Here is a 288,358-nt window from a genome sequence, read left to right as displayed (position 1 = left end):
TATTCATTGTATTCATTCCTTAAAACAGCTACTAATTCAAAACTTTCCACAGTGATTCTAAAAAGAAAGCAAAGGCAGGAAGTACCAAAGCACAAATACTTAGTTACTTAGTTACAAATATTTAGTATAGAGTATGTTTGGGGAGTGTGATTGTGTGTACAGTGTCCATATGTGTCTGTCTCCACGTTGGGTGAGTGCCGAATATTTGTCTGTGTCCATGAGGGTGGGAATGCACGTTTCTGCCTGTGTGTGTGCCTGTTCGTCTGTCTATATGTCAGGTTGGGTCTTAGACTCCACCTCTCTGTCTGGGTACATCTCAGGCCCTCCAAGGTATGGAGGCCTATCTCCCCTCACCACACTCCCTGCCGGGTGACCCCTTGTCTGGGGCTCTCCTCAGCTCTCTTCCCAGGAGGGTGGCACGGTTTTGCCCTCCGATGATCGTCCTTGGGCTCTCGCACTCTGGGGCCTGGATCTTCTCCATGCCTGCTTCATGCACTGGGGACGGGGCCTGTAGCTCCCACACCGTCTAGCAGCAGAAACGCAGTTACATGGAGAAACCTTTTTGAATACAAACGCACTCATCCACACAGGTGTGCACACAGGTGTACGCATGGGTGTTCACAGACACAAACTACACCTGTCTTGGCTGCTACCTCAAAGGACATTGTGTGCTGTTGATGCTGCGTGCTGCACAATAACATTCAATATTTAGTATCTACTGTTATTTACTCTTTGTTTTTCTTTGTTTACTCTTTATTTACTCACATACTCTTGAACGTTTTAGGGTTTTCTGTATAATTGAAGTGAAGTTTGAGGAGCATCTTGATTTTTGGTCTTTGGATATCAACAGTCCCAAGTATGTGACTTCTTGTTTAACAGAAATATTACAGATAGTATTTGCAGGGCAGTCTTTAATTGCTAGTAACTCACACTTTCTTAGATTTAGGCATAAACCAGAGGCCTCAGAGAAATCATTAATCACACTAAGGGCTGGAGGGATTTGGTTTGCATTCTTCAAGAAGAGTGTGGTGTCATCGGCTAACTGGCTGATGACGAGCTCCTTATCAGCTATGGTGATTCCCTGTACAACACTGTTTGAGATATTAGTTGCAAGAATTTGTGTACAAAGTAAAAAATAAATATGGTGAAATAGGACATCCTTGGCGAATACCACGTTTCAGATCAAATCTCGGGGTGGAGCCGTTAATCATTTTAATAGAACTATTGCCATTCGTGTATAAGGTTTTGACAGCTTTACAGGAAAATTCACCAAAGCCAAATTTTTCCAAAGAGTAGAAAATAAATTGATGTTCAATTGTATCAAAAGCCTTATAAAAATCCAGGAAGAGAATGAAGCTATTGTCAGGTACCAAATCAGAGTAATCAAGTAAATCCAGAACCAGTCTAATGTTATTAGAAATGTGTCTATTTCTCATAAAGCCTGATTGTGTCTCATCAATAATTGTGTCCAAGACCTCTTTAATTCTGTTAGCAAGTATTAAAGCCATAATCTTATAGTCATTATTGAGCAAGGAGATGGGTCTCCAATTATCAATAAAAAGTAAGTCTTTGTTTGGTTTTGGAATAAGTGTTATGAGACCTTGAGTAAGAGTAGGAGGGAGGGTGTTATTCTCTATACTTTCTGTGAAAACCTGCAGTAAAAACGGAGCCAGGAGATTAGAAAATGATTTATAAAACTCTGCAGTCAAACCATCTGTGCCAGGAGATTTATTGGCCTTAAGTGCAGAAATGGAAGTACAGACTTCCTCCACAGTCAGAGGGCTGTCACAATAACTCCTATCTTCCACAACAATAGTTTTAGGTTTTTAATATTATTGAAAAATCGCGTTGAGACAACATCATTATATTTTGAGTTATATAGTTTAGAATAAAATTCGGCACAGAAATATGAAATTTCTCTAGGATTGTCGGAGACAACGCCATTAATATTTAGTTGATGAATAGAGTTTGTTTTTGATCTGTATTTTTCAAGCCTGAAAAGTAAGCAGAATTTTGTTCACCCTCCTCCAGCCACCTCTTCCTGGATCTTACAAAAGCACCCTCAGCCTTGCGTCGATATAAACCGTCCAATTTATTTTGAAGTTCTAGTAAAGTTAATTTATCTTCCTCTGAGATTTCTTCTGGGGACTTCTGGTAATAAGAGGCAATTCTGCTTATCACTTCTTGTTCTTCAGCTTTCCTTAATTTAGTAATTTGACTCCCATATCTTCTCAAGAATTTGCATGCTTCAAATTTAAAAACTTCCCAATTGGTACAAAAGGACTTCTCTCTGTTAGCTTTATTCCAATAATAAACAATTAATTTATTAATCTGCATGTTAACCATCTTATCTTTTAGTAAAGAATTATTTAACTTCCAATAAGAGAATTTATGAGGTATATTATCTAGTGTAAACATTTGGACGCTAATGTGAATTGCTCTATGATCAGTGAGGGGGGTGGCAAGTATATTAACAGTAATATTATCTTTATCAATACAGTCAGAAACAAGCCAAAAGTCAATACGTGATTGCCTGGATCCTGTCTTATTGCTCCAAGTAAAGAGTCTATCGTCTGGAAATTTTTCTCTCAAATATCCGCAACATTAAATTTTCCCATAAAATTTTTTAAGTTTGCACTGTATGAAGACTGCTGCCCTGGAGGCCACCTATCAACCATATTATCTAAAGCAATGTTAAAGTCTCCACCAATTAAGAGGACTGAATTTGGGTATTTGGAGAGCCAGAAAGTAATTCTTTCTTCTAAGGAGTCAAGTAATTTATCATTTTCAGTTTTATTATTGTAACCATATATATTTACTGCAATGAAAGTACTGTTATTGTGTCTGATTATTGATCAGAGGTAGTGTCCTAAGGTGTCACAGTCAGAATGTAACACATCCCCAGAAAAAGAATTTTTAAGCGTGGCAACTCCAGCAGAACGCTCAGAGCCATGGGACAACCAGACTTCATTACCCCATTGAGATTTCCAAAAATTTGTATCAGCAGGTGTGGAATGACTCTCTTGGAAAAAGCAAAAATCTGTTTTAAATTGTTTGGCAAACAAAAACAAAGCTTTGCGTTTACATGTTTGTCTTAAACCCCTGGTATTAAGAGAAACAAATGAAAAAGACAAAGTTATTAGAAAAAAGAAAGAGAAAAAGTAAGTTCTAAACTTCTACAGCTAAGAATAGATCTATAGAATAAGGGGACCGGGTGCTGCACAATTTAGGTAATAGAACAGTAAAAACCCTGAGTGACTAAGCTTATAAAAATATAGTACTTAACTATCTGCTATGGTTCAAATCTAGCTTTTTATAGAAAAAAACACTCTTCAACACAAAATAAAACTTTAACCTGAGGGTGAAAATATCAAGTTCACCATGTAAACAATCTTACAGAAATGTCATTTTGGAGACTGAAAAAGCGTCTCTATCAAGGAGGAAAACTTCTGATCCACTGATGAATCCTCGGCCTCCCACGAAATAAGCCGACCTATCCTTACGGGCTTTGTCTATCATCGGCCACAGTTTGTCACGACGTTCTCTGTCCTCCTGGACAGATCTTCAGCGAACCTCAAATGATTGTCCTGCAGGTAGGAGGATGTTTTGGCTGCTTTCCATACAGCATCTCTGTAGATTCGGGAGGTGAACTGCACGATGATGCCTCTGGGTCTGGTGCTACCTTGTCGCTTGGCTCCGAGTCGGTGTCGATGACGTCAGGCAGCCTATGATTTTGCTCTGGCAGAACAGACTGGCATATCTCGATCACCTTTCCCCTTACGTCTTCTTTCTCAGCCTCCTTGACTCCATGTAGTCTGAGATTCCACCTCCTGGAATATCTTTCCAACTCAGATATTCTCTGTTGGCAGTTGTCCACTCGACCTTCCTCTTTAGTTACTTTTTTTTTTCCAGGTCGCAAACTTTCCCCTTCATATCTTTCATTTCCGCGCACACAAAATCAATCGTCTTTTCAGACCCTCAATCTGGAGCGTATTCTCTTTCACCATGTTCGAGTTTTCTCTCACCATGCTCTCAATGTTATCAGACCTGGAGTTAATTAATGCCGACAAACTGGAAATTATCTGGTTTACATCAACTGCGTCAGAGCTGCTGCGTTCGTACATCACCTTCTTCGGAGCTGGCGATTTAAGAGGTGTGACAGGGAGAGGTGGGAACTCATCCATTTCTTCTTCGGCTAACGTGAGTGCCACCGTAGTAGCTGCGTAGTTATGGAAGCTATCCATTAGCATGTTGCTGGGCGTAGCACTCTCCTCGTTAGCATTCTCAGGCGCTATCTTAGACTTGGAACTTTCTGCTGCTTCTTGCCCTATGATTGCTGTATTTCACTTGTTTAGTCAACTGTTAGTGTTAGCAGCATAAAGTTGAGGTTTTACCGTTGTTCACGAACTTTCTGTGCAGACCTCGGTAGAGAGCGTCTACTCACTCCGCCATCTTGGCACGCCCCCTCTACAGTTGTTAATTTTGACTGTGATGTTCTGTGACATCACTGAATTCTCTTTGATGACAGCTGTAGGGGCCGGAGCCAGGTTTCACGAGAAGTCACAAATACACCCCATGTACACAAACTGTAAGCGCTACATGAGTAGATAACTTGTTGTACTTGATAACTTTGCACGGACAATATAAATACAAATTAAATACATTCATTTAAAAATGGCTGCCACACTAGAATTACAGCAAAAACAACTTGAAAAATTTAAAAAAAAGGAAAAACGCCTCATGGCTGAAAACAAGGACCAACAGAAAAAAATATCTGAATTTGTTAAAGTGTGTAGGGAACAAGTGGCGGATATTGATAGACTTAAACGGGAAGCCTGCGCCCATCTTTCTGAAATAGACCGACTAAGAAAACGTATGGTTAAATGTGAGATAAAGCCTGCAGGATCAGAAAAGTTGACTGAATCGGGCAAATATGAGAAAGAAATCCTGGATCTTCAAAAGAAATGCAAAGACCTGGAAAGGAAACATGCCACTGAAAAAAAGAGACGGGAGGAGAAAGAAAAAGACGTGGAATTTCTGTCTCCCCTTCAAGTCAAAATCAACACACTGAGCAAAGAAAATGAGGTCCTGAAGCAAAAGTTAAGTCAGGTGACCGCTGAAAAAGACGTAAAAGTAAAAGAACTGAAGGAAAAAAAAGAACAGATAAAAAAAAGAGCTTAGAGTCCAGGACCAGCTCAAAGAAGAGAGGCTAAACTTTGAAAAAAGGACATCGGAATATCTTGAAGAGGCTAGCATGTTGTTTCAATGTAGAGACAGACTTAAAACAGTGGAGGAGCAAGCAGAGAAATTAAAGGCTGAACTTAAAAAATGGCAAAAAAAAGCAGAGGAGTTTGAAGAGAAAAAGAACAGGGTAACTATGGAGAAACACGCATTGATAATGAAAAATAATGAACTGTCAGATCTGCTTTTGGCAAAGGACTTTGATAGTAACAAGTTAGCAAAAGAGTTAAAAGAGAAAATAGTGGAAATAGAAAGTGAGACAACGAAAGCCTCAAAGCAGTGTTCTAGTGTGCAACACCTGGAGAAAGTCCTGCAGCTGAAAACAGAACAAATAGCCAAACTTGAACGCGAGAGGCAGAAATCCTTTAAGAAAATGACGTCCCAAGATAATGAGATTGTCCGTCTGAGAAATGCTCTCACAGAAACAGAACACAGACTTAAAATACAGATGACAAATGATGACTTTTTGCCTCAGCGTGAAACACTTAATAAGGAGTTGTCTGAGGCTAAGACCGTGATCAGCCAATTTAAGGACACCATAAAGTCGCTGACAAAAGACACAGAAGAAAAGGATAACGAACGAGAAAAGATTCAAGCAGAGCTATCCAAGTCTCAGACCAGGTATTTTGCTGTGAAAAATCAACTGGAGCTCGTCAAACAAAAGCAGGCAGAAGCGCAGACGGCACAGGCCAAACAACTTGCCTGTGTCGAGGAGGAGCGCAACGTAGTTAAGAAAAGGCTGGGCCAGATTTTGACAGACAAAGAAAAGGTGGACAAAGAGCTCACACACTATAAAAAGATGGTGTTTCAGCAGGAGCAAAAAATTAAACAGCTGGAAACTGAAAATCAATTGAGTTCAATTCAAAGACAAACGATTGAAGGACAAAAAGAGGAAATTGACGGTCTGACGAAGCAGATAAAGGACCTGCGTGAGGAGATTTCCTTAAAGCCTACCACTGAGTTCCGCAAACACGTTGCAGAAATGGAGGAAAAAGTCTCGCAGTGGCTAACAAACAAACTTAACGCTAAAAGAAAAATGCACATGTCCAGTCGCACATTAGTAGTTGACCAGCGCCGCCGGGACCGCTTGCTATGCAAATATAAACAACTGGTCACAGAAAAGACAAAGAAAATAAAGAACTGCGGTCGATGCTGAATCATGAGGCTGCACTTCAAAACAAAGATGCCATAGAGAAACTCCACAGATGTGAGTGGAAAATCGCGAACTCAAAAAGCAGTTAGAAACAACACAGCGAATCCTTTCTGTATATGAGGCTAAGAACACCAGCCTTGTTGAAGAAAATAAACACCTGACACTTGAGGTGAGCGCAAAGCACACCCCGCTACCTCCTATTTCCACCAAGGCCAAGTCAAACTGTATGGCGAAATCATATGAGCAGTCTGAGGTTGGGCGCTCAACCAGATTCATGTGCAGTATTCCCCAAAAGACAGAAAAACGTTTTTCACCTCCCTCCTCTCGTAGGCAAAACATTGCAGAATTTGAGCAGCAGGCCCCTCAAATTAACCAACAACTCTGCTAAGATTACGCAACAGATGCCCAAAATTAACCAACACACCCCATAATTAAGTAACAGACCCGTCAGCCCAGTCGCCACACCACTAAGGAACCTGCCGACCTGTTCCCACACCAGAAAGCACAATTAGAACCAATCATTCCCTTTCATACACTGAAAGAAATAATCAGTTTTAGGCTGGTCAACAAACATAAATTGACTTTTTCTTAAATAAACATCAACACTAAGGGATATGGTTAAAAACATTACTTAAAATACACTGGAGGCAGTTACATCTCTAACACAGGAGGGCCTGTATTTGCTATAACACCAAAAATATTAGACAACAGAAAACAATAACATCTGTTTGCTGTGAGGAAGTGACATGAACACATTCCATCTGTGTCACTACCTCACCCCCAACCAGCCATGCAGATGGCTGCCCTTCCTGAGCCTGGTTCTGCGGAGGTCTCTGCCTGTTAACAGGCAGTTTTTCCTCCCACTGTCGCCAAGTGCTTGCTCATAGGGGGTCCTCGGATTGTTGGGGTTTCTCTGTAATATTGTAGGGTCTTTACCTTACAATATAAAGTGCCTTGAAGCAGCGTCTTGTCAACAGGCATTTTGCAAATAAAATTTAATTGGACTGAACTGATTTCCTTTGGTTTATTAAGTCTGAGTGGTTGTATTTGAGCACTTTGATCGACTTATATTCATTGTATTCATTCCTTAAAACAGCTACTAATTCAAAACTTTCCACAGTGATTCTAAAAGAAAGCAAAGGCAGGAAGTACCAAAGCACAAATACTTAGTTACTTAGTTACAAATATTTAGTATAGAGTATGTTTGGGGAGTGTGATTGTGTGTACAGTGTCCATATGTGTCTGTCTCCACGTTGGGTGAGTGCCGAATATTTGTCTGTGTCCATGAGGGTGGGAATGCACGTTTCTGCCTGTGTGTGTGCCTGTTCGTCTGTCTATATGTCAGGTTGGGTCTTAGACTCCACCTCTCTGTCTGGGTACATCTCAGGCCCTCCAAGGTATGGAGGCCTATCTCCCCTCACCACACTCCCTGCCGGGTGACCCCTTGTCTGGGGCTCTCCTCAGCTCTTCCCAGGAGGGTGGCACGGTTTTGCCCCTCCGATGATCGTCCTTGGGCTCTCGCACTCTGGGGCCTGGATCTTCTCCATGCCTGCTTCATGCACTGGGGGACGGGGGCTGTAGCTCCCCACACCGTCTAGCAGCAGAAACGCAGTTACATGGAGAAACCTTTTGAATACAAACGCACTCATCCACACAGGTGTGCACACAGGTGTACGCATGGGTGTTCACAGACACAAACTACACCTGTCTTGGCTGCTACCTCAAAGGACATTGTGTGCTGTTGATGCTGCGTGCTGCACAATAACATTCAATATTTAGTATCTACTGTTATTTACTCTTAGCTAGATTATCGCGATGGTGTTGTGTTTATTATGTTGCTCCCTTTTTTGCTTGATTTCTCTTCTGATTTTTCTTCTCTCAACAGGTGTTCCAGAAGATTTTTTTGAAGTGCCCTTTCTCACTGTCTCTCTTCCCCTCTGTTTTTCTTTCCCTCCCTCCCTCTCTTTCTTTCTTTCTTTCTCCCTTTCCTATCCCTCAGTCATGTCTGTCCCGTCTCTAACAACTGAAAATAAAATAAAATAAAATAAATAAATAATAATAACAAAGGTCAATCAAATGGACCAATATGGCAAGGCCATGATGATCCATTGGGCATCACTCTTGGCCTTCAGACAGTAATTCTGATGGCTAAAGAACCAAACAGGACAGGCAATAAACACCCCAAAACAAAACAGTGCATTCAGATCATTATTTTACTTTAAAGCTATACTAAATGAAGCCAATCCTATGTCCTGAAAAAAAATAGCATGAGTATTTATTTTTTTCTGACAACTTTTAACTTTTACTCCCTACATTTTGACAGAAATATTTGTACTTTCTATATATATGTACTTATATATATATATATATATATATATATATATATATATATATATGTGTGTGTGTGTATGTATGCATGTATGTATGTATGTATAAAATTCATTGCTTGATAATTTAATGTACAATAAAGAGATATTTTATAATTAAATATTTCAAAATGAACTTTATCACTTTATTCATAAATACTTCAAATGGAATGGATTTTAAGAAAAAGCGATTAAACTCAATAACAACCTCACTTAAAAATTAATTAAAAAATTAATAAGTTAAAAAAAAAATTAACAACAGAAGAATCCGGTCGTTAAGTGATGACGTGACGAATCCTACTTCCGGGCCTAAAGTAGTCTGCGTTTAATATGGCTTTTGTGTTGTTAACATGTTTAATGTTTTGTATTTTCTTTTATTTAATCTCAAAAAGCTCCTAAAACAGTCAGTGATCACTGTTGACCTCCCTCGGCTTTTATTACCGCTAAACATTTATTTAAGCTCAGTTTTTAAAACCTTAGGATGTAACTACAGCCCAGCCCATGCAGCAGTATATTAATGACTAACCTCGTATTGTGGATGGATTATCTCAGTTGTTCTCCTGGCTGAAGTTTGGTCCGTTTACAGCATCCTGCCATGCGATTACATTTGTTCCTGACCACCGAGAACACTCACGTTAACTTTTATCGAGTGGGAAAAAAGTTAGCTTGTTTATATTATGCTAACACAGCTGTGTCGCTAGCGGTCACGTAGCACATCATTATATACCAGTTAGCCAAACTTCAGTAACCCTACAAACGTCACTGCTGTTTAGTTTTCTGTCTTCATTTATGTTGGAAGTGATAACAGAGCTGTACGTTTTAATTTGTTTCCAAAACCCCGCAGTCAGGACATGCTATGTTGTATTTAGATAGAAGCTAGCGAGCTAACTTCCTGCTAACTTCTAGCTCCGTTAAATGTCATAAATTCCGTTTTCATGGATGCCTGGATGTTAAACTCAATTGTTACACCTGGTAGAGAAGAACGCTGATTATTTTATTAAAGATGAAAGACTTTAGACCAGGGTGTCCAAACTTTTATCCCTGAGGGCCACATACATAAAAAATATAGGAGGGCTGGGCCACTTACTAGAAATTAGGTATATAACCTTAACTGTAGTGTATTAATGTTAGAAAAATCATTTAAAAAAGTGGTCAAATGTGTTATATTGTTGAATATAATTAAAGACAAAACTGCCTTCATCACAGCTTTCCATAAATGGATCTTTATTGATTTATTCAGAAAAAGCTTTGGTAGCTCATTCTCAGAACAGCAGCAGATTTCTTCTTGGACAGAAGATTTACAGTACAGAGGAAAAACAATAAAGGGGAAAATGGGACGGGTACATTTCAAGCTTATTATTTAAGTTCTTAGGCTTAGCAACACACCTATTAACGTTCGTTTGAAACGGTTATCAACATTAACAGACTGAACTGGACTTAATAACAGGAGTGCATATAATTTTAGTAAATTATTCTGGTGAGTATCAGCTGCGCTGGGTATGTAAATCGGGCCATCCAGCCGCGGTGCTCATCGTACGCCACTCGTGCCAGAAATCCGGACAAATGTCACTTGATCAAGGAGCAGATCTGCATCAGATGAGATCAGCTGACTTTGCGTGTGCGTGCGCTGTGCACAGCGGTGTGTACTCTGTGTGTTAACAAGAAAACGCATATAAGAAAGTGGTGCGCAAAAGCAGGGTAGTGACAGAATTGATGCGCATTATTGATATTTGAAGCATGTGTACCTGCACATGCATGCATATTAACACGCGGGTACTGTGGAATGTAGTTTTACTCACCTAAAGTGCTCGTGCTCTCGTCCACTCCCGCAAAAAAAAAAAAAAAAGCAGCTGTGCGGTGTCTGTGGCATCGGTGCTCTCATCGCATGCGATGGACTAAAAATCAAAAGCACAGCTTTATCAGACAGTTGCAGTTTAATGTTGGCTGACAGTCTTCAGTGCGTGGCACAACTGTATTTCTGGACATGCTGACGTTGTTGAAGTCCTGCACTTTTTCCGGGCACATTATTTCGGTGACTTTAACGAGGCAGCGTTTTATGAGGTCTCCATCTGAAAAAGGCTTGCCATGTCTTGCGATGAGTTGGGCGACCTCATAACTGGCTATTGGAGCCTTTTCCTGGACAATTTGAGCACGAAAAAATACTGTTGCTGACCCCGCAGGATAGCTACCCTTTGCTTTAATTTCTGCTCTCGATCAGCACCAGTGTAGGATGCATAGGCCTGATGTTTGGTTTCATAATGACGTCGTACATTATACTCTTTCATAACTGCCACAGTTTCAGTGCAGATCAAACAGACACACTTTCCTTTAATTCTTTGAAAAATATTCACTCTCCACCGTGTCTGAAATTTTCTGCACTCACTTTCTACCTTTTGCTTCTTTGGTTCTGCCATGTTTGGTAACTTGGGGTAAATTTCTTCTGTGATTGTCCTTTTGGTAGACCAACTGCCTTGATCAACAGTAGCTCCCCTGGTGTTAAAACTAAGAAGTGCAATACACCCAAGCAAAAGTTGAAGTGCGGGCCATTTTCTATTCTATTTATAAAATTAATTGAGGGCCAATTAAAAATGGACCGCGGGCCAAGTCGGACTTTGGACACCCCTGCTTTAGACAGTTTTTCAACTCTCAGTAATGCCATAGTGATCGTTTGATATATGGACCTGCAGCGGAGTTTAGGCCCAGACACGGCTAGTGACGTTAGACTTAACGACCGATACAGTTGTTAATTTTTTTTTTTTTTTTTTTACTGTTCCAATTTTCTTTTTTTTTGTTAAACTTTATTTAACAAACAATGAGTATACAACATACGAACAGATGAAGTATACAAAACAACAGAACATGAACACACAAAGCCAGGGGTAAAAAGTTACAAGAATACACGCAAAAATTCACAGATATATATTGTTTTGAGAGCCTTTTTGTTAGTAGAGTCTGATATTGATTGTATATACATTTCCACATCCTTAAAAAAATGACAGAAATAAGGTGTTTTGTTAGTAAACTTACATTTATGGATAAAAATTTAGCTAAAAGTATTAACAAATTTATCATAAAAAAACATTTATCATTCCTCTTGGGGAACTTAAAGAAACAGAATAAAACATTTTCCCATCGTAAAAAAAAATTCCCTTAAAATATGGACAATAACAAAACTGCTAAATTCCTTCCAGAATCTCTGTGTAAAAGAACAGTAACAAAAAAGGTGTCACAGTTTCTGGATGATCCCCACAGAAAGTACAGTTAGTATTTATATCTCTTTTAAATTTTACCATGTAGTGACTGGCTGGATAACATTTATGTAGAATTTTAAATGAGACTTCCTTCACCTTATTTACAATCAAATATTTATGGGGATCATCCAGACTGTCTTCCACTTGATATCTGGAACATATCGGTTCCAGTAAGATATTACATATGGGAGAGAGACGACATCTTCTTGGAATAAACTACGTTTTCTTTATTGCTGTTACCAAGTTCCTGTGAAAAGCAGATTGTTCCTATTGGTGACTCAGCTGGATCAGGGAGAGTGACTGAGGTAGATATTGAGCTGTCAGTGTTTTTATATAACATTAGAGTCCCTGAGGGTATGGCACCAAGCACCATTGAGAATTCCTGAACACTGATTGGAAAATTATATAGTGCAATGAAGTCGTTGTAAGTAAGTAGTTGTCCCTCTTTATTAACCAGCTGAGCCACCAATAGGATCCCATTTTGGACCCACGTTTCCAGGAAAAGTGATTTATTTTTAAATAAAATGTCTCTGTTGTTCCAGATAAGGTATTTGTGAGGTGAGAAGTTGTGTTTATAAATGAGGGTCCACGCTAAGAGGACTTGCTTATGGAAGGATGAAAGTTTTACAGGGAGTTTCTCAACATTGTAATTACAATTTAAAATAAAATTAAAGCCACCAAAACGAGAGAAAATATGATATGGTATAAAGTTCCAGATAGAGGTAGGGTTTTTAAGAAAATGTTTAGCCCAATTAATTTTGAAAGTGTTATTTAAAGTAGAAAAGTCTAAGACGTTAAGCCCACCTGACTCATTACTTATTCATGACAACAGTTTTTCTAATATAATGCGTACGGTTTTTCCATATAAAATTAAACAGCATACGGTCAATATCTTTACTAATTTTCTTATCCAGATGTAAGGAGAGAGCAGCATATGTTAATCGGGATATCTCGTCAGCTTTAGTAATTAACACTCTACCTTTCAACGACAAGTCCCTTTGCAGCCACTGGTTGAACTTTTTTAGGGTTTTCTGTATAATTGGAGTGAAGTTTGACGAGCATCTTGATTTTTGGTCTTTGGATATCTATCTGTTTTAGAACGCTCAGAGCCATGGGACAACCAGACTTCATTCCACCTCCTGGAATATCTTTCCAACTCAGATATTCTCTGTTGGCAGTTGTCCACTCGACCTTCCTCTTTAGTTACTTTTTTTTTTTTTCCAGGTCGCAAACTTTCCCTTCATATCTTTCATTTCCGCGCACACAAAATCAATCGTCTTTTTCAGACCCTCAATCTGGAGCGTATTCTCTTTCACCATGTTCGAGTTTTCTCTCACCATGCTCTCAATGTTATCAGACCTGGAGTTAATTAATGCCGACAAACTGGAAATTATCTGGTTTACATCAACTGCGTCAGAGCTGCTGCGTTCGTACATCACCTTCTTCGGAGCTGGCGATTTAAGAGGTGTGACAGGGAGAGGTGGGAACTCATCCATTTCTTCTTCGGCTAACGTGAGTGCCACCGTAGTAGCTGCGTAGTTATGGAAGCTATCCATTAGCATGTTGCTGGGCGTAGCACTCTCCTCGTTAGCATTCTCAGGCGCTATCTTAGACTTGGAACTTTCTGCTGCTTCTTGCCCTATGATTGCTGTATTTCACTTGTTTAGTCAACTGTTAGTGTTAGCAGCATAAAGTTGAGGTTTTACCGTTGTTCACGAACTTTCTGTGCAGACCTCGGTAGAGAGCGTCTACTCACTCCGCCATCTTGGCACGCCCCTCTACAGTTGTTAATTTTGACTGTGATGTTCTGTGACATCACTGAATTCTCTTGATGACAGCTGTAGGGGCCGGAGCCAGGTTTCACGAGAAGTCACAAATACACCCCATGTACACAAACTGTAAGCACTACATGAGTAGATAACTTGTTGTACTTGATAACTTTGCACGGACAATATAAATACAAATGAAATACATTCATTTACATTCATTTAGTGTGGCTGCCACACTAGAATTACAGCAAAAAAAACTTGAAAAATTTAAAAAAAAGGAAAAACGCCTCATGGCTGAAAACAAGGACCAACAGAAAAAAATATCTGAATTTGTTAAAGTGTGTAGGGAACAAGTGGCGGATATTGATAGACTTAAACGGGAAGCCTGCGCCCATCTTTCTGAAATAGACCGACTAAGAAAACGTATGGTTAAATGTGAGATAAAGCCTGCAGGATCAGAAAAGTTGACTGCATCGGGAAAATATGAGAAAGAAATCCTGGATCTTCAAAAGAAATGCAAAGACCTGGAAAGGAAACATGCCACTGAAAAAAAAGACGGGAGGAGAAAGAAAAAAAGACGACGTGGAATTTCTGTCTCCCTTCAAGTCAAAATCAACACACTGAGCAAAGAAAATGAGGTCCTGAAGCAAAAGTTAAGTCAGGTGACCGCTGAAAAAAAGACGTAAAAGTAAAAGAACTGAAGGAAAAAAAGAACAGATAAAAAAGAGCTTAGAGTCCAGGACCAGCTCAAAGAAGAGAGGCTAAACTTTGAAAAAAGGACATCGGAATATCTTGAAGAGGCTAGCATGTTGTTTCAATGTAGAGACAGACTTAAAACAGTGGAGGAGCAAGCAGAGAAATTAAAGGCTGAACTTAAAAATGGCAAAAAAAAAAGCAGAGGAGTTTGAAGAGAAAAAGAACAGGGTAACTATGGAGAAACACGCATTGATAATGAAAAATAATGAACTGTCAGATCTGCTTTTGGCAAAGGACTTTGATAGTAACAAGTTAGCAAAAGAGTTAAAAGAGAAAATAGTGGAAATAGAAAGTGAGACAACGAAAGCCTCAAAGCAGTGTTCTAGTGTGCAACACCTGGAGAAAGTCCTGCAGCTGAAAACAGAACAAATAGCCAAACTTGAACGCGAGAGGCAGAAATCCTTTAAGAAAATGACGTCCCAAGATAATGAGATTGTCCGTCTGAGAAATGCTCTCACAGAAACAGAACACAGACTTAAAATACAGATGACAAATGATGACTTTTTGCCTCAGCGTGAAACACTTAATAAGGAGTTGTCTGAGGCTAAGACCGTGATCAGCCAATTTAAGGACACCATAAAGTCGCTGACAAAAGACACAGAAGAAAAGGATAACGAACGAGAAAAGATTCAAGCAGAGCTATCCAAGTCTCAGACCAGGTATTTTGCTGTGAAAAATCAACTGGAGCTCGTCAAACAAAAGCAGGCAGAAGCGCAGACGGCACAGGCCAAACAACTTGCCTGTGTCGAGGAGGAGCGCAACGTAGTTAAGAAAAGGCTGGGCCAGATTTTGACAGACAAAGAAAAGGTGGACAAAGAGCTCACACACTATAAAAAAGATGGTGTTTCAGCAGGAGCAAAAATTAAACAGCTGGAAACTGAAAATCAATTGAGTTCAATTCAAAGACAAACGATTGAAGGACAAAAAGAGGAAATTGACGGTCTGACGAAGCAGATAAAGGACCTGCGTGAGGAGATTTCCTTAAAGCCTACCACTGAGTTCCGCAAACACGTTGCAGAAATGGAGGAAAAGTCTCGCAGTGGCTAACAAACAAACTTAACGCTAAAAGAAAAATGCACATGTCCAGTCGCACATTAGTAGTTGACCAGCGCCGCCGGGACCGCTTGCTATGCAAATATAAACAACTGGTCACAGAAAAGACAAAGAAAATAAAGAACTGCGGTCGATGCTGAATCAGGAGGCTGCACTTCAAAACAAAGATGCCATAGAGAAACTCCACAGATGTGAGTGGAAAAATCGCGAACTCAAAAAGCAGTTAGAAACAACACAGCGAATCCTTTCTGTATATGAGGCTAAGAACACCAGCCTTGTTGAAGAAAATAAACACCTGACACTTGAGGTGAGCGCAAAGCACACCCCGCTACCTCCTATTTCCACCAAGGCCAAGTCAAACTGTATGGCGAAATCATATGAGCAGTCTGAGGTTGGGCGCTCAACCAGATTCATGTGCAGTATTCCCCAAAAGACAGAAAAACGTTTTTTCACCTCCTCCTCTCGTAGGCAAAACATTGCAGAATTTGAGCAGCAGGCCCCTCAAATTAACCAACAACTCTGCTAAGATTACGCAACAGATGCCCAAAATTAACCAACACACCCCCATAATTAAGTAACAGACCCCGTCAGCCCAGTCGCCACACCACTAAGGAACCTGCCGACCTGTTCCCACACCAGAAAGCACAATTAGAACCAATCATTCCCTTTCATACACTGAAAGAAATAATCAGTTTTTAGGCTGGTCAACAAACATAAATTGACTTTTTCTTAAATAAACATCAACACTAAGGGATATGGTTAAAAACATTACTTAAAATACACTGGAGGCAGTTACATCTCTAACACAGGAGGGCCTGTATTTGCTATAACACCAAAAATATTAGACAACAGAAAACAATAACATCTGTTTGCTGTGAGGAAGTGACATGAACACATTCCATCTGTGTCACTACCTCACCCCCAACCAGCCGCGGCAGATGGCTGCCCCTTCCTGAGCCTGGTTCTGCCGGAGGTCTCTGCCTGTTAACAGGCAGTTTTTCCTCCCCACTGTCGCCAAGTGCTTGCTCATAGGGGGTCCTCGGATTGTTGGGGTTTCTCTGTAATATTGTAGGGTCTTTACCTTACAATATAAAGTGCCTTGAAGCAGCGTCTTGTCAACAGGCATTTTGCAAATAAAATTTAATTGGACTGAACTGATTTCCTTTGGTTTATTAAGTCTGAGTGGTTGTATTTGAGCACTTTGATCGACTTATATTCATTGTATTCATTCCTTAAAACAGCTACTAATTCAAAACTTTCCACAGTGATTCTAAAAGAAAGCAAAGGCAGGAAGTACCAAAGCACAAATACTTAGTTACTTAGTTACAAATATTTAGTATAGAGTATGTTTGGGGAGTGTGATTGTGTGTACAGTGTCCATATGTGTCTGTCTCCACGTTGGGTGAGTGCCGAATATTTGTCTGTGTCCATGAGGGTGGGAATGCACGTTTCTGCCTGTGTGTGTGCCTGTTCGTCTGTCTATATGTCAGGTTGGGTCTTAGACTCCACCTCTCTGTCTGGGTACATCTCAGGCCCTCCAAGGTATGGAGGCCTATCTCCCCTCACCACACTCCCTGCCGGGTGACCCCTTGTCTGGGGCTCTCCTCAGCTCTTCCCAGGAGGGTGGCACGGTTGCCCTCCGATGATCGCCCTTGGGCTCTCGCACTCTGGGGCCTGGATCTTCTCCATGCCTGCTTCATGCACTGGGGACGGGGCTGTAGCTCCCCACACCGTCTAGCAGCAGAAACGCAGTTACATGGAGAAACCTTTTGAATACAAACGCACTCATCCACACAGGTGTGCACACAGGTGTACGCATGGGTGTTCACAGACACAAACTACACCTGTCTTGGCTGCTACCTCAAAGGACATTGTGTGCTGTTGATGCTGCGTGCTGCACAATAACATTCAATATTTAGTATCTACTGTTATTTACTCTTAGCTAGATTATCGCGATGGTGTTGTGTTTATTATGTTGCTCCCTTTTTGCTTGATTTCTCTTCTGATTTTTCTTCTCTCAACAGGTGTTCCAGAAGATTTTTTTTTGAAGTGCCCTTTCTCACTGTCTCTCTTCCCTCTGTTTTTCTTTCCTCCTCCCTCTCTTTCTTTCTTTCTTTCTCCCTTTCCTATCCCTCAGTCATGTCTGTCCCGTCTCTAACAACTGAAAATAAAATAAAATAAAATAAATAAATAATAATAACAAAGGTCAATCAAATGGACCAATATGGCAAGGCCATGATGATCCATTGGGCATCACTCTTGGCCTTCAGACAGTAATTCTGATGGCTAAAGAACCAAACAGGACAGGCAATAAACACCCCAAAACAAAACAGTGCATTCAGATCATTATTTTACTTTAAAGCTATACTAAATGAAGCCAATCCTATGTCCTGAAAAAAAAATAGCATGAGTATTTATTTTTTTTCTGACAACTTTTAACTTTACTCCCTACATTTTGACAGAAATATTTGTACTTTCTATATATATGTACTTATATATATATATATATATATATATATATATATATATATATATATATATATATGTGTATGTATGTATGTATGTATGTATGTATAAAATTCATTGCTTGATAATTTAATGTACAATAAAGAGATATTTTATAATTAAATATTTCAAAATGAACTTTATCACTTTATTCATAAATACTTCAAATGGAATGGATTTTAAGAAAAAGCGATTAAACTCAATAACAACCTCACTTAAAAATTAATTAAAAATTAATAAGTTAAAAAAAAATTAACAACAGAAGAATCCGGTCGTTAAGTGATGACGTGACGAATCCTACTTCCGGCCTAAAGTAGTCTGCGCTTAATATGGCTTTTGTGTTGTTAACATGTTTAATGTTTTGTATTTTCTTTTATTTAATCTCAAAAGCTCCTAAAACAGTCAGTGATCACTGTTGACCTCCCTCGGCTTTTATTACCGCTAAACATTTATTTAAGCTCAGTTTTAAAACCTTAGGATGTAACTACAGCCCAGCCCATGCAGCAGTATATTAATGACTAACCTCAGTATTGTGGATGGATTATCTCAGTTGTTCTCCTGGCTGAAGTTTGGTCCGTTTACAGCATCCTGCCATGCGATTACATTTGTTCCTGACCACCGAGAACACTCACGTTAACTTTTATCGAGTGGGAAAAAGTTAGCTTGTTTATATTATGCTAACACAGCTGTGTCGCTAGCGGTCACGTAGCACATCATTATATACCAGTTAGCCAAACTTCAGTAACCCTACAAACGTCACTGCTGTTTAGTTTTCTGTCTTCATTTATGTTGGAAGTGATAACAGAGCTGTACGTTTTAATTTGTTTCCAAAACCCCGCAGTCAGGACATGCTATGTTGTATTTAGATAGAAGCTAGCGAGCTAACTTCCTGCTAACTTCTAGCTCCGTTAAATGTCATAAATTCCGTTTTCATGGATGCCTGGATGTTAAACTCAGTTGTTACACCTGGTAGAGAAGAACGCTGATTATTTTATTAAAGATGAAAGACTTTAGACCAGGGGTGTCCAAACTTTTATCCCTGAGGGCCACATACATAAAAATATAGGAGGGGCTGGGCCACTTACTAGAAATTAGGTATATAACCTTAACTGTAGTGTATTAATGTTAGAAAAATCATTTAAAAGTGGTCAAATGTGTTATATTGTTGAATATAATTAAAGACAAAACTGCCTTCATCACAGCTTTCCATAAATGGATCTTTATTGATTTATTCAGAAAAAGCTTTGGTAGCTCATTCTCAGAACAGCAGCAGATTTCTTCTTGGACAGAAGATTTACAGTACAGAGGAAAAACAATAAAGGGGAAAATGGGACGGGTACATTTCAAGCTTATTATTTAAGTTCTTAGGCTTAGCAACACACCTATTAACGTTCGTTTGAAACGGTTATCAACATTAACAGACTGAACTGGACTTAATAACAGGAGTGCATATAATTTTAGTAAATTATTCTGGTGAGTATCAGCTGCGCTGGGTATGTAAATCGGGCCATCCAGCCGCGGTGCTCATCGTACGCCACTCGTGCCAGAAATCCGGACAAATGTCACTTGATCAAGGAGCAGATCTGCATCAGATGAGATCAGCTGACTTTGCGTGTGCGTGCGCTGTGCACAGCGGTGTGTACTCTGTGTGTTAACAAGAAAAACGCATATAAGAAAGTGGTGCGCAAAAGCAGGGTAGTGACAGAATTGATGCGCATTATTGATATTTGAAGCATGTGTACCTGCACATGCATGCATATTAACACGCGGGTACTGTGGAATGTAGTTTTTACTCACCTAAAGTGCTCGTGCTCTCGTCCACTCCCCGCAAAAAAAAAAAAAAATTAGCAGCTGTGCGGTGTCTGTGGCATCGGTGCTCTCATCGCATGCGATGGACTAAAAATCAAAAGCACAGCTTTATCAGACAGTTGCAGTTTAATGTTGGCTGACAGTCTTCAGTGCGTGGCACAACTGTATTTCTGGACATGCTGACGTTGTTGAAGTCCTGCACTTTTTCCGGGCACATTATTTCGGTGACTTTAACGAGGCAGCGTTTTATGAGGTCTCCATCTGAAAAAGGCTTACCATGTCTTGCGATGAGTTGGGCGACCTCATAACTGGCTATTGGAGCCTTTTAGCTACCCTTTGCTTTAATTTCTGCTCTCGATCAGCACCAGTGTAGGATGCATAGGCCTGATGTTTGGTTTCATAATGACGTCGTACATTATACTCTTTCATAACTGCCACAGTTTCAGTGCAGATCAAACAGACACACTTCCCCTTTAATTCTTTGAAAAAATATTCACTCTCCCACCGTGTCTGAAATTTTCTGCACTCACTTTGTAGCAGCCCTTGGCATCAAGAATGACAGAAGAGTCTCTAACGGGTGCAGCCATTTATTTCCTCACCACACACGCCTCATTCTCTGGACATTGAGCACCGTGAAAACTATAAAACAAGAAAAAATTGATACCCGTACAGTCCTTTTGAAGTATAACAATGAGCAATAACAACAATGAGCTCAAGTTAATTCAGGTAAGTTCAAACAAGTAATTCTGAGATATACAGTCACAGATTAAATAAAACAAAAAGGGGTTACTTCAAACAGCATCAAGGGGTTACACAGTTCGGTTAAATAAAATATAACAACAGATCACCTCTCATCACATACCTCAGTCCGCTTGCCAAGGGTGCAAACTCCGGTGAACACTTAAACACTTCGGCCCGTTTCTCATGGGATGCTGCTAGCTTGCATGACACACATGTCTAAGATGGACTTTGTACAACTTATTCCTGCCGCACGACAGACCTCTCATACACGTTACGGGGCATGCCTCTGAGCACATCTGTCCTTAGTGCGACTGCGCATACAGTTCCGACAACCCCCGCAAGGATGACTTATGGTACAGATCAGCGGTTCATTACACACTTTCTACTAGTGATGGCCCGCTTGAAGCTGACGCTCCGGAGCGTGTGTCGAAAAAAACAACACACTGGTTCAGAAGCACTGTGTCGAGGCTTGCTTCGTTTGGCAAAAGTCACGTGACCAGTGACGTCCGAAGCTTTATTACGCACGCAACTGCTTCGGTATCTGATTCAAATGGAACGAAGTGAATCATTCACGGGATTTGTGGAGTGTCTTGATGGTGACAGATAGCGAACCACTGATCATTCTACTGAGAGATTTGGTTCTGTTGTGTGGGAGTATTTTGAGTTGATTCTGGTCAATCGGGTGGGTTTTCCAGCTTTGTGTTCTGGCTGTTTGCTTTTGTTTTGTGCGTCTTTATTTTATCTGAAAACGGGAAAAACTTAAAATGTAAAAAATCTGCTTTTCATAATATAAATATCAGTAAATAACTTCCATTTGACTCGTAACATTTAATGTTATAAAAAGATATATTTTATTTAAAAAAATAATCTTACAATGTTAGTCTACAAAATGTGCAGCAATTTAATTTATTTATTCTCTTTAGCCGATAGTTTGTGGAGCCATAACTGCATCTCTACCAGTTTTTCTGCACTCTAGCCTCTTCTGTGCCATGTGAAGGGATTTTCCTTAAGGCAGGAGAAATTATCTCCACGAAAAGGAACAGATTCGGCCATCGCACAGTGGAACTAATTTTCTTCTTAAATAAAAATGAAAAAGGGTTTCCTTAAATGCATCATGTTATTAATTTGCAAGTTCATAAGCATTTTCCCTTTCCATTTCACAATCAATTCTACCCCAGGTCAAAAATATGTATAGGAAAATTTCCTAATATAATATTATTTATAAATATACCCGTCTAGAGATTAAATGCATAAGTACATGGAGGCAGGACCTCACAGCAGAAGCATACTGCATAATGTGCATTATTATATGTATGTTATATGTAACGTGGTATTTTTCAATTATTGTATTTACCAACATCAAGAAGTCACAAGCAAAGAAAGACCAAACCATGGTGCATGTTCACACAAGGAAAGTTTACTGGTCAAAATTATTTATTAAACAAATAAACTACATTTTTTAACACCAAAAAATACACGTTCAAAGCAACACAACAGCAGCCCAATATGAGACAGAGTTCCACTCTGTATAGTGGGCTATCATTATGAAGCAGTTGGTTTTATTTTGTGGATTCAAGCTGCTCTTCATATTTTTGGCCACCAGATGTCACCAGAGAGGACTGTGTTGAAAAGCTTCGAGTAATGAACCGTTTTTCAATACAAGCTTCAGTGCTTCAGAAAGCTTCATTTGGCCATCACTACTTTCTACCTTTTGCTTCTGCCATGTTTGGTAACTTGGGGTAAATTTCTTCTGTGATTGTCCTTTTTGGTAGACCAACTGCCTTGATCAACAGTAGCTCCCCCTGGTGTTAAAACTAAGAAGTGCAATACACTCAAGCAAAAGTTGAAGTGCGGGCCATTTTCTATTCTATTTATAAAATTACTTGAGGGCCAATTAAAAATGGACCGCGGGCCAACTCGGACTTTGGACACCCCTGATCTAATCTGATTTGTAAACCTGTAATGCTTTCGCTACAACAGCCCCCAAACAGTATCGCGTTATGTCGCGAGATTTCGCGGTTGCCGCGAAGAGAGTTGCACTTCTGCGGTAGCATTCTTCGTCCATTCGTCTCTTATAGGCACACTAAAATGGCGTCTGCTTCGGGTGAGTAAAAAAAAATGCGACAATTACTGACTTTTAAAGTAAATTTTGTTATTTATTGAAACATTAATTTGCATGAATGTATCCTAATTGTGAGTATGTTTGCATAGTTCGTCTTTTTTAGCCACTTTTCTTTATTGAATAACATGAACCCAGTTCCCTCCGCGTCCGAGGCCTAGACAAGTTAGCACGTCGAGTCTTTGTGGTATTTACTCCGGATATGTTTTTTCATTTGCGCACACTGGGTTTTTCCGCATATTACCGATTTAAAATGAATCCTGTTTAACGGGTGCGTCGATGTCTGACTGGTTTCGTTAGCTGTGAGGTAGTGTTTAGGTTTAGTGAATGGCTCAGTTGGCTCAGTTGTCTCGGTTTTGAATGGCGACATAAGAACGGGCCTGTAACGTGCGGCTCGCGCGCTGAGATCTGAGACTCTATTGTTTTTTGTTTTATTTTTTTAAATTAACCTTTTTCCCCATTTACAGATTACAGCTCCTACAACCAGACCGGGGCTCAACAGGGGTAAGATTTTTCAGTTACCTTTATTAAAATGGCTTAGAGATTTTTAACCATCCAATATGACCTAATTCTTTCGAAGAAAGGAAACAAAGCGGAGATTAGGGTGGATGCAAATGTAAACCTGTATAATTTTTTTTAAAAATCGATATCCAAACATGGATTACTTTTGGTGTTTTTGTGACCTTCTTTAGATCGTAGTAAACATCTTTTAGATAAAGACCATTTTTAAACAGTGCACAGCATGATATGTTTTTTCAGGCAGTACCCGGATTTCTGGTGATCCTAAAATTTTGATGCATATGTTTACAGGTATGCTTCCTATGCTGCCCAGCCCTCACAGAATTATGGACAATCTGCTCAGGTACCATTATTGATTTAATTGTGCAGATTTGATCAAAGCATGCCTTGTGCTTAAAACATTTAATAATTGTGGGGAAAACCTGGGATGGTTATTTGTTTACTGCTGGCAGTCATAGGTTGTTTGTGCTTTAAGCAAATGGAGCTTTTAAATAATGCTTAGTTGAGGTTTATTTTGCCTAATGGCTACTGTATTTGCTCTTTCAGCAAAGCTATGGCCAGCAGAATTATGGCTCATATACCCAACCTGCTGCAGCAGCTGCTGATAGCAGTTACAGTCAGACAACACCTGCAGCTGGAGGCTACCCCCAGCAGCAGCAACAGTATGGATCTGGATCATATGGCCAACCAGCATCAGGTCAGTTTTTGTTTTTTTTAAATTATTCTGTTGTTAAACAGTCAAATTACAATGTGGCAAAGCTTGTATTGATTCCTGAAAAATTAACAGGAATGAATATCAAATTTCTTTTTTTCCCTTTGTGATATGTGATGTCTTTTGTACAGCTGGCTACCCTGCTGCCCAGTCTGCTACTCACAGCTATTCACAGTCAACCCAGGGTTACGGAGCCAGTGGTTATGACAGTACTCCTGCTGCTGCTGCTCCAGCTGCCTCCCAGTCTTATGGCTCTCAGCCAGGATACACGGCTCAGTCTGCCTACCCTGGTTATGGCCAACAGGCTGCTCCCACTGCCCCTCAGAGGTATGGACATCTCATCTGACAACAACAAAACATGGGAATTCCAGAAGAACATGCTTATCGGATTACTTACATTCTGTCTTTGCTTTGTCTCCATCAGTTACAATGCTAACAGCCAGCCAGCTACTTACAGCCAGAACAGCTACTCCCAGCCAGCAGCATATGGTCAACAACCTGGTTACCAAGGCCAGCAGGCAGGCTACAACCAGCAGCAGGGATACCAACAGCAGACCCAGCCACAGCAACAAGCTCCTCCTGCTTACCCTCCTCAGGCCGGTGGATCATACGGGCAGCCTCCAGCCAACCAGTACAACCAGCAAGGTGGACCACCCAGTTACAACCAGTCCAGCCATTACAGTAAGCTTTGCTTTCCTCCTGCCTAAACAGCTGTTCTCTCAGCTAAACACATGTGTTCAATTCCACTGTGATCATTCTGTGACGACTGCATGTTTTGATGTTGTTGTTCCTCTTGTAGACAGTTACAGGCAGGATGGGCAGGGTGGAGGTTCTGGTTATCCAGGCTCTGAGCCTACGCGGTACCCTGGAGTAGGGGAGAGCAGGGGCCCTGGAAGGGACTTTGACCGAGGTGGAATGATGCATCGTGGGCGTGGAGGCATGGGGCGCGGCATGGGGTAAGTGTCTTTCTTAAGCACTTAATCTCACATTTATTCAGTCTCTGCAGGTGCCGTTGCCATTTGAGGCAGAGCTGAGACAAACCCTGCTGTAACATCAGAATACAGTAAAACATAACGGCAGTCTTGTAAGGGGAATTTATTAGTATTTGATACTGATTCATCAGCAATCAGCTCTAATGAATTGCATGTATCTAGTATAATACATGCAGTGGCATATGTTGTATATGCCAGCAATAAGAATGAGTTTTGTCTCAACCCTGCCTCTCTCTTGGCCAAAGGTAAGAAGAAGGAAAAAAAGTGCAGATTTTGATCACAGACCTGTGCATAAAATTTAGGTTGGACAGCTTATATCCTAGACCATGATTTGATTACTGGGCAGTATCAACAGTATAGGATAGAAAAACGTAGTTTCAGATTTCAACGTTTGTCAGGGAACATGGTACAATCTGTAAGAATATCTACATAAATACATACAGAATTCTAACCCTACTTTCTTTAGTTTCCCACCAGTTCAGTTTCTCAGCATGCTGAATTATTCTCTATAGGGTAACTAACTGGAATAATACAGTTAGATGCTGGAGATGCTGGAGTCTAGTCCTGTAAGGTCATATATCACGACAGGTATTTTAAGAAATGTATAAATGGACGCTGGGCTCATGTAGCACATTAAGTTCCATTTCACATGCCCGTTTGTGTTTTACTAGAGTGCAGTATTTGGGTCAGTACATTTTCTTGATAAGTTTTATTTATTAATCATTTTTTGGCAATTCATTGGTGGTTTTTCAGAGTCTCATAGGTTTCTAAAGAGCTACCGGTGACAATATGTATTTGTCCCTATTTCAGTGGGTTGAGAAAATGCCAAAAAAGGCGGGAAATGGCACTTTAAGTTAATCTAGATGTGTAAATGGTTGTTTAAAAAAAACCCCTAAAAAGTAAATGACATCAATTACAAGAAGACACAGTAATTAACCATCTATTTCAAGAATTTTTGTCATTTGCCACGCTGACATTATTCCTAAAAGTAGTTTCTCATTTGGTGTCATCTCTTGGACCAAAATAAGTTTTGTTGTTTGTGTTTTTTTCTTTTAACCAAAAAAAAAAAAAAAAATCTTTCAAGGGTTACTTTTATGTTCAGTTTTTTTTTTCTCCTTTTTTTTAACTAACCATTCAAGCAAAAAAAAAAAAAAAGTAAGAAATGTAAGCCTACATTAACAGCAAAGCGCACAGAGGGAGTTTTAATAAATTTCAAAATCCTGGTTAATTTTCTGATACACGTGGTTATTTTCCAGCCATATATTGGCTGTTTTTTTTTTTTTTTTTTGGTGTCTTTGACAGCTGGAGGAAAGAAAAATGTAGGTATAGTGGTTTTTTTGACATTGACGGCATGGGAAAACAGGGCTTATTGAAGGTATACACAGACCCATCTGTTCTCAAAAATATATAAAGATTTCTCATGGGGTGGTTAGTGCAGATGCATTCAGTCCAAAGTGGATTTTTGTTTTGTCATTAGTCAAAACTCAAAACAGCTTTTGGGTGCGCTATACTTGTTTTAAGGGTCTTGTGAAAATGTATTTCTCATGATAAGGTAATTGGAACGCATCCTGGACACTTTTTTTCCCTCCCCCTCTCTCTCTGGTACTTCCATTTAATAGACAAGAAAATTGTCTTGCTACAGATTGATCATTGGAACAGGTTGTCAATTGTGCAGATGTGATTTCTACCAAATTAAAACGGTTACAGAGACATATTTCAGGTGTTTGAAGTTCATCAGAGGTTGTGCCGCCATGTTGTGCTGCACATTTGCTTTGGTTTAGAACGGCTGTTTAAAGGTTTAAAAAGACTATTCAAAATTCATACTTGCGTTATCAAGTTTTACATCAGCAGCCATTAATGTGAATATTGGTGACATGACAGGGGTTTTTTTTCGGGGGGGGGGGGTTCCTTCTGTTGGGAAAGACTCCTGCCCAAAGCTTGAATGAGCAGTTTTGTGGCAGAAATGCACGGGCATCATCGGGTGTTCATTTCAGGTGTCCATTTTAAGGTGTGTTTAGTATTTTTCATGGTTATCTTTCAGTGGCAAAAGTTTTTTGTTTTTGTGTTTTCTTTCTTTCTTTTTTTTTCCTTTCCTTTTTAAGAAAGAGGGTTCTGCATGACATCTCTGGTTTTTGGTGGCGCAAATGCACACACAGAGACACTGAAATATTTCAGCAAATCTCATACAAGGCCACACTTTGAAGTGTAATATAAACAAAATAGTTCTCAGTTAGAAAGCATAAATAAAATTACATCATTGTATTTCAGGTGCAGTGTAGCATGTTTCTATCATTAAATTTCAAGATTAGCTTAGGTTTAGCTTTGCACAGGTATATTTATATATTCTGGGGGGAGGTGGGGGGCACGTTATGTCATTCTGAAATGTTTTGAATTGTTTTTGTGGTTTGGAATACAACTGTTTGATCACTTTCTTTTGAGCACTTTTTAACATGCTTTGTCACATTTATACCGTACAGGTAACAGTGAGAGCCATTTAAAACCATCTTTTCTCTAAAAAGTATCTGTACTCAGTACAGAGCCGCCAGCTTAAGCAGCAGAAGGAGCTTTAACAAAGATTCAAGGTCTGCCATTTTTCAAGAACTGAGGATGGTGGTTTTTATGAGCATGATGGGTTCTTTAAGCGACCAAGTCTTTGTTTTTAATTTCCCTTGGTAAACTCTGTTTAAGAAGAAGAAAAAAAAGTTTTGGTGTTTTGTTTGGAAACATGTATACTTGTATTTGTTTTTATTACCTGGTGAATGTAATCGCCAGGCCTTCTTGTGAAATTTCAGATGCATTGTCTTATTTTACATCTGTGTAATATCTGCTTGTGCTGTAATTTTCCTTAGAAGTAATGTTAGTGCGGCCATAGTTTGTTTTTGGGTAAAACTGTATTCCATCAATGCATCTGAAATCTTTTCTGTGTACAAATGTTTGGGCTTTGTCACAATTTAAATACCAGTAAAAAATGTTAGTTATTATTATATTTTTTTTTTCATATGTATCCACTACTAAAAAATGTTTCTGAAGTTGTTTTTAGCTAACTAAGGAATGGCACATAATTCCTAAACTAATCCCCTCAGTTATATTATGTATTTCTGATTATGGGGAATTTAATTATGTGAAAGTTGCTGTCCGGCTAGTTAGAATGTTTTGATTACTCCCTCAATCAAGCCACTTTGCTCGAGCCATGGAAGTGGCTGTAAAAGGGAAATCGCCTTCATATCTCCATTTATTCCCCCATAGCAGCGCTGGAGACAGAGGTGGCTTCAGTAAGCCTGGTGGTAAGTTAACGAGTATTACACTGGTTAGTCCTTTCAAAGACTTAAACTTTTTTGAGCAAATATGCCTCGAGTATTGATGTGACATACTTTGTGGTCGTCAAAATTTATTTACACAAACACATCTGAAAATATTGGAAATTATTTTTTTTTTCCCAATGCCTGAGACCATTTTCTCTGGGGTACTGTATAATTCAGTCACTGCTTATGGTTTGACACTGAGTTTTCAAAAGGTTAATCACAAATTTCAACTCGAATGCGTTTTGTTACTGCTTTAAGAAATCTCAGCAGAATTCCTGGGTTTTTTTTGAGGATTTGCTACTGGTCTAAGAGGCTTTTCAAATGACACACAAATATTTGCCAAAGGGTCAAAGGTGTCCTATTTTCAATTCAATATATCACTTGTGGGAATTGCGTGTACCTTAAGGTGCTATTTTCAACTTTTCCCAATATGGCTGATGCGTCTATAAGGGAGTGTCTGGATTATGTTTTGTAGTACTCTTTAGGTGGAGTTTACTAAGCAAGTGTTCGCAACACTGACTTGTCTCAATCTGTTTCTTTCCCCCTGACTGATGGACCACAGGACCTATGGGCGACAACGAGCGTGAGATGGGTGAGTCACTAAACTCTTGTGAAGTTTCTTGATATTGGTGTTTCATAAACTCTGTACAGCTTTTTTTAAAATCATTATTGTTATTATTATTATTTTTAATAACTGTTTAAAAAAACAAAACAAAAACATGTTGTAAATGGGTTTCTCGTAGGACGCCCAGAAGAGCAGGATGACTCGGAGAACAGCACAATTTATATCACAGGATTGACTGAGAAGGCTAACCTGGAGGAAATGGCTGAATTCTTCAAACACGTCGGTCCGATTAGGGTAAGAACACTTTATTCTAAATGTAGTTGCAAACACACCTAATTAACAATAAAGTAAATGTTTTTTTTCCTTCCCCTCTTCTTTCTACACATCAAGATTAACCGCAGACTTGGCCAGCCTGCGATTAACATATACACAGACAAGGACTCTGGAAAGCCAAAGGGGGATGCCACTCTGTCCTATGAGGAGCCAGTTTGTGCCAAAGCAGCTGTGGAGCATTTTGATGGTACAGTTCATCAACATCAAGTCTTTATTATTATTAGTAGTAGTAGTAGTAGTAGTAGTAATATTATTAGTAAACAATTTCTTCTTTCTTTAAATATTAGGAAAAGAGTTCCAAGGCAGAAGACTTAAGGTGTCCATGGCACGCCGAAAACCCATGATGGGTGGAATGAGAGGTGGTATGCCTATGCGAGATGGCATGATGGGACGTGGAGGTAAATTTTGGTAGTGTTGGACTGTATTTCATGCTGTTATTGCTGTACTTGTGTAAATCTTAATTGACAGTAGTTTCAGTTTAGATAAACTCACAGAGGGGCCCTGTAGCGTGTTTTATGTGAACTGCATGCTAAAATAGCCCGAGTCCAGCTTCATGATTTAAAGGTGCTGTGATTTCCTTATAATATCAGGTATGATGGGCCGTGGCGGAGACCGTGGTGGTTTTGTCCCACGAGGTGGTCCACGCGGTATGGGCAGAGGTGGACCGACAGGAGGCAACATGCAGCAGAGAGCCGGCGACTGGGAGTGTCCTAATCCGTATGTATTTTTTTCATTGTGTACAGTCTTGGTTTTTTGATACACTCTGTTGGTTTGTCAGAACTTTTTAATTTATGTTATCCGTGCTTCCAGGGGTTGTGGCAATCAGAATTTTGCCTGGAGAATGGAGTGTAACCAATGCAAAGCTCCCAAACCAGAAGGGTTGGGTGGTGGCCCTCCATTTCCCCATGGAGGTGACCGTGGCAGAGGTGGAATGGGAATGCGTGGTGGCAGAGGTATGGACCGTGGCGGTCCAGCAGGAGCCGGAGGGCCCGGTGGACCCGGCGGCCCTGGAGGTTTCCGTGGAGGCTGGGGAGGTGACCGAGGTGGATTCAGAGGACGTGGTGGAATGGACAGGGGAGGGTTCCGTGGGGCCGGCCGTGGAGGACCACCGATGGACCGAATGGGTGGCAGAGGTGGAAGAGGAATGGGACCACCAGGGGGCAAGATGGATATGAGGTAGGATTTAGACTATGTGAAATGTGAACTTAAGTAGCAGTCTTAGTACTCTAAGTAGTTTTATGACTACCTTCTAATGCTGAATTTGGACATGGAACTGAAACTGAAGTGTTTGGTGTCCTTTCTTGGTTTTGTTTGTAGGGACCATCGTCAGGAGCGCAGAGACAGACCTTACTGAAGGAGAAGCTCTTGATCGTTCCTTTTGTGGAATTTGATTTTTAGAAGAATTTTTTTTAATTTATGATTCCGTATTTTGATGGTTATAGAACTGCTCTCACGCAACCTGTGCAGTTACATTCATATCGTTTCCATTTTTTTTTTCTCTTCATTAGTTTACCCATGTATATGCTAAATCTTGTATTGTGCATGTTTTGTTTTTCCTGTTATTTTTTTTCTTTTTCTTTTTTTTAAAAGATGCAGATTAGGTTTGACTTTGTATTGTAAAATCCAGTATTTTTCATTCATTAACAAACTGTCCTTTCCCATAACTATTGTATGTTGATAAATGTGGGAAATAAAATTTTACTTAATTAATGTTGAGTTTTTTGCTTTTACTCAACCATACAAATTTTAAGCACATAAGTAATTTAATATAATAATAAAGGGACCTCTGTACACATTCACACTACTTACATAAAATAACATCTCTGAACTGTACATTCTCAGAATTGTTAAACCAAAGATTTTGGCACTTCAGTGTTTCTTTGAGGCTCTTTCTACTTAAGATGTGTTTAGTATGTTTGAGGAAACACGGATGTTAATCAAACTCAAATTGACGGAGATTTTAAAATCATATGATGAATGAAGTAATTTATTCCAAAAAACTAGAAGCAGTGCCGTAAAAAGGTATTTCCTAAGGAGCATAGATGAATGTGTTTTTGGTATTGATAGATGACATTAATGCATCTTGGTTACATTCACAGAACTTGGGAAGATGGAGCCTAATTTCAAAACAGATAATTTAGCTTCCTGAGGCAAATTCTTCCTGTGAAATTATATTCATAAGTATTAAATTTAATCTTTCCCACTAAATTTTGGCCCATTGTGGCTGGTCAAGGTTTTTATGGAGTCCTTGTGCTATTGCATACTTTATTTCATCCACAATGTTTTCTGAAGGGTATTTGTGCATCAGTATACACCTACCAACCACTTTGGGTGTCATTTGTGCCAGTTCAAAACAGGATACACAGCCTACAATTTTCATAGGTTCACCTTAGGTTGGACAACGGAAGATTTGGAGTGAGTATTAATGAGTATTGATCCTGCCTTGCGTCAACGGTTCAGTCTGGCAGTGGTGTAATGGTGTTAGGGATACTTTCTTGGCACACTTTGGGCCCTTTACTATCATCCAAGCATCATTTGAACACCACAGCCTGCCTGAGTCTTGTTGCTGGTCATGTCCATCTCTCTATAAACAGTGTACTCATGTTCCTGTGCCTGAAATGGGATCCAGTCACCAGAACTCAGTCCAATAGAGCACCTTTAGGATGCAGTGGGACATCACGAATGTGTTTCAGTGGGGACAGTGTCGACTCACTCCACCCTGCCTTCCTTTCAGCCTGTTTGCAGGCATTGGAGGGCTGGTGTGGTTCACTTTCCATCAGTGATGCTGGAAACACCTGGACCCAGTGTGCCAGTGCTCTATAAAAGCCCTCAGAGCTTTCTGTGGCACTCATTCCTAGAGCATTGCATACTCAGATTTTCCACCCATGCACTCGTTAACACCACTGATTGTACTGACTGCACATTTGTGTGTATCTCATTTTTTGTTATGGGCAAGTTTTCATCACTAACTTTAGAGTGAATTGCCTTGAACAAAATGTGACCCAGTCAGGCAGTGAGCCCTCTGCAGGCCCAGAATAGCGTTCTGTTTTGTTAGTTTTCTATTAATGTAGACCATGTAGCACAGCTGCAGATCTGAAGAGCCTATGCAGTTACTTTTCTTGCCAGCAGGTGGCGCAGGTTAGATTCAAACTTTGCGTGAATCAGTGCAGCTCAGAATCAGATGAGAAGTTTTACATCAGTGACAGAACTGCAGTAAAATACAGGAAGTCATGTAAGAGTTTTAATTTTTAAAGGATGGATAATTCAAATGTACTCCTGGTCTTAATAACACAGTGGTAACTTTAAATAATTGCTGCCATTCACAGGAATAAAATTGTAAACTCTCAGAACAAAATTCACAAAGAGCCAATGGTTAAACTAGCGTTAACTGAAACTGAGAAAATTACTTTTGTTTTTATTTCTTTGCTCGTTTCTCTTTTGTCCTCAAACTTCAATGACACTCACTCTCATTACTCTGCTTGTTAAACTCAAAATCATAGCCCTGTGAGACCTTCAGCCTAAATTAAGCAGCATTGCTAATCACAGATGTTGATCGCTGGCACGTTAAAAAAAAAAGAAAAAGAAAAACATCTGTGAAACATATGGCTGCCGAGTGTGTTGCTGTTTTCATTTTCATACATTCGCTCATGTTACCACTGCATACTCCTGCCTGCTGGGGTTTTAGTGTCGTTAGGATTTGATCCTCAGATCACCTCTAATACTTCTAGCGTCTCTGAAGACAGAAATCATTGTGGATCTCACTGAAAGCAGCATGTTCATGAGTGCAGGACACACAACCTACTTCAGCTCCTGTTGTTCTGGTTCTCATTCCAACCTTTGACCTTGTGGCCGAGTCAGGGGGAAAAGACATTTTTTATCTACTTGATTATAAAGACCTGATATTCAGTCTCACAAGATTGTGCATCAGTAAGGATCTGGGCTCGGAGTCGTGTTAAAGATAAGATGCACTAATCAAGATGGTGTCTGTCTGTGTGTTTCTTTTAAACTCAGCCACTCTCAGTAGTGCCTTGGCAAAAGCAGCCACAGCTGACATCTTCAAGTCTTTCTCATTGGCTGCGGCTGGTTGCTCATGTAGATTAATTAAGTGCTGAACTCTCTCTCGTTCTCTCTCTGTACTGACAGAAAAGCTGATTCATCCAGGCCCAGAAAATGATCTCATCAACCCCACCTTCTCCCTCTTTTTCTCTCGCTCTCCGTCTCTTTCTCCATCTCTCTTCCGCTCCCTCCCTTCCTTTCATTCTCGCTCTCTGTCTGTCTTTCTTAAACGGACACATCCCTCTTTTTAAATGAAAACAAGCCCTCCTTCTTGGCAGCTGGTTGCCTAAATTTAAAAAGACACACTCGAGGAGTGAAGAAGAGAGCTCGGTGTGAGTTAGTACACCGAGAAAGAGATGGTGTAGAAGAAGTAAAGGCCTGGTCAGACTGTTTTTAACTTATATGTATTTTATAGGTAAATAATTTAGGGTGTATGTAGTACCCAACAGTTTTCATGGCATTCACGACACTTTGAGTTCTTTCAGTTTTGCCATCCAGTTTCTGTTCATGTTTATCATAGTATTGTATTCCTCTTAGTTTATCCTGCCTCCCCTGTTTTCCCCATGTGTTGTGAGTCTTTGCCCAATTTGTTACTCATTTCCTGTTTTACTTACTAGTTACTAGTTAGTTCTCTCCTGTGTTTGATATTAAGGTTATGTTTTTGGTAGTGTTTATGTGTGCTATCATCATTCTGTGTGTAAACACAATAGCTTGAAAAGGTGCGTGGAGCTATTTAAAACTCTGTATCTCGCTGCTATTGTTTGTGTTGACAACATTTAGGTTATGTGGGTTTCTTTGGACCTCTCACCTCTTTTTCAGGGTCCAAAAAGTTCAACATTTTATAAAATGTCTTTTATATTTAAAACTACGATTAAAAGTCTACTGCCTTTAATTGTACTGGCAACTTTTAGGGAATTTTACTAGTACATGGGGAAGATAAATATCATATTATAGTTGGCATCCAAATGTGTCACATTTGACCTCTGACCCCACTTGAACATTCCACATTTGCACACTGTGTGTGTTGTCCTGTTGTACTTTTTTCTTACGTTTCTGGTTTTTCCCATTTGTTATTAGTTTTGTTTAGTATTTCAGTTTTGGTTTTACTTATGAACTTTAATCGGCCAGAATAAAAGGCTCACTTTTGGTCTGCCTTTGGGTTCACTGCAGTCATGACAGACCTGCATATCAGATATCAGATCATAATAAGAACATTCAACAGCATCAGGAAATATTGAACACTTTGTCTGAGCCTGTAGGATTTGTAACTTTTTCAAACTGTGTGCTTTAAATTTTGCCTTTAAAAAGAAAAGAAAATCTGCTTCTATAGCAAAAGATGAAAATCGATCCTTTTGAACCAAAGTTTTATCCCAGTTCCAGCTCTTATGTTTAACTGGAAAGCCTTTAGTGTTTAACAACAACCAAAACAATATGTGATGTGCATTACTATTCTGGACTTAAATAGTTTGAGGTCACATGGGGATGATAAGAGGAGAACTCAAACACACTTTAGGCAGCTTTTTCCAGAGTTAATGCAACACTTAACCTAATTTAAAAGTGCCTCCTAAAAGTTCTCCACTGCCCTGCCCTGTAATCATCTACAGTAAAACCCCCACAGTGTTTCTTTTGTGCACAGAGTAAATCATGTGCTCTTTTATTGACTGCTTTGTATTTCACTCAGCTGCATGTTTGACCAGACTGATCACTCTTTTGTTATTCACCACTCTTCTCCTGTTTGACTACTTTGATTTGGGCTGTGCCTAAACAAACTGTAACCACACACTCATTACAAAACTACAAAGCTCACAAAGCTGGCACAGGTTGACTACTTCAGGGTCATCATGAGTTGTAAGCATAGATATCATGACTGTGCAGTCAGAAGGGTCCAGTATGAACGCTTTATTTGCCTTTTGGGTGATTTGATAAAGAGACAAAGATTTCATCATTGAGAGATGATGATGGTATTTCTGAATATTTCTATTTTTGTCAGCGGTAAAATTAGTTTAAAGATGCTGCACAGCCAAAGTAACACTGGAAAATCTATTGTAAAGTTATCTAAGTATGATCATTAATATAAACAGTATTAAAAAATAAAGCACCAATTCATAAAAGGTGCACATAGCCCTTCACGATTACTTATACTACTAATGGTTATGCTATGCCAAGCTTTTAATGTAAAGTCCTATTTTTTTTTTATTTTTTTTTTTACTGTTACAGCTATTTTTATTTTTTAATTTTTTATCATGGATAATTAATAGTTCCAATAATAATTGGTTTGTAAAAGAAAAACAAATCTTTTTTTCTGCCACTTCACTAATGAAACCTATATTTGCATTATTTTATCTTACTGGTTGGTTTAATTTGATTAAAAAACAAACAAACAAACATTTTATTATTATTCATATTGAAGTTATTCCATAAAGGCCGTGAAGCAGACGAGCAGAAGTCGAGAGTGGCGTGGAAATAAACCGACAGAGTAGCCTACTTAGACTACACCACTGATTTCCTTTACTGTTAAACACCACTGAGGGAAACAGGGGGTTAAGTTTTCCTCTCTTCCGTTTATCCCTCATAATGGGATGTGCCACCGAGTCGCTGTGCTGGTCTGAGCTACAGCAGGTCAACATATTCAGCGCAAGAGGCGGCGCATCATGGGCCGAGCCTGTTCGCAGTGAAATGAGTCGAGGACTGCGCGCTGCGGAGTGCTTTTCATTTCACTCTGCTCTGGCTGACCGCCTCGCACACTGATATGGCGACACGTGGATTTCTGTGGGCGAGAGGACCTACCGGCCACAGTGTGGATTAACTGGTGGTCTCGCGCGGGACTCGGCGATGCGTTCGTTAAAGGAAACAAATTCCGCAGATATCCGGAAAACGCATCCATGCGCCACGGCCGCTCCGCATCCCGATGTGCTCGTGACGATACAAAGCCTGGCTTCAAGGAGCTTTCATGGCACGTCGGCGTGGGTGCGTCCACGCGGTTGTTTTGCTCTTCTTTGCGCGTGAGGCTTCGGAGCGCAGCTGTGCAATGAGACAATCGGGAATTATCAAGTAGACTTTATTGATACATAATCCGACAATATGGCTGATCAGAGCAACATCCAGTCCGCCGCATCCAAGAGTATCCGGCCCTTTAAATCCAGCGAGGAGTACCTGTATGCCATGAAGGAGGATCTGGCTGAATGGCTTAACACCCTGTATGATCTGGATATCACTGCGGACACCTTTATGGAAGGGCTGGAGACGGGCTGTGTCCTCTGTCGGCACGCCAACAACGTGAACCGCGCTGCGCACGAGTTCCAGCTGGAGTATCCCGAAGCTGCACAGTCCATGAAGCTGCCATCTAAAGATGTCGTTTTCCAGTTTCGCAATGTTGTCCCCGGCTCGTTTGTGGCGCGGGACAACGTGTCCAACTTCATCACCTGGTGCAGGCAGGAGCTCTGGATCAAAGACGTCCTCATGTTCGAGACCAACGACTTGGTGGAGAAATGCAACGAGAAGAATTTCGTTCTCTGTCTCCTTGAGGTGGCGCGACGTGGGTCCAAGTTCGGCATGCTGGCCCCCATGCTGATCCAGCTGGAGGAGGAGATCGAAGAGGAGATCCGGGACCAGGAGAGCCTGCGGATCGATGAAGGGGAGCCAGCTAAGCAGAGCTCGCCCAGCAGGTGTTTCAGCCGGAAGGAGAGCAGTAAGAGTGTGGAGGATGAAGAGGAGCCAGATCCAGAGCCCTTCATCTGGCAGCAGAAGAGAGTTTTATGTGACATGCGAAATCTGGATGAACTGGTGAGTTTAACGAATGAAAAGATCCGTAAACCCAAAATGTGTCATAACTGCTTTATGAACTAGGAAGGTTAAGTGCAGCCTAATGATCCCGCTGCTCACTTTCCATGCTGTTCAGTCATAAGTGTGGAAGTGGATTTGCAGGAACGCTTTATTCCTATTATAAATGTATAATAGAGGTTTTCCATCACGTGGCCTCAGTCTACAGTAAATATCAACCGGTGTGTTTTGACTGGTGCTAAAGCCGCGTCTAACAGCTCACAGAAGACCCATTTTCTCCCACAGTAAAACACAAAAATGTGCCAAAAGTGAAACACTTGCACTGAAAGTACCATGTCAGTGATATAAAGAACACAGGAGCCTGATAGATCACCTGTGGGGTGGGTGCGTGCAAACATCTGAGCTTGTTTTAGGACGCACTGTTAAATTTCTTCAATTCTGGAGGGCCTGTGTGCTTTGCCCTCTCCTACAGGAAAGCGTTGAAAAGTCACAGGTCAAATCGGCTGCATTCTTCTGGAAATACCGGTCCTGGATCTCAAGAAATTCCCAGAGACTTAGTATCACTTCTTTCTTTCATTTAGCTTGACATCAACACAATATCACAAGCTTCCTGATTATGTGGCATTTCTGTATCTGCTCAATCAAGATGCCGGGAATGTCCCTTTGGGCAGTTTTGCTTCTGAAACACTCCCTCTTCTTTGCAGTCAAACCATTAACTCTTGTCATTCATTGTGCTGAACTGGTTGACCTTTGACAGAGCATGCTGCACATGAACATGTGATGGAGGCAAAGATCTTGCCAGCGCAAAGCTAATGAGCACAGCCCAGCACAACGCACGCTTGTTAGGTTGTGAGTAGGGGGTGGCTGTAATATTGTCATGCTGATGTCTGTCTTTGACACCAAAAATGTGAGGGACACCAGAGAGGGAGGAGGGGAGACAGTCAGCAGCCAAACTCATGCAGACCCATTTCTAGTGTGTGACCTCCAAAGAACAGGAGAGCACGTGGAGGAAGATGTGCGCTGTCCTTATCCCTCGCTCATATGACTGAGGGTTATACAAGCGAGCTACATTTTTGGGAGAGAATCATCACAGGAAAGCTACAGATGCTCATTCCCATTTTTCCTTTTTGCTGTGTTTTACACTGACAGCATGCCTCAGCTGTGATCGAGACACAGATTTGACTGTTTTTGGTTTAGGGAGTGGAATTATCTGTTATCATCTGTGTGATGAATAAACTCTCCATCCTCTTAAAAAAATGTGATCAGGGCACTTAGACCACAGGCTGCAACATTAAAATAGTACACTATCATCAAGCGTGTTGTATTTAGTAACACATCCTGTCTAATTATATCAGCTGTTGGTGGCAGACTGTGTGTAATATATATTTCCACTGAATACCTCTTTATTTCCTGCACTCCGACACAGGCTGTTTACCAGGAAATAAAAATAAAATCCACACTGTCATCTACATAGTTTGATCAATATCTGCTACCCATTTCTAGCTGCAAGGCTCAAGACCTCTTCTCCCTCTATAAGCACAGTCACAAGTTTATCCACCAGGATACTTTTGTATTTACAAGAGATGAATCTAAATTCACATTGACTTAATTTTGTTTCTACATTAAAAATAAATACATAATTTATTAACCTCTCCACAAACCGTTTTCCTATGCATACCCAGTAGCATTATTGATAACATATCATCAATTAATTATCAGCCTCTTATGTCATGAAAGATCCTGGTAATGCGAGGGTTCAGCTTCCATTTAGCTTCTATGTATTCTTATAGAAAATATTATTAATGTGAGGTAGTGGAAGGAGATAATACCCATGTACAATCACTGATTAAAGTCAGGATATCATCTTTTCATGTTTACCCATAATACTTTCAATTAAAAGCAGGAAATTGGAACTGAGCTTTATATCTATGAAGAAATGTTTATTGTAAGGCAGCTTCACATGAGACTGGGATACAGGATATTTATTTATTGTTCAATTATGAAAGAATAGATCACACTTGCATATAAAGTCTCTGAGCTAAGAAATAGAGAAATACCCTGCCACAGTACCACACAGTGTTGGTGTGGATGACTCTCTGTGTCTGTGATGGAGCATGTCTCTCGCCCGGTATCAGTTGGGATAGGCTCAAATTATACGGTCCTGGTGGGATAAGCAGTTAAGAAAAAGTATGCATGTATGGATCTTCTTCAGCACATTGTTTAGTGGTTACTCAATCAACTTAATCCTATTACTGAGACAAAGCAAGTGTGGTGATAATAGGATTACATGTCGTTATTCTAATTAGTTAAAGTATACAGACAGGCCATGATAATTCAAACTACAGCTCCCTCTTTGGCTGTTCAGCAATCACAGAAGTGTCACAGAAGTTATAATTTGTCACTGACTACTTGGCTTATGCAAGAATAAAGTGACTCAGTAAACAAATGACTCGCAGTGCAGACAGTTTATGTGTCACATCAACTACCTGCTCTATACAATAGGTGTAAGCTGTTGACGTTCCTGATTTCAACACACCCTCTCCACCAGAGTCTGCCACTAATCTGTCAATGTTAAGGTTCCGGCTCATGCTCCAGTGCTCCACTCTGATGTTGGGGAAGTGACTCACTAAGACTTCTGAGTGCAATAAATGTTCCTCTTCTCAGTCCCAAAGATGTTCAGACAGCAGCTGGCTCACACGGGTGAGCTGAATATACCCACAAATACTGTTTATCCTTTGCATTAGGGGATTTTCTGTCCTATCATCATCATACAGGGATTATGAAAATGACATTGATTGGCTGAAGCAAAAAACCCCCCCAAAATACACATTGTACCCTCACAGATACATTTAGTCTCTTTTCCAGGTCTCTGTGCTTTTTTCTTATTTATTTTATTTAATTTTTTTTTTTAACCAGGTAGTCTCTTGAGATTAACATTTCCTTTTCAGGAGAGACCTGGCCAAGTAGGCACACCATCACAGCATTACAAGTTAAACATCAAAAATTACATAAAAGAAGATAAAACAAGTCAGAGTCAAAACAATACAAATTCAAGGTCCAGCTTCTGAGTAGCAGTTGCACACTTCAGTTACAGAAGTCTTTATGAGAGCTCTGAATTCTTCCAGGGAGACGAAAGCATTCGGCTTTAACGTGCTCTGAAGTTTATTCCATGACCAAGATGCAAAATAGCCAAGTAGAGCACCACAAATCATAGCAGCTGTTTGAAGATGTTGAGGGTTTACACAGATATAAAAGGAAGCTGTACATAAAAATATAACAGTGAAGTTGTCTCTTTAAAACTAGCAAAGACCAAGAAACCAGATCATAAAGTACACAGCGACAACAAATTTGATATGACACGTAAAAAAGCTGCGAGTCTAGACATTGAAATGTAAGCAGCATGCAGATGCCACCATAATCAACGACATTTGTCACCTGTAGAAGTTTTTTTTGCTAACTGATAAATTAAAATTGTCCATATTTCAATAATAAAAACCCAATCTAACCTTTTACTTTTCACAAAGTGCCCAATATGCACTCTAAAGGAAAGTCTGTCATCCAACCAAATACCTAAATATTTGTAGGATGACAGTCTTTCAGTAAAATCTCCTCCTAGGTGTTTTTCACACGCAAGTATTTGCATGTCTCAATAGTAAAATATGCTTGTTGTTGCTATACAAACTGCAGTCTGTTTAATCCAAATCATTACAAATTATGGATGCTAACATGCTTTATTTACGCTACCTAAGCAGTTGCACATTGATTGAGCTTAGAAACAAAAGATTTTTACCCTTCACTACCCATCTTTGCTTCTTTTTGCTTACTCATATAAACTGGTTCATTTCTTTTCACACCCCGGGCTTTGACATTCTGTCTTCGTTCGGTTTTTACACTGAGCCCTCGCAACCCATCCCCCCACATCTGTCCCTACTGGAGATGATAAAGCAAAGAGTGGATCCGTATGTCTCGTTGGGGGCATGGAAGGAGGAAATGAATCGACTGCTACTGTTGGCAGTGAGGTAATCAAAGGCTGGCATCTTGATCTTTGGATGGAAACATCAGCAGGGCAAAGGGGGAGGGTGATAAAGACAGATAACGTGTGTATTATGACTACATGCATGGACACTGCTCCGTTAACCTTATGGTGTCATTCGTGCATTCACGGTATACAAAGGAGGGGTGGGGGGTGGTGACAGAAAATGTGCCTAGAGTGACTTCACTGTACACTCCGTTAAACCTGACTAGAATAGATGTGGCTCTGGGAGGGAGAGCTACAGTAGAGAGGGTGAAATGGAAAAGTAGGTCATGCTTTGCATCGGGTCACACTCAGATGCTTTGCTGAGAGAGCAAAACACCCTTCACTCTTTCTCCTTTCTTTGCTACGTGCACTTTGCTTTTAAAGGGGTGCGCTGTTATCAGTGGTTATTTTGCACAGTAATACTTGTCGCCATCTCGTTTCGTTTTCCAGACAGCCCGGTGCACATGGAACAGCTGAGTCCTCAGTTTTGCATAATGCCCACTTTATGTCTTTATTGTTGTACTTGATGCTATCAGCTGATCGTTTGCATGTTTATCACTTAACTGGGTGTCCGTCTGATCTGCCTCTTTCTGTCTGTATGAACAGTGATTCGCTGGTTATTTTCTCCACCAGCCTGCAGCCTCTACAAGCTGGTCTCAGGTGGGGATTAAACATAAATTCCTCTAACCTTGCCTGCCACAAGGAGAGCACTGAGTGTTGTTGATCCTCATCGAGACAAACCAGCAAATCAGCCCAACCTTGGCCGGATAATTCATTTTCATGCACTGAATGATGATATTGCTCTTTGACTGGAGCAGCTGAATAATGGTGTTATTGCTCTTAGATCACATGATGCCCATCAGACTCTTATATTGCTTCAGCCTAAGTGGGTGCTTGTCATGTGGCCAAAAAAAGGGCATTGATTTACAGAGCACGATTTCCTTAAAGCAGTAAATGCTAGCTATCCTGTAGCAGGTATGATTACACTTTCACCTCTGGGCAAACATACAGTACAGTATAAAACAGCAAAAAACATCTACTGAGATCTTAGAAGCTCACTAATTAAAACATTATATGTTAAGCACATATTTCCTTTCTGTTTCATACAGATTAACAAACAAAATCCATCATGTTTATGAGGTGGAAATGCTTTTAACCAGGGCACTAAGCTAAGCCAACTAGCTGCTGCCTATAGTTTTGCATGCTTACTTTCCCACTTTGTTTTAGAGTTGTTGTTTTAATGCTGCTTTTGACAGAATACAGTACTGTATGAAACTTTAACGTTTTGCTACCAGGAAGCCAAACTTCTAACACTGACTTATAAATAGTTAAAGCATAAAAACTTAAAAACTTAAGTGATGAACCAGTGTTGTGTCTACACATAACAGACAACTTAGCAAAGAACTAAGAACTCTGAAACTGTATCTTTAGACACTTTGATACCGGCATGTTAAAGTATGCCAATCTGATTTAAGTCCGGACTTTGACTACGATGCACTACCATTTATTTACCATTTATCTTTGTCTAATTGTAAAATGAAACACATAAATGTGACAAATATGCAAGGAAATAAGAAATCGTGGCACTGCGGGTCAGAGATAAAAAAACACTCCTAATTGCAGGCGAGCTTATCAGCAATCAGACCTCCTCAGTGGTGCCGCACTTCCAGTCCCATCCCCTAGTTCCTCCCCGGATGCAAGTGCCCACTCTGCGGTACCGCCCTGCGTCATTATCAGTTATTTTCCACAAGGAAGATAAGTGATATACAACTCAAGACTGAGAAATAAATAAACAAACACATCAGTAAACGAGTAAGTTAAAAAATAGTAAATACTAGACAATAAACAAAGAAATTAGTAGAAGAGAAAAACTGTTTTCGTGAGCCTGAGATGGAACGAAAATGACATGTAGATTTATGATATTTTCCAACATAATAGTGCTTCTAATAGTAACAGATGTAATGGAGAAGCAGTAGAAAATACAAATGTTTCTCAGTTGGTTTAAAGGTTTTGCTAGAATTCGTTGCATTTATTTACCCTCACGGCAAAACAGTATTAAAGCCTGTGTGTGTATATGCACTTTTCTTCAACAGCACAGCAAACTGCTGCCTTCAGAATGATTGTAAATGTGTTTATTCCTTTTCTCCTCCCCATGTAAGGGCATTAAGTGACCTATCTGACCCCAGGGCACTCATCCAACTGTTTTTCCATTTCTTCTCTCTGCTGGTTAGGCTAGGCTCTTACTCCAGCATACTAACTGTGTCTGAACACTTTTAGTTCATTCCCCTGGGCTACAGGTCCAACATAATTAGAAAACATAATTATCATTCATTTAGCCATTCATCACCTCCCTCCACCCCCGTGTTGTTTAATGAGATCGTTTGTGCGAAAGCTGTTCCCAGTTTATGAGAAAGCGTGGTTGTCCACGGAGAAGTCGTTTATACAGGCTGTCAGGGCAGCGGTTTAATAGGTGGATAGCGTTTGAAGTGTAGCGGTTTTCAGAGCTCTGGGAACGCTTGCTTATGGGTGGTGAAGCAATAACCCTTCAAGTTCCAAAAAATCTCCCTTACACAGCAGGAGCCTCTTGTGGCCTAGTTTTCTTGTTTCTTAACTGACGGCACGCTTGTTTCATCCCGGGGAAGCTTCCAGGCTTCAGGGCATGCAGATAAGCTAAGAGAAGAGTCTTGTTCTGTCATTTGGAAACATCACCTTGGAGGCACATGCTCTTTTATTAACGCTTTTGTATCACCGAGGGCTCAAAAGTCAAAATCTAGAAACGCCCTGTAGAAAGAAATTCCTGGGAAGTGAGTTGTAATGTTCACTTTTTATTGTTGGAATTTAGCAGCGAGTATCCGTCCCTTTATACTCATAAAAGGGGCCACTTACAGGAGTCCAGCACACCTATGTTTGGTGAAATGTGGCCGTACGTGGGTGTTGACTCATGAAGGGAGCATACCATTATTCAAATGGATCTGCAGGATCTGAGAGTACATCTGAATAAAACCCTGAGCCACAAAACCAGAAAAAAAAAAAATCAAACCTGGTGTTTGTGTGTTTGCATAACAACCACTGACTTCAAACCATACAGCAACAAATAGTAGAACAAAACTGGAAACCCTGGACATTCCTTTGTGATGATGACATTTTGTTCAGATGCAAAGTCAAGTCTCAGTGTTGCATGCTTGTCTTTATTCGAAATCAGTACAGAATATGCACAGAGAACAAAACCGAGACATCTTTAACTCCTCTGCTCCCATTTCCTCTGTTCACCCTTTTCTATGAGTTGGCCTTGCAGTGTTTGCAGGTCAGGAAGGAAAGGACTGAGGACACTGTTGACTCATACTGCGCAGATAGGACAAGATCTGTGCTGTGGGATTGTTAAAAAGAACACATGATCTTAATGTTAAATTCCTCAGAGAAACAAATATAGCTTCTCATTTCAAAGGAAGTATCACAAAACTTTCTTGAAAATATTCCTTTTTGTCTTCTTGCAAAACCATCTCTGCATTCCTATCTTAAGACAGATGCAGGAGATTTCCAGTACAGGGGCATGCTGTGAATTTTTCCCTCATCTTCATTTTTTTTCTCTCTCTTGCTTCTCAAACATCTGCAGCTCTCGCTGAAAGCGTCTCTCGTGAGACCGGCAGGCATCCATAATTCCTCCCCCAATTTTTCCCCAGTGTTCCAGCTCCACTTCCACATGTTTTCTGCGTGACCCCATCTCTCGCCTCACCCCCACCCCCCACCATAAGCAGTGCATGCCTGTGTGCGTGCGTGTTTTAGTTTCAGTTTATCTGTCATTGTTGACACAGCGAAGACATGGGAAGTGCAAGCATTTCACAGCAAAGAATCCACTGACTAAATACTTTAAATGCAAGGGCTGCTCTTTGAATGGGTTACTATTAAAAAACACTTCAAATCTACATCCTGCTCAGTGTTTCTAATGTGACACATTAAGAGGAAAACCTAATCTGAACAGGACCAAGGGAGAGAGACTTTACTATAGCTGCAGTGAAAAAAAAGAAGGGAAACTGTATGGTCAGAAAGGGAAGGGTAATGCTATGTGTGCGTCTGTTGCCATAGCAGTCTTTCCATTAACACACAGACTAGGGTTTTTCCAAACAGGCCTAGTCCACCTACTGACAGAATGAAAGAGTGGGTGACTGGGCGGACAAAAAGAGAAGCAGCAAGCAGCTGTAAAAATGTAAGCAAAACCAAAAAAAAGAGAAGATAAATATAGGTCTGGTCAGGCAGTGCACGGGCTAAAAATAGTGGCTGATCTACAACAAAGCAGACGAGAAAAGGAAAGAAGAAGTAAAGGAGCCTCAATACAAACAGGTGAGAGGGAGAACAGAGGCGCAGGTGAGATCCTGAGGCTTAGCTCTGAGGCCTCCCTCTTTAATTAGCACGGGATAGAAGAAGGGTGCTATTTCAAGAAAATAACAAGGTGGCACCTTCATCTTCTGAATACACCATACCGGTTATGCGGTAGGTAGAGCGTGCACACAAACACATATACACAAACAAGCAATATCCCTTGAGCCCTGCGGATAGCATAAAAGGTGCAGTAAACAGCTAAAGCGGAGAAGCTACAATCAGGTATTTAATCAGATTAATATCTACATGCACCCCTCCCCTCCCCTTATTTTTACACCTATGAAGCAGTTATTCATCCTTCATCCTGCTTCTGTGCTCTCCTCAGTCCACTTTGCAGCTTTACTTTCTCTGGCTGCTGCGCGACAAGTGTGCACACGCCTTTGTCTGACAGAGACGCCAAGAAAAACATCAAAGTTGTCCAATCCAGCAAGAGCGGCAGGCCTGCGCAACAAAGCGAGCGATCTCACTCCACCCTGCAGTTGTGTCTGACTCTGCTTGCCTAATAAGCACCCGTAACCACAGCAAGGGCACCGGCTCTGACTCTCTCGATTCAAACCCCATCTGGCAGCACCGGCCTGCTGACATCATCGCCACTAGTCTGGTTTCTGTGCTCTTTTCTTCCCTCTAGTTGATGATGTCACGGGCACAAACACGGTCATGTAAAAAGCCAAGAGAGCCAGAAAGGGAGAGTATTAATTAGCACGTCCGGTGTGTATTTTGTGTTTGTGTTTTTGTTGGCTTTTTTGTGACATTTAGCGGTGAACTTAATGACCAAATGTTCTGAAGAGACGAGGTGAGAAAAGGCTTTTATTGTGGTGAGACAGCGGGGCGCGGTGCTTGATCACCCAGTGGGGGGGTTGGAGAGAATATTTTGGCAGGAAGATGACACACACATACTCCAACACACTCGTATACTTAGGAAGACTGCTCATTTCTCATAACATAAAACAGAGGCTTTGTGTTTTTGACACGCAACACTCACATTCAGCAGCGCGTTGTTCGTTGTTGCAAGTTTGTGACTAATCATGATGTCATGTTGGGAAACAGGAAAGGATCATTATCAGCTTCCTCTTAGGTAGCCCACATCATGTGTGGCTCATCTGAATGTTAAAAATGCTTTGTTTTTGCTGCTGTAGCTCACCTGGCCTGGGTTTGATTGTGCCCCCGCAGTCGCTCCCTAATGTCCTGTTGAATAAAGGTTAAAGTGCCCAAAGAATAAATCATCTAAAATCTAAAAAAAAAAAAATCCTTTGTTTTTGTCCTTTACAGGTTCGGGAGATTTTGGGGCAGTGTTCCTGTCCAGCTCAGTTTCCTATGATCAAGGTGTCAGAGGGGAAGTACAAAGTGGGGGACTCCAGCGCACTGATCTTCATCAGAGTAAGCCATCGCCAAGATAAACCCTAGCATCATCAGATATTTGTCACTGTGATACACATCTTCATATGCACTTTACTCTGACAGATAAGGGGACAAACAATGTTGTGTAAGAATGTCCACATTACTAGTTTTGTCATGAGAATGTAAAAAATGTTGAGACGGCAGTTTTGACAGTCGAAAACATCACAAGTACAAGTAGTCAAACCTAACTTACTACTCCTTTTACCTTTATGTTAATTTAATGTTTGTTAGGCACAGTTTTTCATTTGAATGCAATTTTATTAAAAACACACTTAGGCAAACGAAAACTACTGTGATCAACCAAGTTTTACATAATTGTGCACAGATGTTGTCGAACAAAGAACATTTCTGCTCTTCCCAGGAGCTAATCTCAGAATTCTGGGGTCTGTACATAAGCAGCCTCTGTGGGCCCCCTTCCTGTCCCCATCCATCCCTTCCTATCTCTTTGTTTTGACTTTTTTAAACAAATAATTAAGCCGACGACTGTCCACAACAGTTTGGGTAGCCATTGATCCTTTAGTATATAACATTTAATAAAAAAAGCACTCGCCACCTGTCATTTCTCAGCATGCTGTATTCATCTTCTTGCTCATCTGATGCACAGATATAAGAATGGAGTTTATAGGACTCATATTAACTACTTAACCTGCTTACAGCACAGTGCTGTTTTCAACCTTAGAGATCAGACCAGATCACCACATCACACCAGAAAATCTGTAAATAGTATAATTACCTTAATAATCCTGAAAATTTCAATGAGCGTCCAAACGTTTTTTGTGCTCACATTCAGCAGCAAACTGTAACACTATAATTACAGTAGCTTAGCTAAGTAGGCCTAACAGAAGTATGTAAGAATCTATTACATTAAATTAGGTTTATGATATGTGCAGTGATATGACATATAATAGCTGGAGATGCCATATATTGCAGTCTAATGATCATTTGGACATATAGGCCTCTGGCTGATTTAGTAATGTTTGAAAACATTCAGGAAGGTGTACACCGGTATGTTGGTGTTTATTAAGAGCTAACAAGAGCTAAGTAAATGCCTCCATCGCCATACAAGTGACTACCTAAAATGAATCTGATTTAACATCTGTCTCCTAATATTTCTGGAACCATCACTTTGTTGTCACGTTGTCAGACGAAATCAGTTTCAAAAATCAGATGAATGATGTAAGTTTTATTACCAAATTACTAAAAAACAACCAAAAATAAAGCATGAGCAGTTATGCACCTGGATTAGGACGATTACTTTTAAGGTTTTCAGAGCCAGGTAGGTGGCATGTGTAGTTCGACAAAAACCTGCATTGAAATTTCAGCATTTTGTTATAGAAATGGTCTGATTCAGGTTTGTGGTGTAAAGAATGAAAAACTCTGTGAAGGGAATAATATGCAGCAGTTAAATGGGTTAAGGACTGGAGTTTCTCCTGGGATGTTTGGATTTCTCTGTGAAACCAAATGTCAGCGCCTACATGTCTGTGCCCCTTCTGGTGGGAGGAGCTTATAACATAGGGGTAAGCTGCAGGCAAGAATAGTATATATTTGTATTTATTTCAGCTGACAATACGACTATATACTATAGATGTGGGACAAATTAAAAGAAAAACCTGAACCCTGGACCTCTGACATTGGGGGATCTAATAGCTCTGCTTTGTTGGGGAGGGCAAGACAGCAACGTCATCAAAAGACATAACGAGGGCACAAAGTTTTGGAAGAATGGCGCTGCTCCTGTTTCTCCTGTTGAGTGCTATAGATTTGGAGAAATAATGCAAGTGGTGCATTGAAGCTGTTCATGTAGCATGTGGTGGTCCAACATCTTACTAAGTCACCTGTTGGCTTTTCCTTTATTTTGTCACATGTGCGTGTATATTTGGCACATAGCACAACGGGCATACAGCAATTACATGGAGCCATATGGTAGCACCATATGGGATCATTTGTTGGTTCATGAAGAGCAAGATAACATACCAGCAGAAATCCCTCAGCTGTTTGGCTGAATTAAACTGGAACAGTAATATGATTTCTCTCTCTCCTGAGTGAGTGTTTATGAACTGCCTTCATCTGGCCCACTCCCAGGATTGTACTTTTTCCATCCAGACACAAATAGAGGTTTAGGTCACTTCCTGAGTTTTCCTTATCTTGGCTGTAGCCTGTTTCTCTTGGACTGTTGGTCTCGTTTTCAATTCAAAAGCTGCCACTGAACCCACACCAGGCCTCAGAGGACAGTGCAGGAAGGTCGTCTGATACCAAAGATTGATTTGGTGTCACTTACCTAACATGTACCACAGCCTGATAATGGACTCTTTGAACGGCTTTCCGGGTTTGCTCTAGGCGTGTCTGACTGCTCTTATGCCAGTATTTATTTATTTTCACTTTTAGCGCCACCACTTGGCCCACACTGGGAGATGTAATGTAAAATATATGATTACATTTTTGGTAAAATTGTCTTTGTTGAAGAAATTAAGAATTTTTTATACATATTGAGTTATAGATAAAAAAAAACCAGCTTCCAAATATGTATCGTGTTCTGAATTTAGAGACTGTGGGATTTGTAGCTGCTTTCCCACATGCGGGTCAGGCCAGTCCTACACCAAAAGGAAAAATCAATGCAGATCCAGGTCTGCAAAACTGAGCCGTTGTGTTTAAAAATGGGTTGACTCTTCAGTGTTTTACAAGGCCCTTCTCAGCGTTGTAATTGTGCTCTGTGGGCATTCTCCTTGGCCTAGAAAAAAAGCCAACACCATCAACTTATATAATGACATGTGATACATGTTTGAAAAACAGATTGTGTGATGTGCGTTAGTCATTGTGACAGCCAGGAGTAACGCACCAATCGCACACTCAGAAACACCCACATACAGCTACACCTCACTCATCCGGTTTACACATTCAACATTCAACAACATCCATAAAACGGCTCCAGCTCTCAGTTTGACAGGACAGTTACGCAGAAGACAGACGGAGGGCAGTTTTATGGAAGACAAGACGGCACCAGTCCATTCCTGGAACAAGGGGGAATGGTTGTATCATGGGAGTGTTTCTGGGTTTATTTACATATCTGCAGCAATCAGAGCTCCCTGGCTGCTACAACAAGCAAGTTTCCATTTCCAGATATGTGGACACGGCATCAATAATCAATTTTCCAGCATTTTTGTTTGAAGATTTATATTTTTATATAGCATTTTTCAAAAACACCTAACCCGAGTTGTATTAAAGGCTAGTAATTTCCAACCTTTTTCATGCCCCGCAGCTCTGGTAGATATGAAGGATAAATGGGTTCTTTAGTCTTCATGTGAAGACACAAAAAACACTTTGTGATTACATTCAGCTAACCATAACCATCAGTTGTGGGTAGGACATTCTCCTTTCTACCATTTCTGCATAGCTGTTGGCCTAGTATTCAAACCATTCATCCACGTGTCACTGGGAAAAGGACCCAAGTCCAGGACATGGAAGCAAAAAGCATTTATTCACTGAGAAAGAATCCGAAAATCTGTGAGGTCCAAAAAGGTAATCCAAAACAGGTGCACCAGAAGGAATGCTATGGAGAAGCCATGGAGTACATACAAATGCAGTGTTACAGATTAATCAGCCACTGGTTTTAAGCTCTGCTTCTGAATCTTCAACATTAACAATTTGTTATTAGTTGCATGGGTCAGTATACACATATATGCAATTAATTAGTGGTTATAAAGGAGGAAACTGCCATTAGAGGCTATTACTAATTCAGTGTCAGATTATAAATGTGAGTTTAATGCCATTTTAACACAGGAATCTATAGACATTATTTGACTGGTGATAAGACACGGATGCAAAACAAGCAAACACAGATGACAGTAATGAGATCGAGGCAAAAACATGAAGTGAGAGCTCAACGAGACAAATTAGAAAACTAACATTCAGATTAAAAAAGGAAATAACCAAAAGATAGAAGTAACAATGAAATACGATGAGTAGCACTAAACATGATGGCAGACACATGCAGAACGCTCGAGAAGAAACAAGTAAAAACTAAAGAATGGCAGTTTTATTTATATTGCACATTTCATTACAAGCAAACTAAATATGCTTAACACAAAAGAACCCGAGTGTTGGCCCGTGTAAGTTAACAAGATTTTTAGTCTGTTTTTAACTGTATACACAGATGTAATTAATCTCAGGTCAGCAGTCAGCTTGTTCCGAAAACCATAACCACAGTAAACAGAAACACCGTCACTACACTTACGTTTAATTCTAGGAAAAGTTAAAAGATCTGCACCTGATCACCTGAGAGGTCTGACTGACTAATGAATGCCACAGGGAGCGTGACACGACTACTTTCAGTAACTGCTGACGTTTATTATGTCTGAGCACTGTTTATCCTTTATGTTATTTAAAAATAATTCAAATATTTATCTGTGCTTTTATCTAATAATATCATCGGTGCACTTTTTGGATTTCTGCCTTCTGCTTATCCGTTATTTAAGTAGCTTTTGTCTCAAATGTGGTCAGATCGCTAAAATTTGTAATTTTCAAATGTAATTTGAGGGGTTTTTTTTTCAGATTAGTTGAGCTAATCTGTAATAGTACCCGATGTCTACTGCATGAGTATTCCCTGGGGTGTCCCTGGGTTAAGTAAGTGATTTAGTCGAACTTTTTTATGACAAATTCTACTCTTTCAAAAAACTTATAGTGGGATATAAAATTTAATCACCATGTTGGAGTTATTAAATTCATGCTTCTGAAAACCTTTATTGATTTTAGCTTCTTTGAAATGATTAATAATTCATGAGATGAAAACTGAAATTTTATCCTCAAAATCGGGGATGTCTAACTTAAGGCCTGGGGGCCAGAATCAACCTGGTAAAGACTCCAAACTGGCTCATTGGATGGCTTTGTAACATGCAAAGCAGGACAAAGATTTTGTGCTTTTAACTGTATTCACTACACCAAAGTAATTAACTTACAGATTTCTGTAACTTTAAACATTTAGGTCTTACAATTTATGGATGAAAAGTCTTGCCAGTTTCATTTCTGTAGACTGACAGAAAGGGGAGAGCAAATTGGAGTGTAGTAAATGTAGCAAATTCAATGTAAAAGGAGTTTGACATCCATGCTTTTATTAGCCACTGAGAACAGTTAAAAAAGTCACTGTTGTCTCAAAATATTAGACCTCCCCCTCCTCAAAATAGATAAAAATACACACAGTAACCCTCCCCTTTATTGACTCTGCATCTTAATTCGAATGCAGTCCCTGAGATGGTGTGTGACGTGTTTATAAGCAGTGTAATCAGCATAAGCATGTGTTCGCCTGTTGCAGCAGCCATTTAAAGTAACATTTCAATTTGAGAATGGGCTTTGTGTGTTCATGAGTGTGCTTTAAGCCTTTTACTTGTCAGATTGGCTGTGTTCATGCTGCTCCGCCTTCCCCCTGACGCCTATCTGGGGATGACAGAGATTACACATATGCTCAAGCAGCTACAAGTGCACCCAACACACTTCCCTTGTTCTTCTGATGGGAGGAAACGGGCAGTCGCCTTGAAAGCCAACAAACCCCTATTCAGCTGGCGAGGCTGTAAGAAGGATCTCGGGCTGAAAATGGGGAATGAAGTCCTAAAAGCGAGTGAGCAAGCCAGCACGAGGTGGGGGGGCTCAATACAGCATCTTTGTCCTTGAGGGAGGTTGCTCCCTAGTGGGAGGCGATACATTCACAACAGATGAAATGAAGCATGTGCTCAATTTTTTAAGTCACCAGCATGATTTAAGAAGACGTTGGTTTATCACGCCCCCGCAATGATGACAAGAAGTCTCTGTTCACTGTTGCCATAGAAACAGGGATTGGGTCTCTGTACTGGTGATACCCCTCCGTTGGTTGGGAAATCTGGCAGCTGAGAGCTCTTTTAAAGTGGAACATGGTCCCTAAACATCTATTCAGCCTCAGTTGACTCCTCAGCAGTTCTGCGGCATTCCTTTTTAAAGGGGAAATGCGTAATAACCTTACTGAATACGGAAACGAGACAAAGAGAAGTGAAATGAATAGAACAATGTGACGTTGTAATTTGTGTTTATATTTTCAGATTGATCACTGAATTTCTGATTTTGCAGTAAATTTAGATACAAAGATACAATTTTACCAGTGTGTAAAATGTGTAATATCTGTAATCATGTTTCAGCATCTCACATGATAAAATGGGGATTATCCTAAATACACAGTACCTTTCTGTTGTTAGGAGACGACAGTGAAGTTGCTTTGTGCAGAGCCTGTAAATTAATACAGTACAAATAGCATTTTTAGACCCCTAATAATTTTCTTTGTATTCATTATACTGCAGTACAAATTGAAATTTATCGTATGAGGCTTTTAATATCTGGTACCATCATGAGAGCTAGTGCAATTTTCAAAGTAAAATCAGCAAGATGCTTTTATTGGAGACAGAAAGAGAGACAGAAGGTTTGTTTCTCATCTCAGAATAGGAGGTAATGTACAGTAAAGAAAATATTACTTCAAGTTATTGCTGCTAAAGGTCGCTCTACAAGCTGTTGAGTTAGTTTTACACAGGATTGCATGGAGTCCCATAAAAACTTTGTTCACATGACTGTATCAGTTTAACAAACAAGAATGTATTATGCTTAAGAAAATAAGACCCAGTTTTAAAAGTTGGTAAAAAAAAAAAAAAAAGTTTTAAAACCACGCTGGTCATTGTCCTATAGCACAGGCTGGAGGCTTTTGGGGATAAAAATTTCACTGTTCAAAAAAATCCATACAGAGAAAGGAACAAGAAAGAGAAAAAGGAAGAGAATATACAGCAGAGATATTACTGTACATTAAAACCAAGTCAAAATATTCTTCTGCAGAATTTCCAAGAACAGTCCATCCCTCGCTTTTTTCGACCTTCTACCTTTTTGATCTTTTTTTTATTGTAACTGTTAATACTGCAGTGATGAATATGATGATATATTAAGAACATTGCGCAACCCTGCTTTTCACTGCTGGCTCGCGATGGCCTCGCAGCATCACAGAAAGCATAAACCTGTTACTGACATAAGGCCAAAGCATTGGAGAATAAGCAGTTTATGCTTCCACGTCTGATAGAGATAAGCAGATCAGCTGTTTTTACGGATTTGATGTAGTAGCGGAGCAAGGCCAATGAAATGACTTGTAGTGGATTGGCGGGGATTGTGCTGGGGAGAAGGTGGCGTCAGATTTTGTCGCACATGTCTGTGCCCTCTCTCTGACCAGGGACACGGAGATGCGATGCTGTGCAACGTGTGATTTGGTGGAAATAAACTCTGTGCCAGCTTGCATAGATTTGCCATTATGACTTTGCCCCCTGTGGCCTCAAAGACAGGGTTACAGCCTTCAAAACATGTGGCTGGCAGACTGTGTTACACAACCCAAGGTAGGGGGATGCATCCACGGGGCTGTCACATCAAGCAAGCAGTGCTGCTTCGGTGAAGGCAGCTTCTGCCTGGAGTGAGACTCTTTGGTCTGATCCTATGGAAGTGTGCACCTCATAGAGGAGAGGAAGGGACATATCCACCAACCCCCCCTCTGTGTTATGGCTCTCCTGGCCCCCTCTTCTCATTGCCCCTCTCCCTGATAACTGAAGTCTCAGCAGAGGGGGACAGCAGGGGTGAGTTATTTCCATGCAAATTCACCCTGCTACCCCCTGAAAACACGGGGAAGACAGCTGAGAGGCATGAGCGAGAAGCGGCCAAAGCACACTTCGAGCTCTTTGTTATGCTACCGTACTCTGTTTAATTGTGTGTTGGCATAGTAATGAATACCCCTCATAATGGCAGCAGCTGGGGGTGATGCTGGAGAGAGGAGTTGTGGGGAAAGGAGAGATGGGGACACATGGAGGGGCACATCTAGAGGTTATGTAATACTAAGGGCCAGCCGGGCAGCCTTCAGCAAGCTGCCCTGTTTGTGGAATATGTTTACTTGTGTGTGTTGGTGCAGTTTACTCATAGTTTAGCCATTTTTTAATGTATGAATATGCATGTCCATTTTTTTTCTCTATTGAAGTCTCTTTTTTCTCTATTTTTCCTCTACAGGTCCTTCGTACCCATGTGATGGTGCGTGTCGGAGGGGGCTGGGACACATTAGAGCACTATTTGGACAAGCATGACCCGTGCCGTTGTGCTGCTTTCGGTGAGGTCATTTCCTATTCTCCACTAGCCCCTTACAAAACAGATTTATTATCATGGCTCGGCTTACATAAATCATGATACATCAGAGATCATGATTCACATCTGAATCTGTCACCCATCAACAGTCAGTCTGTGTCATACCGAACCCCGAGGCTCTGACTTTTTAATAACTCTTCTGCTACATGATCCAACAACACATCTGTACAGCAAGTTTGAACTTTTTTGCTACTTTGATTAGGACATGTTCATGCCTAAAACTCTGAGAGAGTATACATCCTGATCTAAAGTAAGAGGCCATGCTGAAGATAATAGAGTTATAAGCTGTTCTAAGTGTTTTACATGACAAATCATTGTCTGATTGGCTAGTTCGACTAGTGAGTCCATCTTTGTGGGCAGCAGCTGCTGTAATTTATCTGCTAATAAAGAGCTAGATGCCACAGTTATTAGCTGTAGTGTATTTCTTGACCACTTGATGTCTTTTATCCTTGTACAGGCTGTCTGCCAATGTTGGTTAGAAGTCTTTCCAAACCACTTGTTGACAATCTGTCTCCACAGCCCACCGCTACCATCAGGCTAAAGCTAGTGGCCAAGGTCAGGGAGCCCAGAGCAAGTCCTCGAGCGCCCACTCCTCCCGCTCCACCAGCCCGGGTCCACACTGGCGAAATGATGGCATCGCTCCCTATAAACCTTCTGACAGGCGGTCCCTGGAGCCCCACTCTGCTCAGTGTGCCTCGTCATCTTCCTCTGCACGAGCAGGCCGATCTCAGAACTCTTTAGAGCTCGACTCTGGCGCAGCACGTAGTCTTCTCCCAAAGCCGCCAAGAGATCGCTCAGAGCCCCGCCACTTTAATCCTCTCAGGTGAGTGTGTGTGTGTGTCTACCCAAGTGTGCAGGCAAGTGTGTGGGTAAGTGTAATACAATGATAAGAAATGAATCTGTTATGGGTAGCCTGGGAGAGATACTCATTTTTGTGACCTGTGATTTTGTGTCTGTTGACAGGCACACACACACACACACATGCATACACAAAGAGTGGCATACACACAACAAATACACCAGAAAGCCCCAGATTAGAGCAGAGCAGATTTCTCTAATCTCAGGTGACATTGCCCTGATAAATCCATAACACACAGCCACCCTACAGCACCTCCTTGTGGCTGCAAGGTAGAGATTATAATGTTTAATCAGCTCTCTTAAGGACTTGTCAATTCCCTTTCATTTCACTAATTAGATTTCTAATCATCTATCGTGGGTTAGAGTCTGAGGAAACTGTTGCTTTAGCCTTTTTTTACACATAAAGGCAAACAGATGGTCTGTAAAGTCAGTGTCAAATAACCACAAATCTGGCTTTCATGCTTCTGAAGTGCCCTATCAGAGAAAGGGTGGTAATACTGAGATCTTTATCCATGGCATTTATTATATGGATATAGAGACAATAGATAAAATAAAGTCTTCTAAGTCTTCTAAGTCTAAAGTCCATGAAAAATGTTCCACATACCTTTGAATATGTCAGAGTGTGTGGGTGCCTTTGTTTAACATAATTAGGAGCTGAATGGTGGTTTACTTTGGCTCTAAGCCAATATCCAGCTCATTTCTGTTATGAGCGATAGCTCAGACCAGACGTCAAGGCAGCAGCTCATTTCAATTAACTCTGTGTGCATGGGGCGTCCACTTTCAAAGATAAAGACTAATCTGACAACTATCCCTAGACAACTGGTCAGCTAAGTGGAGAAGTAGGTCAACAGGTGGGCTCCATGCAGATAAATTAGTAAGCCTGAATAAACACAAATATAGTTTCTGAAGGATAACCACAGAAGTCGAGCACGACGCCCCTATAGTCTCTCTAAATCAGTAATTAAAATTCATAACAAAGGAACGCAGCGGGCTGTTGTGCTGAAATGGTCTTATAGGCTTTTTAAGTTGTAAATAATATATAATGTGTCTGCTTTCTTCTCATGCTGCTTATATTTTTTAAGTAAAAAGTCAAGTTATGCTCAGTAAAACACGCAAATACACTTTATCAATATTATTTAAGAAACAGACTGAGTGCTGTATAGAAAACGATGAATGCCGGAAATCTTCCATCAAACAAATATCACAGCCTTTGCTAGGTCTTTAATAAACCAGCAGTATGCACTCTGTTGATCAATACTCATGGGATCTATTTAAGTTTCTCCTTCCCGTAATGTGAACTTTGAGCTGATTAAACAGTTAAACCCGATGGTCCTGCTGGTGCGTGACAGTGGAGTGTGTTCTGGTCAGGAAAGCACAGTGGTGTGTGTTGGGCTAGAAAAACTATGAGACCTCTAATCCTGCCCCCACTTGTTCTCATCTTTGCTGTAATCCCTCTGGCTGTCACTGCCCACTGTTCCAAGAAACACATGAGCCTGAGGTCGGACACGCTGTCTGTGTGCACCAGTGTCAGGTTGGAAATAGTCAGAAATCCCTGCATATTACACATTACAGGTCACATGCTGGTGCGAAGGAATATGGTGACACCGAAAATCTGTGGGTGTCTTGGGGGCTGTATACTACCACAGGTGTGTACTCTGTACCACCTGTGGATAAACCTGTGGATATGAACACAAACTCAATAAGAAAATATTACTTTTATAGATGTGTTAGGTATTATAAATATAAATTAATCTGTTTCTTCCTTATGGTCCAGGAATAAGGAGACGATTACACCACTAACAAGACGTCTGTCTGGCGACAGTGACTCCTCTACGGCCTCCTCTAAGGGAGGAGGAGGAGGAGGCGGAGGGCGCCAGTCTCTTGGGGGTGCTTCACGGCGCTCTGGTGAAGAAGTAGTGCTGCTTGTCAATCGTAAAGAGGGGAAACATATGATCGAGAGGCCTGTAGCCGGAAATAAGAGCCCATCCCTGCGTCCCTCACTCCCTCGTGCACGCAGCCAGTCACGGGAACGCTCTGCACTCACGCCGATACTCAAACCCAACCCACCTCAAGATTCCTCTGAAGGAGCGCGGATGCCTCGAACAGAAAGGGGCCGCTCTCTTGGAAACGAGGGCCCAAGGAGGCTTCTCGGTCCACGATCCCACAGCCAGAGTAAGTTAACCAGCCGTACTCGGTCCAGTGATGCCAGCCCAGGACCCGCTCTCTCCTACAGAGATCCTCAGCCTCCACCTTCAGAGAGACGAGAAGACCTTCGGGCCAAACAACTGCCCCCATCCTCTCCAAGAATGGCTGCTGGGTTTTCCAAAAGGCAATCGTCCTCATGCTCTAACTCACCTGTTAAAGGGGTCCAGAGTAACAATAGCAGTAGTCCCAGCAAGAAGACCATAACTACTCCCAGACCTCCTGCCCCTCGCTCACCCTCCGTAGGAAAAGGCAGATTGTTGCCACCTGTGACATCAGGGGGGCGGCGTTCACCACACTCATCTCCTCGCAACTCACATCATCATGCCGCCCGCTCCTCTCGGACCTCACAGGGCTCCCGCTCTGCTGGGAGAGGCCACTATAAGAACGCATCCGGTCTGGAATGCCAGGAACCTGAGGAGGAAGGGCTGGGCTTTGGCTTCCCGTTGCTGCCAGCGCTAGACCCCCAGAGGGAGCATGATCTTTATCGCAGCTTTGAGGCTGAGTATCTTGCCAATACACAGCAGGCTAGAGCAGTGTCTAATAAAGCTCCTGGTGGAATCAGCTTGCAGCGAGCTGGGACGCATCCGGCGGCAGTACTCACTGATCCTAATGTCACTGACTCTGCCTATTCCTCTTCCAACTCATCCACCTCCTCCTTGAATGTGGGGGCCAAGATGGGAAATCTTCCTGACCTCAGGGAATCCAAGAGAACTAATCCTCGTCACTTCCCACTGGAGGACCCCTTAAATTTACTTTCTGGACACAATTTTAGGGGACCACACAACTTTGGTCAAAGAGAGCCTGAACACTGGGGGGAGTGTGGAGGGGGTCACAAGAAGCTCCCAGCTATCTCCAGCTCCATGGAAGAGAGAGAAATCCCTTCTTCCTTGCCTGGACTTCAAGACACAGAGTCAGATAGTTTGATGAATGACATTTCCCCGCAACCTGCTTTTCAATGTGGGAATATGAATGGAGAACATGGATGTTCTCCTCCTGAAGGGGGGATGATAGATCAACAGGATCCTCTTGGTTGGACCACACAGCCTGAAGGAGATGTTCCACTGGAAAATCACCAGCCCGACTTACCTTATGACATGGAAAATGGTGACGGGAGTGTTGACCTCCCAGGCCCTGAGGATTGTCCATCATCTCTGCCCCTTCCCCTCTCTGAGGACTGCTCCTTCCAGGATTCCTCAAGTGAAAACTCTTCCATGTGCTTCAGCTTGAGCGAATCCCGCTCCGAGTCCCCTCCACCAAATTTGCCCTTGACTAACGGGGACGCTGATGGAGAAATGCTGGAGACTAAGAAAGGGCCAAAGAGAGCAAACAGGCTTGACCCAATCCCTAAGCACAAACTGGGGGGCCGGTTCAGGCCTCGCACTGACAACAGGCCCGAAAACGGCCCCTCGCGCATACCCACCCCCGTCAGCTACAGAGACCTGCAGGCGAACAACACTCTTTCCCCCTGCCACACCCCACCGCTGTCTCCTCAGAGCTCCCATCCTACCAGTCGCCAAGCCACATGCAAGGGCCTGCACCAGGCCTTCGCTGATATGATCCATCCTCATCCTCGTTCCTCAGCCATGGGCAACAAAGACTGCGCCTACCCTACACAGTCAGGCAGCGTGGACACTGAAGCTTGGATGTAGCACAAAACGAAACTGTGGGTAGTACACGGGAGGGGGTTGTTGTCATGAACTTTAACTACTGTGTTTAAAAAAGAGAAAACAAAAAAACCCAACAAGATAAAAATGGGCTACAGACAGTTTTTACTGCATGTCAAACGCTCCTTTTTTTCTCCATTTAGGTTCTCCCCTGAATAACTGCAGGGCTTCACATTGCTTTTTTTGCACTCAAGCCAAATTATTTATTACCAAAGGAATGGTCTTTATGTTACTGTAATTTTTAATTTTAATGTGTGCATGGGGATGCTTTTGCCAATCTTTTATTTTTTTTATAAGTCACTAGTGAAATTCTCACAGTTGATACACAGAAATAGAAAGAGAGAGCATATGTGCTGCCATGTGCCTCACTAAGGGGGCATGGTAAAGTGCCAGGGGTTTAAAGCTGCAAGTCTAGAAACGATGTAAACACTAGTCCTTGAGTCATGCAGACTGGCTCCCTCTTGTGGTTTGCCATAGCACTTCTGCTTGCCTTATAGTGAAAATACTGGCATGATGACTGTGATGTTTTCAGTCTGTCCACATTAGTGGTATTCATATATGACTCACTATACTCACATTACAGTAATCAGTAACATAGACTAAGGTACACCCATCTCTGGCTCTATGAACATTATGCACACTACCAGTTTCTGTACAATTGTTTCATGTTATTATTTAACAGTGTCAGCTTTTCATAATAATAAGCTGTTCTAGACAAGATAGATGCTTTTTGTTTGAATGCTTAATGTCTTACCGGTTTTTAAGATTATGTTTAATGCAGTAAAATTTTAAAAAGTTTAATTTAAATGCATTGAGTGTACAACAAAAATATGAGGAGCATGGGGGAAGGTTATATTACTTTATATAGTTGTCGCTGACATTTTAAATATTGAGTTCCTCCTCTGACCAAACTGTACTCTGGAATTAAATGCTAAGGAGAATGAATGTGTAAATACATGCTGAGAGTGGGTATTTTGTAAAGACAAGGCTTGGAATATACAGTCTAATGTACATATTCACTGTATTCAGTTCTTAGCTATGCAATACTGGTGTTGAAAATGCCTTGAAAATTCCTTTTGCCTTAAACAATTTTTCACAGGTTACTTTTTTTTTTTTTTAAATGTTTTTAGCTAAACATCACTAAAATCTGTTAGGTAACACTACATTGCCATCTTTAACTGTTTATAATAATTAGAAAGTTTGGATGTGAATGTGAAGGAGAAAAAAAAAAGCATTACCAGCCAGTTTCATTTATAAGTTATACCCGAGGTGGATGTGCAAATAATGAAAACCATATATATGATGTATTTCCTCTGAATTCCCTCGGTTGTTTATCGCCTATTTAACAGATGGATTTCAATAATGTGGCGCAATTTATGGTGACATCTAGTGGCAAAAAAAGAGAGAAATGTTTTATTCAGTGGTAGAAAATGTTGTTTTGATATGATACTGAAATGTCCTGGTGCTGATTAGAGCCAATAATGGTCTGGTATGACATGGTAAGGTTTGATAGATGAAGACTGACTGGCTTTAACTCGAGTGTCTGCATGTGTGCAGGGGTGCATGAATAATGGATGCTGTAACTGGATACTGAGCCTACTTTGTGAAGCTCTCACACAATTGTCATCAATATGACAAGCCAGACTCCAGCTACAGAGCCTACATTACTAGCTTTTTGGTATTTAGCATGTGTTGAAGGGTGTAAAGTTGGAAAGCGGTATACTGTTTAGTGGGCTGCAGAAACCATAGAATCTCAAGAGCTTCTGGATTTGAGCGAAGGAAAAACTGATATTAATATTTGATGATTGTTTCCCACACAATGTGGAGGCAAGGAAAAGAAAATGTTGATAAAATTGTTTTTGCTGGACACCAACAGAGCATGGCCTGGGAAAGGAGAGTGTGTATATCTTTGTGTACATACTGTATGGGAATATGTACAGATTTGAAGTAAAGAGGGAAGTAGTGCTGGTCTAATTTATTTATTTATGAAATCATCTTTCATGGGCTCAAGTGACATCTGTTTCCCAAGTTCGAGACGACAGACAGAATCAGTGGAAATGTTGTCAGTAAAAAATGAGAGTGATTTGAAGGCAAAGTGAACTTATTTATGTGTCCCATCTCTTAAAGATACAGTAATTTTATCATGCGCTGACTCCTCACTGCTACAAATGATTCATGATGTATCAGTATTGTTAAAGCGACATTGATTGCAATATGTAGCCAGTGGGCAGTTTAGCGTGTATAAACACATTATAACATGTACTCTTAATTCTTTTCATTTTACATTTGTTTTGGCTTGTTCGAACACGTATTTGGTGTTTTAAATGTACAGGCTAACTGAGCCATGACTTCTACAATCTTAAAACGATTGATTGTCCTAATCCGCTCTTTCTGCCTACACGGGATTTTATGAAACGCTCATTCCTCCGTATCCCCAATCAGCGAAATCCGAATGTTTGTGATCAGATGCCATTTTCACTAAAACTTTGGTTAAATGTACAGATTGCTTGACATTGTGGAATTTTTGTGTATGAAATAGCAATACTGCAATGTTTCACTTTTTTTTTCTGAATTTGAAAATGCTGTCAAGTTGTTCTTGTAATAAATCTTTTGCTCTGAAGCTTACGATGATGCTCTGGTCATTTTTTCATGTGTAGCTTTTGGCACAGCAGTGACTGGATTTTCTGTGCTACAGCGCATGTTAGAGAAAAGCAAAGAAGTGCTTCTGTTATTCTTCATGCACAGTGTTACTCACTATATTTTTGTACATAATAAATAATTTGTTGCATAAGTAAGACACGACTAAATATGGCAATGCGTCCTGTAGATTTTGCTTTGTGAAGTTCAAAATGGAGTTAAAATGCTGCAGTTGTTTCTCCTCACAATGTGCTTGGAAGGTTCAATTTTTATTACTATTTATTTGGATAAAATAATTCAGCTAATCCCTACATAGTCTTATATAATTATAGATTCAAAAATATTGTAAACTTGTGACGTTTTTGTATTAAACTTTTGTTATAGCAAACCTTCCAGTGTTTAGTCAGTCTGGAAATTAGAGCCCTAGGAGCTAGAGCCCATCCCAGCTGTCATAGGGGAAGAGGCACAGATAACCATTCACACCAAGAATTTAAAATCACCAGTTAACTTGACATGTCTTTAGACTATAGTACCCAGTGAGAGAATGCAGACCATTCAGAGATGACTGGACAGCAGGACCTTTTTGCTGTCATGCAACAGTGGACCAAAGTGCTATCTTTTTGTAGAAATTAGTATTTGGTAATCCTCATTTAACGCCTCGTTTATGCACATAAACACTTGCTATTTCAATACAGTATAAACGGATACACAAAACACTGGCATAATATTATCAGTTGAAGGGTTTAGGCCATAGATTTTATTTATTGTATTTAGGTAGTGTTTTATCAGCTTCCTAATAAACTCAAAACTGGGTCTCACTTTATTTACACATCCTTTGCTCTTACGATAACTGTCTGAATTATTTATTTAGTGAAAGTGAATATTTAGTTACCTACTCTGTATGTAGATTTAAGTAGCCGGATTGGAGCTGAAAAGAAAAGCGCACAGCGTTGACAGAGTTCCTGAATTTCTTTGTCTCATTATGACCAGCCCTGTATGAATGAGAGCTGACGTTGCCTGCCTGTTGTTATTTTGTTAAAAGACGGAAGTAAATCAAGTAGGAGGGGACGAAGGCCATCACAGTAACTGCTACGCTTGTCACGGTAAGATATTTGTGCTTGCTGAATTCACTGTATGGCGAGTTTAATTTTAACGCCAGAAGGTACGCTAATTCGTTGAGTAAGGTCTTAATTACCCCGACAGATTAAGAGCTTAACTATCCCGGCAAAGGCTTCCTTAAGTCCCTACTTAGAAGGTCATGTCTCAGCTTTGCTAGCCAGAGAAGTGGTCAGGCGCTAGCTGACACTGACAGGCACACTGCACCAGGCTGCTATCCTTTAGCATTAGCTTCATTCATCTACTCTAACTGCTGCAAACATGCAGGAGTGGGCAAATCAGTTATGCGTGAGTAGTGGATTGAAATGCACTGTTAAATGCGCAACTATCGGCTGCAATTTAGCTCATTTTGGGTTAACTACTCAACTACGTGTGCCTCCTTTCGTACACACTCGAGCCAGCTATGCTAATGCTGCTCTAGCCTAATGCTAGCCAGCTACAGAACATTTTCTCAACTTTGTGTTTTAGCTAGCGGTATAAGTTAACGACAGCTTTTGTTAAATACTTATGTTGTAAGATCAGAAGCTACGCAAGAGTACACGAGAGTTTCGGTGTCAATTTAGCTCGGTAGCAGTGTGCTTTATCGTACAAACGGATCGTAATCGGCTAACGTATTGCTAACTACGTCGACAGTTGGGTTCGGTTTTGGTTAACTTGTGGCTAGTTAGCGACTTGTCGGATGTCGACTGGTACCTGAAACCCGGTGCTCTAGTTAATGTGTATTTCAGTACCATTAATAACAAGTTAGCATGTCAGTCTAACAGAATTCATTCATAAATGTAGACGTGTTTTAAAGAGACTAAAGGGTTATTTTGCGGAATATTGTGAAGGAAATTTCTCTCTGTCTTTCTGTGTTCTACCATTTGACTGAACTGAATATAAGTTCGATTAATGAAATCTTTATGGGTTTGTTTATTCACTGCAGAAGTATTTTTACATATTTGTAACACAGTAATAATAGATATTCAGTGCATAGTCAAGGAAATACTAACTTATTTCTATATCAGAAAGACTTTAAAGAGACAAATTCCACATAATGTTGGTATGAACAAGCCATATATATGTTAAACATATACACTGCTGTCCAGTGAAGCTACTAGGTGTAGGTGGTTGAGTTTAAATACCTGACGCCAACCTAAACATTGGCCAGTGCTTAAGAAAGGTGAAGAGGATGGTGCAGGCAGGGTGGAATGGGTGTAGTTGAGATGTCAGGGCTGATTAGTGACAGAAGTACTACAGGAAGAGTGTATGGTGGGACTGACAAACAGGCAGGAGGCCAAGCTAAAGGTGGCAGAATTAAACGTGGCTTTTCATTTAGATTGACCAGGATGGATAAGATTAGTAAAGAGTACATCAGAGGGACAGCTCAGGTAGAGCAGCTTGGAGTCAAAAGTTAGAAAGAAGGCTGAGGTGATGTGGATGCATTGGGAAAAGGATGTTGAATATGAAGCTTCCAGGCAGGATGAACAGACGGAGACTATAGACAAGGTTTATGGATGGAGTGTGTGACAGCAGGATACTAGGGATTGGGTGAGATGGAGGCAGATGATCTGTTGTGGAGACCTCCTAAAAATGACCAGCTGTCCATAAGCCAAAAATGTCAAAATTTCATCTAAAAACACAGGTTTTATTTTTCCAATAGTATTTTAATATTTTACAGTTTTCTCTGAAATGTGTCAAGCAGGCATCTTTGTACCTTAAACTTAAAAAATAAATAAATAAAATGAAATGGTGCCTTGAGGGCAACGGGATGAGGAAGTATAGCTAATGATACCCAAAAGAAAACATTGAATGTTGGCTGACAAGAGTTATTGTTGGCCCCATACGTGCTGACCAAGATTATTGTTATAATTTTTTTTTTAAAGAGGAGATATTAGTGTCTGATTTCTTAACAGAATCCATTGTTTTGATTTCCGATAGATCCCTACCATTTGTTCAGGAGAAGACAGGAATTCCTTTTATTTCCCTGTGCTTGCATTTCTAGTATTTCCTGTTGTTCTCGTGATGCTCCAAGTTTCCAGTCAGGAAAAGATTTCGCTATCATCTTTCTCATCCTGTCATTCGTTTGCAGGAGAATCGACAATTTGGATCCAAGATGACGGACTCCAAGTACTTCACCACTACTAAGAAAGGTTTGAAACTTTGTTCTTTAGAAGATTTAACATGGTAAACTCCTTAGTGTGAGATTATAATTATTGTTGTTGGTACCTACACATTATATTTATGCGAGTGCTTTGGGATTTATTGTCATTGCGAGCTGGGCTGTGCCAAATTATTATTTTTACCAAAGGGGACCTAACCTTTTCCCAGGTTGTTAAAGTAATTAATAGATGTTTTTTTCTTCTCTCTGATAAAACTAAAGTTTTGAAGATTCCCAGTAAAATGATTTGGCATGTATTTACTAACTTCAACTCTATGAAGCCAAGCACATTTACTTGTTTCAAGAGCATGCATATTCTGGTAGAACTAGCAATGTTACCAAACTATAAGTTAGATGTAAGTAAAGGAAAAAAACAAACAAAACAAAAAAAATGTACCTAAAGATGTCATCTGACAGCTTTGTATCAAAGTTGTTCCCAAGAACAAGAGCTTTGGCTTTTGTATATCAGATAAGACGTAGTGAGAATTAGCTCTCAGTGAGATAACTGCTAGGCCTCCTTGTATTTCAGCAGCTCCCCTCACACAATGTTGCCCTGGGAAAGCCTAGAAGCCCTCTTTGTTCTCACACACAGGGCTTAAGAAATATAAACAGATGCTTGTAAATGATAGTGTACCAGACTCCTTGGTTTTTAAGGATTACCTGAGACATAAGAACAAGTTTCCTTCAAAATGTTCCCCCCTGTGGATCTGCCTAATGCTGTGTTGTGCAGTGTGGAGCTCACATGCAAAAGAGACTTTGAGTATTAATTTGCCTGGGAAATACTTAAGTCTGCAGATTCAAATTTAAGCTTATAATTTGCAGTTTGCTTGCAGTGTGTAGTTTGTACCCTAATTAGGCAGCTGAGTTAGACTGCAATAAAAACTAAATTAAACGTGATTCTCAAATTTAAAAAAATAAAAATATTCTGTGTACAATTCAACACAAATGGGCAAACACACTCCTTTTGTGGTAATATTTGACACACACTGTGTACACTCTGCTTTAATAACACTGTGTTCTTTACTGACTTTGTGTTTACACAAAGTCCTGCGTTTCCTCATCTCTGCACATGTCTGAAATAAGCTCAGTGTAGCACAGATGTGCAGGATGAAAAAGACATGTTTGATATCTTTGTGCCCCCATTGTACAGAGAGTGCAGATAATGACATTATTGTAACTGCAATGTGGCTGTTGAGTTTAGTATAGTAATGTGATTACAGTGCAATGCTAATTGTAGGGCAACTGTATGAATTTGTTTCGCTAAACTGCTGAAAGGTTTACAGCAGCAACATAAGTGCTTCTGTAAACATTTGCTGATGAACTCATTCACTCTCCAATGAAAACATTACATTTTAGACTAATTATAGTTTTAGATAATTCAAGGAAATAATTGTTAAGGAAATAGCAACCTCCCAGAAGTATTTAGATGAAAACTACAAGTCTAGGTGTTTATTCTACTACCCACTCCATTGTACTGTTGTGGGAGAAAAAGCTCTTGCACCGCGTTCATTATGCTTACAGCTGACAGCCAGTCCCACTTCCTCACTCATTCTATATTTTATGAAGCTTTCTGACAGAGAATTGTAAAATGTCAGCCAGTGTGTCCACTGTCTAGTTTGCACATTTTAATGTTGGCAGAGCACTTTCATCCTATTTGTATACCAGTTGGATTACACAATAGGATGTTTCTAATTAAGATGTTTCTAAAAGATGCCCATCCCCCCACTGGGCTCCCAGGCCTATCAATCGCACTTTAACTGGTTCGCAAAAAGAACAATTTAATTATTGCTAAATACTGCAGTTCATTTAATAATAGTTTATATTTTCTATTATACATCTACACATGTCAGTAGATATGTAAAATAAATGTAGTGGAGTAAAATGGAAGTGCTTTTCGGTCAGTTTGCTTCACAGGTCACTCACCTAAACAGGACTGGTGTTGACCAATCAACTCAGCCAGCATTTTTTTTTCTAGCCATGGACATTTATACCTTTTCATGTTTTTAATCCTATCTCTGTTTCTTGTGTATAGGGGAGATCTTTGAGCTCAAAGCAGAGCTCAATAGTGATAAGAAAGAGAAGAAGAAGGAGGCTGTAAAGAAGGTCATTGCATCCATGACAGTGGGCAAGGATGTCAGGTGAGTTAGAGGGGAAAATATCAGTGAAAATCATGTCTACAAATGTAGAGTAGAACTGCATACATGAGCTCTCACTGTGAGTCATTAGTCGTATAACAGCTCGTCTCTCCTTCAGTGCTCTGTTCCCAGATGTTGTGAACTGCATGCAGACAGATAACCTGGAACTGAAGAAGCTGGTCTACCTCTACTTGATGAACTACGCAAAAAGCCAGCCAGACATGGCGATCATGGCTGTTAACACCTTTGTGAAGGTAAAGCTCAGTTTGTCATAAATATATAGAGGCTGTAAGAAATGATCAGATGTTTAGGTGATCTTTGAGTCCTTCCACGTGTGTTTTTTTTTTTTTTTTTTTTTGAATTTGTTTATTTATTCTTTTTTTTTTTTTCTGTGCCAGAAATATCCTTGACCATTTTACATGGTCAAGGATATTGATACAAACAAGAGTTAAATAAAATTAAAAAATTGCTTGTAAAATGCAGGGTTCTGTAGAAATTACTAAAAATTTGCAACAAAACTTCTGACCCCATTAAATCACCCACCTAGGACTGTGAAGACCCCAACCCTCTGATCCGGGCTCTTGCTGTTCGTACCATGGGCTGCATCCGTGTGGACAAGATCACAGAGTACCTCTGCGAGCCTTTGAGAAAATGTCTGAAGGATGAAGACCCATACGTGAGGAAGACGGCTGCTGTTTGTGTAGCAAAGCTTCATGATATCAATGCCCAGTTGGTGGAGGATCAAGGCTTCCTGGACACCCTTAAAGATCTCATCTCTGACTCCAACCCTATGGTACGACTTTTTAACAAAGCCTCTTTAGCTGGCTGTTGAGCCAGCCCTGTTTCTTACATGTGACAGAGCTGCCTACATAGCTCTAGCGTTCACTGATAAGCCCATTGTTGGCCTGCAGATGTTGAACCTGATGTTTTGTAAGTGGGCATGGTTTTCTTGCTGTTAGCATTTATCTGTGGCTTTGTCTTCATTTGTAGGTTGTAGCAAATGCAGTAGCAGCGCTGTCTGAGATTGCTGAGTCTCATCCCAATAGTAATCTAATGGACCTGAACCCTCAGACCATAAACAAGTTGCTGACAGCTCTTAATGAGTGCACAGAGTGGGGACAGATATTCATCCTTGACTGTCTGGCCAATTACACACCTCGTGATGACCGGGAGTCCCAAAGGTAAGGAGACGGCTTAGTCCTTGTGCTTGTCATTAAGCCTGTTCTATTCACTGTGGACTAGTTTTAATTTTCTGCTCTTCCTTTTCCAACATTAATAACACCTGCTAGCATCTGTGAGCGTGTGACCCCACGGCTCTCGCATGCCAACTCTGCAGTGGTGTTGTCAGCGGTTAAAGTTTTAATGAAGTTCATGGAGATGCTGCCCAAAGACTTGGACTATTATGGCACTTTACTGAAGAAGCTCGCCCCTCCACTGGTTACTCTCCTCTCTGCTGAGCCTGAGTTGCAGTATGTGGCGCTGAGAAATATCAATCTCATTGTCCAGAGACGGTAAGCCTGAGGAGAGGGTCTCTTTGCCACGTCTTTAATAAACTGTCATATTTCAGTTAGACTCCTTTTTTTTTAACTTTGTAAACAAGCAATATTTAATGTGTCATTTCAGCCCGGAGATCCTGAAGCACGAAATGAAGGTTTTTTTTGTCAAGTACAATGACCCCATCTACGTCAAACTGGAGAAGCTGGACATTATGATTCGCCTAGCATCTCAAGCCAATATTGCTCAGGTAAGAAACCCACATCTATAATGCAACATTATCTTAGGATGCTCCCAAGAATAAATCTATTTAACAGAATCCAGTGAGTGACACACATCTGTCCTGCTGTAGGTGCTGGCAGAGTTGAAGGAGTATGCCACTGAGGTGGATGTGGACTTTGTGCGTAAAGCGGTCAGAGCCATTGGCCGCTGTGCCATCAAAGTTGAGGTAAGTGAAGGTGATGTCATCAGACGCTTCATTGGTTAAATATTTGTTAGCTTACATAGTGAATGCCTAGGTTTGTGTGTTCACTTCGCTGGTAGTTGAAGATCACAGTGCTGTAAATAGTTAAACTACTTGCCACCAACCAGTAAGACGGAGTTTCAAACACAAGGTGGTGCTGTCATCATGGCATTGTTATGTGTTAGTTCCTCAGACAAATTGAACTACAGCTTATTAATATTTCCATTTTGGGGAAGTGTGAGTATCCAGCACAGGATTTAATAGAACTTGTTGCTGTTGACATTTAAAATCTGGTTTCATTGTGAAGTGAAATTAATCTTCAGTAAAACCAATGAAATCATTTTCTGCATACTACACAGATGTTATCTACCACTGTGCATCAGGAAATATTCATGACTGTTTAAAAAAAGAAACCCAAAACAAATAAAAAATACCCCTGAATGTTGATGAACCGCTCTGCTGCTCCATGCTGTGCTAGTATGACTCTGTGGAAGTCCTGCTTTAACCACCTGCAGGTTGCAATTTCTCCATAGACCCCACACTCTGTAGTCTCCTGCTCTCCTCTTCCCTCTATTCTAACCCTTTCTACTCCACTGCTGATTCCACGGCTGTCAACTTGGTTCTGTTAGCACCTCGCACAGAGAGCAAACATCAAATCCTGTGTCAAACTGACTCAACCTTCATGTCAAGGATCATCACTGGTGATGAGAGCTGGGAAGCTGGCTGTGACCCAGACCAAAGAGCAGTTTTCAGTAGAAGAGCCCCACACTGTCACAGCCTGAAGGCAGTGCATCAAGTCCAGAGTAGCATGCCAGCATATTAACATTCACAGGGTTGTACACCATGAATTGGTCTCCTGGGATCCAACTGTCAATGCAAAGTTCTGCTAAAATGACCTGAGGTGTCTGAGGGACAACTTTCAGCAGACACGAGCTGAGCTGTGGTACATAGCATTGCTCATGCTATTGTGCACCCACCAACACAGTGACCACCCACTAACCCAAACCCAAAATACAAACTTCTTTTAAAAAATGTACTGTTTAGACACAGTGGATGAGATCCAGCATGCTAAATGATTAGAATGGGACTTTCGGGGAGTAATACAAAAGTAGCAGGACTGTAGAAAGTGATGTGTCAAGGCTCAAGGAGATGTCCCTCAAGAGAATCTTATCCACATTTAAATCAAGTATAATTTTTTTTTTTTTTTTTTTTTTTTTTTTTTTTTTAAACAAGAACACTTACTGAACTACTTAATCTCCATGGCAGTCATTTTTTCTTTCTCTCTCTCTGTTTGTTAGCAATCAGCCGAGCGCTGTGTCAGCACACTGCTAGACCTCATCCAGACTAAGGTCAACTATGTGGTGCAAGAGGCCATTGTGGTCATCAAGGACATCTTCCGCAAGTACCCTAACAAGTAGGTTTCTTCTTGGACATGTTTGTTTTCACATTTTGCTAACTCTTTAATTAGTTAGATTCAGTTTAAAGAGTGCAGAGCACTTGAGTATGTGGTTTACTTAAAACTCTTTGTGTTTGTATGAATAATCATCACATTTATCAAATGTATGACAAAGATTTATAACCCTTATTTACATATGCTGTTATCCACATGTAGACACCTCATCATTCATTTCCTCTTCATCTTTAAATAAGCAGTGAAAACCTTTTACTCATAAAGACAAAGTGTTTCCCCCTAGAAAAAAAAAACAAACAAAAAAACTGCTTGTAGTCGACAGTACTTGATCGTACCTGGCTCAAAGGGTAGGTTGGTTTGTCTGGAGTGTGACTTTAGCTGTGGATCCAGGGGAGTGCCTACACAGCTGCAAAGCTGTGAGCCTCTAAGGGAACAGTTGTGCAGTGTTTCCAGATCAGCATGCCTTGTGCGTTGAGCGACACGAGTCACTGCCCAGTCAAACCTTTGGATTTTCTGTTAATTAGGCATTTCTGCTGTAGCATTTTTTTTTTTTTTTTTTTTTTTTTTTTAATGAAAGCAATATGTAAATGGACTGAATTATTACCAAGCATTTTATGCGGATCAGAAATTCACCAGCCACTGCAGAAAACATCATAGTTTGGCATGTTGCCTGCGAAAGATCCAAAAACCAAACCAGGGCTAAAAGGAGAGTGAATAATAAATTTACATTTGTCAGGGTGCCAGAAAACACGACTCCAAAGCAGTGTTAATGTTGTTCGATGTCTGCTGGATATGAAAGTAGGCAGTTATTTGCTACCACGTATTACAAGCCAGACGTGGTTGTTTGATCAGATTTTATTATAATTATTTCGGTCCATCTCGGCGACAAACGGATGAATGCTGTTTTAAGAAAATAACTGCAATTTGCATTATGTCAGTCTTGTGTTTAAGTGTCTCTGCATCTGATGCACTGATGCTTTGTGTCACTGTTTGCAGGTACGAGAGTGTGATTGCCACTCTGTGTGAAAATCTGGACTCTCTGGATGAGCCGGAGGCGCGTGCCGCCATGATCTGGATTGTAGGAGAGTACGCCGAGCGCATCGACAATGCTGATGAGCTGCTGGAGAGCTTTTTGGAGGGTTTCCATGATGAAAGCACTCAGGTGTATTTAGGAGGGTGTGGGGAGGTTGTTATTTGAAAAAGTCAATATTTAATGGAAGCTGCAGTAATAATTTGCCATCAGTGCTGGGAGTAACAAATACGCCCTTTCAAGCAGGAAATCATTAAAACCACTGGTTAGCTGTAGCAAAGGAGTGAAAGGATGAGAAAGCATTCACCAATTCGAAAGTATCAGAGACCTTTTTTTTTTTCTTTTTCTTTTAGTGAGCTTGAACAATGATTAAAATAAGAAAAAGAAACGGTGGAATAAAATTTCTTGTGACTAACCGTGACTAATGAGAAAGCTTTACAATATTTCAGTGTGTCACTTCTTATATGTGGCTCAGGGGCATATTTGTTGAAAAGCCAGCCTTTACTCTGCAGATCTTTCTGCCACGGCTCGCTGTCGGATTACACAGCTTTGCTTGGTTAGACTCTCCCTAAGTAATTGATTGATTCCCATATTATTGCCTTGGAAATATATTCCGTTTTTATTATTGACTGATGAAGGAAGAAGGACATGTTAAGCGCACTTAGTCATTGTGTATTCTCTGAACACTACGCAGACCTAACACAAGGGACTGTATTGTCTGAGCTAACCAATCAGATGTTAAACAATTTGTTTTTTGTGCTGTGGCAGAAATTTTGGGGCTGCAGTGCATGTGTAAAATTGTCTTAAACTATTTACTGTTAGAAAGGGGTGTCATTTATCTAAAACCTATTAAAACCTCACTTACTGTGCTGTATGTCTTAAACTGTCACACAGTGTTAAGGTACATCTGATCATTTATTCACTGGCTTTTAAAAGCAGTGCATGAGCGTTTGTAACACATTTGGTGTTCTCACTGGCCTCTAGGTGCAGTTGCAGCTCCTGACTGCAATCGTCAAATTGTTCCTGAAAAAGCCAACGGAGACCCAAGAGCTGGTGCAGCAGGTTCTAAGCCTAGCCACACAGGTGAGGGGGGGGGCAAATAAGCTGTCTACCTCATACATGCTATTTTTCCTTCTGATAATCTGTCAGCGCATATTTGACAGTGCATCCTTTATTGTCTGCTTTTCGAACCTTGTTCCTTATTTCTTTATTCTTTTAATTGTGTCATTTAAAAGTTATTAAAAGGGGCTTCCTATTTCTGTTCCAAAATCCAGACCTTTATAATCCTCCTACAGATTTAGATTTATTCTTTTTTTTTTTTTTTGTTTCCCAGTACTTGTGTATACTATAGGCAAACATGCAAAAAAGAAAATGGTAATTTTACCCCTAAGCCCAATTTTTATGCACACAAACATTTTTTTTTTTTTTTCTTGTAAAAGGTTGGCAGAAAGCAGCAACGTAGAGACAATGTGCCTCACAACTTCAAAGAATGAATATATTGGCTATTCACTGAAGTAACTTTTAAGCTTACTTGATTTTGTTGAAACCCTGGGAACTTTGTGCTTTTCTATGCCGAGAAAAAAGTTCAGTGTCAGATTGCCTCATACATTATCCAAATCTTACCACTACCCTAAGGCGAACTCAGTTTTTGATATCTTTGTATCACTTCTGGGCCAAGACAGAGTCGAACATTAAGTATTTATTAAACATACAACATAAAGAGATTCCTTATGACTCATCCCTTTTTCACAGGACTCTGATAACCCAGACCTAAGAGACCGAGGCTACATCTACTGGCGTCTGCTCTCGACAGACCCTGTGGCTGCCAAAGAGGTGGTTCTGGCTGAGAAGCCGCTGATCTCTGAGGAGACAGATCTGATTGAGCCTACACTGCTGGAGGAACTTATCTGCCACATTGGTACTCTGGCCTCTGTCTACCACAAGCCACCCAGTGCCTTTGTTGAGGGCAGCCGCGGAGTTCAGCACAAGAGACTCCCTGGCAGTACTGAATCGTGAGTCATACACTTTAATTAATTTGACACTGCAGGCAGAGGGGTTAGTTTACTTGAGTGGAACTGCCCTCTTAACTATGGTGTTTTGTTTTCAAGCAAATCTGCTGAGTACAACTTGCAAATGGTGCCAAGCTGTGGAGCTGTTCTTTGTTTGTTCCTTCGTTTGGATGCTGTTTCATTACATCCATTTACCATTATTCATATGAACGCGATTGAGTTTTGTCAGCAGTTTAATGACAAATTAGGAGCTTCATAATAACCAAAGTTGTCATAATGCATATGGCTTAAAGATCATTTTGCCCCCCTTTTGTTTTTACCAGTGGGGAGAGTGAGAGCCCTGACACAACTTCTGCTGCTGCAGTTTCTGATGCCCCTCCGGCTGTCATCCCATCCCAGGGAGACCTGCTGGGAGATCTTCTCAATCTCGACCTGACACCTCCCACCACCACTGGACCACCACCACCAGCCTCTAGTGGCATGCAAATGGGTGCTATGGACCTTCTTGGAGGAGGACTTGACAGCCTGGTATGTCTTCTAAACATGATTATTTAAGTGAAATTGAAAGACTGTTTATTTCACCCAGAGGTTTAACATTAAAGACGCCCAGTAACGATAACAGGGGGCCAAGCAGCCATGCAACATACATCCAAGCCGCTTCTGGCAACCACTAGCACAGTATGGTAAACAACTGAAGGGAATTTTGGTGCACCAAATGGAGAAGTGTTGACTGATTCTTTCCACAAAGTTTTATGGCTGTGCCTCAACTATAACCAGTGGGTTGCAGCTGAAGATCCATTTATGCGAAAAACAGTGGCTCACTTTGATAAAGCCAAGTTTATCGATGCTCGTGGCTACTTTTGACATACTGGATTTTAAGAAGTTTCAAAACATTTTTACAGGCCAATTTTTTTTTTCCAATTGGCACAGATTCAGGCACATTCTGACTTTTCAAACTTTGCTGGAACCAGTTAAAATCTCAGTGTTTGATATATTGCCACCAGACTTGATGTATGGACTCTCCATGTCATCTGAAAGTTGTCTGACCACTGATAGAACAACACATTAATAACAGGGGGAAAAAATTGACATGATGAGCTCAAGTTGCCATGGCGACTGCTTGGCCTCCCCCTCATCACTGCTTGCAGCTATTGTATCCTTGTATTGTGTCCTTTTTCTACCTTTTGGTGCCTTTTTCTTTTGACCCTTGTATTTATTCCTTTCTTTGTTCAATGCTGCACCTGCAGATGGGGGATGAGTCTGAGCCGGTAACTACATGGAAGGGGAGGGCTTAACATTTATAAACCATATCAGGCCATTATAGAATATAAAAACTGTTTTATTATGTTGTTTTTTTGTTTGTTTGTTTGTTTGTTTTGAGAATGTACCTAAGTCTCTTCATTCATCATTATCATCTTTATTGTCCTGATATATGTCGTAAACATGATGTCAAATCCTTAAGTCCATCTCTTATCTCTGAGCTCTGTGGTGTCTCATCTTTCAATCAGCCGCCCATTCCCCTGCGGATGGACACTCCTCAGTCACCTCAGCTCCCACATCAATCCCCATCGCCCCCAGATTACAGCCCCACTGAGGTTGGTCCAGGGGACCGTGCTGGACCACTAAAGGCCAGCACCAGTCTTGAACCCTTCTCTTGTCCCCTGTTGTACCACTGTGTCCCCTCTGAATAGTCATCCCACAGTGATATTAGTCTGTTTGCACTTTTTATTACACTGTCAGTTTTTTTTTTTTCCCCCCCACTCCCTGTAGGTGAGATTTTAATGACTCACACCTGTGTTTCTGGTCAAAAAATTTCTTTCCGTGCACAGTAGTTTAGCTTTGTCACAGTGTGAAGTCGCAATGACAGTTTTGTTCACTGTGTCCTCAACCTTTTCACTACCAAAGTAGACATATTTATTGAGCAGCAGTTTAACAAAAAGCTCTTGGATTTCAACAGCCAGTAGGCAGAACTTGTGGATGGTAAAAAGTGAAGTACATAAAAGGAGTCTTACTATTCTTCTATCTCCTTTTTGCTGTTACTTGATATAATGATATAAACCCCATAGCTGTCATCATTCACCAAAAGACATTTTAGACTTCCACCCCCCACCCCTCAATCCACCTCCTTAAACTTGTCAGAAAATAATTTAATACTGCACTAAATAACTTCAGTTACTTGTGTGCTTTTTCATTCTGCTCAGCTTGGAGGAGACCTTGGTGGAAGTCCTGCTGTAAGTCATTTTTCTGAATTTTTGTTGGCCTTTGATTGCTCAGTACAAAGTGACATTGAATGTGAACGTGTTGCTTTGTGACCCACAGATTGGGGCTGGTTTTGGTGCTCCCCCAGCTGCAATGCCAGCCTCTTTCAGTGCCCCTGTCAGCGGCGGTCTGGATGACCTGTTTGATCTCGGAGGTGGAGTTGGTATGCCTATGGGAGCCTACAGCGCCCCCAAAACTGTAAGTTTATATAAGCTGGGGAAATATAAAAAAAACCCCAGAAGAGATCCTTCAGAAAATAACTGATCTTGTCTCTGTTAAGGTTTGGCTTCCAGCTATGAAGGCCAAGGGCTTGGAGATATCAGGCACTTTCGCCCGCCGATCTGGGGTCATCCAAATGGAGATGACCCTCACCAATAAAGCTATGAGTGTCATGACTGATTTTGCTATACAGTTTAACAGAAACAGGTAAGACCAGCTAATAATCCGTAAAGGATTTCCACAAGTGTGAGGCTTGATATTATAGACCTTGAGCAAACCCTGCAATGGATGCTCATGTTTGCCTTTTTCTCTTCTTTGTCTCGCTTAAGCTTTGGTCTCGCTCCAGCTGGTCCACTGCAGGTTCTGACTCCTCTAAACCCAAACCAGAGTATTGAAGTGACTCTTCCCCTCAATACTGTGGGACCTGTCATGAAGATGGAGCCTCTTAACAACTTGCAGGTATAACCTTCACTTGTGTTCATTTCCCCTGAATTATTTATGACATTGCTACTTTTTGTTTTGCTTGAAATGACAGTGTTATTCTGTCCTTGCTTCTGTATTCATTTTCCATGAATCCAAACTTGGCTCAACTTTTCAGCGTCACAGTGTGGCAGTAACATAAGCTATCAAACAGACTGGTGTCGAGAACAAATCAGAATAAGTGGTTACATATTTCCACTGTTTTTGAATTTTCAACACTTTATCGTCCTGAAATTTGGCTTTATATTATGACACCCATTGCATAGATTCAGTAAGTTTAAATGGATTTGGCATGGTTATTTAAGGTTTTTCATAATTAAACAGAAACATTACTCGGCTTAATCTGTCAAATTCTAAATTAAAATTCACAAAATTTTAACTTATGAATCATTTAACCTGATATATCCAGTGGACTTCACTTTGTCTTTTGAGGCTCTGACCTGAAGATATGACCATATGTTGTAACTGATTAATTAGTCAAACTATACTGCTGAATTCCCACACTGTAAACTGTAATGTGATTAATGCGTAAAACAGACTTCAGAGCCATAATGATTTGTTGAAAATGTTTAAAAAAAAAAAAAAAAAAAAAAAAAGAGCGACAGAGGCTGTCTGCTTCTTGATTAGGGCGGCTCTTTTAACTGGCCAGGATGGTGGATGGGTGCTGTGTGCAGCTGGAGAGGGAAGATAAGAGCGCCTTAGGGGGCGATGGAGGTGGGATTGGTCATTAGCGGTCTCACAGCACATGGCTCTTTTGTTTCTCCTGGCCTCAGTAGCCTCACTAACCTTTCTGCGGTGCTGCCTCACGGCCCCGCTTTGATGGTTACTGTTGTGGGTTTGACATCTCCCGAGATCTTTTAGTTTGAAATGATATGTGTTGTATTTTGTTGTGATGAAGGTGTCACATAATATTCTGAGTGCCCTTTTAACTATTAATGTGTCGGAGCAGTTTGTTTCTTACACTCGTATGCCGACAACATCTGGACACAGCAGTTAACTGAGTCTCATCCAAAGAAAACAACATACTGATATGGCTGAGGCAATAGGTTTGGTGTATCAGTAAATGTGCGTGAGGCATTTGCTGTTTAGCAGCAACATCTGTGGTGTGATGAGGTAGATCTAACTGAAGTGTTGAGTTTGTTTTCCTCATAAATTTGTGATTAAATGTAAAACTTATGTCTGAAAAGCTATTCAGTTTGAGACTAATAATGCTGCAGTGCAGACTTTACCTGAAAAATGGCAAGCTGCTCCTGCATCTTTTTGGCCATAAAAGGGGACTTTACAGAGCTGGAAACTAGGGCTGCACAATTAATCGTTAGAAAATCGCGATCTCAATTCATACTTATGTGCGATCTCATTTCCAAATGACAACGATTTTAAAAAGAAAAAAAAAAAAATGACGATTGTACCGCATTTTGATCCGGGACATAATCTGCATGAAAACAAGCGCTCACTCTTCCTGCTCAACAAATGACAAGGGCGGAGCCTTATACCACATAATACCGAAGCCAGCTGGCAGGGAAAAAACAACGGAGAGCACGTGAGAGATGACGAAGCTGTAAAGGCCAAGAAAGTGACAGGAGAAAATCCGTCCCGGTCAACCACCCAAACGTCAATAACGGGAACTTTATACAGCGCTTCCCCATACCCGTCGAACTCCCGCAGGCACAAAGAAATTACGGAGGCTATCACTTATCACCTGGCTAAAGATATGGCTCCCATCAACACTGTGCAAAATGAGGGATTTAGGAAAATGATCAACACCCTAGACAAACGCTACACAGTCCCGCAACTATTTTTCTATTGTTGCACTACCTGCTCTATACATGCAGTGTCGAGCAACGGTGGAGACGGAATTACAAGCAGTACAACATTTTGCGGCAACGACAAAATGTGAGACATTTATTGTTTTTATGTTCAGTCTCAACCGTTACGAAGTTGATGTGCAGTTAATAAGTGCAATAAATATTTATACTGGAAAAGAAAATCGTGAGAGAATCGTGATCTCAATTCTAAGCAAAAAAATCGTGATTCTCATTTTATGCAAAATCGTGCAGCCCTACTGGAAACTATTGTGCTGCCGGTAGATTAACTTGAAGGTCGTGTAATGTAATAATGTGTCAAATACTGTTAGACTGGAGGTTTGTTTTTTCTTTATTTCCTTTCTCTACAGTAGATGTCAGACCCCCTCATCTTGGGCATCTAACCCTTTTTAATAGACCGCTAGATCACAAATGTTCAGAATGGAGCTTTGTGGTCTTTTTTTTTTTTTTTTTGTGCTGTCCTGTGTTGCACTCAGGAATAAGATGCCCTGTAATGAATAATTCATGAGCCATTCTTCTGCCATGCTCTGTTTGAACTCGCTGTCCTTCTTTCAGCACCTCTTTGTTCAACAGCCCGATCAGTATCACTGGCTGCCGCTTGTTACTTCGTGTGCTCGCTTTCTACCACAGTCGCTAGAGTGTTTCTGTATCTTGTAGTTTTGCCTTGCATAGACTATGAATTGCCTGTTTAAAGCCTGTGGCCAACACATTCTTTTCTATTTTTATATGTGGTTGTTGTTTTGGACAGTTTTCAGATTTTATTTTTAACACCGTCTTCTGTTCTTTCTCATTTTCATGTTTATTTATATCTTGTTGTAAATCATATTTCAAGGCTGTTTGTAGATGGTTAATTTGATTATATTTAGATCTTTGGTGATAAGGTGAGGGGCCAGTTATGAACACGACATTTAGTAATGATAACAAGTGGAGTCCAAAAGTTTTTTTTCCTGTATTTTTATGTCCACCTGCCAGTAGTGAGAGTTTGGTGCTTTAGGAAATGTTCAGGTGGATGTGATGTGCTCATTAAAAGTTGAATCAAGTACATAAACTTGCAAATATTCCTTGGTTGCTATAAAAATAGCTCCTCTTCAAGTTTCCAGGCAGAACATTGGTTACTTGTAGCATTGTGATAGTGAGAAATGTGCCTTCAGAACTAAGTGAAAGTGTCAGAAGTCAATTTGTTATTCTGAGAGATGAGAGGATTTCTCTGTGTCAAGTCATGTCTGAAAGTTTCTGAGGGGGTCGTGCATTACACTACTCTAAAACGGTGTGCGGAAACTGGATCAGTTTCATCCAAAGCATGGTGAGACGCAGCGTAAGTGAGCACACCATCACAAGATCAACACATCAAGTTTTTCCATTGAGAGGTAGAAAAGCAACTTCAGCACTGATGCTGAATTTCCTGAATAAAGAATAAAAGGCTTGAAAACTTGTGTCAAAACAAGGCTGTCTAGTAGTCGACTCAAAGATGTTTTGCAGCTTTAAAACATTTCTCAGGAAGAAAAACAAAATCAAAACACTTGGTTAGCTTAGAAATACCAGTGGAAGGAAAATATAATACTATTTGCTATTTACTATTTCCACATTTGTGGCTGTGACAGAGAAGTGTATGTAAAGAGAGAAAACACCGTAGTGTGTCAAACCCACAGTGAAACTAAGTGGGTTGCATCTGTGTAGTTAAAGATTCGTACTGCTGCAGCCATAACCCACCTTAGATGTTTTCCACAGTGATCTGAAGACCAAGCAACGCTCCCCATCCTGGACCTCCCTCCTTTGTCATGTTATGTAAACTCCTGAACATTTGCGGGGACTTGAACACTGAGGAAGCGAAGCCTGCGTGCTGTCAAAAACGACTCTTTGTATCATTGTCAGATCACGCTGGGATAAAATGGTTTATCCGCTTTGAGCAAATGTGTCCATTTCCAAGCGGCTCCACGGCTGCTGTCATTAAAGTAAAAGGAGGCAAACCGATACGTGGTTATTCTAAAAATTGGAGATGGAGCTTTTCAGTAAAATTGTTAAGCTGGTATTAACATTTTGTAATGAAACATTAAGGATTAAATTTGAATCAAATGCTTAATAGGAGCAGTGGCCTCAGACTGTTGGGCTCCACCATGTTAATACCTCCATATTTGTGTTTTTGAGTGCACAAGTTATCGTAACAACTTTAGCTGGTTATTTAGTAAACTGTGCACATAAGCAGTAATGCCCATCCTTGGAGGGCACTTGAAATGTAATTACTCATGTAATTCTTCATGTTTGTCCTCCTCTCGTCCTCCCTTCCCCCTCTTTCGATGTAATCACTCTTGCAGGTGGCTGTTAAGAACAACATTGACGTATTCTACTTCAGCTGCCAGTACCCCATCAGCATGCTGTTTGTAGAGGACGGGAAGATGGGTGAGTGTTCCTTGGCAAAATCTCTTCACTTAAAAAGGCCCGAAGCCCATCTGACGTCAGCGATAGACACGTACGTCAGTGTTTGAGTGAAGGTGACTGTTCGGCGCATGTGAAGCAGTCAGTGACGTAGATGTATGCAAGTGTCCAGCTGCTTGAACTCACTCACATCTCGGGGCTGCACAGCTACTACTCCTCGATTGCACACCAGTGATATTTTCTGCCTTTTTTTTTTTTTTTTTTTTTTTTTCCGTTTTGTTTCTTGATGTCATTTGATTTATTCTGTGAAAACGTGTTGGCATTTCTCCCTGTGGAGCTTTCTGATGGGGCTAGCAGCAGGACTGCAGCCAGAGGCTGAGATTTAATGCTCCAGAGACTGAACAACAACAGGAAGTCTTGTGCTAAGCTGCTCACTCATTACTTGGACTTCTTTTTTTTGTTTTTTTCCCTCTTTAATTCAGTATGTACATTTTCCTTTACGAAAAAATCGACTATGCTTTCAGATGTGCATTTGATTGTGTGCTCTGACAATGCACTCATCACTAATTATATCTCTTCCTCCACAGAGCGGCAAGTTTTTCTTGCTACATGGAAAGACATTCCTAATGACAATGAGGCCCAGTTTCAGATCAAAGACTGTCATCTCAGCTCAGGTAAGAAGGATGGTTGGAGAATGGAGAGTGCACTTGCTTAAAAAAAAAAAAAATCCTATCCAGACATATTCAGTAGCTTCTGTAGCCAGCACAGTCCACAGCTCAGAATCAGATCCTCGGTAATGAAGCAAATTGTATTTGATGGGAACTCATCAGCTGCAGTCCCTATTTACGTGTGATAATTTAGTTTTACACAAGTGTGAGAGCAGCTGAACTGGAGAAGAATTCCTAATGATGGCCTAATGGAGATTTTCCCCCCAAAGATTAAATTTCATCTTGATGAACATAGAGAGAGCATTTCATGTCCTGCTTGGGCACAAGAGTGAGACGATGGCTGAGGGGGGAATTTTAAATTAGTGGCTGCGTCTCTGTTGCACTGACAGCCTGGAGTGAAATTTTAAGAAATGGAAATAAAAGAAATCCGTAATGATTTGGTGCGTTTTAATAATGGTTTTAGCCGCTGATCGTGGCAGAAGTCAATGAGTAACTCCATATTAAATAATCGCTAAGCTAAACTAGATTAAACCTGCATTTTGACAGTGTTTCATTATGCTTCCTCTACAGATGCAGCATCCAACAAACTGCAGGGTAGCAACATCTTCACCATAGCCAAGCGCACAGTGGACGGTCAGGACATGCTGTATCAGTCCATGAAGCTCACCAATGGCATCTGGGTGCTGGCTGAGATGAGGGTGCAGGCAGGAAACCCAGTCTACACAGTGAGTACTGCTGCCTGTGCTTACTCATGACCAGAAATATGGCTCCTTTCAGTACTTTGATGTTGACAGTAAATTATCACAACTGCAGCATATTCATGGGCAAATTTTTCTGCTAAAGATGGTTTTTATAACCTGTTGTGGGATAGCATGCAACAATTAACAGGCACTTTTTTACTGATGTAGATTTTTTTTTTTTTTTTAATGTAAATTGTATGCTAAATGACCCATTTTACCAGTTTTGTTTTTTATTCATAATTGTTCTCATTTAATGTTTTTCAGATTTACTTTGGTTCATTTAAAAGAAGCATTTACAGATTTTAAAGAACTGCTTGTTTCATACACAGCAAGGCAGTATTATAAAAGCTAATTTGACTAAACAATAGTCCTATTCCCCAGATATTCTAAGCTTTGTTGGAAATTTAATGGTGCTGTAAATGTCCCATCTTCTAAACAAGCTCTAATATTACATTTATTCATATTAACGTTATGGGGCAGCTGTAATTGATGCCCTCCATAATAACTGAAAATTCCCATTTTGTTATGTTTTGAAATATTCATAACTGATGAATCAGACAGACTTGTATATCAGCCACATCCTGAATTCTCATGGTCCTAAATAACGCCATAAAGAGTGAAACCTCCGATTTGCACTTTTAGCAAAAATTAAAGCCCAGTTGGAAAATTAAATCAGTAAGATGGAGTTAAATAATACAGTCGGCACTGCACATCACAGATGGAGACAAATGACATTAATATCAGATCTGAACAAGCAGAGATGTGACGGGGATTAATGTGAAGTACTGAGCAGTCGATGTGCACTAGGGACAGGGATTGGATGGCGATGTGTGGTTGTGGGAGAAGTTTGCCTTCGGGGCTTCCTGTCAGACAGCTTTTTTACTTTTGTTTTTTTTCGCTTGCAGTTTGATTAAGGTTAGGCAACAAAACTGCTCGGCCGGGTTCAGGAAAAGATTGGTTTGGGGCAAAATACACCGTTTAAAACTACGTCTGACCGACACGAGCTGGTCTAAGTGAAGGAAAACTTCTCTGATGTGTGTGGAGAGCTGTGGAAAAACACTGGCTATGACTTACCTGTGGTGACTCATCTGTGTGCGCATACATGTGTTGTTGCGCAGATGTAGGGCTAATTGTTTATGTGTGCTGTGTTGTTGCATATGTCTTGCTTTGTCAGCACACTGCAGTCGCCACTCTCGATGGATTGTTTTTGGCTTAGAAATTCTGTATAACTCGCCTAGAACGATGACCTTGGTGTGACTCTCCTCCCTGCTCATCACTCAGTCTGCTTTCAGGTCATGTTTTATTTATAAGGTGGCATTAACTGTCTTTTTGTTTTCTTCTGTCTAGACTAGGCAATTTGTTAGTCGCGTTAAAGTCTCAGAATTTTGAGGTGGTTTTACACCTACCACGGTTAAGCCTCTTTGGTCAGATCACATCCTGATGTGATACAGGACAAAATGTGACTGAAACGGGGAAAGCAGAGCGGGTTTGTTTTCCACCTTGTACCCTCTGAACTCCACATGGTTTCTCTGTGTGACTGTAAGTGCTTTTAACAAACGTATATTCAGCAACGATAGGACCTGACTTTAAAGTAAACCACACGCACAGTATGTATCCTGACGTTCGTCCCTCGGAGCGACTGCCTGCTGCATGGTCCCCGCGCTCTCTTGGCACAGAACATTAAAGCCAAGCTGCCAAAGCCTTTTGTCGGCAGCTATTTTTAGACACGAAGAAGCAAAGCCGTAACTCTGTTTTCTGGGTTCTATTGCACGTCTGAAGACGAGACATGAAACGGTTCTAATTCACTGACATTAGTAGACCCGTATGGTGACATGCTTGAGTTTTGCTGCTGCTTACATGTGCAGTTTTTAAGGCTTGAACATAGCTGCCCTATTTTCCTCCTATCTTAAAAGTTGATTAGCTTCAGCTCTTCTATGACGCTGTGTCCCAATTCCACATCCCATACTGCTTCCTGCTGGGTTTGATTCTACGCTTCACTAACAATGGAAAAGTGAGTAAATACTGGAAGGCATGTGTGTGGAACAGTATTTCTTGCATTTGCATTCTTGCATTTTTTTTTTTTCCCCCACTAGAGTGAGGGTGGAATGAAAAAGTAAGGTTGCAGACCAGTAATTTGAAAATCAGCTCAAACCTCTTGTAAAGCTTCCTATGCTGTGTGCTAGCAAAGAGCAAGGAAGCAACCAGCTGCAAGTCATTTGGGACGCTCATCAGCAATTTGGAGCTACACACCAGTAGCTGACACTACATGACAGGCTTGATGCTTAACAAATTGGAGCTGAGATGATCGCATCTTTAGTTTTTTTTTTTTAGCGGTGTGGTGATGTAGTGAAGCCTACACAAGCCTAGGAATGATTATGAGATTATTATGAGCGCTAAAGCAAATCTACCTGCAAATTGGTGGCATTGTAAATGTAGCATTTGAGCCGAGGGTAGCACATTAAGGTGTTAATTCTTTATATGAGCAACATCACAGTCTATTGTGTGTTGTCAAATTGTTTTCAGAATGTATTTTGCGATCTTGCCATTATGGCAGCTGTGGATTTAGGAAATTGTCTGTCTCTCCCAGATTTCATTAGCCTGGGATTCAGACGAATCTGAGAGCTCATGCTTCATTTTCTCTGGCACAGCGTGTCTCGCCCCCTCACCCGTTCACTCAGATTTCCACTCACTGTTACCAGTAATGGTGGCCTAATTATAGCCATTTTTGATAATGTGAGGTGGCTGTTATTTGATGACCAGCATCTTTGCATGCTGCATCTTGTTTCTGTTTTTCCATCGCTCAGTGCCGTCTCATACGTTTGGCTGCTCTCATTGTTGTAGATTGGTACACTTCCTGCATTTAGGTCCGTGTTTGTTGGCAGTGCAAGTTCAAAACTGAACTGAGATCCCAAACAGGTTTGTACCTGCGTGTTTCTCCTCCGACACCAAGCTGATGTTCTCATTTGACTCTCTGTTAGGCTCGTGTACACTTTACAGTATTTACAGTGGCGAATGGGGATGCTGCTCATCTTTTTGACATCACGCATGGTCTTCTCATCTGCCATGTCCTGTCCCCATGGCAACAATGTGACCAGTGTTGTGGGCTGACTTATTTATTTATTTATTTATTTCTTCTACCCACCACTTTAGCTGGTAAATCTGAGGGTTTTTGGTAAATAGAGAAGTCTGCTGAAAAAAACCCACGTGAGCAGTTTCTCAACATAAACGTGGATGAATTGTTTTCTTAAAAATCTTTAATCAGAATTGCAAAATCTCTAATGGAAGGTTTTGTGTATGTCACTTTGATATCTTTGTGGGTAGCATTATAAATCAATGCAAAAGACTGCTGTATTATTTTGGAGATTTTACATGAATATTGCATGTAAAATCAAATGATTTGTTTTTATTGACCCAGAGCAAACACATCATGATATTTTTTATTTAATTCCAAGAGGTTTTTATATATCCAACTATATATATCTAACTATATCTTAGAATGAGTTGCAGCTTTTGTTATAGTTAGAAGCACGAGCACACTTATCAAACATAGTATTCACAAAAGGAAATGTGTTGGTTTTTAACTGAAAAATAACAAAAGTAGATGTACATTTCAAAGATGAGCTACAGTTTCATTGTTTTATTTTTCCAATGTAAAGAACTGCTGGGCACATCTGCACATGCGTTCAGTTCATCTACATCAGAGCGTCAATGGGGCACGGGCTGCTGGCCTGCTTTGCTTTGGCTTTGAATGTTTTTGTTTTACTTGTTTTTATTTGTCAATAAATACTCAGCTCACCGACTCCACTGTTAGAAAAACGGCCTCAGACATTCCCATCTCCATGCCTCACTGAACCCTCAGTGCAGTCTGGTTTGGGTTTTTATTTTTCATCTCCGGCCTTTTCCCCACACAAACCTGCTACCAGCACACTGATGTAAATTAAATGGGTACATCTCGGAAAACAAAAATCCTCAGACAGCGTTTGTCTTTCTGTGCATTCTTTTTTCCTAATTTATTTTACTTGAGCTCATGAATGGCTTCCACCATGCTGTAACCTTACCTGCTGATTCTGGCCTGTGTGCTGTGTTGTATCTGATCATTGTTGTTGATATCTAAAGAGAACCCGGCTGCTGTTTTCTCGCCTTTTTTCCTCCGTTTTATTCACACTTATGCAAATATCCAATCTGCTGCTGTTCTGTCTGGGTCTGCCTTCTGGTCTCACTCACAGTCCTCCTCTTACAGCTTTTTGATAAAAATCCATCTATGGAGGATGGATGACATTTGCAGACGTAAGAATTTCCACACCTCAATTTGAAATCGGTTAATCTTCTGCTGAGCTTTTTGAACCTTTGACCAAAACCCCTGCATAACAATCTAGAGTTTAAAGTCCAGTTGTTTTGCTTTTCAGCTCTTTCGGATCTAAATATTTAGACGTGAACGTTTCATAAGAATTTCAAACTTAATTGCAACACAACAACAGGTTTTCTTTAATGTCGTTGCCTTTGATTGAAGCGGATATAGCACAGTTTGATTAGTGTTCCATGTAAAAATCGTGTTCTTACACTCGCTGGCCATTTCATTAGGTACATCGGTTCAATTGTTCATTAATGTGAATATCAATTAGCCAATCACATGACAGCAACTTGATGCATTTAGAGTTATAGATGTGGTGAAGACGACCTTCTGAAGTTCAAACTGAGCATCAGAATGGAGAAGAAAGATGATCTGAATGTGGTATGGTTGTTGATGCCAGACAGGCTGGTTTGCATATTTCAGAAACTGCTGATCTGCTGGGATTTTCCCACAGAAGCATCTCTGAGACTTGGCTGAAAAATACTCAGTTAGCAACAGTTCTCTGGGCAGAAATACCTTGTTGATGTCGGAGGAGAATTGCCAGACTGTTCGGAGCTGATGAGTGGGCAACAGTAACTCAAATATCCCTCGCTACAAACAAGGTATGCAGAAGAGCATCTCTGAGCATCTCCTACAATGGATTATAGCAGCAGAAGAGCGCAGCAGGTGCCACTCCTGTTCGCTAAGAACGGGAAACTGAGTGGGCTTGCCCAGGCTCCGGAAAAATTCCACAATAACTGATTGGGGAAAAATGTTGCCTAGTTTGAGTCTCAATTTCTGCTGCAACATTCAGATGGAAGGAGTCAGAATTTGGTAGAAGCAACATGAAAAGTGTGGATCCACAGTTCAGGCTGCTGCTGGTGCATTGATGTGGAGGATAGTTTCCTGGCACACGTTAGGTACCAACTGAGCGTTATTTTCAAACGGCCTCCAGAGTCATCAGATCTCAGTGCAGTAGAGCAGCTTTGGGATGTTGTGGGATCGGAGATTTGTGTCACAGATTTGCAGCAACTGTGTGATGCTGCCATGTAAATATGGATCAGAAACTCTGACGAATGTTTCCAGCCTTTTGTTGAATGTTGTTGTTCTTTTAACAACTGTTGCTAACAATGTATCTAACATTTAAAGTGTCTCGGTTCTTTTAAATAGTTCAACAGTCCACGTGCTTTATGAAGGTTTTTATCATACTGTATCAGTCCGTCTTTGCTTTGCCTTATTGCAGTGCTGCTGTGCTTCATCATGGTGTAGTGGGTCCAAGTCTCCTTTATGCAGGTTTTATAGCAGACCTGCATCATTTTCAGACTCGTTAAAAAAAAGCACATCCTACTGGTATTTATGCACAGCGTTATGTAAAGCCCATGTTGTCTTGAAGAACGACCTGCCTCACTCACTCAGTCCATCAATAATAGACACAAAGATGTGTTTTTCTGCCATTTCCTCGTCCGATAAAACAAACATTTTAGCAGCAGGCTCTTGGCTGCAGAGTCGAACGCTGCAGTTTCTCGCCGTCGCTCTCTAACCAGCGGCTTGTTCACAGTGGCTGGAGCTTCTGCGTTTCTTCACATCTTCCTGATAGGAGCGTCTAAATGTTGCCAGCAGCAGCATGCATTAATAAAGAGCCTTGAGTGTACCAGTGCAGCACTGAAGGAGCTGTGCACTGTTACTGCTTCAGCTGACTGCAGCAAGCATGCCACACTCCATCACCTGCCTTTGATATTAATATTCAGAGTCATAGAAGGGGCCTGGTGTGAAATTCCCATCAGTCACTCATCAAATTCATTACTGATCGTTTTAATTATAATAATGGCGCCAAGTGTCAAAGTGTTTGCTGTGTAGTGTTGGTGATATTGAGTCAAGCACCAAAGAAAAAACTAAACGGTGAAATGATAAAATGTTAGAGAAGCTCGAGTCATCCTGTCCTTTTAGAATAAAGCACACAGATCCATTACTCATATTCAGATACAGATTTAAAAACAAAATTTTAAAATGCAGGACTAATCTGGACATGACACTCCGGGATTTAATTACTTATCTTCGAGTGCCGTTTTGTATTTGTCGCTGGAAACCAGAGTCACCTGGGGTCGGCGCTTATCGTAGGCGTGCTCGCCGTGTGACCTTCAAACTATTCCAGCTCCACTCTAGCGGAACAAATGTGATTCTAAGAAATGACAGTGATTAAAGCCAAAAGGCTCGCACTCTGATGATTTGTGAGCGCCGTCAGGGCAAGAAGAATGCAGGTTGTTCTCTTCACTATGCCTCTCCGCAGAGACGTGGGGGTTATTAAGGGTTCCACTCGTCTTAGCGCAGCTGGTTTTCACTGTGCAGCAATTAATTAGCAAAACACTTTAAAATATTCAGAATCACTGTCTTTCGCAATTATTACACTTTTTTTCTTTGTGTGTGTGTGTGTCCGTCCTGCAGCTGCCTTATGCTGCCTGTAAATAGTGTATTTCTGGATCTGAGGAAGTGACATCTGCAGAGTGATTGCAGTAAGATGGGGTAGAGGGTGGGGGGGGGGCACTTTGTGAAGCTCCATCTAATCCTAAACCGACTCCCAGCTGAGACTGACATCAAAGAGAGAAGAAGCCTTCTCTGTTTTCTCCTGAGTGTATATGTATCTATATTTCTGTGTGTACGTCTGTATGTGCTTTATAAGACTGAATGTGGGTGGGGGTAGGAGTGGGTGTCATCTGAAGCCTTTTTCCTTCTAAGGTGGAAAATTAGGAATTTAATCTTCTAGAAATATAAAAGATGAGGTCATTTATTTACCATAAATCCAGGAATCTGGAGAAATGTTATGTGAAGTTGCCCGATGAAGATATCAGCTGAGCAGCAAAGATTTAAGATCGAACAATAAGTTATCGCCTTTTCTGAGGTGCTTTATATAACCCGCAGCAGGCCTTTAAAACCTGCTATTTGTTCATGCGTCTGTCAAAGCACTGCCTGCCAACAGACTGCTTTATAAATCAAATCATGCTCACCCTAACTTGTCTCCCTCAGGTCTCTCTGAAGTGCAGAGCTGCAGAGGTTTCCCAGTGGGTGTTCCAGAGCTACGAGGCGGTGCTGAAGAACTGAACAAACAAGCCTGTGCATCCACCCAGCCGCAGCCCTTGCAGACTACCATCTCACTCTCGCTCTCTCTCATTCTCTCTCGCCTGACCCGCGAACCACATCACAGCCTCACGCAGTGCCGGGAGCCGCTTCCCGCTGCGTTCGGTCGGGACACTGCAGTCCTCATGTTGCCCAACCATTTCATCAGGATGGTTAATGGGTCTGTCGGCCCTTCCTTTCTTGCTTGCTTTCTTCCTTTTTTCCCCTCCAATGCTGCAGAGAGATGTGGTAACTCTCTTGGCTGCCCTTATCCTGTCCCCATCTTTGTTCACACCACATGCTTCAGTTTCAGGAAATCATCCCAAGCTAAATTATCTGAATTCAGGTCCCCTGTTCTCCCCTGTCCGAGCCAACAACAATCTTTATTCGTTTTTTTTTTGGGGGGGGGGGCGGCAGACGGCTCTGAATGTTTCTCTGCATGAGGCGCTTTTATCATTTTCAAGCCCTGCTACACTCTCTCTCTCTCTCTCATTGGAGTCTATTTTTAGCACCTGTGATCAGCAGGTGAATCATCACTTTCACCATATTTATTTGGGGGTTAATTTCAATTAAGATGTCAGACAGGAGAGGCTTTGACTGCCTTTTAGCTTCTCTCTCTGTGAAGGGGATAAAAGGCTGTGTGGATCTTAATAGAGCCACATAATTACATCTAAAAAAAAAAAGAAAAATTACACTATTGTTTTTGTCTTTTATAGTTTTCTTTTAGTATCTGGTTATCAGGGGGATCATCGTCTGTCCCCGAAAGCAGAATGTCTGTTTTTCTGTGTGCATGGAAACTGTGTGTTACTGCGTGTATAATTTTTACATCAACATCGCAACATTTTATAGACTAGCAGCAGTTGTCCTCGGACTACTCTCTTACTCAGTCATTCCATGGTTTAATTTGTGTTCATAGTCTCGTTTAGCGCACATGCTGCAAACTGGGAGAGAGGCTCAGGTGGCGCGAGTTTTATAAGTGTCGGCGCTCTCTGCGTCAGCAGCGCCGGCCACCCCGGGCTCTCTGCCACTTTGCTCTCCGTGTATCCACGCTGCAGCTCTCTCGAGGTCCACGCCTTACCTGACATGAAGGCTCAGGTGGAAAATAAATCAAAACAGCTGATGCCATAGTTTGTAACACTTCTGAGTCACAAGCGCACATGTAGGTAGCAGGCAGCGTTCGCTAAAACAAAGCTGGATCAACATGCAGCGTCTCTATTTGAGCTGCAGGCTCCGCTGATTAATTGGATTCCTTTTAGCGAGCTGGTACACCGACTCTACCGGCGCTACAGGATCAGCACGGAGGCTGTGTATTCTGAGTGTGTGTCTTTGTGTGTGATGCAGCTGATACTTATGACATGCTGTACAAAAAAAAAAATCAGATGTTTAATCAGATGTTTGTTTTTTCATTGTGTGTACATCATTTGAAGAACTATTAAAAGTCTTGATTAATTCACGCGTGTGTGGTCGTGTGTTTTTGTTTGTTTGTTTTTAAGTAGTTGTATATTGTCACAGATTCCGTTTTAAAAATGCAGATTTTTTTTCCTTTCCTGTTGATGCTGAAGTCCCAGTGTTAAAGGATGTGAAACATTATCTCAGTTTTATTTGCCCCCCTCCCGCCCTCGAGGACCTGGAAATCAATGTGCACCATTTTGCACACACGCCATAATCGTTGATGACCTTTGCAGCAATTCTCTCTGGGCGCCACAGCTCTGCTCTGGTGTTGTTGACCGAACGGTGTCCGCAGCTTTGCACGCAGAAGTCGACAGACTCTCTGTTGTGCTCAGCCTCGATCCAGGAGTGAAATCTGAGGTTTATCCATCACAGAGTGCACCCTCCTTTTCCTGAAAGTCCAACCTGCTTTCGAAAGCTTAACCAAGATTTCCTCTGCATGATCCAATGGTGGTCACGAGCACTTCTCAGCTCGGATCTCTGACTGTGTGAATCATAAGGTCAACAGAAATCACTGACCAGAGCAAAGTGAAGCTGTGGCCAGTGTCAGACTTTCTTCTGCTGCTGTAATGAATGATCCATAATATTGATCCCCTAACGTGAAGGACTCCAAAAGCGGGCGTTACTTTACTGTCTTTTAGTAAATGTCTCCTCTCTATGAGAGCACAGCCATTAACTACCAAACCACAAATGTAATTTGTGTGACTAGCAGGGAAGTAATCACAGTATTTTATCTCTTAAATAGATTTTCTGAAGTGTTGGGAGAAGAAATAAAGAAGCTGAAGCCCTTCTTTAAACTCAGTTCTTTTCTTCTTTTTTTTTTTTTAAATGTATCCGGATCACTTCTACTATTTATGGTCTGTCCAGGAGTGTCACACTCATTTTAACGTCGTGGACTCAGTTTCAGTGAAACTATTTGCTCTAAACTGTTCACCTTAGTTTGATTGTAAAGAAGTTTAAATACACGTTTAATTTCTGAGCTCTCTTAAGAGATAAAGAAGTGCAATTAAAGCAGCAGGTCTTTATTTTTTTCAGTGTTATAAAGATATGTTGTTGTGGAAAATCAAAGCAACTTGCCAGCATGGACTGTCTGGGATTACACTGTAAGAAATAGAGGTCTTTATCCTGAAGTAAAAAAAAAAACGAAAAAAGAAAAAAACCCGAATAAAATATTGCATTTTTACTGTCACGACCAGAAAATGGTGTTAAAGATGGTGGAAAAGAAACATTTCTGTTATTAAATAGAACACCAACACCAATAATTAAATGATAAAATAAACCTCCATTCACTTAATGGTTTATCTACTACTTTGGGACATGGGGTTACATCTGTCAGTAAGAAGATTGAAACAGATGAAGAGACAGTTAAAGGTATAAAATGTATGCCCTGCTTTTTAGAACTTTCTACATTTTCCAAAATGTAGCTGAGCTGAACAGTGTGGCAGCTGGTTCTTATACAGCGCTTTTCTACTCTGAGCACTCAGAGTAGCTTCATACAAGTTATCTCATTCACACCCATCCATATAAGTCCTTTCTATCTCGCATTCATACACATTCATACAGCAGACAGCAATTGGGTTAGTATCCTTCCAAAGGATATTTGGTAAGGAGTAGCCAGCGACCTGCTCCACCTCCTGATCTACAGCCATCATCAGCTCTGTTACGTGTTCTGAGAGTAATCTCATACATTCAGCTTACTCTTTATCTTGACATTTTCCAGATTTGGCATTTATCACTCGGTGGCAGCACGTCTATATTCCTCATTTGTGATGTTTGATCATCGATTTTCTGATAAAACATGTTTGGAAAGACAAAAATATCTTTACCACCGTAACAACATACTGCCATTTATTTTAGCTTTAATCTCCTCCTTGTAACACATTTAAACATGGATTTATTGAGTTTTTTCTTTGAAATATTCTGTTTAAATAACGTTCTTCCTTAGTGTCATTTTTTAAGACGTTTGTTCTGTGATATATTTATTTTATTCAGCCAAGTTGTTTTCATATTTTAGCTGCTGTAACACGGTCAATTTCCAGCTTTCAGGACAAATAAAGCTTTTATTTTATGTTCATTAAAGTAACTTAAAATGCTTTCTACGTATTTTATTTTAGGCTGCCGAGTTGTCAAACATCTCCATGGCTGATATTTACCCAACTTCAGCGTGACGCTTGCCTTGTTATTTTTAAAGGTCCTTTTTGTAAATACCCTCTCCAAATTTCCACTAAAACTCTCACCATCAAGGGGTAGTGTTACCAGTGAGTATGCAGAAAAAGCTTCTGTTCTTTTAACTTTTGATATTTCTTTTTAACTAGGCTACTCCCATTTCCTCAAGAGCCTTCGCCTATTTTCCATTTGTTTATGTCTTATTAGTACCTTTACACATTTCACCAGTAAAACCCTAGAAATTTTGCTCCAACTGATTTGCATTCAGGCATGTGTAAGTAAAAAAAACCCCACCAACAGCAGGTCTGGGTTCATCCTGGAAAACTGGATCTAAAACGCTGTTCTTGTTAATAATAAGAACTAATCTGCAGTGTGAACTAAAACATGCAAACCTTTCACAGAACAGTCTCACACTTCTCTGGAGCTCATCTCAGTTATTCTGGGGAACCATAAATTGAATTGCGTTTATTCCTCAGCTTTGTCTGTGGTGTTCCGCTGTCAGCCTGCAGTGATTGATGGGACACATCCCGCCTCCCGTGGCCGGGGACCCTGTCCGGTCATAAGTCACCTCACAGGTATGATGTTCAGTCCTGCGCCGCCTCTCCGTGACCCTGGCGCGGAGATGATGTATAGTGTGTGTGGCCTCTTCCACAGCTATTTGTTTGCGGCGTATGGGAGCTCAAAGCTTTCGCACGCCTTGTGCACTACATGATCCTATTGGACGAGCGGGGCAGTGGATATTGCAAATGATGATGGAGAGAGAGAGGGGTGGAGAGGGAGAGGGAGGGAGGTGGAGAGCTCCTGTCTTTCCAACGGCAGACACGCAGCGCTCCTTGAGACTCCAGATGCCTTTACAGAATACGCGCCGCTGTTTGCTGTGCGAGTTGCCTCTCCTGTCTTAAATCGATCGTTGTGTTATCGAAAACCAGAAGATTATGGGGATCGCGTACAATGCGGGAACACGTGGAAAGCTTATGAGACGAGCGGCTGCGCGCCCGTCCTCATTGTGATGGAGGAGCGCGGTGGTGCATCGTTGGGGATGAGTGAGAGGTGCGGAGGAGATAATCAACGAAGACACTGAGAGCTCCTGTGCGTTTGAACAAGGTCATCGGAGCCCAGCCTTGGCAGGATTATGTCCATGTGGAGGCGGCAAGGGCGGACTTTTATGCTTCCTCTCCGGGGACGAGGTTACCTGGGGGTGTCCCCTGAAAACCAAGAGTTTCTCTCCTTGCGTTGGCTCACAGAGGCGGCGAAGAGCCCATCTATTGGTGGCTGAGCTGTATTTTTGACCATCTGCGTGTTTTGGAGATAAAAGTTTCCCCGCTCTGCTCGACGAGTGGGTGCTCTATTCTCCCACCGACTCTTCTATTGAACGCAGCTGAAGCCAGTTAAGGTGATTTAGTGGGTGCTGGTTAAAGGGGCAGCGGCGGCGGGTGGGCTGAATTCCACCAGAGAAACAGCAAGAAAAAAAAAGACAAAATAAAGAATTTTTTTTTTTTTTTAAAGCGGCGGCCAGCTGTGTTTCTGGACTACCACATCTGCCGTTGTTGTCGCTGCTGTCCATGGTGCTGAACTCGGGCTCCAGGAATGGTGGAGACGCTGAGTATCGCAGTGATCGGTGCTCCCGGAGTGGGGAAAACTTCTATAATCCGCCAGTTCATCTATAACGACTTCTCGGAGGTGTACACGCCGACCAGGACCAGATATGTGTACAGACCCTCCGTCATACTGAACGGGAACATGTACGAGCTGAAGATTTTGGACGTCCCGCCGATCTCCTCTTTTCCATCAAGCTCCAGTCAGGTATCACGTCTCTGTCTCGGGAACTTTATCAGAGGAGGATTTATACAAGCTTAGAGAGGAGGGGGGTCCATTCTCTGATTGAACCCGCATCTCATTTATTTAATCTCTGCTTAATCTTACAAGTGCCCGTCTGTTCACAGCCGCTAACATCCCTCAAAGGCAAAAACACCAATTTTATTTATTCCTCTTTCACTATCAGATGTCCCTAGTCTACTAGTTGCTATGGAGACCTGGCTGACTTAAAGCCTAAGAGCTTCACTTTGGCGTTTTTAAACTCTCTCTGTCTCTGTCTTTCAGCCCGTTTATGAAGACAATATGCAAACTTGCATATTGTTATGTGTTAATCGTAATATTTCTTCTACACACTTCTAAGAAACGGCAGTGCTGCTGCTGATGGTTGTGTTGATTCTGCAGCATTGTGCTTCAGGCATGGCCACAGCACCTGGTTAAAACTCCCTTTTTAAAAATAGAGCAGACTGCCCTTTTATTCCTGACCACAGGTCAGATGCCACCCCTCATTAGTTGGAGGCACATCTGGTCGCAGGATCATAGCAAGATGAAAAAGCACTGTGAATGTTACGGCTTTGCAGTCACTTTTTTGGAGCAGATTTTTAGTTTTCTTTATTTCTTGACAAGAATCGGAGGTTCTTGAAACAGTCCTCATGTGGCCATACTGAAAGCATTATTAGATCCTGTAACTTTTTTCACCCAGCCGCCTTACAGATCCTTTGTTAAACAGTCACAACCAAGGAGGAGGGGAACACTCAGACCCACAGAGGCTTCAAAACACCACAGACCTCTGAACCTCTGTTTTCAAAAACACAGCCAGTAAAAAATAAGAACAAAAAAACAGAACCAAGGATGTGGGAGAGCTGCTTCACCTGCTTCTCCAGCCTCCTCTAAACAGGGGCAGGGCGGCCTCTGTCCAGTAGTATCATGTGAACAAGAAGAGATGAGAGGAGAGGGGAGATCAAGAAAACACTGAGGTGCTTATCATGCAGTGCCAAACTATGTGATGGGTGATGAACTCTACAGCCCCGATTTTGTGTAAAAAATATATTTTTGTGAGGCTTCAACTGTCTGAATCAGTCTAGGTGATAATCTTTTAAATCCTCTTTGTGTTATTATTCCGCTTACCTTGTGTGAATCAGATGTATTAAGCATTGTTTTAGGTTTTTTTTTTGTTTGTTTTTTTACAAGAATGAGAAGTGCGTATTTTGGCCCTTGACACTTAGAGTGAAATCGCATTAAATCCTCTCTTTATTGGAAAGACATCAGCTCTCCGCTTTCCTTTCCCTCTTAGTGGCCAAATGTGGAGAGTAGGATTTGTTACAGCAGCTGAAATCCTTCCAATCTACACATGAGCATGTGAGAACTGCTTTAATATCGACTTAAAAATGTGACTCTACCCCTCGAGACAAATGATCCTCTTGTTAAAGTCCTCTTTATCATTTTTCCCAGCCCATTAAGTTGCTGAATATAGTGCTTCCCTCTCTCCGTATGCATGTGTGCGGTGGTTGAAACAGCGCATCCCACTGCAAGTCTCTGCTGACGTGAGGCATGTGTTTGACTCCTGTCCACTGTGACCTCATTGGAAAGACAGAAATCTCCAAGGTCACCACAGCAAAGCCATTGATTTGTTGCTGCTGACTGTTTCTCTCCTTCGCTCCCAGTCGGTGTCACAGATAGGCCTCCCAAGAACAGCTGTGGTTATCTACCGCCGGCGAAAGTGCCACTGAGAAAATGAGATCAGGCCAAGCAGGAGACAACAAAAGCACAACGAGAAAGAGAGACCTCCCAAAGTGCTGGTTTTCTGTGCGCTCACAAAACCACGGCGTTAACACAGAAAACATCTGACAGGCAGGCTGAGGGGCAGAGCAATCATCTTGTCAGGGTTATACACAGCTCCCCTACTAGATTTAACATTTCATTGGAAGGTGTTAGGAGTTCTGCAGAGTGCTTACGCTACAGATTCCTGCTGGGAAGGGACTGAGTTTTCCTTTTCCAGCTAAAGTGCTTTGAACCCCCATTAAGCAATAAGCTTGCAGGAGCAGCTGCAGGAACAGCAGACGAGGTGCATCTCATGAGTTCAAGTGTCTCAAAGGTTGAGTCACATTTGAGGGGTTTCCTCCTCATTTGATTGTCTTTGGTTCAACATTTCATGCTAATGTCAGAGTGGTTATGCAGGCTCTTTGTCAAAGGTATACCAGCAGAAAAATCCATTAGCTGAGTGCTGCCACAACATTTCCATCTGACAGATTTACGGTTACTCATTTGCTAAGGAACAACACCTGGAAGGCCTGCTGTGCTTTGTCCCGCTCGTTCTTGCTTCCTCTGGTGCTTCATCCTCTATTCGCAGCGAGAGACACGGGGCATTTTTGAGTCACTGCCCTCATCTGTGTTTAACCCCGCGACCACAGAAATGTAACGTGGGTCAGGGGCAGTTGGATGTAATGAGGGGTGAGTTGAGCCAGCACAAAGAATCCTGATTGAATTTTACTTGCTGAACACAGCAAATCAAATAAAAGCACACTTCCCTGTTAGAATACAGCTGGGGAATAAGAGAGGAACAAAGGAGAGAGGGGAGGGAGAGAGCGGGAATTTGTTTTGGTCAATTAGAAAGTTTAATGGACACCGTTGAAGCAGGGGTGACCAAATGAGGTTTTATATTGTCCTATAAAAATTGTGATGAATAAGCTGCAGAATAGAGTGAGTCAGTACGCCTCCGCGCTGATGTAGCTCGGCAATTTCTCATCAGTTCAGATTATTTTATAAGAACAGCAGTGGCGTTCCAGCAGGCGACTTGTGACCTCATTTCAACAACATACAGAGACATTTAAAAAAAAATCCTTTTTTAATGCTGGAGAGAGGCAAGATTTGTATCATTTTCCCGTGAAGCTGGGTTGGTGTAATGATTTGTTTGCTTTGTGGTGTGTGTGTCTGTTTCTGAGAGTATTGCATTGAGAGAGCATCTGTCCCGGTGTGTCAATAGGATGTGATGACAGATGGATTTAAGCGTGACAGAAGATTCAGCATGATTTTTTCTTGTTCTTTTCTTTTCACTTTCTCTTCTTTTCCCTTTTTGTTCTTGCCATAATGTATCTCCATGACTTCCTCCCACACAAAATGCTCCGTCTCCTGCTCTCTCTGGGCATTTTTCTCAGTTATCTCTGTCAATACTTTCATATATAACAGCGGGGAAACTATCGTATTTCACTCTTGCAGATGCAGCAAGAAAGATGTGTGGGTCTGTGAAGCGCACATATCGGTGAAGCGTTAAGTGCTGACAGGATCTGGAAGTCTTAGTGGTGCCTTTTAAAATGAAACTGAGCACAATTGCATTTAACCTGTTTTTGCTGATATATACACAAATATCATTATACTATCTGCAAAGGCACAGTTTTTGTAGTTTTCCCTGTGCACACCTTTACAGTTGATTTTAAATAAAACATCCAGAGGTGGTAGAAATGCAGAATTTTAGCCTTAATTCAAAGGGTTTAATGAAAATGTTGCATTAACAGTTCAGCAGTTACGGTTTATACACAGTCCCTCATTTTCAGTGGCTCACAATTAGTTCTACATTTGATTGACAAGCGGTTTCATGGCCAGGTGAGGCACGTTCACTTGTTATTTCATAATAAATGAAGCAGGTATAATATCTGAAGTGTTGAATTTGTATTTCATAGCTTTTCACCATAATTTCAAATATGAGTCTCAAATAGATGTCAGTGCAAGTGAAGGACATCGTCACTGAAACACCAAAATAATCCTCTCAGAGAGAGAGCAAAACTCCAGGATCGGTTAAATCAGCAATCTTTTGAATGCTCAGCAAAACCACAGAGGATGATTACAGAATTATTTCCATGGCTAAAAAAACAACTTTATAGCACCCAACAAAATTAAGGATACTCTCAAGGAGGTAGGAGTATTGTTATCGAGGACTATAATCAAGAAACACCTTCATGAATGGAAATACAGAGAATTTACAATAAGGTACAAACAGTTACACTGAGGAACAGGAAGGCCGGATTAGAATTTGACAGAAAACATCTATGTGATAAAAGATGAAACCAAGATTAACCTGTACTAACATAATAGAAGAAAAAAAGGTCTCGGGGTCTTGTGACCCGGGCCTGCTGGCTGTCCGGCATACAAGGTTAAAAACTAAAGGTGACAGAGCGTTTGTATCTGTGGCTCCCAGACTCTGGATCTCTCTACCATTGAGTTTGAGATCTGTGGACTCAGTCATTTCTTTTAAGAAGCAGTTAAAGACTTATCTTTATAAAATTGGTTTTGGTTGACATTGTTTGGATGATGTACAGGTCCTTCTCAAAAAATTAGCATATTGTGATAAAGTTCATTATTTCCTGTAATGTACTGATAAACATTAGACTTTCATATATTTTAGATTCATTACACACAACTGAAGTAGTTCAAGCCTTTCATTGTTTTAATATTGATGATTTTGGCATACATAACTCATGAAAACCCAAAATTCGATCTCAAAAAATTAGCATATTTCATCCGACCAATAAAAGAAAAGTGTTTTAATACAAAAAAAAGTCAACCTTCAAATAATTATGTTCAGTTATGCACTCAATACTTGGTCGGGAATCCTTTTGCAGAAATGACTGCTTCAGTGCGGCGTGGCATGGAGGCAATCAGCCTGTGGCACTGCTGAGGTGTTATGGAGGCCCAGGATGCTTCGATAGCGGCCTTAAGCTCATCCAGAGTGTTGGGTCTTGCGTCTCTCAACTTTCTCTTCACAATATCTCACAGATTCTCTATGGGGTTCAGGTCAGGAGAGTTGGCAGGCCAATTGAGCACAGTAATACCATGGTCAGTAAACCATCTTCATCTCCATAAAGCTTTTCAGCAGATGGAAGCATGAAGTGCTCCAAAATCTCCTGATAGCTAGCTGCATTGACCCTGCCCTTGATAAAACACAGTGGACCAACACCAGCAGCTGACATGGCACCCAGACCATCACTGACTGTGGGTACTTGACACTGGACTTCAGGCATTTTGGCATTTCCCTCTCCCAGTCTTCCTCCAGACTCTGGCACCTTGATTTCGAATGACATGCAAAAGTTGCTTTCATCCAAAAAAGTACTTTGGACCACTGAGCAACAGTCCAGTGCTGCTTCTCTGTAGCCCAGGTCAGGCGCTTCTGCCGCTGTTTCTGGTTCAAAAGTGGCTTGACCTGGGAAGGCGGCACCTGTAGCCCATTACCTGCACACGCCTGTACACGGTGGCTCTGGATGTTTCTACTCCAGACTCAGTCCACTTCTTCCGCAGGTCCCCCAAGGTCTGGAATTGGTCCTTCTCCACAATCTTCCTCAGGGTCTGGTCACCTCTTCTCGTTGTGCAGTGTTTTCTGCCACACTTTTTCCTTCCCACAGACTTCCCACTGAGGGGCCCTGAGGAGCACTCTGGGAACAGCCTATTCATTCAGGATTTCTTTCTGTGTCTTACCCTCTTGCTTGAGGGTGTCAATGATGGCCTTCTGGACAGCAGTCAGGTCGGCAGTCTTACCCATGATTGCGGTTTTGAGTAATGAACCAGGCTGGGAGTTTTTAAAAGCCTCAGCAATCTTTTGCAGGTGTTTAGAGTTAATTCGTTGATTCAGATGGTTAGGTTAATAGCCCGTTTAGAGAACCTTTTCATGATATGCTAATTTTTTGAGATAGGAATTTTGGGTTTTCATGAGTTATGTATGCCAAAATCATCAATATTAAAACAATGAAAGGCTTGAACTACTTCAGTTGTGTGTAATGAATCTAAAATATATGAAAGTCTAATGTTTATCAGTACATTACAGGAAATAATGAACTTTATCACAATATGCTAATTTTTTGAGAAGGACCTGTACGTTTTTAGCCTCCGTGAAGCACTTTGTGATTTAATCTTGAAAGGTGCTATATAAATACAATTTTACTTTAATTACTAATAGAAGAAAAAAGTATTGAGCATTAGAGAAAGGGTCATGATCCAAAGAATACCACGTAGAAACATATGGCTGGCAGGGGAACCAGGACACTTGTGTTTATTGGTGATGTGATCGCTGACTGAAGCTGCAGAATTAACTGTGAAGTGTACGGGGCTACACTCTCTGCTCAGATTCAGACAAATGCTACAAAACCCATCGGACCGAGCTTCACAGCACAAACGGAAAATGACCCAAAGCAAACTGTAAAAGCAACCGAGAGTTTGTCAAAGCAAAGAAATTAGATATCCTTGAATGGAAGTCTTCGCCTGATCTCAGCCCAGTAGAGCAGCTTTTCAGGTATTAAATACAAAACTCAGAGCAGAGATACTCACACACAAGCAGCAGCCAAAGGCAGCTGGAAAAAAGGCCTCAAGCAAAGAAAGACAGCATTTTGTGATGTCCATGGGTTCCAGACTTCAGGCTGCAAAGAATTAAACAAGCTGGCAACCCTTTTATTTGCACTTATATAAGAATATAATCAAATCCATTATGGTTGTGTACAGTAGTGTAAAACTGTGCCCAACAAAATATGGACCAGACAAGCCTTGTAGAGATGACAAGCTTGATCAGCAAAACACACCTTCATCGTCAGTGCTAATTACTGCCAAGTCAAATATGAATAAAATGCTGACATTTCACTCAACAAAGCTGAAGCAAAGATTCCTTGAATTGGCTCTTAGTACAGTTAGATTTAATTAATTGTTAAGTACTCGCAAGCCATATTATTTGTTCTAGTTCAGTGATTTGAAGTAGCCTAGCATTGCAGACAGCTAGCTAGCAACCAGTTGGTGTCCACCTCTCATTCAACTATTCCCTTAAAAATGCAAAGTTTAAGTGGTAATAACATCACAATTGGTGAGTTATATTAAAAATCACCTCTGGTACACTTTTTATGAACCTGTACTAATGTAGCACTTTTTCACTCAAAGCGCTTTCTTACTACAAGCCTCATTCATGCAACTGCAACGAGAACTTTAAACATTCACACTAGGGGTGGTGGTGTTTGTAGCTCAGTAAGGTTTGGAAAGGTTGGCGACTCCATACCTGGCTGCATGCCTAAGAATCATTGGGCATGTAGTTGAAGCCCGAGTTGCTCTCCAATGCGTGAGGAAATTGAACCACTGACCTCTTGATTAGTAGATAACCTGCTCCACCTCCTGAGACACAGTCCCCCCAAAGGAAGTGAAACATCAGCTACTGAGACTGTAAACCATTTTATTTAAAACTGTATTCATATTTCCATTGTACAGTTAGGCCTTTAAGGTGTGAGTCTATGCAGATTGGCTTGCTTTTCGAGGCAGCCTCAGTGGCCCTTCGAGTAACTGCACTTCAAGGTGCACTTCAACTGGTTTCATTTTTCAGCCATGGAGGTTGTGCCTCGGGTCAGATCCAGCAATTGGTCTTGACGTTAAGCTTCCAGCTCCTGGCTTTAGCTTATTAGTATTTAACAAAGTAGGCAATCTTCTCATCTTACTCTCTGGCAGCAAACATGCAAGGATATGTCTCAGTTTCCCAAATTATTCTAATTCTTGAGAATTTCCATTCTTGACCCCTCGCCAGCATCAACCAAAGTCTCCTTGTCACCTGAACACTGGAGACTTACAACAAAGGGCAATAAATGGTTTTGCTGGTCCAGGTCATTACTTTGAAAAGGGGACTTCCATCCCTAAGGGATGTAATGGATTTTAATTGCAAATCAACCAGCGTGACCTGTGTTTGACATATCTGTAATAGCTCAGCATCGGCCCCAGCCAGGTTACACCGGCCGCCCTCCTGCTCTGGATGGAGTATTGATCCATCGCAACCACTCATTACGTTTAAGCTGCCTCCACTAATATCAGAGTCATGGCGGCTTTGCCATAGCCTGCTGAAAACTGACCACGGCCCTGCAGTTGTCAGGGAAACACGCTCTGTTTGGGTCTTGAGGAGCAAAGGACGAGCTGCTCTTTTTCCACGCTGTGGTAAGGCGACCGACTGGAGGACACAGACAGTGGCACCACACTTCACAGTCACGCTCCCGCAAGCACATTCTCACATCCCGGCGAGCACACACAAATAAACATGCCCACACATGCCGTTTGCATTCATTTGGTTACTGCGTATCAGTGCGCTGCCTTTCCTTTACTGATCTGTTTTGGCCTGGGCCTCGTGTTTGGGGTTTGGAGAAGTAGTATTGCTGCTTCTGTGCCGGCTTCTCCTCCACATTTAAAAACAGGACTTGGACGACAAAGAGATACGAGATGAAAACACAAGCTGCTATTTTTAGCCCCGCGGGATGTGAGGCTGCAACCACAAGCCACCGTGCGCGCCTTACGTCGTCAGCTGCCTCAGTTATCATGAACTGTAATGACAGCGAACATCTCTGGTTTGTTCGGGAAACATATCTTGGACTGGAGCTGTACTGGACACTTTAGGGTATAAGATGGGATAGACTCCAGGAAGAAAATGAAATGATGGAAGAAATTAGAAATCATAAAGAAAAAAACGCTCTTGCTGAAAACACTGTGAAAGACCAGAGAAAAGGGCTGCACTTTACACCAGTTTTCACAACACATCGTCCCACTTACGCTTTTTACTTTTGATGGCAGTGATCTTATTGCCATCTCCGTGCCTGATTGGCTTCATTATCTTCCTGCTGATCTGTGAGGCTGTCTCTGCTCCTTGACACAAACACCCCCTCCAAAATGAATACAGGCAAAGTGTCCCTCACTGCGTTTTATCATTAGAACTTAGGCTGATCATCGCCTGTTCCCTCAGCCTCGCCTGTCACAAATTATCAGTTCATCTTCATTGTACAGATTAGCCGTACAGCATGTTTAATTTGAATGCAAATCCCCCCCAAACCTTGACAGCAGTGTAATTAATTTTTTTTTTCTATTCACGTTTCTATTTTAGGTTACACAAGCTGTGTAAGTGCTGGAAAAAGTGTAGAGTAAACACCACATGGAAAAAATGACTTAACGCTGTACAAAATACTGTAGCAAATCCATCAACATTGCACTGCTCCACTCCGGGGTCACATTAGATTGCATGGTAATTATAAGCATGCAAATTAAAATGGGGCCTGACAATCAGCACTTTGATATGTGAGTTTTCAAAGCAATATGGGCACAACAAGCACAGCTCCAAAGCAGCCAAATCATCATCAGAGCCCCGAGGTTCAGGTGCATCAGTCAAAAAGCATCAAATACATCAGAGCGGAATTTCACTGAAAATCATTGCAGCATAACATAATAAACAGCTTCAGGAGAGGCAGTGATCACATGGGAAATTGATTTGTATGTAAATTCTTTTAAAAATGTGTTCATAGGGATTTTAAAAAATGTTTTAAAAAAGAGCTCAGGAGTTAGGAGCAAATCGAACAGCAGCCACTGTGTGAAGTAAATCTACACTGAGTCTGTGGAAATCAGTGATCTTAACAATATAATATAAACTCACTGGCCATTTCATTAGGTATACCTTTTCAAGTGCTCTCAAATCTATCGGCCAATCACATGGGAGTGTGACTATGCATGAAAACATGTTCAAACCGAGCGTCGGATGGGGGAGAAAGGTGACTGAAGTGACTTTGAATGTGGCATGGTTGTTGCTGTCAGGGTAGTCTGAGTATCTCAGAAACTGCTGATCTACTGGGATCTCTGGGGTTTACAGAGAATGGTCAAAAAAAGAGAAACTACCCAGTGGGCTGCAGGTCTCTGGGTGAAAATCTCTTGTCAATGCCAGAGGTCAGAGCAGGTCAGATGCAGTGAAGAGTGAAAAGTGGGTTAGAAAAGTAAACTGTGTAGTAAAAGATCCACAGGGCGGAATGACAGTAAAGGTTTGACTTTTGCCACATTTCTGAGCTGAAGAAAACAAGGTTGGAGCTTAGAGTTTTAAAATTCAGCTGTTGTTCAAAGATGACACCAATAATCCAATTAGCTATTTTAAGTACCTCCAGCAGGAAGCTGATATCACTGCACTACCTGATGACACTTTTGAGCTTTGGGAAATATGCCGGTACTTTCCAAGCATGAGACAAGTCCAACTTCCTGAAAATCTTTGCTGGTGAATGTGCCAAAAATTGATTTCCGATGTTTATATTCATTTTTCCAAATGTATAATATCTTTGCTTATATTGGTAAATAGAATTTAGTCAACAGGATTTATGAAGGGGTTATATATAAAAGTATCTTTATGACATTATTTTACCTACACTCTTTAAAAGTTATATATTTTTAACATCAATGACACTTTTTAGCTGGAGAAATAAAGCATATATAAAAGTCACTTTCTACCTTGTGACAGGAACGTTATTTTATGGCTCAGAATGATTTGATGTCATTCATGAGAGATTGGTTTGACATGTGCTTCACAGATTATAGGCCAACAAGTCATTTACAACAGCTAAAATGTGGGTGACCATTTTTTGGCACAACACCAGAAACTTCAAAGTACTCACAGGAAAAGAGGTCTTGGGCCACATAAGCCCCTTTTAAGGCCACAACCTGTGCCGCTTTTCATTTCATTTAAAGGAATATAATAAACCTGAATGTGTTGACTGGTGAGCTCCAAATGTGGCAGAAAACAGATTTGGGTTTTTATACAGAGCCCAGCTTTCCACGCTTCCAGCATTCATGTTAAGCCAAGCTAAGCAGTTTCTAGTTCCAGCTTCAAAGTCATTATTAGTCATTCTCATCCCCAGCTACTAAACTGTATTTCCCCAGATGTTAGACTACATTTGAAAGATCCTCATCACACTGTTGTCTAAAGTGCTGCCGTGCCGTTTGTGCATGACAGCAGTCTGCATCTAACAAGAACGACCCTGTTTATTGCAAAGTTAATTTCCAATGTTTGTCTGTTAAATTATATTAAATTGGATTGAATTATGTTTTGCTGAACTGAACTGAGGCGGTCTCACAGAGTCTAGGCCCTTCATTAGCAGTGTGTGGGAACACCAGAGGTTATGTCTGCTCATCCCTTGATCCGCTGTTGCCTTTTTCATCTTTTCAACATTCTCCCAGGCCCGCGATTGTGTTCTCATTTCCTTCCCTCAGTATATGTTTTTTCCCCAGCCCCTGAACTTCCTCTATTTGCCTCTCCCTCTTTTATCAGATCAAATGTTTATACATTAATTTCATGCTGTTACAGGCAGTAGGTCGGCAGTGGTGAGCTTGTGACGGCTGAGTGATACACAGTTGGATAGAGGGATGGTTCCTCACGTTTCTATTAAAACTAATGGCCCTCAGTAAGGTGCAAATAGACCCACCTGCACTGTGTGCTTTGATTACATTTTGAATTATGCTTTGAAAACCATTAGCATCAACAAAATGTTGCTTTTTGCTTCCTCTCCTGACAGAAGGCTGTGTTTTCTTTTCCCCAGCCTCCGTCTTTGTCCTTGAACAGCGTGCAGTGTTTTACTGCGGGGTGGTCATCGTGTTTTATGACTTTGTTCAAAGCTGTAAGACTCCCAGAACCATGCCTGCTCGAGGAATTCATAGACTGCAAAAAGGAAGCAAACTGCAACAGAGCAAAGTTCTGTTACATAAAGAGGAAAAAAAAAATTAACCGAGGCTGATGGGATTATCGTTAGTCTTTTAATCTGTCATGAATCAAAGTATTGGATTTAAATTTCTCTTTGATGATGACGATGGTGGCAAAGTCATCAGTTTGTCCTGAAGGGGAAATTAATGTCCGCACCCAATTTCACAAGAACGTATTCATGAGCTGATGAGCCATTTCACTCAGAACCACAAATAACCTCATCGTGACATTTGAGGAAATGTCAGACTTTGACAAAGCCATTAGGACACACTGCCTGGGAACCGTACACGTCTGCAAAGTCTTCCATCTAATACGTCAGCATACCTGAGAGACCATGTCAGTTCTTAAGCTTGACTAAAACGGGTCTTGGACGTACTCATATGTTTGCATATTTATGTGTTTCTCTACATATCTGTCCTTTCAGGAATGGCTGGATTTGCGCTGCAGAGGTGTTCGTAATGCAAACGCATACATCCTGGTGTATGACATCTGCTGCGTGGAGAGCTTTGAATACGTCAAAATGATCCGACAGCAGATAGTAGAGAACAGGTATGGTCACACACACTCTCTGCTGACAACGCAGATGCTGAACATATGGTCCCACATCCAAAAGCTTCAAACCAGGACTGTCAAACTCATTGGACGTCATGCATCACATACATACAGCCTGCTTTGATCTAGTGGGCCAGACCAGTGAAACTACATGATTAATGGATAAAATTACAGAAGAATGTATAGTGGTAGTTCTTTTATCAGACTCTCCTTCGATTTTAAAATATTAAGCTTTTGTTAATTCACAAAACAGAGAAGATTTTCCGGTAAATTAATAATTTATCTATTGGGGGGGGGGTCTTTATCCATTGGAAATTCTTCATCCTGGGCCTTATGTTTGACACCCGTGCTTTAAACCCTATATTTAATTGAAAACTGAACCACGATGACGCTGTCAAGACTCACAGGCATTACTGTTTTCTAATAAAAAAAATCTAGGACAAGGGACAACAAAAGACCAGAAAAATTACGTAATGCTGGAAAAAAACGCTGTTGGAACATCTCAGAGCTAATTAGGTTAATTAGCAACAGGTCAGTAACATAAAAGCGCATCCCACAGAGGCTGAGCCTTTCAGAACTGAGAATGAAGAGGACGATGGGTTTACCACCCTTTATTTTAAAATAAATAAATACATAAGAATAATGTTTAGAACATAAAAATTACAAAGAGTTTGGGGGCTTTTATCATCAAAGTACAAAATACCAAAAATTAAAGGCCCAGAGAAATCACTGCATGGGAAAATGTGAAAAAGAAAGTTTTAGCTTGTAGAGCCACCTTTAGCAGCAATAACGTAAAGTCATAGTTTTCTGCGTGATTTTCGCAGGCTCTCACTTTGTTATAGAGGAATTTTGCTCCACTCTTCTTTACAGCTTTGCTTCAGTTCATTGAGGTTTGTGAGCATTAGCTCTGTTAAGAGTCCACCACAGCAGTTCAATCAGGTTGAGGTCTACGCTTTGCCTGGAACATTGCAGCACTTTGTCTCTTTTGTTTTTCAGACATTCTGTTGTAAATTTGCTGCTTTGCTCCGGATCGTTGTCCTGTTGCATGGCCCAATTCCAGGCAAGCTTTAGCTGTTGGAAGACGGCATCTAGAATACTTTTCTACTGAATACTGAGTCATTGATTGCAAGGTAAAACAAGCCCAAGGAGTCACTTGACGGTTGTACTAACTGGAATTTGTCAAGGTTTCCCTGAGCACTGCACAGTCTGACCTTGGAGTGAAATTGGTGGGACATACACTCCTGGAAAGACTGTGACATTGTCTTAACAAACAGCTAAATTTGACTAGCAGCACCTGGCTGCTTCTCACCATCTTAATTCCAGTGGAAGCAGTAATGATGTTTAGTTTTTCACAGAAATTCTAGTGTAGTCGAGTCATGCATAGGATTGGACTATTCAGATTGTTATTAGTGCACAGCTTAAAAACCCAACATCCATACTGTAATTGTATTGAAGATCATTAGTGCACATGCCATAAGTAACTTACACCTTTGAAGGCTCCATATGCACGTTTTGGAGCAACGTGTGCTGCCATCCAGAGGGGGTGTTTCTCAGGAAAGGCCTTGTTTATTTCATAAAGACCACTTGTATTATGACAGCATGGCTGCATAGAAAGATAGAGGCAACAAAGTATTAAACATGCTCCTGTCTCAACTTTTTAAAAAATATGTTGCTGAAATCAAATTCAATGCAAAAAACTAATTTCAACAATTCACGTGTTGTTTTTGTGCTGTTTTCATTTGAATATAAGTTTGAATGATTTGCATTTCATTTTTAACTAAATGTAATACAACAATCCTGCTTTTTTTGTTAAACCAGGGTTTGTACAACAGCTGACACGCAGCTTGTTAACCTTCACTGATCATTTGTAATGAAATCACCCGTCTGAAGACAGCACACAATTTCACAGCCTGTCACAAAGCTGTACAATTACATGATGGTGACAGTGATTTTTAGGCTGCTTGTGGTGGCATCTTTCAATTTAGCGCGCACACTCATCGTGATGACAGTTCACTGTCTGATGACATTTGATTCTTGTGTGATGCCTAAACCCACACTAGTAATTTAAAGGCTATTCTTGGGACAGCCGTACATTTAGTGTACAGAAGGCCCACAGATAACATACAGTAAATGCTTCCTGGATTTGCTTTGCACCTGCTGCATATATGGGGCCAGAAATCCCTCGCTCTCCAGTCGTCAGCTGCATGCATATATTTACATATAGAAAGGTGCATTGGATGGCTTCATTTGTTTGCCATGTTGTACAACACCAAACTGCCTCTCCACAGTTGATGCCCACTTTCTCACAGCTCTGAACGTGTAACCACGAATGTTTATGATCGAAGACAGAAACCCATTATCCCCAGCAACTATGGAAGAAATTGTGAATGTGAGAGGAATAGACAACAGGGGGAAAATGTGCAATCATGGAGAGTCTAACATCAGACTGGAGAAGGAAAGGAAAGGAAGGGGAGGAGAAGGGGGCAGATACAGTAAGAGGAATCATGAATAATCGAGTTTTGGAGGGCTCTTTTTACTCTGTGTGTCAGCTGTCGAAAAAAAAAAAAAGTCTATTGTTGAAATGTTCCTCAGAAATCTTTTATTATTCTGGTTCCCACTAGCGAGGAGCCTACCTTCAGTTCAGTGAGGCTTGTGACAGTGTTGTGTCCTTCCATCACTCCTATCGCCCCCCCCTCCGTTCTCATGAAGGGATGCACGCACACCACCTCCCACATTCAGTGCACCTCATTGTGCACAAGTAGTCAAGCCCGAGCAGATATGCAAGGAGATATTTTTAAGGCTGTTATGTGAGCACAACCTGTGAAAAGGAGAAAAGTGAGATGATTGCTGCGATGTGGTTGTTCAGCTCCCAAGTTTTGAGAACTTCGCCTCGGGGCTTGAAAATTGCACCGCTCATCTCTCTCAGGCTGCATCGCTTTCTCTTCGGCGAGCCATTTTGTCCATCTGTCGAGGCAGACGTGCAAATATGCAAAAGTATGCAAAAGTCTTTGTCATACAAAAAAAGCCTTCATTCGTTCTGAGAGAAAGAGCTAAGTTGTTAAGGCAGCTGTTTAAACAGTTTATACACTTGTCTTTTCTAGATGTTCTAACTGAGTTCAACATCGGTTGTTACAGCTTTTCCTAAATAGTTTATATTCTAAGGCTTTATTCGAAGGCCCAATGACCTTGCCTCCTAAATAAGCAGCAAAATTAATATTATTGTTATCATCAACATTTCATTTTACTGTACACTCCTGCAGCTTAATTTCCCACACTGCTTCACTAAACTTCTTTTCATTTAAACACTTCTAAACCATCACTAATCACGGTTAATTGAGGTTGACTTGACGAGGTGCTGTATGTTTTTCATTAGTGCTGCAGGACTAATCTTTATATTTGCAGGTCTTACCTTTAATATCTGCACGTCCTTTACAGAGAAGATAACTGTCAGTATGACAAGAGGGGCACCTAGGTTGTTAGTGTAACATATTGGGGATTTTTATATATTAGAGTAGTTTTGTAATATAGTTTATTATTTATTATTGGTACTTTAACTTGTTCGTTACTGTCTTCGCGCAACTGTGACCACATAATTTCCATTGGGATTAATAAAGTATTCTGATTCTGCTTCTGAGTTAGAATTTTATAACACATCCCTCCGGCTTGCCGTACATTTTCCCACTCAATAATGCTGTAAAGCCCTCACTGCAGCATGCGGTGGGAGGCCCCTTGAGCCTGTGAGTTTTAATCCTCCAGTCCACCCCCTCACACCTCGGAAGGAAGGGAAAACTATGCAGAGACAACAGCTGTGACAAACACCAACACGATGGCTTTGCTGGGTTTAAAAAATAAATAAATAAATAACATAACCTTCTCTTTTCTCATACTCCTGCAGGGAAGGTAGCAGCAGCGAGGTGCCAATCCTGGTGGTGGGTAACAAGAGAGATCTGCAGCGTCAGCGCTTCATGCCTCGCAGGGCCGTGTCGGTTCTGGTGAAGAAGACATGGAAGTGCGGTTATGTGGAATGCTCTGCCAAGTTTAACTGGCACGTAGTCCTGCTCTTCAAAGAGCTGCTGGGGATTGCTGTGGCACGGGGGATGCGCCAGAACCACACCTCCATTCGGTTGCAGGGGGCGCTACAGAGGAATCGCTGCACCATCATGTGACCCTCAGAGCTCCCTCCACCCCTGCCAACTCAGGAGTGGAGCGGCAGCGGAGAGAAGGACTTTCTATCAAAATGGCTGGGAAAAATAACCCCGTGGCCTCCTGCTTTACTGAGCTGATTTTTCTTAATGAGGTTTATTAGACTAGTGCGCTGTAAAAGACACTCAAATTACACACATGGTCATCCAACCACTTCCTAGTCAACTGTGTAGAAACAAGCAAGGAAATGGGAAAAAGAAAGCAGGTGACAAACAATACAAAAAGCATAGCACAGATATGTTTCTCACATCAGCTGGACAGGTCAACATTTCAGGCTGCGCTTCCCAATATGAAAGGTCTGTCGCTGGGCCTGACAGGGCGGAAGCTGTGTTTATGAGAGTCAAAACGGACAGGCAGCAATATCATCCAGTCTTCCTTTTGAATTTGCCACACTCTGTAAGGTCAAAAGCAGAAGCTCACATCTAACATCACTGGATTTATTTGGGATTTGTGCACGAGACCAACAGGCCAAAAGATGGAAACGATAAAAAGTGAGAGTGCTCATTTTCTGCGCCAGTTATCTCAAAATGTACATAGATAGATATGGTTAGGTGGTGTTTAATTTTAGATTCTGAGAAGTAGCCTGCATTTTTGTTCTCTCCCCCGTCCCCTATTAGAATCTTGGCCGACAGTAAAAGCTGCTTGTTCACAGAAAGGCTGTTTTAAGGTTGTCTTGCAGCAGAAAATGCTGCAGTCCCTTATCATGATGTACTGTAGGACGTAAATCTGCTCCCTCCCCTCACTCAGTCTCTGTTTCTGATGAATACATTAAATCCAGGGAACGGGGAACCTGCAGGAGGCTCCGGAGCCTGAAACAAGAACCTGTGCATGGAGCGTGTGTGTGTGTGTCTGTGTGTGTGAGAGAGAGAGAGAAAGAGATGGAGAGAGGGAGAGGCAGGTTTATAGTTGACATTCAGGCAAGCAAAGGACAGACGCGGCAAGATAACAGGCAGATGTTGAAGCACTGGATTAGAAAGGAGCAATAAACACACACAGGGATGTCCAGACTGACTATATGTGCCACATTATTATATTAAAAATGCCTCGCCACACACAGTCAATGTAATCCACTTGCGCTCCAGCAGAAATACACACGCAGAGCTTGGTGGCTTCCATATCAATATGTGAATACTATCTAATTGGTCATATCGTGAAATTAACAGCAACTCTTTTCATTTGATTAGGCCGAGGTATGTGAATATGCCAGCACTGAAAGCAAGCAGATCTATTGTATATACACGATTGATTCATAGACTAATTGAGTTGCATGCTTTTGTTGGTAGAGCCAACGGGTCAGGGTTTAATTGCACTGATGTGAAAATGTGATACTGTGTTTAATTTTTGTAATACATGGTTTTTTGACGCTGTAATGAGCAACTGAGTGGAGTGAATGTGGTCGTTTTTCACCGGCATGTGAGAGCACAAGCTCACGATACTCTACCAAGGTGTATTGTTGAACCCTTCAGTCAGGCCAAATGGCTGTGTTAGATTTTTTGTTTGTTTGTTTGTTTGTTTTTCTAGTTGAAAAAAAAAAGGAAATATGTAGCAGAGATAAACTAGAAAGCAACTGCGTGTAGCATGAGTTCTCATCATTTCGTTTGTGTGCATTTTCAAATAAAAAGGGCTACTGTTTTTTATCACATACATTACTTGTGTTGTGTTATTTTTACGGTGTCAGTACTGTAAGTCATTTTGTTTGGCTTTTGGTTGTTTTTTGTTTTGTTTGTTCTTTCTGATGGATTATTAAAAGCATTTGAGAACAACAACCTTGCTCTGGTCCCTTTTTTTCTCCATGTGCTTTTCATGGCTTCACCACATTAGGATCATTTCTACAACATTGCCATCTTGTGGTAAAGCAATGTTATCAGGAACCACATCAGAAGCATCAAACACACACACACACACACACACACACACACACACACACACACACACACACACACACACACACACTAGTTTTAACCAACTCAGTTCATTTAAGGTGGCATTGTGATGATATATTCATTCTAGACGGACTGAAAATTAACTGAATAAATGTTTCTGTACTGTAAAAGGAGGCCTGCTGTACTGAAAGACATGCGTTTTTCAAGAGGGACCTGACTAAATACAACAGATAACAATATGCCAAGTAAAGAAAGACATACACCTGACATACAACACACACACAGTTGAACACAGACATGCAAATCATATAACAGATAAATAACAGATCATTACAAAAGCAGTCACACTGACCAAAAGAGCTATTCTCTCGCTCCTTTAAAGTGGACAATGCCATCTCCTTCTGTAGGATATTATTCCAGGAAACAGAGGCCGCAGCTTTACAAGCCTTTCCCCTTTATTCCATTCAGACTCTGGGGACAAACATTTGTATAACATTGTGAAAGCGTAGGCTTATGCTCGTTGTACTGGTGATGGTGGGTGGAAAAAATGATTATTTGGTTCTATCTGTGGCCCTGTTTATTGTGCATGTATATCACGATCCCATTTAGGTGACAGCATAATACAAACTAAAAGAATAAAATGACACAGGTTGCCCTGGGCAATCCGGAGATTTAAGATTAAGTAATAACACAGCAAACCCCCAAAGAGCAGGCAGTAGCTCTGGGGCACGGCTTTCTTAGTCATGTGGTTTATTTGTTACTTCAAATGCACTTGTGCTTTTTCACAAGTAAAAGCATGCCAAAAGTGTCTCACCCTCATGTGCACCGGTGCCACTGATTTATTAGGACCTGGATTATAAGCAAAGGCACAGGCTGGATTAACAACACTGATGATTAACTTGGTTTGTTTTCCCTACTCAATCTGACAGCATCAGATCTGAAATCAGGAGCCAAAACCGCATGTCAAATGTTTAGGAATGTTTAGATAACAACGTCACGTGGTGCGGGGCTGAATTATAGACTTGAATTGATAGAGCGGACACTCCCCCTCAGTGCACAATGAGTGGCCGGGGCAGCGGCCGCTCGCTCCCTAAAATTAGTGCCACAAACTGTTTATCGCTGTCGTAATGTAAGTAATTTAGTTTGATGGCAGCCTTATCAGGTTATGCTGAGACCATGTAAGGGCTCTCCCTTCTATCCAGCCCAGCTCTGTGCTCTGAATCCTCTGCAGTCTGCATCAGCAAAGTGTCTTGGCATCACTTCTCGTCCTTCCTCCGGTGTCCATTCCGGCGTCATGTGAAGGGGGCTTACGGTGGTTTCTCTCACCCTACACCGGACCCTCATCCGTCGATCTCATTCGTCAGTGCCGAGGTCCTCGTCTTGGTGGACCATCTGGGGGTAGTGTCCCTGTCTCCGCTGCTCCCGGTTTATCCAGCACTCTGTGGCGTGCGGCGGAGCCGAGGATGAGCGAGCAAGGGAAGGGCTCGGCATCCGCCTCTGCCGCGGCCCCAGCACCAGGGTCGGATACTTACAAAGGCTGGCTTTTTAAATGGACCAACTATCTGAAAGGCTACCAGCGGCGGTGGTTTGTCCTCAGCAATGGCCTGCTGTCATATTACAGGTAAATATCGCACACATGGCGTGTATGTTTCCTCCTCCCTCCCCCTGGAAAATGTAAACGCCACTTGTGCTCATATTTCTGTGTCGGCGCATCACTACAGCTGGCTGCCTCAGCTGTTTAGCAGCAGGCTAAAGCTAGCTGCCGGAGCTGTGACGGAGGAGAAAGAAATGATTTGCTTTAAAAGACAGCTGGGTGCGGAGAGGCAGTGACACAGACGGGGACATATAGGGCAGCTAGTCCTTTAAATAAGTGGGAAATCATGTCACGGCAGGCACAGACGTTAGCCAGCACACCAAGCTAGCACGCTAGCCTCCTGTCATCAGCTGTCAGGCGGCTGCAGGTCCAGCTGTCCGCCCGGGGACACCGACACGACAGGGTGCCCGACCGCTTTTAACACACATTTAATAACCCTTCGCCCTGAATACTTCTTTTTATGTGACTGTCACCGTCTCAAATACCTTCACCACATAACCGCCACGTTACTTTTCAGAGTGTATTCATTCATTGCACGGTCACGTTACTGAGCCCAGCCACTTAGTATGATCGCCGTAACGGGATACTGTGCGAGAGAAGGTCGCTATCGTTTATCCGTCTGTCCTCGCTCCTATCGCACAGCCAGGTAGCTGCGAGCTAGTGTTAGCTGTAGTAGCACCTGTGGATCAGGTGCTTCCTCCGCGGGAGTCATGTTTCCGCAGGTGCAGGTGTTCAAGCTCAAACATGAGCTCTCTGAATGGATCGTAAAGCAGGCCAGCTCCTAGGCTTATGATTCAGTTAGTAACGTGGATTTATACTATAGCACTTAAATTTAAAGCCAGTCAGAATCAAGAAATCTCCTTGGCAACAGCAATGAGAATTACAGACTTGCTTCAGTCCAGTTTATATATTATTTTATATAAAGCCAAATCAAAAGAACAGTCGCCTCAAAGCGCTTTATATCATAAGGTAAAGACCCTACAATAATAGAGAGAAACCCCCCAAATCATATGACCTTTTATGAGCAAACACTTGGTGACAGTGAGAAGGAAAAACTTCCTTTTGACAGGAAGGAATATCAGGCAGAACCAGACTCAGGAAGGAGCAGCTGTACCTGCTTTGTGTGACATAATCTTTACAGTTTTCCCCCTAAACTCCTTTGATTTGCTGACAAAGATGGTGGGAGAGAGGCAGAAAGCCAGATCTTGAGCTGCTGTTTAGTCATGCAAAATTAGTTGATTTTCACTTTCACTGCTCGGGTGTTGCATGTTTAACCTGTTTGTTTGCTATTGGTGCTGCTTTTGTCAACACTGAAACACCCTGCTTTATTTGATGTACACAGATGGTTTCAGCAGTTTGTACATCATACTGAGGCCTGTCATGTTACCAAAGCATTTATATCAGTGGGATCTTTTGGTCATAGTGTTTTCCAGCAACAGATGTTCGCCCTGTCTCTGACCCAGTTTCCCTAATTAAAGAGTGAAGGTGCACCTAATGGCATTAACCTTCCTCTGCTCACCGTGCTGCGAGTCAAAGCCACGACTGTGAAGTTTAAATGCTTTCACAGTTTAGATGGCTCTAGCATGATGTGTTAATGCACTCTGTAATTGCTTGCAGCCATAAAATAATGCAAATCTTAAGTTGATCCCTCTGGGTTAATGTCTTTTTCAAATGTCATCTTTAATTGGGAGGTTAGAGTGCTTGTTTAAAGGCTCTCCTGCATGGCGAATTCTCATCAGTATGAGTTTGCCTCCCCGGGCTGTGAGGCAAACTTCTGACTCATGATGTTTTCCTGCAGCTCCAAAACCAAAAATGCAGATTGAATAGGGAGCTTTCTCTACTCTGTGTGCTGGCAGAAACACGATCAAATCTCTTTTCAGACCATTTCATGCCACACTTTCTGAAACAGACTCTTTGTCTTTTAGTGCCAGCTGGGTTATTTGACGGAGGTGTGGTAGATGCAGCCCCACACCTGCCCGTGCTTGTGGTGAAAGGAAAGACGCCTGTTGCCTCTACCCTCTATTAATAGTCCATTATGTTGTAAGGTGACTGCTGTCCCCGGAGCAAAGGTAGCCCGTCGACATCTGAGCACAGAGGCAGCGAAGCGAACGAGCTGTCCCCTCCACTGCTGTCTTCCTGGCAGACCACATTGTGCGTGTCTGACTTCAGGCTTTGTGTTGCGCCTTCTCTGGCTGACTGTCTGCACTTCTTTTGTGAGTGAAGTAAAGGGGAAACAGTCAGTCAAATGTGACAACGTGTTAGGTTAAAGCGTCTTCTGACTGTTTTTTGTCTTTAGGTTGAAGCATCAGAAGAAAGACGATGTCACTTTGCATCAGTGTGTTATCTGATTTAATGGAAAGACAATTCACAACACATTAAACCGTGTCACACACTTTAAAGCAAAGACAACTTTCATCAAACCTCATGTTGCATGTCCTGCATTTAATCACTTTTGCTTTGTTTATTCATTTGCAGCCCCCCCTCCCCCCTTTAAAAAGTACTTTGTATTTGTGATAAATCAGTACTGACAGACATGGCAATTAAGACTAGTCAATACCCCAAAGGATTCCTTTCATTCAGGCCTGCTGTTGACAAAGCAGCGGGTTGGTTCTTTGAGCTGGTGCTGAGACACAACTGCTGGGTTATAAGAAACGGTTCGTGGGCTGACTGACGCACTCAGCACTTGCTCCTGGTAAATTACAATGAGTTTTATAGAGATTCAACAGGGCAGTAGTTATTGATTGGTTAAGGCTGTGACACTGCAGTTCTGTCTGGCTTTTATTCTGCCTCAGGAATATCAGGATTTTAAATATATATATATATTTAAAGTTCCTCATTAAGCAGAACAGTACATATGACAAGATCTTTACCCTCCTCTCCCTTCTTTTCTCAATGAACTTCTTTAATTTAAAAAAAATGCATAATTGACTTTTCCGCACAGTTTTAATACTCTCACCTCTTATAGTATATCCAGCTTGGTGTGTTAGGGAAGATTACCGGGCATTAAAGCTTTGAGCGCTATTGGAGCTGCTGTATCAGTAAAACCAATCTTGCTCTTCATACTAGATCAGGCCTTCCATGTTTCCTTCTCAGCTGCGGGAGAGTAACTAGATAGTATCAATTTAAATGCTCGGTGGGGGGGCGGCACCTCTTTTGTCCCTTTGGAAAGTCAGGTTTTGGCGTTACAGCTCACACCTCTCAACTACTGGGTGCAGAGAGGCGGGGAGGGAGAGGGAGCGGGGAAACTGGCCAACCTTCGGCCCAGCTGGAGGGTAAAGCCTGGCCTGAATCCTGTTTACTATTCTGACACATCAGCAGAGTGGCTGGAACAAGAGATGTTGCTGCGCTGATCTAATCTTGTTAATGGGCTCGTTTTTTGGTATTTGCACCAGGCTAAAGAGTGTACATCTTAAAGTGTGTGTGTGTGTGTGTGTGTGTGTGTGTGTGTGTGTGTGTGTGTGTGTGTGTGTGTGTGTGTGTGTGTGTGTGTGTGTGTGTGTGTGTGTGTGTGTGTGTGTGTGTGTGTGTGTGTGTGTGTTTATGTCAAGCTGAGGGCAGCAGAGTGCTGTTGAAGAGATCAGGGGCTCTGGCCACATTTTCATTATTTCATTGTTTTGGTTTTTCAGCAGGTCATGTCACACCATCCGTGCTGCAGTGTCATTGCTTTTGGTTTCCTTATCTTTCTTTTCTTTCATTAGCATGACACCGTCGCCGGCTTCCTCCCTGTCTTGTGATAGCCCGCAGCCAGAATAACAAACTTGTCTACTGTGCATTCTCATGCTCAGGGTGCTCCCTTGCCGCCTTCTGTGTGCCTCTTCATGCTTACGGCCGTCTGTTCTGTGTTCTTCACTGGTTGTTGTTTTGTCATTACATGCTCCAGATCGGTGGATTTGTGTTTTATGAGGATTTGTGCGCAGGGGACCGACAGGTAAAGCACTGCATTTCTCTCCTGGCTGAGTGCAACATGCAGGACCTATCTTACCCGCAGCAGCAGCCCCCATTCACCTTCCCCCATCCCCTCTACTAGTGCCTTAATGCCTCCGTGGTTCTTTTCGCTCTTTCCCAGCTTCTTTTTTAGTTTCCTTCACTGTATGATTTCATGGCCTTTGCATGGCCTCACCTCCCCATAGGGCAGAAGCGATCAGTGTGGCTTCTCATCTTACTCATCAGCAGCACATTCCCTTTGTTGACCCACTTAAATCCGGGACTCTGCAGCTGAGCTCGGCTGAAATCTGGGCTGTTCAGGATCGCCAGCTGCCCCTCCGCGCTGCTTCGCATGGCCACAGTGCGGTGTTGTCTGCGCAACTGATGTGCACCGAGTGCCAGAGGAAGGGTACACTGAACCACTTGTTCTGGACTGGCATTATAACAAGACTTGACTTCAGCCTGTAGAAGCTGTATAAGGGAAGCCACTGCCTGGCAGAACTTTTAAATACACTTCAAACTCTCACTCAACAAGGCGGCAACCACCTTGTTAGTGTCAGCTGAGGCTGGAACTGTTGGGGAGCTTAGTGCTGCTGAGAGGCAGCTGCTTGTGGCAGGGAGAGCTCACTGAGGATGGATGAAAGGATGTTAGGACCCACAGACAAATTCACATGATTGCACGGGTGTATGCGTCAAACGGGCCGTTTCCAAGGGTATGAGAAGGGCAGACATGTGACACGGAGGGCTGAGCGTCTGTTTGTTTCATTTGACACAACCTCTACACTTCACAAGAGCGAGTGGAGCATATGATTTTGCTGATTAATTGCTGCTCCCCGGTTGAGGCTGTTAATCGGCAAAATCAGCAGCCTGTGGTCCGGCTGAAAACCTGCTTCAAAAGGCCACGAGGGTCCATCCGTGCCCTGCAGTTCAGTTCACTTAACTGTGACAAAATGTCAGGCAGCTGGTTTTCAAACGCAGAATGTTAAGTGCATAGTTTTTGTAGAGTTTTTTCTTTTCAGTTATTAAAAAACTAGTTGTATTTAAACGAACCTCATTGAAATGGATTTTCCTTTGAATTCAGTTCAATTTGATTTTCTTTATATAGCACCAAATCACAACAACAGTCATCTGAAGACACTTTATATTGTAAGGTAAAGACCCCAGAGAAAGCTCCAACAATCAGATGACCCCCCTGTTAGCAAACACTTGGCAACAGTGGGAAGGAAAAACTCCCTTTAACAGGAAGAAACCTCTGGCAGAACCAGACTCAGGGAGGGGTAGACATCTGCTGTGGCCAGCTGGGGGTCTTCTGTATTTGCCTGTTACATATTTTCATTCAGCCACACTAAAGGAAAATATTAAAACATGTAGAGGATATGTTTTTCAGCATAAAACTACTGAAATAACTACTGATTGCATAGATTTCTTGTAAGTACAGTTTTTTTGTTTGTTTTTGCTTTACGTATGTGCAGAGCAATTGCGTTGATGTGCGCCCCCCCCGCAAAGGCCCATTTTGAGCTAGAAACAGCCCTGCAGTACACTTTTGTCAAAGACTTAAACAATACATATAGTCATCAACTCATACAACCCACTGTTCCCTTTACCCTTTGTTCTAATCTCTTGTCCTGCTGCTTTGGCTCTGTCTCCCTACTATCGCTCTGTCATTTTTACCTCCTCTCACACTCTGTTCTCTCTTTGTTCACACTGTTCTTCATTGTTTGCCTGTGTTCGCTCAGACAAAGGCCTTGTTATGCGCAACAGTTGGACTTAGAGGCTACCCAGATACCCACAATTCAACACACTCACAGCAGGGGCAGTCAGGTCACGTTGAGTGAATCAGGAGCTCCATTTGTATGCAGGTGTAATTTCATGTATGAGATTGTGTTTGTTGAGTGGACTACTGTTAACATGTCCTGAAAACTGACTGACACGATCACCGTGGATATCCTCTGTTGCTCCTTACCTCCCTGCTTGTTCTTAGTGGCCACATGCCTCTTCCACTCTCCTACCTGCACCCCTGCTGTAATGGATATGAACATGAATTTACAGTGTTAGGATTGAATGATGTGATTGTAAGACAGGGAAAAAATAAAACAAAACAAGTTTTCAGCTTTTTCTACTTGGTGTTTTGTTTGCAGGACACAGGCAGAGATGGCCCACACGTGCCGAGGAACTATAAACCTTGCAACTGCACACATCGACACAGAGGACGCCTGCAATATTGTGCTGAGCAGCGGCGGCCGCACTTACCATCTGAAGGCCAGCACAGAAGTGGAGCGGCAGAGATGGGTCACGGCATTGGAGTTGGCCAAAGCTAAAGCCATCCGCATGATGAACGATCAGTCTGGTAAGGACAGATGTAGTAACCGGCTGCCTAAATAGAAAAACAGAGCTCTGCAACACATAAATTGTGGGCAAGATGGCTGTGAGGTGGTGGTGCAAGGTGTTACTGGTCAGAATGCGATAAATAACAAGCTGGACTGAATCAGTTTGAGCAAAAAGAAAAGTGTGCCTTTGTCTTGTTTATCTCAGGTGATTTCACTATTGGTTAAGCAGAGTTCTGCACAGTTTTTAGGCCAGTCTAGAAATCTGGATATATTTGTTTTTGTTCCTGGTCCCCGGTGTCCAGTGCTATTTGATATTCATCACAGCTGTCCTGCTTCTTTAATGTCGTTCACATTCCGTTATGTGCCAGGAGAGGGCAGCGCTGTCTGCTCACTCAACAAACTGGAGTATGCTAATAACACTGTGAGAACCGAGCTTCCATTCAACCTCCTGTCAGCAGAACACTCTCCTTTCCAAGGGGACTTATTCTTGTGTGGTTGTATTAAAGGTTTCTGGTCAAAGGCTGTGGGAAAAGTCTAGGAGAGCCGTTTTTCTTCATGTTTCACCCTGGCATCGTCCCAGAGCCTCTCTGCCTGGATGTTTTGCAGACAGGGCCTAGAGAGACTGAGACAGGCTATATATTGCTCTGGCCTCCATTTGAAAGTCAGATCACTAAATATAGACTTGGGCAGGAGGGGGATGTGAGAGCTTTTCAGCTCATCACTTCCAGTAAGCAGGACAGGAATGCTTGTATATTTGTATTTTGAAAAGGTTAGGCTATTGAACAGCTTAGCTGTGTGTGTTTGCGTGTGCATGCATTTTTTGTGGCCAGTTCCATTATGCTGATGTCCAGCTAAAGCTTTTGTGCCACTGCAGTTTGATGTCCTTTATTTTCTTCATGGAACATAACCTTCTTTGTGTATTTAACCAGTTTTGCTCAGCTTGGTTTCCCTGCTGTCTTATTGGTAGTTCATCATCCAGAGTGGGTGACATAGACACAAAGCGGTTTCCATTTAATGGGGATTTTAAATAAATTCTATGCAGGGAAAGTTTGTAAGATGCAATGTGTGTGTGTATTTTGTTTTTTGTTTTTTTTTGCAGCACTCACTATATGATTATGTACATAAATACCAGGAGTGGCTTACAGTGTTGTAAAATGTTTTGAGTAGTCTATAAGACTAAGAAAGTGCCATATATTGCTAGTCCATTTATACACACACGCACAAAATCAAAACGGCACACACTGCGACTTTTTAATCCATAGTTTGTCCCAAACTCCTAAAATGCTGCATCCTACAGCTCCCATAGTGCAACACAGCATTCTTTTTGTGCCTCTTCAGCAAAGTCATTTTAAATTCAAGCAGCCAAACAGCTCTGGTCATTTATTTGGCCAGTTATTTTTGAATTAACTTTAATTTCAACGCACATTCGGACACAAAAACTGCATATAGTCCACTTAAAAAGTTTGCTGACTTTGCCCCAAATAAGTTTTTTAAAAGTGTTTATTTCCTTCTGTAGAAACATTTCAACCACCATACACTTTAACAACACGTCTTGTTTGCACAGGCAGGCTTTAAAAGTCTCAGGTCCAAGCTGAGATCACCACAAAGATCCCATTAGAAGTTACCTTCTATGGGCCTTGACTTAAAATATGTTTAAATAGGCTGTGTAATAATTCAGAATGTATGCTCATTTTAAAACATGAAGTCACAGAAAAAGCACCTGTGTGCACTGTAGTAGTCACTCAGGGTATGCTGTTGCTTTTATAGCACATGATAGAGAGTGAAACTGTCAGTCTGAGCCTTTGTTAAATGGTTCATATAAAATCATAGAGCCTGAAATCTCTATTTGCTGCATAAATGCTGTTATTACCTGACAAACATTAGACTTTTTGACTTGATGAAGCAGTGAGTTGTGCACACTTTGTTTAAATTTAATTATCTGTCAACTTCTGCTGAGAGTATTGCTTTCATATCGTCTTAAATTACTGCATGTCAGTCAGGAAAAAGTGTCAACATTATATTTGTGGTGAGTTTTGTTTCCAGCGTAATGCAGAGCATATTGTTGTTTATCCATGAGCAAACATGGATCAGTGACTAGGCGCCTACATTTACTAACTCGCTCTTCCCTTTCTGTCTCTGCCATCGATCTCCTCGGGGGAGCACAGTGTAAGCCACGAGCACATGACTTGCGTGTCAATACAGACCAGAACTGACAAAGCGAAGTCCTTGACGTTGCCTACTGTTACTTTGCTTAGACATGCAGTGCAGTGTAATTTTTAGGCCCTTATTTTTTTTTCTGTCTTCTGGATAATTTACTGGATTTCAAGTCTCTCTCTGTCAGCCAGCCATGAGATTCGTCTTGTGTAGACCTGACCTGATCTTTCAGTCAGTTGCCTTAATGAATGCTGGTGTCACTTCTGCTGCTTTTCCATTTGGCTGACTTTTCTCGTGTGCGTATTGTCTTAATTTAGGCTGAGATTGGCTTTCTAACTGAGCCTACTTGCTGAAATCTAAGGCATGTGAGCTCAGCAGGTGGCAGTGTTTCCCCTCACTTCACTGTGACCTCTCTCGTGGGTTCCTCTGCTTTGTCTTCATGGCTTGTGAAAGTGGGATCACAGCCCGACACTGCCGAGCCTGTAAATTTAGCAGAAGCTATTTTTTTTTCTTGATAAATTTTAGTGGATACTGAAATGGTTTACTGGAAATTTTTTAAAAAAAGAGCAATTCACTCTGGTAGTAGTCATCTACGGGTGTTTCTCTGAGTGAACTCGGACAGATGCAGCTCAGGTAGGCATCGGTATCAGACACCAATCCATCAGGCGTGCAAGCAGATATGAGTCTGGAGTTTTCATAAAGCGGTGCATTGATCTGCACTGGGTGTCTAATCTATAAGCAGTACAACTTACTGACTCTTGGTGACACATAAACTGGAAGTGGATCAGTTATTTTTCTTTCTGTCCCCTGTTGCATTATCTTTTATTGTAAAGAGGGAGCTCTGTCCAAGGTCCTGAAGCCTTCTGCATGTTTTAAAAGATGAAGAGAGCACAGATTAAGTATCGCCTCTTAAACATGCTTCTCTCAATTTTTTATTTTCACCAAGCTCAGCTCTCCCTGCTCCCCACCTCTTGATGTGAACTGACTACATTGTTTTTTTTATTTTTTATTTTTAAACCTTCTTATATTCTCACCAGCCCTCGCTCTGTCTGATTTTTCCCGCCCCGCCCTCTCTCTCTCTCAGTCTCTCTCTCTCCGTCTTTCCCGGCTCTCTCACTGAGCCGGTTGTGCTGCTTTGCATCCAGCAGGGTTTAGGTCGGAATGGAATAACCATCATCATCTTTCTTCAACTCTCCCCTCTCCACCTGCTCTCTGTTGCTTAAATAATTGCGATTGTCCTGCCAAGTAGTGGGCGATGATACAAGCAGCATAAGGTCTCCCTCCTGTAAGTAAATGGCTTTTCTTCCATTTGTGTTATCCTCAGGAATCTGTGTGTGTGCACACTCACACTTGGATATCTAGTTAGGATGATTTAGATCTTGCTGTGTATTTATCATGTGTCAGCTATTGTATCTGTGTTTTTGTTTTTTGATCATTTGAAGTGATAACTCATCAGTGTGGAATTAGTGGTAGTTTAAGTGTTATTTCTGTGCTTAGTAGATGACATTGAAGGTGTTTAAGCAGAATAGGGAAATGATTAATATATATAATATATAGAAATTGAGTAGAAAGAAATGAGTATAAAAAGCTGTGCATCATTTGACGTTTAGGGTAAATGAACCTTTTAGGGCAGGGAAGGAGACTGATTAGAGGACAGTCGTAATGTGTGCAACATCAGCCTACATGGCAGTAAATCTGGACTGGTAATGTGTCTTTGCATCAATAAATTGATGATTTTGTCTAGTATGTGATTTTTATTATTATTTTTTTATTAGGAAAAAGTGTTTTTCTTTCTTTTTCTTTTTTTCTTTTTAGCTGTTATCACCCCATTTTGCTGTTTTGCTGTTATCACCACAGAGTCAAAAACTACACCTTGACATATTTGGTGAACTACAAACAAGCAGTTCTTACTTGATTTAAAAAAAAAAAAACCCCACAACAACAACAAAACAGTTTCCCAATTATGCTGCTGCTGCTTCATTTGCACTGAGCTTTAGCCATGAAATGCTACTTTCTGAGCCTGTGAAGGATGTTATGAAATGACAGATGGTGTGCTTATTATCTTCATCAATTAAGTTCTCCTGTGGCTGTGTACTGAATTGCTTCCCCTTGTTTGCGTTGGATGTAGACGGGTGTGCCGGCTGAGGTTGATTTGCAAGATCAGCTCCGTCCCCAAAGACGAGGGAGATGGAGACAGAGAGATCAGAGCTACTTTCAGGCGTGTGACATAACAAACATAACTGAAGCCAGGCTTCACAGTGAGCCTAAACGCTGTGGTTGTCCAAACAGTCAACCAGGCAGAAATGATACGAGTCTGATAGTCTTTTTTTTTTCTCCTCTGTGTTTTCTGCCATATTTAACTTCCTGTTTCCTTGTCGGTCTGTAATCATTTGTAAAGGTAACCATATGAAATCAAATCTTTTACTGCCTCACGGTGGATTTAACCTTTCTGCACTCTGACTTCCTACATAATGCCGGCCATGCTGACACATTGATTTTGGAGTTAGATGCCACCTGTCTTTTCTCCCACTGGTGTGACATTCTCTTTAAGCCCCCACTTTGTCTGTGATGTTTTTGTTTTTTTCACTGTAAACAACCTAAACTGATCAAATCCATTGTCATGCTTTGACTTAAAAATGCATGGCATTGTCTCTTCTTTCTTCCCGTCTTCCTCTGCCACTGTATTTTGAAACAGTTTTCAGTAAACAGTCTCCTTTTTAGGATAATCATGCTGAATGAACTCTGAATCACCCTGCCTGTAGGTGACTGCTTTCTGGAAAGAACAGAGATGGCAGTTTACTCTTCTCTTAGTCTGCAAAGACAGTAAAGATAACTTTTACTGGGCAAACACGTTGCTTTGGGTCCTGACGCTAAATCAGCACGCTTGGTGTTTAAAACACAATTTGAAATTGCTGCTGTTAAACTGAAGCAACCTAAGTCTTGTAAGTGTTAATCTGACACATCTGTATACCTTGGTTGTAACAAGTATTTAATTGAGTTAATGTTGCCTTCCAAGCATTTTTGCCCAGAGAACTTCCGCTCACTGGTTTCTATTTTTTTTGTACCATTCTCTGTCATGTGGGAAAGTCGCAGGAAATCAGCACTTTATGAAATACTTAGACCAACCCATCTGGCACCAATAACCATGGCACTTTCACAGTGACTTAATTGACCTTTCTTCCCAAATTTGACTCTTCTTCCCTGACATTTATTTATTTCTATATTTTAGAAGCTCTCGAATAAAGCCATCGCCATCTTTGATGTGGGTGTAGTTGTAGTTTTCATCTATCGTGAGTTAGCCGCAGAGGCTTTGTTCACCTGTTTACACTCGACTGTAATGGTTTGCACTCACTACCATTTAATATTAGAAAAATAGCTGCATGTTGGCTTGTCTAGATGTCAACTACTGAATTGTATATGATTTTAGTAGTTTCTGGAAGGGATCAATTTGCAAAATTTAGTCCTGGATATAGCTGGATTTTTTTTGTTGTTTACAAATATCATTCTTTGATAAATATGTCATCTATTCTTTATTTTATTTATTTATTTATATTGCATTGCATTCAGTCTCTGCCAGCTCATTAAGTTTGAAGTGCCTTTTGATCCTTACATAAATGTGTTGGATCGAGCCAACGTTAGCTCTATTATTCTTGTCCTTATAAAAACATCTTTACTGAATAATGCACGTACATTAATCATGACTACATGCAGTCAGTGAGCCATGGAGCTTTGTTAAATAGAATCTACACCTTATTGCTGGTATTATTGTCTTCGTCTTGCTTGCAGACTCAGTTGTCTGCTGCGTGTGGTTTAGCATGTACGCTGACCTTCTATATGCTGCATGAAACCTGAAGTGGTCATTAAGCTTGCACTGTGTCCGAGTCTCTCACGCATTTTCTCTCACTCACTTTTTTCACTTGCTTTTTCACTTTTTTCACTTTTTTTTTTTAGTTTTTTTTTTTTTTTTTTGTAATGGATTTCAGTGCCATGACACATTATTTTTACTATTAAACTGAAGCTGATATATCCAAAACTAATACCAAGTCATTCCAGTTGATTAAAAGCACTACTGGATATAGTACGATTATGTGCTGTCAACCATCAGTTTAATCTAACCCAGTAATAAAAACCTTGTTCTTTGTGGCCACTTACAGATTACAGCCGAGCAGGGATGACATAAAGCAGAACGGTAAAAAAAAATGTTTTAAGTCTTTTATTTCTTTATTTATTGATTTGTAGTTTCATTTTCAAACTTCAATCCTAAACCTACATGATTATCGTTTTTATGAATGTGAAGGTAAGCGATTTGAATCGAAAGACATCTCTGCACTCGACATGAACTCCCATTACAGCAAGCGCTATAATGAGGTATGTATTGCAGCAACATGTTGTAGCACCACAGGACACCATGACAACAACATAGACCTTCAGCAATTTGCAGTCACGAAACAAAAAGAGGAATTTTAGCACAAGTGTATTATTCACTGCGCACACGCTGACTCAGTGTTTTGACAGCTTGCGACCTCTGATTTCTCTTCTTTTTTTTTTCTGTTCTACTGGGCAATAAAGGTATCTGTTTAAAGAGATGTCTGGTCATTCGATGTGATAATGAGTCACTCAAGCTCTGAAATCAACCATTCAAAGAATCTTTTGATTGCTGAAATGCTGCTGTTTTAGAAAGAGTCCTGACCTTAAGCTGATTAAAGTGGACACACAAGACAACCCACGGATAACGCTGAACTGAAACTTGGCTTCTAATGAGCTGTGGTTTCAAAAAGTGGTAGCCCTGGTCAATAGCCGTTTGACTGAGCGCTATGCTTATTAAGATGGTTCATTATTTATTCGCCGTGTCTGTGCTGGAGGAAGATCCTGGGCAGGAGTATAAAAAATATTTACATATAGATTAAATCAAACAGTTAAGTCTAAAATAAGATCCTAAAACTACAGTATTTCAGACTTTACACACAGAGACTATCGTGTGTGTGTGTGTGTGAGATAGACACACTGAGATAATTACGTAGCCTCTGACAGAAGGTTAGTCCTCTTTGGATAAGATTATCTCTTCAAAAGTTTGGATGCATTTCAAGACATGTGCCAAGATATAGAAATATATCTTGGCACCGTCCCTAAAAGTTTAAAGGCGCACCATAGAGGTACTTGCAGTGTCAACACTAGCATCTGCCATGCAGCAATCGTACCTGGAGTTTATTGTCAGTGGGGCTGGATGATTCATTGCCCCAGCGTACCGAGAATCTGCTTTAATTTCACTCTTCTGCGTGGGCCATTCATAGTGTCTGTTTGCGACCGCTAAATCGTTAAAGTGACGTTCGGTCGTCTTACGTTTGAAGGCAGTGAAGGCTGAGACAGGAAGCAATTAGTCTTAACTCTTACATTTGTGGTTAATTAAAGATCTTCCACCTCCTTCGGATAAGTGGGTTATCATCGCCACAGGAGCCTCGGTCCATTAGGAGGTCTGCTTTTGGCTTATATTTCACTGAAGTCAAATTTTGTATTTCTGGTTCTTAAATGTAAGTGCTCTTGTTTCCCCGGCGATGGCGAGGAGGTACAGTGTATCGCACAATGTGGTCCTTTATGTGGCTCAATAACATTTATGTGGCTTCTAGTGCTTTAAATAATCTCATATTGAGCATGCGACTTTTAAAATGCCATCTCACATTTTTCCCACGTTGAAACGACTCTCGCTCTTGAAATGTTTTACTGGTTTTAATGAGCTCCGTGCGTCCAGGCCGTGGAGGCCGTGTGTCTGTTTGGGTTACTGCTTCCTAATGCAGCAATTACACTAATGAGACTGTTACTTATGCTCTTTAAACACCGTCGTTCGCTTTAGTTTGTCTCTCAGAAGCTTAGCCCTTCATCTGTGTGTCCTCCAGGAGAAAATAAACTTTCTCAAAAGAAGATCATGTGATATTATCACCGAATTTCTGAATGTAAAAAATCTGTTAATAATTGTAATATTTAGCAGCTATTAGTTTGATTCAGGTGCCTATATTAAAATATGTATTTATTATCGTGGATAAATTGGATCTTAGATTGATTTACATCAAGGGTGATGTCAGAAAGCTTAATACTAAGGACAAAAATGCGTTTATGAAGCTGATGCATGTCACTTAAAGCCAGCAGAGGGTTGTGCTCTTTTTGCATAGCTAAACTGAACTGTAGCGAAGTAAAGAAATGAAGGTCAAGTGTGAAATTAATTGTAGTTTCATGCTTCATTCCCCCCCTGAACATGCCCCAAGACACTTAGATGACATTTTTTCAACAGTCTTTCCTCGTCAGCACTTCTTTCACCTCACTTACAGCCTCTTTCCTGTTCATTGTTTGTGCTGTTACCAGATATTTCTGCAGAACATCTGCAACAAAGGTTTTACAGTAGAGGCTAGCAGTGGTTTTAATCAAAGGAATAACTCAGCATGTCCATTTCAGGGCCTATTCTATAGAAACAATATACATTTTTGCCAGTGGCTGTAAATCTAACAATGTATCTTTCCAATAGTAGCCTGGAAAAGTAAACTCTTTGTGAGTCATTAATAACAGTGTGGGCTGTAAACGATTTTGAACTTGTGGACTGGAGTTTGAGCTGATTGTCCTGTTTGATCATCATAAAATTGCATGAAATATATAAATAATTGATTTCAAGGAGTTCCGTCGGAAATTTCATGTCATTAATTACATCGGCCAGCCTAATACAAGCATATTCTAACTGTGCCCTTAAAACTGTTATCATAGAAAAACATAGTGGCTCCATAGAAAAACAGATTTTAGGAGAAAATACTTGTTCTAAAATAAATAAATCTGGTTTTCACTTAAACAATGTTGAATAAATATCTCTAAAGGACAGCCTAAAATAATTTGATGGCTGATTTGACCTTTATTAAAATGATGATTAGGCTTGGGAGTGGTTTTATGCAAATAATCTTTGAAACAATTACAGGATACGTTCATTAATTTTAGTGTATGCATCAAAATGATAAATTTGGACCGAAATGCATGGCTTTAATGGGATTATTGATACAACATCTGAAGAAGTTTCACTGAGGGCTGGCCACAGCAGAGGGCTCTGAATATTTGATTGGGACAGCTTTTTTTTTTGTGTTTCCTGACCCAACTCTCTCAGAGTTTTATTTCCACCTGGGATCATTTGCATGTTAGGTGAATATGTTAACCACTACAGTCTGGAGCCATTGTTAATAGAATGGCTTGATAATTAAACTGGAATTAAATTAAAAAGACAAAAGCAGTACTGAGAACAAGGAGACAGGCAAACAGAGCACTGGGTATGTGTATTTCACTGGTAAAGAGGCTCTTAATCCTAAATTTTCCTTATTGAATCTTCACCTGTATAGTTTGGTTACACTGGCAGTAATGTTGCAACCTTCACCTTATTTTGAAAAGTTATGGACTGAGGATAGTTATAGTACCCGAAATCATCCTACAGTATGAATTCTTCTGTGTTGTATAGTGACACTGACAGGAGGTTAGATTTTATAGTAACTTCATAATCAGCTGCTAGATGAGCCCTTTAATGATTCTGATAAAGGATAATGACAATAACACTGGAGAGATACATTAATCAGTAGAAGTGGAAATGGACATTTTATTGGGGTGGTTGCTTTTGACCTTTATGCCCTTGGTGAGTTAATCTGATTTATTTTATTTTATTTTTATTCCTTGTGTCTGATCATATGCTCTTTATTTCAAAAACCCAACACAATCTTTTGCAATCTCTGCCATTAAGGTTTGTGAAAAATTGTTGCCTTCTGTCATCAAGCTGCCAAAGCATCAGGCAGGCGGTAACAGAGAGGAAACAATGTATATTGGTCTAGATGACTGCTGGCTGCCGAGTCCTATCTCCTTTCTGCTTCACTCACTCCCTCTCTCCCTCCCTCCATCTTCAGTCTGCACTGCACAGAGAGAAGCATGTGGAGGGGAATTGTAAATGTGCCGAGCTATGTGAAAGTGTGTATGCAGAGTGCACGAGTGTTTCTGAGAGACAGGGACAAAGTATAAGAGAGAGGAATTACAAGCGGGGTGCCCGCTTCGCTCCTGGCATTATTGTAATTGTGTGCTGCATGTGCGTGAGTATGCATGTAACTGTGTGCACGCTGCAGTGCTGAACAGGAAAAGTTGCTGCTTCAGCCCACCCTTCTCTGGGATTATGTAGCGTCCGAGGGCAACACTGCGTCTCGGGAAGCGTGGCGTGGGATCGGGCCCGCAGAGTGGGATGAAGGGCCGGAGCTGCTGGGAGTCGGGGACCATCCGCTCCCTCTGCAACTCAGGCTGCCTGAGTTCACTCAACCAGGGTCAGTACAGTTTTGGCTAAAGCTACAGCACGGCAGCATAGAGCCGTCACACTCCTCGCTGTCCAACAGCGAAAGCTTCCTCATTCCGCCATCTCCTCGTTATCTTACGTTTGAAAGATAGCTGTCATTCCTCCATCCATCTCTCCCTCTCTCTGTGTCTCCTATCTGCCGTCACGGCTCCCTACGTTCCCGCAGCCTACTTTAACAATGCAGCACCTCATGCTGTAGAAAGAGCGGTGTGTCATCTTTCTTGCCCTCTTAGCTGCATGCAGTCCTTTCTTCTCTTACCCCGCTTTCTCCTGTGCTGCTCTTACTCACATTCATTTCCTCTCTCTTCTTTGCGCCTGCTCCACCTTACATTTGCATATGGATGAGACAGAGCCTGCCAGGCCTGCGTATTGGCAGTGTGTGTCTGTGTACACATATTATGTGTGTAGAGTTCACTGCACCATCACAAACTGTAAACTGGGAGGTCCTGTGTATCCCAGGGTCCTAGAACCTGTTATTTACATATTGTAGTAGGATGGTGGATAATAAGTCTCTGTTATTTCTACAGATCAGTATAACTTTGTTTCCCCCATTTAACACTTATAAGAAATTATAGCTATAAGATACTGGTAACAGATTTTTTGCAGAACAAATGCATGTGTAAATGACTACATGGTTATCTTTGGAGCAACAATGATAAATGTCTCAGCCATCGCATCTCCCCTCAGTATAAAATGTGTCTATCCATTTTATACCGGCTCTTCCAGGTCTCTCACTTCATCTATTGCTTTCCTGCCCACGGCAGAGTTGGACAGTGTGGAGTTTAACAGCTGTGCTCTTAAGCCCTGGGCTCCCAGTCCCCGCGCTTTGTCTGTTTGTTCACTCAAATGAGGTTGGCATAAGTAGTGTAGCTCCTGGTGTTTTAAGATCTAACAGTCCTTTTCATACTAGACTTCCACATACTTTCTGTAATGTGAATGCGAGTGATGAAACTGCATAAAGAACAAGAGTCAGGATCAATACATCACAAATCTCAATATTGGTCCAAAAGCAATAAATTGGATTACTTCAAGGACAAACTAATAGTGCTAACAGTACTGAAAAGTGTTTAATGAAATAAATCAAAACCCTACATCAGAAACTAAATTAAGTTTAAAATACAAATATAAAAATGCTTGTTGCATTGTACTTTAAATATATGGGTGTGTACTGTTAGTGTCATATCTTGCAAAGCCTCAGAAGAGACGGTGTTCACTGATATTTTAAAATTTGAAACGGGGATATTAAAGAAATGAAGGTTGATGCACTACAAATGTAATGGCTGGGATTGTCTGTTTTGATGTAATATTTAATTAAATGTAATTACTAATATACACCCACCTCTTTTTTGTGAAATTCCCTCTTAGATGACAAAGTGTTGGACACTAAAAAAGAATGTACTGTACTTCAGTAAACTTATTTGACCCATGTTGACAGAAAGAGAAACCATAAAGCTAAAACTGTCCTGAAATCTGAGGATTACAGAGACTCTGATATTTATTCATTTGTATTGCAAAGACTTGTTCATCTCTTTTTTTTTTTTCTAGATGCACTTCTTAATTATGCCAGTGAGCATACAAACACATGCACTCACGACTCTTTATTAGGTACACCTTGCTGGTACCAGGTTGGATTCCTTTTTACCTTCAGAACTGTTTTAATTCTTCATGGCACAGATTCAATACAGTGCTGGAAACATTCCTCAGAGATTTTGGTCCATATTAACATGATCGCATTGCACAGTTGCTGCAGATTTGTTGGCTGGCCATCCATGATGTGAATCTGCTGTTCCACTACATCCCAAAGGTGCTCTTTCGGATTGGTATCCAGTGACTATGGAGACCCTTTGAGCACAATGGACTCATCTTTGTGTTCAAGAACCCAGTTTGAGATAATAAAACACTGTGCTTGAAGCGGCCATTAGAAGATAGGTACACTGTGGTCAAGTGATGGACATGGTCAACAAGAATACTCAGACAGTGGGGTTTAAATGATGCTCAGTCAGTACGAAGATGCCCAAAGTGTGCCAAAAAATATCCTCCAAACAATTACACCACCAGCAGCAGCCTGAACTGTTGATACAAGGCAGGGTGGATCCATGCTTTTAGGTTGTCATATTCTATTCTGTTATGCCATATTCTGACCCTACCATCAAAAAGTTGTAGCAGAAATTCAAACTCAGCAGACCGCAATATTTTGCCAATCTTCTTTGTACAATTTTAGTATTCCTATGCAAATGGTAGCCTCAGTTTCCTGTTCTTAGCTCACGAATGGTACCCGATGTGGTCATCTGCTGCTATAGCCCATCTTCTTCAAGGTTCTACCTGTTGTGCATAAAGAGATGCTTTTCTCCACACCTGTGTTGTAACTTGTGATTATTTTAGTTACTGTTGTCTTTCTATAAGTTGGAATCAGTCCAGTCATACTTGTCTGACCTCTGACATCAACAAGGCATTTTAACCCAGAGAGCTGCTGCTCTGTGGATGTTTTCTCTTTTTCGGACCATTCACCTATAAACTTTAGAGGTGGTTGTCTTGATGCATGCTTAATCATCCAGGTAAGGAAATCCCAAAAAGTTGATTCTGTTCATCTGGACGTGGCGTTTTCAGTGGGAGAAATGTTTCATTACACATCCAAGTGACTTCTTCAGTCTCAGCTGACTGCAGGTTTCCCCAACCTTATAAACAGTACATTTACATAATGACTGAAACTAGTACCACTGAATGAACAATGGGCTGTGAGGTGAGTTTCTTGATCATTAATATACAAATTGTCATGATCAAAGCTCATTGATCATTGATAAATGACCATGAGAACCATTCAGAGAGATTTGGGGAATGGCTGCAATCACAGCATTGTAATAAGGCGAAAGATGTACCCTTAGGCCCCCTCCTCGATTCAGAGGTGGTCTTTCCCTTTTCACATAAATGGCCTCTTTGACTCCCCGTTCAAACCAGCGTTCCTCCCTGTTCAGGATGTGTACATCCTTATCATTGAAAGAGTGTCCACTGGCCTGTAGGTGTGAATAGACTGCAGAGTCCTGGCCTTAGGAGTTAGCTCTTTTGTGTTGTGACATCTGCTTCACCAGAGGTTGTTTGTTTTCACAGATGTATAAATCACTCCAATCCTCCTGGCACTTAACAGCGTAAACAATATAATACTCTGTTTGTGTCTGGGGACCAGATCCTTGAGGCGGACCAATTTTTAGCGCAGCGTGTTTTGGTGTTTTAAAGCCACAGATATGCGGTGTTTAGAGAAAATGCATCTCAACTGTTCCGATACTCCTGACACATAAGGGATCACTAAGAGTTTTCACTTAGGCAATAGTTGTCCTTCTTCTTTCCTGGAACAGCTGGAGCTTTCTTTAGGTGCTTTCCAAGCTTTAACAAATGTCCAGCTGGGATAACAACATTTACTCAGGGTCTTCTTGATATGATGTTCTTCTGCTTCCCTGGCCGCTCTGTGTTCGGTCTGTATTGTAGTGTCCTGATGACACCCAGTTTGTGCTGCAGTCGACAATGAGAGTCAAACCTTAAACCTACGCGCGTGGATCAGTATTTATGGTACACATCAACTTTTAAATGTGCGCCACTACTGATGGAAATCTCACAGCTTAGAAGGCTGAACTTCATTTTTCATATCATCCCTGGTGAATTCGATGTGTTGGTCCATCAAGTTACTGTCTAGAGGTGGCTCTGAGGGAAAATCCCAGCAGAGCAGCAGTTTCTGAAATAGACCACTCCATCTGGCACCAACAGCCATACCACATTTAAAGTGACATAACTCATGCTTCTTCCCCGAGGGTATCTTAACCATGCCTACATGCCCCAAATCCATGGAGTCAAGGCCACGTAATTAGCTGATACAGTAATGAGGAATATAACAGGTGTATGCAATAAAGCAGCCAGTGAGTGTATATAAAAACACATATAGATATAAATAAACATATGAAATAAAATAATCTGAATTGGCTGTTTTTTGTTGTCAAGAAACCTTAAGGTTAAGAAAGTTGGCCTCCATTGAAGTCAAGCAATATAAAGACATGTTTTTAGAAGTTTAGTAAAAATTATTAAGCCATATTTGTGGAAACCACTCAGTTCACTGTACCAGGGCATTGCTGAAACAAGCAACAAATGCAGCAGCCTGAGTAATAAGATGTTTTGTATTTTACCAATATACCACATGACCCACTGTAAACACACCACATGTGACAGTCATCTTTTGTTGACTGCTGTGCCATTGTCACTGTTTGTAGGACTGTTTTGGTTTTAGTTGTGAAAGGAAATGAAAATGTATTCCTTATTGTAAGGATGAATTTTAATGCCAACAGTCCTGAGTGTAATCTAGCGACCTCCTTATACATCTAATTTAAATGTTTATGAAGATGATTGGGAATCACAGAAAATGCCTTTTATGCCCATATCATTTCCAAAAAAGTAACGACACTTGTGAGCCATATATTCATGAACTATTTTACTTTTTAATGGTAACATTAGTGCCTGATTATAAGATGTCTAATGAAACTGGGTGGTGTGTCGTATTAGTGGTATCTGAAAAGGAAACGCTCTGTTCGTGGTGTTGTGGGTGTGCGAGATCACATCAGCTTGATAACGAGTTATGTCTGTGTCACTGATCTGAGATTATTTCTTTGATCAAAAGGTGAATTAAAACTGTCAGTGTGGACAGGCAGGTGACCTTTTACCTGTCTCCCTCTCCGGACACCACCAAATTTATTCTGCATGCATGCTATATGCATTTTATTAAAAAGGGTCAGAGCACAGGGTCAGGCTTGGTGCAGAATCCCTGCAGTGCCCTGCTGCTTAGTCAGTACTTAGGAGAGATTGTCGTCCAATAAGATTATGACGCTTTAGAGCATGGCTGCCTCACACTGTCATCTTTGTTTCCCAGTAAGTATTTTAAAAACACCAAGATATAGTAGAAACTCCACTAATCAATGCATGATGTCACTGTGACTACATTTTGAGTGGACCATTTCCTGTGAATCACACGTGTATCTGCAGATGCAAAACATGCTGGATTTCATGAAAATCTCAACTAGTGAATTTGTTACCGTTATGTTTAAAGTATGTCTATTGGCTGTGGTTTAAACTGAAGAGCTTTCATAGACCGCCCTCCTTCTCTTCATGTAATGGCCTGAGCAGCATTTTGCATGGTCATAAATGAAGGCCTTATGTGTGGGAACATCTATTCACGAGTACGTCCTTTCAATTTTGCAAATATAGTGCACATTAGCCTTCAAATAAATCACTGCAGACTGTTTCAAATGACAAACACAAGCTTCACATTTTCCTGTTGAGTGCCACTGTAACAGCAAACTTTTTATTACTGCTGCAGTACCCTGATATCCATGTCACTGTGTGACTAGACCTGCGTTGATGAGCTCAGTTTGTATTCTGAGGTTGTAGAATAATTAATGACCTCAACCTTCAGACTGTGCATGCAGTAAAGCCGGAGCTATTTAACTCTCGCAGGTCTGATGCACCAACTGGGAATTTGTCAATTGAATTTACTCAGCATAAAACAATATAAACCTATAGTTTAGTAGTCATCAGACTGATTGTTTTCTTTCTTTTTTGTTCGTCCTAGCAGATTATATTAGTAACTTCAAACTCGTGCACAGTTGCTGCAGTTTGGCGTTAATCGTTTCTTTTGTTTGCTGCTTTCTGAGAGGGTTCGATCGGATGCACCGCCAGGGCTGTACTGCAGAGCTCTGGGGACAGTGATGGGTTACACTGCACAGTTTCTCATTTGCTTGTGGAGCGCCATGCTACTGGTTTTAACCTGCTGTCTCCTCAGTTTATCTCCTTGTGATGTATCTCAGGGGAGGTATGGAGCCAGTTGGCAATTACTGGCCAGGATTACAGTTATCTCCCCTGGGACTCATCCTGGCTCTTTGTCTAGCTTGTTCCCTCCACTGTTTCTCATTTCTTCCTTTACTCATGTACACTCCATCAAAATACCCAACAGCAAAACTGTCATCCCTCCTTTCTCTGCTGTCTGTTCTGAAACAAACTCTTTATGTTGGAAATAGAGTGGTCTCAAGTTTACACGTCTTGTGATAAGAAAGGGCATGATTTCAGTACTTATAATAATAAAAATCTAGACTTTTCTGGACACTTAAAACCAAATAATTTACAAACACAAACCTTATAACATATAATTACATTACTGCATACTGTACATAGAGACAAGTAACTGATTATGGGAAAAACATGACCACTAGCTGACATCATTCGTGTCCTCTCGTGCTCGTACAGGAGAGGATGACTGCAAATCGATAGAAAGTTGTTCTGAGGGATCACCTTTGCCCCATGATGAAACATTAACCTGATGGAAGTGGACTCTTCCAGGATGACAACGCCCTAATCCATAGGACATAAGGGGTCACTGAATATTGTGACATGTATGAAAATGATGTGAAGCAAATGCTAATACGTTTGCAGTCAGCAGATGTTGAACACCCATGTGAGCTTTTAGGCAACACCGTCTACCACCTTCATCAAAATTCCAAATGAGGGAATATCTTTTTGTAGAAAGGATGCACTGTCAGGGACTTTAATTAGTTTCTCAGTTGGCCCAGTTAGTTGGTTCACCTTTAAACCCCATCACAAGTGCTTTAAAATTGATAGTGCTTTCACGTGATATAAACTTACCCCGCAAAAAACACTCAATCTAAAAGAAAAACAAAACAGAAAATAACTATATGTTTGTTACTATGTTTTTTTTTTTTTTTTTTTTTTTTTTTTTTTTCATTTAAATCACCATCTCTAGAAGAGACATACTTTCAGTACTTTTCCCTATGTTCCTAAAGGAGTGTTCATGTTTCTAAAACAGACGCGTATCCCAGTTTGCTAATGTTTTCTGCAAAGTGACAGGTTTAGCTACATAAATGAGAATTTATGTCAAGTCAAAACAGAAAAGCATGTACAATAAATGTATTTTTCCCTCCATGTGGATATCTGAAACATCAGGAAACATAAAGGGCATTTATGTTGAAATAAGTGACGGTGTCAGGGCCCGACAATAACCTGTTGTCCAAATATATTGTCTCACACAACTGATTAGATATCAGGAAATTACCCTCTTTCAGCAAATATGGCTATTTTGACTGGACCTTAATTAGACCAGTATGAATAACAGAAAAAGAGTCCTGAAATATAACTTTACGTTTAAAGCATGCAACAAATTCTTTAAGTGCTAAGATTATTTGAATGTAAGGTAATGCCACAGCTGTCATAAATTAACAGTATTAGTAATGACCAAATCCATTTTTCATGTTTCTGCAATAGTTAATCCGCCAGTTTGTGCAAGCTCCATATTCCAAATTATATTTTTAATGAAAATTTCAATTTGTCATCTCCTATGTGAATTTTCAAATTTACTGTTTTAATAAAAAAGCAGAAAAAAGTGGTAAAGCGCATTATTATTTTTGATCAAAATGCCAGTTTACAGCTATTAGCTTGCATAATTGAACAGAAAATAACTGTCTTGGTGGCTAAATGTTGCACTTAATTCATTTCTGTCTACTCAGAGAAGTCTGGTGTAAAATTTGGTAGAAAAATCATGAATTTACTGAAGCTCCTGTGTTTTCTTGTTTTCATAACAAGTTATCTAATACATTTGTTAAGCATGTATGTGTTAACATGACTCTGTTTTGGAATTAAACAGTTTTCATTTCCTAATGTTGAAATGATGAATTCATTCTTTATTATCATCATAATAAATTGAATACATGCTGCAGGTTTCAAACCGGCCTCCACAGTCAGCTGCTCAGTTGTTATTGTGACTCGTAAAAACCCTCCCAAAAACGAAACTCTGAAAATCATGAGAAATAAAAAATTAAAAGTTTTGGGTTTGTTTTTTGGTTTTTTTAGATAAAGCTATTTTAAAAACAATAACAAAAAACACTGGTGTCCCCTTGAATTAGCAGCATGTTACCATCATTAATCCAGAGGGACAGTACGTTTTTCACATTTTCTTTCTTTTTTTCTTTTTTTTAAATATGTGTGCATATTATGCCACAGGGTAACTTCTTGACAGCCACAGGCCTGGCTCCACTGATCTGACAGCCTACCCTCAGGGACTCGCAGAGAGACGAGCCCTGACAGTGAGATAGCAGACTACTGCTCATCCAATTACATACTTCTGCTGCCTATTCTCCACCTTCCACTTCCTCCATCACTCTACACTTTGGTGCTTGCTACAAAGATTGACAGTTGGGTATGAGTGAAGGACAAAGGAGCCGTATACATGCGGAGGAGCTAGCTGCTTTGTGTCCATGTGATGAAATGTTGTGATTGGACAAGCTATGACCTATACAATACACATGTGTGTAGCTTAGTTTATGCCAGACACAAATAATTGTTTAAATTCGGTCTGAGAAGGAGGATGGAGTAGGTAGACTTGGAGGTAGACTTACGTTTGTGTTAATGCAAGGTTCTTCGAGGTAGTAGGCTGTGGGGGAATGGGGGAGGTACTGAAGGTAGTTCACCCTTGAAGCATGACTGGCATGGTAATGACTTTGTTCTAAGAAACCATCTATCAACATCTGCTGTTGTAAGGGAAGTGGTTGGAGATGTAAATAGGTGGGCCTAGGCAGTGGCGCCAATACATAAACAACATAGATCAGCATTTTAGTGACATGGGTTTATTGTAAAAGCCATTACTAATTTGTTAATTGAGGTCCAAGTGATACCCACAACCCAAAGGATTTTCTTCTACAGTATTCAGTCTTGTCAAGTTGTGCTTAACATTTTGTTTTTGCTGTATAGATCTGAAAGGATAGAAAAGGGCATTTCTATTACTTGGAACAAAAACTTTGTTTTGTGGTTTCTGCTTAAAGGTGCAGAGTGTCAACAGAGTCGAACCCAAATCCAAAATCTGAATTAGAATGATTTTTGCTTGGAGAATTTATTTTGCGTGTGCGGTGTACTATAAGCAGTCTCTTCTGCACAAATATGCTTTGGTACATGTGACAGTTTATTTTTAAGTGGCATCACTGAGAGCTGCTGAACTCTTTGGCAGAATGGGGGTAAATAATATGAGCCAGGCATCACTGCAATTTTGGATGTTTCTTTTTCCAGCCACGTATTTTAATTTAATATCAAATGGTCCCAGCTGTACATCTAATTTACCAGTGGAATGGGATCACCACCAGTTAGTGAAATCCCCCGTTATTTAAAATTTGTTCAGTGCTCTCCATGGTCATGGTCTTCATGGGCTTCTTTTTTTCCCTGTCACAGCAGCTCTCAAGTTATCCTGATATTATCCAGAGTCTATGTAATTTCACACTCTTAAACGTGGACGTGATGCAGAGCATTAGTGTTTGGCTCAGTTAGTGGTGACTTTACCATCCCAGCAAACTTGATTTTCAATGAGAAAGGAAGTTTCATGGTTTTATTTGATTTCATTGAGGCAAAGTCTCCAATGTTTTGTGCATAACCTCAATGATTTATTAAGAAACTTGAAGCCCAGATTCATCATGCTATGCTTTTAACAGACGTTCTTGAATGTTGCTGTCTGTCCACAAACTATTCTTTGTTCAGTGAAATCATAAATGTAACATTGCTATTAAGAAATATAGATTTTTTTTTTATTGTTAAATAAAAACTCAAACTATACAATCAAAAACAAAAGTTTTGAACATGGCAGTGTAAATTAATTATCTAATCGCATAATTTTTGAAAATGGCGAATTGTTGCCTTGTGGGATCAAGTTCAACGCCATACCAACTCAGCCACTAACTGTTTAAATGAGTTTAGAGCTGCACTGACATAGTCATGCTTTATCAATTTAGGGCTAATTTCATTAGCCTCTCCATATCTCTCTGAAGTTGCTCTTTGGGTCTTTCAATTCACCTTTTCACTTTCTCCTAGTTTTGTTTGCTCTGCAGTTTTAACACACAGTCGAGTCGATTTTGTGACTTTACATCGTCAGCCTTTTCCTTTTCTTTACCTGAGTTTCTCTGCAGTGACTTTGCTGAAATTTTGTGTAATTGGAGACCTACTGTACTGGTAATGGGAGGATGCTGGTTTCATTTTCCAATCTAGGTTTCTATTGGGATTTGTTATCGCTGCGGGGGTGCTGGGCTGGTCTTTGACAGGACTGCTTAGTTTTTATCTCTTCTCTTTCTAATGACCAGGCAGCTGAATTTATGAAATCCTCCTGAACATGTTTACAAAGTCCCACAGGCGGTAGAGATCAGTGGCCTGTGTGTGTGCTGCATCTTACTGGATGTAATTTGGTTACCTTTGGATTAAAATGGACACCCGGGAATTCCAACATGGTGAGATTTTTATTTTATTCTGTGTTCATCTGTTCTACTACAACTAGAACAGAACAGAAATTTTTCATTTTGTCTATTTAAATACCGCAGTAGTAGTTTTTAAAAAAATGATAGCACTAATAACCGGAACCACTGCAGTCATGGGAGAGATAAGCAATTAATTAGCAGTTGACTGCAGATTTCCCCAACCTTATAAACAGTACCTTTGCACAATGACGGAAACAGTTTCTTGGTCATTAATGTGATCAAAGGTACTGTTTATAAGGTTGGGGAAATCTGCAGTCAACTGAGACTGAAGAAGTTACTTGGATGAGTAACGAAACATTTCTCCACGTCCAGATGAACAAATTCAACTTTTTGGGATTTCCTTACCTTGATGATTGAGCATGCATCAAGACTTGTTTTTTTTTTAGTTTTTTTTTTTAGTAATAATACAACCTAGAAAACATGTTTATTACAAAATATGTTGATAACTTCACCTGAGGAACATGAACTTCAACAACTCTTTTTACTCGTCTACCTTAATCCGTTGCTCCAGGCTGCTGGGTTGTGGTTCGCTCTGCGTCCTGGATAGCTTTAGCTTTAGCCACTTGGTCTTTGTTAGCTTCCTTAAAATACTCATATTCTGCTAGATGAAAGTGATTTAAGTGTCTCATTAGGGTTTTTATTGCAATTTTTATTTGTGGTGGTTCATTGGCAGTTTACTTTGGTGAACTTAATGTCTTCGCTCACAGTGATGAGTTTCTACGCCAATGTTAGCATGTGACTGTTAACATGTTAGCACGACTAACCAGCTGACCAGGCAAAAAGATTCACTGATTCCAGTCAACTGGTGAATCTCTATTAAAAATAACTTAACTTTAAGTTATTAGGACTGAAAAATGTTGCTGTTATATAACAAGTTATTGTTATTAGTACTCAGAGTGCTGTATTTCACAAAAATGAGTGTAGTAGTACAGTAAATGCAGCATAGTTTTTTAAGAGTTCAGACACTATGCATCTGTACTACTTTTTTTACCTCTGGACAATGCTGCTGGTCAAATTTGAACTTTTGAAGTAAATGATGTATGTCTGGGTCTACCAGGCTATTACCACAAAGCCCCCAGGCAGAAATCCATGTTCTACGAGTGTAGTGTAAATAGTCTTGAAAGAGGTGATAGTGTCTTGCCTTTGAGGTCACATCCAGCTGCCATGTTCTTACGGGAAAGTGTTTCTCTTTCCACTCACCACTACTATGACAGTCTTCCTGTCAGCTGCATAATGGACCTTTTCAACATGACAAAGCATACTCTGCAGGCTCGGGTGTAGAAGCCAGCAGAACAGCACTCTACAGACATTAGAGCATTAGAGGGTCAGCAGGGTGGATTAGAGGGTGAAAAGAATTTCTCTCCACACTCGAACTTTTAACCTCACTAATACAGGAATATATTTTCTATGTCGAGATAAGCAGTGTCCCTCTCGTCCTCATTTTCGTTGCTTTTCAGCCTGTCTTCCCCTCCCATTCCTCCTCCTCCTCCTCCTCCTCCTCCTCCTCCTCCTCCTTCCATCTTGTCATCTGTTTTCTTTGCTCCAGTGGTGGCAGTAATTTTAGATGCCTCTCCTCTGGTGTGCTTGTTGGGATATTACAGCTTTTCAACATGCCATAATGTGTCGAGAACAAGGACGCTTGCACCTAAGCTGGTGCTTTTTGATTTATCCCCACCATATGGGCTTGTTTTTGATTTATGATGATAGAAATGCCCAGCACAGATGTGGGGAAGTATTCGTGTGAAATCAAATTTGGAAATGAATATATCTTGATTTAAAAAGTTCCTTGGTGGTCTTTAAAAAATGCTTTATAGCAGAGTGTCCTGGTGGTCAGAAAGTTATGGGGACATAGCGCATAAACCACAAGATGAACTATTTGATAGATAAAGTACCACACAGAAAAAAAATAGGAGCATTGGGCTGTGACATACATCAAGGTCTCTGTCCAGAATCGATTGTAGGCTTAAAATCCTCCAATAAAATCCTTCATAATAGAGTTTGTTCTTCATGAAGCTTGTGTATAAATCATATTTGTTCCTAAAGCTTTATGGTTCTACTTCCTTTTTTGGATGTGCTTCTTTAATGATGTTGCTAGGCTGTTTGTGGACTCGTGTTTTTACCCCTTGGTATATTTCCGTCTTTCTGTGCGTGTCCTTCTGCTTGTGGTGCATGTGTATATGCGTGTCATACAGAGCTGACACTGCAATACTGTTCTCATATGTTTTCTTTAACCTTGAGTAACCTCTGTTTAGAGATATCACAGGGCAAGGCTGCTGCTGCTGCTTCAAAGGTTCAGAGCTCATGGTCCACATTAAATGGCATTATAAAACTTACACTACACTTACATTTTTTAAAAAGAGAATGGTAAGAATTTCTTGCACTGTTTAAGGGACAGCTGTTTCCAGACTGTCCCTTTAATAAAACAAAATAACTGTAAGAACAAACTGTGGCCCAGTAACCTCACATCTTTTCTCGGTTAACACTACAGTGTCTATAAAAAGTTATCTGTGTCATAGGTTGGACAGTGAAATTCACAGAACAGTTGAGAAATCAGATATTTCTTTGATGCACAAGTTCATTGGATATTTGGGAAAACTTAAGAAATGCATTTTCAGTTAGGTATTAATTGTTCTTTTTTTTTATGTGACCCCTGCCATTTAGATGACTCAGGGGACGAGGAGCCCACGTCCCAGTCAGACCGCAGCGAGATCCAGGGCACCCTGAAGATACTTATCAGCAAGCTCGATGACCTCAGCACGTGTAATGACCTGATCGCCAAGCACGGGGCAGCCCTGCAGCGCTCCCTGAGTGAACTCGAAGGCCTGAAAGTCCCTGTGGAGGGAGGAGAAAAAATCAAGGCAGTCAACGAGCGAGCCACCCTCTTCCGCATCACTTCCAATGCTATGATCAATGTAAGTAGCTGTGACAGACTGCGCTGCAAGACACGGCAGGGGTTAGCAGTGAGTGATCTGTGTCCCACATGCTTTGGTATGATCGGTATGACAGGAGTGCCAGTCCTGGTTTGTGAGCAATGGGAGATGAGATCAGTTCACAGTGTAGTGTGTTTAAAGAGACCAAGGCTGCAGGCATGGAGGTCGACCAGATCCTGATAGATGATGTGGGAGACACAAGCCAGGGTACTTCTAGTGGCAGTTCCAATCCTGCCTAAATGGGGAGGGTTATGTCAGGATGAGCATCCAGGGCCAAATCATCAAGAATAAGATTTCCATACCAGATTGGTCGGATTTAAAATCACCGCCTCCGTTGCTGCTGGACAGCAGGGTGCCAGCGGAAACCCATGGATGAAGGGGAAAGAGGACAAGGAGAGGGTTGTTGTGAAAGAAGAGGATGTTAAAATAGGGGGAGATTGAGGTAGATGATTCGTTGTATACGACATTTAAACACCAGCACCTCAAACCAAATGGGTGCCTCTGGTATACTTGCCCCCCCCCCTCCATAAACAGATAGAAAATATTGTGTACAGAGGCAAACAGAAGCTAGCCACAACCACTGACGAGGCTCTAACTGCTTTTTTGTTTGTTTGCATGTTTTTGGTTTTTTGCTCTCCTCTGTTCTCTGTTTCACAATTTTTCTCTTTTGTGCAGTGAAACCACAACATCTTTATGTAGCAAATTGTTCGCTGCTATTTAATGTTCAAAATCACATGTAGCAAAACACAGCCTCCAATATGACCAAGTTGGTCATTACTGCCAAATGTTTTATCTGATTACGTGTATGCTCTACTGTAATCTGGCCCAGTTTCCATTTCCTTTACAGTGAATATTGTGGTTTTAGCTGTCTGTTAGTAATGGATAACAGTTCATATAGAATTGAGGTCATGCAAACGTGATACTGGATATGATAGTGGGTGGGGGTGACAGGAATAGCCCCAGCTCCCCACTCTTCTCAAAACCCTGACCCTCCCTGCTTGGTGAGGAATGTTAGAGCCTTCTGGACTACAGTTAGACTGACAGACCTGGTCTGACTAAAGACAAATCATACAAGGTTGGTCTTTCTTTCCGCTTCTCCGAGTGGCTTTGATTTTGATTGCTGTTTGACTTCTAATGCATGACTTTCAGTTGAAGCTTTTTTGTTTCGTTTTGGTTTGTTTGGGGTTAAAATAATTTACTAAGATTAGTTGCATTTTGGGTTGTAATTAGTTTGAATTTATCAGCTAATGTTTTATGATTTAAAAAAAACAAAGTTGTAACGAGGATTGCACTTAACATTGTGTAAAAGGCCAGTGCTCAAAATCATTAGCCCGTTATTGTTTTTTTATTAATTGACGTAGGAAAAGGAAACTGGACAAGCAATAAAAAAAGACCTTTTTGGATTGCCGAACTCATTAAAATGCCATTTGGCTTGCCAGGAATGTGCTTTTAATGAGAAATAAATGTTGGTCCAAACTCCCTTTAGTGCAAGATTTTGGATTTCTACTGCCACATTTTTGGCCCCTAGAAAGACGCATCCTAAAACTTTATTTTACCCATGTTAAAATGGTGTTGACATGTAAAGTGTGAATAAAGAACAGAGGAGAGAGAAGGTGGATTGAGGAAAGCTGGAGGCCATGCTGTAAAGGTACAACTGCACGCTCTTATTAATCTGGCCTTGGGAGAGGGTTTCACTCTAGTTCGTTCAGCAGTAGCCTGACTCTAATGGCACATTTACATGCATTTACACACGTACTCTTTCAGGGTTATACAATTTACACATGAACATCAACTTTAACCAAGTTTACTTTATTCTGTGCTACATAGTTCCTTCTGCAGAGTTCACTGGGACTGTGTGACTCTTTAATGTCAACTCTCACTTACATTCATATGTGCTCCTGCACGTTCATTCAGTTTTTTAGCCTTTATCAACCCCGTCCTTTAAACACCAGAAGTCACATGCAGTCTATGTTTATACTGGAGAGTCAGCATTTAAAAAAGTGGAACTGTCATATTTTCTTAAGGGGGTGTTTGAGTTTCATATGATGGTTATTGTCTGGGGAAGTGGCCCACATCGTCACATGCATTTGGGACATTTAACTGACTCTAAGACGTTAATATTGAAACATTTGTGCAGGGCTGTTTAGGGTAAGAGACTGACCAGGCATGGTAAGGAGATCTGATATTTCACTTCTTGTCTTATGATCGTACTGCTCTATTAACATTTTGGATTAATGACTATGTAATTAGCCAATTTGATTGTCTTTAATGATCAATTTCTAGTTTAACTTATTTTAATTTGGCTTTAAAAATGTAGGTGTTTTTCCTTGCTGTATAGTTTAAGTATGAGTGCTGTAGGCCTGTTAATAATAGTGTGGAATTTTTTTAATTTACAAGTGTGTCTTAATAGTTTTAGGCGATATCTGTTTTTTTTAAAATGAAGCTCAGGAAGTAATCATAGTTTTGTTTTTGGGGTGTTATTAGCCTTATTCAAGAGTACCGAGTATCCTTACACAGGTAGGCATAAATCAATAATATGACCAGGATGAAATGCATGAAAGCATACATTGCTCTGGTCAGTGGGAATGTGAAAGGCTCTATGATATGATAATGGTTGTGCAATACAGTCAACTGCAACACAGCAAATAAATGTAAAAGTAAACCCACGGACAAATTTTTTTAAAATTAACTTGACTTTTTTTGTAGCAAAAATTATTTAAAAAATGTGTATTTGTAAGAAATTAAAATATTAGGCTAAATGTCTTAATGTCCTGGCCTGTCACTCTGACAAAACCAGACATCTGAAGATGTGAGTCATAGACCTCTTTGGCTGTTATAAGACTTTGTTGTCCAAATATGAATTTGAGCAGTGAGAACGTAATAGTTGGTAGTTACAGCTCCCCTTTGCTTTACTGGGCATACTTATTAAAAAAACACAAAATAAAACAAAAATCTATTGTTTGAAACTATTTATAGTATTTATACCACCACCCGGTATACGGTTAATACCACAGCTGCCCTAAGTTAATAGTGCTGGTAAATACCAAAATCATTCTTTGTGTTTCTGTAATGGTTAATCTCAAGCTCTTCAATCGAAATTATATTTATTAATGCTAGAATGTAATTATTGTTGTTATCCATAATTTTCCAAATGTATTATTTTACAGAAAAGCTGAAATAAATAAAGAAGCATGTTGGGTTTTTTTTTTTTTTTTTAATAAGATACAAAATTGCATTTGTTTGCATCCATTTCTGAAGAGAAAAATTTGTAAAATTTAATCACATCTGACTTCTCAGAGAAATCCAGCGTGCCGGCTCAAATTTGGTTATAAAGGCGTAAATTTACCTAAAAATAACAAGTTTTAGTTTCAAATAGCTGTTTTCTTGTTTGTATGACAGGTATGTGTCATAAATACTTTTGTTGGGGGCTATATAGTCTATATAACTTTTTTTTTCCAACAAAACAAACTGTCATACATACTAAGAGCACAGATGAATTGAACTGTCTGACACTTTTGCCCCGAAAGTTTTTAACCTTCAGCCACTATTTTATTTAAGTGGCGTCAGCTACCTCTCAGCAGGTCCTCTCAATCTCTTCTTGCAGATGACCGTGTACCACAGAATAAAGTCAAGTCAAGACTTCCATAACATTTGATTTGTGGTTGCTTTAAAAGCAGTGTTTGAAAAACAGCTGGATAACCCCACGCTGAGAGATCAGTGAGCATCACATGACATTTTTAACATGTATGCAGTCAGCTGAGAGGTGTTACTTGGGTTCATTGACCTCTGTGCTCAGTGAGCGCCAGTGGCAGCATGTGCTGACATGTAATATGTGGTGATCTGAAGTAACCTCTCTGTCTGAGCAGTAAAAGCAGAAGAGAAACAATAATACCCCCTCTTGACGCAGATATAGAGCCTTATGCAATCAGAGTGTTAAACACAGCTCATCAGTCACTGATGTTTTCTATGTTTACAGTTTGCTCCAAGGCGCATTTGCCGCAGCAGGGAAACGGAGTAAAGTCTCAGCAGACAGCTAATTAACATATTGATGATTGCTCAAAAAACTTATGATAAGCAGCCTTGATTATGACACATGACACAAATGCATTTACGGCCCTTTCCATCCGAATCTTCTTTCTATTGTATTGTTGCCAACTGTGAGGAAAAGTGATACAGGATTTTTATCCCAACGGATTGTTTCCATTTTGTTAAAAAAAGTTGTTTTTAACAATTCCCCCCTCAGGATGTGTTTTACATTGATTGATTTTTCACTCCTGTCTTTCTGATTATCTGCTCGTGTGTTTCTGTTACCCAAGGCGTGTCGAGACTTTTTGGACCTAGCCGAGACTCACAGTAGGAGATGGCAGCGGGCTCTGCAGTATGAGCGAGAGCAGCGTACCCATCTAGAGGAGACCATTGAGCAGCTAGCCAAGCAGCATAACAGCCTGGAGCGAGCGTGGAGAGAAGCACCCACGCTTGTTTCCAGCGCACCCAGTGCCCCTACCACCAACAAGGGTGAGACTGGCAGTCTGTTAGTCGCTCCTGTGGACCTTAGCATGGGACTCATACCAATAGCTAAAAGTCACACGTAGCCTCGGCTTTAGCATTATAGACTCTCCTCATGTGGAGAACAGAAGTTTTGAGCTGTGTCAGAAGATTTTAATTAGACAGCAGTTAAGATGTAAATGGTACTTATCTTAAGAGTCTCTTTGGTCAGTTTATATTCTCATGAGTTTTTGGCTGGAAGTGGTGTAACTTTCAGCTGTGCTGTAAAAAGTTACACAGGAAAAAGCCACAGTTTATAATTTGTCAAAACTTTGAGCACTCATGAACCCAACTCAAACTAGGGACTAGTTTGAGTCTAGCTGGGGACCCATTTCCAGCCCCCCTGTGATCTCTATCTCTGCTCTTTATAATGAGGGTTTAAAACATCGTTTGAGTCCCTCTTCCTTCCTTTAACCTTAAAGGCAATTGTTAACTTATACAGAACATAATTATATTTTAACCACTTAGGCAGAACATCAGAAACATCAGGTCCTGTGGGAACCACAGTTTCTTCAACTTTCATTACCTTTTATACTATTTTGCCATTTGTCAGTACTTGCTATCATAATGGCAGAAATTTGGACCTTTAAAATAACCATATACTGTGTTAGAGTTTTTATTATTTATACATTTATACAGAGCTTCTATACAGCAAACATACTCCCTCCCCTCTCCCTCTTTTACCCATTAATTGTACTTTATATAAACATTTGTGCTTCTCACTTGGAAGCTGGTTAAAACCCATAATGGATCACTGAACACAGTGAACATACTGAGTGCTGAATAGTCAGTACTAAATATAAGAAGCATGCCCTGAGGTACTTGCATCATTCAGGCTAGTTACCCAACAGGAACACTGCCAATTTTACGATTAAGCTAATTATTCCCTGATTAATCACCACCGGTATGTGATTATATGCCTGTCTCTCTTGAACACTGCAGAATACAAACTCACTGTTTTTCACTGGGATGTCTGTGTGGACTCATAAATGTATATGTCCACTTGAAGGGAGTGAGAGGTCGCGGAAAGAGGAGGCAAGTGATGAAGATGAGGATACTGAGTACTTTGATGCCATGGAGGATTCCCCTGCGTTTATCACAGTGACTGCCAGTGAGAGCACGCAGCACAGGTCAGTCTCACACAGGAATCCGTGCAGTCTCTGCTCTCTTTTTATGTATTCATTAAAAATGCACTGTAAGAGCGAAATACAAAATGGATATGGGCAATATAGTTTAGCCATGCACGCTCCAAATTGTCAAAACTGTGAGTTTGACGCTGGGTGACGTCTGAGCAGGGCTCTGACGATAGCTGATGGAGTGAGAAATCGAAGAGCAGCGTGTCCTTTCCTGTCATGTGTTCACTTTCGGTTGTACAAATAAAAACCAGCCTTAGACTCTCACAGCGGTCGGTTTTCCTGCAGACGAGTTACCCAATTTTTGTGTCATGTGACATATCCGTCAGCTCCAGTTTCACAGTATTCATCTGCAATACTCAGCAATCTCTCCCCTCCCTTGTGTATATTGTGTTTGCATGTGTAAAGGGGAAACAACAGCGTGAGGGGAATTTGGCGAGATTGTGTCCTGCGTCGCTGTAGAAAATATTTTCATTTTGTTCCAGGCGATCTCAGAGTAATTTGAGCGGAGCGAGCGGAGGCCAGCCCGGTGACTGGAACCAGGACGACCATGTAAGTGTCTTCCCAACATGCCTGACTAATGGCACTGACATTTGTTAAAGGAGCAAATATTTGTAATCTCAAAATAGATTCATTTCTGCTGGTGCTGCAAAGCTCACACCTCATTGATTTATTTATGTAACATCTTCACTTGCTGCTTTCACAAGTATCCTTCCCTCCCGTGCTTAAAGAAGGATGCAAGGATACGCAAACTTTGCCAGTGGTTTCCTGCGGTCTCGTTGCCGCTCCTGCAGTGCCGGAAATATACAGTTGAATCATTTAGTACTCAAACATCTGTTCTTCTTCTCTCTCAGCTCTCTTTCTCATATTTCTCTCTCTCTCTTACACATCTGTCTTCTCTCTTTTCCTCCCGTCTTTCTCTTGCTCTGTCGCTACATCTGGAGATATGCTGCCAAGCTGTCCACAGAATTGAAAGTATTGTCTCAAACTTGTATATCCACCCTCTTCTCCTCACCCAATCCCAGATGTCTCCAAGCTGTAACGATGTGTCAGGAAAGGAGCTTCAGCCGCGCAGACAAAGGCGGACTCATATCCCAGACAAACCCAATTACTCCCTCAATTTGTGGAGCATCATGAAGAACTGCATCGGCAAGGAGCTTTCTAAAATCCCCATGCCTGTAAGTGTAGGCATACTCCTGGTTCTTCTTGCTGGCAGGTAAATCTGTAAGGATTGCATCTTATGAGTTTCTCTCCTTTATCTTCCTTTCAGGTAAACTTTAATGAGCCTCTGTCGATGCTGCAGCGCCTCACCGAGGACCTGGAGTATCACGAGCTTCTAGACAAGGCGGCCCGCTGCGACTCCTCACTAGAACAGATGTGCCTGGTCGCTGCCTTTTCTGTCTCTTCCTACTCAACCACGGTCCATCGGACAGCCAAGCCCTTCAACCCCCTCCTGGGCGAAACGTACGAGCTTGATCGCTTGGAGGAATTTGGCTACCGCTCGGTGTGTGAGCAGGTAATGGCACAGCTACAGAGAGATTTTGTTTGCATGCTTCCTGATGTGGACACACAGTTATTCAACACAGACACACACGGCGGTACACAAGGTTAAACAGAGACTTTGTGTTTCTGTGTCCTCTCAGGTGAGCCATCACCCACCTGCAGCTGCACATCATGTGATTTCCCAAAGAGGCTGGACCTTATGGCAGGAAATCACCATCGCCAGCAAGTTCCGTGGCAAATACCTCTCCATAATGCCTCTGGGTAAGACCGCTAACAAACTTCATGCGTAAATAAAGGCTCCATAATGCACACTAAACAGCACGAGTGTTAAGGCAAGAAAGACTCCAGAGTCAGGAGCAGAGCAGTGATCTGCCACCGTGCAATCTAAAGCTAGTGTGAAGATTAATCTGGAGGGTTTTATGACCCATCTGGCACACACATAAATATGGGTACAAAGGGAGTTCTGTACTAAGAGCTCAAATAGATGTAAGCGGTCCGGATCGAGCCAAAAGGATTCAGTGGTAATTCTGACATACCCTACTTCATGTTATATGCCTGCTGTGTTGTGCTATGTAATAGAAAATCATGTAAGTAGTGAAATATAAATCTTCTGAGGCTTATTTGACATTGAAATGAGGTGAAAATGCATCGCCTGTGCTCAGAGCATTAATGTGCTGGATGACAGATTCAGAAGCACAAAACCAAACAATAATGCGCAACTGCAGATTAGCAATAAAGCAGATGTGAGAATCTGTCTTTTGTCGCCGTGTGTCCCCAGGTACCATTCACCTGCAGTTCCACGCCAGCGGGAACCACTATGTGTGGAGAAAGGTCACCTCCACAGTGCACAACATCATTGTGGGCAAGCTGTGGATTGACCAGGTCTGTTTATTATGTTTACTTTATCCACAGCACGCCTTAATACCACTGAGCTTCCTGAGTAGCCCGTAGATATTTTCTTCTAGCAGAGGTGTGTGGCACAGACCAGCAGAGTAGGACTGAAGAGGGGAATCAGCGTAAAGCTTTATAACAATTCAACAAGTAGCTTCACAATCTCCGGGGATTTGTCTTTAGCTTTGATCTAAATAACAACCTCTTGTTTCTTTGAGATGCCCCAGTTATAGTGTGGAGGGAGGTTTGAGGGGCAGGCTTCACATGTGTCCATCTTTCTGTCTGTGCAGATTTGTCTCTTTCTATAAAACCCCATCTACCTCCACCCCCTACATTTTTTTTCTGTCCTGCTTTCGTGTGTCACATCAATCTGTCAGTGTGCATTTGTGTTTGAATGCTCATTTTAAAGAATCCATGAAGAAGAAAAATACACACATTATATCCGCTAGACTAGAATATAAGCTCTTGTGTATAATAACAAAGCTTTAACCTGTTCCTAACACAAAAAAGTAAAAGTACAAATATTCTAAATTACTGAATATTTGTGGTATTTGTTTCTTAAAGGTACTGTACAGACGTGAATTACATTCAATTTCAATTCCATTTTTTTATATGGCACCAAATCACAACAGCACTCACCTTAATGTACCCTGATAGAGACATAACCAACCCCATGTCCCTCTATGAGCAAGCATTTAGTGAAAATTGGAAGCAAGGAAAGGAAACGATCTAAAAATAAATTACTCACATTACGGTCTGTTTTCTGATCAAATGTACAAATGCTATCAGTTTTTTTTTCCTTTTGAGTGTAACAAAATCACCAGCTCGGTGTTGAGATAAATTTAGTTTTGTCATCTCTGTATTGTATTGTTTTCTTCAGTATATTCACCGTCATTCTCTGTGCATTGTTCTGCCACTCAGCTGTCCTCCTTTGCAGAACGGGGTCACCCAAACAGCTTCATATTAACCTACAGCTACACTCTCTGTGGTTGGCTATAGCGGAGCACAATTGTCAGTAATAAAACAGCTGAAACGAGCGAGGCGCTGACAATGAATGTATTTTTACATCACAATCACACCAGCATAAACTTTCATTTTCTCCGCATGGTGGCTATTTTTTATATTTTCTTTTCATGGCTGTCACATGTTGCAAAACCAGATTAGCCCTGTAACACCCAAGTGTATCTGTTTTGATAGATGATTTTTTTCAGATTTCTACATCATCAGTGTTTTGTTTTGTTTTTTCCAGAAAAGCATAAATAAATTGCACGGTAAATATTTAAGCAATAAATTGCACAACATTGTGGGATGCAGCAAAAATGAGTCAAATTAAAACTCATATATCCAAACTGATGTTTAATTTCTTTTCTTTCTTTTTTTTAATTTGTCAAAAGATTTAATAAACCACAAATAAACGGGATTTTCTGAAACATTTTTCATGGTTTGGACTTTACAGGGTTAAGCATGAGACCTTAAAGGTACAGCCCACTGCAGTGTTCAGCACTGTGCATGCACATCCTTGCAGGACAATGCAAGGACCTGCTTACCACATGGCTTGTTTGCAGTAACAAGAGTAGTAATTCTACACATAAGTACATTGTTTTAGTTTTAGTGTGTGTGCCAGATGGAAAGGTAGAATGAAATAGTGGTGGATTTACCTTGAGTGTCATTCCAAATTGAATCTTCTAACTCCTGACTCACTGTGAAACTCGCTGTGATATGTTCCCTGGCTCAGATGTCATTGTTCTCTCTTTCTCGCTCTCATTCTGTATTTTTTGTGTGTTTGTGTTTGTGCAGTCGGGAGACATTGAGATTGTGAATCACAGGACCAAGGAGACCTGCCAGCTCAAGTTCTCTCCCTACAGTTATTTCTCCAGGGATGTTCCACGCAAGGTAAACTCTTTGTTTTCCACACTCTGCTGACACCCAGCCTGGGTGTGACGTTGCGGTGTGGGGTTCCTTTGTGTGATGCTGCCTCCTGCTGGACAATACCAACAAATGTATTGCTTTGTGTAATAAACTTAGTGTATGAAGTCAGATCTCAATAACACCCTTTTGTGTTGTAACACTTACTTAAATAAAGAGCATATTTATTTGTTTGGAGCAAATTTAAATGTAGTCATGTTCTACTAATGGGACTGGGAATTTACATACCTAACATTACGTGGAAAGAGTAGCTCTGTGCTTGTGTTTCTAGCTTCTGTTTTCTCTTTACCATTTCCAGGTGACAGGTGTGGTGGCAGACAGCGGGGGCCAGGCTCACTACATCCTCTCCGGTACGTGGGATGAGAAAATGGAAAGTGCCAAGATCGTTCAGAGCAGCCGAGGAGGCAGCGGGTCAGAGGGCAAGCAGAAGATGGTCTACCAGACTCTGTCCCCTAAACTGCTGTGGAAGAAATACCCTCTCCCGTAAGCCAACAGCCATAGCTGAGTAAACAGCTGCGATGTGCGATAAATGTCATGGCTTGCAGAACTCCGCAGTGTACCTTATGTCAATTCCTTCTTGCCTTGTCAGGGAGAACGCTGAGAACATGTACTACTTCTCAACTCTGGCACTGACCTTAAATGAGCTGGAGGATGGAGTGGCAATGACCGACAGCCGTCTGAGACCAGACCAGAGGCTGATGGAGGACGGGCGATGGGATGAAGCAAACTCCGAAAAACAGAGGCTAGAGGAGAAACAAAGAGCAGTGAGAAGGAGGAGGGAAGCAGAGGCCTCAGACGCTCTGGATGAAGGTATGAGACTAAGAACAGTGAGAGTGAGTGTGTGTCTGTCTCTGTCTAGTGATGAGAAAGAAAGCAAGAGTCAGGGCATAAAGTTATCAAATAGGCCAACTTATTTTATGCATGTATGGTAGTAAAAGTCCCAATCATTATTAGATTAGACAATGTCAGGTGGGATCTGGAGCATTATTTTACTTCAAATATCAGTACAACAGATGAATCACTGAATTAGAAAATCCCTCAATAGAAATATTTGATTAAAAGGGATCTGTGGCATGCTGTGCTACATAATCAAGGCTGAGCTCATACCCAAGTATTAGATCAAATGATTAATAAGCAGTAGCTGAATATTTTACTTAGGCTTCTTGATCTCTATAATTTGGATGTAAGAGTTTTAAGAGTTCACGTTAAGGAAGCAAGGCTCATTAAGAGAACTAAGAAGAGATGGTTACAATCAAAGAGTTTAAACTTTACAGGGACCTCAGCAGAGACTTTTCATCCTCGTGGCATTCCTGTCTGTGTGTTATGCGTAGGCTAGATTGTTTTTGATGTACCCATGACTTGTCTTTCTTTTCCTCCCTCTATTGATGGTCAGAGTGTGATTATGACTCTGGTGAGTGGGGGTTGCCCTGTACCCCTCCGTTGTGCATCACTCCCACATACACACACACACACACACACACACACACACACACAAACGCCATCCTCTGTGTTACTCTGTGTGGTCTGCCTCAGTGTTGGGAACTGCATGAAACCCTTCTCATGTCAATTTCTCCAAATAATGACTCAGGAAAAAAAAACACTTTTTCCTGCACACATGCAACATTTTCATTCAGAACTGGCCTCGGTAACATGTTGCATTTAAGAAAATGATTTAAGATTACAAGTATTCTCAGTGTGCTCTGGTGAAGCCACATTAGCAAGTGATTAGATTGGATTTCTTCCTGCATTGCCATTATGCTTTTTCTTTCTTTTTTTTCCCGATTGGACACTTTTCTGATGCACTTTTCTTTTTTTATATGCTTGTTTTTTGTTTTGACTGCTCTTTTTATGAAACAGATTCATTTTTCAGTTCAGGGACTTCCAAAAGTTTGGGTATAGCTCCTTCACCATGATCCTCCCAGGTTTTGGCATATTTGCACAATGTGTGCTCATTTGTTTCTTTATCACTACTATATGCATTGTATGAAGGTGAAATGATCTGAGTGTGAATAGCCTGCGAGTGTGGCTTCTCCATTAAAAAATAATTGGATCAAACCAATGGATTAATACCTGTGATTTCTTTTTTCCCCCCCGTACAGGTAGAGAATATGAAGGATACCAGCCATTGTGGTTTTACCAGAGGAGGGACTCAGTTACTGGAGAGACAAGCTTTGTGTACAAGGGGGGTTACTGGGAGGCAAAGGAGAGACAGGACTGGAGCCTGTGTCCTGACATCTTCTAACCCAGGAACCTCCTCTGGGATCACACCTAACCTCATGAGACAGTGAACCGCTCCACCTCTGGTCCTTAAGCAGTGGAACGTACGAGCACCATGTGGACCTTTTTTTTTTTTTTCTTTTTTTTGTGTGAACATGAGAATGTGTATGTTTCGCACACTCTCAGATTATACTGTACCTCCAAATGTACACTCTCACTCTGTTTTAACTATGGGCGTTCCCTGAGTAGTCCTATTTGACACTATACTCAAACAGCAGTGAGATCACGTGTGGATGCGAGATAACAGAGTTGTAACACCACACAGTAAAGCTAACCCGCACAGTCCTGACGCTCTGGTGCGCTGGAAATGCTACCCACAATGCACTTTTCTGTGTTCACTCCACTACAGAGTTTCCCAAATTGGATAGAAACCCACATCAGAGCTGCTCATGATTATAAACTGATTAAAAAGAATAAAGATGGACATAAAAACAGAACAGCAACAGTATTTCAGTAGTTGTAAGAAAAATGTCTTCACCCTCAGTTTTATTCAGTGCAACAGAGATTAATGTGGGTCTACTTTATTAATCAGCCCCCTCATTTTCTTTATGGTAAACATTTTAAATGCTCATTATTTGCCTTTTGATATGTTAAAGCCGGGCTATGAGCAACCACCGGTCACAGGGAAAACGTGTGTTTATTTCCCAACCGGCTGACAAGTGATTGCTGACAGTTGCTGTGAAATCGACTGCTAAAACTCCATTCACAGGCCTAGAGACCAGTCGGTCACCCCTCCTCCAGCAACCACCGGTCACTAAGGAAGCGTGTATATTACGAGATCGGTTGGCAAGTGGTTGCAGGAGGTTGCAGATGCTTGCATGAAATTGGTTCATGCAAGAGGTTTTCGGTGCTGCATTGAAAACCTCTTTGTGATTGCTGCTAGCATGTGCTAGCACTTTGCCTCAGTCACCAGCAGTTTGCAAGGGGGGGTGTTGACTTTTTTGCCAACTACTTGCCAAGTGGTAGTGAGTGAAAATTCACTGAAACCATAAAGTAAAAGTTGCACCTTTTGGAATGTGTTGGTTGAAACCGCCAGATGCAATTTTTACTTTCACTTCTCTGGTCTGTTTTGCCCTTTTCAGTACAACTCTGAGAGGGTTTCACTAGCAGCCAAAGCAGGCACAAGGAGCCTGTGGGTATAGCGTGCTCTGATTTTTACCCGACGACAGCAATCAAACTGGTTGAGGAATACACATTTTTTCGTAGCAACCGGCAGTTGTCAGGGGGTTGCCAAGCTATGTCCATGACTGAGGTATAGAAAGTAATGGATGAATGACTCTGAAATAGTCACAGCTTTGATTGCATGTGTTATAAACTATGGAGAGTCAACGTGTTCAGTAAATGTCAAAGAAAAACATAATTAAATACAGAGAAATGAATGTAGGAATAATCACATAATTAACTACAGAAAATGTATCTAATATAACCATAAAGTGAGAAAAAGCATCAGACTAACCTCTGTATGTCAGCTTACAGGTTTTACTTTATTCAGTATTAAATATTTTATTTATAAATAGTTTTGTTTTTTTTTCATCAAGAAGTCTGAGGACAAGTGGGGCAGAGCCCATGTGATTGATTTGTGATATAACGGGCTCTATAAGTCAGAATTAGCTGACAGACTCGGTGTTGTTATAGAAGAAGATGATATTCTGGGGAAAGAGGTTAAAAAATTTAAAAAGATTTGGTTAAAGTGCTTTTTGTCTTAAAAGCTGCTAGAATGAAATAAAACCAGACATTAGGTTTTACAATGTATTATCTTTTTTTTTTCTTAATTCATGTGTCTTTTAAAATTTTTATGGTTCTGTTATACATTTTCTGTATTGGTTCGTCAGATGGATTAATTCTGAATATATTTGTATTTCATTTTAAACACATTGAGTCTCCATAATCTACAGCTAATGTTTGATTGATCCACTAGAGATTGGTTTATCTCGACTAATGAAATATGCATCAAGGCAGTAATCCTTTTTCCATTTGGTCTGGATATTAAGTTTTCCCTTTAGGGACGTGCAATTAGTCTGTTCATGTTAGTTATATTAGAAATATGAGTTGTCTCTATGCTTCATTGGATCTCAATCATCCTAACATTTTCCATTTGTGACTCTGATTAGGAAAAATTATATAGTAGTAGTTTGATTATAACACATTAGTGCAACTGCAGTGGTGACATTAAAACACTTGTATCACTGTCACGGGAATCTCCATCAAAGACCTGAATAAGCACTTTTCACTGTGGTTGACTAGAGGTTAGTATATATCTCTGTGTTGATGTTGAGAAAATGTCACTCTGTACATGAACACTATCTTGTCCTCTGGTGCTCTCCCATGGCAACACTTACCATATCATCAGTGATCGTTTTGACTAGCATCATCTTCAGTGATCGTACAAAGTATTAAGTCTGCGCCCGATCACTGAGGCGTTCACTAGTAAACATTAACCCGGGAAAACACCGGTTTCTTCTCACTAGTTCCACAGCATCCATCCCTCACTAGTTTGTAGTTCAGACGTTTCCAGTGGGGTTACTGAATTTGAGACTGGAGCGGGTACTTCAAGGAACCCAGAGTGGCTTCAGCTGATAGGAGGTCAAAGGTTATAGAAGCAGACAGGGCTGGTTCCTGTAGCGCTCCTCTTTGCAGTCAGCTGTAGCCACAGAGGACAAGCCCGAGCGGCCACTCCAGGCTCTCCGCAGCTCATTTGCCATTTGTGGACATGCTGATCTGGGATCAGCTCACAGAGGTACACTGAGTCTTTTGCCTTTAACTGACTGAATAAGGGAACGAGTCCCCTGACCTGTGCACTACAAGTCTACGGTGACAAGAGTTTTGAAAAAAAAAAAGAAAAAAAAAAAGTCGATATTTTTTTGTAATTATTGTTAGGAATGTAGAATTCATGGCTGGAGGTATTGTATCTACCATCCAGCCTATTTGTGTGAATATTTTGTGATAAAACGATGATATTGTAAAAGAAAAATTATACTAATGTGAGTATTGAGTTCTCTCTACAGCAGAGGTCGGGGTAGAGGGGGGACTAAATGAGCCTGAAGATAGACACTAACTCAGAGGTGCCCTCAATTTGGCCAAAAACTGTGTTAACACACTGAAAATAATTTTTTTTTATATAGTTCTTAATACTAACATGTTGTTAGCTGTGGTTCAGTTATTTCCTCTGATGTGCGGGCCATGCAGATGTAAAACAAACACACATACACACACAAAAAAAAAAACACTGGAAAGGAAATTCCTTCACACAAGGAAGGAATGCTAGGATTTACCGATAGAGTGAATTTTAAGTGTGATAATATGAGCTCTTAATGTTTACCTGTCTGATTCTTTAGCGGTGAACTAATGATAGTGGAGAAGTGAATACTGGCACTTTTACTCATTTACACAAAAGTTTTTCTTACAGTTTTGAGTTGTGGTTGTCATGAGCATGGTCACTTGTTAAAAGGAATAATTTAGCGTTTGGAAATTCATTTTGTTTTGAAATTTGCTGGAGTCGGATGAGAAGATGAAGCCTTCTCTTGTTGTAAATATGAAGCTACAGGCGGCAGTTTAGCTTAGCTGTACTCAAAAAAACTGGAAACGTGGGGTAGCTCGGCTCTGACCACCCATCAGCCCCTCTAAATTTCACCTCCATCTTTGCTGGAAGTTTGCCGCTTTGGTGCCAGGAGGAAGTCTTGCACATAACTAAAGATGGAAGTTAAACCTGATGTACCCAAAATTTGGTACCAAAAACTGTCTTGAAAAATGAAACAAATTAGATTCATGTTAGTTTATCAGATCTTCAGCTGCTGGTAGCTTATATCCTGTTTCCTTAATCCTAAAATAAGTGACTGCTGCCTGTAGCCTTACAATGTGTCGTATTGGAGAGAAGGAGGCACATAAGCACATTTCCCAAAGTGTTGAGCCTTTTCTTTACATTTTCTTTCTGCTATCCTTCTTATCTTGTTCATAAATGTGTATCGAAGACTTGTCATTGTACATTGGAGCGATCGCCACTTGAACATGATGAAAATGTGGAGGTTCCCTGCAGGTTTACTTTAATAAATTGTGTTTGAGATTATTTTATATTTGAGAATACATATTATATTTTGAATGATAATGGAGAGCTCATCTTAGGTTTAAATCAATATATTTCCAAACAAAAAGGTGACCTCAGTACTTGATGGTGACTTGCCTACTGAAGTTGTCCCTTTTAAGGGCCTGTACAGTTTCGGACAGCTGTAGCAATAAAGCAGTGGAGGTGTAGATTTGTTAGTTTGTGGCTGTCGTTGCTTCAAAGACCGGTTGTCTGCCTCGTTTAGAAAGGGAAAAAACACAACCAAAGTGTAAGAGAAGAGTGTGTTGTAGACTAAATAACCCTCTTCATCTGCCTTCCCTATCTCAGAGGGTTCAAATGTAAACCCTCCCTGTCGCTGTTTATCTCATTTCATCTGAACCTGATGCTTAATTCACTACGATGTGATTCTTGGCTTTAATTTTCTTGCTTTTATTTTCTGATCTGATTTCTTCCTTCTCAATGGGTGCCATTATTCCTACATTGGTGTTTTCATACTATTTGTGTGCATAGCGAGTTTGATTTGTGTGCACGTGCAGCATTACATATCCTGCTTTTCAGTGCTGCTCAGTTTTGAGGCAGAAATAGGCTGATGCTGATGATGACGACGAAGATGGGGAGATTTTTCTTGCCTTGTCTAAACTGAACCTTGCTTCTTATTCGACAGTGACTCGCAGCTTTGTGGTGAGATTATGGTGATATTAACAATCCATACGATTGGTAGAAATTATGAGATGTTTCACAATAGCGACCTGGCACAGGATTGAGGTGACTGACCTGCCTTGATAACTCTTACTCCCAAATACACAAAGGTGTATTCAGGTGTTACTGCGTATTCAGCTAAGGTTTTTCTTTTTTCCTCCCCGTTTTTTAAAAAATAAAATTGTGTATTTTCTCCCTTAATTTATACTCGTATAACACTGTCTTTAAACAGCAAAGACAAAACAGTGAAAAAAGAAGATAATAAAGATGTTATTGTTGACACTGGATACCTGTCTCTTCTCATTTGTTTCTTCTCTGACCAAAGGATGAGTTGAACTGGCAGAACACAGAAATGTTTGAGTTCAAATTTGATGTCCCACTAATGAAACATGACACTCTAAACAGTTTTTATGAAAATGAAGAAAACATTATTTTTATCATTGCTTATTCCAATCATGAAGTGCATATTCAATGTACAGTTTTCTTGGGTGGACAACAGAAGCTTTCTTTAAAATGAGAAACGTAAGAATTCTTTGGAGTCAATGACTGCCTGAAGTTTAGAACCTATGAACATGGACATCCATGGACTCCCTTGTGATGCTCTGCCAGGCCTTGTTTGTGGGTCTCTCTGCCTTCGTTTTTGTCTTCAGTGACTAAAAAGCTCCTCTATTGGGTTATTAGGTGACTAACTCAACCATCTATTAATATCCCATTTCTTTGCTTTGAGAAACTCTTGGGCTGTTGTTACTGTGCGTTTTGGGTCATTAGTCATTTTCACAGCGTAGCACCATCTGATCAGTTCTGCAGAATTAGAGTGAGTCTAAGCAGAGAGTAAAGCCCTGTGCACTTCACAGTTCATCCTGCTGCGTCTATTAGCAACCACATCAATAAACACTAGTGACCTGGTTCCACATGCAGCCTTATGCCCATGCCATATACATACATATATATGAGGGAACAGACTTCCTCTGGCCATAAAACTTTATACATTTTCCGATTATTTTCCAGCCTCTGAAAAGGTGGGATGATGCACAAAATTGTCTGTAATTCCTAAACAGTTCATGCAAAACTTTTGAAAAAACAAAACAGGACACTGCTTTTAAAACCACTGCAGAGGTAAAACTACAAGAAATATTAGTATTTAAATATTTAAATAAGTGTCTTTATTCAAATACTTATGGAATAAGTATAATTTTGACTTTTTATTTTTAATTCCGTTTAGTTTGTTAGTTTCTAGAGTTGATTTTCTTATTTGTTTAGTTTTTATTAGTTTCATTGTTAGTCTTTATTAACTCTACTAACTATTATCGTTATATGTCAAAGGCAAGACTTAGGAAAATCTGGTATCAGATTAGATTCTTTTTTTTTTTGCAAACAGTAGTCTTATAGGCCATCAATTGATGTCTATCAATTTATTTTTAACCAAACAAACATACTAGAGTTAAACATACTACCTCTATATTTGTTTTTTAGATTTAAAAGTTCAGAAAATATTTTTTTATGTGAGTGAACTATTTTTTCATATCTAGTTTTAATTTGGTTTTTGTTAACTATGATAACTTCGTTTAGCGCTTTTACTGCCGTAGCTCGCGCGACTCCTCAGGGCTGTTAGCTTGCTGTATCTCGAGCTGTTTGACCGTTTCCATGGCAGCCTCAATTTCCCGTCAATCAACTCTCCCGGCAGCAGCAACAGCTGTGCTAGTCAGAACCGTGGAGACAAGTTCGGCATCGACTGAAAGCGCCCGTCTTCTTAAAGTAAGTTAGTTCTGAGTGTTTGTCGCGGTTAGTGTGATGTGTTTTGTCTTCATTTGATAACTCAGAAACATCAAAGTTTAACCAGGAGCTTCAGACAGACTGGCCAGACGCTTTTGTGTTCAATACATCTGATTTGTGGGGTCATTCGCACTATGAAAATATCACTTCGCTTAAACCAAAGGCTGGATTGAGTCTTGGCCGCGGCTGAGAAAATAATCCCACGAGTCACAGCTAGATGTGACACTTTAATACTACAGATATTTGTAAGTAACTTTCACAGCTCTTGAACTTTTCAGACGGGGAGATCCGGGGATTTATCGTCAAATCAATGAAAAGAAGTCAGTTTGGCTTGCTAATAAGCTAAGTGGTCTTGGTTTCCTGGACAACTGGGCAACATACCCCCCCATCACCGTACTGCCACACACTCCTTATAACTTTCCTGTTAGCCCTGACTGCTGGGTCATACAGGGGGTGTAGTCTCCTATGTTGTCTCTCAGTGCGTGCACTTTTGTCTTCACGTGCAGGACATGGCTGAGAGGAACAATAACGGAACAGACAGACATGCAGAACATCCCCAGAAACTTCTTTATACTGGTCTGAAGGTTTAAAAGCATTATTATGTATTCCTCATCTTATGTGTACAGCCATTCATATACCCCCTTTTCTCTGCCCTCATAGATCTTAACGACAATAGCAGTGTGTTTGGATTTGACCATTGCGATCGCCTCTTGGATGCAATGGATGCTCAGCTTGAGCAGTTGCAGGTTTGTGACTCTGTGATTGTCACTTTGTTCTGTATGTTTGTCTCTGTGCACATGTAGGCAAATTTAAAATAATAATAAAAATGATAATAACATAAGCAAGTATGATTCATTTATCCAGGTCCTGCCCCAGAAATGTGAGCTTGATTGCAGCAGTGCAGGTAATTTATATCATAACAACTGCTCTATACTAGATTTAAAGATTTTTGTTTTCCATGTAATATTATGTAATCTCTTTTTTGTGTGTGTGGTATTTTTCTAGCTCCTCTTGGTTGGAGTCAGTCTCTGAGCAAAGATACAGGCCTGGGAAGTACAAGTGAACAAAATGACACCCCCATGTCTTGTCTAGATTTGATGAACGCTTCAACAGTGCAGCAAAGATATGGTAATATTTTAATATTAGGGCTATTCACAGGAAAAGCTTTAAATTAACAATGTTTTTAACTGAAAAGGCCTTATTTATAGTCTGAGGTAAATATCTTACAGCAGTGAAAATGATTAGTACTAGTGGTGACATAATCTTTCTTTCTGCACAAGTGAAAGAAATACAACCCTGGTTTCCAAAAAAGTTGTAACTAAGTTTAAAATTGAAATATACAACAACCCAACTTTCTTGGAAATTATGTTGCTGAATTTATACATGCTTAGGAAGCTGCTTAATATGAGAGTTGGTCAGGCCCCTGTGTGTTGTCTTCATAGGTGGCCTATAATTAAATAATATAAATGTACAGTATAGTGCAAAAAATCTCAATCCAACACTCATTTCTTTAGATTATGCTTCTAGACTTTCTTGGAATTGTTTTAAAATGGTCTTGACCAATAGTTCTTTATACCTTCTGCCTTAAATACTGTATGTATGTTTTCAGTAAATCACTGAAGCAAAATATAAAGAAATTAGAGGTGGCTTAAGACTCTTGCACAGGACTGTATGGTCTATGTTGATCACCATAATGTTAATAGGGTGGACCTTTCCTTACACCACTTTTCCTCTGCTCTACCTTAGAAAATACAGAGGGCTGCTCGAAAGATCCTGTAACTGATGACGAAACTGAAAAGAGGTTAGACAGGAGGCACAAAGAGGAAATCGAGTCTTGTAGAGAGCAGGTCATCTGGAGGTTGGAGAGGCTACTTGGAGGCACCTGCAAGGAAGGAGTGCTGGCCGAAGAAACTGGCCCTCCTTCAGACAGTATCTGCACCGAGGACTTTGCTACACGCTTCAGAGAGGAGATGGTAGAACTGACTTTTATAGATGGCAGTATGCAAATGTTGGATAAAGCAGAAGTGACTGGGAATACAAACATCTCTGACAGCGACACTTACCAAAGTAAACAACATGAACAACATGTTTATGATGTTGAAAGAAGAGGTTCAGAAATGACTGGGGAAAGCAGCGATGACACACTCACTCCTCAGCATTCCCTGACAAACCAACCAGGGCAAAACAAGAAGAGCTGTGTTTCTCATAGCGCTGGAGCAAATATATCACATGCTGGTGTGAAAGCAGGAGCTTTAGAGACATGCAGATTACCACAGCCTGAGGATGACAGCAGTGGTACAAGTCTGTATCTATAAAATCTTTGAAAGATAAGCTTTCAGGCATGTTTTAAACTTTGCTTAGTCAAAAGGGTGAGGATTGAGAGAAAAATAATCCATCTGTCTTCCAGTTCTTTGGCCATATGTCTGTCTATCTGTGTGTTCGACATGTGATTGAAGGCATGTTCTCTACAGATGTTTGACTGTTTGAAAATCATTTTGGCAAAACAAAAATGGTGCCTGAATACCACACTAGGTTGAGGAGTGTTATTACTTCTCGTCTAAAGTAGTAAGTCAAAAAATGGGCTCACATCTATGAATGGTTATAATTCATACCCAAAGTATTAAATATATCACACGCTCTTCCTACACTCATGTACCAGAACTCTGGATTTGAGCTTTTGGACTTGAGGCCAAACTTTCAACTCAGCATGCACATAACCTAATGCAGTGGTTCCTAAAATGGGGGCAGGGAACTCAATGGCTTCAGGGAGTCACTGCATGAAGTCATGTCCGACCATGGAGAATAATGTTGAATGGATTTAAATGAATGAATGAACATAAGTGCTAGTAGAGGCCTCTGATGTTAGCTAGGCTGGATTGCTAACTTTTCAAATAGAAGTATGAATGAAAATGTTTTATAACCATAAATAGATGTAGTACAGGACACCTTTACGCCTTACGTGTACTGTCAGCTGTAGTTTTTTTTTTCCTTTAAGTCTTAACAAGCCTTGTTTTCTTCCCTTTTCATTTCAGGCTTCCACAGGACAGAGGTTTTAAAAGACCCTGAAAATGTCAACAGCAACTGTTCTCCTAAGACCAGGTGCTTGGCAGGTACCACACACATTACACTGCATTACACTTGCATTTACAAGCACAGCCTACCACACCGATGCTTTTGGGATTCTGTTTATTTGAAATAGTGATTGTGGGCTGCTTGGTTCTTTTTAGGAGTACCTGTGCTGAGCTTTGACACCGTGTCCATTGACAGCGACCTTGATACAGTCTGCATGGAGCAAGTCAGGCAGCACATTCACAAGTGGCCCGGTAAGAAAGAGAAGATATGGAAGTGAACTAGTTTATAAATATGTTTAGACACAAAATATCAGAGTTTGAAAAGTGAAACTGAAAAATTTAAAGGGTAATGAATGATAATTACAAAATCTTTAAATATGAGGATAATATCTACAAAAAGTATCCACTCTTGTTAGGATGGCGCTCTCTCATTCGGTCTGTCACAGAAATTAATGGCCAGTGTAGCAACCAGACCGACATAACAACACAAGAAGAAAGTGAATCTCGGTCTACATCAGGTAAGAGCTGACTACTACTATTTCATTACAATAAAATACACAAAGTAATAAAGTGTCAAAATAATTTTCTTGTCTTTATTCCCAAAGTACAGAGATCCCCATATGGACCTGTTCGTAACTCTCAACGTAACAGGAGAACAGCATACAGGTAAAATAAAACAAAGTATGAGCTGCACCTATGTTGGTACACACACAATAGCATCAGGAAACTTCAATATGGCAGGTAATGCACTAAAAGGACAAGCTCTGAAAGCTCTTAACACAATAAAGAGAACATTTTAATAACTTCCAAAATCCAATTAAAATCTGCCTTTAAATATTTGGTAGTGTCATTGTGCACCTTGTGCTGTAGGATAGTTGGGCGTATGGTGGGGAGGTTTGGGTTTAGAGCTCTACCCATTGGGACAAACACCCAACAGTATCTCTAACATGCAAAATTCTGCAAATATATTTTCTATGCACACAGAAAAATGCCAGTAAATGCCTGTCAAGCACTCAAGGTTTTAATCACCTTAATATCAGCCCTTAAGCGTAAGAGATGAACCCAGAAGAAGAGCCTTCCATGTCAGCTGGTGATGATTCTGAAGTACTTCCTGTCAAAAAACAGTCCTGCAACAACACTGCTTTCTAAATATCAATCAGAGTAAACCAGTGCAAAGAAATCTATGTAAAACACTGGAAAGAAGAAACTTAAAAGCTACAGTAGACCAGAATGTCATCTGACCTTAAACGTAGATTAAGAATTAGCAGAATAGGAAGGAACACTTACTTTAACAAATTAAGTTCTATAATTCCAGATGTCAGTGACCTAAACTTTATCTCAAAATTTAAAATACTCCTAGGGCAAGTTCTCCTTTTTTTAAATACTTTTTCAGATTTGTGTATTCTGCTCTCATGTGTATTCAGACCTGCGAGTTATTTTAGTGACACAGATGAAGAAATGAGCTGCTGGAGCAGGAAGTCCAGGCCTGAGAGGAAACTGGACAAGATGCAGTCTGAATGGGTCAAGATGACTGGCCGACTCTCCGACCTTCGACAAGTAAGACTAAACCTCCGGGGGTAATTTATTCTGTTCTTTGTCAGTTGTATAAATTCACCTGCATGCATATGTATGAGATGATGCTTAGCTTGTTTGTGTGTGGTTTAGAAATGTGAGGAAGAGGAGGAGACGCTGTGGTTGAAGAGGGCTCAGATAAAAGATGTTGAGGTCTGCCTCTCTGAACTTAGACAGAAAAGGAAGGTAAAGTCCAGCATTTTCAATAGTTTATCAGGAGAATGTTTGCTGAAGACTCACTAACGTGTACAAGTAATGGTTTGTGCTGCAGCATGCCTTGCAGGAGTTAGAGCGACTGACTACAGAGACGACACAGATGGAGGAGGAGAAGAGGACTTTGCAGTCTGTTCAGAGAGACAGCAGAGCAGAGAGGAAGTCTGTTGGGTATAAAATCTCCTCCTACTAACTGTCTCATTCAGAGCCATATGCATTAAACGGCCAATATTTCAATGAATCAACATAATATTTGTCTGCATAAAGGAGAGTTTTCTTTATTGATAAAACATCATTTTGCTGCAGGCATGGTAGCTGGCAGCTACAGAAGATGCTGAGGCAGAAAGAATCATGTCTTCTCCAGCACAGAGACACCCAGGAAGATTTTACAGCTCAGCGTCTGTGTAAACAGACTCCAAAGGATGGATCCTGCTGCAAAACAGTAAAAAAAAAACAAAACCTACTCCTGTAGTTAGTGGTTCTGTCCTTAGTTTAATTTTTTTCTTATGTCATCACTTTCTCTTTTTATTGTTCAATAAACAGAACAATGTCATGATGTCAGTGCTGGAGCAGGAAGAAATGGAAAGACAGCTGGATAATGCCAAAACAGAACTGTTTGCTGAGCAGCGACGTGCAAGAGAAAAGCTGGAGTCCATGCAAGAGGTATTATAGCCTGTTTACAGACTATGTAGTAACTCCAAAAATACAAAGATATGACTAAAAAAATAATTTTGGGTTCAATGGGACTCATTTTTTTATACATGTAAACATGAAATTGCATTAAATTGTGCTTTCTTTTTCTAATTGTAGCCTGCATTCACTTTACGAACAGAAATATTTATGATCATCAACAGTCCAAATGGAGAATCTAAACTTTAATCATAAAGTTGTGGATTTATCATTTTACTATTTTATTTTGGGCTTCTCTATCGTTGTGATCTCAATTTCAGTAAGGGTACTGAATGAAATTTAACAGACAGAATCCATTTTTGTTTGAGTAAAGGCAGATTTAGTGTCTGTGTTTTAAAATGTCTCTGAATATATTTTCCTTTTGGAGCAGAAATTGGAGGAGACTTGTGAAGAGCTCCAAAGGGCCACAGAAGCAGAGACGTCACTGAGAAACAGATCTGCTTGTTTGGAAGAAAAACAGATGCAGAAAAAGGGGCAGATTCAGGTAGCATTTTTTTTTTTTTACATAAATATACTGTGTGTGTGTGTGTGTGTGTGTGTGTGTGTGTGTGTGTGTGTGTGTGTGTGTGTGTGTGTGTGTGTGTGTGTGTGTGTGTGTGTGTGTGTGTGTGTGTGTGTGTGTGTGTGTGTGGTACTATTGCTGTCTCTTTTCCTGTTAGGCACTAGAGGCTCGAGTGAGTGGGCTGCAGGGTGAGGTGGGAGAACATAAGATCAGGGTGGTAACTCTGGAGAAAATGTTGGCCCACAAAGAGCTGCAGCTCCTAGATTTCCAGGAGCAATGCAGTGCCTTACAAGCAGAACGAGATGGACTGAAGGTGGAGCAACAGCACTTGAGAATGCAGCACCACAAAGCCCTGAAGCAAGTTGAAGAGCACGCCCACAGTATAATGGTAAGTCCTACAAATCATTTTTTCTTGTTCTATAAGTAACTTTACTAATATGTTTATATTATTAGCAGCAAGTCCAAAAGGTTTATTATTACAGGTTACTGATTCCTCCTCAGTTCATATTCAGGCTAAAAAGAAAAAAGTATTCCTTTGAAAGTACAGACTAGAGAACTCTTTGGTGAGGGGTTGTATCTCAAGTATTCTGTATTGCCATAAATGCATATATTTTATGTTGGGTGGCGTGCCATCGTTAAGGTTATTACACTACATATTATACTACTAGTGAAATACTTTGTAGGGTTACTTCTAAGAGGTGGTCCTCTATTAATTTTGTAGCTAAAAGAAGAAGAATTAATTAAGCTACAGAAATCTCTGCAACAGCAGAAGGAAGAGCTAAAGAAACATGAAGAGGAGTTGCGTGTAGAAGCATCGGAAAAGGTACACTGATAATCCTTTGACTAACATATGCAACCTTTCTAACATAATTAGATGGTTTGAACAGAATGCTCTCATTTCCCATTTAGGTGTACAAAGCAGTGAAGGAGGAGAGGAGGAAGTGGGAGGCAGAAAAAATGGAAGCTCTGCAGGTGCAGCGTGGGATACTGGAAGAGCAGAATGAAAAGCTGGAAAGTTTGAGGAGCGAAATGCAGAAAGAGAAGAGTAAAGCATTAGCTCTTCAACATCAGGTCATGGAACTAAAAACAGTAAGGGCTCTTCTACTTAGATAAATCTAAATACATTTTCTTTTCATGTTTGTATGATTTTGCTTTTATCTCTAAGAAACTGCAGGAGCTGGAAAAGGAAAACTGTACACAGTTGGCTGCAATTTGCAAGTCACTGAAAGAGGAGCACCAGGCTGAGCTACAGATGGCGCAGGTGCAGTGAAACCACAGAAAGCAGTCCTGTTCAAACTCTAGATGTGATGTGACAAAGTTGACCTGGTGTGCTCTGTAATCATGGCAGAGTCAGAGGACAGTTCTGCAGCTCGAGAAGGATGTCCAGCTGGCAGTTAAAGATGCAGACAGGCTCCGGGTGATGCTAGAAGAAAGGGAGAGCAGCCATAACCAAATCACAGCTGAGATGGAGCAGCAACACCAACACTGGACTGAGCAGCTAGCAGCAGAGTGCCAGCATCTCAGCCTGTTAGTGGAGCAAAGTGGAGCCAAACAAAGTGCTGGAAAACTACCTCCCAGGTATAATTTTATGCCCAGTCGTCATAGCTTGTTTGTAATTGGCTTGTAATGCACATATCTTTGTCATTTGCAGTTTCACAGTAGCCGAGGCTTTTATGAACCTAAAAACACTACGAGAGCAGCTGAAGGATTTTATTAGCCAACTGCACCAAGAGCTAGACTCACAGAAACAAGCCAACGAGCAGCTGAGAAAAGAAAAGGTATCATTTGAACTTTGCATGCAGCACGCTAAATGTTTATATGGACATATTCTGTAAAAATCTCCCATTTTTCAGGAGCAAGAACTGAGCATCCAGAGGCAACAGCTGAGGCTGGAGAGAGATCAAGCTTTGAATTTTTTAAAGGAACGACTCATTCAGGTCTGAACCCACACCCTTAGACAAAAACCACACACAAAGCATTAGAGGAAATTTAACTCCCTGTGACATTTTTGCAGGAACACATTGAGGAGTTGAGCAACTTAAAATGGGTTCACCTGAGTGATGGAGGAGTTCAAGGTGGAGGAGTGGCAGCATGTCTCTGCAAGCAGCTGAAGGCCAAAGACTCTGAGCTCAGGCAGGTTCAAAGGAGCATGGCTGAGTGGAAGGGACAGACCGCAGCTCGCCTGGCACGCAAGTTTGAAGAAGAGTTGACGGCTGAACTGGAAAGGTAACGTGCTCAAAACAAAAATGGCATCCTCCAAACTAAACCCAGAATGCAGCCAAGTCATATTTTTCTTTTTGTGTTGCAATAACTTCCCAAAGCTGCTGATCTTGAATCAAACAATACTGTGACATGTATACAGTTTTTGTGCTAACTTTTGTCATCCCACAGGTGCCAGGCAAAGTTGTTAAGGGGCAGGTAATTTTGTGTCTTGGTAAATCGATGTTATACTAACCAGCTGTTTGTCCATAGAAGAGCATGATCTCCCCTCAACTCAATGTGATGTGATGCTTAGACCATAGATCTAACATTATACATATACAACAGATGTTCGTGCAGTTATGTTATTTACCAAACAACCAACCAAATTCAGGTTTGTTTTTTCTAGGAAGGCACCAAGACCACAAGATGTTAGGCAGAGGGAGCCTGAAAGACCTGAGGAAGAAATGGTAAATGGTTTGCTCTTCCTGTGTGAAACCCAAAACGTTTGTGTCCTTACTCATTGTTTATACTATTAAGAAAAATCCTGGTATCGGTTTTCTTTTAAGGAATACCAGAAATCTCTCAGCTCTCCCTCCCTCCAAGCTCTGAACTCCCATCACAGCTCCTCAGACATGGCTTCCTTTAAGCTTATACGTTACCTCCAGAGCAAAGTGAAGCAGCTCCGTGCTGAAAATCAGGCCTACGGGTGGAGCTCACCTCCCAATTTATCAGGATCCTATCTTGGAACGGTGAGTACATTCTTTAGTATCTGGTTATTGTGAAGTGACATTTAATGTTTCCACTTGATGAAGTTTACAGTAGTTATACATTTCAATACTCCAAGTACTATTTGTAATTTAAAGTCAAGTATTTTTGTGAAGGTTTTGTAATATTTTTTGTTAATTATGTAACCCACATAATTATATCTTCACTCATATTTAGTCTGACCAAAAAAAATGCACAATGAATAAATACAAAGCTTTACAGCAGTTTAAGGCTATTGATGGTGGTTCTCTGCACTCACATTTCCACAGATTATAAAATAAACTGATAAAACATTAACACAAATAGCATGTTTCTTTAGAAGAATCTCAGAATAGTATCAGTCATACATAGAGCCATGTTACCCAGGTCTGATGGGAATATTAAAAGCACTCATTGTTTTCCAAATATTATTGTTTCATTCACAGATCCCTCAGAGTACAGACACAGATGGGAGTTAAAGCAACCCAAAACTTTACACTGTGTGAGCGACTGAACACCAATGATAGAATGCTCTTCAAATCAGTCTTATTTAAAGTTGTCCCATGGCAACAAATATAAATCATTCACTGTTCTAAGATAGGAGGTTAACAAGCAGGTCACGGTGACATATGGAACAACTGGAGATGTGGTCATCACATTCCTCTGTGCTAAGGCAGTAAGATTTTTATAGCTTGCAGTGAGCTGTAAATGACAGGAGCTGACATTTCTCTGAAGACTGACAATCATGTGAGTTACCGTACATTAAATAACCTCATAAAGCTGGCAGGGCTTTAACAAAGTCCTTTGTAAATGTATTTTTAAGCATTTTCTGTTTCTGCAAGGCTGAAACAAAATGTGTAATGTATTAAAGGCTTTTGAACCTGTCTACTTGTACTCGCTGTCCATTAATCTGAAGGGTTCGAAAATATGGCTGAATTTGGAAAGGGTGTGAAGTATGATGATCACTATTGTAAGAGTCAAACCAAATACAAACAACTATTTGGATAGAGCTCCATTTACAGTATGCATGTATGGTAAATGGATTGGTACTTACAATATTATGGCGCAGCTACAAGCCACAGTCACACACACAAACTTGCCTGATTCAAGCACTTTCATCCAATGAAAACTGGGCAGAATATACACATGAAAACTGTACATTTATTAAAAAACAAATATAAAGTTTATAGCACCCAATGGCTAGCTGAAGTTCTGGTCATGTGCATATGAAAATACAGTCAAACCATAAAAATCTGCATTTCCATGACTTTATAAATTCCTCCGAGCTCCCCTAATGGCATACTTGCTGAGCAATAGAGATGATCTCTCCACCAGAAGTATTACTACAAGCAGGAAGGCATGCCACAAGCAAATGTGACCAAATGTTAACGTCCAGAAGATGAAAATCCAGATACTCCTCGCTCATGTTTAAGAAATATAATCATATTTACAACACATCAGCGTAGTGCTGGCCAGGCTTTGGCAACGTAAAAGTCATTTCACTTCTTACGGGAAACAATACTGCGAAGTATTATGTAAGGCTACTTGTTGACAGACTTTGGAGATTATGTCAGTTATTATGTTACAAGTGGGACTGAATGGGATTAAAGTCAGAAAACATAAATTGCTGCAAAGAAAATGATGCGCTTCACAAACTGTTCAAAACTTCACAATATCCATATAAAGGCAAACTGACCAGCCTGAAGTTGTTCCACGCCTTTTTAAATCTTTTCACTTGGCTACAAGTGTCCAGTCTTTCATTTTGGCATCACTTTGTGGAGAAACACTATTACATTTCCATCTCCTCCTCCCCAGAGTTGTGGGCCACAGAGAAACTGTACAGAGGAGAGTGTGTGTCTGCCGGTGGACTTGAGGGGTTAAGGGGACTGTGAGGACTGGGAGATGGACATGGAGTTGGAGTCTGCCGACACGCGGTCTGTTGTTTGCGCTGTTTTTGTAATGAGTCCTTAAGTCTCTGACTGAAGGGATCTTCTGGTGGCCGCCATAGCACCAGCTCCATACAGGAACGGCTCCTAAAGTGTGAGAAAGACGAAGGTGACACAAATATTAGCATCCCTAAAGAAGTCCAACTGCTCTGACTCTTAATCAAGAAACTCTTGCCAGTTGAAAACAATATTTGCAGTCCGTCTCACATCATTAATGTTTTTTCTTTTTTTCCTTCTTATGTTGTAAATTTCCCGGTACAGTCTCTTATTTCTTGCTTTTTATTTTATATTCTTTTGTGTGAATCTGCATGCTCCATCTGCCTGTCGCTTTGCTGCTAGAACACCTGAATTTCCCTAATGAGGGACAATAAAGTATATCCATTTCTATTCATTACTTAAAAATCACCATTAAATGTTCCAATAACAAAATAAAGAGAACATACACAGACTGTGCTACTGTGTGGGGGAGGATGTCACTGATGCCCTGCTGCAGACCCTTCTTCAAACTGTCAGACATCACCAGCACCGGGCGTCTCGGAGCTGGCTCTACATCCAGATCTTCATCCTCATCGTCCTCCAGTGTTATTCTGTGATACATCAATAGTACATTGTGGGTTGTCACTCTTTCTTGTGATGTAACCCCCAAAACCTTCACCAACACTGAATGCCAGATAAAAAACCCCACTTTGAATGATATAAATGGAAATGTTATGTATTTACATTGTTCTTGACAATGTAAATACATAAGTGAAAATACAAAACAGTCTGAAGGGTGGTCTGTGGGCCTGACATATACATTGTATGCACATTATAAACAGAGGCCTGTGCTTACAGAGGTACGTTCAGGATTGACCTCGAATGCTCAGACTTCAGAACTTTTTACTGGGTTACATCACTATGGTTACTTATTCTACATACCAAAACCTGCTTCGGGGCCTGTACAACATACCCAGGATTATGTCTCCATTACCTGGTTTCACTTAACCCATCATTCGCAATCAGGATAAGCAAGCATATGAAGCTAAATCTCTTAAGCTAACCCAATGTTTCCCCTGCATGTTTACATGAAAGGGCTTGGCAACAGCTGACCAATCACAAATATGGGTTGGTGAACTGGCAATAGAATCAACTCGTTTTACAAAGGAAGATAAAACTATTATGCAGAGGTTAAAGACACAATACACAACACAACACAGCTGCTGTGAACAAATGACCAGTTGTGTTTTGTTCTGTTTTTTTTCTCCCAAATGTTATACATTGCATACCTGTCTTCTATCTCCTGAAGTTTTCTCTGTGCGGCCTCGATCTCCATGCAGGAGCTCTCCGTCTCAAGTCGGAACAGGGAAGAAGAGGTCTGCGGCAAAGTGGTGTTTTTAGATGTTGTGCAGGACTGTGGAGCCGCAGGGCAGGCTTGCTGTGCAGACTGAGGAGAGCAGCTGTTTGCGCCAGACCAGTCACACTCTGTGCTAGTGCTCAAATTTGAAGGAGCAACTTCTGCCTCAAACATTAACCTCCTCTTTTTGGCACTGCATCCCCTGATAAAACAATCATATAGTTTAACACTTATATAGGGCTAAGACAAGCATTACCAAATGCTTGTATTCTTCTTCTTCTTCTTTTTTTAATTCATATCTCACTTACTCATCATCTGCTCTCCTCCTGTGCTTCCTGAGGCATCTAGTCTCCCAGTTGCTGTGGAATAGAGGCACAGAAAATGCCTGTGTCAGGCTCAGAAATAAAAGTATATTTCAAATTAAGCCAAAGCGTGTCTGACAAATGTGGTGAAAAACAAAAACAACAACAAAAACAAATAGTGCACAGTGCAACAGTTACATACCTGTTAGAGACTGTCGCTGTCTGTACATCCTCAATCATATTTGAAGGTCCGAGGTCGAAGTCGGGAAGGCTTGTGGGGCCTGAAAAGGAATACATGGCTGGCAGGCAGCTCAGCTCACTGCTTGAGGGCGCAGGGTGATGCATGCTGGCCCAATCGATTAAATGTTTTTGAAGAGCTACGCGGGTAAGCAGCTATTAACGACTTTGATCTGGAAGATCAGTAGTGATACCAGTCAGTTAAGCTGATAAAGGCTTTTTTTTTTAATTTAATTTTTTTTTTACAAACTACATGACGCACATGTTATTTGTTTACATCGCGCTAGCTGCCTATTTAGCTAGCTATAACGCTACTGCCGTTAGCATGTTAATGATAAAACTGTTATTAATAGATGAGAGGTAAGCACACGACAGCCTCATCCCTGCACTGAACAGCCACTCTGCACAAGTTAAGCAAAAATATGTGGCGTTAAAGAGCGAGTTGTGCAGCTGCCCTGCCCCATTGCCGTTTTTGTTGTTGACAAATGTGTTTAGTTAGCTCGCCTCCGTTTAGAGCTTATTTATTCTCCTTTAGAGAGTTCCCATTTGTACACAAAAACAGTTTTTACAAGCTAAAGTCGTACTAACCTAATCGCGTGATACCCCGGTCGAATAGAAAAAGATCCAAAATTAACTGTCACCGTGCTCTGTGGACTTCTTCTACGATAGGCTGGGTCAAACTGACGTTAGCTCCTTATTCTGAATACTGAGTCGCGCCAGAACAGTCGTCAGGGTTCTAGAAAGTGCGCATGTTACGTTTAGTGGGATTGTGGGAAATGTAGTTCCAGTGGATGTACTACAAAGTGTAGTTTCCGAAAAAGAAAAAAGACCAAAAAACAAACAAACAAAAAACGTTGTCGTGGAAATGTAAAAGTGATCTCTAGTGACAAGATGGTGTTGGCATTTTATTTTTTAATATTAGAGATTTTTTTTCTTAATTTCCTGTCAGCTGACGTTTAAAGGGACCCTCTCGCGTTATGATTGCAAATGACCAGTCATGTGACAGTGAAATACTAGAAGCTGTTGTCCCAGCTCGTCTCGTCACTCGGCTGTGATTCCTCACTTTGGACGATCCGTGGAGGTAACACGCTGCTGTTTATAGGATATGTCAAAACAACACTTTGATTTTATAATCATGTGATACTTATTGTCTGCAGTGATGCTGGCACACAATCCATGTCACTATAAATCAGTTATTTTTATATTTATTGTCTATTACTTGTATATGCCTTCCTCAAAGTTCCTTGCATTTTTATCAGCCGCAATGACTGTATATCTGTTTTACTTTTACTGTTTTTGTTTTTAACTTGAACTGTTTAGCCGAGTTGATTCATTTTCTGTGTCTGTGTGCCTTCTTTTTGTATGTTTTAACCAGCAGGTTATCCAGAATGATAACTTTGTTGATAATCTCAGCACTGATTGGTTTTGCCTCTACCATACCATGTGGTAAGTAGGCCGACTTTAAAAAGACGTCTTTACAAATTAATTAAACAAAAGAAAACTTAACTATACTAAACTTTTTAAAGCTGCATTAGCTCTGAGGCAACCCAGTTTGCAAATACACTTACTGACGAGTCTGGACATTCACAGATGTTGCAATTGCGTATTTAATGAATGTGAGTGATGCATTGTGTTGCTTGTTTACTTAGTTGTGCAGGATTAACACGGAATGTGGCTCCTCTTTGGCCTTGATCTGCTGCGGGTGTTGAACGCAGTAGTGATGATTCTGTAACTTAGTGCATATGGTGTTTGTCACAACTGCTGATGCAGCAGCTGTGATTTTGCAACACTCTCAAAAGTTCATGTAAATGTCAACAGCAGCAGAGCAGAGATACTTATATAGGTTTCGTTTGTGTCAGGTGACTTTTTTTTTTTAAACCTATAAAGTTAAATTTCAGATACAGAAGGCTCCAACACTGAGCTGCTGCTTTCACTCAACAAGAATCTCCTTCGCTCTCTGGAGAGCCAGGAGGGACTTCCTAACCCCAGTATCCACTTGGCATTACGCCTTTCCAATAAACACAACCTTGCCAAGGAGAGCGAACACCTCAACAGACTAAAAAATGAATTGCACAATGACATTCAAAGGTACACACACACACACACACACACACACACACACACACACACACACACACACACTTATGCAAACTTAAACACTTTCTATGAAGTCCCCTTTCTCCCCAATGTTCTCTACTGAGCCTTTTTTCCTCCTCTCAGCTCTCTCTCTAACAGTCAGCCTGTGACTGGTGTGCTGGCGCTCTACAGCCTGGCTTTAAAGTCCTCCTGCTATGATCTCAACACGGTCAGCTTCACTGTGAACGAGAGGAGTCAAACACTGCTGACACACCTGAAGAACCAGATGGAGCTGGAGAAAGAGCACTGTAAGGTTTTTTTGAAGGGCAATGGTTGTCATAAAATTTTTCAGCAATCCTCTCATTTTTGATGTGCTACAGTATCTGACCAGAGTTTACCTAATGTAGAGGACGGGGGTCATATTTCATGGTTTATGAATTTAGCAGGGATAGAGTAACTTTCTAATTTCATCCAGAGTGAAATGCCTCATAATTTCTCAAACATTGCTGTGAAGTTGTGGTTCAGTGTAATGTGGTTTCATTTGCATTTCTCTCCTTCATTCAGTCAGCCACCGCCCTTTGACCAACTATTACCAGTACTCCCTGGGTGTGCTTGCTCTCTGTGTGAGCGGCGTCAGGGTCAACAACCATGTGACCAACAAGCTCATCAAAGCAGCAGAACATGAGCAGTTCAAACATGGAGAGTCTGAGAGTGTGGGTGGGTGAAACATGCCTTAATGGTGTCTTTAGCTGTTAAAATAAAGGTGAAATAATGATGCAGGAGTCACCCTGCTATTACCTACTAACAATCATGGGTTTAGGATAAATTAGTTCACCGCTGATGACATGGAGTATATTCACTGCTGTGTTACATTTCAGATCAAAATCCATTGAGTTTGAAGCTGAGGCCACCTGATGGATATTTAACAGGAAGCTCTACATACAGTTTAGCTTTCAGTTCTTTGTCTATGCCACAGTTTGCTCTGGTGAAGCGGTTACCCTTTGTACTGCTAGCTTAGCTCTCACTAAACATCTACATTAGTATGCTGTGAAAATGTTAAAAGCTTTTCACTTTGTATTTTAGCTTTCAATACAGCTGTAATGATGCAGTCGTGCTAATATTTTATCCAATTTCTCTCCTCAGATACGTATGCCATGGCTGGAATGGCACTCCAGTGTGTGAAGGACTCTGGTTCTCACATGCAGAACGCTGCTGGGCTGGACACGGCTCTTAGCAAGATCAAGCAGAAGCTTCTAGCCTCCCGCAGGGCTGATGGTCATATTGGCAATGAATTCAGCACAGGCCTTGCAGTTCAAGTAAGGATCCTTCCTCTCTCTCTCTCTCTCTTCAGAGACTTCTACAGAGCAATATCTTTGCAGCTGAAGTGTGTTTATTTGATGTGTTCAAGGCCCTGTTAGCAATGGGCAGTGAGGTTGCAGAGTGTGCCGCCTCAATGGAGGCCATGAGGACAGCTGCTAGAAGCAACGCATACCACAACCCCATGGCCATCTCTCAGACTCTGCCTGCTCTCCAGCAAACATCCTACGTGGCAGTTAAAAGCAAGGAGTGCCTAACTGAGGATAGTATGTGCAGCATCATTTCTACCCTCTTTGGCCACTTTGGGTTGTGTCTGTTGCCACTAACATTGTTATGTGTGTATCTTTCCTGCAGACACTCTGGTGCTTGAGCCCTTGGATCCTGTAGTGGTTCCACCAAACCAGGTCAAGGTGAATGTGATGGTGGAAGTGGTGACATCCAGCGGAGCGGCAGCACATTACTCGGTGGATGTACCAAAGGGCAGCTCCCTGCTAGAGGCTCTTGAACTGCTCAAGGAGGAAAATCCTGACTTCACGTGAGTTCATGCCATTGCATTTTACCTTGCGTGTGACTGGCTGCAGTGAGTAGTCTCTGACGATGCTGTGTGGCAGGTTTGAGAAGGAGTCCAGCCTGTGGGGACCTTTCTTAAGTGTGGTGAATGGAGAGCAGGCCAGGCAAAGCGACCGCAGATACTGGCACCTCTCCTCAGATGGCACTGCACTCACTGAGGGTGAGTAGAGACACACACACGCATGCAAACACACATTAGAATGTGATGCACAAACGAGGATTTCGTTGATCTGCTTTCACTGTGTCTCTGTCAGGTGTTGGCGATTTCAAGATCGAGGTGGCTCAAAGGATCACCATCAGAAACACGAGCTACTGATGTTCCAGCCAATCAGTGATTAGATGATCAGCACTTTAATCTTTATGAACTAATGATTAGACCTAAATTGTCTCTTGGCATCATATATCAATAAATCCCACAGTTACTTAACAGAATGTTTGCATTTTAAGTAGATATGAAGATCGAAGAAAAGGGTAATTAAGAGCTATTTCAACAAGGTTTGTGTTGAGTATTTTTACTTTGGAAAACGTTTTTATGATTATAATACAATTACTACGAAATGTCAATTAAAATGACTTGTGATTGTGCTCTGTTGAAGACTTTTTAAGGACAATTTGTATGCTTTTTATATTGTTACAAACAGTATAAGTCAGTGACGGTTGATTTGAATAATTGAATTTATTTTTTTATTTTTTTGGATGGCTTTTCAAAAGTATGTAGTTTGAATTAAAAAAAAAATAAAATAAAAATGCAGAATAAAAAAAAGCAGCTTTCCTGAAGAAATGAAACCGCGCTGCAGTGCTTAGCCGCCTAACACTCTTGGCCACCTTGGATGGGGAAAAAAGAATGCCAAATGCCTCCGTGTAGTCGTGAAGCACAGCTGTTTCTTATAAGTATCAGCTGGGAAGGTGTGGATGTTAACGCTACATTCGCGGACATCACGTAAAAGACTACCCAAAATCTACTTCACTACATTAACATACCTCGAGTAAATGTGTCCGCTAAGTTTGAAAATGGCATCTTTCATATTCATCTGGCAAAATAATTTATAGGAAAGTTTGTATCTATTTATTAAAGATTGGTTGAGGACTCTTTGCCACATGCATTAGCTGCATATAAACACCATTATATTACAGTTTACGGTCATATGCACATCATATATAGGGTATGGGCCACATTTACTAAGAAAGCTGGTGGAGTCGTCTGTAGTGTGATGGGAAGTTGTGACGCTCACTAATATCTGCTGATTAGAGGCAACGAGCTAATTTTCGAACGCAGAAGCGCGTGCTGTCCGTGGTCCTGAAACGTGAGGAGAACGTGAAAAATTAATGCCATTACGCTGAGTATTTAATATATTTAAGGTGTTTTGGCGTAAAGAAATGGTGCTTTGCCACACTATGTGAAGGTAAGAATTTCTGAAAGGGGTTCAAGAAAATCAAAGAAGTGACTTTTGTTGGTGTTTCAGGTTATCTTTGATTTCCGCAGCAATCAGCATGCTGTTTGTCAGCAAGTGATGTGTTTTGATGGCGTCCATTTAAAAATATATGATCAGGTTTAGTGAAACACTCTCCCTTTTAATAGCCTATACATGCATCGAGGCCAACGTAACTACTCTGCCCACACATTTAGGAAATCCCTACAACACATCTTTGTTTAGTTTGAGTTTAATGCTGGCGCCCTCATACCCTGTGCTTATGAAATCAAACAAGTTTGTCTACAAAGGCACCCGAACACAGGATACTTTATTTATTTTATAATTATCTTTAATTTTGATTTTTTTATTGTTTGTTTTGTTTGTTTGTTTGTTTTGCTTTATTGTAGACATGCTGAATACAGAAAACCTACACTATACATATTTAAAATAAAAACAAACTTCACGAACGTGACGAATGTAAGCACCCCCCAAAAACCCCAAACCCAAACAAAAAACGCTAAGCACCAAAGTTGAAATGTGTATGAAAATTTCAGTGTGAAAAATAAATAAAGAATAAATAAACTCTCGCGTTGTCACAAGAGAATGTACACTTATATACTCATTTAATAGATTTATAAATAATTGTAATAATTACATATAACTGTATTACTATATATAACTATATACTACACATATGCATTTATAAGTAGTCGCCACCTCAAACTGTGCTGTCAGTTTACACAAACCTCGTTGTTTATGCTAAGCAAAATATTGAAAGGCTTTTATTGCGAAAGTACACAACGTGAGCCGGAAGTGGTTTTCGTTGCTAACGCTACTGTTTGTAGCATGTGTAAAATAGGTACATGTGTTTTGAGCCGGTAGTAGTCGTTTTTGTTTTTTTCCTGACCCGAATTAAACGGACGTTGACCATTAATTCAACATTATAGCGGTGTTAGCATCCACACCGCTATAACATTAGCTCTTCTTTGGTTACTGATGAACGCTCCTCGAGCTTACCTCACGTGGGGCATCCAGCTAACGTCTGTCTTAACTTGATGCAAACTTTCATAACAGGTTTTGTAACTCATTTACCCACCGAATGACCTGCGGGTAAATGTGATTTTCCGGTATAGTTTTACTACCTGTCGGGATGTCTGCGCCTTGTCGGTACGCTCTGTTCAGCATATATAATCAGCGAGCAGGTTTCACACAGGTCAGAAGATTTACATGCATCCAGTGGAAGAGCTCTGACTCCCTGATGAGAGGTGGACACACAGCCGTACTGAGAGCTATGGCAAATAAGAGAGGAAACCTCACTTTATTTTCTTCGAGGTGCCTGTCAGGTTCAGCTGCGGATGCAAAAGCTCGAGTGAGGAGAGTTTCTATCGAGGGCAACATCGGTAAGAGTTTACAGATTGTCCCAGTTAGACGAATCTCCTGTTGTATGTCTCTGTGCTGATCTCCTGCATTACCTGCTTTTTAATAACAGCTGTTGGAAAATCGACCTTTGCGAGACTCCTACAGTCAGTTTGTGCAGACTGGGAGGTGGTGGCAGAACCTGTCAGCAAGTGGCAGAACATTGAGAGTGAGACCTCAAAGGTGGGTATATTCACATCTTCATCTTATTTGTTACAAAAATTAAAGGAAGGCAGGATAATACAGCTTACATTTGTCTGCTCGTGTCTTTGACAGGGCCAAGGTGTGCCCCCACAGACCACAGTCAGCAACCTGCTGCAGATGATGTACCAGGACCCTCAGCGCTGGTCATACACGTTCCAGACGTATTCCTGCATGAGCCGGCTCAGAACACAGCTACAGCCTCCACCTGCACGCCTCCTCCAGTCAAAGGGAACACCTGTCCAGGTTTATGAGCGTTCAGTCTACAGCGATAGGTGAGTGAGTCACATTTACCAGAAATATTTTCAACAAACTAAGCAAAATGTTGACAAGGATATAATGAGAATTCATTCTCCTGTATTATGTTTTCTCAGATATATCTTTGCTCTGAACATGTTTGAGCTGGGATGTATCAACACTACAGAATGGGCCGTCTACCAGGACTGGCATTCCCTCTTGGTGGAGCAGTTTGGACACCAGGTGGAGCTAGAGGGCATAATTTACCTCAGCGCCCCACCAGAGGTATGGCACATGAAGTTCAGTATTTCGTTCTCTGAGTGCAAGGTAATTTAGTGTCACGCAAACAGTTATGCATGTCTTTTAGAAATGCATGGAGCGCCTGCAGCGTCGGGGAAGAGCAGAAGAGGAGGGCGTGAAGCTGGATTATCTGGATAAATTGCACTCTCAACATGAGAGGTGGCTGGTTGAGAAAACGACAGAGTGAGTGGGAATGAGATTACACAGCTCTGATTATCTTTTGACTTTTTCCAGTGCTGGTGGCTGTTTTAGGTTGATACTTTAAGGTATATTTGGTGTTATAAGCCTTTTTACAGGGGGTCTCAAGTATTTGCGGATTTCAGCTATTCGCGGGCAGTTGTAGTCCCTAACCCCTCCAAATACCAGGGGTCAACTGTACAGTGAAGAAGGACCTGGGGCTTGGTGACATAACTTAAGGTTTAACCCCAGATTTTCTGGATTATGTGATTTATTGCCATCGTAATTTATGCCGCACGCCTAACCAGAGGGGTGTACTACGAAAGAAGTTCAACAAAGCCAGGCTGTTTCAGGCATCATGTGACTCCTCTTCCACACAGAAAGATCCCTATAAGTGGCACTTACTCCAATCACGGATGTTATCAGATGATATTCATAAAATAGTGTTACAAAAATAACAGTAAAATGCAACACTGTGACAAATAAGACAAGACTTTAATGCTGCAGAAAATCGTTAATCTGGTGAATTAACACACAGAGTGGTAAGAAAAAAAACATTTTAATTTGAGTTAATAGATATATTTTAATGCTGAGGGCACTCTTGTTTTTAAGGTGATCATTCAGGTTTTTTTTTAATATAATAATAACACAGCAGTCGTCTTGAGGCACTTTGCATTGTAAGGTAAAGACCCTACAACAATAGAGAGAACACTTCAACAATCAGACTATGAGCAGGCATTTGGTGACGGTGGCAAGGAAAACCTCCTTTTAACAGGAAGAAATCTCTGGCACAACCAGGCTCAGGGAAGCACGGTCATCATACTTTGAAACACAGTGGTGGCACAGTGCTTGTGTTCAGGTTCCTTGCAGCTGTTTGCTGTGAACAGCTGACGGTTCAGCAGTGTGTGGTCTGCTGTTAATGTCATAAAGTGCGTGATACAGCTTTGTTCTCTCCTTTCAGAATCCATTTTGAGAAGCTGAAGCAGATACCCGTCTTAAAACTTGATGCCAGTGTGGAATTTAAGAGTGACCCAGAGGTGCAGGAACAGTTTATCACAAAGGTGTGCTTGAATACCTACTGAATAGTATTTATTGCTAAAAGGTGCTGTGCCAGAGTTAACCACACGAGGGCACTGCGCCGATGTTGTGAATCACAATCTTCCACCCTGGGGTGGGGCATGTGAGGGTGTTTGAGCCAGTCAGCTGACATGTTTTTGTATGGATGATGTTTAATGTGTTTCTGATATGCTGTGATCCTAGTATGCCTGTTTGTCCACAGGTGAAGAACTTCTTTGATGGTTTATGAGAGGAGCCATCAGCAGCAGCACAGTGGGAAACAGATGAAACCAGTCAGACCTCCATATAAAGTCTTTATATAAATTAATACACACAGACCTCTTGATGATGAGCTTCCGGACCATATGATGTGAAACCCTGACATTTTTTTTTTTTAGGGGGGGGGATATGAATGTGTTACTTTAAAGCGTTGTACTGTTATTTCCTGGTTACTTTTGAAACACACTTTGTAGTTATGAACTTTACCTCTTAAACTGTAGTTTACTGTTTAAATCTTTGGAGCTGTCTCTCTGAGTCAGCACATTTTTACAGCTTCTATAAATTATAAACTAATCCATACTAGAACTGAAATTCACACAGTGTGTGTCTGTGTACTATTTTATAAACATATTTATAATCCTAACTCGTTGGAACCAGCAATTAAGAGAAATGTTTCTTGCAGCTTCTTAATAAATAAAGCATGTTTTTACATTTCAACATTGAGTTGTCACTTTGTATTAGCCATTTTATTCTTATAAACTTTATTTGCATTAAGGAAATAGAAAGGTGCAAATTTGCTGTGCAAGATTTTAATTGTTTTTAAATTGATTTTTGAAAGAACAGTTCATTTGATGGGACAATGACCTTGGATAAATACTTTCTTCTTTTTTTTCTGGCTGTCTGATGTGCTCTGATGATCAGAGGGGCTGTTCGGATGCCTGGAGTGGCCAGGGGTCATCAAAGGGCAGCTGGCGGCTATAAAAGGCCTGCCTGGAGCTCCGTCTGCTCAGAGCATCATTTGAGCCTGAGAGCAGCTGGAGTAAAGGAGGAGATCTCTGCTTCTCTCTCTTCTCATTCCGGTGTTGACTTTGTGAGTTTCAGCTGAAATGGAAGTCCTGATAGTCTTCATCTGTGTTTTTGGAGTGGTTTCTTCCGCCCGGGGCCACAGATATCACACGGGACTCGAGAGCAGTTTGGCATTCAGAAATCTGTCAACCAATCGCAGCGGATACCCTCTGTACATGATGCAGCTGTATCGCTCCTTCAGAAGTGCTGATTCCTCCTCATTGGTAGCTGTCAGCGATGTTACTGCACAAAGCGACAGCCTGTCAGTGCACAGTTTTGATTCTGTCAAAAGCCTGATGGCCAGAGGTGAGTAAACAGCTGAATTATGTTTTTCACGTTGCTCATTGGTTGTTAATTTTGCCATTTAATGTATGAGTTGGTTTCTCTGTGCACTGAATCCTCCAGGAGCTCTTTGACTGGTCGATTGTCTGTGCTATCAGACCCTCCCTTTTACGACCCAGCAAGTGTCAAAGTGCTTATTCAACTTTAAAGGCTTGCCCTGTTTTATGTGGGGAGGTTGTATATTAGCCCTCAGACGTCCTTGCACAGGGGGGTCCAATACACATCCTGTCCTGTTCACCCTCTCACTCCAGTGTTTTGACATTTGTCCACGGATCTGGTTTGTCCAGATTCATCCCAGACTCCAGTGTGTGAATCTTAAGTCTCACTTGCGTGTCTCATTTTCAGGCTGCCATCAAGAGGGCGAAAAGTGGACCATCACATTTGACATGTCATCCATCTCTACCAGTGAGCTTGTCCAGCTGGCAGAGCTGCAGATCAGACTACCAGCTTTTTCTGCCTCTGAGCGTGCCACTGTGGATTTATATCACTCCCGGAAGCAGAGCTGTAACCTGAACGACACATCGTGCCAGGAGGAGCGTCTTTTCTTAGGGAGCTTTGGCACATCGCCCAGCAGCACAAAGTCCTCCTGGAAGGTGTTCAATGTGACCGGTCTTTTAAAATACTGGCTATACCAGGGAGACGAAGTGCAGAGCCGAGAGGCTTCGGGAGAGCCTGAGACTCAGTATGGGAGTGGCGCTGGGGATGGAGTGGAGAAAACCAGAAAGTCTCTGTTCACAACTTTAGGACTGAGGCAGAGAAAAATCCCCCATCCAACCACAAACCGGGTCATGATGGTCATCTTCTCCAAACATAAGGAGGGCCATGCGGCGTACAGTCTCATTCACACTGTGGAGAACTCCAAGTATGTGTCCGTGGACAAAGAGGGCAGCGACATTCAAAGTCGGCGTCACAAAAGGAACCGAATGGAAAGGATGCGAGTAGCTGGTGTACCTGCACCTACTGTGGCTCCAGCACCATCATCATCAGCAGCAGCAGAGCAGGTCCAGAGACCGCTGTGCCGAAAAGTAGACATGTGGGTGGACTTTGACCACATCGGCTGGGATGAGTGGATTGTGCATCCGAAGCGCTACAACGCATATCGCTGTGAGGGAGAGTGCCCTACACCCCTGGACGAGTCTTTCAGCCCCACCAACCATGCATACATGCAGGTAAGATCGCATATTAAAGACTTTCACTGAACTATTTCTAAACCAAATAAAAAAATCCTATAGTTGCTCATTTATTCATGTAAATTATTTCATTTTCAGAGCCTCTTGAAACATCACCACCCAGAAAGAGTGACCTGCCCGTCCTGCGTGCCAACCCGTCTCAGCCCCCTCTCCATGCTGTACTTTGAGAACGATGATTTGACTCTGCGGCATCACGAGGACATGATTGTTGAGGAGTGCGGGTGCCACTGAAGCCCCCACCCCATCACCGCCCCAGCTTACACCTAAACACAAAAACCTGGCTTGTTTTTGCGTCTATTAACTGAACATTAACCGACCATAAACTTTAACTCAGATGGGTTTTTTATTGCTTCGATGTATAAATTAATACTAAAATATCAATGTTATTGAGATGGAATGACTCAAAGTATATATATTTCATCCATACTGGGTGATAAACTGTAATATTTTTCTATCTTTTGTGTTATTTATGCATTATCATGTAAATTCTGTACATAAAATATGAAACGTATATTAAATTTTTTTATTTTGACGTAAGTGTGCTGTTTTTATGTTGTTTTAAAATATTTTTCTTCGCCTGTTGGTGTATATTTTTATTTATAAGGTGAACATTCTTAACAAACACTTTATTAAACATTAAAAAAAGGCTCATACATAGTCACAAAGGTTTTTTTCTTAATTTACAGTTAAATGAAAATTTATTTATTTAGTTAAAAATAAATCACGCTTAATTTATTTGTAAAAAATTAGACAAATATATATCGGCACCACCAGTTTATCTGGTGTAAGACTTAAATAGCATTTAATTTGTTGCCACTTCCATTAAATCTCCCAGCAGTAGCTACAAAGCTAAACGGGCACACTTTGTTCTTAATGTTCCATGGATCACAGATCTGTTTGGGTTAACAAATAAAAGGCTCTCATACAGAGTGTGCATCCACCTCTTAATCCGTTGCTAGCAGCCAGCAACTTAGTATATTGGCCTTTCTCACCTCCCCAATCCACATCTTGGTCCTGTTAAAGTGCACACATGATCAGAGGTCATTAGCGTCGTCCTCCCTGGCCAGGCACGCTGGGTGGAACAACACAAACCACACTGAAGGATGGACCGGTGGGTGAGAAAAGGCAGTAGTACTACTTGTTTATCCTGGTGAGGAGGGGGTTGGACAGCCAGGAAGCTAAGGTGACAAGGAGATCATTCATGGGAGGGAGTGGAAAGACTGCACCTGAAGGGTGACGCTACTGTGGAGGAAAGACAGGCCGGACTGGAAGTGATCAGCTGAAACTATTCAATCCACACTTCCACCCAAGACAAGACCAGACCGAGTTGTATTTCAGGATTTGTCCACGTGTTTTTCTTTTCTTTTCTTCCCTGTTTTTTTTTTTTTTTTGCAGAGGTAAGTTTTGCAATCAGGACTCACTACAAATAGCAGAACCCGGAGCGCATCGAGTTTTAATCCACTCAAAGATTTGTGCTTTATTTATATTTATTCTAATGATGATTCTCTACAGAGCCGCTTACACCACAGGCTGAAAGTAAAAAAGCATTTGTACATGCACGAGTATTTATAATGAAAGTGTGTTTCATTGCTACAGTGCTGTGCAAAAGTCTTGGACCACCCCTTATTTCTTCATATTTGGCTGGGACAGTGGTAAACAGTTGCAATGATTTATGCATTTACGCTACATGCAAACATACATAAAAATCCAGTAGGCAAAAAACTAAATTGTACAATTCTAACGAATTTGAAAATCAAAATTTGTTATGAGCACCTTTATTCTTTGACACAGCCTGAACCCTTTTTGGCAGCTTTCTTGTTATTTCTTTAAGTAGTCTTCAAGAATAGTTCTCAAGGCTTCTTAAAGGACATTCAAAGCTCTTCTTTTATATTCTCTGTTGAGATCCCGCACTGCTTCAGTAATATTGATATCTGGGCTCTGTGGAGGTCAGCCAGCGGCTGATTGTGTATCACAGCGTGTTTCTCTATCTGGCATTGATTATACCGCCCTGGTTATGTTTTTGGGATCATTGTCATGAGGAAAAATAAAACTGTTGTCAGTCACAAGCTTTCCATATGGTACTCCATAATGTATCAAAAAATCTGACAGGACTTTTCTGTGTTCAGAATTATTTCAGTTTTGATGAGATTTCCAACACCACACATAACTCCAAAACCCATGACAGAGCCTCCACCCTGTTTCACAGATGGCTGTAGACAGTGTTGGACTCTCCTGTCCTCCTTTGTACACAGTGATGACGATTTGAACCTGAAATCTGTATTTATCACTCTGTCACACCTGTTGACACTGATCGTCAGTCCACTTCCCTTCCTTAATAAAGGCTTCTTCACAGCCCCCTTCCACTGAGATCATTGCCAATGAGGCTTCAGTGAACAGTAGATGGATCAACTGCAGGGTCAGATACATCTCTGCGTCAGGTTTTTGCTAGATTATCTATTTCTTGGGGACATTACTTTCAGATACTGTTTATTTGTTGTAAATAGTTTTTTTTAGGGCTGACACTTCTTGTTTTGTCTTCCACGTGTTCAGTTTTATCAAATTTTTTTAAAGCACTGGATTCATGCAGAGAAATACCACATTTTCAGCTCTTTTGGAATCACTTTGTTGATGCAAAAAATACAATGTTATGTCTGTCAAACTGTGTTATCTTTGAGATTTTTCATCGATCCAACTGAAATCTGTTTTAGTAATGAAAGCTAGTAACAAAGTGCCAAAAGACACAAATTTAAACTGATTCTTTGTTCATAGCATTTTAAAATGTTATAAGAAAGTCTGGAATCAAAAGTTACAGAAATGAGTGGTGGCTTTAAACTCTGCACATTACTGTGTGTAAGATTTTAAAAACGTGAAACATCTTTTAGATCAAACAATGAGAAGTTCAGTGAAACACCTTCATCTATTCCGGCACATTTGTTCATAAGCACTTCACAGTGAAGCGAATCAACAACGTGCCAGTGACAGAAGTGGAATCGTAAATGTTGAATGGAAGGAAGGAGTTCCTGCCTGATGTGTTGTACAGTTGCATATTGACCTCTCTTTAAACAGCCCACTGACTGAGGTTATCAGCCTCCTGCGAGCTCCACGTGGAATTCCTCTGAACCAGAGCGACGCAGGAGGTGCAGCAGGCTGCAAGGCTAGTGGTCAAAGACTTGTCACTTTGAAATGTATATTAGCTTTTCACTTAAACATCTAAACCACTGACATGAAACGAAAGCATTATTTGATTTCAGATGGCGCCGTTCAAGTTAGAAAAAACACAAGTGATTTGACAGAAATACTCAGTGAACACATGACACAGAGATAAAGTCTGAATGGTATTTGCTTTAATTTCTTTTTTAAAATCACCCTAAAATAGCGAAATATCTGATTCAAAATGTCATCTACAAATTTCTGTTTTACATTCTTTACACTTCAGGTGAAGCGCTCGTTTGTGAGAGCAATACTGACAGACCGTATCTAAATCGAGGTGTCGCGAAATGCACTGAAATAAAAGCACATCGAGTGAAAACCTTTCTGGAATGGTTAGAAATTCGGACAATTCGATTCTCATTTTCACTGACTTGTTTTATTACCGAGCGATGAGGCACTGTTGGTGTTAAGCACTTCTCAGTGTTCGTTTTAAACTCGCAGCCACTACCTGAAGGCACACTTTTTGTTACACATAAACCAGGCCGAAACCTTGAGGCAGACAGTGAAAGTGTAATTACAGATCCAAAAAATGAGGCCGACAGAGATAAGATCCTCTGTCTACATGGAGTAGGTGATGGTGGGGGGGAGACGGTACCCCTCTCTTCACAGCGCTTTGTTGGGCTTCACCTAGATGTCCATTTCAAACTGTGCGTCATCACCTTTGAAAAGAAAAATAAGTATACAATAAAATAATGCAGGGTGGAGATGGATGATGATTTGTAGGTTTCAGTGCTGTATTGCTTGCATGAGTTCTACATCATAATGCAGAAAATAGATGGATGGACTTTAAGTGCTACATCCATCCTGTGATGTGTGTATAGGTGTGAACATACCAGCAGTGCTACTGTCCGGAGCAGCGGTGTTGTTGTTCAGTAGTTCTCCATTTCGAGTGTTCTTGCTGGTGTCCTTGGAGGCAGGGCTGGTCACTCCTGGGATGACTGGCAGGTTGGCAGGAGGGGTCCTGGCCAACGGAGAACTGCGACAGTCCAGCAGGAACTTGCGTTCGTAGATGATCCTGGTACCTTTTGTGTTCGCAGGTGGGAAAAATGAAGGATGATTATCAGATGCGCAGCATTGAGAGATCAAATGCTGAGGCCACACTCGCACTGACTGGGATCAGCTGCTTCATCAAATTCCTGTATTTTAACTTGACCTGTGTGCCACAATAGACGTGATTACAATATGAAAACAGGCATTTCTTTAAAATCTTGCTGTCTGTACCTGATCTTCGTGCAGTAACTAGAAGGACGTTGCACAATGAGCCACTCTGAATGAACACAACACACACACACTTCTTGGCAGTGATGTGATGGCTCCCAGTTGTGATAATGAACTGAGCAGAAACAAATCCAACTGATTTACTTTCTGATTTAACGCAACTAAACTTGAAGAAAAGCTTTGTGACGAAAAGCTTCGTGAACAGCACTTTTACAGTATTTCTAATATGATAATAATAATGTTTTGTTTATATATATCACCAACATGTGTGTTGCACGTGTACAGTTAATAAAGCTCTTTTAACTGTTCCCAGAATCAGACCTCAGTCTGAGGCTGCTTTCCTTACTGTGGTCCTGCTCTTTGGAACAAGCTGCCTGCTGATCTGAGATCAACTACAACTGTGCACATATTTTAAAACCTCTTTATTTACCCGGGCTTACACTTAATAGGTGCTGTTGTTTTGTTTATGCTGTTTTCACTGCCATAAAGCCTGGTAAACCTGCACAGGTATGACTTTGTCTTTTTTTTTTTTCAGCAAAAGATTTATTTATTCTTGCTGTCTGCTGCTATCAGACTCTTTAACTCATCCAGTTGAGTCAGATCCACATGTACTGAACCTGACTAAACATAGCTCACTGCACGCTGTCACTTTTTGTACACCACAACTTATGCTTGCACACCACCTGTGTGCTTACAATACCTGTAATATGCCAGAAACATTAGTGCTAACACCTTATTTTACATGAAGTATAGAAATACTTGCTTTGTTGTCTGCTGCTATGACAACTCAATCCTCTGGGATTAATAAGGTTTCTCTCATTCTCATTCTTTGTTAACCACATTGAGCTTACATGCAGTGAAATGTGCTATATAAAAATTGTTTTTGCTAAATATGTGGAGCTACCTACAGATATATAATATATTTTTATTATACTATTCTTTATAATCTCCCTTAGAAGAAATGTGTCCTGACCAATTAAGAGAACACATCACAATATGAAAACAACTCATCGTCAGACAGACACACAGGTCCCCTGTCCCTATTCAGCAGTTTGATACTGGTTTTTAAAAATAGTTATATCCGTTTAATAATGACCCAGGGTTACTTTTATAAGGTAGTTATTAACACTGTGTGACGCACAAAACCCTGAAAAAAGGATGAAGTGACACCTTTTAGTGTAACTACACAGTGTTACCTTTAAAGGAAGTTGGAAACGAGAGCTCTGACTCTTTAGATTACTTTTACTGAGTTAAACCCTCGTGTCTGCAGCACGTTTAGGTGAGCAGCCCTCAGAAGCAGGGACCTCTAGAGGAATTTAAATGATCTCTACAGTAAACCAAAGGTGGAGCAGCAGTACTGGCTGACCGTGTGACAACAGTGCTTTGAACCCAAACTTTAGACTGCAGCTAAGCTAGAGACAGAGGCTCACTATCTTAATTGAGACCGTCATGTCTAAACAACCTGTTCCCTCATTACTTCAGAGTCCGCATTTCTTTGCATTTCCTCTTTTCAAGTAAACACTCGCTCGCTAGCATTAGCGGTTAGCTTAGCAGAGCTACAGCAGACCTCATGGAGTTAGCCTAAGCGCTGCAGACAGACAGAGCGGCTCCAAAGTGAATAAAAGTACAAGTCATGTGTGTCCGGGAGTCAGAGCAGATCTCCTCGGCACTCTTGAATGAATATGACAAATAACAACACTGCGTACCGCCGGGGGTCGTGCTGAACAGAGTCCCTCCCGGGGTGGTGGAGTAGTCGTGGGGCATGTGCTCCGCGTCGTTGATCGTCACCCTCCTGATCGACGGGATGGCCTTAGCGGTGGTCTTCTGGCAGTCGGTGGACATCTTCTCCCAACTACAATAAACTAATACTAGCTAACTAAATAACATCAAACAAGCACAAAGTCTTGGTTTTACAAAGCCACGCCGAGCCGGGGTTTCGGGTATGGCTTTGACTCAACAGAATGACGACTGTCGGATAAATAAAAATAAATACCTCGTTTTCATATGTGCAAACAGTGGAAGGCTGGATCTAAAACAGTCACATTACAACAAGCACAAGCACTCACACACACGAACTAGTGTCCAGGATCTTTGTTTAAAAGGACCTGAGCACACGTTCCTCCGCTCTCACTCTGCCTCAACATGCACACAAAACAGCACAGCAGGCTGCAGGAGAGAAGGCTCCAGAGGTGCACAAAAACCAGCCAACTCCGCCCCCTGCTGGCACTAAAGGACTGCGCACTCTGCGGTGTTCAAAACTTCACCAGCTATAACTGTTATAATAAAAACGGCATAATAAGAAGTTTTTAAAAACAGTGTTTTTTCAAAACAGGTCGAAAAGCATTATTTAAAGACAAGAGAAAAATTAAAAAGATGATAACATGTATACTGTCCGGTGCAATTCCTCATTTCTTTTTTGCTTCTCTTCTATACTTGAAAAATTGGAAATACGTGTACTGATTTATTGAAAAACGTGCAAACATGCATGGAAATGTGGTATATGAGACTAAAATAGAATTTGTGCAGTTCTAATGAGCTAATGAGTGTGAAAGTCAATAAAGCGGTCTTCAGGAATAGATGTCCAAAGTAAATAATAATAAAAATGTTGATATCTTCTCATCTTCTTGTCTTCTTTTGTCGTCCACTTGTCCAGTTTCCTCAAATTCCTTAAGGAGGCATTGCGCACCATGCCAGATTATTCCATATATTTTAATAGGCCTTTTGGAATCACCATGTTTGTGAAAAATACTATTTTATTCCTGTCAAATAGTGTTATCTTTGGTGTTTTTCATAGATATAACCAGAAGCTGCAAGAAATTATGTGTTTTTGCAATTTTGCAAAATTGGTTCTTTGCTAAGTTTCCTGTTCCCTTTAGTTAGGTGCTGTTTTATGCTTGAACAACTCATAGGTCAATGTTAATAGGCTTAACAAACACAAAAGACATTCATCCAAAAATGTTCTGGTAGTGAAAAAGGAGCCAGTGTCCAAAGAAAAGCTTTGAAAGACTGTCAGAAAATCTGGAGAACTATGACCATGTTAGTAAAAAACAAAATAAAAAAGAACAAGAGCAAAATTTGCGGGATTGAAGGACAATTCTGAAGTAAATGCATTTTTCTGTTTTTAATGAGAAGAAAAGTTGTCAGCAGGTGATTCCACAACCGAGAAGCCTTAAAATTTAAACCTTTAGCTTAAAGGTTTGAGGAACCTAAGATCAGGAAGTTGCAGAACTGATCCTCTACAAGGCTCAAACGTGACCATCAAATGTCAAAATCAACTCTAATACATACTGGGAGATTTGAAAACATGTGTGATGTGTCACAAAAAGAGAAAAAAAAAGATGTATAAAATTGTTTCCACGAGGCTGTGTAAGTGTTGCTTCCATTTGTTCGTTTACTTTACTTCCTCTGTGGCGTTTCAAATGAGCATCTTTCCCTTCCCCCTCTTTTTTTGTTTTTTGTAAAGATCTAGCAAGACAAGATCATCTTCATACAGCATGCACAGCTACACACCTGAAATTTCAGCATGTTTTTAAAACTGTCTTCGTGATGACTGTCATGGATGACGTGCCACACAGAAAATCACACACAATCTACACAAAGACATTTCATTTCTTTATTAATTTTGTAAATGTTGAGCTGGTGTACAGAGTAAATTGTCAGTAGATGTCTTCGGATTTGATTGGATTAAAAGGCTTTTACATATTTTAAATCCATGATTGACTCTCCATAACAATAAAAAAGCAGACAAAACAAGTTAAAATACCCACAAGAACCCTATTTATCCCCATTTTGCAGGCATTACCCAGAACTCAACAGTCTCTTGGTAGCTACAGCTGTATGATGCTAAAAGTACATCCATAACATAACTAGAATCCCAGTTGACAAGTAAGGGTGCATAGCATTCTAAATAAATATATATATTTATATATATATTTTCATATATTTCATATATATATAGCCTTTTATGTTAAAAACATTTTCTGTGCATGTGCGCAGTTGCATTCCTTAGTATTGAGTAATATGCTATTGCATTAATAATGTCTTCAATCCATTCTAAAGGAATATACATGTGTTCTCTAGTTTTTGCAACAGTTAATATTTTTGCATGAACTTGGTGCATGGCATCATCTCAGTCGTCCCTCAGTGCAGTGCTTTTTTTCTGACGTAACCTCGACTCTCTCTCGCTCTCACTTAGTCGGACTCCCGTCTGACCACGTCCAAACGGTCACCACGTGGAAGCCTTAAGACTGGCTCAGTCTCATATTTGGTAAAAGGGCATAAAAATGGCAGGGGGTGGGCTGTGTTGAGGGAAAATGCATGTCATCTTGAAGACTAGCCTTCGAAGCCACCGAGCCTCCCCCATAACTCCGTCTATCTTCTTTAATCAGTTCCCGTCTGGCTCTGAGCCTGACATCAGCAGAAAACAACCTAAACATATGAGCCCTTAAAGAGCAAATCATATGCTGTGATTGATATAAGGGGGCACAACTTTTTTTTTGACATCTGACTTTTATTAAGCTAATAAAATAACAATAATACCTCATGAAGGGATATTTGTTAAAATGTCAAAAAATAAATAAATTTGAGGCTTCGCTCTTTAAAATCTACCACCATCTGTGCATGTTTGTGATGAAATGAGAATGAAGTCATATTTATGATAATCAACAGCAGATATTGAGCTGAAACAACAGAGTGAATACCCTATTATCTACTGAAGTATAGAGCCAACACGGATGACTACTTCATAACAAGACTCACAGTATACCAAGACTTTACATTCATCATCTCATGGCTGTGAGAAGCCATACTAAACACTTATTTATGGGTGCTTATTGCAACATTTTTGTGACTTACATATTTGTCTATAATAAAAGCATTCGATGTCTGACGCAACATTTGAAAGAAACGCATGTATAGGTTATTGATATAATGTGAGATGGCACACTTATTGAGGTAAATCAACCTTTAAAAATATGTGATTTAGAATTACACATATAGTCTTTGTCCATTTGCAATATTACTTCCTGTGATATTATCACAACTTTAACTTGTCCCAATATCCAGGACTGAGTACGTGATATTTAAATCACACCACGCGCGCGCACACACTCGCACACACGCAAAACACACTCAGGATTTCTTTCAAGGTGCATATGAATGTTGTTAAGGTTTAAAAACTGTCTGAACACACCTACATTCCCAGATGAGTAACAAAAACAAACAGCGGGCACTTTGCAGATGCGATGGCTGGCATGGAGCCACACCAGTATACTTAAAGTTTTCTTTTCTAAAGAGGCAAAAGGATAAAATGCAGGATGCTAATGTACTGACATCATTTCTGAGTAAAGTGAGAAGTAGAGTAAAGCTGAAAGTTCAGGAAGAACGCAAGCTGTGATCCTAAAATCCTCCCTCCTCTGTCACTCTCTCGCTCACACACACACACACACACACACACACACACACACACACACACACACACACACACGAATAATCCTTTCTATTTAAAGCAGTTATTGCTTCTACTTCTGGAGTACAGTTAAGACAGCAAATCGTGACAAGAAGACTAAAGAAAGGAGCGGAACAAGAGACATGCTTCTGGACGGGTCAGGCTCACAGTTACGGGTCAGTATTACAGTTTCTCATCACAGTGATTGGTGACTGTCTTTGCTACACACTGAAGAACTGCCAAGGAGACAAACATCGAAGCTCAACACGTCCTCGACCCTAAACACAACGCACATCACTTCATCCAGTAAAACTAGCGCTACATGATTCCGTTTCAGCTACTTTACCCTCATCGAGTGACATCTTCTGGTGGTTGTGAGATGGTCAGTAAGCGCACCTCGTGTGGTGGTGTCATATACTGTGCGATGAGGTCAAACAGACGCAGCTACTGTACGAGCTGAAGGTGGGATCCCGCCTCCCAGTGGAAGGTGGACGGGACTGCTACATCTACTTTGAGAGGCTGACTGTAGAGGCTGGGGGATGAGAGATGGAGGTTGGGCGATAAGCAGAGGTATCGGGATTTTAGCTCAGACATTAACACAAACCTCACGAGGATACAGCACAGTGGGGACAAGAAAAAGGCAGAGGAGTAGGATGGAAGAGCAGGTTAATCTCTTGTGATAATCTTTCACTTGTACATATATATCTCTTTACCTTCCTCTCCACAAGGCAAGCCACTTTGATCAAAGTTTGGCGAGGCAGGTTCCTGCTGTAAACCCGCCTCCCAAAGCTGAAAAATCCCCACGGTACAGGAAATGACTTAAAGTACATCTTCCTTCTACAGTCAGACATGTGGAACGCAAACAATGATAGCGCGTGAAAATCACAACGAAACATCCGGACACACACACACGCACATACACACGCAAATCCAACGATTTAAAACAGGCAGAGCGACACAACGGTGTGTTCTTTTAGCCACAAAGATCTCAAGATATAGAAGAATAATATATAGATTCTGAGCAAATGAAACCAAACAAGAAAAAAAAACAGGGAGGAATTTCTCATGTACCTGAAACAGCAGCATCAGTTGCATCGCATAGGGATCTAGTAACAGAAACAACACGCGTAACACACAGTCACGTAGAGCATTTTAGTGCATACAATATTATGTACACAACACTGATATCCTGGGGCGATAACTGTAGCTTTACTGGACTTAGAGAGCACTTGGCCAGGTTTGAAACTAGTTTGTGGTGCTGATTGAGCGCAGCATGGAGGAGGAGGGGGTAACAGTTGCCTAGAGATGACGTAAATCTCAGTATTTTAGTGTCTCTTTTTCTTAAGTTAAACTCTTCACCACTGGGTTAGAAAATGGGCCGGTGGTAGCCTACATTGCATGCCCATCCCATTAAGCGGTGTCTCCTCCCCATCCCGCCCCACCCTTTTAACCCGCCCCTGCATTCCCTCGGTATTTGTAGTTAAAGACAGGCCATGCGGCAGCAGTCACTCATGCTGATACAGATAACAGGAAGCACGTTTTGGTTGCTAGTTTCTTTTTTTTTGTTGTTTTTGATTTTTTTTTTGTCTGTCTGGTTTTTGTTTTATACGAAATCATGCTCCTAGCCTAGTAGTAGATATTTTTTTCCCACCATTTCTTAAAAAAAAAAAAAAGTAATAAAAACTACAAGAAAATCTGTATCCTTTTTCTTCTGGTGCGTGCTGATAGTTGCCACTGTGGTTGCCATTGAGTTGGTTTCTCTTCATTTCCATCTGTTTGCCTTCTGATGTGCGGTCTTCCTCCTGTCAGCTGCTGCTGGTCATGTGTTCATGTAGGATGGTTTTGGTGAAGGGGTTGAATCCTGCGGAGAACTCTGCGGAGAGAGAGAGAACTGCAGTGATTTACAAGCCTCTCGATCGTCCTGCTACCGTGCAACACAGGTGGCATGCAAAAAGCAACAAGCCAGTGCTAATGTGAGTGCCTTAGACTCCTGGTTATGCATACTACTATACTGCTTTATAATGACTGATATTTTGGAGTTCCCTTCAGCTGATCCTCATAACGTTCAAAGACTCAACGACACGTTAGTTCTGCTAAAGATTTACACGCAAATGGGGCCCAGCAGTGGTTTAACATTCAGCAGTGAGTCACTGGAAAAATCAGCAAGCTCAGGAATGTCATGGCATTTACGTTAGTGAGGGCAAGACACACACACACACACACACGCACGCACGCACACATTATAGTGGCTCCATTTCTCCAGGCAAGATGCCTTACAGCTTTGACCTTGGGCGCTGTCATTTTACGATCTCTCTTCGCTGAGTGCACATTGTGCCAGACTTTTTACAGTGTTTCACAACAGGCCTGACAAAAGTAACTAAAGCAGCATACAGTAGGTTGTTGTACTGCCACATTAACAATCTCTTTCCATCAAACGTATGAAATAATATTTGCATTCAATTTTTGGTTATGGACAGTTATACACACACATATGTATATATATATATATATATATATATATATATATATATATATATATATATATATATATATATATATATATATATATATATATATATATATATATATATATATATATATACACACACACACATATATATATACAAACCGGATTCCAAAAAGTTGGGACACTAAACAAATTGTGAATAAAAACTGAATGCAATGATGTGGAGATGGGAAATGTCAATATTCCATTTGGAATAGAACGTAGGTGACAGATCAAAAGTTTAATCCGAGAAAATGTATCATTTTAAAGGAAAAATATGTTGATTCAAAATTTCACAGTGTCAACAAATCCCAAAAAGTTGGGACAAGTAGCAATAAGAGGCTGGAAAAAGTAAATTTGAGCATAACAAAGAGCTGGAAGACCAATTAACACTAATTAGGTTAATTGGCAACATGATTGGTATAAAAGAGCTTCTCAGAGTGGCAGTGTCTCTCAGAAGCCAAGATGGGTAGAGGATCACCAATTCCCACAATGTTGCGCAGAAAGATAGTGGAGCAATATCAGAAAGGTGTTACCCAGCGAAAAATTGCAAAGACTTTGCAGTTATCATCATCAACTGTGCATAACATCATCTGAAGATTCAGAGAATCTGGAACAATCTCTGTGTGTAAGGGTCAAGGGCGTAAACCCATACTGGACGCCCGTGATCTCCGGCCCTTAAACGACACTGCACCACAAACAGGAATGCTACTGTAAAGGAAATCACAGAATGGGCTCAGGAATACTTCCAGAAACCATTGTCAGTGAACACAATCCACCGTGCCATCCGCCGTTGCCAGCTGAAACTCTACAGTGCAAAGAAGAAGCCATTTCTAAGCAAGATCCACAAGCTCAGGCGCTTTCACTGGGCCAGGGATCATGTAAAATGGAGTGTGGCAAAATGGAAGACTGTTCTGTGGTCAGACGAGTCACGATTCAAGTTCTTTTGGAAATGTGGGATGCCATGTCATCCGGACCAAAGAAGACAAGGACAACCCAAGTTGTTATCAACGCCAGTTCAGAAGCCTGCGCCTCTGATGGTATGGGGTTGCATGAGTGCGTGTGGCATGGGCAGCTTGCATGTCTGGAAAGGCACCATCAATGCAGAAAAATATATTCAGGTTCTAGAACAACATATGCTCCCATCCAGACGTCATCTCTTTCAGGGAAGACCCTGCATTTTTCAACAAGATAATGCCAGACCACATTCTGCATCAATCACAACATCATGGCTGCGTGGGAGAAGGATCCGGTACTGAAATGGCCAGTCTGCAGTCCAGATCTTTCACCTATAGAGAACATTTGGCGCATCATAAAGAGGAAGGTGCGACAAAGAAGGCCCAAGACGATTGAACAGTTAGAGGCCTGTATTAGACACGAATGGGAGAGCATTCCTATTGCTAAACTTGAGAAACTGGTCTCCTCGGTCCCCAGACGTCTGTTGAGTCTTGTAAGAAGAAGGGAGATGCCACACAGTGGTGAAAATGGCCTTGTCCCAACTTTTTGGGATTTGTTGACACCATGACATTTTGAATCACCATATTTTTCCCTTCAGATGATAAATTTTCTCAGTTTCAACTTTTGTTCCGTGATTTATGTTCTATTCTGAATAAAATGTTGACATTTGCCATATCCACATCATTGCATTCAGTTTTTATTCACAATCTGTTTAGTGTCCCAACTTTTTTGGAATCCGGTTTGTACATAAATATATATACAATTGAAAGAACAGACTTGATAGAAAAAATTATTCATAAATATTACTTCATACTCTGATGTAAATACGGCAAAGTGTTTGTCAGGAGGTCATTTCTATTGTTTATTTAAGCTCTATTTTTTTTTGTCAAGAGGTAAAAAAAAAGAGGAAAAAAGATGACATTAAAAAGCATTACTGGGTCATCAGTCATTAATATATCGATTCATTCCAAAAAGTAAATGTTTCTAGATAGTGCATACACTCACCGGCCACTTTATTAGATACCCCCGTTCGAGTTCTTGTTAGCACAAATATCTAATGAACCAATCACATGGCAGGAATTCATGTAAGCAAGGTTGATACAACCTAATGAATTTCAAACTGGGGATTAGAATGAGGAAGAAAGTTGATATAAGTGACTTTGAATGTAGCATGTTTATTCATGCCAGATGTGCTGGACTGAGTTTTTCAGAAACTGCTGATCTTCTGGGATTTTCCCACACAAACATCTGTAACGTTTACAGAGTATGTTTGAAAAAATGTTCAGTTCTCTTTGTGAAAATGCCTTGTTGATGCCAGAGGTCAGAGGAGAATGGCCAGATTGTTTCAAGTTCATCAGTTGTCTACATTGTCTCAAATAACCACTCGTTACAACCGAGATATGCAGAAGAGCATTTCTGAACACACAACATGTCAAACCTCGAAGCGGGTGGACTACAGCAGCAGAAGACCGTACTGGGTGCTGTAGTTTTTAATTACTGTCAGTTAAAAACAGAAAACTGATTCGCATTGGCTTTCTAGAGTCGAACAATAGAAGATTGGAAAAATTTCTTGATTTCTGCTGCAGGATTTGACTGGCGGGGTAAAAATTTGGTGTAAACTCCATGAAAACATGGATCCATCTTGCCTTGTATCAGTGGATAACGGTTGCTGGTGGTGGTGTAATGATGGGGGACATTTTCTTGGCGCGCATTGGGCCCCATAGTACCAAATGCATTATTTAAATGCCACAGCCTACCACAGTATTGTTCCTGACCATTTCCATCCCTTTATGATCACAAGGTGTCCATCTTCTAAAGGCTGATAATAACAAAGCTCAGTGGAGCAGGAGATTCATATCATGGTTGAGCAACTGACAAATCTGCAGCAACTGTGAGATGCTGTCATGTTGATATGGACCAAAATCTCTGAGAAATGTTTCCAGGATCTTGTTGAATCTGTGCCCCAAAGAATTAAGGCAGTTCTGAAGGCAAAAGGGGGCCCAAACCAGTATTAGCAAGGTGTACCTACCAAAGTATCCGGTGAGTGTACATCACCTGGATTTGTACTAACTAAAACTCCAAATCAAAATCAATTGCAGTTTGTATTAGACACAGCAGACATTTGCAAGAGCTACCAAATCTCAAGCATTTAGAGTTTTCCTGACAACACTTTTTTTTTCTAATGCACACACACACACAAAAATTATGTCTTGATCTTTTTCCTTTTTATGTGCGTTCATGTGTGTCATTTATATTTGAACTATTAAAGATTTAGGTGTCATTTAGCTGCACCAGCGTATCATTAGTAATTATTGAATTAAATGTACATTCAGATGCATTTAATCCAGACAGACTGGATTAAATGGTGTAGTTTACAGGTCAGAGGAAGCACTGTGGGTCAGTCCCCTACCTGCGGGGACGCAGCACTCAGTCTGCCTCACTGCTTAACTCTCCGCAGACTGGCACATTTCACTATCTGAGCACCTTTCTTCACATCCACAGTATCGGGCTACATCAGAGGGTGGGGGAGGGGGTTGACCGCAGAAGAGGTGTGAGGATTTAGAATAAGTTGGATGACAGGAGCAGAACAAGAGGTTGAGGTAATATTAGTAAAGGGGGTAAAACAAAGGAGAAAGGGACAGTGGCACAGAGAGGGAGAGAGAGAGAGAGAGGAACAAACCCACAGAGGAGGCAAACAGTGTCACGAGGTCATACAAACAGGGAGCACAAGACAGGAAGTGAAACAGAAATGTGAGGGAGAAAAGAGGAAATAAACAGAGGGAAAAAAAGGAAGAAATAATGTATAAACAGTCAAGCAAGGATAGAAGTGGTGGGTGGCAGATGGAAAGCCAGGTGGTGGTTCAGAGTAATGTCAGATAAAATTTGCAAAGACTTTTTGAAAAGCGTTCTTAAGCTTCAAATGGATGGGCTAGGCCATATAACACAGCAGTTTCAGGAAATTTCACACAGTCACAACAACCCTCATAATTACTGCGTCTGGTGTATTGAACCTCAACTTATTCAATGCAATTAATATTTGACCCCAACTTTGTTTTTGAGTGATTAAGGCACACATTCACAGTTAAAGGATAAACCTTACTCAGTTACTCAGTGAGATAACTGACAGGGAGAAAAAAAACACTGCGAGGAACCACTATAAGTTCATTCAGTCATTAATGTGCAAGAAAAAAACAGATGAACTGCAGGTGTGGTTTAGTGATGACCAAAACAGTGAAACGCTCATGAACTGATCGACTGTGAGCCTCTAAAAAAAATCAGAGCACCGGAGCAGAGTGGATCCAGTTGTTCTCTTACATGCAGATAATGAGCATGAGAGAGAAGTATATGGAGATTAATGTTATGGGAGGTCAGCAATCAGGCAATTAATCAAATACATGTCCCTCTGTCTTCTGTTGCAATTTAGTCCTGACACATAGTGGGAAATGCCTAACCTTTATTTTATAAGATCACAAACAAACTTGTGCTTATGCAGGTTAAGTTGCACAAGGACCGTCGGGGAATGCCTGGGAATCCACAGTGAGATGAAACTTTAAAACTTACTGCAGCACAGACCCCAGATACTACATGGATTTAAATGAAACAGGGTGTCATCGTATGTATCATCTGATCTAATTCAGTGCGTTTAGGCTTTGCAGGCTCGCTGCACACCCGAGGTCATCACGGAAGCTCCAGGCGAGACAGAGAGCATCGTCTACAGATCAGAAGCCCACCTTGCTGCTGTCCCGACCCAAGACGGCGTAGCTCATGAACTGCTCAGCATCAGCGTCCAGCTCGTTGGCGTCCTGCAGCGAACCTTCCACGCTCACCTCCTGAAACCCCTCCTCACCTGACCCCTTCCCTCTGCGCACCACCTTGCGCACGATCTATCGCAGACACACACACACACAGTCGCACACAGAAGGGTGGGAGAGAGTGATGGGCGAGAGCGGAGAGCGTGGAAAAGGCAGTGAAAAAGACTGGATCGGTGAAATATGCTGGGGGAAAACAAAGTGTGGATTTTGCAGTGTCATGTGCGATGAACAACTTTGTCATGATTATTAGTTTAATAATCAGATCCGTGAAAGTGTTGTGATGATAAAACATAACAAAAAAGTGAAAACAGAGACATTCGTGTTCAAGGACGCAATTTAAATGGCTGACCTTTTTTGTGACAATGTTTCCATGTTCATCTGTGAAATGTTCCTCGCTCACTTGCTCCCCAGGAAGATCTTCAACCTCATCACCCTGAGGACAGAGAAAAGCTTTTTTTGTAACCATAAACGTCTTGAACTGTGGCAATAAAGGCAGTTAAAACAGCCGACGCTGCAGTGCTGTTTGCATGGAGAATCAGACTAATGGCAGATAGGTGAGGAGCAGGTGCGGGTGCTTGTGAGAGAGAAAGTAAATCTAACAGTGGGGATCTTATCACTTATAGTTACAATTGATGAGGTTCATTACTACACAACAGTGTTATAGCCCTCTATAATAGCAGCATGTCTGTAGAGCTATTTATAAGTTCAAAGAAATTCCTGAAGCTGGATGCTCGGCCTAAGAACGAGAAAAGGTCGGGCATGTGGAGGCCGAATAAAACTCTTGAATTGATCTTTATCTCAATTTGGCTCATTTATATCACACAGGAATCTAAATGATAATAAAAAAGAAGTGACAAACCTAAAGGGTGCAAGTCCAAAGCTAAAGCTTACTCACCTACTCATAATAAAACAATCAACATGTAAGGAAAAGTAAATCAACTGCATCTTTAGCCTCGGATTTAAATACAAAGTCACCAAAAAAAAGCACAAAAGAAGAAACAACCAACCATTTATGTCAAATCCAGCTATAAATGAACTATTTGTATCTAGAGCATCAGTTATCATACTGAATAATTATGTTATTTGTATACAACTTTTAAGCAGTTTCAGTGTGCTGTACATTTTAGGTTTAATCTCACAGATACACAATGAAATTTCATACTGGCTCCAGCCTTTTCAGAAACATAATATCCTTTTCATTTGTATTTATTATCCCTCATTTAAAAAAAATTCTGGATAGTAAGAGGAAATTATATATTATATGCTTTGTACATAATTTCAATTATATCGTAATCCACCAAATCTCAGTGTGATTTTCAGTGTACTTAACTGCATAAATAAAAAATGTGCTGTTTTATAGAGTTTGAGATACAATAAGAAGGAAATGGCAAAGAGCCAATGAGAACTTTTTATAGAACTGGAGTCCAAACTTGTTGAGTTGAAGACAATCTATTTACAGTATATCTATAAAAGCAGAAGATATATTTAGTTGCATTCTCAGTCATTTGATATTGTCATAGAAAAAAACAAACATTAATAAAATCCCATCATTGTATGCCACAATTACTTGTGTCCATAATGCTGCACCTTCCCACTCCTCTCAGTAAAACCAGTCAAATAACTCACCACCAACCTATCCTGTATCACTTTCAACTTTTCTTAAATACACTGCATCATTCAAGAGTTCACCAGCAGTGATTACCCCCTGCTCTTTCATTTCTTTTTCTCTCTTCTGCCACTAAGACCCTTTCTTCAAATTTGTGGACCTCCGTTTTCTTGTACCTTAAGAATGACTCTACGGCGGACGATTCTGGTGGTGACGTTCTCCTCTTCGTCGGGTACTCCCTCGATTTCACCAAGCTCGTGGTCCAGCTGAGTGTGTATGTAGGTGAGCACCGACCGCACCGAGCCACTGGCTATGTGGAGGACGTTCTGACAGCTGATCACCAGGAACGCCAGCAGCACGAAGCTGAAGAGGAGTTCGGTAACCAGGGCCCACATTGCCCCACTTTGATCCCCAGTAAATCAACACGGTTGGCACAGAGCAACGCACGACTGCAGCCTCAGTCCCTTAGCTGGTGGTGACTCCTGCTTCTCACACTTCTCTTAGCTAAGGGAGAAGGTAACAGCTGCAGCCCGCAGCCTTTTGTCACTGGTTCAGTCAAATTGGTGTTTTCATTTCATTTCTGTCCTCCGTTTGCTGGGGCCGTGGGCCCTTGTCCCCCCACGTCTCTTTTCTTTCTCCTTCCTAGTGTTCGGTCAGGAGTATAGTCAAAGACACCAGATCCAACCAAAAGCAATCTTGGGAGGCTTCTATTCCCACCTCTCTCACTTTCTGACCATGTGATCTGTGAGCTTTAAATACCCCCAGCAGAGCAGCTCCGTGCGCTGTGGTAAGAACACTAAGAAACTTCTCACACATATATGCTGCTCTAACTACAGCCTACACGACACATTTCTCCTAAAACAATCATAGGATCTATTATGCAGCTGCCAACGCCTCCAAATTAAGCTAAATGTGCTTTTTGGGTATCATTATGACCCACAAGAGGCATGAAGCCCACAAAGGCTCTGAAAGGCTCTATTTTTGTTCTCTCACAGTCTCACAGCTGAGATTGTCCCATACAGTGTGATGTGTCTGCGTTGTGCCAGAAAGTTAACATGTGGGAATGACTGGGGTGGGGATCGTGTAACACGGGTTGACGAGTGAGAGCGCTTTCTATATTTGGCTGGACACGCTGTTTGTGCCCAAATTGGGCTTAAGACCACTGTGTGTGTTCTTGGCTGTGTGTTTACGTTTGCTGTATGATCCCAGGATCGACATAACATAATTCTGATTAGTGAGGTTTTAAACGGTGACTTCTAGAAGAGGAAGTATGAAAGCAACTGCTTGTGTGTATAACACTGTAATGATTTTGCTGTATCACGCTGTTTCTCCCAGGTTTACTTCTGCTGGAACAGTTCGCCTTTTTTGTTTACACCACAAAAATTTGCTAAATGCAGTTTAAATATACATGCAGTTTGCTGGTCAGTTCATTAATTTGGTTCAGACTGAAATGTTTGCCAGACATTGTAAAAGGAGTAATCCTACTCACTGTGACCACTTTAAATTTGGTGGTTTGACGTGCTCACCTGGCCTTTCAGGCGGACATCATCCCAGGCCCTCAGCTCTGGTACCCTGTGTGGAAAGCCCAAACCCTTCTCAAATGGTTGGGTACCTCTGAAGTGCCCTCTTAAGATCTCAGAGTGCCCCATGTCCCTCACTGGCTGAAGCAAGGCCTCCTGGGACATTCGTGATGGGTCTCCATCCACAGCGTTACGCACTGATGACATCACGGTTTCCATGGTTTGCCTGGGTTTAGACTGATTGCCCACCCAAGCCTGAGTAGGGTCAGTGACAGGGATCCATCCCGGGCCTGTCTGCTCCTGCAGGTAGGAAAGGAAAGATCCTCCACCACCACCGTTTCCCCCATTGCCTGACCTGAAAGGAGATCAATGAATTAATCAGGAGGTGGTACATCATAAATATTTACTGATAGTGTTTTATAGCCCCAGGTTATATGACGTCACACCAACTGAGAGGCATACAGAGCTCAGACTCACCTGTCTCCATTCCGATCTGTAGCACTGCTCAGACCAGTTGACTCACTCAACCGAGCATACACCCTTTGCTGTCCTGCAACAAGAGAAAGCCCTTCCTCTGAGCCCATCCCGCCTCCTCCTCCTCCTCCAGTTCCATCACCACCAGTCGTGCTTGTGACGGCTGATGCCTCTGAACTCGCCTCTGACCCCTGACCATTGTTCAGCCCGTTAAGATTGATCCCAGCGATGGTACCCCCAAGCGAAGCTGGCGTGGTGGTGCTGAGCGAGTCAACGCCCATCTCTGAATCGTCTTCGGGCAGCTCAATGGAGCCACTCAGCACCCCACCCCCTCCGCTGGCTGCGCTGGCCTGACTGGCCGGCCGACCTAGACTTCCATACGGCAGCCCCAGCAGACCCTCCGAATCGTCAGCATTGCTGCACTCCAGCGAGGAGTCCTCCACAGCCACCAAGGAAGGGCTGTTGCCTGAGGGCCACACCTGTACATCAGACATCTCCATTAGGGTGTCTTCTTCTGTGGTGGCAATAGGTGCACAGTCCAGGCTGGAGACCTCCTGCCAGTAAGGCTCAGCACCCAGCGGGGAGGGCAGGCTGTACTGCATGGAAGCTGGTGAGAGAAGCTCTTCCTGCGGGAGCCCATAACCTGGAGCGAGACAGAGAGAGGCACACTGACACCCGGCCCCCCGCCTCGCTCCCCACCTCACCCCCCACAGCATCAGGACCCTGGGAGGGGGGGTAAGTTCCCCTGGCCAGTAGCTGGGGATTTAGGGGAGGAGTAGAGGAGGCTGAAGGGACAAATGGGAAAGGAGTGGGGATGGAGAGAGGGGAGGGCCAAGACAATAGGAGCTAGAATAAAGGTGCAAGGAGCTAAGGTCATGAGAGCAAGGGCAGCTTTTAGAAGAGAGGCTGTCAAGCTCAATCAGCCAGCGCTGACAGCAGCAGAGCAGCAGCGGTAGCAGCAGCAGACACAGCCAGCTGAACCAGTAGGCCGAGACTGGGGTTCGAGGCCGGCAGTGGCTGATGCTGCTCTGCTGGCTGCCACCTGCAGGGAGACGGAGAGGGATTATTGACACCTGTCCAGCAGGGACACACACACACACCCACTCTGTCTCACACCCACACCAGCACTCACATATGCTCACACTCGTACATGCATGCATTCAAACCCACTCAGAAACAGGCAGGTTAATACCGGTGTCAGGCTGGATGGCATGCTCGCAGGCAATCGCATTTTCTCGCATACACGCACGCACTCTTCACACAGCTGCTCTCTCACTGACTCATACTGTTTTTACAATGCATTCAATATAACACAGCTACGTAAAGATAAAACATAGTAGTATTCAAATTTATGCAAACAAATTACAACAGACTTCAATTTTCTTCTGCTGGGAAAGCCACAATGTTGCTGCCTCAAACAAATTTTAAGTGCAAATATATAATTTAGTAAAACTTTGTGTTAGTAATGAGCTGTGGACTCAGGTCACTCCTACAGCCGTTTTCTGAACAACCTTCGAAAATATGTTTTTTTTTTCTTTTTCTTTCTTTCTTATAAAACCAGAGCTGGCACAACTGAGTACAATGTCCCAGAAAGCATTTAAAAAAATATTGCAGTAGTAACTTTATGTAATATGCTAAAAATGAAAGAAAATCAAGATGAAGACTACAACTAATGCTATTTTGCAAATATTAAAATTTATATTTTGTAACCTGATCATGCTAAATTTGAGAGATAAACCTTTACAACATAAATATGTGAACAAATTGAAAAAAATGGTAATGCAGGTAAAGCAAAACATGAGTATCAGCATGACTGACCACTAAAGGACATACTATCCATATGCAGTACATAGATTACAGGAAGCAGAGGAAATGATTCTCCTTAATGTTTGACTCAGGGAGAGAGAGAGAGAGAGAAAGAGTGCATATGTACTGTACAGTGGTAAGAAAGCTGCAGAGTGCAGGCTGCTGTAACTTGATTCATGGCCAGCAGTAGAGTACTGCTGAGAGTGCAGGCGATATTTGAGACACCAAGTCATCGAAAAGACCCTTGTCCTACTTTCTTTTTCACATCCCAACTGCTTTCAGTTACGTACAGTTGATGATAAACTCTGACTTCTAGTTTGTGATGTAGTTCTTTGACTAATGAAGATATAGTCTAAACCAGGTGCAGAACATCTATACACTGCAGGTGTTTGATGTTCACTTAATTAAATTTATAGTATTTCAGTGCTACTGTATGAGATTCAAACAATCATTTGGTGTTTATTTAGGTCCCACAAGATACCAGGGCATCTGCTTTAAGAGGTTTAAATTTTAGAGGCTTCAGTTATATTTACTTTTAGTTTTCAAATGCATATATGATTGCCTGATGCCCGAATATATGATTGTTAGAATTCAGATCTAATGACAAAGAATTCAAAACCAAACCATCTATCTATTCAACCATCTATCTATCTATCTATCTATCTATCTATCTATCTGGATATTTTGTTTTTTATTTATCAAGACCAGAATTTTGAATTTGTAACTTATTGGGTTTGTCATCCCTCTCTCCTTGTGGCAGTAAATTTGTAAATAACGAGGAAAGAAAGAGATCTGGAGAGAAAATCTGAAATAATAAAAAGTGTGAAATATGGAAAATGTGTCTGACAGACGTATGTACAGAAACATAAATATATATATAAATAAACGATACAATTTTTGCCCATTAAACGGGCACATATATGTATGTGGAAGCCATGAAACATTTAAAAAACACGTAGAGATGCTCACACCGATACACGCACACATACACATATAGAGATTTCACACAAAGACTTCACAGTAATCAATGAGCACATTTAGAAACAGTTGCAGAACAAATTCAAACTGAACATCTCAAAACTCACAGAGACATCAAAGATAGATAGCTGCACAACATAAGATGGACACGGTTTACGTAGAATCAGCGACACACAAAACGACCACAGCATTCATACATGAACAGCAGACACAGTTCACAAAAAAAGGTCTGTGGCCTTTCTGTATCCCCCTTTAAGACAGATCATTGAGGAGTAACAGAGACAGACTGTAGTCATTCTCAGTATACATGCCATGCAAAGACACATGTCTGTTTGTCAGGCAACGTTATGCACTGATGCAGCATTTGAAGCTTTATATCCAACAGTCCAGTCTCAGAGCGGGCCCTCATCCCGGTGTCTCCATGCAAACACGTGGGAGATGAGCAATGAGCGAAGTCTTGTTCACATGCCGACATGCAGGAGAGCAGGGAAAAGAAGGGATGGGAAAGGAGGGAAAGGAAGGAGTGGGAAACAGAGAAGAGCAGCAAGAGAGGAAGAGGAATATAAAACAGGGTGATGAACACAGACAGAAACAGTGAGAGAGAGCGAGGGTCACCTCCCCCCTCCCAGTGGGTGCTGAGTACACAGTCTGTGTGAGGGGTATCTGTCACAGAGTGGACACTTAAGAAAGGTGGGGTTTTCAAGAGTCAGGAATAAAAGAAAAAAAATGCATTTGTTGCAAAAAATAAAAGCTAAAGATGTGGGTCAGAGGTCAACATGAGGTCAGAGTTCGGAGAGGAAGTGAGAAGGAGGAAGAGTGGGGCGGCTAGGCTGCAGATGACCAGAGAAAAACAAAGAGAGGGACAGAGTCACAGGGAATGAAATAGGGCTCCCAAAAGCACATTCGGTGCACCAACGCTACCTCTAAAAACTCAAACTACGTCCCATGCAGACACAGGCAGACAGAGGTCTAAAGGAAGAGGGGTTACTCTATTATGATCGAGTGTATGCTTTGTTTAGTAACCTGGAGTCTCTCTTGAACAAACCTTTGCTTGCTTTGGATTTTAAGTTTGAAGGAATATTTTCTGCAAACACTACTTAAAAAAATAGAAATAGCGTTTGTTTTTGTGGTGGTGGTGGTTTAAAATAATCACTGACATGTTTCAATATCCATGAATTTCCTTCCCTTTCTGTCTAAAGTGTTAGTTGAGAAGACTGACGCCATACATTTCTGCAGTTAAAAGCAGCTGGTTAGCCCAGCTTAGCATAAACGTGGGGGAAAAGCGAGGTATAGTTAGCTTACTTCTGTCCAGACGTGAAAGCAGTTCATTAGTGACTTTTTTTTTTTTTGTCTAAAGTTTATAGGTCTAAGCTGTCGTTTTACTGAGGTTACCTGGTTAAAAGTAGAGCCAGGGTTGCTAGCTGCTTCTTCCAGTCTCTTCTCCCTTCATGCTAAGCTAAGCTAACATGCAATGAGACATTGTCTTCTCATCTAACGTCTGTGAATAAAGTAAAAAACTGAAAATAAATATGTGCATATTGTCCTTTATTTTTCTCCACAATATTTTTAAATACTCTTATTTTTTGTTGCTAATTGTTGCTTTTGCTAGTTTCACTTTTATTTATTGAAAAGTCATGCTGGGTGCCTCACTCTATTGATGTGACTTTAGTATGTACTGAGCTAGATCGGTAAATCGTAAACCTCTTGACTCTTTTTTTCCACTGTAAAATAAGTCAAGTAAACAATATCCAGTTTTTGAAATCCGCCAAGTCAAAGCAGGAACGACCTTTGGGAGGCAAATAGCCAGAAAGACAGACAGACAGAAGAGACAGATACAAAGTTATCAGATTCACTGCAGCTGTGATCTGAGCGTCTCCCTTTTCACGCTTTAGCCATCATGGTCACATCCGTATGCATTGTTACATCTCTGATTATTGCTCCAGTTTTCACGGCGAGGACCTATCACCTGTCCGACTAACTCATCATCTGCACTCAGGCAGAGAGGAGGAGCCAGTCCAGGAAGACGGGGAGCTCACAGCAGTCCAGATGTGAAAATGGAATCAATAAGATGTAGGGTATGCACGTGTGAAGGAAACCATGAGGAAAAGACTGAGGTCTGACAGTTGGTAAGAAGGCCAAATGTGCGAGGCTTTACTTATGATCTACATGGACTCATCATGTATGACAAGGTGTTTTATATAGAGAATATATCATGCTAAATGACAGCACATTTTATAGAAATTTTTTTATGATGCATAAAATTCTTATGAATTAAAATTGAAATTAAGCTCAGAACATCTTAACTACCAAACAAACAAGAAAAAGACTAAACTCTGAGGATAGGAGAGTGGAATAACTGAACCAATACACCATTAACCCCCCCAAGTATACCATTTATTTAAGGTTTTCTAGGTACTTCACTGCATTTCTATATTACCCTTTTTACAGTAGGAGTGTCCTGAGTCCCTCTGTGTGTTGCTGAGGTAAAATCCTGCAAAAGTTTGAGGCAGCTTTAAAACACAAGAGCATCACAGGGATTAAATAAGAAGGACATTGGGACAACAGAGTCATTTAGAGGGAAACAAACTTGACTTCATCTTCTGGGGAGTTTAGGGAAAGAGGGTGCATGGTTATTGGAAAAGTGGCAGGAGATCAAGGAAATGAGACAGAAATGAGACCAGGCTATAGGATCTGGGGAGGGCGCTTACCATTGGTCATACCGGGGGACAGATGGTCTCTCTCGCTGTGTCGACGTCTGTTGAGATCACGGGATCCTTGTCTCGCAGGCTGAGGTGGCTGGCCCTCCAACATGTTGATGATGTCCATGCGGTCGATGCTCTTCAGAGCTGTGTACAAACTCTCCACTGCAGTGAAAAAAAGAGTCACAGACATGCATGGAAAACGAAGAAGAGAGGTGGGTTTCTAGAAATCATAAAAGTGTAGCTTTGAGTGAAGTGAAATGGCAAATGTCTGCAGCAAATTCAGATTTACTGACTCTTTGCCCTCTTGCCCTCGCGAGTGGCCCACAGGTTGAGCAGTGCGGAGCTCTGCTCCAGCAGTGAGTTTGGATTCTCCACACGAATCTTGTTAATGTCATCCACACTCAGCTGAAGCTCACGTGCCAACTCTGTTTAGAAAATGACAGAAGGAAGATCAAGAAAGCAGGAGAAATATTTATATAATTTGGCGTATGAGTCACGCCGATGAGGCATACACAGAAGAGAAGGAACAGTCTCTGTAAAATAGCCACGGCTCTTGGCAGAAAAAATAATTAGTTTCATTGGCTGGGCACCATGTGTTAACTTTGTTTAATCAGCAGCATGCTAGCAAACTTGTCAGACATAAGATAAACACGGATGGTTTACCGCACATAAAACAGATCCACTCACCAGCCCAGCTCAGTCCCAACTGTTCTGCAATTACAGCCATCTTCAGCTCTGTCCTTTCCATAGCACTCATTGATGCTGCAGAAAACATAAATATAAAGCTGAGATGCTTAATGATTCTAGGCTGGCTGGAAATTAAGTGCTATGATAAGACATAATGAAGCCATCATCATATATTATACATTATTCCCTAGAAGGTAGACAGATCTAGTTACATAAAGAAGTGAGAGTGAGAGACTCGTACCCATTGCAGGCTCATTTAGGGCACTGTATCTTTCTCTTAAAGCCAGCGGGGTGAGAGTTCGCCTTCGGTCTTCACTCCCAACAATCTGAAAGAAAACATGAATGCAGTCGGAAATCTCGGGAGAAATGTGAACAAATACATTGAAGGCGTCTTTTAAAGCTTTACCTTGATACATGGAGGCATAGCGATGTTGAGGTTGCAGAGCACATGCTGGCTGTCTTCATACTTGGTGGATTTGCGAAGGAAAGACAAAAATCCAGTGGGCTCTTTACTGCTGTCCCTCACCTTAGACGCAGAGGTTAAAGGTTAAAAAAATTATGACAGATGCATGAGTAGAGAAAGACCTAATGGAGTAACAAAGAAACAAAGAAAATAAAACTGAAGAAAAGTCAAAAGGCAACACCTTAACGGAGACAGGAAGTCGATTATCTCTGAAGGCCTGGAAGCTAAAGCAGCGAGGCTGTTGGGTGGCCTTCCTCACCGGAACAAGATTCCCTGAACACTCCAGGTGAAGTGGCATTCCTTCCATAACCTGCAATCACAGAGGCATTAACAAATGTACAAAGAAGTAATCCAATAAGCACAACATGGGCCATGATCTCGAGTGTCCTGTGTAAGAAGGTCTCTGAACTGACCTCTATGTCCCTGCTGCGAGCCACCTCTGTGAAGTTCTCATGCTGCTCCAGAGTTTTATCCATCTTGTCATCAGTCATGCAGTAGCAGCGCAGGCGGCCCTCGCGTAGCTCATTCATTTTTGCAAACACCACAAACTTGGCCATGTAAGGTACGGCCGACAGCTCCCTGTACAGCAGGCTGGCAAAGGACACAGCCTCGGCTGTCCGAGGACAGTCTGCGAGCCAGAATCTGGGAGAAAACGATCACGTTCAGTCACATGCATCCGTTCTTTGTCTCTTTATAATATAGCAAAGCTGCTTGCTGCAGTGGTTGTAGATAGCAAAGAATTTGAATAATCTTTCTTTTTTCTGTGTTATGATGACAAATATAATTTCACTGTGCATGCTGCTATCTGAACTTACCGTGCAGAAACATTGGTTGTGAAACTGGCACATTCATTAGCATAGATAAGCTTAGTAGTGCCAGTAATGTCCTCCCATTGAGCTGGGGCTGTACCACCTGGGAGCCATAGAGAATGAGAGAGGGCACACTGAGTGATCAGCAGTCATAAAGAATAAGTCTAGTGATGGCAACATTTTAAACCAAATATTTTAACCAAGCCTGGCTATCAGCTGCATACACAAATCTTTCCTTGCTTTGGAAGTAAACTGCCAACATTGACACAAACACCCACGTGACAGCTGTGGCATGCAGTACCTATGACAGAGCAGAGAAGACGCAGACTGGTAGTGTCACCCTCCCCAGAGTCTCGAGGGCTCTCCCTCCAAGATGGAGGCAGGGGTATACGTAGGCCGATTGGTCGGTGAAACTTGCGCCTCCGAGGCTCCACGGTGACTACGGGGCTAAAGTTTGCTTGGTTACCGAGAAGCTTTGCAACCAGCTCATCTGGAACTGGCTGAGCCTGAGGTTGGATGTCGATGATGGCAAAAGGGAGTACGCAACAGGGGGCACGGGTTTGATGAAAGGGAGATTAAACGAAAATAAATAAATATGAAGAAGGATTTAAAAAAAGATCAGGATACCACGTGTAATGAGTTGATTGTAGGTGGATGATGAGACAACAGAAGTGGATAACAGAAAGGACAACCAAGTGGGGAAAATTAAAGATGATGAGAAAGAGAGAGAAAGAGAAATGAGGCCACAGTGAACAAAAGACTTCAACGCAGAAACAATACATCTGAAAACCAAATAGTAACACAAACTGGTTGCATGACTTTATAAGTATTTTTTTTTATTGTAAAATGTAACAAAGTATGTTAACAAGAAGCTTTTACAATCATTAATACAGGAGAGATATCAAGTAAAAAGGCACTGAGGCTTTTCACAAGGCCATTTATGACGTGATTACTACAACAGCATTTTAATTCAACAGATATGTTCCTAAAATATAGCCATGTAAGAAAATACTGAACATTGTATTTCACTCACATTCAGTTACATTCACTATCAGCATTGTTAGTTTGCAAAACCTATCGAGCTCAGATTGAATTCACTCATGTGTCTAAAAGAAAAACAATTTCATCAAAACAGTAGTAGAAGGTCCACTTTTCATTTTGATTTACTGAAACATGATTTGGAGTCACACAAGCTGCTTAAGCTGCCGATCTATGTATGGAAAGAAGATTTTGAATGAGGAATTAATGCAATCAGAATCTTGAACTGGAACAAAAGAACATGCTGCAAAACAAATGGCAAAAACAGTGGGTATTGTTTAAGCAACCAAAATAAAAATCACATGCAAACGAAACCTTGAAATCCCAAATATGCACATCTGAGAAACACATAGATGCATACCGCGAAGAATTAGGAAGGCAGAAATGAAATCAATGTAGTTTTATGACTGATGACTGGATTGTTGTATTTAGAGAATTAATCTACAGTTTAACTGTATTTTTAAAAGTAAAATCGCATTACTGAATGTATTTTAGTCTTACAGTTAACAGCCCAGTGCCATGATATGTGACTCCTTGATTTGTTGGGGACATGCAGTCCTATGTCTTATATGTCCTCTTAAAAAAATTACTGCTTTACAGAACGTGGTGCTAAAGTTGAGCTAATAATTATTTATCTTGTTTTCTTTAAAAAAAAAAAAGGCTTTTTGCCACTTTTCTTTAGACAGTAAAGATACTAAAAGACTCAAAAATAGATATAAACTTATATGGACTTATTTTTTAGATATCTTAATTTAGTGTGTAAAATGCTAAGTACAGAGAATATGGTCAGTGACAAGAATACATTAGTGAGAAAGACGTCACTGAAATCAATAGAAACAATAATATATATACTAAAGAAGCAGTCCAGTGTTATACAAAGGTGCCAAGTGCATGCAATGTGTGAAATATAAGGCAAAAAGGTCCTCCAAAAAAAAAGAAAAAACAACAAATAGACAAGAACAGAAAAGTAAATCAAAGAAACTTGGCACAAATGCTCATAAGATTACATCATTACACAATCAAAGTAAATCCAACATGCAACACAGGCATTAACGATTCTGTCTCTCCTCTCCTTCCTTCTCCACTTCGTCCAATCTCACCTGCAGCCCCAGACGGACTCGTTTGGTGACTGCTGTCTCGGGAAACGTGGCCTGGACCATCGGCACCAGTTTACTTGTCAGGGAGCCTCCTTCCGGGCCAATCAGGTCACTTTCTTGTTGCACTCGTGACACAACGGCAAAATAAAGGGGGAAGTCGGTAGAGATGATGCGGCGGATTCGCTTCTTCCCAAGTTCTTCTTGACTTTCTAAATCTGGAGGGAGAAGAAGTGGTTGTGCTTATTTAACAATGACACTAGGCCGTGGCTTAATCGAGTGTCAGTCTGAGATCAGCCTTTAAACTCTTACCCTCATCCATCCCGTTGAGGATTGTTTCTAGCACCTCGTCCCCGTAACGGTTGCGGTGTTCTTTCCAGACCGAGCCATTCTCGCTCCTCAGCACTACGAGCTCCCGGTCACCACGACCGAGAGCAGCAAAGTGGGGGATCTCCACAATCACGGGTCTGCCACACACACAGAATTACACATGAGTAGAGAAACTCTTTTCTAACAATACATAAAACACTTAAAAAAAAACAGAAGCTTCCTCACCCCAGAAACTGCATCCCAGCAGGACCCAGGGAAATGATTCTGCTGGCCAGCCCCTCTCCCTCCACCAGTGGAGGGGGGCTGGTCAGCTTCTGCGGCTTTACCAGGCGGCAGGTAATGCGGGTGGGTGCAGCACACGTCCGCGGAGGTATGATGACACGCAGACCATTATGCCTGCTGCCTCGCATTGAACCGCCACGCGCATCCACCATAAAACTGACCAGGAACCTGTTATCGGACAGCGATTGTGACGGTTAGTTTTCTGATCAGATAGTAAGCAGCGATGAAGTGATTCTTATGCTTGCAGTGCTGACCCCGTGTGTATGGGACTGGCGACGGGGCTGACATTGTCTGACGTCTCAGTCGCAGGGCTGCTGGGAATCAGTGAGTCCTCGTCGTATTCTTTGGGCAGTGGAAGTGGAGTGTGTTGCTACAACAGACATAAACAAATAAATGTTTAAATGATAAATAACTAAAAACTTTTGTTACTTATATGAGAAGCGCTGTGATGGGTACTGAAAACCTGTGCTTATAATCGTTAAAATTCTAGTTTTACAGGGAATGTTGAAAAGACATTTTGGCGATGACTGCTGAAACTAATGACCCAGAAATTAAAACTGCATTTACACTTAATAAAAGGACATCTTTTTTTCATGTATATGAAATCACTATATGTCTTATAATAACTCTGAAAGTCACTTACATTTCTCATACTAAATAATATTCACTGCCTTCTTAAAATTATGTGTGGGAAAAATTTTAAAGAGGAAACTTTGACTCTGTCATTGCAGCACTTTGATTCTTTTCTGTTGTAGATTTGCTGCTGTGCTTGGGATCATTGTTTTGTTGCTTCAGCTTCAGCTGTTGGTCAGATGGCCTCACATTTAACTGTAGAATACGTCGGTATACACATGAATCGATGATGATCTCAATGACTGTAAGTTTCCCAAGGCCTGTGGCTACAAGGCAAGCCCAAATCATCACCGCTCCACCACCTGCCTGACAGGTGGATAGTCTGACCTTGAGTTGAATTTGCTGGGACGTCTATTCCTGGGAAGACTGATGAGTGTGTTGAATGTTTTCCACAGAATGACCAACTCCAAAATGTTTGGAAATAGCCTTATAACCCTTCCCAGATTGATGTTTAATGTCTTTACTTCTGAATGCTAGGCCAGAAAACTGCCAAAACCTATGCTTTTATAGAGGTGCTCACACTTGCTGATGATCGATTAATCTAGTGCATTTAATTGAAAGCACCTGGCTGCTACTTACGCTCTTACTTCCTATGGAAAATATACGTAAGGGTGTTCTTGTTGCATACCCTTAAACTTGTTTTTTCATATGACTGTACAATGCAACTATAGGTTGATTCATACTTGATTTTAATAATTATGTTGGCTTTGAATGGGGCCATTTTCAAAAGTAAATAACAGTATAACACATAAAATAACTATAAAACTATTTTTTTCTGTTTTTTTCCTTTTTTATGCAGGAGCACAAAAAGGTAGACCAATACTAAAGAGTCTAGCTTTCTCTGCTGTTCCGATTTTGTTCGTTTGATGATATTATGAAAGTGCATAAGCATCCATTTACTATTTTAGGTTTTCGGTATCTCAGTGATACTGCTCTGTAGTACCTGATCTATCTCATGTTCTCTCAGGATAACAGGCTCTGGAGAGACACGAGGGATCCGTGGAATGGCTGGCGAATAATTTCTGTTGTAGGAAAAAAGGGAAAAAAAAGTCAGATTTAAGATATTTCTTTGCATCTCCTCCCAAGTGTTCATCCTGGTGTTTAATGTGTGTGTGTCTATGGTGCAACCCCTACGATCCATCCACCTATTAGCTTAAGGCTACTAGCTTGGCTCTCTCCCCTGCTTCCCCGACCAGCCCCCCTTACGCTGTGCCCAGCCCTCTCTCGTACTCCAGTGATTTCTTGGGGGAGAGGAAATCGTCATCATGGTCTTTCATGTCATCCATCTTCATGTACCTGGCCCCTTCTGTCCCCAAGAGCTCCTCTCCTTCAGAGAACAACATGCCAAAGAGAGCGAACAGACCGTGGTCAGGTTGGTGAAACAGCATCAGAGAAAGAGAGAAAGAAGAGAACAAGGTTGTTAACCAGCTGTTAGAAGTGTTAGACAACATGATATCCCAGCTGATGGCTCTGCTATGTGGTGGTTAGACTGGTGAAATGAAACATCGGTGAAAATGATCTGGCCTTATTATAGCTAGTCAGCAGCACAAACACAAACATATTTTTATCCAGGATACAATAGTAGAAGGAAAACTAGAGTAGATGGAACATTTTCTCCACACAGAAAACTCAAATTTAAGGGAAATTGAGAAAAAGGTGAAATATATGACACACTAGTAGAAAAAACTAAACACAAAGGGACGTGAGAACATGGTTTGAGTGGGAATTTTTTAAAGGATCCAAAAAGTTGCCTTTCACTGAGAATCTTCTCTTTTCCTAAATTAAAAATTAAATTAAATTTAACTAAATTAAAAATTAAAGGGTGGGTTCAGTGTTTAACCAAAAAACATTTATGGACATAATAAATGTGTTAAAATTACAAGCATATATTCACTTATAATAAAGGTTTAGGCTATAAACTGCCTGCAGTAATCAACTATCTGCTGTTATTATCAAATAAAAACCAGTAAGCAGTAAATTCGACTTCTATTAAACAAAATTGCTACCCCTCTGGCTTTGGAATTAAAAGCTGAGTGAAAGACATCACCCACTCATCGACACCGGAGACTAATGAGATCTCTAATGGGAACGAGATGTCAGCATTTAAGTGTTTCAGATGAGAGAATACCTTTGAGAGTCTAGCCGGATTGTTCATACCTTTAATATTCAAGGGCCTGATACAAGATTGAGCATCTGGGTTTTAAGGTGTTAATTTAAGGTGTCACAAGAATGGGAACAAGGCAAAGGGGGGAAATGAGCAACATAATTCCCTGATGGGGTTGTGTTTATGGCTAATTGTTGGACAAAAGATGTGATGTAGGGTGAAAGGAGAAAAAAATGTATTACTGGAACAAACAGTGAAGTGGCCTGTATTAAATGGCAGAAAGTTTCTGTTATTTTTACTACCTACTATAAAATTTTAATTTTCACACTGGGTTCAATGTAGGAATTAAAAAAGACTTTTTTATAATTATAGGAGAGACTGCACAATGAGCTAATGAGCTTTCTTACAATTTAAGCCCAAAACAGCATTTCGTTATCATGTGGGAAAACGAGATGTATTCTTATATTAAAATATTTCAGGGTGTGGTTAAACTTCTTCACTCCTCTGACCCACGAAAGATCAGAGCGGGCTGCATGTGGCCCACAATGTCAAATGAGTCTCACATCCCTGCTCTAACAGAACACTTCTGCTCCTATAGCTGATCAACGGATGAGCTGATCTTTACTACATCAGAATAAAAAGATAAAAACGTGCTCTTGACTTTGGAAAAGTTCATAAAAATCCAGCTAGAGACAACACTGTTACTGATGAGCATAGGGTGCATCAGAGCACAGATCAGCATAATTTAATTTCTAACATTTTAGACAGCCGCTGCTTCAGAGAGTAATGCTTGAGGCGATTTGAACACAGAGATGAACACAAACACAGAGACAAGCAGAACAACAGAATTTCACTCCAGGTATAAAACCAACAGTGCAGTTGCTCTCTGCTCTCCTTAGAACAAAGCACAGATCTAGAAGTGAATTGAGGTGGTCTTCAGTTACTTACCCCCCAAAACAGGCGATAATGTTAAAGTGTTAATCAGCATCAAAAGGAAATCTTCCCCGTGTGCATGAATTAGTGACTGCAGCAGCCTGTGTGTCTGCATGAGGTCCCAGAGCCACAGTGATGACGTAGTTATCATTACACCACGTTTGACTCCATGAGTGCACTACCCACAGGTTCACAAGTCAGCTCATGTCCTGCGTATCCTCTGTTTTGTGTGCCATGCATGTGTTGAGTAGGCAAAGTAGTCTGCTAATATCAGTTTACCATTCCGGATGTGAGATGTGTCTTTAAGACAGCGACTCAGCTACTTTCTATATTTAGAGCCACACTGACAAACTGTTGGTTGAATTATCAGGGGCCTAAAAATATCAAGACATGATATCCCATGACATTATTGTCAGCGGTATTGTAAACTTCAGCCGTTAAACCTGAGAAACCTTAAACCTGTCATAAGTGATTTTTTCTTGGCCACACGGGGGCAGCAGAAAATAGCTGTGACCTGACCGACGGTTCATCTGTGACACGACACAACCATAGCATTTGTTTATCCTGTGTTTCTTTTTACTCAGCTCACAATTCTAGGTCCTCTGCTTAATCATGTGAGTAAATGTCTTTTTGTTTAATAGCTCCATAGCTTTTAACAGTATTCTGCAAAAGTCTCAAGCCATCTCTCCTTCCTTTATCTTCTGCTTCCAAGTTTCTAAAGTGGTCTTGAACAATAATTAGGAGGAGGAATTTTATTTTATTCTATTTTTTAAGCCACTGATCTGGGGTGGAAGAAGTGGAGGACAAGCCTAAAAATCTACCTATAGGAGTGAAGAATAGCTGAAAGTCATGTCCTTAAGTAACATGAAATGATCCAGCAAAGAGCTGACACAGGACCTGAGAGAATCATCTGACCCTTCAGGTGATTCATCTACTGTTCACCTGAACAACACGTCGTATGGAGTGATGAAATTTTGGGGCTCTATGTATATATGGAGGACATGAGATACGATACTAAGTGTCTACATCCATCCGTAAAACACGGTGGAGGCTCTGCCATGGTTTGGGGCTGCATTTCAGGTAGTGGTGTTGGTCAACAGAAAAGTACCATCACATTTTGATCAACCATGCAGTACTATCTGAAAACACCTGATTTTCAGCATGACAATGATCTAAAACACAGACGTAAAAAAAGGCAGCCAACAACCAAATAAGAGTTTTGAATGTCCTAGTTAGAGATATGACAAGAGAGCTGCCTATGAGAGTTCAGGCTGTGTCAAAGGATAGAGGTGGTCACACCAAATATTGAGCAATTGTAACAAGGTTGAAAATCAAACTCTGTTTTTGCCTTATGTACTGTATATTACACATACAACAAGCTGGAAAAGCAAACCATTAGCTGAAAGTCACTATAACCTTGAGGGCAACGGTGGTGTGATAATTATAAGCAACTCCTTTTAGAACCTGGTCATGTGACATATTATTAATGCTAATAGTCCTTTGAGCATTTCTAAGCATCTCTTTCCCTCCAAGTCCCCAACCCAACAACCAATCAGCTAGCAAACACAGGTCACATGACAGAAACACAAGACAGTAATAAACGATGCAATACATAGAGGCAGATTCACATGGAGATACAGTTACAGTCACACATGTTTCAAATGAATATTAAAATATATATATATATATATATGCCACCAAAATCTAAGTTATTAAAACTCACAAAGAAGGTTTTTGTGTGTTTTTCTTACTAAAGATTTGCTATATTTGATTTAATATTATTAACAATGAATGGCTTATGTCACAACATGGAGAAAAGACACCTGGAGAGTCAGAGAATGAGCGTGTTATCACAGGGACATATCGAGGTTACAGACATGGGTGCTATGGGTGCATGCCAGTGAGAAACCAGAGCCACCATCACAGAGGGGAACGAAGGAGAGAGAGAAAAGCAGTGGCACAAAGATGGCGTGAGTCTGAAATGGAGCCACACACGTAAGAAACAGACATTCATACCTAATGTTAGCTGTGCAATTCCTAAAAAAAAGAGCAAAAGGCAAAAAAATGAGTCTTGGGGGGGAAAAATGTTTATATCATCAATCAGGTACAGTGTTCCTGCTGTTTTAATTCAGTGATAATAATGATAATACCTTCATCCTCAGACACATCCAGTATTTCATCCACTGTCTCTGGGAAACTCATGCGATGTTTCTCTGTGGTCGTCTTTTGGGCACAGGAGAAAAGAAAACAGTTACCGACAACAGCAAAAGGGAAGGTTCAACTTTTCATACAATATGTTCCCATGTGATTATCACAACCCCTTTTCTAAACATCTCACCATGGAAACTGTCTCCTCAGTGACAAGTTTTAGGACGTCGATCACCGAGATGTAGCCCAACCTCTTGGCGATAGCCAGAGCTGACGTGCCATGCTAAAAGAAAGAGAGTGGGACATCGATGAAGACCAAACTTTATGAATGAGGATGAAGAAGAGATAATCGCACTCACTGTAGTGGTCTCATTGGGCTGGGCGCCATGCTTCAGCAACAGTGTCACAATATCCGTGTGTCCCTGTTGGGCTGCCTGATGCAGAGGAGTGTAACCAAGCTGTGAGGGAAAAAATACTCAAAAGTGTAAAAGTCGGTCTAAGCACTAGAATTTCTGTGAGATTTCTAAAGACCACATTCACTGTAGTCAGCAAAAGCTAAACTAAGCCAGATGTGAAAAAACACAGATAGACTTATGAACCAAACAGAAATGAAATGAAACTTTAGTGCATACACACAAAACTAATAAAAATAAAATGAAAATATTGTAGGAATGTCTTTAAGTTTTGTCAATTTGCTTAAATTTGTGAGGAGCCTTGACGCCTGAGTTTACTGAGACTGAGACATTACTGTAAGTGATGTAAAAGAAAAATACCCACTACATTATAATAAAAACTAAAGTAAAATAGATTAAAAAAAACAAAGCAAAAGCTGAACATTTTAAGCAAAAACAGACTGCAACGAGCAGCCAACTGAGGAAAAAAACAAAGAATGTCATCTGTGAAAAAGCTGATTAGTCAGTGATGATAATAATGGTTCATTGCAGCCCTACAGTACATCTCACCTTTTCTTTTAGCTGCTTTTTTCCTCTAGCATCTTCATATGAATATGGATAAACACACACCAGCTTGAAACAGTTACTCTATGTATTACAGCAAACCATGTTTTCAAACATTTATTCCCTTATGAGCAAAAAACTCCTCTATGTCCTATTAAATCAATTTACACTAACAGCTGGGAAACCCTGCCATCATGACCTGTGTGTTAACAGACTGTAACCGTGGTTACTGACAGACTGTACTGAAGCTCTATGACTCATCCGGCTTTAGCTGTAGTTTTCGTCCAGAGCCAGAGGGAGGCACTCACCCTTGTTTTGCTGTTTACGTTGGCCTGTTGCTGCAGGAGGAACTTCACCATCTTGATGTTGCCATAGTGACAAGCTACATGGAGTGGGGTGTAACCCATCTGAAAGTGGAGAAAACATAGTGAAGGTCATAACCGGGATTGTAATGATCCCACATGGAGGTTGAGTGTTTTATGAAAAATGCTTTAGAAATGCATACCATAATGTTTTTGAAATGGTTAAAGTGTTTCAAGAAAAGAAAATTGATTCAAAAATTACAATAAAAAAATTTATTTTAGGAATTAACAAACAGCGACTGGACCAATATAACCAGGCAAATCAAAGCTGCTCAGACATTTTCTCTTCCAGCTCAAAAACAAAACGCCGCGTGACGAAAAGGTCTTACCCGTGTTGCGGCATAGACTGACGCCCCCTGCTTCACCAAGATATCAGCGATTCCAACGTGTCCTTCCTGTGCCACCAGGTGGAGGGGTGTTAACCCACTCTGTTTGTCAGAGTGAAAAGAGAGAGGTCAAAAACAGCGAAAACAACATAGACTGTAGTTTATTTTACAGTAACATTTCTTTCATTTTTTAATTTTATCTCTTTGCCTTGTTGCCGAGGTTGACGTTGGCCTGTTTGGAGATGAGCAGGGACACCATGTCAGGCCTTCCTTCCTGTGAGGCCAGGTGGAGAGGTGTGACACCCTGTAGTGACTCAGCATTGGCTGATGCTCCATACTGCAGCAGGCTGTTGGCCACCTCCACCTGGTTCTGCTTGGATGCTATATGGAGGGCAGTGTAGCCATTCTGGGAAAGAGATGTGGTTTTTTTTTAGAATGACATGTATTCATACACAATACTAAACCATCTGGCTTGAAAAATGCCTGACCTTGTGTCTACATATGTGTATTTTTAATTTGATTTACCCTGGCTGCACTGTGTGGTGATCCTCCTTTGCTAACAAGAAGGTTAACAACATCCAGGTTGTTGTGATGTACAGCAACGTGCAGCGGAGTTAGACCATTCTGTAGAAAGCGATTCAAACATTAATCAGACTGTGGTAGTTCAAACAAGGATTTATTTAGTTCTTCTTCCAAATAGTCAAGACCGTTATGATTTCCTCACCTTTCCGGCAGCATTTGGGTTGGCTCCTCTTTCCAGAAGCAGCTCTGCAACGTCCACCTTCCCATACTTGGAGGCCACATGGAGTGGAGTGAAGCCTTTCTGCAGACGCACCAACAGGAAAGTGTATAAAACATCAGTTAGGGGTTTTTAGCATTTGGGCAGACAGTTTAAAAAATGCAAATTTCACAGCAGAAGGTTTAGCAGGAAGCCTTTACCTTAGTCATCTTAGTCTGTTGAGCCTCCATGTCCAGGAGGATGCGTACAGTTTGCACATGACCTTCCCGGGCAGCGATATGCAGCGGTGTGTGTCCTGCTGTGGTGGTGGAGTTGGGGTTGGCCTTTTGCTCCAGCAGAAGCTTCACTAGCTCCTTGTGGCCCATCCGAGCTGCACAGTGCAGGGGTGTCTGGTCATCCTGTACAGGAGGGAAATTAGCACGTGGATGCAAAGCTCGGTCAGCTTCATCTGCCGGGATTCGTGTATCATATTTATTTACTGGACGTTTATGCTTTGGTGTGTAACATCAGTTTTCAGGCCCCTCTTCTGTGGAACCAGCTTCCAGTTTGGATTCGGGAGACAGACACTATCTCTACTTTCAAGATTAGGCTTAAAACTTTCCTTTTTGCTAAAGCATATAGTTAGGGCTGGACCAGGTGACCCTGAATCCTCCCTTAGTTATGCTGCAATAGACGTAGGCTGCCGGGGATTCCCATGATGCATTGAGTTTTTCCTTTCCAGCCACTCACTATGTGCTAATAGACCTCTCTGCATCGAATCATATCTGTTATTAATTTCTGTCTCTCTTCCACAGCATGTCTTTCATCCTGTTTTCCTTCTTTCACCCCAACCGGTCGCAGCAGATGGCCGCCCCTCCCTGAGCCTGGTTCTGCCGGAGGTTTCTTCCTGTTAAAAGGGAGTTTTTCCTTCCCACTGTTGCCAAAGTGCTTGCTCATAGGGGGTCATATGATATGATTGTTGGGGTTTTCTCTGTATTTATTATTGTGCGATCTATTGTACAATATAAAGCGCCTTGAGGCGACTTTTGTTGTGATTTGGCGCTATATAAATAAAATTGAATTGAATTGAATTGAATTGAACATCTCTACCTTGGCCTTGGCGTCCACTGGGGCTCCATTCTGCAATAAAAACTCTGCCACCTCATAGTGTCCTGCCCGGGATGCCATATGGAGAGGTGTTTCCACTTTCTGTTCACACACAAACCAAAGAGTCAAATCAATAATGCTCTCAGGAATATGAATTGGTTATTTGAGTTGGCCTTGAAATTTCAGTTAGGTACCCACCACATTAGAAGCACTGGGGGAAGCACCTTTCTGCAGCAGGATCTTCACAATGTTGAGATGACCCATAAATGATGCTACGTGCAAAGGGGTCAAGCCAGACTATAAAAAAGGGAGCACAGAATTACAAGAATTATAAATGATCTTGGGGATTTATTAAATCATCTACATAACTTCACATCTATTTATTTGAACCGTTCTTACCTCAGTCACAGCCTCTAATGACGCCGAGTGTTTGAGCAGGAGATCCATCACACGCATGTGGTTCTTTTTACAAGCAATATGCAAAGGGGTAAAGCCGTTCTGTGAAAGCAAACAGTTATCATTACTACGAAGGTAAAGAGCAACTTTGACTCGTATGACTTATTAAGCTGATCTGGCCTTATTAGAGTATGTTTGTCACTAACCAGAGCCCGAGAGTTGGGTTTGGCCCCTTTGTCCAGCAGTACTTTGGCCATACGGTGGTGACCGCAGTGTGCCGCCACATGCAGAGGGGTGAGGTGGTCCAGTGTGATGTCATCAATCTCTGCGTTGTACTGTAGAAGCTGTTTGACGCAGTCCATGTGGTCGCCCTGCGCTGCCATGTGGATTGGAGACAGGCCATTCTGCAAAATAAATAGATAGATAAATAAATATGCTGATTCTTTATTATCTCCCATGGCAGGAAGCAAATTTTCAAATTAAAAACAGAAAATAAAAAAAAAGCTCCCAGATTTGTACTTATGACCAAACGAAAGAGTGAAATTCAGAAACACTGGAAGTCACGCTGAAGCAACAGCTTCTCAAACCAAAGCAGGTATGTTGGGCACACATGTCCTCTCTCTTCACATTTCATTTACAAATACAAAAGGCAAAACCACAACCATAACCCCACTCATCAAAATACATCAATGTAGATAGTATGCCACAATAAGCCAAAGGATTGAGTCTCACAATCAGTTGAAAAGATGACGGTTTTTGAATTCTTTAGTTTTTTGTTGCTGTCTTACTGTTAAAAATAAAACCTTTAAGAGACTTAAAGAATTTTCTTGACGCCTGTAGGGGTTTACCTTAGTCTTTGCATTAATGGGGGCTCCATGGTCCAGCAGGATTTCTATAATCCTAACATGACCATTTCTTGCTGCACAGTGCAGAGGAGTCAGCTCATCCTAGAGGGGAGTGATTGTTAGTGATTTAGTTAATGAACCATCAAATTAGGAAAATACAGTCAGTGCTTTGGAAACACCAAAGCTTTGAGATGAGAGCTTTGGAAACCTTGGTCTTGGCATCAATCTGAGCCCCTCTGTCCAGCAGGAGTCGGACCATGATCACGTTACCCCGTCTGGATGCAATGTGCAGAGGAGTGATACCGTTCTGTAGAAAAGACACAGATAAGCTCAGACAAAAAAAAAAAAAAAACCCCTAAAAGAATAGAGAGCAAGTCATGTGACTGACCTTCAGTTACCATTAGTTTTCCCATACCTTTGGGGTGAAGTTGACATTGGCTCCTCTATTGAGCAGCAGTTGAGCTACGTTCAAGTTTTCATAGTGCGCAGCAATGTGTAGGGGTGTGAATCCAGTCTGCAGGGACACATCAGGTTAACAGCATGCTACTTTCATTCCCTTTGCATTTAAGAAAGAAACAGCAAAAACACACCAATTACAGACATTCCTGTTCCATTCTGTACACACACACCTTGCTTAGCACATCAGGATTGGGGTCGTTCTGCAGAAGCACTGCGGCTGTGCGTGTATCATCGTTGCGTGCTGCAATGTGCAGCGCAGGGAGGCGGACCTTTCCCTTGGTGCCGTAGTTGATGAGCAGGGCTACAACATTTTCATGCCCCTGCTGAAGAGCCACGGCGAGAGGAGTGAATCCATCCTGCAACACACCGGAGAGAACCAGAAGAGAGGTTGACTCATGGAAGGAAAGTGAGAGCGGTGTAAGGAGAGAGGCTAATGAGAACAAAAACAGAATGAAAAGACAGCGGGTGTGGATCAGCAGAGATAGGATTGAGCAATTTGGGAGATAACTCTTCAAAAATGATGTCTCTCAGCTTAGTGGTACCTCAGTTGGAATGCTCTGATTGGCTCCGTTCTCCAGAAGAAACTTCACAACCTCTAGATGGTTTTCTTGTGCAGCCATGTAGAGTGGAGTGAAACCCTTCTGTCTCAGAAAGACACAACAGGCACGCACACACCCACAACAGCAGCAGAGCAGACACACAAGCAACAGGAGACAGTCACAGATGCACACACAGAGATGTAGACAGAGAGGGAACAGCAACACACAGAAATATTGGAACAGAGACACATGTTAACAGATGGAATTGCAATAGTTACTACAGTGGCTTCACAGTAGAGATCACAATAGTTAGCCTGAAGAGAAGCCTCTCTGGATTCAGTGACGACTGCTTTGGAAGGCAGCTCTGTCTCACCTGCGACTGAGCGTTGACATTGGCCCCATAGTTAACCAGCTCTTGGACCACCTGCTCCTGCCCTGCCAGGGCCGCGATGTGCAGGGCCGTGTTCCCTTTCTGGTAAAACACAGAAACACGAGAACACAAGTAAACATTTACACGAAATATTACAGGTGAATTCAAAGTGCAAAGTGTTTTGGGTTTTTTTGAGAACTGGCAGCATTACAAGGTGTTAAGTTATCTGTATCTGTATTGGTGTTGTTCCTGCATCTTCACAATAATGTTGCATCAACATTATTGTGTCAGCAACTGACCAGTCACGCTGTTGTGATGTCATAGCTTCGCAGTGTGGAAGAAAAAAAAAAAAAGAAAAAATTTCTTTAATTTTATAAAATTCTCTTCCAGAACAAATGGTAAGCATTTCAAGTGTTATCTTTATTACTTTGTACAACATAAAAAGAAATATTATCAAGTTTGGTTTGCTGTTTACCAAATTTTGGTTACCAAGCTTGGTTTGCTTGTGATAGTATTTAATATCATTAACTAACTTCTTGGCTAATGCTAACTAAACTAATCAGACAGCGTTATTGGTCGGTTGCAGTGTTGATCCTGGGCCAACGTTATGATGATGATGCAGGAACAACACAAACGCATGGATGTCAGCTTGTGCTCATTACGACTATAAAAGATCAGACATTAAAACATTTTTTGACAGGAGCAGCACATTACTGCAGTCCAAGCTGGTTCATCGTCAACCTCACAGCAGCAAAATGACTCAAGGAAGAGGGAAGGAAAATCTTCTTATTTCAAAACATTAGGCATGTTTCCGAGAAATGTATCTGATATTGAAGCATCTATGATTTTTTTTCTTTTTTTCCCACAGGTGATTTTTGAGGGGTTAAGATTGCAACACTTATTTTTACCTTCGTGGTGGTTTCCAGTACGATCCCATTATGGAGTAGCTCCAGCACCATTTTGACGTGGCCTTCTTTTGAGGCCAGATGTAGCCCATTGAGCCCATTCTGAATGAAAGGGAGAGAAGAGTAGACCTCACACTGAAGGGTCCTACAGACAGTAAGAGCAGTTTCCTCTAATGGAAAACAATAAACCAAACAGACAGTATATATATACACACAAACACTTGAAGACCATGCCAACTGACACTGTTATCACAGTGACTGAATCACTCACAAACCATTGCATGCACATACTTACACTGGACACCATGCATGCGGTACTCTCAGAATCAGAGTGGCCATTAGCAAAAACACTGTCTACAGGGATGAAAATCAAGATGAAAAATCTTTCATTTGATTAATGATCATGAAAGGAGGAGGAGGCGGAGGAGGAGGGTGACGGGAGGGAGATGGCAGGCCGCTGGTCTCGTGGCCGGGAAGAATACGAGCCGTGTGGGATAGGTCTGACCTCACACAGCCTTCCTTCAGCCGCACAGGACATGTGAGGTTGGACCTTTCCCACACCACTGATATTATTCCTCTGAGTGGAGAGACCACAGCACACCATCACTCTACTGCAGACAAAGGAGGGAGGGAAGGAAGAAAAGGGGGGAGGTAGGTAAAAAAGGTAAAAAAAAAAATCAAGACAAAAAGGAGGCGAGTTAGAAAACAGTAGATAAACGGGCAAAGAGAGATGGCAGTGGAGGATCAGTTAGACTGAGAGGGACAGAGGAGGGAAGAAAATATAGTGAGGGAGGGGCTGGAGTGAGGCAGCGTGCTGGTGAGTGAGCCATGGCAGAGGTATCCACACAAAGAAGGAACAGTTAAGCCTCCACCTGGCCAAACTCCCACCATACTGACTCAAACTGTCACACAACCACTGAGGTTTAAGGGACAATCTACAGCTTTTGCCAGATATCCTGTCGCTCTGTGCATGTTCCAGCAATGACAGCAATGGCAATACACCTAATAATAACATTAGCTTACATTTGGTCAAAGCTATTGGTGTAAGCCATGTGCAGTAAAAGACTAGGTTTGCTTGGTTTTTATCCAAAAAACAATGTAAAATGGTTTAAAATAAGACACAAAGCAGACACCAGTTTTTCCAAAATGTCATGAATAAATTCCACATTTAGGGACCGTAACTGTAAGTGAAACAGGAATGCTGTAGATTATCTCTGTAGGTCAAAAACATTTAATGCCAAACAGTAAAAAGACAACACAACTTCATGTTGAGTATCTACAACACAATGAAATGAAAGTGTGTCATTCAGGAAAACACATCTACTGAGGTATCGTAGTTTTTCTGCATGTACATAGTCACATTTTTAATCAGTGGGGTGTATCCCTTTGTCATTGTAGAGCAGTTTTCCAGTAATGGTCGGGACAGTGCCATTTTACACAAATAAACCTGTCATTATGTGGGGTCCATTGCGGTGATGGTGAATAGGGCTCACAGAAATCCTGACAGAAGCATTACCGCCAAATAATTAGAAAGTGCTGAGGGCACCATACAGTAAGCGAATGGAAGGGAAACCATGACTAAGTTAGATTAATGAGCCATAGTATTCTCTCGTGCGCACATACAGGTTTTGGCCAAGTTTCTGTAGCCTGAGGGCCTCACTCCTAGCCCACTAACACTATCTCTTCCTGGACGCTGTCAGCATAAAGGAGGATGGAAGAAGAAATGGGGCGAAGGAAAAGCCCCTGCCCCATTTATTACCTCCTCTGGAGACCCTTTAAAACCCGAACTGTCACCTTCAGCCACTGATTAACAGTCTAACCGAGCGTACACATACAGTGCACTGGATGACTGAGTGCACCGGCACACAAATTTAGTAGTCAGTTTAGAGACTTCATGCACACTGAACATAACACACATATGCAGTAAACGTTGGTAACACAGAGAAAATCTGAGGAGAACATAACTACTCAGTGCAGAGCTACAAAAATACCTAATTTTATTTCATTTTTGGAGACACTGCTACTACACCATCCATTCACACTTTTTTATAAAGTGAGCAGTCCACCAATATCCTAAAAATTTAATTTAATGAGTTAGAAAGCAGATAGTGAGCCAGGAGACTAAAACCCTGGCAGGATTTGACTGTGGGCACATGAAAAGTAATAAATAATAGTTCAGTTTCTACTTTTGCTGTGCACTACAGCACAATACGTTTAAAGACCAGGTTTGCTGATAAGCAAAATTACATAACGTGAATTAAGAGCCAAGAAAACCACGTGCAGTCTAAATAAAAGTGACTGGCTGGTAGTTAGATATGCATGCCAGTCTAGATATTTAATCTGGTGAATAAGCTCTCTCACCTGATTGGCTGTATTTATATCAATGCCATTTTTGATGTGTTCCAAGGCCTTGTCCAAGTTGCCAGAACGGGCTGCTCGGAGAAAACTGTTGCCAGCATCTGCCTGCAAAGGAAACAGGGAGAGAAGAGGAAAGAGGGGGATAAAGGGGTACAAGAGAAAGTGAGAGACGCATAAAAGTAGAGGACAAGAGAGGGAAAATGGAGAGAGAGAGAGAGAGACAGTGTTTGGTTATTTTTGGGGAAAAATGCATTTTAAGGACAGAGCGATAGCACGATGGCAGTCGTCCATCAGTTTTCCTCTCATTTCACTCCCCCCTTGGGTATTTTGGACAGTGCAGTTTGAAAATCTGCTTCTGGACCTTTAAATGGGTGTGTTAGAGGGTTTGGTGGGCATGTAGGCAAATGTATTAGAAAATATTGTCCACAAGTCTTTCTTTCACTCAGGTGATAAGGCAAGTGTGATAACACCAGTAGTCTGTGGTGTATTTGTGATGCCAGCAGATTGTTGGCTCTCTGTTTGGAGTCTGTGTGTGTGTTTGTGTGTGTGAATGAAAGAGACAAAGGTAAAAGGAGAAAGGACAGAGAGAGGCTTTGGTGAGTTCTGGCTCACAGGCCGGCACATGGCACGTTCTCTGTTTTTGTCTGTGTTGTTTTTTTCTGTGTCTGAGGGCTTCATGCCTCTTCCAGGCAGGAAGGCAGGCAGGGGTGCTGCTGAAACAGGATCACTCATGTGGCACGGGTGGGAAGCAAGGGAGAGGAACAGAAGCAGGAGCATGAGCGACCGAGGGAGAACCACAGGGAGAAAGTCGACTGCAGCAAAGCCCCACACCTTTTTATTTCATTTACATAATCTCCTCTCTTGGCTATCCCTTCCCTACATCCTTTTCCCATCTGAATGGAAATCTCAACATGCCGGTCAAGAAGAATAAACAGCCCTTCACTGTATGCATTTGCATAAACACAAATAATAAAGTTATTGACTGTACAAATCCCTCGTTTTTTGTTCCAAAAGAAAAACACCAAATGCTGCTGCGCACTACAAAAGATGGTTTCCTCAGTGCTTTATGCTGTGTTGACTATTGTAGTGACAGGGTTGTTGGTCCTCTTTTGACAAAGACAGAGCAGGCCGGGGTATAAAAGAGAAAGGATCCACATGCCTGAAGTAGAGGCATAGCAACAAATGACACCACACACCCTCAGCATGACACCAATGGCACAGCGCTGCGCAAAGAGAGAGGTCACTTTAAAACAAAAAAGAAAAAAGAGGAGAAACGACAATGGAAGGGAAAGAGAAAACTTTTAAAGGAAAAGCCGCTTCCAGCTGACTGTGGCAGCAGAACAACAGTCCCGAGTATCAGAGATGAAATCTACTCAGTGGCAAAGTTTCCACTTATCAGGTGAACCTCGTGCAGCAAGCAGCACCCTGAGTGTGAAGTATTAAACACTGGGCTTCTGAGTACACCCACACCCACGCAGTACAACGTCTCTGAGTCATATACATATGTGTTTTAAAAGGGAAAGTGCCAGTTAGATAGTCCCACAATATAAGAAAGCAAATCATGGATGTACCGGAAAGCAAACTGACTTATAAATACATGATATGATATCTAGATCTTACTTCATGGCAGTTATATTTACAGAAACAATATCAAAAAGACATCAAAAAGCAATAAAAATAAACATAATACACTTATAATTAGGAATAAATGAGTAGTTATAGGTGACTGTTTTAATACTCACAGATCCTAAGTTAACTTGGTTCACCATCTTCCTGCTGAGTTACTCCAAGACTTTGTCATCCTCTTTCACTTTGAAGAAGATAACAACCCACAAACCCCCTCCCTCTACACAGCTGCGATCAGACTGACCTCCACACACAAACACCTGCCACTGGAGTTCTGATCGCCACACTATAAACACATGTGCATACCTCCCTTTATTCATTTCATTAATGTAATTTAAATAGAGGTTGTACGTTTAATAATTGCCCATATCTCATTTAGTTAAACTTGCGCATGTCGTCTATGCAACGGCTAAATATAAATATCAGGCGGCACAAAATATACATAATGTAACAGAGTGCATGTGAGGTTTCTGTGGCATGCGTGGTTTGCAGACTCTACCATGGTGACACACAGAGACACTCTCATCAAAGTAAAGGCAAATACAGCTGATGCAAACACACACCCAACACAATATACATGGTCTCACAGCAAATGGCGACATGGTAACACCATAGTGACCCCAGCTGAGGCCCCTCTACAGTTGTCCAACCCATCTTGGACTCAGACCACTGCCACCCACCCCATTGCTTCTCTTTAAGGTGAGGCTTTCCTAGTCCTGCAGGCTCATATGTGTCTGTATGTTTCTCTAACTATCTGCTTGCGTCAAGAAGTGAGTGTGTGGTGTGCTAAGATAAAGATGCAGGGTGACCGCACCCATCTGCCAGACTCAGAGACAAGCAGGTACAGAGCTCATACACAGAGCAGAGAAAACACACGCAGTCTAAAAACTGCTGTGTGGTTTTTCTCGTGTTGCATTCTGCTGGATCGTGTTACGAGTTAGATGAATGAGTCCCTCCACGATTATTCCCAAAGAGAATGGACAAGCTTACGACTCCTGGGCTGCGCAGAAATGAACAGACACATTAATCATACTGCTTGAAGCAAAAGACGCAGACAATAACCTGCACAGAAGCTCCACGGTTAACATTAGCAGTATCAACGCACGGTGTCATGCAGTGTGCATGCAGCTGTCCTCGGGCTGAGACAGTGCAAGGCTCCTTATAATAAAGCTCAAAATTACCAAGTAAAATTATTCCCCTATCATCACTCATCACAGAAAATCCTCTTCCCTGAACTCCACTACTCGCCCTGCCCTTATCTCGGCTTTTCTTTCCTGTTGCTTTCTTTCCCTCCTCTACCCCCTGCTCCTTACCCGTCTATCCCCCCCACCTTCGCTTGCCTCCTCTGCTGGTTTTGCAGCAGACAGGATGACATCATCCCCTCGCCAGTGGACTGCAGTGTTCAAAGACTCAAAGTGTGCATATGTGCTTGTATGCACGTGTGAGGGGCCATGCCAGATATTAATTTCCTATTCCATCGACTGAGGCCCTAAAAGTCACCTGAACAATCGCTATTTTCTTTTTGCAGCAATTTCACATTAAAGGGTTTTTATGACAAGTCTGAATGAAATCAGACTGAATGGGGAAGCAAAAACAATGCAAGGCATGAATGGGAAGTCTGCCTGCTGGAGAGTACCAGATACTTCTATTAGAAATCTAACAGTATAATTCAGGGAAACAGCCCTTCATCTACAATAAATCTGTAAACTATTCACCTGTTAGCTCTTTGCAGTTTCTGTATTAAATCAGTTTTTGTTACTAAAGCAGACACACTGAAGCCATCCTGTCTTTATCATTCGATTGCTAAATTCATTATACTTTGGTAGAGCAAGTCGAAAACATCGGTACTTGGTTTGTGTCCCCTTAAAGGTTAGTCTGTATCTACCAAAAACTTTTATTGCACCCTTTTCTTATTTATTTTAGGAATCGCTGATTCTTGGTTAGGCCGAGTCTGGTCTAGTCTCACTGCTGCGCAAAAAATGAAAGAACTCAAAATGTTTTACTAATAAAATCAACAGACAAATCCTGAATCTCTTCCACTGGATGTCAACAAAATAATCAGACTTATAACCAGTTTCAGAAAATCTCAATATTTCTATCAAAATTAGCACAAAATTTACAAAACACAGACACAATCCCCTTCCTCTCAAACACGCTAACACATGCATACACACACTTACACACAGGTATGCAAACAGCACAGTATGAATCTGCAGACACAGCACCAGGTGCAAATCATAAATATTTTAAGTGCCGCCACAGCTATTTGTGCTACCAGCAGAAAGGTGAAAATAAGGTGCCTGCGTATGTTCAGTGTGTCACAAGTACTGCTTTACTTGCAATAATAATTTCCTGAACTTTAAACAACGTGAACTGTGTAAGCACACCAAACTCTAGATGATGTCTAGTGTTTTTCCCTTCCTAAACTCAGTGTCTTGATGTGTTTGGAAAAACACTGGAATCTGGGAGTTTCTGTACATTGTAGGGGGACACTGAAAAACGGATATGGAAATTCAAAGCAAAATGCTTAAACAGCTATTTCAACACTATTTTCTGCTGACTTGCATTTGCTCAGAAAATCAATTTTTTTCCTCTCTGTCCCTTTTTCTGTGCTCTCCCTCTTTGCCTTTAGATCTCAGGCTGCCTGGAGTGCTTGAGCAGGCAGCAGGTTGTTTCTGTCTGAAGAGATGTAGCAAGTGCAGAGTCTGTCAGATGGAGACCCTCAGGACTGCTGGGTTCTGGACACATTAACAGGAAACGAATGAGAGGGGCACAACTGGGATGAAGCTGTTACATTCCCCAACTCAGCTCTGTCTGTCTGCATGTAAATGTGCCCCCCTGTCCAATCATTTGTCTCTCTGCGGATATTCCTTGTATGTGACAAAGCGCATTGTCCCATTTTTACTATTTACTTTCTCACACTCCGAGCCCCCCCTCCCACTCCACAGCCCACTGTTTGTCCCTGCCAAACTCGATGATTGTCTCTTTATATTTGGGCCTGCTGAAGCCTCTGCATTTGTAGATGAGATTGTCATGGTTATTATTGCCATGGTTATTGTGATGTTTTTGACAGAGGACAAAGGGAGTTAAAGCCATAGGATGACAATAGGTTTTGCAACTGATTGTAAACACACACTCACATATACACACTCACATATATACATATATATATATATATATATATAAGCAACTTCATTCTAGGTATTGAATGATATTGGATGATCTGAAGTCTACTTTATTTTTTTTTTTAAATCTACCACTATAGAACTGACTTTGTATAAATCTTTGTTGTACATTGAGTATTGCTTCAGTATTGCAGCTTAATCAATAGCTACAGAAACCCAGTAAGCCTCATGCTGTAGGGTTTTTTTTTGCTTTTTTGCTGGGCTTTTACACTTTTTCCATTACATTTACATTACAACTCCAAAATTTTTTTAACTGGAAACATTCTCTCTTGACCACATTTATATGACTGTAATAGTAACTACTGCCTTTTTCCTGAATTTACCTATAAAATATACATTCATTTTATATGGACTTCATGTTTTTCTCATAAATTAAAGTACTGATGCGCAAAAACACAAGTTTTTAACATCTTAACCAGCTGCAGCATTAAAATGCTGCCTAGTAGCAGTTAGAGATAGCAAGAAAGGGGTCTTCTTCATAATCCATTTTTAAAAGTATAGAGTACTTTTAGCTAAGTAAAATATCAACCTTGTAAGTAAACATAGCCTCACCCCTAATATTATATTATATTATATTATATTATATTATATTATATTATATTATAAAGAAAAATAAAGTGACTTTTGGAATATAATCAAACAGTTTTCTAACTAAAATGTTTGCTCCTTTATTGCCATAAATTTCATATTCAGATTAGAGATAACACGATACCACTTTTTTATGTCCGATACCGATACCGATATCATAAATTTGAATATCTGCCGATACCGATATGAATCCGATATAGTGTGTTTTTTAATCAATAAAACTGGTTTTTTTTAATATCTTGCTGCTTTTTGTATAAGTTCATACTCAAGTTTAAATAAACAACAACACTAAAGCTATTCTGTTATACCTGTATGTAAAAAATACACTGCGCCCAAAATATTTCATAGTTCAGCAACACTGATCAATCTAATAAACTTAAACCTACTCCATCCTCCCTATTCTGGTATTTTAAAGAGTACTTAGCAGAAATATTAAGCAACCTAACTAATAGGGTTGCAAACTCCCAGCAAAAAAAAAAAAAGGGAACCACCCCACCCTCCACCTCATGATGCTTAATCGATGTAATCAACTTTAATTTGATGCAGTGTGAAAAAAATGCACAGAAATAAATTATTTTTCAAGAATAATTAAATAGATTCAACATCTTTCTTCAACAGAATTGCAGAATTCACAGACGGTACCTTCTCAAAGAAAAAAGTACTATAGCTTACTAGGGTATATTAGACTTAACAGTTACTATATACAGTAATGGACTTCTATACATTTTACATCAGATTAAAACTTTGGGTGTAAGATTCAGATAATTATTTATTAAAAGCTACATATTTTAAATGAGAATAAGAAAGAAAAGTATGTCTTTGTGCCCCTTTTCCTGTTCATGCCCTACCTTGCCCCTGGCTAAACTTTGCTAGATCCGCCCCTGCACAGTTACCAGCCGTCAGCTACGTGAAAAGGATCCTGGTGTAGAAAGTAATATTAAATAAATTCTAACAACAGCTTATCAAGCTTAAACGTGCTGCTGTTGTTCAGCCGCTGGTTTCCTCTTTCTGGTGCAAAGTGGGCCAAAAACAAAGAAGAGAGACGGACTCGCGACAGAAAAGCCGATCAGCTGATCATTAATCAGTTTCATTAAGTAGTGGCAGGAGAGGGAGAGAGAGAGGCAGTCGCTCCATATATCGGTTGTTAAGCTTAACGCGGGAATGCTTTACAAACATTCAGAGATGAACTTACACACTTGCTTTACTTCTCTCTGGGATAACTTCCTCGGAGATGAAATGCTGGTTTGGTAGTGAGGCTACAAATACACACAGCTGCTCTATCACGTGATGCACACTGCTCCGACATGCTACGGTTATGAGCCGAGTTACGCCGTGTCGCAAGTTTTGTGAGGTGCTTTTTTGATATTTAATGGATCGGATTAAATTTTTTTTATTTCTGGCCGATATCCGATCCAGTAATTTACGTCAGTATCGGACCGATACCGATACGTAATATCGGATCGGTCCATCTCTAATTCAGATCAGGGTTTCTCTTCATCATTGATGAAGACTTGGATCTCAGAGAGGATAAAAGCCCAACTTTACTTTATATATTTACCCTTTATTAGTTACTTTTTCTTTTTAGTAATTCACTAAGGAAGGTATAATTGTGCAGACACTAATAGATGTGAAAAAAACCTTCAGACAGTGGATGGTTCTGAGAAGTTTAAACTTCACTGACTGCATGGTGACTATACCTGTAGTTCATCCTCACGCCACTAAACTACACATAGATTAGCTGCATCGTCAAGAGTAAACTCATACAATCACTTCTTCTTTTACCCCAGATAAACTCCAGGAAACACAAAATAAGCGCATAAACTCAAGTAGTAAGGCTTTGTGAGTCTGTGCCCTGTGTTTCCATTACCTGCACTGGGTGAGCACATGAAAGCCACACTTAAAGCTCTCATTAACTGACCCTCTAATCAGTTTTACCGACCTCTGGTTTACTTACCGCAGCTAATCCTGGTACAATCTGAACATCAAACAAACAAATTAAGTCAAAAACAAGATTAAGGATGAAAACAGAACATGATACACACCCACACGTTTACGCACTTACACTAATCTTGGGTGCACATGCATGACGATTCTCAAAGATACTCCCAAGCAACCAAACTCACTCCCATGTCTAAATAGGCTGTTTTTCTAGCACTCAATCACCTCTATAGATGTTTGATTAAAACCGCATGAAGCTGGTGTGTAGTCCATAAAGAACAGATCAGATTCTCACTAAGCAGAATCAATGTTTACTCCTCCAGGACTTGTGTTACTTTTTCTCTTCTTAAAAACAAGGCCCTGTTCAGGACTGAAAAGAAGAGGCAGTGAAAGCAGCGCTGAAGACAACGCTTCCAAACAGTTAATGTGGACAGACTGAGAATAAGAATGGCACTTTGCAAACAGACAGCCAACAGAAAGAGCCATGTGCTGAATAAAATGAGCTGAAACAAATACCAATACATCAATATTCATGTGTGAGATGAAGGAAATATAAAAGAAAAGGATTTAAAACAGGGAGCAAAGCCAGCGAGAAAAAGGTACTGGACCATCACAGTGTGATGTAGAAGGGTTAAGACAGGGAACGCTGGCAGGTGCATTACAGCTGAAAAAATGCAATGATTTTACAGTAGAGTAAAACGCTATTAAAAAAAACACACAGCAGAATGAGTATTAGAGAGACATACAGTTGGAGACAAGTCATATGAAGAGACAGGAAGAGTTACAGGACAAGAGATACAGTACGAGTGCAGAAGAAGAAGGTGAGACAGAGAACAGCAGAGTCCGTGTACTCACTCCAAAAGTGACGCTCTTGACTGGCATGCCTGTTGGCCCTCCACTCTCTCTTTCTTACGTTTTCTGTTTCTCTCAAACACACAGCTGTCTTTTCTGTTGCCCCCTGCAAGTGCTGCGGTACAGGGCACGTAGACCCCCATCCAACGTAAACACGAAAACCACTCACACACACACACACACACACACACACATATACACACGCCCAGACACGCACACTTGAGTAAGCATGGTGGGTGGAGAGATTGGGTAGGGTGGGGGTTGAGGGGATGGGGGGCCCAGGGGTTTATCTCTGGAGGAATGCTGCCTGTATCTAAGGACACACATTTCACACGCAGCCGAAAACAAATGGGCACCCCCACACTCTGCCCGTGGATTTCCTGCTTCCATCCGTGTTCCTTCTCGTCTCCATTTCCACTCATATTTTGAACTATCCTTACTTTTCTCATGTACCCCACCCGTTTCGTGCCCTTTTTCTGTCTTCCATCACACTCTGCTCTGCTGTCCACCTCTTCTGTCCCCTCCACCTTTCGCATTTGTTGCACCCCGACACTCTGTGTCACCCCAACTTTATCCCTCCTTTCTCCTGTCCCTGCTTGCCCGCATGTCACGCCCATCGCTGTGTCTCCTGTATGTTTTGTGACAGCCAGACAATCAATTTTTTTCACAGACCAGGCAGAATACCAGAATAGCGCAGAGTTACTGTGGCGAATGGGTGTGTTTTTTCGGAGTGGGTCCGTTTCAGTCTGCGAGGTGACTTACAGTGACAAAGCGCCCGGTGGGGGGGTTGCTGCCACCGCCCAGTGACAATGGGGCCAGACACATGGGGTGGAGGGGTGGGGGGGGAGCACGGAGGGGCCAGGCTCTCAAAAGGCCCTGCCTCTTTTAATAAAGCGTCCGTCATTCCTCGCTTGAAAGGACCTCCTTTTCTCTGCCTCTCCCCTCCTCTCTCCCTCTCCTGGCTAAATGCTGGGAAAAGCACATCGCTGCCAAAACCATGCAGAGAGATAAATGCTAGTAGGAGAGATGAAGGAGGGGGTATGGCAGAAAGGAGGCTATACACTACTCAGTACCACTGGACCGTGACCTGGGCAAAAACATCACGTGGGACGTCTGTGCTGTCCACAGAATTGCGTTTGGACAGTGACGAGAGCTCCACCGAAAAAGAATGTTGAGGCAGTGGACAACGAGTACTAATGCCCATGAAGACATGACAAATTATCCCATGCTTCTCCAAGAAAAGGGACTGCAACTCTAACATCAGCGTACTCTTGCCAAGCCAGCAAAGAGTAACGCAAATCATCTGAGGATAAGAATGATAACCTCTCAGATCCTTGTTGATAAGACTTTTTTTTTCAAAGGTGTGGCAGAATTAAGTGAGTGATGAAACCCACCTGAGTTTTTCTCAGCAGGTGCAGTCAGCTTAAAAGTGTCATTGTCACTCCTACTGTTACAAAGTTTGGTTGGGCACGACACAGTAAGACAATCAAGCAGTCAATAGTATATGAGGTATTATAGTAGGATTTTTGATTATGGTGCTTTGCAGGCTTTCCTGCAAGACTTTCCTTCCTTTTTAAGTCAATTATGTGACAGATGTTGTGGGTCAGAACTCTTCACTTGTTCTGATTACTAACCATACAGCTTAAATCTTTGATAGTGTCCCTGCAATTAGGAGCACTCTTGCAGGTGGCCTCACAGCGAACTAGTGGCCGACCAACTTTTCTTGTCCCTTCAGCCAGCTGCCCATTTATCAGGGTTTGATTGGCCAGTCGTCATCCATGCGGCAAACATAGTCCATCCAATATAGGTGATTTCCAAACAATTTGATCTCTATGTCCTCTACGCTGTCATTTTCTAGGATTTCCTTATTCCTCAACCTTTAAAAGCTCATAACGCATGAAATATTCAACAAGGATAAATATATGTAAAGCATTGTTGTGCTTTATTTTTAATGCAGCTGAGAGTTTTTAAAGCTGTGTTACCGATCATTTAGTCCCAATCTCACCATCCAAGCATCCAACTCAGAGCATCATGAGTATCTAGGCTGTAACTCTTAGACCCTTGCACAAAGATGTATTCTTATTTATTCTCTTATAGAGGCAGAGATCTAACTGAGAGTGATTTCAGGTCATTATCGAGCTCAGGCCACACTGCTGTTTTGTAACAGGGTTGATTTAAGTTGGAGACAGACATGCCCTCTGCACCCTGTGTCACGCTCCTCTTGTTTGCAGGAAAAGGGTTGCGACTGTCCACGTGTGGTGCTTGTGGTGGTTTATTGCCCGCGTCCTGATGCTTCAGAGAACAGTGATCAGAGAGAAAAAAAAAAACTGTAAGGAAAAAAAAAATCACCTGTCACACTGTCGTCTATACCTATACTCACTAAATCACACCACAGACCTAAAGTTAGCATTTTAGAATCAAATATATGAAGTAGCAATAGCAGTAGGAACTATAGTGGTGGAAACCGGAGAGGATTCATTTGGAAAAGAAGAAAATAAAATCCTTCAAGTAAAAATAACAAAATGCATTCTCTGAAGGGCAACATTTTCAAAGCAGAAAACAAGTGCATTATCAGTCATAATGAAAAACTCTATACCATATTCTCTTTGAATTCCAACGTAATGCTATTTCTATGTAAGGTTGCACTGCTTCAGAATGCTGTAATGCCCCTCTAGTGGCAGCACAATGCTCTGCAGCTTTGCCAGTAGCAGCTTCAAATCAGGGATGGGATGGGTTGGGCTGATACTGCAGCCTTGGCAAAAACCTTACAGTCTCTCTCTCTCTCACACACACCCACAAGTACACACACAAAACACACACATTCAGTGGCTTATCCTGTACTTCAGCACCTCCACACATTAAGTTTGCCTGGCTTCTGAACTGAGAAAAGAGCTATTTAATTCAGCATATGTAGCTTATATACATACATAGTCAGGCGTACGGTCACCTGAACAAACGCACATGCACCTCAATGTGACAAAGCCAGACTGACCTGTGGAAGACAAAAAACAGGAAGTTAGAAGTACTCGAGGAAGGATAGCAGAAAAGATGAAAGCAATAGAGAAGAATGACAGCTGCAATATGTCAGCACAGGACCGGGCTCCTATTAATCTTCATAAGTGGACAAGTAGAGTCGGGGAAATACAGAGGGAGGATGTGCACGAGGCGAGAGAAAGAGAATCATTGTGGAGAGAACATGTCTTCACAACTCTCCATGTCTCGCTCTCTTGTTTTGTATGTACGCAGTGCCTGAGCTCTTGCTGAGAAAATAAAGCATCTTGACCATCACTCACTACTGGGTTTGAGTCAGCCTCAGACAGAATCCGAGCAGCCAGACCATAATTCAATCAGTCTGATTAATAGACATGGAGGTGAAGCAGCCTGAGTTTTTAGACTCTATTCAGAACTAATGTACTGTCCTGAAACTACAAGATACAAACCCCACCAGGACGACGAGTTCACCTGCCAATGCTGATTTAACTCAATTTAAGTTGGGCATAATGCAATAAGACTGTAAGACCCTGAAGTATATAAACTCCATTGTTCCTAAGAGAAAGAGAAGCAGAGCAAGAAGTAAAACACTGCATAACATTTTATTGTTACTTAGCTTCTGTCTTTAATGTCTAATCATTTTAGAGCTTTCCTGATGAAGGTTACAATGTGTCAATAAGAGTTTCGTTTTTCTTTTATGTAGGCAAACTAAACTAAAGCCATTTTTTAAAATAATAAAAACAATAATAAGAGGGCAATTTCTTGTTACTAATCAGCTAACTCATACAAAGACATAAATACCGTTCAAGTTCAAGTCAGCAGGTTACTTTTCAGAAATTTATCTTTAACAAACTTTGTATATTGTTTATGTGGTAACTGCATAGTTACTACACTGTTGTGACAGCTACCTAGCTAGATTGTTACTGCATTATCTTCTTCTGTTTTCCATTTAATTTCCTGGCATGTCAGATGGTTACTGATGCTTACTGATGATTACTTACAACGTATCAGTATTTCATCATGACAATATCATCATTAACATTATTAAGTACATAACAAAAGGACCAATTTCAGCAAAATGAGTTCAGTTAATGTATGACTGAAAAAAGTAGAATTGCTAAATGATTTATTAATACACTTTAAACAGGATTATATGCAAATGGAGACACACAGTGACTGCCTGTGTCTTTCTGCTCTGGGGTATGTTTTAAACCGGTCTAGGTCTTGTAGCATGTCATTAACATTTGTACAGGGACAGTGACATTTCCAAACATTCGTTTTCGGTTTGCCTTGCACCATCAGTCCCATTCCTCACCCCAGAGAGAGGAAGCAGCAAAGAATCCAAAGATGAAAGAGGAGATGGGTGGAAAGAGCAAGAGGTGCGCAACAAAGCGGAAACAAAGGGGTCCGGTGATAAATAAACACGCCTTGGGAGCGTCAGTGAGTCTGTGCTGCAGTGGATTTGTGCACAACATCTTCATTTGTTGCACAGTCTTGTTGACAGTATGACAGCATAATCTGCATTGCTTTGCTGAGTCAGACACCCACAACTCTATATGCATAAACTTCCTGTCATTATGTTATTGACACTAAACTGGTGGAGCGACTGCCAACAGCAGTGAACGACCCATTCATACCTAAATGCACAGGCTGCTCTTGATTAAAAAATGAATACATATTTGATGTGTGTATCATGTCGTTTTCCACTTCAGCATTTAATATCTTGCCTCAGGGGACAGATGTTGCAATTAAGGGAGACGCTCTTATCAATCAGTGCAAGTGGAGTCCAAAGAAGTCTTTTAAAGCTGGAGTCAATCACTCGGCTGCCTCTACTCAACAACTTTAGCGCTGCCTTACATCTACAGATCCAAACACTCACACACTCACAGAAATACCTGCATTAATTAACACCACACACACACACACACACACACACACACTCACAGTACACACACTTTCACCCACAGTGCATTACATGCAGGTGCATAACACACACCCTTTTCATTCAGCACACACACATACCCCAATCAACCACAACATTAAAACCACCTGCCTAATATTGTGTCAGCCCCCATCATACTGCCAAAACGGGTCCACAGGACCTCTGGGGTGTCTGCTGTGCCAGGCACTGGGATGTTGGCAGCTGATCATTTGGATCCTGTGGGTTATGGGTTGTGGCCTTTTTGTATTGGGCTTGTTCTGACGTTCCTGGGGATAATTAGTTGGATTAGGATCTTGGAAGCTTGAAGCTAGGTTAATACTTGGGGTCCTCGGTCCTAACTTAATTCATGTTCATTTTTAGGCTGTGGCAGAGGTCAGCGTTCTGCTGGGAAATGCTGCTGCCATTGCCATACGGGCTCTGCTTGGTACAAGTGGATAGTTGGTGGCATATATTTAAGTAAGATCTGCATAAAAGCAAAAGGAGACACATTTTTCCGAAACTGAAGTATTGATACTCCTTTCTCCTGTCAGTAGCTTTAATGTTGTGGCTGAGGGGTGTATGTAGCTCACAGCCACCTTCCATAATGCAAGCATACAATTCAGGCAGCGGTATACTCAAACTGAACAATGTCGTGCAACGTATCATCAAACAATGTTTGTAGGGAAGTTTAGATGTTTATATATTTTCTTGCAACAGTTGAGGGTGTTGGGAGATGCTGGTAATTAAAGTAGGGTGAGTACATTTTAACCTGGATGTACAATCAAATGTGGCAGATATGCAACTCTGTCCAAACCATTAGGGGCCCAAGGTAGACACAAATTTCCATCAAGCTCCTTTTGGCATCTTTTCTGAGGTTGAGGTGGCCATAAACATCAGAAATTAGTCAGAAATCAGAAACACAAACTGATTACAAACCATCTGACAGGTTGGTCATGTCTTGCACTTATACACAACTTTATTCTGAAACTTAAACCGGATATCTGTAAGCCAAATCACTTTTTTTTGCTCTTTAATTTGAACTTCTGGTAGAGTTGGCCTAAACTAAAATACAGGAAGAGACTAACAGGAACTGATTCAATGACACAATCTACTGTGTTTATTAAGATATTTTTATGGTGATGAATGAATGAAAATAAAATGCTGCATAACAAAATGCACTTAGAGTGTCTGAATTTGTTTGAGCATCTTATTTACTTCCTTGTGATTAAAAGCTGTTGAGGTAAAGCTATAGCCTGTTTTACCTGTTTGTAAATTCAAATGAAACCATATGAAAATGACTGAATATCACTGGTGCAGAGAGCAGAGAGACTGGATTTCCTCCCCTGGTCTGCGCTGGACATTAACGGGGTTCACATGAAAATGTCAAACAGGGAGATTCTGTCTGTGAAACGCTGAGGAGATGTGTCCTGGCCATTGTTAATATATATATACGTATTTCACTTTTTCACTTTTTATTTCAGTCTTTCTCTGCTGGAACTATTTTTAGGCAGGTCACCAGGTCTTCATCACTGATAATGCAGACAGCGTGGAAGTAAGAATATGGGCACATGTTGAGGACGGGGAAGCTGTGCCCACCATTACACCTCCTGTGTAAAAAAACGTAAAGTATCTAACAAACTGTTGATCGCGGAGGGCTTTCAGGGGGCATTTTCTTTTTGGAGTATACTTCCACCTTTAACCATGCACTCTGCGCATTCATCTTAAACACATGCACATGCACGCATGCATGCACATTAATTGTTGCTCACATTCTCTCTCTCTCACTGTCTTTTTGTCAGGTAAGGATACATACAAATAGTGATGATGATATCTAAGTTGCCTTTGGGTTTTAATGGACACAAACAAAAACAAATAGTGCAGTTGGAAAGGCCAACCAACATAAAAAATATATTAATAAGAAGTAGTGGGTAAAGGTAATTGAGTTATGGAAGTCATCATTTGAAGGCAAATAATCCCATAAACAGAGAAGTGTAATATTGTGGGGTTAAGCTAAAAAAAAGTTTTAAAAAACGTGTGAGCAGAAAGAGACATCTGGTCCTGGCTTCATTAAATCTTTAAAAGTTCAGCCTTAAGGTTATCCTGTCAGAAATGTATATTTATACTTACGTAGAATGGAAACAACCTTTTGATTTATAAAAGATTGGATGAGGGACATACATATTCAGTAGTTACCTAGCTTAGTATGGCTCCACTGAAAGTATTCTTTGCAGGCCAGGTTGTTCCCTTGAGGGATCTCACTATAGCAAAAAGCCAGAAATGATCAGTTCCTAATGGGTCAGCAAGACGAGGAGAGTCCTGCTCTCCTGTCTCCTCTTTAACGTTGGGCTGAGGCCAACTGAGACATTACACGACTTCTGCAGTCTGGCACAATAGCAGTAAACCTTTAATCTGAATTCTGTGAAGCTGGTATCAGTAACCCTGGGACAAAAACCAGAGTTACAATATTTGAATGCGCCATGGCCTTTCACATGTAAATTACACTCTGCCCCCCTAGCCGAAACAAATTACAGCCAACTGCTTGTGGCTGGATATGAATGGGCTTCCTAATGTAGTCTACATCTACAGTGGGCCGGGGAGCAGCTGGAAAAAAGAAACTGAGACGGAGGAGAATTTATGTGACAGAGCAGAGTGTGACAGTTTGCTTTATTTCATATTAAATCTACAATGCAGCCGTACTGTGACGAATGGGGCTTGGCTCCCTGAGCATCTGTCTCCAAGGACTCACTGAGGGGTAATTAGAGCTGTGGGATGATAAGGGATATTCTCCAGCCCGGCCCTAGTTACTATCAATGGTGGCACAAGGGTTGGGGCTTTACACAGACCTTTGACATCTCACAAATCTGTGTACAGGAGGGGGCAGGGTAGGGTGGAGCATTGGATGAAGGGCTGGATTTTTGTGTAAATTACATCAGCTCAGGGTAAGAGTCATGGTTTGTGGGACCTGTCTGAGTTTTATATCACCAAGCTGCCGACTGGCCAATCTGCATGATGCCGCTTAATGCTTTTGGACTTATTTGGGGTGACAGCTGTGAACAAAACTAGCTGGAGTGAGCTTGTAGCAATATACAGTGTAGGTTCATTCATTTTTGTAGCTTTGGTTCTACTGATTAAACGTGTGGTAAAAGTAGGTCCGACCAGGTCATAAAAAAAGTTACTATGATTTTAATATATGACACACGTCCAGTTCACTGCTAATTGTGAAGTATTTGCATAAGAGAAGTAATTATTCTGGTAGGCTTCTTCACTAACTAACTATGGAATGACTGAACTGGACCTTTTGATGGTTTTGGTGTCTTTTAGTGCCTTTTGATACAATTACCTGGCCAGATTTATTGCTTGCTATATCTTTAATTGCACATGAGTGCTCCACTTTTGGCTAGTGAAATTTTATTATTATTTTGGATGTTTATTTGTATGTTTGTTTATTTTTTAGATCTACAGTGTTAGAGACTGATAAGTGGGAAGCAGACATCTTTTTGGAGGAGTTTGGTTTATGTCACTACTGCTTTCCTCTGCTGCAATAGTTAAGGGCACATGAGAGGACTTTTACTCAGGTAACAGTTGCTTAAACGTTAATGCTTAGAGCCAGCAATAACAATAACCCTTCCCAAAAGGACATAGGAACTCTTTATTGTACAATCCACTTGATGAATATTATGTTTAAGTAAGCCATCAGGGTTTTCCCAAAGTGGTAATATTTATAACCAGATAAACGCAACACTGGCTCTATATGGACAATGACTACAAACCTAACAATATATTTCTAGCTGTGACAGAGAGAAATAAATAAACAAAATATCAGCTTTAACACATTCAAACAAAATATAAAAGAACATTCAAAACAATAAAGGAAAATACAACTGGCCAGTGCACACGCATTCAAGAGCATGACCAAGGGAAGGACTCCATATTGTTGTATGTTGGGCTGTTTTTCATGATGGTGTGTTTTGTTGACGGTGTTCAATGTGCTCAGCTCACCTTGTTTTTTAAATATATTCGTTCTTAAGTCGCTGCACTTCCAAATGGTTTACGTACTTAACAGTGTAAGATGAGAAAAGTTTAACTGGGTTTCTGTGAAGGGTAACCCAATAGTGCTCCAAAGTGTTTGGGAGCAATATGGAGGTAAGGAGAGTAGCTTTAGGAATTTCGCACGGGAGCAAGGGGGAGCTAGGATCTGAGGGGAAATCATCAGGGGCAAGAGTCGTCTGGAGCAAGTTTCCCAGCAGCCTTATTTGCACTTAGATGATCTCTCCTCCAACAAGTGACAACGGATTCAAGATCATCTACTAGATGTGGTGCAATAACACCTTGGGCAAACCTATCCCAGACTGTTTAAACAGATAAAAACAGACAAAACACAGGAACAGCACATGACAAACATAGTGACACATAAAAGTACGCACAGACACAATACACAACACTGACACATCAAAGGCACGGGCAAACGCAGGCAACCAGGCAAGACCACAACACCGACAGCACTGAACAGGAACATCACACGACAGATATTCAGACTTTCTACTAATACACAGATCGAAGCCATGCAAGGACGGAAAAGCATGCACACAAACTCACAGAACAAAGAGATCAACTCCCGACCTAAGCACATCCCCGCACTCTCACTCTCACACACACCCACACGAACTTTAAACTAACCCTAAACACGAACACAGAATGACACAAGCATATTTTAGAAATCAGAAGAACCCACAGGAAAAATACTTGGACTGTTGTCTGTTATCTCTATGTGAACTGTTGTGCAAAGTACTTTTTTTTTCATAGCAGGAAGCGCATACCTATTTGTAACTCGTATGAAGCATTTGAAAAGTACATCAAAGCTATATTTTCCCCGTGGACTCTTGCCTTGTAATATGCTGCTTGAGAACATTAATTTCAGAGAAATCACAGAGACGATATCCAGATTAATATCCACACAAATACACACTAAGGTTATATATATTACGTTTAACTGAAAAGAAGGAACGCAAAAACAATAACAAACCAAATCAAATAAATTAGGAACAGCACGTTAGTACGATACGTCAAGCAAAGACAGGAACAAAGAAAAAGCTCCAGCCTGATCCCACGACACCTGACTGAATCAGCTCACATCACAACGGCAACACTAGAAAGTCAAAGGAATCAGAACTACAGTACCATAAAGCAACACATCACAAAAAGAAACAAGAGAGATAAAGATAAAAAACAACAACAACAGCAGAGCAACAACAGTGACACAAACTTTAGTGACAGATACAACATGGTCATAAATACATAATATATATAAATACATATAGATATAAAGAAAGAGGAAAAGCCAGATATACGTGTTGCAGATATTTACTTCATCATCATAGTGCCATACTCCTTGGCCATCCGGCATCTCAGAGCTCACACTACTGTCCTGATCGATTAGCCAGCGATGCACGGCGTGGGCCTAAAAGGACATACGACATAAAGACAGAGCCCGGTTAATCGCAGCAGTGAGAAGCAGAGATGGAGAGACAGAAAGGAAGAGGGAGGGCAGAAGAGGAGAAGCAGCACGGACAGAAAACAATGACAAGGAAATGATCAAAAGATTCAGGAGGAGGAACAGGTGAACATCAAATTGAGACACAGAGAGAAAACTAGGTGGAGCGAGAGGAGGAAGAGGAAACCAACCCCACCCTGCCCCACCCTATCCCATCCCACCTTGCTTGTCAAACCCCACCCCAACCCCAGGAAAGAACTCCCCTGTGGGAAACAGGCCAGGTTACAATGAGTGATATGAGCGAGATGTAGCACGACACGAGGTGGGTGGTAGGCAACACCGCTATGATGGCGATGGAGGTGGGTCTGGTGTTGGTGGTTTTTGGCTCACAGATGGATCGAGTGCGTCACTGTGGGAAAGCTGCAACTTACACACCGGAGTGAGTCGGGATTCCTTCATATCACACTTGTGCAAGTGGCACCAGGACAAAACTGCAGTGTACTTACCCTGAATGTTCATATAGAAATGCGTAACCACGTAGAGTATGTGCCGTACAACACAACACCACAGGAAAAGACACCGAGCAATCTTAAACACAGAAAGAAAAATAACATAAAGACACGGATGACAGTGCGTGTGCCGCCACATTGACACAGATACATCAGTAAATCCAGAAAGGCGTGAAACAGCACGAGTGGCTCAGCCAAAAGTAATTTAGGAAAACAGCCAACAAAACTGCATGAACTCTTGACCAGATAACCAGATAACACTTGTTTTTGTTTTTTTTCCAGGAAGGGACAACTGTCTGCTCCTTTCAGAGAATCAAACTACAATAAAAAAGACAGTGTCCCAAACTTCTCCAGACAGACAGACAGCGAGACGTCTGCTCAGACTCCTTCAGTTAACATTTAAATCAAGCACATACTGCAGCCGGTCTAGTCCCGGTCACCCTGAAACACACATACACGATCTCATACGCATACACCAAAGCCCATCTGTTACCCTCGACTGTTGTCGTGTCAGCACCAAAAACAACCGAACACAGCTCCTTTCGCGAGGCTTGCTGCCCCGTGTGGCAGAAATACTTGTCAAAATTTGCAATGGGGTGAAATCGCAGAATGCAGGGATTAATTACCCTGTCATAGCTGCTACTGCACATTTACTATTTACTTTACGCAAGCAACTTTACAGTTTTTAAGATGCAGTGATGCAGGCTGTCATACCAATGGGCATTTAGCACATAAACTGTCGGCTGTCGGCATAAACTGCCCGGCTACTTTAATACTGAACGCAGAGAGGGAGAGTGAGGATGTTACATAACCACATACGAGGGTACACACATCACAAAACACACTCCCGGGCGGCTGTCTTGTTTAAGCCTTCAACAAACCCATTTGACTTCTAAGAGATCTGTAGCCTAACCATGTAGACTGGCTCCTGCAAATCTCGCCCCAGTGCAAACTTGACTTTAAATACAACATCAAAACACAGTCCAAATGTATTTCATACTGTAACTTTGTGTTAACCATGATTATAATTTAAACCCATTTTCTAGCATGCGAAAAAATCCCTTTAAAGGATAAAACCTGTTCATGTTTTTCCTCATGCGTTATATTTGTAAGGAATATTTGATACAAGAAGCAAACAGACACAGAGGGGTCAGGACCTTTTCCATCAGGTTTTGTGACTGCAAAGACAGATACTGCTAAACACATAGCAGGGAAGAGGAGGGCACCACACAGGAATAGACAGAGTCAGCTCAAGGGTATAGTGAATCAAACGGTGACAGCAGAGGCCAAAGCCTCTGTTAGGACACCTGAAAATAGACAAAAACTAGCAGAAAAAGGCAGCCAGAAGGCACTGTAATTTTCGCTTTGCATGAGCCAGCTATAAAATATAACTGCCGTAACGGGGCTTGGTCTCAGGCCTTACATGGGAAAGCAGGTGTGGAGGAGATTGCTTGCATATGTGTTAATGTCTGTGTGTGTATACATGTGTGGATTTGATGCACAGGGGCGTCAAGAGTTTGTGGTGAGTTACTGAGCGTGTCAGCTTAGAAGAATAATTGGATTAAGTAGCAGACGGCTAGTGATGACAGCGAGAGGGGGGTTGAAGGAGTTGAGGGGGAAGAAGAGGAGGAGTAGGGTAGACAGACTGAGGCAGAGGGGGGAGAGAGGTACTGATAAGTAAGTATAACAGGCCACTTGCTGTGGAGCCTCTGGGAGCCACGGGACAGTGAACAGACACGCAGAGGGAGCTCAAACCGTTACGCTGCAGATTAGAGCAATAAAGGAACAACACTCATAGTCTCTGAACAACTAACTAGCAGCCTCTCGGGATTTAGCATACTTTACATCAAACTCCAAGACTAGAAGAAGACAACCGATTTGAGTCGTGAAAGTACATATTTATTTGCTTGCTATATGATAAAGAGTACTGGAGCAGAGTCGCTCTGGAGGCTGTTACCCTTCCACATTTGCAGCTTGTCCTCCACAGTGTCAGCTGGCGAGGCAGCACTGATCATAAAATCTATGACCACAGTCAAAGGAAAAGGACTGAGTCCAAGAAAGCGTTGTATTAAAGAGGATATAAGTATGGGAACAGAAAAGGAAACTGAATCTACTCGTTGAATCCACAGACACTGCAAACATAATTCAAAATTCCCTGTATGATTGTTTTGTTTGATACCAAAGGTGATTTGTAACTGTAGGTTACTGAGAAACAACATCTTACAGTCAGATGACGAAATGACGCCACTACATCAACAAGACATAGAAAGATATAGACTACATCTGCTAAACTATGGCTAGTCAGCTGGTCATGGACTTACATGATGCAGATGATTACAATCAATCACAGATGAATCCACATTTAAAGTCCACTGCCCTTCCAGTTACTTTCCCACACAGGCTCTTACAGAGTCACCATCTCGTAAACTGGAAGAGGTTTTAAATATACAACAATTCATAAAAAATTTCAACTGTTTATGCAGTCGGATGACTGCTTAAGTGAACTGCACTGTCACTGTTTTTTACTTCACCAACCAGTTAAGGCATCAGTCACGCAAGCCTACTGGTGACCGATCAGAGACACCATGGTAACCATCAGTTGATATCAAAAAGTTAACATCCGCTGACCAGTTGCTGGGTGAAACCGGTGGAAAGGTGGTATGTGGCACTGCACCTAAAACCTCCTTGTGATTGCTTTGGCTGTTTGCTTTCATTGCCTGTAGTTTCTATGAAAGACGCCAACTTGTCTGCAAACATTTGCATACTACTTGCTAACTGGTAGTGAAAACTGTGAAGAGCACAGCACAGATTGGAAACTGAGACAGTTTACCTTCACGGTAAAAGATGTGTTCTGAAACATTTTAAGAACAACTATCACTCTGAAGGTAAACGTTCTCCATCTCAGGTTTTCCCTAGCAACAGGAGGTTATCAGGAGTCTGGTGTCTATGGCTTGTGTGACAAAGGCCTAAGTTACAGTTCATGTCCTTCCCTCTATGGTGCTGAGTAACATCTAGAAAAGAGTTAGTATAATTATGATGACGTGACTGATGAAGTTGAGATTTAAACCTTTGAATCAAATGAAATCACTTAAATTTCCTCACAATCTGCAGAAAAAATTCTTGTGAAGTCACAGTGATAATAAAGCATGAATTCTTCTTGTACTTTTTAGTACAAGATGATACAAGAACATAGTGTTTATTGCCCATGTTCAATTTTTTTGCACTCACATCTTGGTTACTGTGACTTCACAATGAGTCTTAATGAGGAAAGTCTCAAAATAAAGAAAACCGTGATTTATGAAGAAACATTTAACTCAAAGTTCAAAGATGAACTTTTCTTTAACTTCATGATCTCAATAGCTTTTGTACTAAAGCTTGGAAACAAAAACAGAAGCAAATTAAGCATTATCCTCGTAAAGAAAAAAACAGGTTGCTTGTACTATAACGACATTTTCTCAGATGCCCCGATTTAAAAAAACAATGAAATCAAAATCAAGTCAAGTCAAAGTCTCATTATTAGGATATTTGAAATGCTATATAACTGACTGAGCTTGTGTTCACTCAGCAGAGAAGTGGTGTGCACAAAGCTTTGCTTCATTTTAATAAGCATGCTACACATAAAGAGCTGCTCTCTGGTGCTCAGTGAATCTGCACAGCTTCAGTATCTCTTTGTGAAAACAGTCCATATGAGAAAATTACCGACTCATTAGGAAGCAAGTACCTTTCTCAAAACAGCTACTCATTGTTCCCGTTTGTTTTGGTCCTGAAGTGCAGTGGCTTCTCTCTTGATCGTCCACCTTCCTGCCCATTATCCTCGAGTACAGAATAAATGTCAAGTAATCAAGCTCTTAATGTCACGGGTCAAAGTAGGCCAAGAGTTCCTTGTGAAAGGCTGACACGGTATCTAAACTAAATGGATCTCTACTAAATAATTCAAACCCTGAGACAAAAACAATCAAGCAAAGTTATAACAAGAACACATTTTCATTGAGGTGGCGGATGGCAGAGCTAGGAATCCAGTAAGACAGCTGATTTATCTGGTCTCCGATTCTGGTTTCAACACGATCTAAACGACCACAGCAGGAAAGCACAGGGGATGTGAGATGTGATAAACAACACAGGCGATTAAAGAGGAGAAATTAGTGTGTAGAGCTCAACGGAGAGTAGAGAAGTGGGAACAAACAAACAGGAAACCTTAGAAAAGTGCACTGAAAAGGTTAAGCAGTTTTAGAATCATTTTCTTTCTGCAGTTATTTCCAGTAAGGCTGGCTGATAAAATATGACATTTTTGCATACAGTGGCCACATGAATCAATGCAAATATAGTCCTTTAAAATCAACCAGCCATATCACCAATTTGTCTGTGTTCTTATTAAAGAGGGAAAGGCATGCTTATTATTTGTCATAAAATGATCCAATTATTATTTTACTTATGGTCTCAGAGCTCACACTCGCAAATCCCTTGTTATCTTCAAACCAGCTGCTCTTGAATATTCCCAGATCCAGGTTCAAGAGCAGCGGCGATAGAGCCTTTTCTCCTAGGAACAACCTTTTCAGATAAGAGCTGCCCAGTTTCTCAATCATTTTACAACACTGTTAAAAACCTACTTTTTCTGGTTTTTATTATACAAACAGTCTTTTTTTTTCACTTTGTTTTATTTAATAGTTTTTAATGTATAATTATTGTTGTTAGTGGCTGTAATACATGTTGTAGATTTTGTATAGCGTGGACACCAGTTTGGTCACATGAGGCTGTTTAAAATGTGCTATACAAATAAACTTTAACTTGACTACATATATATGTTGCGTTGTCCTTACAAAACAACTTAATCCTCAAGTGATGCAATGCTGTCATTAGGGATTTTATTTTGCTGCTCTATGAAAAAAAGGACAATCTTATAATCCCCTCCAAACAAATAAATAAAACATTGCTGCTTAAAAGAGCCGGGCGAGAGGTTTTACATGTTAGCAAGCATAAATGAGTGCAGATATAGAAGAGGAGTCTTCCAGAGTAAGAGAGTAAAAAGTCCACAGAGAGAGAGAGAGGAGGAACAGGAGAGTGCTGCAGATCTCAGCCTGATTAATAATGCATCGCAGGGAACTGCCAGCTCTGTGCCCAGCAGCAACTAGCCTGAGCTCCATCAGCAGAAGAGAGGCACTTTCTGGAGGGACACAGGTGGAACCGCCAGGTGGGATGAAAGGAAAGGTTGGTGCAGTCCCCTCCACCTCTCACCTCTATCCTCACTTTCTATCTCGCGCTCCATCTGGGTTCATATTCTGTCTGTGTTTGCTGCGCACTGGTGTGTGAGCATGATCAGAGTCACTCTCTAAATCCTTCAGCCCCCATTTTAACTTTTAACTCACACATTCAGATTTCACAAAGATGAAGGGGACCACAATGTTAAGAACTGGCGATGCCTGAAAACAGTCCTGTCACCTTCAGCTATTTCTTAAGCTGTTTGTAATATTTTTTCCCACAGCTAATGTGGAAAGGGTCGCAACGCAAAGGTGACTTAACACCTGACACACTGCTACAAAGAGCAGGATCCTTTATAGCGCTTTTCTTGGATCTGGATGTTTTTGCATTTCCGATGTAGATGCACGGGCGGTAAACAGTTCTAATATCCCACGTCCACTACCTGCTCCAATCAAACAGCAAACAGATGAACCAAGTGGCTAATTGGTGAACTTAAACAAGAATGAAGCAGTTACAAAAAGAGAGCAAATATTGGAGAGTAAGCCTAACACAAACACAGCTCTGAATCAGTAATGCTGTTGGATTTTTAAAAAAACAGAGGTTTATGATTATGACTGCTTATCGACCTCATAAGGCGAAAATATATCAGTGTTGTGTGCAACCCAAGTGTAAAAAAAAGGCTTTATTGCATGTTTAAGCAAAGGTCCCCAACTACCCATGTGCTGTGGCTGTGTTTTCCTGGTTTGACCTAGCCTTCACTGTGACATTTAATTGCACTGGATTGCATTACACACTAAGAAGGTCTCCTTTTCTGTCCACACCTTCTCAATTCCTCCTCTCCTCCCGTCTGCTTCTGTCCCTATGGAGGTCAGAGGTCATCAAAGCAAAAAGATTACAAAAGATTAAGAAAGAAAGATCACAGCACACAGACTCCAGACTGCTTTGATGTCCTCTGCAGAAAAAAGAAAGTGCACCATCTTCTGATCTTCTGTTTTATTTCCTAATTTTCTTTTTTCTCTGGGGATCGTTGAGGCGGTTAGTAGAAGTGTCTGTTGTAACAAGAAACAACCTTTTGAGCATGGGTACGTGTGACAGCGCCATTTCTAATGTAAATAATTATAATGGTGCAGCAGTGGTAATGAATACTGTGTAATATTTTATGTTTTGTATGCACATTTGTAATGTTCTGTTAAAGTAAGAAGGTATAAAAACAAAGAAGACACAAAATTGAATAATGGGAGGGTAAGGGAAGCCATTTTAAACGAGTTTATGGGTTTTATCAATGACATGACACACCCCTCCCCTTCTATTTTTACCTCTTCTCACTGAAAGCCGTTGCTCGTCCATCACAAATTGTTTTTATCCAACATTTCATTACCATAATAAAAAACATGCATGGAAAAAAAAGATAAATTCAAAGAGACAGCGCAGCCAAAATCCTGGATTTGAGGGGCTTATTTTCATCTTTCTTTCTTGTCTTCTATTCTTTTATGTTGCTCTTTTCTTTTCGCTCACAGAAATGGAAAGAGACATGCCTTTTCTTCCAGCCTGTGCCTCATTATGGTGCTTTTCAGGTCTGCTCTTTTGTATGGGGCCAGCCCAGAGCCATGCACATGCATAGCGGAGCAGCCGGTGGATTACCCAGGCTCACGTCAACACTTCGACAGAACCACCTACCACTCCAGCGAACGCCGCTGCCAAGTGTACCATGAATGTTATATGCTTTAATAAGTGTAGCCAAAAAGCGATGCCAAGACTAAACCAATGGGAGCAGCAGCTGTACCACAGACATCAGCATGGACAATAGATCTAGGTCTTTAAACCAGGGCACGGCCGTCACAATGCTGGACAGAATGCATTACAGTTCAGCGATGGTCTAGTCACACTGAGCATCTAAGAGTCTCTAACTGAATGCCAATAAGATACTGAAAAGCCTGAGGTCATTGTCTGCTTTAATGCTTTCAGCTTATAATCAAACATTATTCATCAAACGTGGTCAAATGATACATTTTAATAGAAAAGTCTGGAGGCAATGCAAAGCAAAAGAAATGATAAACGATAAAAAAGAAATATGATAAATACATGTGATCGGTGTAAAGTTAAAAATTGCTATAAAAAGCAAACAAAAAGAAAAAAATTCCTGCTACGTATTCCAGCACTGAGACATATAACTCTGGATTTGTCTGTGTCAGCAATTTTTCACGTGGTTACAAGAGGAGCTACTCACATTATGAGGTGCTTTCAGGCAGAAATATCCCCGTATAAAGCTGTATATCCCTGTGCAAAGGAGAAGCTGTAAAACCAGTGGCATGCCAGTGGTAAATGCAGAGATTCATTTAGCGGCAAAAGAGCTCGATAATATGCTTGAAGCAAAACAGAGGAAAAACTAACTTAATGAAAGTTTAATATGCAAAAATGACACATTTTGCTCTAACACACTGGTACAGGAAGAAATACTAGGCTGCATTTTCTAGGAGTATGTGTGCATGTTCTTATTCATGTGTGCATATATTTTACGTGTGTACACCTGTGCTCAGCAGTTGGGCAAACAGAGCAGGAGATTTTGGAGCTCATTTGTCACACCTGCACTATCACCTTCTGTGGCTTCCTCCTGGGACAGAGAGACGGATGCTCTCTCTGTCGCTGCTACATGTAACGCTTGTTAAACCCCTTAGCTGTAGCAAGTCACCCTTTCTCCATCTCTCGACTGTATTTTTTTGTTTCAGCACGCACGCATACACTACACAGGCACAAGTAAATCCATGCATGTAAACACACATATGGTCACTACACAAATAGAGTATTTAATAAGTTTTGAACCCACAGTTTTAAGGAACTTTTTTAAGTGTTTCAAACATTCAGACTCATCATTATTAAAGAGAACTGCACCTGTTTCGCTCTGCACATCTAAGCCTGACTCCAGGAAATCATCACTTGAGGTAAATGATCAGATATCACACAGCTCCCTCGGGAGCCACAAAGGTTTCATGCAGACATGCTGTAGCTCTATCTTTTACCAAACACAACTTAAATGCACCTAAAGTAAATCCTGGCATCTGGAATTTTCAACACTCCTGAGACTGTTCATATAATACGAGTGCAGGCAAAAAGCTGACATAGATGGCCGCTGCAGTGCTCTTAAGATGAAACTTTATTGTGAGCATCCTTGATTAGATTCACACTGGGGAAATTGAATCTGAAGGGTAATATTCTCAGGAGGGAAAAGGGACAAAAACAGCAGCCAGTGAGCTATGAGGGTGAGAGACAAAGCATTAAGTCTGTCAAATCCCACAGAAAAACTGATTTGTCTTCCAAACTTTCAAAGAAAGAAAAGCCTACAAACCGAGCTCTCACATCAGAAACCGTGACAGGGAAAGAAAATGACATTCAGAAAGCTTTAATGTGACACCTACAAGTTTGACGGAAAGTTTTCGCCATTTGCATTGTTGTGTTTGTCTGTATGGTTCATTCATAAGATAAAAAATACAGCAGTGAATTATCACAAATACTTTTCCTGACGTCTTTATCATCAACTGTGTACTTTTACTCACCGATTGGATTCACACAAAGCTGGTGACTAGCTTTCTTGTTAGCAATGTAATACAGATTTAAAAAGACATAATTACCTGTTCAAGATGAAAATCAAAGTCAAAAATAAGCATCAGAATGGGGAAGAAAGGTGATTTAAGTGACTCTGAATGTGGTGATGGTTTGTTGGTAACAGATAGGCTGGTCTGAGTATTTCATGAGCTACTGATTTACCGGGATCTCTAGGGTTTACAGAGAGTGGTCCAAAAAAGAGAAAATATCCAGGTATAGCTGGGTGAAAATGCCTTGCTGATGTCAGAGGAGAATGGCAAGACTGCTTTGAGCTGATCAGAAGGCAACAATAACTCAAAAAACCACAGATTGCAACAAAGGTATGCAAAAGAGCAGCTCTGGATGCATAACAGGTGGACCCTTTAAGCAGAACCCCACACCGGGTGTCACTCCTGTCCGCTCAATGCTTTCCTGAGACTACAGTTTGCATAGGAACAGCAAAATTAAACCACAGTCGAATGAGTCTCAATTTCTGCTGTTTCTACATTTGGATGGTGGGGTCAGAATGTGGAGTAAACAACATAAAAATATCCATCCATGCCCCCCTGTATCAATGGTGCAGACTGCTGGTGGATCTTTAATAGCATGGGGCGCATTTTCTTCCTTAGTAACAACTGAGCATCATTTAAATGCCACAGCCTACCTGAGTATAACTGCTGACGATGTCCATTAGGGCTGTACCATATCATATCGTGCACAATAATATTGGTATAAAAGGTACTTGAAAGGCGTACCTAATAAAGTGTCCATTGAGTGTAGAAACACTATTTTGAAAAGGAAAGGAGATAAATATTCTGTAGACGTACTGAGGTGAGACAAAAGTTGTCCCTCATCTACCCTCCCCCCTCCTGCTGTTACCACTCAGACTTTAGAGAGACTCCTCCATGTACCAGCTCCTGCTTTATGTGTGTGAGGCTGCAGTACTGCTGCCACTGGTAAAGGTTTCTGTGCTTCTCTGCGTGTGTGAGAGCAAGGATATGAACACACAGGGAGTCATGATGAAAATGCACAATGTTACATTAGAAATATCATCAAGCTGTAAAAGAGTCTGAGAGGAGGACACAACAAAACCACCAAAAAAACGGCCCACATTTCTGCAGCTCAGTCAGACAGGACGATGCCACAGCTGTGACCGCCACAGAAAGCTATTGCATTTATTACATCTTTCTAAGTTTCTAAGTGCACACTATCAGGCGATATATGATGGGTTTGAAATGATGGGCAACAAAGATTTTGGGGGGTTCGCATGCAGCCAAATCCTTTAGAGGAAATCGAGACAGATTAATAGAAGATAACAACAAAGGTATGCAAAAGAGCAGCTCGTAACTGAATGGGCGGGAGGTAAGTGTTTGAAAGACGTCATTGGATTGCTTTACTGATCAGCTGGTGAAGATGAAAAACAAATCAAAGGGTGGCAATCTGTTTTTGAAAGTAATCTGAATAAATCATGGCTATTTTGTTTGTTTCTGTGGCAAAGAGAATAAAAAGAGTTTTACATTCAAAACATGTAAAACTGAACATAGCAAGTAACACAACAAACAGTCGGTCCTTTGGGGAGTGACTGGTTCATTTTAGTGGTAGTTTCAGCATCACAAATATCAAGTCAACTGTCATTTAAGTCATTTAAGAGGTTGTACAAGTCCATGTAATGCAAGTCTGTATTTTTTTTAAATAAAATGTACTCTGACTCATGTACATGTAGGTGCATGTACACCTCTCTTTGATTTCTCTCCCTTTACATTGCATCCCTCTTACACTCTTTCTGCAGTCCTTTTTCACATATCTATCCGCAGCATTGACACACACACACACACACACACACACACACACACACACACACACACACACACACACACACACACACACACACACACAAACACCGATGAGCTGTTGCAAAGCCATTTTCTGTGCGCTCATGAAGAGGGCACGTTGAGCTCCTCACTGCAGTTCTTCCCTGACTCTGTAGTCAGCACAAACGGCACGTGGCTTAAATCCACACCCATGTGAGAAACACAGGCACACACTCATACCTTCACATTCAACTTGTGATGCAGCCACGCACGAGCCTGCACAGATTACCTGCGTGTAAATCAACGTCCTCGTAAAGAAACGTCTAATTGCTCATATGCAGTCATACAAGCAAGCAAGCTGAATGCATCTAAAAATAGCAACCCACTGGCACCCCCACCATCATCACTATTCCTTTCATCATCCCTTATCAGCAGTGTGGGGCTCAGTTGTTGGACAGTCAAACCGCTTTCATGGAGCTTTCCTAGTCTCTCCATTGGCACAGACACTGATATCACCATACCCTCTTTTCAATTCTTGTCCTCCATCTCTTCTCTCTGATATTTCCGCCTTGTATCCCTAAGCCCCTTCCCTTTTCTTTCCCCTCATCCTCTCTTTTTCTCTCTCTGGATTCTTAGTGGGAATGACACTCACTAAAATTCAGAAAGAAAGATGAAGGAGAACAGGAGGTGACATCCCAGAGGACAACTTTTACCTTGGTAGAGTAGACCTATAGAGACAGAAGATGTCATAACTATTACTAACATAACAGATAAAAGCAGATGCATCAAAGAGATGAATAAGGGAGTCCTTTATTTGGAGAACCAACCCTGAGAAGGACAGCTGACTTCTGTAATGGAGTAATCTGCTTATATCAAGTGATTGATCTTTACAGTTAGTCTGAATGATCAGAAAATGCTAAAAATCTAAAAAAAACAAACAAACAAACAAAAAAAAACACAACATGTAGCAAATGCTCAGTATTAAGAAGCCATTTTCTTCCACTTTCCCAGTTCCAGGTGGTGGGTAGGGGGACTGGAGGCTGTCCCATCTGTCACAGGGCGAAACGCAGGGTACACCCCGTAAAGGTCAGCAGTAACACTGAGCTACTTCTGACAATTTACCTTCAGAGTGCCTTTAATAAATGATTCTAATCAATACACAAGAACTTCATGTCCTGGTTAAAATGGTCGTGTTATGATTCCCAAAACTGAACCATCGACAGACGAATGATGATATTGTTTCAACTGAGAATAAACATGTAGTAAGAATGACTCCTACAAAGTGAGAAACGTGGTTCAGATTAATGCAAAGAAGAGGTTATATGCATTTGTGCTGGTTCTTTTTCATTTGTTGTACAGTGAAGTTAACACACTGCCGCTTTCTGTCTGTAATATCAGCATCATAAACTTAGGGATGCTGTCTAAGGTTGGGACAAATACATTGACTATTGACGATAGGCTGAGCCTTTCACTGATCATTTTTACAAGGGCAATTTATTTAATTATGTATTTATAATACATGTCCAAAGACATGCAGTTAGTGGGGATAGGTTAACTGATCAATCTAAATTGCCCATAGGTGTGAATGCAGGAGTGAATGTGAGTGCGAATGGTTGTCTGTCTCTGTGTGTTAGCCCTGCGACAGACTGGCGACCTGTCCAGGGTGTAGCCCACCTCTTGCCCTATGACAGCTGGGATAGGCTCTAGCGCCCCCCGCAACCCTGAAAAGGATAAGCGGAAGCGAATGGATTGATGGATCAATTTATTTGCCCATGAGTAAGTTTGCTAATAATGTTGGCTGAAGCTAAGAGAAGCAGTCAACGGAAAAAATAATCGTGCTCTTCCAGCTATGAGCAAATGCACCCTCCTCAGATGACGCCCAAATGTAGCGATTCATTTGCTCAAACATAGAACCGAAGGAAAGAAAGAAAAAACAAAACAGAAAAAAAACAAAAACATTTTTTATTTAAATTAAAAAAAACAAAAACACAATGGTGGGGAGGGAAACAAAGAGAAAGTGGCTTCTTTTTTCCACTATAACTGTGCTTACAGGCCGATCCAGTGTTTGTCTTACACACTTGACCACACAACAAATGCAAAATTAAACAAAAAGCAAGTTAAAAATCTAAATGTCTCTTCCACCGAACATAAAAAAAAAAATCTCCGACATAACGTTTTGTGCAATCTCAAATGAGTAAATAAATAAATAAATAAATAAATAAATAAATAAATGAATGAATAATCCAAAAAGTAGCTATATTAATCCTGAAACAAACAAAAAAAGAAGGTAAAATATTCCCTCCAAACAAAACGTATAGATTCTAAATGCGCAAAGCAGTCCGTGCACAATTACATTGCTCCGCCCATCAAAAGTCACCTGCGCGAATATATCGCCTATCGTTGGTTATTGGACTGACGATTGACGATTTTTCCTTATTTTTTTTCTTGCTAGAACATCTAACAAGCATGTCTGGGAAAACCTTCATTTTGGGACTATTTTTCAACCATGACTAGACATCGAAAAAAGACCAAGTCGATGGTCATTTGATGTCAAAATGTTTGCTCTGTACTGATTGATTTCTTTTGTCAGTTCACTACTCTGACAAGATACAAGTCCTCTGCAAAAGCCTTATTTGAAAAAAAATCTAAAAAATCCAATTCCACACCCAGACTTAAAAGATTATTCATCACACGTTGTTCAGCTCCACAACAAGTTTCACAAAATGTGGCGGGAAAAATGTTCTTCCTAGGTGACAAGCGCAAACAAAACAGAAATAACCAGAAAATGAAAAATACCTCACCGGAGTAACAGCGGGTTATAAAAAATAGTTTTTGCTTTAAAGTTATGCAGAATTTAATAGCCATAAGACTAATATATCACTTGATTTGGTGGGTTGCCTACAAAATGCAAATATGATTTCAAAATACAATTTACTTGTTATACGAGACTGATGCTTATAAAAAAGAGCAATGATGATACCACATTTGCACCTGGAAGAAAAGAAACCGGAAAAAGGAAAAGAAAAGAAAAAAACAAGTCTGAGTCACTTTATAATAGCCAGAAATGATGCATGATGCTGGCTCCAGGTGTGAATGGGCTCCAAAAGTAGGTTAATAAACCTAATGGTGAAAAACGACGTGACAATAAACTAATTGGCTGACAGAGCTCTTTTGAAGAAGTTTATACTTCAACCAAAATGAGGCGCATCCATTTTAAGCTGTCAGATTAGCAGTCTGAAGAGTCTGAAGTTCCAGCAAACTCTGCATCTTATGAGCCTTTTTTTTCTCTGTAGTGCCGTCTTCTCAGTTTTTGGACATTATCTACGTGCAGATCCTTTGCATGGTGGCCTTGAGAAATGAAACGGGCCAATGTGGACCTCAAAGTAAAAATGACTTCAACAAACCCGTGACGATCCTTTCTGGGGGATCAAATAGTTAATCTAAATGAATATCACAGTTTCTACAGATCCCTTTGTGTTACACCGACAGTGAACTCACAAACCCCTGTCACTCAGTATCTAAATTAACTTCCCTCTCACACTATTTGAACAAGAAAACACACATACAATAAGCTCTCTCCACTGATGCACACCTGTGGCCTGAGAAGAAAAACACATTTCTGTTCTCACAAAGCATGTTTTCCCCTTTCAAAGGAGACACATACCGACCACAAAGAAGTCCCTAACCCTCAGCAGGACCCTCTGAAACAGGAAGAGAGCACTTGAGTTAGGATTTTTCGGGTAAGTGTGGCTTAAGGGGGTTGTCCACACTGAAGACGTATAAAGAGGCGCACATGGAAAGGCTGGGGTCAGTTCAAGGGCTAAAGAGAAAGAAAAGCGGCAGAGAGTAAAAAAAGATTTGAGCATCTTAGAAACTGGAGAGCTGGGAAGAAACAGGGGGAAAAAGTACAAAGGAGAGGGGAGAGAGCAGTAGGTTTTTGGATGTGATGAGAGCGTACATTGTAAGTGAAGCTGTACACGATAAGAGGGGTCAAGAGGGACACAAAACAGCGAAAAGCAAAAAGGTGATACACTGTTGGCCCTACAGAGGCGGCGTGTTTTCACTGGGAAACACAATGTGTGGGAAAATACCCTGAAAATAAATTATCATCAGTGAGAGGTGGGATACCAGGTACAAATATTTTGGATCAAAGTAAGTGAACTGGCAAATCAGCAAATGGTTCTGTAATTCAAAATGAGAAAGGGAACAGCATGCTCTGAAAAAAGGCACGAGCTTCTTTTGGAAATATCTAAGACATGGTACGACAGAGCAGCATCACAGGAGCGTCCTGCTCAGTGAAGATAATACACAGCAGTGCTAACAGGTTAAAATTCACAGGAAATATGGAGATTCAAAATATCAAGCTGCTCTTTTATTTCAGAGCTTTTAAACTGTGTAGAATAACAAAAGCTCCCAACACTACGCAACAACTTTAACTGCACTCTTCTTAGCAGGCTCAAACACAATACCTTTAAATAGTGATAACCTTAGACAGGATGAAAATGTGAATAAATAGAGCATGAGTTCAAGTTGAAGTGTCACAGTTTGGTGTTTGTGTGAATTAGTAGAGGATAACGCAGGAAGCAGCAGGTTAACATAATCAAGCAAGTAAGACACAAGAAGCCACTAATTATGAAGTAAAACAGGAAATAACAAGAGAACCCAACTAAAAACACTGAGGAGGAAATAATGATAATAACCTGAAGGCAAAAACCAAAATATAGTGTCATAAAAACAAGAGTAATAAAAATAAGAATAATCAAATCAGTGAAGTAAAATAAAAACAAATCAACCTTAAATAGAATCGAAACCTTAAATACTAAAATATTTTTTTCTAAAATATAGAAAAAGCTATACATTAACTATCATTGTTCAATGATATTAAACTGAATAAAAACTGATCTTGATCCAATTCATTGATTGAAATGTCACAGTGAACATGTCCAGGATGGACTTCTTTACACTAAGAGAAATCAAACCAGAACGAGACTGTTGTAGTAGCTCGTCTGGTTTACGATCCATCAGACTTCACAGGTTACTGCCTATAAAATATCTGTCACTGACCTCAACCTGTGTGCAAGCTTCAGTAAAATCTGACCAATACTCTGGAAGAAATGGTGATTCTTATAAACTGTGGACATCAGTCACCTCTTCATCACTCCTTCAGCCAAATGAGCTAAAAATGTAGAGACTTTTAAAAATTCCTATTGAACCCGTCCTTAAGATCACTTTGAGTTCTGTGTTGGCCATGAATTAATATGATATTTATAACACTGATATACTGTATACATACAGATTATTTGAATAAGGTGTAAATAGTATTGAGTAGCATACTGTCAGCGCTCTGCTGGTCAAACTATGTAATGACGCTTCATAAGGCACGATTTGAGAAAATGGGTGCATTCACTCTGTGTTTTTGTTTTTTGCTCAGATCACTGACATTATAACACTTTATTACATTTCTTTGAATTAGCAAAAATTCAGTGACACAAATTTATGAAACTTAAACCAGTTATAACGACAAAAAACTGATTCATCACCAAAAAATAATACCAACTGTGATGAGTGAATTCCTTCTTACTTGCTTCAGTGCAGATAAATCTGTGGCAATCAAAACAAGCATCCTTTACTGAATTACATTAAACACTCAGCGGACACTTTATTCAAATGGCTGTTTGCACAAATACACAATCAGCTAATCACATGGCAGCTACATGCATACATGGTCGACGACACCTGCTGAAGTTCAAACCAAGCATCAAAATAACGGGTGAAATTTCTGTCCATTAAGAACAAAGTGAAAGTGAAGCTAAAATTCACACAGGCTCACCAAAATTGGTCAGCGATTTCTGTTTCGATTTTCAGATGGCAGCACCAGAATTTGGAGTGATCAACATGAAAGCATGGGTCAGCAAGCTTCACACAATTGATGGTGATGATGTAAAGCTTCTTAGTACCAACTGAACATCATTTAAATGCCGCAGCAGGCGCATGCCAATATCAACAGATTAAATAAGGAGGTCTATATATCCGTCAGCATCTCTCCAGATCATAAATGCCTGTATGCATCTGCAGAGGCAAAGGACGAAACTTACCTCTCCTCCCATTAAATCATTCATGACCCCGCAGTGCTGTGGACCACACAGTGCCAGACCTGCCTCCACTAATCTGTCTCCACTTTGACAGTAAGCGCACTCACCATTAGACTCACTGTTTTAAGCTCTGCACTGAAATACGGCTTCTTGGACAGCAATTACAAATGCTCATCCAAGCAGGTAGACATTCAGATAACTCTTATTTGTGTCTTCCTGCTCTGGCTCCATACACCTGTATCCTAAGCTCGCCTCCCTGGCAGTATCACTCTATAAAATGTCTAAATCTGCTCCTTGCTCTGATAGTCTCTTTCACTGCCTGGCACTCCCCTCACTATCAATCAGTCACACATGTCCATATTCTTGAGGTCTGCAGAACATCTAGAAGGGCACACTGGGTACCAATCCATGGATGTTCCCTTAAATACCGTCCTTCTATTTCTGTTAGGTTGTCCTTTCCTGACCATGTTCTAAGAGCAAATGAACCTTCAAACCCCTGCTGTCCTTAACTATCTGCTCAAAGACATTTTTTAATTCTGTATTTAAAACAAGAAACAACCCAGAGGAGAACCTTTACTTACAAAAAGCCATCACCACTCTGTCCTAAATAATATACTGTGGTTATTTATAGGATGCACCCAAGTTGTATATGCAGACAAGATGAAGCCACGGGTTGAGTTGCAGAGAAATGGCGATCATTTACTAACAGTGAGGCAACTTTTGCACCATATGACAAATAAGTCACATCATTTAGATCATATACTGTAAGAATAGCCACTGATTTAAAGTCATTTATACGTCTTAGAATCAGTCATCATTCCATTTAAAGAGTTTTACAGAATAACTCACTAAATATTCCATTTTGCTGAGGTTTTGGGGAAATTATATGAATTTTTAACTTCTTTACCCTTCCATCTTCCTGTCTATCAAGCCCATGACTGAACGAGTGCAGAAATCTTTAATGAATAATTGATGACTCTGCGTAACAGTATTGCAGAACAGCATTGAATTGCTGCACTGGATCAGAGGGAGAGGCGGGTGTGAACACAGCTCGTGTGTGTACTGCACGCTCTGCTGGTATCTGGGGCAATGTGTGACACCGTGTGTGTCGGATAAAGATGGAGTCCTCCAGGCATCCTATGCAACACAACACAACACAATCGATTCCTTGTGAAGGAAGTGCGAGTCCTTCACACTTCCTGTCCTCTCGCCGCATTTCGAAGATGATCTCTGACCCGGCTGAGAGCGAGTGACTGCATCACGCTGTGCTGTCAGACTGCTTTAGATCCCGACCAAGTCATAGTGAAGCTGAATGCAAACGAGCTCTGACTTCGCTCTGACCAGCAGAGGGAGCTAAGACCAGCTCATCCCCACTATTAATCCATCCTCAAGGAATGAAATACGTCAATCGTGATAATCCAAATCACACACGCGCATTAGATGCAGTTTCTTCAGGCAATCAAGGACAAACATCTGGATGACTCGCCAGACTATAGCGCCGCATCTCAGTTGTGACACCACATTCATTTCAGTACACATCTCCCTCCAACTTCTATTGTTGTCAGACTCATCCATGCAGCACCATCTGAAAATGCAACTAAGAATATTTCTCATTAATCTTACTACAGATGTCTAAATTGCTGTGCTGAGCAGTATCTTTGGTGAAAGCGCATATATTCATCCTTACTTGCAGCCATACAGTCGCACCCACATCAGTTCTAGTGTATGCAGGTAAAGAAAGCTGAATTTGGTTGACAGTTTTAATCTTCCAGTGGTTCAATACGCTTCGGTTTTACAATAAATAACTTTTCTGTGGACAATATATATTTTCATCAGGTTTACCAAAGTTTAGAAAAACAAAACTTAAAACAGAGAAATATGACACCAGTGCTGTTAGCTCACAACAAACAAGCAAACAAAAAAAAAAAAAAAAAAGTATGCTTAACATTACAGAGTTATTTGGGATTAAAACAGTTTAAGCCACACAGAAAGGATTTTCACTCAGCAGAACTGCTTGCCGCACACGAGGAGATTTTCACACTCACGCATACACCTCTGCTAAGTAGTGAGGTATTCTGAGCACATTACACAACAGCAAGGCTGAAGTTCAAGGATGTTACAAGCGGGTAAAAAAAAAACTAGCATGCGAATCCCGAAAATAAGCACACAGAGGAAATGCTGAATCTAATTCATATTTGGACATTTGGTTCAAATAAGTGAAAGTAAACACTTAAAGCTCAAGTTGAGAATTTAACTGGTTTAGCCCAGCTGCATGCTGTGAGGTTTTTAACATTACTACATCGTGCAGTCTGGTACATTACTATTCAGCTCGATGTGACGCATGAGATAAAACAGGAATCCTGTTAAATATAAATAAGTTATTGAGATAGCGAAGGTTCGAAGAATACTGGGAAAAATGAGAGATCGGAGAAAGGGGTGATGGGGAAAATGGAGCAGTGAAAACAAGGGAGTAAGTGTTGCGATAGATTCAGTTTCATCGACTCAGCAAAATGCAGAAACGACTGGGATGAAGTGACGGTGTGGGATGTGGGGCAGGAAAACTGATGAATGATGGGAGAAGTCTGTGTTTTTTATGATAACCTTCAGCTTCCTGAGCAAGGACAAACACAAGAGATGAAGGATAACATGAGAGGGACATGTATGCATTTTGCATTTTAAACTGAAAGTTTAAAAAAAATCACAGTCAATAAATAAAAATAATAAATGCTGAGTCTCATTTAAAGTACTAAACACTACCTACACAATCTCAGACACTAAAGTGAAGTCAGATATCTGGTTTATTCAACCAGCTGGCTTAGGCTCAGTAATATCACCGATCATCCTAATTTTTTTTTTTTTTTTTTTACACCATGCCAAATTTTCCACTAATACCTCTATTTGGGAATCATGAATACTCTTTTGTGTCTGTAGAACTTATTTTTGGCATTTGTTGTAGATTCAAATGTTTGATTAAAGAGAACAATTGATGTGTTTTGTGACAAGCTGGTAGTAACACTGGCACTAAGTAACCTTTGGTTCTTTGCCAAGCTGTCTGCTATGTGCAGACAACACCAGTTTATCCCCTTGAGTTAGGTGGGGTTTTTAATGCTTGAATGAGTCATAGGTGAGTGTTAATTGACTTAACAAATAAACAAAATTCCCCGTTCCCCTGAATGCCCTTTGAGGGACGTTCGGAAAGCCTGGAGAATTATTGCTCAGTACGGCTTCGACAGATCACAAGAAAGTCTGGCTCCTTGGAACTGTAGTGGCTCAAGACTTTTGCACAGTACTGTCTCTCTAGGTATCTGTCTGTTGAATATGGGATTTTGCACTATGTAAGTGAGTGCGTGTTTGAGCAACTCTAAGAAAATATGTATCTGTGTAAGTGAATGCATGTTTGCATATATAAATTATACGCATGTAAGCAGGTATGAATGCACATGTGGGCCAGGTTGTTTGAAAGGAAGATGACTGTTGTCATTTACTAATAGAGAGGAAGACGTAGAACCAAATAAGTTTATAGCTCTTCCCTTTCAAGTATAAAATTTGATATATACTGTAACTGATTATTTTTATCACAATATCACCTTTTTTCCTAACAAATATGAATTATATTTTGTTCATTTAAATATTCTGAATAAACTTTATATGTTAGGTTTATAGTAGAATACTGAACCGTACAGATGGCTCATTCGATTAAGTCATGAAATTGTCTTAGATTCATTTTGTCCATCAGCTTATGAGTGAATCATTTCAGCTCTGAGGAGAACTGCTCCCATGGAAAGGCAGCTCTACACACACAGTTTTTATATGTGTTTATCTAAAGCTCACGAGTTAAAGCGCTTACAGCAGTAACACCAGACTGTGTATACCCATCTTAACCATTACAAATGTTTACCAAAGATGTCAGTCATATGTGTTCAGGAGATACAGACATGAGCTCCGTGAGCTTTTTACTCCATGACTATCTGCCACACACTCTACAATTGGAAAGGCACGAGCCACAGCATCGCTATCTGCCGTACATCTGTTATGGATCTCTTTTAAATTAAAAACAGGGGACTCGGGCATAACATTGATGAAAATGATATTTCGATCACACAGAATATACAACATGCTCTCTCATACTTTCTCAAGCTTTTCACCAATATGTAGCAATTAAAGGTCTGTGCCTAAGGAAGTGCTGAGGCCAAATTCAAAGTGCTCTGTGCTCTGACAAACATTTTCTCCATTACCACCACACTAACTGTCCTGCACTGCTTAAGGCTACACTATATTCTGCTTTAGTTAAGACTCTGTAAGGGAGCGGGGGAAAGGGTGAAAAGAATAGTGGCTGCAGAAGCGAGGCAGTCTATGAGTAGACTAAAAAAGGAGCGGAAAAGGAGATGAGGACACGATGAATGTAGCGTCGTCTGTATCTAACTCCAGCCATCAATAAAAATTAGCAAGAGTTCTTTATGGATCTGTCAGGCTCTTTGCGTGCCGGTGAACAAACCAGATTTTCAGTGCTGCATGTAGTTGTAATGGAACTCTAATATGGATGTGTGGGTAAGAGCATGTAATGTTACTGTGCTGGCAACATTTAGAGGACTGCGTTTCTGACAGACATAATTAGATCCGTCACTGGGCCAGCTGTTGCCGTTCAGCAGGGTCAGGATCATGCCTACCCACACACACACACACACACACACTATCCCAGAGTAGCAGAGCGATCAAGAGAAGGCAGATCAAACTATCACTGAGAGCAGAAGTTTAGCTTTACTTTCCTTTTAAGAAGGACTTTATTCACAAATAGCTTGAAAAGGATTCTTGAAAAAGACTCTTATGAATATGGGCATTTTTAAAATCATGATTTATTAAGAAGAAGTGAGCTGTAGAAGTGAGAATCCAGAAATTATCTGAGGAACACAAAGTGAATGAGATATCATCTTTTCTATCATGATTAGAAAGTCTTTGCATTAACACTAGGTGGCGACGTCCAACTCCATTACAGAGCAGCCAGCACTGTGCTGACTAAGGGCTGGATGACAGTAGGTGTTTGTGTGTGTGTGTGTGTGTAGGTGTGTGTGTGTAGGTGTGTGTGGAGTCTATAAACATGTGTGCTTACATGTGATCAAGTACGAGGTGCTGCTGACCTTGTAAGGATGCTGCATACATGCAGATTCTCCTTCATCCTGAGCTGACACCACTACAGGGTCCAAGGACTGACCACCCTCCTCTTCAGCCCAAGCTGATTTAATACAGTGTACATGTGAGGATGGGTTAAAGGCAGCTTAAACAATATAACATATAAGATCTAAAGTTTGACAAATGTGTGTCGTGGGAGTCGATTATTCCCCGTCTACACACACCACACTTCCATTTTCCTGCTGACAGAAAACACCAGGCTGTCGTTACAGTAAAAGTGACTCCCTCCCTCCCTCCTTCCTCTCACTGTTGCTCACTTAATCTCCCTCGCTTCGCTCTCTCTCTCTTTCTCTTAATGTGGATCTATAGAGTTTAGCGCAATCTCAGAAACTGAGAGAGAAGAGAGGGAGGTGTTAGGAATCGAATCCATGATCTTGCAGTGTTGCAAAATGCTGCAAGCAACTGTGGCAGAGAGCGGGGAAGAGGGTAGGGGTAGCGGTTTGCACTGAGAAGGGGGGGGAATGGTAATGGGATGGATGGAGGAATTTACTCTAGCAGGGACGAATAAGAGAAAAGGGGGTGGACACCTTGCTCTGCATTTACTCAAGAAAAATCTCTGGGGTCAGCCAATTAGAAGCCGGGTGACACGGCTATCCTCCCAGCTAGACGGTAAATCCTGCGCCACAAGACAACCCACGTGCCTCTGTTCAGTGAACACATGGCCTCATAAAGAGACACACGAGCAAGAAAACAATTAAACACATACACATTAAAAAAAATTAAATAAGTAAAAAAATAAGTAAATAATGAAATCACGCAAATATGGCCAAATATGAAAAGCAAATATGAATTCAAGTCAACATTTATTATTTAATACATAGGTGTCAAACTCTGGCCCGCGGGCCAAATTTGGCCCGCAGCCTAATTACATTTGGCCCGCGAAGCCATACCAAATTACTATTAATGCTGGCCTACTGGTATTATACAGCTAATATATATATTGTTTAGTATTAAGCTTTGCTTGTTCCATATTCAGTTTTTCAGCAAAACTTGTTTGAGTCCATAAGAAAAGATTCATTCTTATATCTGGAGGAAGATTTTTTATCAATAAATATTAATGTTGGCCCGCGACTTTGTTCCAGTTTTGAATTTTGGCCCACTGTGTATTTGAGTTTGACACCCCTGATTTAATAGGACCACTACCATAGCTGCCCAAACCTGCCACGTTACTATGGATGCCTGTAATATGACTGTGACGTGTGTTTACATGAAACACAGTGCATTTGAACACTGGACAATGACAAGCAAAACTTATTTTAAGAATATTTTGCACATTTATAGGAAAATAATAAAATAATATCACATTTTCTCTACTACTCAGACTCTTCACTAAAGTCATTGTTAAAGTAGTCTTGGCAGCTATGACTGTTTTTCTTGCGAATGATCATACAAGCTTGCACTCTTCTGTTTCAAGTTTGTGTCATTCACCTTGAGCTGCTCATGCTTGAAGGGGTTGAGCACTGGTGTCAGTGCACAGACATTTTTCAGTCTCTCAGGAAATGATGCTGGGCTTAAACCACTCCATATGTGTTTTACTTGTGGCCATTGTCTTGTTGAATACAAACCTTTACAGCAGTCTGACATACCTACCTCTTCAAAAAAAAGATCGTCAATAAGGATTTATGTATACTTTTCCTTCTGTCCTCACTAGTCTCCTGACCATGTTGCGGAAAAGCATCCCCACAACATGATGCTGCCACTGCTGTGCTTGGAAGCAGGGATCGTATTAATGAAGTGATGTTTGGTACCAGATTTCTTCAACACACACAGTCATTGAGATGTGTGCAGGCTCCCAGCAGCGTCTCATGTGCCATTTTGTTAGCGATAGCTTCTTTTTGTCCACTCTGTGTGCCCTGATGATTCTATAAGGGTCTCCCATCTCCACAAAGGAGATGCGCAGTTCATGACCCTTGGTTTTGGTTGCCTGTCTTGCCTGATTAATCAGTTTGGCTGGGCAGCAATAGAAAGACTGATAGTTCTGATTTATCTCTTATTTGCGAATAACAGAGGACTACCTTTCAATACAATCCTGTTTGTCTTCACTCTGACACAGACAATCAACTGTGATTGTGAGAGATTTCTTTCTTTCTTAACTATGTGCATTAAAATCAGTTGGTTAGAGGTGTCTATAAGTTACAGAAGTATCATAAAGGCCATTAATAAAAATAGGATTATGAGGATATGAGGATTATTTTCAATGAATATAGCTAAACACATCAAGAAGGTATTTTAGCTTTGTCTGTTTTAAAATAAGTTTAAAAAAAAGGGATGTTAAAATGTCTGAATGCAGTGTGAATATATATCTAATTGGATACATTTGTTTGTGTTTGCCAGCATTTTGATATGTAAATGTCGGAGGTTTCTCCACCATTTCACACCATTAACAGATGTGTTGTACTGGCACCGTAACTCTACTGTGAGTGGCGATGATTAGAGCTAGTGCTTACCAAAGAAATATTCCCTTAGAGAGAAATGCATAAATATTTCATCACAAACGTTAACTTAGGAGTTCTTTTAGAGCTTTTAATCACATAAAATAATCTTCCCTAGTAGATTGAGATGCTTATGTGGAATGAAAATGTACACAGATGTTTTCAATTTTTTTATCATCCAAGGATGATTGTGTTATAAACCCAAAAAACTCCAGAGTGTTAAATTGACCTTATGTTGGAATTTTTTATATTTCTTTCTTTCTTTGGTAGCTCCAATCAGTACTTTACAGGCTTGTAAATTACCCGGAGTAATAACTATACTCGAATGGAAGTAAAAATATTTGCTGTTTCAAAGGTCAAAAATATTCTTATTCTCAAACTTTTACCAGTCAGTTTATGAATAAATCTGGAAAATGTGGGCTATAATAATAAGAGCTTTTAATACCAGTTTTGGATACAAGAAACTTGGAGCTAAATCCAAAATGGAGTTTGCTTTGAGATCCAAATGCTCGTGTCTGATCAAACAAAAACACTTCCCTTTCAGTGTAAAACTGTGGTGCTATATTAGCATCAACACATTTGTACCGTGTACACAAGTGTGAGACTGATTAGTGAAAACAAATAACACCATGGCCAAATGGATTGTCTGTGCTTTAACACTGAGTTTTTGAGTCTTTGAAGAAGTTTCTTTTCTTTTCGGTACTCTCTGGTTTCTTTAGGTTTTGTTTGTCTGTAGTTTTATTTACTGATAGGAGTAACGGTTATACTTGAGTCCTAGTTACTGTTTCCATGTGTGGAGATTTTTAGTGCTTTGTGTGTTTCCCTCTGTGTCTTCCTCCTGTGTCTTTCTGCTTAATTTAAGTTACTCATGAGTCTGTGTTTCCTTATTTACTTCCTCTTTTAGTTTGAAGTTATTTGTTTCTTGCATTCCCTTTTATTTCCCCTCTTGTCTCCTTGTAATGGATTGCAGTCACCTGTGTGATTACCCTCATCTGTGTCTCATTCCCCTGGATAGTTCCACTTCCCTGATTACCCTTTGTGTATAAATAGTCCAGTCTTTCCTCTCAGTCTTGTCACAGAGACCGTTTCCCCCTCCTCTGTGTTTTCCTGCATTACTCCAGCATTTCTGAGAACTTACCTTTGTTTTTTTGACTATTTCATCAGCCAAATAAACAACTTGCTTTCTGTTCATCCCGTCATCCCTCCTGTCTGCATTTGTCTTGCTCTCTACATATGAGATAATCCATACAAACATAGGAATTATAAAAGAACTGTTACAGTCTCAGCAAAGAAAAAAGTACAGATGCTGCATGCCAACATCTGAATGAAGGTTATTATGGCTGTGCCGGGTGTCATGTTTTGCTCTGAGATTGATCAGGGCCCATTCTCCTGGAGAGGAGAGCAAAACCGTGCATGCTGGGTGGGGTGAGAATTGAAGAGCAACAAATCAAAGTGACACCACTTTCCCTCCAGGGGATTCAGATGAAGAGGGTTACAAATGGCTAAGCTTTTAATAACAGGTCCATGATGCTACAACACCGCAATGACACACGAGGATTAGATGACTCAAGAAATCTGCGCTCCACTCAGTAAGATTTGTCATAAGGGAGCATACGGCGATACTCTGAGACACCAGCCAAGGCCTGGTCTTGTACCATCTTCATGTCTAACTCCAAAAGAACACTTACTAAAAGAAAACCTTGAGCCCTTGTTGGGCTTCTTTACCATACTACATTTTATACCACCTGCAGGTTTAATCCAGTCAGAAAATTCAGAACCCAAAATTCAGAACTCAATCTTCTCCTGCTCATCTCATTAAATGAACCAGACATTCTCTATTGTCCGCACTCAGAGAACGGGAACAGAGAATTATAGCTGGGAAGCTATGCTGTAATGACCTAGTGTACCTCTGTGTTTTGAATTGAATTATTTCTCTTCCCTCCGGTCGACAGAAAAAACAAGAATCATCATATCAATCGGGTAAATAAGACACCAGCCATCCAATACAGAGGAAAAAGGTGCAGAGTCACCCTGGGGTCACCCACAGTCCTCTGATATTTCACTCCTTTTTTGCTTTCACTATCCTTTTCTCCGGCTCTAACCCTTGGCTATATTCCTTCAGTTTTATCACTCATCTTCACACCAAACATTCACACACAGTCACAGACACATATGGTGCTTCTCCCACACACACAAACCAATTCTACATGTTTACCATAAACAGACAAACACACAACATCTATAAGCTAAAGTCTAAAAACTGCATGCTTACAATGACAATCTAACATGCTGACGCTAACGGTGTATGATGTTTACAACACTGGCCATGTTAGTTTGGTATTAAAGCATGCTAGCACTGCTAACAAGATTAAGTTGCATACTTAACTGAAGTTTACACCAAAATAAATTCATCACTATATATACTACTCAATAAAAACTATAAACATCAGATTGCCACTGATGTCAGTAGGTCTTGTCCTCATGTGAACATGAATTGCAAACTTCATTTACAAAACAGATGAAGATGCATTAAACTGTAAAAAATATATATGTACATGTTATATGGCTACTTTTGTAAAACTCAAACATGCAGGACAAATAAAATCTTTTTCTACTCGACAAAGTAAAACAAATCAATATTGCAAATGATAGGCTGCACATTGCTGCACATTGCAGAGGCTCTCATACATCTCACTGTATGAGATGCTGCAGAGTCTGAGGATATAAAGGCAGGACTCCGAGTACCTGGACATGAAACCGCACTAAGCTCCCTATCCCACCCCCTGTCCTTTCCTCTCTCCTCTCTCTCATCAGCAAGAAGGAGCTTAAAGGGAAAGAGCCTGGGTTGGATAGCGGGCATTGAAAGCTTTCCCTTTTCCACAACAAGCTGTCCAGCAATGACTATCACATTCCTCTCAGAGGGTATCACCTCATTCTTGCTCTCTCACTCTCTCTCTCTCTCTCTCTCTCTCTCTCTCTCTCTTATTTGGGAATGATGAGGATCCATTTCAATAACCCTGATCTCTCAATTCCTGTTTCAAGCAGTTACGTAACCGCTGCACTATCAGAATAACAATTGAGAAAAGAGATTAGCGCAATCGGTCAAGGAGGGTGATAGAGAGAAGATTTGGGGGGGGCTGAGAGGAAAATCTAAGGAAGCCCCTCTCAATATGACACATCACTTCATGTGCAGTGGGAGGATAAGCACACAGAGATGCTGCTGCTCGTAATTTTGGAGGTTTACACAAACCTCTGTTGGAGACAAATGCTTTTCTGAAAGCACTGCAGTCCTACGTGTCAGCTCAGCTTCATTTACAATCATCAGCCAGGCAACACACCAATAAATGGTCTGCCTCCCAGGCTTATGGTGATTATCAAAAACATGCATCAAGCTTTCGTTTCTTACAGCAGGTGCAGATGATTGTGTCATCCTTCCCCCCCCCCAATGAAAGAATGAATCACGGCAGTGAGGTTGAAGCTGGCAACACGGTGAGAAATCTTGATCCCTCATCAACAATTTAAAAATATCCACGGGCTTTGGAGTTTGAGGGAAGCCGAACCCCTGCAGGGATGAGTGCCTGCTGGATGCTTGATGCTATTTTACTCGCGTTTACTCAATTATTTTTTTCTATTTTAACAAAGAATGGATGCCACCTTTTTTGTGTAGGGGAGCTTTCCTCTCTAATGAACCTGAGAGAGTGTGCTTGGGTATTTGCTTTAAGAGTCACTTAGTCTCTGCTAGGTCATAAATAAAGATCCGCTGTTGCTCATGTTAAAGGGGGAGAAAGGGGGGAGCAGAAGGCATTACTTGGTGAATTGGCATCACGTGCCCCATTCCTGCTTTAATTAAAGGAAAGTAGGTTGCGGCTCCTGGCCACCCTGCCCCAGCAGTACTTGCTGTATAGCTGAGAGCTGGACTCAGTGAGGCTCATTCCAAGGCTCCATCAACATGACTGAGTGCCTCAGACTCGGCCTGCTGAGTCATCTGTCTGAGGGGTTCCACAGGGCCACCCGGGCTGCAGACCCGCGCACACACACACACACACACACACACACACACACACACACACACACACACACACCACACCCGTATGAAACTGGACTAACACACATACAGACATGCCTGAAGTTTGAGTTTCATGGTCTAATACAATGATACCATGAAGCAGGTCCCTGTTGCGACCGGTTGGGTATGAGAGGAGGAAGAAAGGACATAAGACTCGCTATTGAAGAGAGCCAGAGATTAATAAAAACTAATGATTAAATCCAGAGAGGTGTATAAACACATGGTGAGTGAAAAAGGTGAGTGAAGAAGAAACACTCAGTGCATCATGGGAATCCTCCAGCCTTCTACACTTATTGCAGCATAACTAAGGAAGGATTCAGGGTTACCTGTTCCAGCCCTAACTATCAGCTTTGGCAAAAAGGAAAGTTTTAAGCCTAATGTTGAAGTATTTAGACTCCAAACTGGGAGCTGGTTCCACAGAAGAGGGGCTTGAAGGCTGAAGGCTCTGCCTCCCATTCTGTTTTGAAATAAAACCAGCAGAGAAGAGCTCTATAGGGGTGGTACTAGGAGGTCTTTAAGATAAGAATGGGCCTGATTATTCAAGATCTTATATCTGAGGAGTAGGATTTTAAATTTGATTCTGGATTTAATATTTTGGAGTATTTCTGAAACTGCTCATCTCAAACACTGGGCTAAAATAGCTTGTTGATTAGAGAGGTCAGAGGAGGATGGCCATACTGATTGCAGGTGGAAGAAAGGCAACAGAATTACATCTACTGGAAAACACAACAAAAGTTCACAAAGTGCTTTGCAGAAATGAGTCACTAAATAACAATTTTTGTGCTATCCTTAGTGTTTTATTGGGGTTTGATCCAGAACTCTTGTCTTTGCCTTGAGGTGGTAACCAGAGACTTCAAGTGGTTATTAAACACCAACTCTGGTTGTCCAACACTTTGACTGTCAGGTAGGAAAAAAGGTACACAAAGTTTAAGATTTTAAAGTGGAGCATTTGGGATACGTTCACCGACAGGTGCACCAGGCTATGACAGTCACACAGTCAGGTTCTTTTACTCTGGCTGCAGACTTTGATTTTCTAGCTTCAAACATCTGACATGAAAGCAATAAGTCGTCCGCTTCAGAATAAGTACATTTCGGTTTATCACAATAACTTCACTTTGATCACAGCAGCTGTGGTAAAGGCACAGTGGGATGATCAGCAAACAGGTGCTAGACTTGGTACTGATGGGTTTAGTTGCTTCTGCAGCACCTCTACTCCACTGCACCCCCACCCCCACAACACACACACACACACACAGTCATATACACATGAACTACAGTGCCAATCTGCCTCAGACATCAACACATAAACCTCATCGAGGACTCTGCTTTCTCTTGAGGTGTGGAGGGTAAGAGATTTTGGAGGGCAGACAGAGACAAGGCTGGAATGCTGATCTACTGCTGCATTTTCTGTTTTACACAAAAATTGTAGCATGAACATGGGGCACCGAGGTAGCACTTTCAACACTGCAGTACTCCCAGGCAGCCATATCAGCTGCACAAGTGCTGCATTTTGAAGAACTCTACGCTGCTGAATTTTAGCCCTAGGATGCCCGATGAGCTGCTACAAGAGAAATCTGCAACCAAGACAGTGTTAGACTATATACATGACAAAAAAGCCATACATTTTGACCACACCTTTTTTACCGATAAGTCTGAGCATCAGCACTACTAGGTAAATGGATGATGGGTAAATCCTCAGCTCCTCTGGACTATGAGAGCTATAAAAGCCATAAGTGAACACCGGTGATGTTGTTGGTGGGGCGAGTGAAACCGTGTTTTTTCTTGTTTTATGTCAGAAATAAATACAAATTGGGGTTTTGAACTGTTGGTTTAAACAAAGACATCTGATAGCCAGCGCATACTCTTGGCACCTTACTTGATCTATAAATATCCAGTTAAGCAATAATAGCTTAGATATTTCTCTGATTTATAGAGATTTACAATCAGTGATGTGATAAATAGTTACAGTAAATGTTGATTCAGACATTAAGAAGCTGACTTCTATTGTAATTTTTCTTTCTGTTCCTGGTATGCAAAGGTACATTTTGAAGTTTTGATTTGACTTCTATGACAATAAACTAAATAAGTGAAGTGACTCATAATAACACATAATAACTAACAGTGCTCAAAGGCAAAGAGGAACAAGGAAAATTCATTTCAATGCACACAGGGTTACAGCTCTAAAAATCATTCTGAATGGATCCAGTGGGTTCATTAACCATTTGAGAATTAATAAGTGATCCCATAACGTAGAAAATTACTAAGTAAATCAACAAATTATCAGAAAGAGTCCAACTTCAATTCGCTTAGTTGATCTTTTTGTTAGGAAACTACAATTACAGTAGATGTTACATTTGTAATCTTCTCATAAATGCCAAGAATACTTTATCATAATTAATATCAAAAGTGCAGTCTGATTCAACCTTTGTGCACTTGAGACTGTTTTTGATCAGGATGCTGTTAAAGCAGAGATACTAAAATGAAAACATAAAAAAATAAATTGCATTTACAGGAAAAGCTTTTACTCATCCGCTACTACAATTAAGCTGAAAATATATTTTCCATGCAAGGGCAAAATATGGCTAATAACTATAAATGAATAAATAAAAGGACGTTTTATCTTTAATGCCCATTTAGATATACACTAAAAAAAAATTTCTAGTGAACTTGGAGCAGTCCTTAAACTCTAGAAAAGTAAACAGCCCACACTAAATGCACTGTCTAGCATCCAAGCAATGCAACAAACCACTATTTCATACTTCAGGGCCGCTGTCACCAGGTCAGCCACTTCACATTAAAGCAGGTATAGATGTAGATACAAACACACGCACCGAATGAGGTGAAAAGAGGTGCTGACTGGGACAATGGGGCTTTGTTCACATCCTGACAATGCTCATTTTTCAAGAGGAGCAAACTCATCAATAAAAGTAATTTGAGGACAACATTATAAACTGCTCAGCAACTGACCTGTTCTGCATAATGCCACTACACTGAGAAGCCAGTTAAAAATGCACTTTCACCCTGTAATGACGAGGACAGATCATTGTGTCCTCACTGGGACGTCAACGTACGTCAAACCATCTTAAACATCTAAAATTTAAACCAACACGGAAGATAAATATAACAGTAAGCAAATCAAGTTATGTTTTTTAAAAGACAAATAAACAAATGTTACTAAAAACTGATGCAATTATACTCAGTAGACTCAAAACGTACTCAAAGAGCAGTGAGCACTGCCTCCCTTTCAGAGCCCTGTACTCCATCTATTAAAGTAAAAATACCCAAAGAACAATAAATGAACCTTTACACCATAAACTGAAACACTCCTTAATCAAAGAAGCTAAGAGTGATTTTTCATACAAACAAATCTTTGATTAAATTGCCCCCAAACTCTTGCTTAAAGGCAGCCGGAAAAATATGATGATCATTCATTAGTGTTAAATGCTCAGAAATAAAAAATGCAGTCCTGCCACAAAGAGTTGACCTTCTGTGCAAAGCAAGGATAGAAGCACTCCTGAGCCACCAAAAAAAAGAACAGGTGTTGGCTGTTTTCTTTGTGAGCTACAAAGTGGGATAAGGAAACACACTCATTGTATTACAGAGTGCAGAAACTGTAGAGGTAGCTACACGCATCAGAAAGGAAACAAAGGAAGATGAAGGGAGAAGAGAATTTCCCCAGTGTTAACATCTGCTCCAGAAACCAGGAATGGCTATAAGCCGGTGTTTAAAAAAGGAAGAGAGATTGAGAGGGGAGGTGGAAGGGAGTCAGGAAGCTTATTTGAAAGACTTAAGCTGCATGGTTACGTAAGTGATATGGGATCCTCTGAAACTACACACTTTGAGTCAAAGTTGTTCTGCATTAGCACCGTCAGACATCTCGCCCATGTTTCGCCCAACGGTTAGAGCTGCAGGCTCTCTCTTCTTAAACCTCATCTTTCCAGACATGCATACGCTGCACTCACTCACACACATACACATACTAGACATGCACAAAGGCATCTGTGCACTGGCATTCACCCTCTGGTTGTAATGTGCGTGTGTATTCATTAAGTACAAAGGCTGTTTAAATATACACATGTACCCCTGTGCTGTATCGGGTCTTGATGAGTTAAACAGGTGAAGGATGTGATGAAACTTTAACTCCAGAGTCATTCCTTCGCATCAGTCGCTGCAGACTACGCGGTGCCGTGTGTCTGTGCGACGGGTCTGACTCTCCAACAAAAAGAGTTAAATAGCGAGCCCCTGCTGACAGAAAACCACCCAGGTGTATCTGAGTCATACCACCTTCCATTCATCTAAAGCTCTCTCTGTTTTCCTCTGTGTCTTTTTCTCAAATACACCTAATAACCTTGTCACCCTACCTGTATAGAACACACAAAAAAAGAAAGAAAAATCGGATCCCTATATCAGCCTTACAGCCCTGTCTTCCTTCTGTGGGAGAGTGGAAGCTGTACTGTGTTCCTGTCTCTACTGCATCAGCATCAGATTGGTTTACAGCCAGCCTGGCACAGAGCTGGCTCACAGGGCGGCTGGACTCGGTTACCGAGGACCAATTTGCCATCAATACACAATCTGCGGATGACTCATTTTCATTAATGAGTTTGAGCAAAAGGCGACAAGCGACCAGAGGCATAAAGTAGACTGGATGATATTTCTCTGCAGTCGGTGACTGGCGGAGCAAAGATTTATTGTTTACAACGAACCTTGCCAGTTGTTCCAGCTCTGCCTGGTACTTCTCAGTCAGAAGCCTGCAGGTACTGCTCTGCAGTCATTACAGTGCCACACAGAGAAAATAATGGACAGGAAACAAGAACATGCTTTTGTAAAAACAGGCAGGTTATGGTCCTCATGGAAGATCAGCACTTTAGTTAGATTTTGCTCACTAATACCTTACTGCAGTGTGAAAACAAAGAAAAAAAGAAGAGACGGAGCACAAGACAGAAATGTGAAGAGGGACTGTCACACAGTGAGAGATAGAGTACTACACTGCCTTATCAGACGGCTCAGACAGGACAGTCAATAAAGCAGGTATAAAGCAGTCCAGAGGAGTAGGAAAGCATGCAGTGTGTTATACCGTTTCCCCGTGTCTGTATGCACAGGACATACATGTGTGCAGGGAGACTGTGTACACACAGTAGAAACATGCTGATCCCCGGGTTTCCATGTGTGCCCCAGCACCCCTGACCATAGCATGACAGAAGAAGAAGAACTGAGGGGGGCGTCTCAACCTTCCTGCCCCGCTCTCCAGGCTACACCTCCCCTCCTCACGCCAACCCCATCGCCCCACCCCACCCCTGACTACCCCACCTGTGAATATCCCAGTACCTTGCGCTTTTTATCCCGTGACCGACTCCTCTTTTTGACCCTCTCCTCCTCCTTCTCTTTGCGCTCCTGCTCTGCCTGGGCTTCTAAATCCTTGTTCTTACGAAGATGTTTGGCCGCTTGTGCCATGGCGTTGGTAGTCGGGGTCTCGGTGGCGTTGGCGTGTCCAGATCTTACAGCAGTGGTCTGCGGGTCGACGGCACTGGCACTTTACCTGGCGTGGGCCAACACTAGCGCTGCCGCTGTGTGCTCCTCTATGGCCCTGCAGAGTGTGCGAGCGTGCTCACCCTCTGCCTCCTCCTCCTCTTCAGCAGTGCAGTTACACACACACACACACACCGGCAGTCCTCATCCGTCTGCTGTGGGATGCTACTGCAGCGCAGCTCTCTCTCTCTCTCTCTCTCTCTCTCTCTCTCCCTCCCTCCCTCTCTCTCTCTCCCTCCTGCTTTGATGCTTGCACTCTCCTGCTCTCTCACTTCCTCCGTTCCATTCCTCTGCTCTCCTCCTCTCTGGTCTCCATTCGTTTCTGTGGAGAAGAAAAGGATAACAGCAAACAAACAGGTTTTCCTTCTTTTTCAGTTGTTTTCCTTCCCTACATCTCTGCTCTGTTCACTGCTTTAACATATTGTGAAACTGTTTCGACCCCCCACCCTGACACACACATGCACGCGTCAACAAAGATTAAAAAGGGATGAACTGACAGTCAGTTAAGAAATAGCTTGAGCTGCTTTAAATCAAAGTCAGCTCTTCCTCCTCACATTGTATTGATTTCGTTTCCTTTTCCAGCATTTAATTTCTCAGTATCTCCTGGTCCTGCTGCGTGTCCATCTGTGTAGGATCACCAGGTTGCACAGGGAACCCGTCATCCCCACAGCCAATCACACCATCACTCATAAACATGCACACAGTCCACGAAACCAGGGAAAATAAAAGAAAAAAAAAACAAAAAACACAAAAAACTAAAACATGCATGAGGGGGAAAAAAAGCTGCCTCTTACTTGTTTACCTCTCTCTCCCTCTCTCTCTCTCTGCTCCCTCCTCCCTCTCCACTGTTCAGGCGCTGCAGCAGACAGAATTGGTACCCAAGCAAGGATGTTGGTGCAGTATGCTTTCGTATATTAGAATGGTGCTGGGAGCATTAAATGTCTAAAATCCCCATCATTGCTTGAC

At 41.1% G+C, this 288,358-nt stretch overlaps 12 protein-coding genes and 1 long non-coding RNA gene across 27 annotated transcripts; 9 read left to right on the top strand and 4 right to left on the bottom strand.

The window, feature by feature from the left end:
• Positions 1–19,737: 19,737 nt before the first annotated feature.
• On the bottom strand, positions 19,738–21,110 carry LOC120443143. The gene is made up of 3 exons (XR_005615178.1): positions 20,766–21,110; positions 20,434–20,542; positions 19,738–19,990 (listed from the first exon to the last, which is right to left on the bottom strand). It is a non-coding gene; the product is annotated as an uncharacterized LOC120443143 (long non-coding RNA).
• A 1,494-nt stretch (positions 21,111–22,604) lies between these two features.
• Positions 22,605–30,896, top strand: ewsr1b (EWS RNA-binding protein 1b). 2 transcript variants are annotated; one of them, XM_031755486.2, is made up of 15 exons: positions 22,605–22,748; positions 23,231–23,267; positions 23,574–23,625; positions 23,829–23,979; positions 24,126–24,321; positions 24,419–24,675; positions 24,794–24,950; positions 28,236–28,270; positions 28,851–28,880; positions 29,032–29,147; positions 29,244–29,373; positions 29,474–29,584; positions 29,777–29,903; positions 29,997–30,362; positions 30,504–30,896. In XM_031755486.2, exons 1-15 carry the CDS (start codon positions 22,607–22,609, stop codon positions 30,538–30,540), a joined length of 1,944 nt encoding a protein of 647 aa, XP_031611346.2. In that variant the 5' UTR covers positions 22,605–22,606; the 3' UTR covers positions 30,541–30,896. The 2 variants fall into 2 exon arrangements, with proteins under 2 accessions (XP_031611346.2, XP_031611345.2); XM_031755485.2 differs by having other exon boundaries at positions 28,233–28,270.
• Positions 30,897–35,839: 4,943 nt separating this feature from the next.
• gas2l1 (growth arrest-specific 2 like 1) lies at positions 35,840–62,339 on the top strand. Its single transcript, XM_031755456.2, has 5 exons — positions 35,840–37,025; positions 46,687–46,794; positions 54,856–54,952; positions 55,507–55,810; positions 57,620–62,339. Exons 1-5 carry the CDS (start codon positions 36,324–36,326, stop codon positions 59,697–59,699), a joined length of 3,291 nt encoding a protein of 1,096 aa, XP_031611316.1. The 5' UTR covers positions 35,840–36,323; the 3' UTR covers positions 59,700–62,339.
• A 989-nt stretch (positions 62,340–63,328) lies between these two features.
• On the top strand, positions 63,329–91,605 carry ap1b1 (adaptor related protein complex 1 subunit beta 1). Of its 2 annotated transcripts, none has more exons than XM_031755268.2 (22): positions 63,329–63,454; positions 65,539–65,599; positions 67,640–67,745; positions 67,861–67,996; positions 68,290–68,535; positions 68,733–68,923; positions 69,032–69,253; positions 69,366–69,486; positions 69,589–69,684; positions 70,998–71,113; positions 72,107–72,272; positions 73,125–73,223; positions 73,893–74,152; positions 74,473–74,677; positions 76,351–76,380; positions 76,469–76,606; positions 76,689–76,834; positions 76,957–77,086; positions 81,243–81,327; positions 81,891–81,977; positions 82,542–82,696; positions 90,063–91,605. In XM_031755268.2, exons 2-22 carry the CDS (start codon positions 65,563–65,565, stop codon positions 90,135–90,137), a joined length of 2,847 nt encoding a protein of 948 aa, XP_031611128.1. In that variant the 5' UTR covers positions 63,329–63,454; positions 65,539–65,562; the 3' UTR covers positions 90,138–91,605. The 2 variants fall into 2 exon arrangements, with proteins under 2 accessions (XP_031611128.1, XP_031611127.1); XM_031755267.2 differs by lacking the exon at positions 63,329–63,454 and adding an exon at positions 63,665–63,755.
• A 2,592-nt stretch (positions 91,606–94,197) lies between these two features.
• rasl10a (RAS-like, family 10, member A) lies at positions 94,198–113,543 on the top strand. The gene is made up of 3 exons (XM_039620524.1): positions 94,198–95,570; positions 107,504–107,628; positions 111,527–113,543. Exons 1-3 carry the CDS (start codon positions 95,355–95,357, stop codon positions 111,795–111,797), a joined length of 612 nt encoding a protein of 203 aa, XP_039476458.1. The 5' UTR covers positions 94,198–95,354; the 3' UTR covers positions 111,798–113,543.
• Positions 113,544–114,706: 1,163 nt separating this feature from the next.
• On the top strand, positions 114,707–162,648 carry osbp2b (oxysterol binding protein 2b). Of its 3 annotated transcripts, XM_031755487.2 has the most exons (14): positions 114,707–115,338; positions 121,374–121,582; positions 145,059–145,309; positions 149,644–149,842; positions 150,882–151,002; positions 151,491–151,557; positions 152,031–152,183; positions 152,276–152,521; positions 152,649–152,769; positions 153,287–153,390; positions 155,197–155,292; positions 155,624–155,808; positions 155,915–156,135; positions 157,425–162,648. In XM_031755487.2, the coding sequence occupies exons 1-14, from the start codon at positions 115,181–115,183 to the stop codon at positions 157,565–157,567; spliced, it is 2,274 nt and encodes a 757-aa protein (XP_031611347.1). In that variant the 5' UTR covers positions 114,707–115,180; the 3' UTR covers positions 157,568–162,648. The 3 variants fall into 3 exon arrangements, with proteins under 3 accessions (XP_031611347.1, XP_039476954.1, XP_031611348.1); XM_039621020.1 differs by lacking the exons at positions 114,707–115,338; positions 121,374–121,582 and adding an exon at positions 142,228–142,370; XM_031755488.2 differs by lacking the exons at positions 114,707–115,338; positions 121,374–121,582; positions 145,059–145,309 and adding an exon at positions 147,392–147,496.
• A 1,355-nt stretch (positions 162,649–164,003) lies between these two features.
• On the top strand, positions 164,004–174,125 carry si:ch211-102c2.8 (trichohyalin). 5 transcript variants are annotated; one of them, XM_039620457.1, is made up of 27 exons: positions 164,004–164,116; positions 164,641–164,710; positions 164,795–164,880; positions 164,999–165,038; positions 165,140–165,262; positions 165,881–166,429; positions 167,167–167,244; positions 167,362–167,457; positions 167,622–167,723; positions 167,811–167,871; positions 168,630–168,762; positions 168,871–168,963; positions 169,049–169,161; positions 169,297–169,432; positions 169,534–169,653; positions 170,051–170,164; positions 170,340–170,570; positions 170,904–171,005; positions 171,092–171,271; positions 171,348–171,443; positions 171,531–171,760; positions 171,834–171,960; positions 172,036–172,119; positions 172,197–172,408; positions 172,791–172,851; positions 172,951–173,133; positions 173,575–174,125. In XM_039620457.1, the coding sequence occupies exons 1-27, from the start codon at positions 164,006–164,008 to the stop codon at positions 173,605–173,607; spliced, it is 3,564 nt and encodes a 1,187-aa protein (XP_039476391.1). In that variant the 5' UTR covers positions 164,004–164,005; the 3' UTR covers positions 173,608–174,125. The 5 variants fall into 5 exon arrangements, with proteins under 5 accessions (XP_039476391.1, XP_031611245.2, XP_039476390.1 ...); XM_031755385.2 differs by having other exon boundaries at positions 165,881–166,435; positions 167,652–167,723; XM_039620456.1 differs by having other exon boundaries at positions 165,881–166,435.
• Positions 174,126–174,269: 144 nt separating this feature from the next.
• ccdc117 (coiled-coil domain containing 117) lies at positions 174,270–183,522 on the bottom strand. 4 transcript variants are annotated; one of them, XM_039620462.1, is made up of 6 exons: positions 183,464–183,522; positions 176,912–176,990; positions 176,716–176,766; positions 176,340–176,609; positions 175,518–175,661; positions 174,270–175,161 (listed from the first exon to the last, which is right to left on the bottom strand). In XM_039620462.1, exons 1-6 carry the CDS (start codon positions 183,504–183,506, stop codon positions 174,918–174,920), a joined length of 831 nt encoding a protein of 276 aa, XP_039476396.1. In that variant the 5' UTR covers positions 183,507–183,522; the 3' UTR covers positions 174,270–174,917. The 4 variants fall into 4 exon arrangements, with proteins under 4 accessions (XP_039476396.1, XP_031611317.1, XP_039476397.1 ...); XM_031755457.2 differs by lacking the exon at positions 183,464–183,522 and adding an exon at positions 177,535–177,776 and having other exon boundaries at positions 176,912–177,119; XM_039620463.1 differs by lacking the exon at positions 183,464–183,522 and adding an exon at positions 177,535–177,776.
• tcn2 (transcobalamin II) lies at positions 177,954–181,504 on the top strand. 2 transcript variants are annotated; one of them, XM_031755458.1, is made up of 10 exons: positions 177,954–178,027; positions 178,322–178,392; positions 178,845–179,034; positions 179,167–179,330; positions 179,587–179,739; positions 180,166–180,338; positions 180,431–180,605; positions 180,694–180,874; positions 180,951–181,069; positions 181,164–181,504. In XM_031755458.1, exons 2-10 carry the CDS (start codon positions 178,335–178,337, stop codon positions 181,223–181,225), a joined length of 1,275 nt encoding a protein of 424 aa, XP_031611318.1. In that variant the 5' UTR covers positions 177,954–178,027; positions 178,322–178,334; the 3' UTR covers positions 181,226–181,504. The 2 variants fall into 2 exon arrangements, with proteins under 2 accessions (XP_031611318.1, XP_031611319.1); XM_031755459.2 differs by having other exon boundaries at positions 178,013–178,027; positions 178,325–178,392.
• Positions 183,119–186,425, top strand: dguok (deoxyguanosine kinase). Its single transcript, XM_031755517.2, has 7 exons — positions 183,119–183,721; positions 183,811–183,920; positions 184,014–184,213; positions 184,313–184,460; positions 184,543–184,658; positions 185,614–185,713; positions 185,932–186,425. Exons 1-7 carry the CDS (start codon positions 183,472–183,474, stop codon positions 185,956–185,958), a joined length of 951 nt encoding a protein of 316 aa, XP_031611377.1. The 5' UTR covers positions 183,119–183,471; the 3' UTR covers positions 185,959–186,425.
• A 135-nt stretch (positions 186,426–186,560) lies between these two features.
• Positions 186,561–188,798, top strand: spaw (southpaw). Its single transcript, XM_031755446.2, has 3 exons — positions 186,561–187,079; positions 187,461–188,284; positions 188,384–188,798. The coding sequence occupies exons 1-3, from the start codon at positions 186,815–186,817 to the stop codon at positions 188,534–188,536; spliced, it is 1,242 nt and encodes a 413-aa protein (XP_031611306.1). The 5' UTR covers positions 186,561–186,814; the 3' UTR covers positions 188,537–188,798.
• Positions 188,799–191,627: 2,829 nt separating this feature from the next.
• LOC116332504 (eukaryotic translation initiation factor 4E-binding protein 1-like) lies at positions 191,628–194,911 on the bottom strand. Of its 3 annotated transcripts, none has more exons than XM_031755491.2 (4): positions 194,727–194,911; positions 194,440–194,585; positions 192,349–192,537; positions 191,628–192,174 (listed from the first exon to the last, which is right to left on the bottom strand). In XM_031755491.2, exons 1-4 carry the CDS (start codon positions 194,735–194,737, stop codon positions 192,143–192,145), a joined length of 378 nt encoding a protein of 125 aa, XP_031611351.1. In that variant the 5' UTR covers positions 194,738–194,911; the 3' UTR covers positions 191,628–192,142. The 3 variants fall into 3 exon arrangements, with proteins under 3 accessions (XP_031611351.1, XP_031611352.1, XP_031611353.1); XM_031755492.2 differs by having other exon boundaries at positions 194,440–194,609; positions 194,727–194,910; XM_031755493.2 differs by having other exon boundaries at positions 194,440–194,595; positions 194,727–194,910.
• Positions 194,912–196,332: 1,421 nt separating this feature from the next.
• ank1a (ankyrin 1, erythrocytic a) lies at positions 196,333–242,806 on the bottom strand. Its single transcript, XM_039620857.1, has 48 exons — positions 242,595–242,806; positions 234,406–234,507; positions 232,048–232,146; positions 231,143–231,241; positions 230,773–230,871; positions 230,401–230,586; positions 230,187–230,285; positions 229,980–230,078; positions 229,775–229,873; positions 229,133–229,330; positions 228,930–229,028; positions 228,729–228,827; positions 228,534–228,632; positions 227,645–227,842; positions 227,430–227,528; positions 227,231–227,329; positions 226,914–227,111; positions 226,709–226,807; positions 226,326–226,424; positions 225,421–225,519; positions 225,252–225,344; positions 225,064–225,136; positions 224,751–224,950; positions 222,929–223,091; positions 221,083–221,203; positions 220,820–220,898; positions 219,498–219,613; positions 219,187–219,411; positions 218,944–219,098; positions 218,590–218,849; positions 216,801–217,005; positions 216,506–216,602; positions 216,104–216,332; positions 215,950–216,000; positions 215,634–215,753; positions 215,469–215,553; positions 215,228–215,302; positions 214,834–214,965; positions 214,547–214,702; positions 209,989–210,096; positions 209,759–209,839; positions 209,058–209,697; positions 208,587–208,935; positions 207,237–207,476; positions 205,804–205,887; positions 205,374–205,526; positions 204,053–204,151; positions 196,333–200,052 (listed from the first exon to the last, which is right to left on the bottom strand). The coding sequence occupies exons 1-47, from the start codon at positions 242,619–242,621 to the stop codon at positions 204,080–204,082; spliced, it is 6,657 nt and encodes a 2,218-aa protein (XP_039476791.1). The 5' UTR covers positions 242,622–242,806; the 3' UTR covers positions 196,333–200,052; positions 204,053–204,079.
• Positions 242,807–288,358: the final 45,552 nt, after the last annotated feature.

Source organism: Oreochromis aureus, linkage group 12, assembly GCF_013358895.1.
Source record: "Oreochromis aureus strain Israel breed Guangdong linkage group 12, ZZ_aureus, whole genome shotgun sequence".
Classification (NCBI taxonomy): Eukaryota; Metazoa; Chordata; class Actinopteri; order Cichliformes; family Cichlidae; genus Oreochromis; species Oreochromis aureus.
This window is presented reverse-complemented; position numbering and strand designations above follow the sequence as displayed.

Coding starts and splice junctions, on each gene's coding strand:
- ewsr1b (XM_031755485.2), top strand. CDS start 22,607: ATGCTTTCGCTACAACAGCCCCCAAACAGTATCGCGTTATGTCGCGAG. Junction 23,980..24,125: donor ATATGGCCAACCAGCATCAG/GTCAGTTTTTGT, acceptor TCTTTTGTACAG/CTGGCTACCCTGCTGCCCAG. Junction 28,271..28,850: donor TGGCTTCAGTAAGCCTGGTG/GTAAGTTAACGA, acceptor GATGGACCACAG/GACCTATGGGCGACAACGAG.
- gas2l1 (XM_031755456.2), top strand. CDS start 36,324: ATGGCTGATCAGAGCAACATCCAGTCCGCCGCATCCAAGAGTATCCGG. Junction 37,026..46,686: donor TGCGAAATCTGGATGAACTG/GTGAGTTTAACG, acceptor TGTCCTTTACAG/GTTCGGGAGATTTTGGGGCA. Junction 46,795..54,855: donor GCGCACTGATCTTCATCAGA/GTAAGCCATCGC, acceptor TTTCCTCTACAG/GTCCTTCGTACCCATGTGAT.
- ap1b1 (XM_031755267.2), top strand. CDS start 63,729: ATGCAGGAGTGGGCAAATCAGTTATGC. Junction 76,607..76,688: donor CCTACAGCGCCCCCAAAACT/GTAAGTTTATAT, acceptor GTCTCTGTTAAG/GTTTGGCTTCCAGCTATGAA. Junction 81,978..82,541: donor AGACTGTCATCTCAGCTCAG/GTAAGAAGGATG, acceptor CTTCCTCTACAG/ATGCAGCATCCAACAAACTG.
- rasl10a (XM_039620524.1), top strand. CDS start 95,355: ATGGTGGAGACGCTGAGTATCGCAGTGATCGGTGCTCCCGGAGTGGGG. Junction 95,571..107,503: donor TTCCATCAAGCTCCAGTCAG/GTATCACGTCTC, acceptor CTGTCCTTTCAG/GAATGGCTGGATTTGCGCTG. Junction 107,629..111,526: donor CAGCAGATAGTAGAGAACAG/GTATGGTCACAC, acceptor ATACTCCTGCAG/GGAAGGTAGCAGCAGCGAGG.
- osbp2b (XM_031755487.2), top strand. CDS start 115,181: ATGAGCGAGCAAGGGAAGGGCTCGGCATCCGCCTCTGCCGCGGCCCCA. Junction 152,770..153,286: donor CCTCTCCATAATGCCTCTGG/GTAAGACCGCTA, acceptor GTGTGTCCCCAG/GTACCATTCACCTGCAGTTC. Junction 155,293..155,623: donor CCAGGGATGTTCCACGCAAG/GTAAACTCTTTG, acceptor TACCATTTCCAG/GTGACAGGTGTGGTGGCAGA.
- si:ch211-102c2.8 (XM_039620456.1), top strand. CDS start 164,006: ATGGCAGCCTCAATTTCCCGTCAATCAACTCTCCCGGCAGCAGCAACA. Junction 164,117..164,640: donor AAAGCGCCCGTCTTCTTAAA/GTAAGTTAGTTC, acceptor CTTCACGTGCAG/GACATGGCTGAGAGGAACAA. Junction 169,654..170,050: donor AGCTGGAGTCCATGCAAGAG/GTATTATAGCCT, acceptor CTTTTGGAGCAG/AAATTGGAGGAGACTTGTGA.
- ccdc117 (XM_031755457.2), bottom strand. CDS start 177,054: ATGCATCACCCTGCGCCCTCAAGCAGTGAGCTGAGCTGCCTGCCAGCC. Junction 175,662..176,339: donor CTTCAGGAGATAGAAGACAG/GTATGCAATGTA, acceptor GATGTATCACAG/AATAACACTGGAGGACGATG. Junction 175,162..175,517: donor CACACAGTAGCACAGTCTGT/GTATGTTCTCTT, acceptor CTCACACTTTAG/GAGCCGTTCCTGTATGGAGC.
- tcn2 (XM_031755458.1), top strand. CDS start 178,335: ATGATAACTTTGTTGATAATCTCAGCACTGATTGGTTTTGCCTCTACC. Junction 178,393..178,844: donor TGCCTCTACCATACCATGTG/GTAAGTAGGCCG, acceptor GTTAAATTTCAG/ATACAGAAGGCTCCAACACT. Junction 179,331..179,586: donor GGAGCTGGAGAAAGAGCACT/GTAAGGTTTTTT, acceptor TCCTTCATTCAG/TCAGCCACCGCCCTTTGACC.
- dguok (XM_031755517.2), top strand. CDS start 183,472: ATGTCTGCGCCTTGTCGGTACGCTCTGTTCAGCATATATAATCAGCGA. Junction 184,214..184,312: donor CGTTCAGTCTACAGCGATAG/GTGAGTGAGTCA, acceptor ATGTTTTCTCAG/ATATATCTTTGCTCTGAACA. Junction 184,461..184,542: donor ACCTCAGCGCCCCACCAGAG/GTATGGCACATG, acceptor CATGTCTTTTAG/AAATGCATGGAGCGCCTGCA.
- spaw (XM_031755446.2), top strand. CDS start 186,815: ATGGAAGTCCTGATAGTCTTCATCTGTGTTTTTGGAGTGGTTTCTTCC. Junction 187,080..187,460: donor CAAAAGCCTGATGGCCAGAG/GTGAGTAAACAG, acceptor TCTCATTTTCAG/GCTGCCATCAAGAGGGCGAA. Junction 188,285..188,383: donor CCAACCATGCATACATGCAG/GTAAGATCGCAT, acceptor TTTCATTTTCAG/AGCCTCTTGAAACATCACCA.
- LOC116332504 (XM_031755491.2), bottom strand. Junction 192,538..194,439: donor GTTCAGCACGACCCCCGGCG/GTACGCAGTGTT, acceptor CGAACACAAAAG/GTACCAGGATCATCTACGAA. Junction 192,175..192,348: donor TCCGGACAGTAGCACTGCTG/GTATGTTCACAC, acceptor TTCTTTTCAAAG/GTGATGACGCACAGTTTGAA.
- ank1a (XM_039620857.1), bottom strand. CDS start 242,621: ATGCCAGTCAAGAGCGTCACTTTTGGA. Junction 229,874..229,979: donor AGATTGATGCCAAGACCAAG/GTTTCCAAAGCT, acceptor ACTCCCCTCTAG/GATGAGCTGACTCCTCTGCA. Junction 214,703..214,833: donor CGAGGGCAAGAGGGCAAAGA/GTCAGTAAATCT, acceptor TTTTCACTGCAG/TGGAGAGTTTGTACACAGCT.